Source organism: Vanellus vanellus (genome assembly GCF_965231255.1).
Source record: "Vanellus vanellus genome assembly, chromosome: 3".
Taxonomy (NCBI): Eukaryota; Metazoa; Chordata; class Aves; order Charadriiformes; family Charadriidae; genus Vanellus; species Vanellus vanellus.
The window spans coordinates 52020796-52281618 of record NC_138907.1 but is presented as its reverse complement, the minus strand read 5'-3'; the positions used below and the strand labels follow the sequence as shown (position 1 = coordinate 52281618).

General features: G+C 39.1%; 1 protein-coding gene and 1 long non-coding RNA gene across 6 annotated transcripts; both read left to right on the top strand.

Moving 5' to 3' along the window:
- The first annotated feature begins 50239 nt into the window (after positions 1–50239).
- On the top strand, positions 50240–220210 carry QKI (QKI, KH domain containing RNA binding). Of its 5 annotated transcripts, none has more exons than XM_082480355.1 (9): positions 50240–51133; positions 90216–90358; positions 120569–120685; positions 148130–148180; positions 166886–167029; positions 205488–205575; positions 207911–208183; positions 210859–210933; positions 215637–220210. In XM_082480355.1, exons 1-9 carry the CDS (start codon positions 50992–50994, stop codon positions 215651–215653), a joined length of 1050 nt encoding a protein of 349 aa, XP_082336481.1. In that variant the 5' UTR covers positions 50240–50991; the 3' UTR covers positions 215654–220210. The 5 variants fall into 5 exon arrangements, with proteins under 5 accessions (XP_082336481.1, XP_082336480.1, XP_082336484.1 ...); XM_082480354.1 differs by having other exon boundaries at positions 207887–208183; XM_082480358.1 differs by lacking the exon at positions 148130–148180.
- An 8336-nt stretch (positions 220211–228546) lies between these two features.
- LOC309669736 lies at positions 228547–230965 on the top strand. Its single transcript, XR_014268937.1, has 3 exons — positions 228547–228566; positions 228813–228882; positions 230718–230965. It is a non-coding gene; the product is annotated as an uncharacterized lncRNA (long non-coding RNA).
- The last annotated feature ends 29858 nt before the right edge of the window (positions 230966–260823 follow it).

Here is a 260823-nt window from a genome sequence, read left to right as displayed (position 1 = left end):
GGAATTGATATAATCATGGATTTAAGCAAGGCTATTGAGATTGACTTTATTGCTTTTTAAGCATTTCTATGGAATAAATCTACAAAAAATAAAACAAGTTTTACAATTCTCAAGGACAGCCATTTAAAAATATTGAATCAGCTTAAAACAAATCAGGAGATATGAGCTTTGTCTAAAAAGCATGATATTTTTAAAAGTACAGACTTTGGACTCATTTTGCTTTTATTCTGGTTTCTGGAAGCTCTTAAAATATATGCAAGTTGCACTTTCAAGCGTTTCTCTGTAACTGTTAGAGCTCAAAATGCACTCTTTGGTGTTAGACACATGAGACTTTTTCCAAGTGCTTATCCGCATCCATATTCACACCCTACCAGGCTTGCCTGCGTGAGAGACACAGCCCCTGTGCTGCCCTGTTCTCTTGAGTGCATACTGGAAGTGTGGGGAGCACCTTCCCACCTGCTGGTACATTGAGATGGATCTGTCGTTAGGCTGACATTGGACTTGCCTTTTTCTGTTCTGTGGGATCTTCAGCCTGAAAGGTTTTCTTTTCTTTTACTTTCTTCTCTTTCCAGTAATTGAAAAAAAAAAAAAAATTAAGAGGAAGATTTTTACTCTTCCTGCCTCTTTGAGCAACTGCGGCATCAAGTGATGCCACCAGCCACGAGCAGTCACCAGTCCCCGGTTTAGGCATGGCTGCTGCAGGTGTGCCTTTTTTCCAGGCTCTGGAGACCTTCTATTTGGTTTTTGGTCCTTTCTGGGTTTTCTTTTACGCATTGCCAGGGCTTCCCTCAAGTCCCTAGAGTTTAAGCAGTGTCTATCCTGCGACTAACACACACCTGTGGTGGATGAGCACATCCAATGTGCTGCCTCGCATCTAGGATATCTGTAAATCTTTCCCCTCCCAGGCAGAGAGGAGGGTGAAGCGTGGCTGTAGGCCTATGTCTTGGGAAACTCAAGAGCTTTGTCTTCAAACCTTGCAGCACAGAGTCTAGCAGGATACTGCAGGGCAGCTAAGGCCACATTGCCTCTTCCAAATATGCCTTTCTACACAGCCACCCTGGCGCTATCAGCACAGCCTTCGCCTACAGTTTCTGCCTCTGTTTCCCCTCAGCAGACCCCTGTCCTGCATTGTCCCTGGCACCGATGACCCATACTTTTTCATTTACTGGCACCTATGGGTTTGGTTACTGTGGCATTGCAGGTTTCCCGTGAGTACAAGTTGTGCTGGAGGACTGCCACTCAGAGTGAGCTGAATTATTCAACTCGGAAACAAATCAGGCCCTTCATAAAAGGAAAAATCCCAGGCCACCTTTCACTCCTTAGCTATTTGTATTCTGTCCTTAAGAGAAAGCCCGCTCTTTGCCTGAGATCAAAAAGCTCCTCAATAGCTGGCTTCGGTTCCCTCGCCGCTTGCAGAAGGGACAGTGCGGGAAAGGGCTCTCGTCCCTGGGATTTCCCCATCCCATCACCCCTCTGCGTCCTGGCAGTGTTGCTGAGGACGAGATGAAGAGGCTCCTCACCAGCTTTGTAACTCTATTCCCTGACGCACTCTTTTTTGTATCCCGTCCCCTTTAGCTCAGCTAGGACAAGACTACTGACTGATAGAGACACCATGGAAAACGGGTGCTTCGTGCAGCTGCAGACTTGCCCAGACCTGATCCCTTCAGCCCTGTGCTCTTTCATGAACCTTTCTTTTACAAGACATTGCTTCAACACGGGGTGACCTTATTGCAAACCGTAAGGGCAATACAGGTCACGCCCACTTACATGAGGAAAAATAGGTTTTACAGCAAAGTGCTTTTACCTGTGTGTTCAGGATGGGAACATTAGCCTCTATCATACTGTTTCTGGGACTGGTCCATCGCTTTAAAAGTGAACATTCTCCCATAACCTTATTAATCCTAGGAGCTGGACTGATAAAAAGAAGCGTGATGAAAACCACAGGTTGGTAATTCAGGAACACTGAGAATAAAACTATTTTAAGATGTCATTCTACTAAGTCAAACTGTAGGCCTGCCAACCTTGACAGTGTCCCTTTAAGCATGATCAGCAGCATATTTATAGGCAATTACAGCACAGCTCAGAGCACTTTATAAAGCACAAGATCAAGGACCCAGGTGCTTAAGCATATGAGTAATACTTTGTCATTCAATACACTGCTTAGCTATTTTACTATGCTCAAAAAAATGAAATTGTAGTTAAAAAATAGTAACTGCCTCTCTTTTCACCAGATCATACAGCTGTGGTCCCTGACATTAGGGGCAAGCCAATCAACAGTTTCTAATTGTAATCAATTAAAAGGCACTCTGGGTCAGGTGTTTGAAGGGCTATAAATTAAGCATAGTGCCACTGTGTTGAGATGATGTGGTTTGTGCCTTGCTCTGAGGTCTGCTGCTGCTTTCTAGCTCTCCAGCCACAGTGAGGTAAGTAGTATCAGTAAAGGACCCTGTGGATGGTTAAACAAGTCATAAGTGTTGGGTTTCTGAGTCTACGTGTTTGAGATGTCTTCAGTTATGTTAGATACGTTGACTGGTGGTTGTTTAGCTTGAACAATAAAAAGTGTATGCTAACGTTAGGGAAAAAACCTACCATGACTACCTGTGGCCTTCTTTGTCTTGCATGATCCCCAAAGTGGGAATAGAATGAGCTCTTTTTAACAATTCTTCCCTGAAGTTCTGTAAGGTAATTCTGTAACAGGTGTTAGAGTTTTGGGAACTCTGGCATTTTGTGAATGCTGGTGGGTGCTATAAAGCAGTTGCTGCGCAAGCTGTTGAGCCACGGAGTGGTATGACTTGTCCGTATGAAGCTGAGCAAGGGGCAGAGGTGGCTGTGGCTCCTGCCCGGCTTGGGCTGGGACTGGGGTTGCCCGTGGGCCCCTGGGGAGGGCCAGAGCCTGGCAGAGGTCTGGGCGAGCTGCTGCCAGCACTGGCGGCAGGGAGCCGGAGCCAGGCTTCTCGCTGGTAGCTTTCCAGCATTTCAAAGAGATGGAGCTGACAAAAGGAGTTTGAAAAAGGCCTCCCAGAAGTCAAATACAAAAGGGCTATGGGAAGCTGTAAGTGGGAGGGAAGGTACTGGACCCTGGCTGGGAGGGTGTTTGCATGGGGGGTGCAGGGAGGTGTAGCTGCGGCCAAGCAGGGCAGAAATAAAAAGCTAAAGCAGACACTATGTGCTTTCCTAATCCTGTCTGGAGACCCTCCGACTTCCAGAAAAGCATTCTCCAGTCTGAGGGGCTCTGCAGGCAGTGGGGCAGTTCACATTTTTCCACTCATCTGTAACATCCTGTGTTTTCTGCTTTAAATAAAAGCAGTGATGTTTGCGGGAACTCTGTACAAAGCCCGTCTGCTTGCGACCGCTCGGAGCTGCTTTGTGCCTCCTGGAGACTGGGAGAGGAAGGTTCATGCCCTGGCAGGACAAGAAGTTCCCTGTGCCGGCCCCATAATCCTTCCGGCGTGTCTGTGAAGGGAAAGGGAGTGTGTGTGGTGGGGCATAACTCAGCTGCGCTTGCTCTTGCCTGGCTAATACAGCCCGGGTATGTCCACAAGGCTCCTCACTGAGGGCTCTCCCCTCCTTAGGGAAGTGAGTCCAGAAGGAGGAATAGGTCTCCCAGCATCTCTGGGGCGGTGGGTGCCCTCCAGCGTGGCTTCTGGTGAGGTGGGTGGGAGTTTGCCTAAGCTGAGGTGGGGGGACAGTCTGTAGCCGCGGGGAGGGAAGCACCTGTTTCTTGCCAAGCTGGGATTCAGCTGTCTGCTGAGTACCCCTTTTGCAATGCCAGTTCGGGTGATTGTTCCACAAACCACCAAATACTCAATTTTTTACCAACGCTCAGGAGTGAGTTGGGCAGCTAACGAGCTGTGCAGCCCTCACAAACTGCTGGTCCATAACCCCCCATGCTCTCTGTGCACTTGGGGGCAGTGGGCGCAGCAGGATGGTGCAGCGTGACTCGGGGTCACCATGCCCGGCGTGGGCAATCGCCCAGCTCCCCTCTCTGCTCTTCCCCATTAGCAGCAGAAGAGACTGATCTCGGCCACCCCGCTGAGGCACTGGCTGGCCGGACACGTGCCCCGAGTCCCCTTCCTTCAGCAGAAAGGGAGGGGGAAGGGGAGGGCTGCTCAGAGTTTTTGCCAACAGAGTCCCCCACATGGAGCAAAAGCCTCAAAGCTATGGGAGAATGAGCACCTTCATAGGGGGGGTGTGCAGGGCATAGCCATGTCAGTGTGGCCATGGCCAGGGGTATTTTTGGAAGTGCATCCTCTCTGCTGCCTGCCCTGTGGGCGCATGTGTGCACAGGAGCCCTCTCCAACCCTGCGTCTGCTGTGCTTTGCTGACCCTGGCTGCTGAGGGTGCGGGGGAAGAGGGGATAAAAGGGCAGCTAATCCTGGTGCTTTACAAATGCTGAAAGGGAAGTTAAATCCCAACTTTCTTACTCTGCCTTGGTGAGGGTGTGTTAAATGCACTGAGGTTGCAGGAAGAGGGATGTCTAAACAGAGTATCGCAGTGCTGGGTCTTGTACTCATTTCTTGAGATGGGCATACGATACACCTTTAGCTTATTAAATGAACCAGGCCATCCAAACTTCTTGTGTTCATCTGCGTTAGCGTAATGTTTTTTGAAAAAAAATAAAAATCAGAGGTTAAGGCTGTTGGAGGGTTGAAGGGGAGCAGCTGCACACCAACCTGCTGCCTCAGCCTGCTCCACTCCGGTGCAGTGGGAATGTGTTGGTCTTGGGTCTCATCTCTGCACCACTTCCACCTCTGTGGCTGTATGATACATAACTTGGTAGATGTGAATTGACACCACCATACTAATGTGATTGCCAATAAATGCATGGGTGCTTTTGGTGGCACACAGCATATTCATGTGCAGATGTAAGTGCTGTAGCTATTAGCATCCATAACCACTGTAGCTCCATGCCTTCCATGGAGTCGTGCTGACTTTGCGTGAAATCTGGAGTCGTGCTGACTTTGCGTGAAATCTGGAGTCGTGCTGACTTTGCGTGAAATCTGGAGTCGTGCTGACTTTGCGTGAAATCTGGAGTCGTGCTGACTTTGCGTGAAATCTGGAGTCGTGCTGACTTTGCGTGAAATCTGGAGTCGTGCTGACTTTGCGTGAAATCACATTGCTCTTTGATATAGGTAAAGTGATCAAAGAAAATTTGCAGACAAAGGGGGCCTACAGAAGAGCTGGGGAAGGACTTTTTACTAGGGCATGTAGTGATAGGATGAGGGGGAATGGCTTTAAACTGGAAGAGGGCAGGTTCAGATTGAACATTAGGAAGAAGTTTTTCACTTTGAGGGTGGTAAGGCACTGCAACAGGTTGCCCAGAGAGGCTGTTGAGGCCCCATCCCTAGAGGTGTTCAAGGCCAGGCTGGACGTGGCCTTGGGCAACCTGGTCTAGTGGGAGGTGTCCCTGCCTATGGCAGGGAGGTTGGAACTCGATGATCTTCAAGGTCCTTTCCAACCTAAACCATTCTATGAAACTCTTCAAAAAGCATCGGGAAGTTTGAGGAGGTCTCCACATCATCTGCACAGCCTGTCCACAAAGTGTGCAACACAGTGTTGGATGCTGCAGCTCACTGGGTATAGGCCAGACAAAATTGATGTCTGACGTAAAGCAGCTACCTCATGTTGCATGCTATTGCATTAATCGGGAGTGGCCTAGCTTTAAATGTGTGGTCCATCCAACTCTGTATCAGATTTCAATTTCTGTTTTCTGGGTGTAATTCCTAAGCCCTTCCCTGAGGAGGAATTACTGAAAGCAGCTCATCTTGCCTAACTCCAGCCCTAGAAGCAGGGAATGATATCCTCACTTCTCACCATCTCCATCTCATGCATTAGTCCTATTACTTCACTTTCACGTGTTCTCGTTTCCTGCTTCTCCTGAGTCCCTGCGGTGCTGTGCCGAGCTGGAAGAGATGCTGTGAGAGCCAGGCAGGTATAGGGGCAGCTGATGAGAAGAGGTCAGGAGGGACCAGCTATTCCGGCAAAGGCTTTTCCTTTGCAGTTAATGTTTTGGAAAATATGAATTTTGGGGAACTTGCGTTTCTTTCACCCCAGAGCTGCTCCCTGGGCAGTAGCTGAGGCAAAACATTTCTGGAATAAGTCCTCCTCCCTTCTCCCGCATAATGCTTCTGTGTATTGGGAGAAAAATACCAGCTCTGCTGTGGGTGGGGGACAGGAATGAGAGCAAATGGCAGGAAGATCTTGGCTTGCGAGCTCTGAGATGCTTTCTTTCTCCAGCTTTTTGGGCCCTTGCAGTTGTGCATCCCAAACCCCAGCTTCTCTGGGCCCTGGTTTATCCCCCTGGGTGTTTCTGTGGCTGGGAGTTTTCTGGGTTTTCTCTGGTGGAGCCTTTTGAGGCTCTGCTTGTGTGAAGTGCTGAATGGGTGCCCCAGTGCTGCCATATGCTGCAGCCTGGGACTTTCTCCCCCTTGCTTCCTAGGTGACTTTCAAGGTGCGGTTGGAGCTGCTGATACTGCTGCTGGTGGGGAGGGAGTGCATTTTCTGCAGTCACCTTCTCTTCTGGGTGCTCTTGTCTCTGCCCCAACCTGCCCACAGCAACGTTCTATCTTGGTGGATGTGATGATGTGATCATCAGCTGAGCCTGGCTCCTCCTGGCCAGCAGCGTGACCTGCCAAACCTCCTTCCTCTTCTCCCTGCAAGGGCTGATGCAGCCGCCAGTGGTGCTGCCCCAAGGCTGGAGTGAGCCTGTTCCTGGGCACGCGCTGGGTGAGAGACCCTGAGGTGGGTGGTCTGCAACTCCTCACCTCTTTGGAAAGCAACTAAATTCTTTCTGAGCAAAAAGGATGAATAGTACCTAGCAGAAATAGTGCTTTAAACCCACTACTGTAAGTCCAAGGGTAAAACCCAGATCTCTTTCAAAATGCTCTCAGCGTGGGGAGAGGGAATATTTGGAAGCCCTTCCTCAGCCCCGCATTTCACAGTGTGTGTGTGTGTGGTTTTTTTTTTTTTTTTTTTCTCAGCTATTCACTGGAAGAACTCCATGCCTGAAACTTTTTTATTAACACTGAATCATTTATGTCTGTTACAAAGGAAGAAATTGCTACTGCACTGCCTCAAGAATCAAAGTAAAGAGAACATCTGCTCTAAACTTCTTGCATGCAATTATTGCTTGCTATGCATTATTACTTACTGGAGTAATGTGACTAAATTAAAGCTTTTTTTTCTTGTGCCCGCTTTTATGCGTTGCTTTGGTATAAAATGTGTGGCTTGCTTAAAATCAACCTACAGCTAAAACTATGTCCGCATAGAGCTGAGCCCACATGTACTTTGGTGCAATTAAGGGCACAATTGGAGCATTCTGAAAGATTGCCTTTAAGAGGCCGTTTGTTCGCTCCCCCGTAGGGGCAGGGTGTACAAGCACGTAAAAATGCAACATTAAGGGAAAAAAAACCCATGAAGAATTCTGTAGACGCAGAGCGATGTTTTCAGTAGCTCGGCAGCTGTCTGTATTCAAAAGCAGAGGAATAACTCGCGTTGCGAGGGTGATCGGAGTTTTGATAGGAATCCCCCGCATCACAAGAATGTCTCTAGCGAAGGAGGAAAAACCCACCAGAAACATTCCAGGGCTGTGATCCTGCAAGCCACTGAAACCAGCATCCGAGCCACTCTGCAAAGACACCATCAGCAAATTCAGCCAATTCTGCAGGAGGCGGAGAGAGTTTAGCAGTTCTTTTCCTTTTCCTTCCTTTCTGAAGTGCACGCAGTCTTACCAATGAGCTTAATTGATTGAACAAATAGCTGGAAAATAAAGCTCTTGAACTTGCATGCCTAGAAACCTACCAGCATCACGTGCATAGCAAAGGCCACATATCTCACAAAATACCACAACATTTCACAAAGGAGGTTTAAGAGCTCCAATTGAATAAAGCTTTCTCTGTGAAATATCTTTATGGATCTACAAAGCAGTTAAACCCTCCTTGGGAAAAAATGTGTACATCTCTTACAGTGCAGTGGCAGCAGTGTAACTACCACTGAGGCCTCATTAATAAGGTTTCTCCCTTATCAGTAGAAGGAAAAAATAAATCTTCATCACAGAAAAGAAATTTAGGTACTAAATTCTGACCATTTGTTTTAATCCTACGTGTATATATAAACAAAACCTCTGTGTAACAGTGCTCTGGCCTTCTTTAAGGGATGAATCCTGCTACTTAAAGCCAGTAATGACAATAACGGAGCCTAAATAAACTTGATAGGACCCTTTTCTATCGATAATTTTGTTACTGACATAGTGCAAGATTGGTTTTTGTGGTCTGTGTTATAGCAGCTTTTAATTATAAGACAATTTGGGTACCATGTGCAGTAGGAAAATTGGGTAGTTGCAAACCCTGCAGTTTTCTTTCATATGTACTATAATGGTTTCTTTTTCTCCTTAAAGAAAGAAAAATAGTATTCCTCTGTTTTCAGTGAGTTTTTTTAAAGCTTTTATTCCTTGAGCATTTTACAGCTCCCCACGATGATGGTTGCATTGCCTCTGCTCAACAGCTTTCCTTCATACCCACAAATATTTCCAGCTTTTTATTACAAGTGTGTAGCGTTGCACTGTCTTTTCGTGTCTCCCATATTGTTATAATTACATTGGGGGAATGGAGATGGATGGTGTGTTGAGTGTGTGTTTGGTTCCCCCCAGCCCTCACTCATGGCTGTTTTCTATAATTTGATCAATCGAAGGCAGTTGTACAAACAGTAGTTTTTAATTTCCAGGTTTTGGTTTCAAGTTTCTCATGAAAATTTAAATATTTTCCTTAAATTATACAGCACAGTTCATTTGCTTTGCATGAGACATCTCATTATGTTTGTTTCCCTCTCACTCCTGTGAAACCATGGGGCTGATCCTCCTGGGCTGCCTGGTCCACGTGGACACATGCACCTGCTGTCCTGAGGGCTCGAGGAAGGGTCTGCTCCTTTATACACATTAACAAACCAACCTCAAAGGGCAGATGTTGCCAGTGAGGTGCAGCAAGGTCTGGAAACCTGGCTGGGGGTTAGGTGAAACGAGCTGAGCCCCAGCCCCAACCTGGGGCTGGGCTTATGAACAAAGGGTGGGAGATGCCCTCAAAGTCATGGTCTCTGAGGAGGTCAGTGAAAGGACCCTTGCCCAGCACCAATGAGGGTGTTCAGCGACCACCTCGCCCAACTATGTGTGGCCCTGGTGGTGGTTGGAAGCCCACTGAGTCCAGTCCTGCAGCGCCCACTGACCCGCTCCTGGCAAAAGCCGACGCTTGATGTCCCCAGTGTGAGCTGAGCTGCCTAAGTCTCTGCACATCTGCTTCCTTCCCGCCATGACGTATGGTGGCCACGGCTGGGAAACGCAGTTGTCAATTGGCATCAGCCGGGCTTGGTGGTTGGGAGGAGGAGGAGGCATCAGAGCAAGGGTTTGAACACAGTGATATTTATTTTATTTTCAAGGGAGATGCTTCTGCTGCTTCTCTCGACTACCTTTGCTCCAGGCAAGAACAGGAATGACGTATACACTGCAAATATAAAGAGAACGGGGAAGGGCTGTGACCACACTTCCAATGCTCAGCAAAAGCCCCCTTTCTCTTTTATTCCGTGGAAGAGCATTACGGCTGGCACGGCAGACCGCCACAGAGTTCTCTTCCCGGGGGGTCAGCAGCTCCCCGGGGACAGCCCGCTGAAACCCGAAGTGCTGTCGCATGCTCGGGAAGTGTTGCTATTTCTGCTTTTAGCTGAGCAAACTGAAGTCACAAAGAAAACGTGTGTTAGAGCAGAGGGTGAAACCCAGTCCTTTGCCCTAACAACTGCTGATGCCGTTCTGGTGCCAGACCTCCTCCTCGCTTCTTGGTCTCAATGAGAGTAAAATGGGGAAATAATGCCATGTGACTGCTCTGGTTTCAGTTCAGCACATACAGAACTGGCTGTAGCTGCCCCGAGCAGTGATTGCAGCTAAATATTGCCCATCCTGGCCTTCAGATTGGTCTTAATGAAGTCAAAGGGACTATTCGTGTGGAAAAGGAAAGCGGGAACTGGCCCCTTATTAGTTACCTTAAACTTACGTTGTTGCTGTGTAGTAGGTTTCATGGGTTTTCTCCTGGATAATTTTTTTTCTACCCCATGCAGTGCTTTGGAAGGACCGTATTTGCATTTAACCATATTTTCATCTTCTAGCTGTGGGGTCATTTCATTCAGCTTATCGGTCACTTTGGTTTGTGCACTTTTAATCTGTTTTATTCACTAGCTCTTAACTTGCATTTTTCTATCTAAATTATTTTCTACAGAAAATGTCAGGAGGCTGAAGATCTCTCTGTCTCTTACGTCGTGTTGTGATTTGATATAAAAGTAGCACGTACCTTACCTTAAAGAGTGGCCAAGGTTATAATCAGTAATACGATCTATTTGTTTAGGAATTTATACAAAACTGCCGCTATCAGACAATAATAAGAATCATGAAATTTGCTGTGAAAGACATTTCTTCTTTTACTGTGAACTTTACGCCTCTTCACTTATTTCGGTAAATGCCCAATAAAACTGCAATAAATCCAATGCTGTAAAAGCAGGTATAGTGGGTTTGCACTCCAGGCTTTGCAGCTGCCTGATTTTCCTGCCTCATGTGGTACCCAGCCTCCCCGTGGTGCCAAGGGTTGCTTTTTGGGACCTTCCTGCCATGTGCCTGGAAAACCCCATGTCTCCTGCAGCACGTGATGCCCAAGCGCACCCTGCTGCGGGCTGCCCACCCCAATGCTGTGCTTGAGGGAGGAGGAAAAGACCATAACCACAAAAAAAAAAAAAACGGGGTGGCTGATATCCAAAGGCGAAGGGGTGGCTGGGGAGAGAGGAAGGGGGTGAGGGCTGTGCTGCCCTGGCCGTAGGGAAGGGCTGCAAGGTGGGTGTGCGGCACACTGGGGTCAGCCTGCTGCGCATTGCAGGGAAACGTGGAATTTGTGAACGAAACTAAATTGGAGGGGGGGGGAGGACGACAAACTTTGTGTTAGAGCTGCTTGCACTGAAGTAGGTTAAAAAAAAAAACTTAAATTTGAATTTCACAGGGAAACATTAAACTGTATGTTTATGCCTTATTCTTTTTCTCCTATAAAGCCCAATTCAAATAGCACAAACAGAAAGAAAAAAAAACTCAGATAAATTAAGGCTGAACCAAGTAGAAAATAACTCGCCTGTTACACCGACTGTAACCTCGCATCTGTGATACCAGGAGCGTTGCGGGACACCTCAGCAAGGGGGGAGGCAATTATCCATGCACAGGCAAGGAGATGATAGGGACCACCTCAAAGTCCCCTTTTCTGCTGGAGCCACTTTGTGTCTGCACCTTCCTGACTTGCACAACTGCTTCTGCCAAACCTTCCTGGGGACAAAGACAGGGTGTCCCCTCCAGCCCCAGCTGGAAGAGCAGCCTCTCTTGAACAAGATTAACAGGTCAAACCCCCGAATCTTAAATCCCATACAGGAACCCAAAAGTGACTGCTCACGGACTTTGCCTGCTGAGCTGAGAGCTGACGTGTTGCAGGGTGGGATGCCCCATATGGATGGGGATGTCCTGCTGCAGAGGAAATGAGAGTTCAGGCTACGGCACAAGCAACATTTGTCCTTTATGGCCAGTAGCTGGGTCCTGTGCTGCTTTCTGTGGTTTTTTCTTGTCCCTGGCTTCTCTTCTTCTTCCAGGAAAGGCAAACCTACTTCTTGAGGGCAGAATGCAGAGCCGTCTTCTCTTGCCCACACCAGGTTGCGGTCCTGTGTTGCTTTCTCCACTGCCTTGCTAACCCTGGCTTATGGCTGTGTACAGAAGAGCAGAACCGGCCTTCCTAGTAGGTCACAGTCATTTTCTAGTTCAGTCCTGTGTTTATGCGATGTTTTGATCATGTTCTCCTTGAGCTGAGTGATGATCTAGTGTTGCCATCTGAGTCAATAATTAAAGCAGCCTTTTGGACACCAGACGAGAGAAACAGCAGTAAGTGCTGCTGAGGACGCTGCTGGTGCGAACCCTATACAGAGGCTTCGTCTCCCTGTTTGATGTCCTTTTTGTTCTCTCATGGACAACTCTGTACTGCCAAAAGAGAAATATACAGCTGCTGTTTCAAGGGATGGATCCCAGCTGACCTGCAGCTGGGCAAAAATGTCCCGACAGATTTATGTCTCAGCAAATGGTCTTCCTGCCAGGCCACAGAGAGGCAGCAGAAGTAACCTGCTCTCCTGGCAGGCGCTGCTCAGATCTGGTGACCTGGTCCCACAGCCTGTCTCCTCCTCTTCTCTCTGGGGTGTTTAACTCCCAGCTGTGCTCAGAAATGCCTCAAGCAGGGACGGAGCCCACAGCAAGCAGGAAAAATGGAGCTGAGCTCCTCTGAAATGAAGGTTTGCAGGGAAGAGCTGAAGAGGCAACATGAGCATAGGAGGAAGCGCTCAACATCCGAGGGCTGAAGGATTGAGAGGTTCTGCTCAGTTAAGAGGAAGGTGAACAAAGCTAATGAGAAAAGGAGCAAATGTTTGGGGAGGAGAAGGAGGAAACCAGTAGTGTATGGGAGGAGACAGGCAGCAGGGGGAGGAAGGTGAACGCAAAGAAGACTGATGGTGGGGAAGAGGTGGAAAATGCAAATAAACTAAAGAGCAAATAAAAATACGTATCCCTGTGGTGTGTGGGCACAGGTGACTGAGGAGGAAGCAAAACTGTTATTGTGCTTTCTCTGCTCTAACAGGAGGATGTGGCTGCTAGAGCTCCCGCTCAAACAATATTCTGGGAGCTGCCCACCCACTCCTCCAGGAGGTACCGATCCCGAGCTTGTACTGTGGGACACCACCGTGCTGAAAATACATTAAGTGCATAAAGTTGTGATAGAAGACAAATAGATACTTATCCCTGTGTAGGAAAGAGAATACTGCTTAAATATTTAATCATGTTTTGGTTTACAATAGTTTAATGGTGCTAAAGCATCTAATACATGTTCACAAAAAAAATCAGTGTTTTAAAGCTATAAATTATTCTGCTTGATTCCCCCCTCCCCCCCCAGATAAAAGTAACCATTTGACAACAGGCTCCCTCAAACAATTCAGCCCATGATAGTTTCATTACAAGCTAACGTATTCTCTCACACGTCTGAACCAAACCACTGAGAAAGTAATAAGTGATCATTTGTAGACGCAGACTGGTAGCTAATAGCATCCTCACTTACCTTCTAAACACTGAACACAGTTAAAATAAATTCAGGATGTATGCATGCGGAAAACTCGATTGCAGTCGCATCAGAGACGAACCAAAAATGGAAGCATTCAGAATTGCTAGCGTAAAATCCAAATAATGACCCATAATAGATGTCAGCCTGAGAGGACAACATATCCCCTGCAATCATCTTAAAGGGACTTTGTCAATGTGTTGAGGGCCCACACCCTAGTAAATATATGTAATTCTGTCAAAGTAGATGTTCTATAAAACTGAGTGCTGAAACTAGGTAGGAAAGCCTCTCCCAGCGAGGCCTCAGGAGCTGTGCATTGTTTCCTTTTCTAGACATATCTTGGCTTCAGTCCCTGTTGTGTTACAGGAGAAATATGCCAGTACATCCACTGGACAGGAACAGGATGGTGGAAAGCCAGATGAAGGTGGATGTGCCACTCTGTGTTCCTCTACTGAGGCTGCCAAGGCTTCCAGGGCTCCTTTAAACAGGGGAGTATTTTAGAGGTCCATTTAAAAAAATTATTTAAAAAAACAAACGGGTGAAGAAAGGCCTATTTACACCTTGCAGATTCTTTAGGCTGTGGTAGATGCTTCAAGTCACGGGCTTTTTGGAAACTCGCCGTTCAAACTTGTCACGCTCGACCTGCGATGGCTTCTTTGCACGCTGCAGCAGCGTGGACACACTGTGGGTGCGTTACGTGGGTACAGCCCCAGGTGGCCAGGCAAAATAAAAGAGCTGTCACAAGTTCTGCAGTGCATGGAAATGGCGATTTTATGGATAATGCTATATGGTGATTTATTAAAAGCTGTGATCCTCCAGTAGCTTTTACTATATCATCATAAACCAACACTCCTGTATAGTACATTAACCTGGGTAATTCTGTTGGTTCTTCACTAGGGCTGGCAAAAGTATATTTAAGGCTGCTTCGTGTGGGCTGGTGAGCTGGAAATGTTGCTACTCTAAACTGATCATCGAGAAGGGGGAAAAAGCCACCCGGTCAGCACAGCGTAGAGGTTTCACAGGGCAAGGGAACCCGGTACGGAAAGGAAAATCTAGCTGTCGGCTACATCAGTCGCTGATGGTCGTTTACATGCCTGGAGTGACTCTGCTTCAGCACCAGTGCGGAATGGTGGCAGAATTTGTCTCTCTGGGTTTAATGATTAGGGCAGGTAATTAGAGCTTTTCGGTTCCCGCCCCTTCTCTGCTATTGACTTGCTGTGGGACATTTGGGTTGTAGCTTGACCTCTTTGTGCCCTAATTTTCCCTTCAATAGCCTGGGAATACTAGCTGTTTTGTTGAGGTGTTGTGATGCTCAGTTAATTGAGGGAACATGCCAAATGCGTTAAACCCAGTGAAAACAGTATTCAGAGTGCAGCACTATTAGGATGTATACAAGTCTGCATTTTGGGAAACGTTTAAATTCCACCTCTTAAATATCCGTTGCAAATGGAACTTGCAAAAAAGCAGGGCAAGCGCTGCTAACACAGCTTTGCCACACACTGTCAAGTGCTTATAAACTCTATTTATAGCTACAGTTAAAGATTCAGATATGCAAGTACTCCATTAAAAGACCACATTAATGAGCCCTTAGAGAAAATATCTCACAAAGCCTTTTGAGCTCGTAACTGCTCAGTTGTGCAGGGCTTCTTGCTTGTTAACATTCATAAAATATAAATACTGTGTACTAAACACTAGCACTTTGTGGATTGCAATGACTTATCTCGCCATCAGCAACGTAACTTGTGCGAGTGGGGAGGTGGCAGCAGCGCCGGTGGGGCGGCCGAGCTTCGCTGCTGGCTGTCATCAGGCTGCACCAGTCACTCACCCGCCGCCTTATCTGGGGGCTTTTCTTTCCAGCACGGAGCCGAGTGTCAGATTGACTCACAGGTCACTATCTGTGAGTATAATTTCGGAGAGAACAATCAGACCTATTAGCTGAGAGTGGCAGAGCTGGGCCTTCTTGGAGCCGCAGCTCCAGAGCGTGGCAGGTATTCAAGGCAAAATCTAATAGATAAAAGTCACAGGAGATTTTTTTTTCCTTTGACATAAGCTAGCTGATGAGAAGTGTCGTCTGAGAAAGAAAGAAGTTGCTATATTTGATTTGTCATTATTTCCCCGTTGTCCTTTCCTGTCTGTGATTATACAGTTCCTATTTTCTCATTCTCTCCTCTCACAAAATTCCATATTTGAGGTTGTGATGGATGCTCTCGCTTAAATGTTTTTTGATATATGTTTTATCTGCGATTGCTTTATCAAGTCTGCATTGTGTAAACAAACATCACTTGAGCCCATTTAAGAATAATTCTCTGTAACCTTTAATACTGCATTTCCATCCATCCACGAGCCGCACAGCGCTTGAGCACCGGAGAAGACCGTTTCTGGTTTTATATCTGGCACTCTGCAAGCTGAAGAAACTGAGGTAGGGAAAAATGAAGTGATTTGTTGGACGCTATTTGCTGGCACTCCTTACCAAGCAATCTATGTCCTTTTCTTTGTGCTTTTGGTCCCGTTGCCTTTCAAACAGAAGGTGCCCTCCTGGAAGCAACGCTTATGCTACCGAAATGAAAAATAAGGACAGCAGGCTTTAAAAAGCTTCAGGGCAGTTCTTACTGTTCAAATGTGTCATTGATTTCAATAGTACATTAGCAGGCTTGTTAAGCAGGATCTAGAGTGCTCAGCTTTATTTTATGGTGGTGAGTACCTGATTGTTCAAAATATTAGCATCTTATTGTAACAGCAAACTGACTGGTGCCATAAACTGCCTGGCACCGGGACTGCTGCGTGATTACCGAGTGCCTGATAAAACAGGGTCATTCGCAATCAGCTGACGATTTCGGCGAAGGCAGGGCTGTGGCACAACCAACGACTGCCTTCCTGCTGCTCTCCTCATTAATTTACCCTTATCTGCCTCTGTCTGTCTGTCGGGAGAGAATTGCTGTCTGTCCCACGTCCTGTGCACAAGCTCCTGCTGCATCCCTCACTGCTGCATTTCTGCCCATCTGTAGGTGACACTCAGATGTCACCTGTGCTGATAATCTGGGAGACAGCAAGAAAAATCCCACAGCCTGAGGGGCGGCCTGCTACACTGGGACACCTGGGTTGGTGTCCTGGCTCGGGCAGCTGGGCCAATGCGCAGCAAGCTGGTGGTCCTGGTCTCAGGGTGGTGAAGTCAGTGCGTCAGCTGTGCAGATGGACATCTCTTTATTAGGTTGAGGTGAATCTCTTTCTTGACTCCACTGACTGTGCAGACTGATCTCTAAAAGGTGAGCACAATCCCTGGCTTCCAGGTTCCTGTTCAAATGTATGACAAAATCTTATAGTGTGGAACAGCTTTAACAGTAAAGATCAAGAGAAATTCAGACCAGAGTGCCTGTATTGCATGTGCCCCCACATATTATCAGATAAATCCATTGTGGAGCTGTGGATGAGAAAGCCACCAGCAACAGGCTGTACCCTGACTTCAGGGTTTTGGTCAGCCACGGGTTGCCTGCATCCCTGAACCTGAGCATCCACAGGCACGGCTGGGGTGGGATTCCCCTTCTGGCTGTTTTGGCAGAGGGATTGCGTCCTCAGGGAGTGGGCAGGAGAGCAAAGGCTGGGGAAATGGTGGAGAGGTGGGGGGGACATTGGTTTTGTAACCCACCATCTCAGCACCAGCAGAGGTTCTGTCTATCTGGGCAGAAATGGCTCTTTGGGGTTTCAGCAGTGTCTGCAAGTCTGATGGTCTTCCAGGAGCATGGGGCTGAGGGCCTGGGGTCTTACAACGGCGGCTGCCTCTTACATCTGTTGGGGATTGAGTGTTCAGGAGGTTCATCTCCTTGTCTTTTGCATCTGTGTAGGAAGCAAATTCCCACCATTGAGGAATTAAATACTTTAAACCACTACACAGCAAAGGGGTCATATCCATGTCCTCCATGCTTTAGGTGGTGTGAAAGAAAGCTGAAAAACTCCTGCTGTCAGAGTCCAGGGGCTGCCTTGCTGGAAGTGATCCCACCTGCAGGCTGGCCCAGCCTTCAGCTGTGCTAATTAAGTAGATATACATTAAGCTTCTGCATGAGAGCAAAGGGAAATATGAGAGGGAATTATGTGGGCATGAGGAATGAACAAAATGGTGTTGTTGGAGGCAGGACTTGCGTGTGGGACAAGGGGGCTGGAAAGCATTGGAAAATGGGAAGCTTCTTGGAGGAAAGCAGCTGGGCTTCTGAAAAAAAGGAATAACTTACAGAACGAGAAAACTGTTTTTATTTTCAGCTGAATTAGATTTAGGCACTTAAGTGCATTCACAGATGTGGAACTTAACTTGCGTACCTTGGCCTTCCTCTCCAGAAAAGGTAAATGATAACACTTTCTTTACTCACAAGGTAGTGTGAAAACAAGCTCGTTCATATCTGGGAAACACTTACATGTTGTATGGGAGCTGTAGCAAAGACTATGAATACACAGTTAAAGCTGTGGGTTTGCTCTGTGGCACTTGGCATCTGCCCAGATACGCTATGCATCATGCAGAAGGGCCAACAGAGGAGGATGCGAAAACACAGGCCAAATTTAATGAGTTCTGAAATCAGGAACTTGTGACTCCCCAAAATTAGAAGTGCAAAAACTTTGAATTCACAGAAAACACTGAGAGAGGCATATATATTCTTAAACAAACAGCAAAAGACAGTGAAGAGGTAGGATATGGTGGGGAAATACTCAAAGGTGTAGTCCATGGAGTTCAAGAAATCTGTATACCGTTGAGAAATAAATCTACTTGGAGTAGAAATGACCATTGTGGATGACCGGGGAAACACAAGGAGCAATAAAGAGAGAAGAATATGAGACCTATAAATCAGCAGGGTCAGCGCTGCAGGAATGGGCACAAGAGCCTATTGTGAAAGAAGAATGCAAGAAAATGATCCAAAAAGCTGTGACAGGAAAAGCAGATGGGAAAAGATGTGAACACAATAAAAGTTTTTATAAATTTGGTATCTAGGAAGCCAAGGGTTACTCGGGGAGACAACCATCACCTTCCTGAGCGTCAGGGAGGCTATCTTGGCAAAAAGGGGGATATTGCCAGGAAAGTGTATTACTGCTTGTACCTCAGTATTCAGCAGGGAGAGGTGGAAAGTCTGTAACAGTATCTGTACATTTTCTGAGGACAGAAAATAAACAGTCATGAATTCTAAAGGATACCAGGGAATCAAACAATTGACTAAACCCACCAAAATAAAGAACTGTTTTAAAAGTGGGTTGTTTGCACCCCAGATTTATTTTAAAAAATAGGTACCAAAGGAATGAGATCAGCCAGGAAACTTACGCTGGCTATGGGAGAGGTACCTGGGAAATTAAGAGGAGACATCACTCCATCCCCGACTTTTGAAGGACAATAATAGGGGAAGAAGTGTCTATGAGCTCCAGAGAGTACTTGAGACAGCTGATTATTATTACTAGAAAGGCAGATATAACTGGAAAGCAATTATTTTACCTCATTAAATAAGAGAAGAAAAAAAGGAGTTAAGAGGAATAAACCCCTGAATTTTAGCATCCTCTTATTTCAAGAGTACATATTCGGTGCTCCATGAGACATCACTGTATAAGATGGGAGGTATGGGACTGAGTGTCTAGATGCCAGGCTTGGTTATTAAATCCAGGCAGTGATAAAAAATTACATAGAGACTGTTTAGGGTAGAGGTGGATAATGGAGTGAGATGCTTATCTATTGAACTCTCTTAGCACTGTACAGCTGTCACTCCAGAGAACGAGCACAAGGAAGCGAGGACATCAAAGAAAGAGGAATAATTGAGACCAAAAAGGAGGAATGCTTTTGGAAGCAGAGGAAGTTCGCAGTGCTATACAGAATTTAACCTTAAAAATATGTGAAGCTGGGAAAAAGAAGGTCAAGGTAAAGGTGCCTTAAGGAGATAGCTGGGGCAAGTCTGCATAGGAAAAATATCTGAGGATGGCAGCCAAGTTTCTGTTTGTGTTTCTTTTTAAGGTTCAGGGAACGAAAGAACTGGGTGTTGACATTGCAACATCTAATTTTTATAGACTTTGATGGAGTTCATAACCTTGACATATGCACTTACAGTGCATGAGGACACGTAGCTAACCTAGCAATGGGACCCAAAGCTCTTTTCACACTAAGTGAGCAATTACCCTAGAAGAAGTGCTACAGATACCTGGAGACATAAGGTGGTTCAGTGCCTGTTTCCACGGGGTGTTTGCTGCTGCGGAACCAGAGCCCGGCTGGAGCTGGGTCATGGGTGCTTCTTTCAGCTGACTTCTCACAAACTCCTGTTAAAACGGTAATCAGAGCGTGTGGCTGGAATGTTGGGAAATGGAGTTCAAAGCTTGCTCGCTCTTCCTGGAGGTGTTTCAGCCCCTAGCTCTCCTGTGTAATACCTTCTTGGATTAGGATTTTCGGATACCTCCTGAGGAATGCTATTCTAATTTTTCTGTATTGCCATAGGTGCACAGAGAGGACAACAGCTGAGGTAGCTGATGTCCCAGCAAGACCAGCCGGCATGGCCCAGGTGCCCTCCTGCTGTTGTTCATATTTCGGCATGGGATAAAAAGTAGGAAAGATTGAACATGTTAATATTGACGTTTTGGGTTCCAACCTTAATCTGCAGAAGGAGGGAGGCTGCAGGGAGGTAAGAGAAAATGGGCAACTTAACTGTAGGTAGAGCTCTAGCATAATTTTTGAGAAGTATATTAAGATACACAGAGGTAAAGAGAAATTGAAAGAAAATGCTACATTTGAGCTTATTGCAGTAGATTATGCCAGATCGACTGATATCTTTGATTAAATTGAATTGTGTCCTAGATAAAGGACACGTTTAGTTCTCCTGCTTAGAAAATGTAGATGATTGGTGAGGCTGGAGGACCTGAGGATTAAAAAAGGAACTGTGAGACAGAGAAAGATTTAGCTAATGGGGAGATGATGGTGGGTAAGTTTCAGAGAGGAGGTAACACAAACCAGTTAACTGAGGAGTTTCTCAAGAATCATCTTCAGGACCCCGTGACCTTGGTACAAAAAGGAGGTAATGACAACATTTTCTGCAGCCACAGCATGAGCGGAGAGGGAAGGCTGATGCTGCGGGGCCCTGAGCTGATTGCTGAATGCTTTGGTGTCTATGGAGGCAGCCTTGTAACCCCAGTTAGGCACTGCAGTTAGATGTTTACAGTGATCTGCTGTGAATAGCTTGCTTTTCCCTGGAAGAAATCCTTCCCTTAATGAATGATTTTTACTGTATCAATGTCCCTATGTATTTCAAATTGGTATTGTTAAGCTGTTCCTGTAAATGACTTGTAGACCAAGGTGCAAGGGAAACCATGAGATGCTAGCTGCATCCTCATGCATGTTTTCATGAATCTAGCCCCCCAAAAAGATGAAAAAATCTTTATTAACTCCCAACTGTAACAAAGACAGCAAGAGGTCCCAACTTCTAACCTATCCGCTGCTGGCATTTACCTATCTTCAAAGCAATTATTTTTACGTGTAGATAGTGAGAACTGAAGGGATGCTAAAGCCGCATTGTTATGGCTGCAATGCCTCCTTGAGCGTTAAACTCTTCCGTGCAGTCTAGATATTTACAGTCAAGACCTTATACTTCCATCAGTAGATGTGGGCTTCTCTTCTAGGAGACACGTACCCCTAGTGAACTCAGGCAGTAACGTGCTAGGTGTAAACATAAGGCCTGTCCTACACTTAAATATTTCACAAACCCAATTTTGAAATAGGGTTCAGTCTTGATGGACTTACGTGGACAAAAAGAGCCTGCCTTCCTCAGTACTGAGGCAATTTTTATCTCTGGGGGGCTGGGCTTTGCTAATATAGTCATGCATCCTCAACTTATTGATCAAAATGCATTACAAAACACCACTCTATACCATGTTCCTTTTTTTCCCCTTTTTTTCCCCCTCTCCTCTCCTTAATTTCCATCATGTAATAAGAAAAACCCAGTTACATTAATTGGTATGACTCCCCCTCAAGGGCATTATGAAGCATGAAATAATTCCATTCATAACTCCTGTCCCTGCATTGTGAGTATTCCCTTGAGGATCTGTCTTGTCTGGTGATTTGGTGACCATACAGAACAGTGATAGGATTAGGGACATATTGTTTTAAAATTAATAGTTTGTCGGGGAGGGGCTGGAAGATGGTGGGGAAAGATGAAGTTTAAAATTCCAGACATTACAGTAGACTTTGAGGCTCCGGAGGGTTGATGCCCCTAACCGGCGTTTATCAGGCAAACCCAGTCTGCTGAGACATTGGCTCCTATTTTCTTTTTAAAAGGCAGCTGAGCTGGTGTTTAAAACATGCCACGGACCAGCAGGAAACTAAATCGATGTAAAGCTGGTCAGATTCATTTCTCCTTTTTTATTTTTGGGAGTCAGAATTTCGTTTCCCTAAAATGCAGTAAGTGTTCAGACATGACCTGCCAGGCTGTCCAAAGCTCAGTTTGGTAGCAGAGCCGCCACCAGTGGACTGCTGAGGCTTGTCCTCTGCTCTAACAGGTGGCCCATAGCCTGCCAAGCAAACACTGCAGTCCTACTGCACAAACGTAGGTGATTCTAGATGAGGAGGGAGGGAAAGCCCACCTTTTTTGTTTTTTCTTTTCTTTTGCTGAACTAGCAAAAAGCATCTATTGCTACTTTTGCTGCATTTGCAACATTTTCATTAGCAAAGGGGTTTTTTTTGGAAATGAGGCTGCCTTTGTGCAAAGGAAGTGAACCTCCTGACAGCTATGTCATTTCCCTTGTTCCCAAACAGCTTCTTGTCTAAGCGTACAACCTCCACTCGTCTCGCCTAACATCTGGCTGCAAAAGAGCAGGGAAGTTTCTGCCAGCTGTTCCTCTGCTCTTTTCCTTGCTGTTCTCAGACGATGTTATCAAATCTTTACTGCAGCTTTAATTTTGCTGGATTAACGTGCATACTTTGGGGTATTGTTCCTTCCGTGCCCTGGATAGATTTGCTGGTTTGCCAACATCCTTCCTTACCACTGAAGAATCGGTCCGAGGCAGCAGTGACCCGTGTTGCATGGGTGTGTTCATTAGCTAAGTGCAAAATACCGAGCGGCGTCAGACACGTAGATTGTTCCATCTCTTGAGCAGCCTCTGTGCTGAGGATTACTCATGAAAAATAATCAGTAAAATACGTTGCAGATGAAGGCTATGACATGAGAGATAACCTTGCCATTAAAGGTCCCGTAATGCAAGCGCATCTCCCTCACAGAAATGGAAACAAGGATAACATGTCTTTTAACTGAATCAATAGAGATCAATGCAAAGACAATAACTCAAGAAATGGATGCATTAACCAGAGAGTACGAACCAATATACTCCCAAGTTGAACAATGGCTCTGGAATTAGATGTACGGAGGGGATACAGACCACGTTACTAAAAGCAATTGAAATCATAAGCACAAAACTGAAACATAAAAATAATTGCAGTTTTTCATTTTAATCATGTTGTATGGTAGAATCAGGTTTGGAGGAGGGAGGCACAGGAATAAATTAGCTTTACGATGAGGAGTGAAGAACCTATTTGCTCCTCAGGGTTATCTACAAGTCAGCCATCTGTAACAGAGGATGTGACTAACTGACTTGGCAGAAAAGGAGCAACATCAGCCAAGGACCATGTAGTCACCTTCTCCAGGCTGCCCTGTGTTGAGGAGAGAGGGAGCCTTCCTGTTGCATCTGAGAAAGGCTGGGAATATGTATTTCATACTTCTACCCACATGTTTTCAGAAAGAGAAAAAAAACTACAAAACCCCCCAACAGTTCTACGTTTGACAAGCATTTTGGAAAGGTTTATGCAGTTGGAAGAATGACATCATACCAAGCTAATATGCACATGAGAGAGCCAAAATCTCCACTGGAAGAATTGCAGGGGAAAAAAAAAAAAACAACAAACCAAAACAAACAAAACAAAGCAAAAAAGGGAGGGGGAAATACGCAGTAAATATGGCATCTGACAAGTGCAGCTGCTGTCACTGTAGGTATCCTGTGCATGACAGAACTGCTGAAAATAGTGTTTGATAGGAGCCTATGCCAAAATTTGGAGAGAGCCGCTGACTGTATGCAGCTCCCGCAGTAATCACTGGGAGATGTAACCGCTTAGCATTGCTGGAAAAAAACCCAGCGGGCTATAGACTTGTGTCTAAATATACTGACTGCATGATCTTTTCTGGGTCTTGCCTTGTCAAAGAATAGACTGGAATCCAGAGTTACTGGGAGTGTATGTTAGCATTCCTCAGCCCTGCTATCACACCCACGGTTGCTCTTTCAATTTCAACGCCTTGCTCATTGCATTGCTCTTTCCCATTGTGCTCGGAAAGCTGGTGGAGAATAAGGCATTGCCACCCTCCCGCCCTGCCTGCCACCGGAGCGGCCGAGGGCAGGACGGTGGTTTCTCAGAGGTGTCCGACCAGGGAACGTAAGGCGCAGCAGGCTGGGAGCAGCGCGCTGTAGAAAGGAGGATGCCAGACATTTACTTGACGCTGAAGTCGGCTTCTGCTGCGACTGAAAGCAAAGGCTGTGGAGCACAGTTGATCTGCCGATCTTCTAGCAGTGATCACTGTTTCTCGGGGGCTGATGGGGATCCCAGCTGGGCCCCTGGTACAGATAGTCCCTAAGGCAGTACAACTGCTTACAGGGATGGTTTCCAGCGTACAGTCTGAGCAGCCCACTGTTGGGCCACCTGTGAGCTTCTCTTTGATCACTGGGAGACCCCACAAGAAAACAGAAGAGGTAAAAGCCAAAACCCAGAAATCAGTTTCTGGAGATGCAACTACACCTTTGAAGTACTCGCTCTACTGCCATAGAGCAAGTAGGAAAATCTCAGTAAGAGACACTTGAACCTTTTAAGCATCATCTCTTGGCAACAATGACCTCTCATGCATATTTATGTACAGCACTTAGCTTTATAATGGCCACTTGAAAGACATTTAATTTTTTTTTGCCTAGGAACGAAGCTATGTGGAGTGTGACAAAAATGTTCCAAGGTCCAAATATTAAAATACAGAAATGGTCCTGGTCTTCCCTGCATGCCAGCCAAAACTACCTCCTGGGAGTATAGGGTTTAAGAATTTATGTACTACTTGATTAAAAGAATATGTGTTTGCGAGCATATATGCATACCCATACGACTTAGCAAAATCAGGTAGTTGCTACAGGGCTTCAATCAGGCTTTCCTGGAAGAATTTCAGACAGATCCTATGGCTTGGTTTGGTTTGTGAAACCTTTTTGTTGCACAGAACTTAATGTTGTTCATTATGCACTGAAAGCAAAATCATATGACTACCATTTCCTAAGTAACATAATTATCTTATTGATTCTTATGGGGCAAAACACTACTTTTATTGTTAATTAATACGGCCAAGTCTGGTTATGCAATTCTGGATATAGGAAGTTCAGTTTAATGTGTGTTTAGAGGGAAAAAGTCTAAAAATAAATGCCTTAAATAACTTTTTCCTTTCAGAATGTGAGTATAGCTATTCCTTTGTGTGATCCCTGTTCTTAACTACTACAGGAAGTTAACTACTGACTACTGCTATTACACTTTTCATCAGGGAGAAAGAAATATAGATAATGAAGCATAAAAATGCCCTGTGAAAAACATATTTAAAAAAGCTTTAAGTACCTGAACAGAAATGCACAAGGCAACGATACACAACCCTGCTGTTTTGGAACCAAAGTAATTTTACGGAAAATGAAAAGAATACTTGCTATAATTTCAAGGGCTTACACTTTCAATCTTATTTTAAGTGGAAATGTATCAGGAAATTCTTACGCAGAGGGCACATAAATAGTATCTTGTCTGTCTCACAGAAAAGACAGTATGAAAGATTCATTAGAAACTAGGACATATAACGACTTCTCGATTCTTTCCGTTCTTAGCCAGTGCTCTAATGAAATTCAAACCTGCTACATCTGCCATACTACACTGTTAATTAGTTTTCTATTTATTTAGCAGATCTAGAAGTGGAAAGCAATCTATTGCCAGTGAATTGTTTGACTTCTATGCTAAGTAGGCTGCATTCCAATCCTCTGATGTTGAAACTAGCATGAATCCAACTTTCATCTCATTGCCACGTCAAATTAGCACCCAGCAGATTCTAGATACAAAGACTTCCCTCCCCCTCCCCCCCCTTTTGGTTTGTATAAGACCACCAGTTCTTGGAATCCAAGAAACAGAAGCTAGGCAATTTTTCTGCAATATCTCCCCCCCCCCCCCCCCCTTACTTGCTACAATGGATTAAATATAGGAGGTATAGAGGCTGTGGTTTGTTTGTATTAAAGGAGGAACGTGATTTTAAGCAGACCATGTTCATTATGTAAAATAAAAAATATTGATGTGTATTCTGCAAGAGTATTCTGCAAATACTACCCAGCCTAAGAGCACCCCAGAAAGCTTTGGCAAAATTATGACTTTTGCACATGCTTTGCCATTTTCTATTTCTGGCTGTGTTCTGCAATATGTTGCAGCATCTAAACACCACATTCTGTATGTGACTTACTCCTATCTTGCAGTGTCAACAGAGACGCTGGATTGTGAAAGTATAAAACAAAGGCAGATGAAATTAGAAAAGAAATTGGCTAGAAACGAAGCCATTAATCCTAGCATACTGCACTACAGGAGCTACAGTGTGTTAGAGGGGGTGTGAGAATACAAACCTACACTCAGATTTTGGAGTTTGCCTTGAACTTTGTTTTTTTTTTTTCTAAAATCTAGATACAAACTTGGAATGTGGTTTTTGGATCAGGTTAGTCCTAAACAAACCACTATTCTACAATAAGTAAGCAAAATGCTGTAGTGAACCTTAGCAAAGCGATGACAAGCTGATCTCCTACTGTACTGTTATTTGTAGAGCATCCTTGATAAAATCATCATAGGCAAGCTGTTGGTTTGGTTTTGAGTAATTTATGATGTAAGTCAGAGAAATACAATATACAGCACAGGACAGCAACACACAAAAGCTAGGTCCGAGAGCACACTGGTGGTAGTGTTCACAAAAGAATAGCTCCTTTCAAGAGAGAGAAAATAGATCCCTTACACTAGACTGAATGATATTTTCAGAAAAAAAAATGTTTTTGAATTTAAGATCTGAAACTGAAATAGTGAACTTTTGGTTAAATACTGGTTGAAAACCAAGCTATGTGAGTTTAACTTTACTGTGTTAATTGATTAGATGGCTTGAGAGTCATAGAAGAAAAGCTTTTTAAAAATAATTATGTGATACTTGGAAAGAAAGTTCAAAGCCAGGACTAGACACAGACAACGAGGGTAGAGAGGAGAGGAGATCTGAAGGAGGCAATGTGTGAAAGAAAGTGGAACAGGAAAGGAAAATGTGCTGAGTTTTGAACTGAAGGAACTTGGTCTCAACTCAGAAAATCCAGGAAGAGTCAAGACAAGTCAACCAAACTTCTTTTCTGATTTAAATTCATCGCGCTCTTCCTTTGCCGTTTGGGGTTGTGGGTTTTCTTAGTTTTTGTTTCTTTTTTTCAGTGACGGATATTTTCTTGGCTATTGTTTCTTTAGTATGTTGCTCTCTTTCACCTTTAGGAGGAGCAAACTGTCTAAAAAAAATCATAATTCTGAGTCTGGGAAAATAAAAAATGGCACAGCGTAGTGATATGTTTGGAAGTCAGCAGCGACATGAATTCCCTAGTGCTCCCTGGAAGCCTCCATTCTTACAGCTCAGTGTTTCATCACGGTAGAATAAAGGAAACAAACTGAATGAGTCAGAGTAATTTTCCTAATTTTTTTTAAGTTGTTTTCTTGGGTTCCTGGCATATTCAGGATGACTGAACACTGCTACTTAACAAAGCGTGCCATTAAGTAAATGTTGCATTCGTAATGGTTTGGTTTGAATTTTTAATAGTCAGGAATGGGAAAGAGTATAAAATAGGATTTATTAATCTTTCCAGTGTTCATTGAGCTGAAGGGACTGAAACAAACAGCTGAGGTTGGAGGCAGGAATCAGAAGGCTGGAGTTCTAATAATGAAGCGCTGCGATGTATAAGCATGTCTTCTGATGATTAGGAATAAATCCATGACTTTCAGGAGCCTTAGATATACCTGATCTGCAGTTTTTCCAAATGGACAGATTATCTGCATACACACATGAAACAGTTGCCAGAAAGACTCCTGCTTATTATGAACTGTTCATAATCTTCCTGTAACTTGCCAGAGCTGAATCTCAGCCACAGGACCCCTTGTTTCTGCCCAGCTGGGAAAATTTGGTTTTATCATGTCTGTCCCTGAGCACTCAGGTTGCACGGTACAGTACTTCCTCTCTTACTGATTGCTCCTGCCCCAGTTCAGAGGGGGCAGGGAGCTCATCCTGCAAACAAAGCTGCTGTGGTACTCCCCTTTTTGAGCAAGTTACGTGCTTGTGTCTTATTTTCTGCGGTAGCATGAAAAAGGGTTTGTCTAAACTCCCATATGCAACCAACAGATGCTTGTGACCATGGATGTTGCATAATCAACGAATGATAACTTAGAAAATCTTAAAACCTGCAGAAAGAATTCAGAATTTCAGCAAATTTGTCTTGTCTGGCTGCTCATTTTGATTGGATACAGAAAAAAAAAGCCAGTTGTGCATAAACTCCATCTGTTCTTGCGGAGTAATATGTGTGTGGTTGGGAGGAATATTTCAAGGGATATTTTAGCAGTGTTATTGGAAAAACAGAGAAACTGAATATGGGATCAGGATTCCATTTGATGCACAGAGGCAGCTGCAATAATCAGCAATTAAACTTTTTGCAAAAATATTGGCAGAAGAAATCGATCCTTTGAGTGTAATGCATGCCTTGAAAGAAATTTTGTAAGCTATTTAAATTATTCCTGTACTTGACAATGCTATGTAATCTGATCACACAAACTACACCTCTAATTCTTGTCTATGCAGATGTTGCACTGAAACCTGTCTCTCAGTAGTCAGTAGAGCAAGATAGAGACTTTGCTGAATAGTGGGACAAAAGGCAAAGAGTTAAGGTGCCATTTCATAACATGACTGACATAACTCAGGTTAATTGTTCTTCTGGTCTGTGGTACATAAACACAGTACTTCTGTAACAAGATTTAGTTGAGAAGCACCCAAAACATGAGCCAAGACAGTAAAGTGTAATTTTAATTGCAGGAGAGAGAAAGGGTTTGTGGGAGAATAACACGAGGCACGTGTCTCTCAATTTGTACTCCTTACTTCCCCATTACTTAAGTCCTTTTCAGTGTAGGGGTAGCTAGAATAAGACATGAACTTAAATTTTCGGTGTGCTAGGACACAGCAGCCAGCAGGCTGTAATATCATAACAGGCAGGAACAGTCACCGGGGAAACCTCTACGTTTCTTTGGGTCTGATGCAATTTTACAGAACTGAAGAACAACTCTGGTGAAATCATGTTTGTGCCAGGAGATCCGAATGGGTCCCAGGAACAGCAAAGAGAAGATGGGGAGGAGAGGAAACACTGAGCTCTACTTTCCACAAAATAAGGCCTCTGGAAATAAGATGGTGTCACAATCTCTGTATTTGTTGTTACATGCTTGAAAGGTCCTTTATGGTTCAGGCAAGAAAGATCCTTGCCCTGGCAAGCTTACATGTTAATTGAAACCTTTGTGTTTCTGCACAGCGCAGCAAAATGGAGTGCTGTGGTGACAATGGAAATACTATGACATTAGTTGTGTCAAAATGCACATTTCAAGATTACCATCCATAAGAAAAGGGTAGATATTACTGCAGGACAAGGGGACATGTGGAATAGGGAAGCTGTCCGGAGCAGCACAGCTCAGGGAGAGGGGCACCAAGGGCGAAGCCTGGATATCAGGAAAGAAAGAAATTATGCAGGAAGCTTGGAAAGAAAGAGTTGTGAGGTAAATTAAAAGAGAGATAGCAAAACAACAAACTGAATGAATGTGATTGTCTGAATTATGTGTTTGAAGTTGGAGTAGCAGGTGAAAGGGATAAGGAAGATGTAACCATCTGAGAGGCTTTATAGGGATCATCTGGAGCCTAGAGGCAGAAGGAAGGTGAGAAGTTGAACTGTGAAAAAGAAGAAGTGAAATAAAGTTAGGAAAGCTAAGGATGAGATATATCTGTTCTGGAGGTAAGCATGGCAGTGGGTGGGTGATTAGAAGATTAGAGCAAGGGGAAAAAAGAAACTTGAAGATGTGTGATGTGTATTATGAGGACAGAAGAAGGAACAGAAGCTTTTGAAAAGGAAGGAAAAATGTCCCTTGTAGGTGGGAGGGAGAGCAGGGAACTCTAGATCTGGTAGATTACCTCTGTGATATGATAAGCAAAGTAGTAGCAGAGGATAGAGGGCTACCTTTGCTTTTAATGGCATATCCTAATCTATATGCAGTACACAATCTCATAGAGTTTATTTATGGACTTGCTAGTAGTGAAAGCACAGGTAAAAACATTCAGGTGGAAAGTCATAGGCCCTTTATACTCAGCACAAGAGAGAGAAAACAGGGAGAAAGTTTGTGACATATACCAGTCCAACCCCCCAAAAAGTAACTTTTAAAGAAAAAATGGGTTTTCAGGGAGGAACAGCTCCCTGGCCCTATGGACATCGTGGGCTTTGTGCTGTTTTCAATGAATGAATGCATTCTTAAAATATCCGCAGTTACAAGCTTTCTTTTCCACAGCACATACTGTCATGCCTCTGGCACTCTGCTTATAGCGTGCTTACTGTGGTCACGCTCTCCCATTTACGATGCGTGTCCTTCTCCACCACCTTCTGAATTCCTCTCAGGTTCATTCTGTTATTTGTTCTAGTTCTTTACATTTCTCTACTTCCATGCTATGTTTCTGCTGCTGCCGAGGCTGGGATGCACTTAAAGCTGTTTGCTAAATCCTTTCTTTCTGTCTGTGTCTCCTGACCCCTATATGCACTGATGAACGTTTGCCTCCTGTTTCAGGGAACGCTTTCTTCTGCAGGTGATCTGGCACCCACAGCATTAGTTTGCTGCTTGCTTTCTGTCCGCTCTTTGCAATTCACTCTCCTTTTCCTTAGATGCATCACAGCTTCTGATGAATAGTTGTGGTCTTCTGGCAGCAAGAAAAAAAAAAAAAGGGCCTCCTTCCCATCTGCTGCAACTGAGGCTTTCTCTGAGAAGTGGTAAAGTCATCTCGGTGGTTTTCAAATTTTGGAAGACCTGACTGGGTCGGGGGTGGTGGAGAGGGGGGAAGGAGAAGAAACCTCTCTGTATTCTGATTCTGGGGAATGTCCTTTCTGCATGTTGTTTTCTTTTTTTTTTTTTAATTTACCTTTGAGAAATGAAACCATCCAGCAACAGTGCCTTTTCCCCCCAATATTTTTGAAGGATAGAGACCAGGAGTGAGAAGCACCTATGTTACAGCCCTTTTCTTCCCCCCTTCATTAAAGGCCTCATTATGCATTGGCCACTTCTGTGTTCTAGAGGACTGAAGGGAAATATGCGCATAGTCCAGCACCACATCCAAATTATTGAAAAGAGGTTACCTACTAGGACATCATGCAGTATCCATCCTCTTCCACTGAGCATACTGTGGCAGCCTGGGCAGTTCCACTGATTTTAATGTAGCAAACCCATTGCTAAAATGCAGGTTTTTCTTCAATGTGGTATAATCAGTAATATAGCAACACATAAAAAAAATAAAATCAGTTCACTTCTTTCATAACACTTTTGAGTGTCCCAGTTCATATCTACATGTATGTGCACTTTTTAAAGTGTTTTGTGCATTTGATTTTATGTCTCTTTAAAAAGCTAGTCATGTCATGAAGAAATACAAAATGCTGAGTTTGACACTGAGTTTATATGTAGTTAATGATATTGTGAAGTTTTCTGTTGTTTTAAGTTCTATGATTTCTATTGTTGTTTATTCTGGGGTCTTTTATTTCAGGATCTTTAAATATCTGATGTAACAGAAACAATAATACAGATGAAATATCTATCATTTTTATTGTACAGGTCAGCCATCGTTTATATGAAAGAGTTTTAAAACAGTTCAAATACTGTCTTTGGAATTAAAAAGATTTTTTTCCCCTGTTTTAAAAAAAAGTCCCTTTCAAACGGATATTGTAATTTAATAGTTGTTCTGGAAAATTACAGATTGAATTGTGGCATCAGTGAGTCAAAATATCCATTGATGTCAGGTGGGCTTGAATCTTCCCTCTAGTTTAAAAAAAACCAGTGTTACCTGGTTTTATGAACTGACTGCAGTGTAAATTCACTGTTGACTTTATGCTCAAATATTTTTACTGCTAAATTACAAGAACCTCAACAAATGTAACTGTTTGCTTCACATCCCATGACAGCAGAATAATTAAGGCCGTTCACGTTGACACAGGAAAAAACAGAGCCCACCAATACTTGGGAAACCATTTTGAGAAAATCGAATAATATCGGTACAGGTGCAGGTAAGCGTTTTCACAGGTTGCGCTCACGTAGGACTGATCGTTCTCTTCCTCCTTGGCAAGAACGTCATCTCAGAGTAAAGAGGCCTCCTTGTTCTGCAGCCCTGGGCTTGTTCACAGAACAGTTATGGCACGATGTGAGATTTAAGGATCAGGTCAATACTGTACTTTGTGTTCATTACTGGCTCCTGACCCAAGTCCTCCCCTCTGCCCTCTCATGTGCTTGGACACATGGTGGGTCCTCATTTCTTCTAGCAGCTCTTAGTTTGTGGCAGTTTTTCCTTCTGTCGTCACCTCTGACATACAACCAGCAGCCCACTGTTCGACACAAATCGCATGCTCCATGCCTGCATTAGAACAGAAACCTTTCTGAGAAGAGACATTGGAGCTTGGTTCTTGGCAGTTTTGAGCGAACTGCAAAAGCTTTTCTGTGGTGTAAATGGACAAAAAAAAGGACTGCAAGTACTTCTGTGAATGAACACAGAAGACTTTGCCTGAAACTGCCAAGAGTGCATGCCATACATTACTTGCTGCAAGGTTTCGTAAGGTGCTAACCCGGCTGAGAGCTTGCACGGTCAAGCTGAACGCCGCGCTGTGAGCCGCACAACACAAGAGCTCCCATTTCTGACCTCTCAATTTCTGCTTCGTGCAAAGGCAGAACAAAGGAACAAAAAACCCTTCAGATGGGGCGGTCTGTCTTCAAATTTATCTTCTAAGTTGCTGCTAAGACCTAAACCACAGTTTGCTGCTTCTGTAGCCTTCTGTGAACAAAGATACCAATACCCAGAAGCTGTTTCTCAAGTTTCAAACCCAATTATTCTAAAAACAAAGCCTTTATTTGTGTTTGGCTGAAGCTAAATAAACTTGAAATTCAGATATTTCTTTGGAAAGAATGGTCTGCTAATTGGTGTTGAAGTTTAAATATTCGAGCTTATTTATTTCTCCCACTTGCCTAAATGATGTTTCAGAAACATTCCCCTGTTATTACAGTCTATTAAATCAGACTTATCAAAAGGAAACATTTATTGATATCTTGAGAGACGTGTGTGTCTAATTAAGGTTGTGTTGCTGTGCATATTTTATATTAAAGTAAACGTTTCCTGCAATTTGACTTTAATCAGCTCTGAAGGGCCTTAATAAGTGTTTGGCTCCATCATTTAGGTTTTTTCCTTTCCCTGGACTAAGGGAGGATGTACTATATCAATTTACAAAGTCAAATCATTTACCGTTGCTTGAGGAAGCTCTGCCACAGACTGTAGTATTTATTCAATACACTTGTGCCTGGAAATGATGGCAACTGATACTAAATGCATGCTTTCGATGGAGCTCGCAAGCACTGGTAAACCTGGAGGAAGTCTGGAGAATTTTTATATTGCAGTTTTGAAGTGTGATTAGACAGCTACTTTCCATATTTTTTGGTTATTTCACCTAGTTTTACTTGGAACTATGATTACTAGGAGAAAAGAAGAAAAGATGTACGGGTTTCTGAATTCCTAGTTTAAGGTTCCTAGTTTATGAGCTTGCTTTTTCTGTTGTTATTGTTGTGCAAGGTCCCTCTTTGTGCAGTTACTCTTGTCCTTTGCTGTTTTCTTGACTACCTTTCTTGTTTAATGTACAGCTACCACTGTTAGAAGGAAATTCAGTCTCAAGTATGCAGCCATTAATACACCTTTCCCGTGCTTGGGTTCTACTTTTCCTGTGCTGTCCTTCATCTACTTTGTTAACTTCATCCTTCATAAATAGTTTTTTCCAAGCCGTAATTTAAATTATGTGGTATGTAACCTGATCTTAAAAGATAACCTAAAAGATTAACAGAAAGAGACTAGCTACTACTTTTTTGTCTGGAAAACACTGTCAGTTTTGAGCGAAATATCATATATGCCTATGTGGAAACGCATCCAGGTATTTAGAAGAATCACTTATGATGCAAGAATAAGTTTATCTAACTAACTAAACATTTCTGTCAAATAGCTGTGTAATAGATTGTGATCTTAATTCTGCTGGTAGAGGGATGCAGTAATGCAGAACATTTTTGCACAGTATATTTAGTGTGTGTGTGAACACACACACTAATATATTTTAGTATATTTACACATGTACGCTTATATATATATATATTTGTGTTGGGAGCTGAAGATTTCCTTTTGTTTTATCAGGCTTTTCTAAATTTTGGCAATCTTTTTGTTACTACTCTAATTAGTATACTGTATAATAACTTTGAATTAAAGCTATGTCTTACTGTAATAGATGGTTTACGCATAACAGAGATGATTTTTACCAGTGATACCATAATCCACATAGACATAGTGGCTAAGAAGAGGAAGAAAGGAAAAACAGTTATTCCCCACTAATGGGGCACTTAATGATGGAACAACCCCATGCTCTGCTCAAACTCACATGGGGATTATGTTTGCACTGAGAAATCAAGCAGTGCGGAGGAGTGCATCCTGCTGTCGGTGGTGCTGTTCAAGTGTCAGAACATCACCAGGAAGAGTTTTCCGTCAAGGCCAGCTAGCACTGTCCAAAGACTTCTCGGGCACCCTTCGATAGGTGACCACGCTGTGTTGGATGAAATCTTAACGGTGTGAACATGGGCAGCCCAGGGTGCCTGGCCTTACACAGTTGGGTCCTGGTCCTGTTAGTTTGACTTTTTAGAAGAGATGCAGCCAGAAAATCTATATTGAAAGTTGACATTAAATCCAGATTCCTTTTGTCTCATTCCAGTGCCTTTCTAGATCATTACCCTCATTTATATGACATTATTCTTAAAAATCACCCTGGTAAAATGACTAAGGCTGTGTTTAAAGAACAAAATGAACCCCTTTATTTTCCTCAGACAAACTTCACAAGATGTTAATCAATTTGTTTCCAGCTTTGATGATTTTTTTTTTTTGTGAAAACCAAGATGACAAATTAAAGAAAGCAAAAGATAACTGATTCAGAAATAAACTTTTAGAAGGCTCCAAAATTAGATCATGTAATTAGTACTCAACTTATGAGCATTGACATTTGGTGGAATTACACTTGTGCGAGCAAATGCAGTTCACACAGTTTAGGAAAACTGATCTTTAAGAAGGAACGATGCTTGAGGTTTCTGTAAGCTTCCTTCATTGATTTAATTCCTGATATTCAACAGTTCTTAAGACAAAAATTCTCATATTTTGCTGAAGAAAATCCTTGACAAAAAAATAGCAAAGGTTATTGCTTAAAAAATGGCAGAAATTGAATGATGCCAAACTATTATGTTCTGATACAGGGAATATGTATTCTTGAAATAACAGTACAGGCTCCTTATTAGTTTATTCTGTATTTTTCTTCAAATAAGTCTGCAAGTTTTGCCTCTATCTTCTTTTGCCTTCAAATAATCACTTTGTACTTATAAAGTATACAGATTCTGCTGGTAAAAATATCAAGTAAGAAAACAGTTATCAAACAGAAGCCTGTTCTTCTGCCCTTCCTCCTTTATATGGAGCAAGTCAAGCAGGAGAAAGCAGGGTAAGAAAAATACTGTGCTTGGAGAGGAAAACTCTCTTAAATCCACTTTCCTTCTTAGTAAGTCAGCACTGTTGATATTGGAAGCTGCTTGCCTGGAAGAACAACAGCTAACCTCTTGATGATTTGTGAAGAAATCTGGTGTTGATTTGTGTAAGAGGGAAGAATGATATTCTGTTTTACCACACCAGCATCTCTCAGCCTTGCTCTTGGAACACTCAACCCTTAAGAGAAGTTCTGTACCTAAGGTAATACGTCTTTGTGTTTAGAGGTGGGCTTAGGTTCCTTCATCAATTAATTCATGAAGGTTAGGTGTCTGAAGGGTATTTCTGGAAACTAGATTTGCAAATTCATGAGCTAATAGAACTATGCTCGTGAATCTGAACTATGAATCTGAACATTGCTTACGTATGAGAAGATAAGAAAAAAGCACGCATCACCCATAGTAACTTGAGAAAATTTGTAGACCTGGTATGTTTATATTCTCGGAGATGAACAAACTCAACCACTTTTTTTTTTTTTTTAATGTTAGAGGAGAACATCTTTTGAGAAATGGGTCTTAGGGCATCTTATGCTAGACCTCTAAGCACTTTGGTAATTGTGCTTCAGCATTTTGTAGGCTTTCTGTCTGTTAGGAGCTCTAGGTCTATCTATCAGCAGAAATCAAGGCATCTGTGAGTACAGAAAGAGACAGACAATTTTCATGTTATACACTTAAATCAATTGTTTAGGCACCAAAGAGGAATACTTTAAGCATGTGTATCAAACTTGCAAAAAAACCTCACTGCCTTTCAGATTCCCTTTCAGTTCAGTGCCATCTATGGAGGTACACCTTCCATCTGTGAGGTGACTCTGTTACACTAGCACGGAAACAGCTAGACTTCTCATAGCTCAGGCAGAGTGGCAGATTCCCTTTAGAGTGCTGTGGTTCAGCTGTAGGAAATTTCTTTTGGGAAGAAAAAAAAAAAAGGTAAATTTAGGCAGGAATCCATTTGGAAAAATCCCAGCCTAAAGATTAAGCGGACTCAAGAACGTACTTTCTTGAAAACACACAGCTGCACCCCACTGCCTTCAGATAAAATGTGACAACGCTTCACAATCAGCCTTAGGAAAAAGGAAGATTGCTCATTTTTAGTGCTCACCACAAAAGATGAGTGGTAAGAGAACTTACCTGCAATTTCCAGTAGTGTGTGGTTTTGTGTGTTTATTTTTTTAATCCTTACATCCTTTAATCTTGTGACTTCTGAATTTCAACAAAACTTTTCAGACGACGGAAAATAGTAAAAAATGTGTAGTGAATTAATTCTTCCAGTTCCATTCAGTTCCATGTTTTTTTTTTCTCCTCCAGGATTTTTTTTTCCCCAGGCACTGGGACTTAAAGTATAAATCCACTGTAGGACTTTGATTCAGGAGAGTGAAAAACGTGCTCCTACCCTTGGTGATTTTTGAAACAAAACTTCACAAGGCAGAAGATCACTAGGTAGGTTTGCGATCTTGCCTTTAAGAATCCACTGAAAGCGCTATTAGTTTACTTGTGCAATTGCATGTGTGCATTTTCATCTTCTGGAAGCAGAGTTTATTCTAATAGGTTATAAATCTGTGAATGCAAATGGGCTTCAGAGGAAGAAAGTAAGCGCTAAGCTTAGGCAACTAGTTTATGTCCTTTATTCTATTTAAAGAACGTGAGCTGGCTAATAACGCAGGCCAGAAGTCTCGTTGGTCTAGGGAGGACTTTCTGCTCCTCACACGGGTCCCTAGTTTCCAGTTAAACTTCTGAGACTGGAGAAGGTGGCTTGGCCTTGGTTTCAGTGTGCTGGACTGAGATGCGGCCGGCTGGTGGGCGCACGTGTATCGTGTCTAGCTCAGGCTTGTTTGTTATCTGTAAATTTTTGTATTTTCCTGTGCCATTTTCTTTTGGGCAAAGTACAGATAGTTGCTTTCCTTGTCATTAATGTGGCAGTCCCTTGAGCTACAATCTTGGCTTTTGGGTTGGGTTTTCCTTGGGGAGTACTTTTCTGGTGTTAAAAATGAAGGCCTTCTACAGGACTCTGACATACCTGCTCCCTGGCTTAGACCTATAGTCCGTCCACCTTTCATACCCCAGAAAACTACTTTCAGTGGCCTTGGCTTGTGCGCCACTTTTTTCCTCCTCTCTTTGGGAGTTTTAATAGCTTAAAGGGAGCCAAAAAAACCCCACTACTCAAGCCAAGGACTCTCTCAACTTTGGGTTTTCCTTACTGTTCTCCATATAAAAGCTTTCCGCTATGTCTGCCTCTACCACTGCATCACTCTTCAGTGTTTTTCCCCAGCTTTTCTGTCCCTTGCTTCCCATTCTTCCTTCTTTAAAGCTTATTCAAGTATCTTGTCTCCCTGCTGCTCTCCTCTTCCAACATTTACCAGCTTGATGCATTTTCCTCATCCACCCATTAATCCACTGTTCTATACACGTATATATAGAAGGAAGCTGTCCTTGACCTCCTTGCAAACCCACCCACAGAAAAGAGGCCAGTCATTATGCAGATGGACAAACGCGTTTCACTAAGATCCCACATAAGTGCTTCTATTTGCCCAGGCCGGACAAGTCCAAGTAAGTTTGAAATCTACCCAGTTAGGAGACAAAACAGACTTTTTTGATCACTTCTAAGTTTAAGGGGTTTAAGTACTTAGTCCAACAGTATCTAAAATTGTGTCTGCAGTCACAACTGGCAATGTAGATTTATAGAAATAAAAAAGCAAGGGGGAGAAGATGTAGGTTAAAGGACTAAACAAAAGTGATACAATTTCAGTTGCCAAATGTTAATTTTTTATTAGGTTGTAGACAACTTTAGTGCCTTGGGATCTGCTAAGCAAAATTTGTTTCACTCAACCCTTGGGTATCACAGGCAAAGTAATTGAAATAGCAACATCAGTATTTGAAGATCATAAACAATAATTTTAGAATAAATGAATTGTAGATGGTTTTATGGAACTTAATTACATATGAAATTGAATACCCTGAAAACAAAGTACAATAAAAACACAAACATATTTATTAGAGCAATGTTTTATGAAATTCAGATAGGCATATTATAAATATGAAAAACAGAGCCTAGAGAGTGAAATACTATTGCACTTGAAGAACTAACAGTCTGCAATTGCTTCAGTAAGTTTTTTAAATAATAGCACAAAAGCACATTTTGAGATCTCATGTTGGTTCACGAATGTGAAAGAATTTACTGTCCCACTTGTATGAGTTAGGGCCCTGTCTGCCAAAGCTATGCGAGCATCAGACAATAAAAAGGGGTAGAAGGAAGGTAGAGATGATTAAAGGTTGAAGAGATGACTTTTCTTGACAACACAATATTAGAAGAATTAATATACTCGTATTTCACTTATAGTATTTTAATGACATATAGTATTTCATCTATAAAAACATGTTCCTTAAGGTACAGTTTTAAATTAACCAGACTGAAAACAGATTCATATTCTAGTATATCCAGCTATAATCTCAGTATATGCTGTACATTTAATTTAAAAAAAAAAAAAAAGGCATATTAGTTTCCAGAAAACCCCTCAGTCTCACAAAATCTAACCCTCCTAAATAAACATACTGAAGTTCGCAAAATCATGGCAAAACGTTTCATTATTTGACTTGTAACTCAAATCAAATGATACTTAACTGCACCTGGTAACATAAAATAGATCTCATGTTTATTACAACTGATGTTAAAGGAAACTTGTACAGGACTAAAGCTTTGCCTTTTCTTCATTAGTGAAAACACAAATCCAGTTAAGACTTTTTAGACAAGCTTTAATTTTTCAATTAACATGTTTTATTTCAAATTTATTCAGAGCTGAAATAAGAGTTACATTTGCAGCTGAGGGAAGCAAAGATGAAACTTTGTTCTTCTTTTGTGCTCAGCCATACAATTTATTTTTCTCTTGGCAACAGATTTTAAATCTCTTTGCCCTTTTTTTTTTTCATGGGAACTGTTTAGTAAGTGCCGACATTAGAGCTGACAACTCTTTGTGTGTTTTTTTTTTCCTTTTGCCTGGTTTCTGTGTCTGTGTGTGCAGGCATGCATTCATTAACGTAATTCCTAAACGTTCAACAAGAGTGCATCATAAACCAGAGGAAAAAAGCCTCATAAATATTTAGATCCTCCGTCTACCTTCCAAAACTGAAGTGAAAAAGAGTATTTAGTGAGGACTTGGTGTGAGTTAATCTGCATATGAACTGAAAGGGGGTACAAAAGGATGAAAAGGTGGTGGAAACGAGCATACAAACCCCATAGTCTCCAGGGGGCCATTCATCTTGTTCTTGTCAATACAATCTCAGTCTCACTGCTTGGCTGTGTTCTGCGCATGACCCAACAGGCTCCCTCTGCTAAGGGTGTGCGTGCTTTCTTCCCAGTTTTGTTCTATCGTGTAATTTTTCGAGAGGAGAAGCAAAATACTTCATGTTTCGGAAGCTGGAGAGATTTCTCTAAATGCTTCTCTACTTGTTTGTGGTTCACACACTGACACACGAACTTAAAGCATTTACGTAAAAGGACAAGTAGGTTATATGAAAAGCAATTTTAGGTAATTTCACAATTATTGAGAGGGGATGAGATCACAACGTAGCTTAAAGCATATTATTATCTGCTGTACAGCTACAAAACCCTACAATTTGGACCTAGTGCTGTATGGATTTATATGTAAAACTCCACTATTTCTAACAAACAACACTGTCAAAAAGTCCAAAATTACAGATAAAAAAACCCGATAAAATTTAGTATTTAATGTATTTTCATAATTGTTACAAATTGTTTAGGTTGGAAGGGGCCTCTTGAAATCATCTAGTCCAACCCTACACATGGAATTCTGCAAATTTTTTTTTATTTTTATTTTCAAAAGTGAGGGAATGTTGTAATACATTCAATAATTATTTAATTTTTATTTCATGAACTGAGATCAAATTAATTTTGAAGGATTACATCACACTACCTAGACACAATGACTTGTGATTGCCGACTGCCGTCCTTAGGTATCCTTTTCAGCCAAAAGGGCACAAAGGCCACTAAACAGTGAAGTCTGTAATTAGACACAAATAATGATTTCACACATAACAGAATTCTTAATCATAAGCAGCCAAAAGACAGCATTTTTTTGGTGGTTGTGAGGACAAAGTTGGAATGAAATAATGCAATTCACTCAATTCATCAAGCTCCGCATCAATCATGTGAAGATATAACAGGAGAATTGCATCAATAAGATATGCAAAATGCTCATTTTGGCTACATATGGATTTGTAATATTCACTTATCTTACTACATTGCTCATCTACCATTTTGTACCTGTGATAAGTACACTTTTTTCCAAATTAATCTCTACATATCAGTCTCCTCCTTAAATTAACACAGCTGTTTGTTTTTGTTTTTGTTTTTTGTCTTTGTTACCAGACTTCCCCAAAACCCTATTACTAGAGCAAAGCAGCAAGCATATCAATGTAATATCAGGTACAAGCCTGAACCCAAAAACTGTCTATGCTGCTGTGACTCCCCCACTAATCACCTGTTCTAACACAAAGGACTCTGCCTACTCTGACAAACTTCTAATGAAGTACCAAGATACATCCGTAGCCAGAGGGATAATTGATTTCACTGCTAACCTGCAAGACAGGTGCATACAAACTTCAAAATGGGACAACAGATCAATTATGCCTCTAGTAATGACAATCAGATGGATAGCTATAAACAGACTACCAGGAAGGAAAACCAAGGTAGGGTTTTCTTGAACCTTGTTCAATTGACTTGCTAAGGGGAAGACCTTCTTCTAGCATGAAAATTGGCCATCTGATTGGCCATGTCATGACTTTTTTAAAGCAAGTAGAAAAATTCTACAGATGGGGAAATGCTTTAAGTTCAGCTGAGCCTCCTTTCCACCTCTAACAGAGAAGTGGTTTGCCAGCTTCTCAAATAACAGGGACTTTCCAGACCCTACTACAGTGGGAATCATAGAATGGTTAGGTTGGAAGGAACCTTGAAGATCATCTAGTTCCAACCCCCCTGCCATAGGAAAGGACACCTCCCACTAGAAGAAGGAGGGCTGCCTAATTTGGATTACTTAATACCTGTTTTCATGCTGACCATCAAAACAGAATTAGAAAAATTCAAGATAACTTTTTTCCCTGCCTTGCCTCAAGTAGTGTTTTCTTCACAGTTCCTGCCACGGCCTGTTATTTGTTATTTTCTGAGCATATTGTCAGACCAGACTATTCATTTTTTAATACACAACAGAATTGTTATGCAAACTGGGTAGGAACATACTCTCTGGGAAACTTCTTTTCGCATTTCTCTGCTCCTTAAGCTGATAGGACAATAGTTGGAGGGTGTGTGTGCTAAAACCAGACAACTATCACACTTGTTCCGTAAAAACAAAAAACTGTAATCAACGTGTCACAACCTACCTTTCTTACTTTGACAAGTTATGTAAACACCTGAAAGGTGAAGAAAACTGCCCATGAAACTTTCAAATATTTATTTAAAGAAATACAATACCATAAGAGATGTTAACATTTCAGTGATCATCTTTATTTATGAATAACACAATAAATTCCATAATATAAAGCTGCCTATTTTAGAACTTTTTAAGGCTGCTTTCTCCAAGTTATAAGAAAAGTTGTAACATACGTACATCGGAACTTCTCCTGTTCTAAATGAACACGAATATCTACACTCATGTGAGCTGGATCTGTACAAAAGTCATCTGAATACACAGGAAGTGTGTTGTGTTTCCCTTCCCTATATTTCAGTCACAATCAGAGATCAAACACAAAACATTTCAAACTCAGAAGAATAATAAATATTTAAGAGAATCTGAGACACGGCCAGAAGGCTAAAGTGTAACTTCTAGACACTTCAAATTTACCTGCAGTGATTTTTTTTTTTTATCAGGCCAACTGATACTTGTCAAAATCCTGAACCCAACCTGTTGTTCAGACTATTCTGAGAGAAAAAATGGTTAATAGAATAATGTTTCTGCTTGCTTACAGTGAGATCCATCTAACTGTTCAACAGCTTGCAGTGGCCACTCCAGTCGTCCAAAAGGTGTAAGAGACATCTGCACAGAACTGGCAGATATGATACAGGAACTACGAGAGAAAAGTAACCTTCTAGAGATTCAAGTGGAATACAATAAGGCAAGTGAATCCCACCCCTTTATAAGTTTATAAGCACAATAACAATGAATTACTGTAATCAAGCAATTAACTAATTTTAAGTAATAATCAGATACAATATTAGCTAAGTAATATCACATGATCTTGTATGAAGTGGCTGTAGTTCAAAATGAGTCAGATGTCCCAGATTAGTTAACAACCCAGAAATGTTCACCCTTTGGCTTTGAGCCTAAGAATCATGTTTTACTGATTGTTATGACTTGTTCTTTGAGCTCCAGTGGCAGTCAAATAGGGACTTATGAGGTACCAGCCAACAAATACCAACCAAGATGGCACGAGATTTGGGATGCTTCCTGTTTCTATGAGGAATCCTGAAAATATCCAAGTGCTTAAGCAATAATTCTCTGTACCTTTAGAATGGCTTTTATCCAAGCAACTTGGAGTACTTTACTACAAAGTGTTTTATAGCTTCTGAAGGGTAGAAAACCGTGAAACGGGCTCTGGGGCATATCATAACTACAACGTATGTGTGGCTACTATATTCCAGGAAAGACCTACACTCAACAAAGACTGTGGGTAGAAGGAACAAATGGGAGACAGTAAGTCACCCACAAACAAAACAAAGTTTAGGCTTCCTAAAGTGAAAAAGGACCATAAAAATATTAAGAGACTGAATGCTGCTATCTCTTTTTAGAGAAAAGGCATACATGCCTATGAACAGATAAAGCAGAGAGCAAGTTTCTGAGCATGCAATAGCATGGAAGCACAATGGTCTTGGTGTGGGAAATCAACAACCACTGTAGCACTGTCCTTTACTTTGGACAAACACTGTTGAGCAATTCTGTCTCATCTCCAGAAGCTTTTAAGATTTGTATTGCTCGGTCTTTTTCTTTCCTTACAACTTTAACTTCTCTTCACCTTTACATAATAAAAAGATTTGTGTTTAATGAAGGCTTGGAATAAAGTATTTTGAGTGGGGAAAAAAAAAGTTCTAGTCAAAAATAAGATTCTGGATTTTTCAGAGTGATTAATTACATTTTATTAGAAGGCCCAGCCAATACAAAAGTTTCTTGCTCATTACCAGAAAGTTTTAAAAAATGCAAAGTTTTCTTATAATTTGTTTAGACATTTTCTGTCCGGTTCAATATAACTTCTTGTGTAAGAACTGCTGCTCTTTGTGTACTGAACACTAAGCAGCATAAGCAACACACCACTAGCAATCCCTCAGTGTAAGTCAATATATGTATACATTTATATTTCAGATATGTTAAAAGGAAAAGTTAAATTAATCCATCAATTACATTTTAAGCTCTACTTGGTCTTAGTAGTAATTGAGAATGGTTAATTTAGATCTATTTACAAAGTTAAGGCTGAAAGCATTTCATGTATATTCAACTGTAACCAATATACTATGGTAACTTACCAAAAGATGGTGCACCTGAAAAACAGAACTTACCAGTTTCTTTCAGCTGTCAGGTATTCGCCACTGTGGTTGTAAAAATAAATCTGCAAGTTTCTCTGATATTAACTTAGTATCTTTTTTATTTTTAATCCTATAGTGAAGGTGAAAACACTTCTCACTATGGTGAAAAGTAAAAATCCTTTTGATTACTTATCTTATACAGAAACATGTCTTTCAGTGTTGTAGTTTTAGTTACATGTAGCAAATAAAAAAAGCTGCTGAGGGCACTACTGTAGTTGAGATGACTGCATCAGTTAAAATGCAGAATGATATCCTGAGTAGTTTTAAGGTTAGATGTCTAGTGCAAATTAGAAGGTAAAAACCAAAACAAGTAAGCCTGAAATACTGGCTAAGATTTCTTAGTATTCTTAATTTCCAGATATCCTAATATTGTAGTCTTTTAAACTAGAAATGTGCATTAGCTGGACTCCAATGACAGATATATTTAGCATGGTCAATTCAGTGCCTCCACAGAGTTAGGCAGCACTTACAGTAATACACACTCACTGCTGCTCACACTTCTGCAACGCACGGCGCAGGCTGGCTCACACAGTGTTTCTGTATATGAGTTCTCCACAAGGGACAGGCCAGAAGCCATTTGAAATTCTCCCCCGTTGCAAGCTCAGAGCTATATAGCTAAGGTGGTAATTTTGTGAATGTATAGATGGTAAGTGCAGTTAGCACACTAACTGAAGCTATAGGACTGCGCGTGGGATTAGAAACACTGGAAATGTGCGTAGTGTATTTCAAGAGATTATTTGGCATTTCAGTGAGCTAAGAAAAATATTGATGATGCAACAGTAAAATGCACAAAAACAATGCAAGTGTTTATAAATTACAATATGTAGGGAAGTTTATTACCTTAGAGGTAAAACATACCTTCAAAATGCACAATTCAAATATGCTCTGTGAATAATTAAATTTAAAAGCTGGGGCAAAAAAGCTAAGTGCTGTTATAAACAAGATAAAGTAGGTAAATTTTATGTTTACAATGCAGTACCTTGATTTAACTTTCTTTCCCTAATTGCTGGTAATTTTTTCTCTTCTATGCTTTCTCAGATTGCTTTTCTTTCCCTCCTTCTTACAATTTTCCGCCTTTCTCAACAACATTATAATAAAACTGGTATACATGAGATTCATTTTGATCTCCCACTGAAGAGCGTGAAATGAAACCAATCTAAACTTTTTTTTTATTGCACAGAGATTTCTTGTGAGCCTCACAAAACTATCACCTGTAGTGGTAGTTCTAGACTATGACTAGACAGACACATGTTCTTGTTGCTACAATGCTCTTCTCTAGAGAAAAGTCTACATAGTAGTACATAAAGAAACAGCATGTACATTCCATACCCATGGAAATTATCTACTTGAAGAAAAATATGGTGATGAATCTATTTCAATCTTGAACATTGATGTAATATATTCTACTATATATTGACTTACATCTTTTCCATGCATAACCATGGCTATTTGGTATGTAGATAAGGTGAAGCCCAACACAGTTACCCACGCCTTCACTAACATGAGCGTGGTGAAACACTGCAACAGGTTGCCCATAGAAATTGTTGATGCCCCATCCCTGGAAGTGTTCAAGGTCAGGTTGGACAGGGCTCAGACTAACCTGATCTAGCTGAACATGTCCCTGGCTCATTACAGGGGGTGTTGGACTAGGTGACCTTTAAAGGTCCGTTCCAACCCAAACTATTCTATGATTCTAACTATGGAGTTAAACAAAATGCTTAATATTTTATGAAGCAGAATTTAGGCCCCTCCATCCTATCTGTGTAACAGTATACTATCACAGTAATTTAAGGTATATGGAATATGTGCATTACCAAGAGAACTGCCAGGTACAAGATTTAGGTCTAAGGTGGAAAATACTTTTTTGTTCAACTCAGCATTTTCATTTCTCCCCAACTTAATAACTGCATAATTAATACAGAACCACAGGAACAGTGAGAATGCAGCTCTTCCTGCTCTTGCGTAAGTGGATGAATCACAAAGCTATCTCTTCTTCTGTCTCCTTTATTCCAACCCAAGGAATGGCCAGTTCTACCAGTAGTGATACTGTGGCTTACTACAGCCTTCTTCACAGTTCTCGTACAGCTTGAAGTACCTTAAGATACAAATCTGAGCACACCTTAGTGTGCTTAAAACCTGTATCTTCCACTTCTTCAGCAATCATTTAGCATCAGTAGTGGACAAATTTAGGCATTACCTCTTCCAAGGTTGCACACAGCACTCAGAAATGTGCTATGATCTATATATGCTATTATCTGTATTTAATGCATGAAGCCCATCCTGGGATTTAGACAGAAGTCAAGACACGTTTTCAATTCCCTGCTCTGTAAGGAAAACATTCAAGCTGGAATAAAGCATCCAATTCTACAGCTAGGATAAACTTGGCATACAGAGTAGATGGGTAAGTGTTAGCATAAATAGTTAAAGAACCTGAGGAGGTAACTGGAACATGTTTGTGTTTTGTTTTTTTTTTTAAAAAAAAAAACAAAACAAACAACAAAACAACCCTCTTCCCTCTTTAGACTATGAACTCTATGCCTTCTGCTTATGACTTTGAATAATGCACTACTATGGCTTCTGTTTGAAAAGTTACCTGTCAGTTTTGCCTAATGTCAAAGGAAACATGTTTTTGTTGTCAGACACATCACAGAATTTCAATTTAATTGGTTCTTGTGATTTTTAGTCTGGCTCTAGACCTTACTTTGTTCATGTGTTAATCACCTTCCAGAGATGAATGAATTTCAGATGCCCACCCGATAGTGGCCATGTCTGACTGCCACGTTAGTTACAGCAGCTACTATCTTGTACACCATGAACGATTCAATACTGAATCACATAGCATTTTTTTCCTCAAGTGACTGTAACAGGTAAGTGAAGAACTGTGTCTTTCCCTAAAGAAGGGCAGGACAGTACATTGGCACCTTCCTGTTATAGACAGCACTGCAGAAGGCTCATTACACCCAACTGCATATGCCTATGATTTGGTCAGAGACGCTGGAAGTAACAGCCAACACTTTAACTGAAAGAGTATGTTTCCCAGTAGTCATCAGCCTTCAGCTCTCCTATTTCCCAAGCCGCTATCAGCTATGAACATTATAGCAGTAATTGAATTAGCTTTTTATGATCATTGCAGGTCTTTACTGTAATATACAGAGGCTGCTGCTGGCATTATCATAATTTTTCTTACTTCAAGATTAGATTAATGCAATAAAACTTCACCTTAAAAGAGAAGCTGTTGGACAACACTACAGGTTACATCATACAAGAAGGGACACCTAGATGAAAACACAAGAGTTAAAGAAACAGATTTCTGCTTGTGTTCAGACAAAAGTTAAGGCATTGGGTATTACCTGAAGAACCTTGCATGACCACACCTTGAAACAAACCAACCAAAATAACACTCATCCCTCCACTCCTGACATCAATACCATACAAACTCTCCCCTTTACCTGCAGGACCTGTTTACCCAACACCTCATTTCTTTCCCCACGGGAAAGCTGCGAAGTTCAACGCAGCACAAGAGTATTGCTAGTGCCTCTGGAGATTGAGCTGTAGACACACCAGTCTTGATGGGAGGTGTACCTTCTCACAGCTCTTTAACCAGAACTAACTCAACTTTCTTCTGCCAGACACTCTTAAGACACCTTTTCCTGTGATGTGGAAGTGTGGGAAGGTAAAGGCAGAGAGAACACAAGGTACGCTGAGAGGGGCTTTTAGGTACCTCTTTTGTTTTTGCTGTATACTTGATGAAGAAAGATATGCCAATTTGTTTATTTAAAACTAATGGTTAGTTATCTACATTTTGTTAAAGCATTCAGATTTTCCAAGGGCATTTTCCCAATGACTTAAATTCACAGTCTTGAGGTATTTAGGAAAAAATCAAGGATGAGAAATTTTCTTGTCATTTATGCCTAATTACATGGGCAGCTTCAGCACATAGCTTTGCCTCTGTTTCTGTACTGTTCAGACTGAGAAAATAATTCAGATTAACACTGAACAAACTAGAGCTTGAATTTTGCATTGCACCGCGTGAGTGATTTCCCATTAACTGCTAGTATGCACCATCTTATTCTCCAGTAAATAAGTGCAAAATTGCTTAGGATATGCTATATTGTTCCTAGCAGTAGGGAAGACAACTGATAGTTACTGTACAACAGTGCCAGTGTTTCTTACCTTATATTGTGTGCTTGTTTTGTCTGCTCATATTAAAGCACTGGAAGCACTTTATGTGCAGGAAGCAATAATGAAGTGGTAGGTGAACAGCTGCACCAAATCTGCTGAAAAAGTCTCCATATGCTATTTTTACTGTGAGAATCAGCAGTCCAGAGCAATTATTCTAACGTTATCTAAGTTCATCTAATTTTAAGATGACTGCCTGCTGTCTGACGGATGCCCCTAATCAAATGGAAGGATTAGATACCAAGTTTTCTCAGGGTTAAAAAGAGCCTTCACTCACTGGTTAAAAATTAGCAAATAAAGGGCTAAAAAAATACGTCAAGTTTCAGACTGAACAACAATAAATAAAAGGAGGGCAATTTTATTAAACATATAAGGTAGTGTTTTAGCTTGTCGCAATTTAAAAACAAAGTCGGAACAGAACAAACACAATCTTGTTACTAGAAATGTATTATTTCATCATCCATAGCCATACTGCAGCGTGCTTTGGGCATACTATTGATAGACTAAGAATCTATATTTAAAAGATGGTTTGTAACATTGCTACTTTTTCTTCTTTGGTAACAAAAATAATATTTTCTTACTGAATACACACTTTTAGAATGATGGAAGCAATAGATCTGACTTATCTTACATAAACCATTCATTTTTACTTAATGTAAACAAAACCTTGAAATAAAATAAAGACTCTCACGTCCAAATAACAAGTTCTACATGTTTAGAGGCAAAAAAATGCAACAAACGCTAGAGGGAATGCAATAATCCAAGGCATTTTTACTATTATGAGAACTACACTTTCTCTACATTTTTGTCAGTGCACATCTTTCAGGAAAAGTAGAATAACACTGCTTGACAATAGCCAGTAAAACTGCACACCTGTCAAAACAACGTGTCTGTGCTGCTTTGTAGTTTTGGAAGCATTGTTCCTTGCGATTAACCTAATATTTAAAGTTTTCTTCAAATACCGTGCACTACGTATGAAAACACACTTGAATTTTTACAGAATTTCATGCAATATCTAGAGTTTATACCTAGTCCTATTAAAAATAAATGAAGCACGAAGCGACTTTTATCTAGCTTTGTAACATCAGCTCTATCAAGCTCCCGAAAATTGCATCAAAGCTTTCTGACGCCCTCCTAAATAACAAAAAAACCCCAAATAAGAACACCAAGTAGCTGCGTGGGGAAGGAGCAATACGTACAAGCAACCGCGTCGCGCTGCTTTGCCTCTGCGGCTACACTGGATGGAGCACGTTAATTTTGATTCTGGCTGCCGGATGCTGCTGCTCCTATCACGTCTCCCCCATCCAGACCTGCCAAACGAGCCGTGGCTGATGCCAAAACGCGGCGCTGCCCTGTAACCAAAAAAGGGCGTTTAACTGCCTGCCGGCGCGGCGGGGGCAGGAAGGCGGCGCGGCGGCGGGGACCCGCCGCACGGCCCCAGCTGCCGCGGGGCGCCGTTGCTCCGGGACCGGGTGTGCGGGGGAAGGGGCGTGCGTACAGCTGGGCTGCCACCGCCTCCAGCGGCAGCAGGCTCCCGGCCCGCTCCGCGCCCCTGCGAGGCCGAGCGCGGCCGTTAAACCGCTCCCGCGGCAGGCAGGCTCGCGCTGCCTGGCCAACAGGCGGGGAGAGGGCGGAGGGGAGAGCGGCTCCCGCCAGCCCCGCTTCTCCTCGCCCTCCCGCGGAGCCGGTGAAGGCTGGCTGCTGGGGAGCCGCCCCGGCCCCAGTACCTCGACCCCGCGCCGCGCTCTCCTCCTGCCCCCCGCCGCCGCCGCTTTACCGATTACAAATTGCTCCTCGCGCCGCACCGCTCCGCCACCCGCACCGCCCACCAGCGCATGCGCGGCACCACCAACAACCCCCGCCCCCGCTCCGCTCGGTTCTCCCCCACTCGGCGACGGCGGTCGTGGAGGGCGGACGCACGCGCGCCTCGGCGGGGCCCTCCCCGCCCCTGAGGGCGCACGTGACCCCGCCCCGCCCCGCCCCGCGCAGACTAGGTGAAGCGACACGACTTTGTTTAGAAGAGTTCCGTCCGCGCGCGTGCTTCCGCGGGGCGGGGTAGGGTAGGGTGGGGTGTGTGTGTGGGGAGGCGCGCGGGGGCCTGTCCACGCGCAGACGCTCGGAGGGAGGGGCGTGGTCGGGGCCGCCACCACCACCGCCGCCACCACCGCCGCCGCCCCGGGCCCCTCCCGGAGCGGTAAGGGAGCGACAGCGGGCTCCGCCAAGCGGCGCTGCCGCTGCCGCTGCCGCCGAGCAACGGCCGCCCCGCCCCCGGGCCCGCCCCCCCGGCATGTCCCCGCCCCCGCGGGCCCTGCCCCCTCCCCTCCTCCTCCTGCCGCCGCTGCTGCTGCCGCTGCCAGCGCAGCCTGAACTGAAGCGAACTCCGGAGCGAACTGAGGAGAAGTGAGGAGGCGGCGGCGGGGCTGAGACTCACCAGCCACAGGCAACAGCAGCAGCGGCGGCGGGAGGGCGGGCCGGAGGCGGAGAGGAGGACACGCCAGGCGCAGCGCGGCGGCAACAACAGCGGCGGCAACAACAGCGGCGGCGGCGGCGGCAACAACAGCGGAGAGACACCGGCGGCGGCGGCTCCTCGGAAGCGGCAGCCGCGCCAGCAGCGTCCGCCCGCCCCGCTCGTCCCCTCCCTCCTTCCCTCCCTCCCTCCCCCGCCGCGGAGACAGGGGGCAGCGCCGAGAGGAGAAGCCGGGCTCAGCGTGTGTGTGCGCGGGAGGAGGAGGAGGAGGAGGAGGAGGAGGAGGGGGGGACACACCGAGGACTGCGCCGGCCGAGGGCGCACGGAGCAGGGGAGCGGCGGCGGCGGCGGCACCGAGAGGCGGCGGCGGGTCCTTTGCCCGGGGAGGAGGGCGCAGCCCGCACGGGGGGTTTCTACCGACTTTCCTTTTTTTTTTTTTTCCCCCCTCCCCCCCCCCTCCCCTTTTTCCCCGGCCCCTCGGACTCGGCGGCGGGTCTGCGTTTGCCTCCGGATTTGAATCCTCCTCCTTCTCCTCCTTCCTCGGGGAAGCTCTCCCCTCCCCGCCCCCTCCCCTCCCCCCACCGCCTCCCGCCCGCCCGGATCCAGCCGGGCGCCCCGTGCCGCGGTCGCGTTGCTCGGCGGAGCTGCTGCGGGCGCTCTCGCCGTCTCTGTGCGGGCTTGGAATATGGTTGGGGAAATGGAAACCAAGGAGAAGCCGAAGCCGAGCCCCGATTACCTGATGCAGCTGATGAACGACAAGAAGCTGATGAGCAGCCTCCCCAACTTCTGCGGGATCTTCAACCACCTCGAGAGGCTGCTGGACGAAGGTAAAAGCGCCCGCCTGGCCGCCCCCTCCCCCGCTCCGCCACCCTGCCTTGCCTCCTCACCCTCCCCCCTTCCCCGGGCCTCCGCGCCGCTCCCGGGATCCCGCTCGCTCCCCCCCCCCCCCCCCCCGCCCCAGCCCCGGCCGGGCGGCGGGGGGAGCCTGGGGCCTGTTTCGCTCTCCCCGCTGTTCTCTGCACGCTCTCGGCCCCCGAGCTGGAGAGCCCGAAAACAAAGGGGAAGTGCAGGCTCTCCCCGCCCTGGCTGCCGCCGTGCGGTGCCGGGGGAGGACTCGGTGAGCGACCGGGCGGGCGGGGGAAGGGACAGCCCTGGCCGCGCAGGTCCCCTGCTCTCCCGTGGGGTGTTGTGGTGTTTTGTTTTTTTTTACCCCCCCTCCCCTTATTTTTTTCTTTTTCCTCTTCCTCGCACCGTCTCCGAAAACCGGGGGAAGGGTAACCGCCGCACGCAGGGGAGGGAGCGAGGAGAGGAGCTCAGGAATGCGCTCTGGGGGAAGGCAGGGAGGAGGGGAAGGGCTGGCTGGCGGCGCGGCGGCGGGGAGAGGGGTCCGGTGCGGCGGCCTCCGGGGAGCGCTCCTCGGCCCGGCCCGGCCCGGCCGTAGGGCCCCGGGCGGGGAGGGAGCGGGTGGGGGGGTGTTGAGGGGGGCAGGGTTTGGGAGGGTGTTTGGTTTCGAGATTTGGCTGTTCTGGAAGCTGCTTGAACTTGAATGACTAAGACGGAGGGGGCTGAGCTCTTTTTTCGGCTCCAGCTCTACCCCACCCCAAACTGGCCACAAACTAATTATAATTTTCCTATATTGCAAGGGAAGCGAACAAATTCTCCTTTCAGCTGTCTTTACCTTTTAAAGAAACTAACTTGAAAGACTCCTACGTGTAACTTTAGTGAAGGGAAAGAAAAAAAAAAAAAAAAAAGAAATTACGAAATTGCCTCATCTGCTCCTGCCAAATGTCCGCTGCCGCCCCCAGCCCCGCACCCCACTCCTGCCTCTGGGCGGGTGAGGGGTTGCTTCTGTGGGTTGACATCCCCCCGCCCCCCCTTCCTCCCTCTTCCTCCCCCCCTCCCCCCCAAATAGCTCCTTTTAAGGTTTCGTTTTTACAAATAAATAATCACATTTTTGATAGAAAGAAAGAAAAAAGTATATGATGGGAACTCCATGTGTCCCATACGTTTTCCCACTGTAGTAGCATCAGACCCACTGTGTTAGAAATAACGCGATACACTTGTTCTTAGTATTTTAAATTTGCTTTATGTTTGAGTTCACAGGTTTGCTTTTCCTGTTAAAAATATTTCCTTCTTACCACCTTAAATGTAGGCTTTCTGGAGACTTAGAGAGACTGGTTTGTTTAATTGTATTTGGTAGCTTTGTAGAATATAATAAAACCATGAATTATTTATACAGTTTCAACTTGTTGGGATTCTTAGCATGAAATACTGAATTTCGAGGTTTCGAGTTAGTATTCTTGTGTGTGGACATATTCCTCCGTGCTAAAAGAAGTTTGAGAAGTTGTTGACCTCGGAAGATGAAAGAGCTGGTTATATTCAGTAGAACAACTCTCCGCCCTCTCCCAAGACTGTAAAAATGAGATAGTGACTGTAGTACAACAAAAAATAGCATATCGAGCAAATGCTACCTTCTGAAATAAATGATAGAGGAGTAAAAAAAAAAAAAAAAACAACCCAGTGAAGAATACTGCAAGATGCACTGTGGGAAGTGATATAATGGGAGATTCTATTTATATTTTCAAGACTTTTGGTGAAGATTTAATTTATATTGGAGCAAAAAGTAACTATTTAAAACTTAAGTTCTTGGTCACCACAGCAAACAACCTCTTCAGAATAGTTAGATTTACAATAAACATCAAGAAGAAACTTGACTGAGAAGACTCCCGTTTAGCACAAATGAGCCTTCCAGAGGCTTGATGTTGGATTTTTAAATTCATGAACCTCTTCAACTTAATGTATTTGGCCAGAGGAGGCCTGAAACTTTTTTTTTTTTGGTCAGAGAACAAAAGAAAGAAAAACATTTTCCCACATGAAAAGGACACTGAAAAAGGAATGTCTGAAATCATTACATCTTTTGATATATTTTTAAATATTGAAAGCTCTGGAAATCTGTTTGGTGAAGTGCTGGAGTTCCAAAATGAGGGCTGTGGAGACTCTTGCTGAAAAAGTTTAAGGATTGTGTTGCAGCTGTTCTTCACACTCTCCTTTAGAAAAAAATAAATAAAATGCAATCTGTGTTTCTGAATAGTCTCAGGAAGAAGTCTGCTATCCCTTTAAGCTTTTCTGCTTTTCCTGTTTACGTTGGCAATTGGGTGGAAGTATTGTGGAGGCAGAAAACTTTTTGGAATGTTGAAAAAAATGTTTCATGCAAATCTAGTAAATTGCTTCAAGACTTCAAAATTTGAACACTAAGGGGCGCCAGTTATTTTTTTTTCTGACGCTTGAGACTGGCCTCTGAACACCATTACTGACTTGAGTAGTGAAATTAACAAATCTATTAAAAGATACCAAAGAATGACAAAATACTTGTGGATTTTTGCAGGTATCTTTATTTGCATGGAATTACATATATTGTGTGCTTATACACAGCATTACATAGGTGGAATAGTCAATAGCAATGAACAGTTGAGAAGTTGGAACAACTGTTGTTCTGTAAAACACCCATCCCAGTTACCAAAGGGGCACCGTGTTAAATATCTTGAACTATGTGCTACACTGACATCCTCCAGTAGGGTTTAGCAATAGCAAACTGCAGGTTTGCTAGAAAAGTCTGCAAGATTTAGACCACTTACTATAGATATATATATATATTTAGTATAATATTTAATAGTTTCATTGGTTGTTTCATGGCACCTTTGAGAATACCAAATATTAGGGGCAGGTGTGTGTCTGTATAGTTTTATATATTTATAATCTAAAAAATAAAGTGTTCGTGTTTCCTCTCTGCCCCCTCCCCCTTGCAATTTGGTTTGCTGGTTATTGTTTAGTGCTTTAGGTTGGTGGTGGGTTTTTTTTTTTTTAGTTACTATACAACCTTTTTCCTGAAGGTTTTGTTTATACTTTAGAAGAATAATATTACGATCAGCTTTTGTTTTTTATTTTGTGCTGGTCAAATTGAAGAAATAAAGTCAGAACTCCTAAGAATTCAAACAAATAAAACACAGGGTTGCTTTCTGTACTGGATGCTAGGGTTTCATTTTTTGTTTATTTATTTTTACATGTCAGTATTTAAAAACAAAATTCAAATGGGCTTGTGTGATTACTTCTTGTAATTGTATGCAACCAGATAGAAAAGGACCTGTCAGTTTAGATGAACTGTGTATCTAATCTGGTTAGGTTTCAGAATGTACATCTACTTTTTTGGCCCATTTCTGTGCTATGTGTTATCCAAAACACATTTTCCTTTTGGAACTCTATCCTACTGTTTGATCTTTGAAAATTTTAGTGCTTAACTTTGTAGATGGTCTCTGCTTTATGGCATTTGGTTTTGAATATCAGCTTAAATGTGAGAGGTATATAGAGGAAACTTTTTTTTTTCTTTTAAAAGAACTACTTGATAATAAAATATGAAAGTCACAGTTTTGCTTATGTTACAGATATTTTTGCATATGTGTGCTTTCAACTTCTTATGTGTAAATAAGGCTTTTGTGGATTAACAAGGATGTTTAAAGTGCATATCATAATAACTAGGAAGCTGGATTGTTTTTATCAGACTAGTGCAAACCTGTGGGAAGAGAGCTCTTCCTGAATGTGGAATAGGCTGTATTTCCTGTAATTGTTTGCACCATCAAATGTGACCTGATTTTTTTTATTTTTTTTTTATGCTTCAGCTTCTCAGATACTAACTTTTATGATTCTAACCTAGATTGTTTCTTCTGACAACTCGTATATTTTAACTGTCCCCTTTGTGGAAAATAAATAAAGTTGTACCTTTCTTGCACTATTTTTTTTTTAAATAAATCGGATATTTCAAACTCTGCAATTGCACTCTGACCTATTGAAATAAATGAAGTACTTTGCTTTTATTCTTTCAGCAGATTGTGAAGAAATATGCCGAAGCTATTAACTGAGATCTGAGTAGTGTAACTTTTATATTTGCATTTTTTTTTCTTGGACCTGTAAGTGGTCAGAATGTTGTACCTGATGGGAATGTACACAGACCAAACCTGTGGGCTAAATTTTTTTTAAAAAGGTATTGGCACAGACTTTAACGGGAATTCATTTTTCCTCTGTGAACTATACCTCAAAAACTTCTGCCTTCCTGTCAAACTTGTGTTGAAGGTGACTTAAAAGTGTGCCTACATTTAAATATAAATTAAGCCATGCATCTAGCTTTTGGAGATAAATCTAATTTTGTGTCAAAGAGGCTGCCTTTTTCTGACTAGCAAAGCTAGCTGTAAAAACATTCAAGTAGTGATTAAGGAGGATAATTTTTTTCTTGGGTTTTGCTCTCTGTTTACTGTGCACACTGAGAAAAGTGCATGTGAACTTGCAGAGCCCAGTGCCCAAAACTGCAGTTCTTGTCAGTCTTGTTATCTTAACCAAAATGTCTGCATGAGTTAGGACTGAAAAACTATGTTGTAAATAAGTTCTCCCTGAGAACTTAGCTGGTTACTTTTGTACATGACCTTATTGTTTGTGATGTTGTAAATGTAGCCTATGCTTAGCTAGGGTTTTGCTGACTTGTCAGATTTGATGAAGGGGCATCGGCCACATTAGCATGTCGGTTTTTCAGTTGTATCAGGTCTTGCAATAAAACCCCATTATTTCATTACAAACGGTGCTCTTAATGCAGAGTTAAGAGATGAATATTTTTTAGGATAAAGGCCCAGAGAGTCTGCCCGGAGAGTCTCAGACTAATTTTTAACTTCGAGTTGAAATGCTAAAATTGTGCAAAAGAGCGTGCGACGAAAGTGTTGAGTACTGTTTGTGTGGTGTTTACCTTTTGAATCAGATTCTTTAATCATCTCTAAATCTGAAGATAATGGTCTGAGTTTTTTTCCTGATTTATGATTGTCTTTTAATAACGAGGTTGTAAAGTTTCTAGAACTTGTGTGTTCAAAAGTGTCTGATTTGTTCTGAGGTGTGGTTTGGGTTGGTTTTTTTTTTTTTTTTTTTGTTAATTCCTTGGCAGCCTCTTATCAAAACAAAAGCTCCATTGCACTTAAAAAAACAACCAAACAAACAAAAAACAAACGACAAACCTTTTCTTAGCTTAGGGAAAAAATTCTACACCCCCCCCCCCCCCCCCTTTCCTATTCCCCCTCCCTCCAGCAACACAACAGTTCAGTTCTTTTTAAAACAAGTTTTTTTTGGAGCTGTATCTGCAGCATTTATAGGATTGCAGTCACCTGGTGTGTAACTTAAAAAATATGGGTGGTGTTTTAACAGATAATAGTTTTAAGTTAGTAAAGCAGTTACTTTAAGCTCATGTTTTGAAAGCTGTTTGTTCACTGTTGCTTGCCAATAATTGATTATCAAAATGTCTGTTTTCTAAGTACGAGTAACCATAGTAGGCTTAGTTCTGTACGAGAGTTGCTGATTTATTTGTCTTTAAATTGGGAGAGACCTGTTTGAATTTTTTATAATTTTTGTTTAGGGTTACTTGTTCCTCAAGGTTGGAATTGAGTTGCGTTTTCCTCATCAGAAATTGTATGCAATAGTTTCCAAAGTAACTAGTGTCATATAAAGCAAATCTCTTGCTATGGTTAGAAACAACTGACCATGTGCCGATTAGATTAGGGAGTGGCACATAATGCTTTCATAAAGCACAGAGGAAAAACTGAAGGTGTATTGGTTAATATTATAGTAGTAAAGTAGGGAAGAAAAAAAACCAACCACCACCAACAACTGAGAAACACGTAATAGGTTTTAAGAGATCACTTAGAATGTCTTACTTGTGAAAATGAAGTTTACATGCATCAAAAGAGAAAGGTCAAGTCAGAAAAAAGTTGCTGGTGTTGAATGAGTGCTGTGTGTGTGAAGAGAGGGCTGGACACAAAATGAATGGTTACTTTTATAGTTCAGTAACTTTTTTGACCAGGTTATCTGTTTCAGTCCTTCTTAACTTAAAATTTCTTCCTCTGAGTACACTAAAAAAATGCCAAATCAGGAATGGGATACTTAAAATGATTTGAATTGCATAGACTTCGGTAGAAAAGAAAGTACATTTGAATTGTCTTAAATTACTGTCTGTAACCTTAAAATGCTCTTCTTTTTGGAGAATGCATACTGTTGCAGATTTCCGATTAATTAGATGTATTATTAGATGCTGATCTGGTATATATTCTGTGGCTGACAGGATAGACCTGTATTAACGTTAATTACCAGACCATCCTGACAGCTCAGTCTGATTGAAGTACAGCAGGAGTCTGTCATGGAGACCGATGGTTTATATTTGACTGCTTATATGGAATGTCAGGAGGGGGGAGATGGGGGAAACGCCTTGCGAGGAAAGCTGTGAGGTAATGAAATGCCCTCACCCACTGACCCTTGTCTTTATTGAAACTTAACTCGCAACTTCTTATTCAGGCTGTGTGAATTTTTATGTACTGATTTTAATCAAAATGGGTATTATGAAGATCTTCCGTTGATTTTGACATTTTATTGAAATTTAATAAGCCAGTGCTAAGAAAACAGGTAGGAACAGTAAAACTGCTAGTATTTTTAATCACGTTATGCTTAATGCAATTGGTTAGGTCAGTTGAAGTACCATGTAAGATACGTCTGTTGCTTTGTAGCAGGGACGATGTAGTTCTGCGAAGGACTTTGTTGTTTAAATCCTGAAACAGATGATACCTATAATGTTTATAATCTGAATTAAATCCCTTTGCTCTGGTGAGACAAAGAGTTGGGTTGCTGAAAGTTAAGCAACATTACATTTCTACTTTTGACTAGAGAAAATATCCCGTGTTACTTTGCGCAGTGCAATTAAAGTAATTTCTGGGCTTGGGTTTCTTTTGGTTGTTTTTCTTGGAAATGTTTAATAGAAGTGGAGTTAGCTTTTTAATAACAGAGCTCAGATTTTTGAGACAATTTATGCTTGAATGAGCAAAGCAACCATGACGACTTTAAAGAGAAATAATATCCAGCTTCATTAGCAGAGCTGCCCCTTTACGGTGCTGTTCTTGTTTCCATTAGAAGGGTGTTTGTTGCAAGCTAGTTAAGTGTCTGAGAACAACAACAAGATGGTGCAAGTTAAAGTGCTTCTATTCGGGCAGTTCTGTTACTAAGCCTTGATTGTCTGGGTCTGGTACTAGAAGTTACAGCTTTTTTAGTACTCTGCAGTTATTTTAGCAAGCGTTAGTGCTCACAATGAGTGTGGTAACACAAACAGGGTTTTTATTTTATTCTCATTGTTTAAAGTACTGAGTAAAAATTGAAAAAATATTTTCAATTACTTTTCATTTGAGAATTGATTTTTATACTCGGTGTCAAAATAGTAAATTTTACTTCTCGGATCATTGCAAGAAATCATTCTCTTGACGGGAAATGGCAATAGGTTTTCTATTAATGGGATTTCTTTTACTGTTTTTGGTGGCGTGTAGTTGATTGAATAGCATGCTTGAAGTCAATTTTTTTAATCATTTTTTAACATATTTTTGACTGTTTTGCAGCTGCATCTGAATACTTGTACTTTACTCTGTACTGTCCTGGGTTAGGGAAGATTTTGTGTTTCCAGCATTCCAGAGCAATGTTTCGATACTTCGTAACTTCATTGCAATCCACCGGGAAGTGCCTGGTGGGAAGGTCCTCAGGATACCTCTTTTAAAAACGCATAAACCAGGAGTCGGTTTGTGTGACAACTGACTGACATCTGAGTATATTAATAGTGGGGCAGTTAATGCTTTTAATCGTATATAACCTTATAAATGTTTACGCTTCTTTAAGACTTGATTTGAAAAGGGAAAAAAAAATCCCAACATGACAAACAATTAAAAACTTGTTGCTTTGCTGGGAAGTTAGGCTGACGTAGTTCTGAGGGGTAATGCATCAGAACGGCTGCTGATGTCAGAGCAGAGGCAGGGGAAGATAATACAGTATTTTATACCCTTATCTGGTGGATTGGTTTCTAGCTCAAAAGGTCAGCTGATATTCTGGACTGGTCGGGGGTATTTTTGAGTTTGTTTTTGTATGGTGTTGGCTTTCTCTTCAGGCAGATCAGAACTGTGATCGAACTCGCCATATGTGATCTCAGAGTAGTTGTGTTGGCACAGGGACTGAGGTGGCTTGATACTGAAGACATAGAGCAGAGCATTGGGGAGAGAAGTACATTTGCTTAAACATTTACTTTAAAGTCTGAAATTCCTAATTGATGTCAACTGATTGTGCATCTGCTCCATTCAAAATTTTAAGGACGTGACTATTTTCAGACTAGCAGACACTAGATGGAAGCCAGACTTTGCTGAATTCCTTAAATCCTTCAGCTGTTGAAATAATGAACCTTATTGTTTTGTCTAATTCAGTTTAAAGAACTGTTTTAGAAATCTCTGTAACCATTAATTGGTCAAAGTGTCCTATCCTGACTGCAGTATATTTTCTTCATTAGTGTGTAAACGATGGAATACGCCTGAAATCTTAAAAAGTAAGCAGCAGATCCATTTAGCCCATGTATTAATAAAAACTTAATGTTCTGGTTCATATATTTAAATGGCAACTGAACTAAAACATTCAGCTGATTTTGCATAGTGCTTCCATTTATTTATTGGACTTTGAAGCAGTAGCAAATTGGTTCATATTCTTCTTAATATAGCTTAATCTAATAACTTGCAAATAATTATATCAAAATTTAATGCATAATTTTCAATTTTTAGATGCAGAGCAAGCCAAATCCACTTCTGTTTGCTGTGGAGGCGAACACAAGGAAAAAGTCTCTGACCCGGTGCTGTTAGCTTTTGAGCAGTGTTGCTCATCTGTGGGTTCTGCGTTTAGTGAGTTTCAGTTTGTCTGTTTTTGAAGAGGCATGAGCTGTGCCCCTACAGCAGAAATTAACAGGGACATTTTTTCAAAAAGTTGTCAAACTGTTGTCACCTCTCCCCACACACACTTCCAAACTAACTTTACCTAAATACGATGTATATAATTTACTGATGAGTGTGTTCTCGAACAGTTGCTTTAAGTGTTTAAGTTGAAGGTTAAATGCTGTAATAGGCTCAGCTGTCTTGTTTAAATTATGATGCTTTTGCTGTGCAGATTGTTTGCGCAGTAGGAAAATGGTGCATGTTAGATGATGGTTGAGACAAGTTGTTGGTAGTTCTTTAATTGCTTAAGTATCATATAATCTATAAAGATAAGTATAGTCAGAGAGGCTCATATGCGGTCAGTTTACGAGGGAATTACTACTGCTTTAAAACACTCGAGGCTTTTATGGAAATCTGATACTGCCTCTGAACCAACCTGAAGCAAGATTCCTTATACGGATTCTTTTGTTTCTACTTTTCACATAGTTCTGTCAACTTTGTGCTGAACTAGTAAATAGACTTGAGAAAAATCTCGGCATAGATGATATGGTAGGGATCAGAAATGAATTCTAACCAAGATTCTGTAAGGAAGGCTGTTTATATGTGTACTAAAACAGCTTGAGAGGAAGAATGATACCTAAAAATCTGTCTTTTAAGTATAAAATCAGTGACTGCAATTGCTTTTAGAAGAGAATTATATTTGTTTAGCTGTTGTAATGTGTTTACAGAGATTTGAGTCTCATATTTTGAAATTTCTTGCAGTGTTTTTGTGTTCCTTCTCTGTGGATAAATTTTCTTTCTGTGACAAGACTAACATAATCCTTTGGGAAAAAGTCTGGAGCAAATATTATCTAAAGATCAAATCCGCCTTGGAAGAAACTGGAAAAAAGTACAACTGGCTTTCTTGAGAAAAGCTTACAGACTTCAAAGAACTTTTTTGGTTTTTTTTTTGAGAGACCTGACGCATTTAAGAAATATACTTATATTTTCAGGAGCAGAAGGGGGAGAAAATTCCCTGTATCAACTTAATATAGGATTAATTGAGGTTAAATTCTATATAGATCAAAGTACTTCCAATTTCTAATAAATCGGGCGTAGCTTCCAGGGAAGCAAGGAATTGTGCAGAAGCTCTGTCTATAGGTAACAGGGTACATAAACCTAGTGCCTATTGATTTAGTAACTGTATTTTATCCGTAGCTATTCATGAGGAAGCTTGTTGGTTCCAAATGGGAGGTTTAATGCACACTGAGGGCACTTGGTAGTACCAAGTTTTAATACTGTTAAGTGTCTTCAGAAAGGTATTCTTGCGTCAGCCTCAGATTAACATAGGATGAATAACAGAGCAATTCATCAACTAGGCAGCTCTGAAGAGTGTCAGCAAGAAAGCTGACGATGATGAATTGGAGAGAAATGGATGCTGCAGTAGATAGCCACTACAGCTAAGGCAGGAGTGTTGAGGGATGGCAGTTGGTATTTAGGTGTACGCTGGGTAATTAAGTGAGGAGGGACTGCATTCCTTTGCTTGGCTGAGTAGAAAAGATACGTGTCCCTTCTGCAATTCAAGAAGGTTACTGAATTCAACAGCTTAAAATGACAGATGGACAACTGATTTGTACTTTATCGAAAAAGATTTGCACCAATCTTTAGGACTGATACATGAGAGTTATGTTTTGAAGACAGACTCCTGAACTTCGCTTGTTGTTTGCAATTTCGTCAACTTTACTTGGCAATAAAAATATGGATAAGTTAACTTTGAGGCAGATTTGGTTTATTCTGAACTTAATTTTGCTTCAAGTTTTGTGTTAACCTTTCTTCAATCTCACAGCTTTAAGTTACTGATTACTTTCAGTTTTAATTTTTTTTTTTTTTTAGGCTAAAGAAAATAGTTGTGAATTTGAGAGGGTTAAACCAGAAATAAAACTGCCTTTGTTTTTTTTCTTCTATCAATGTAATAACATAAATAAATGGGTTTTGTCATGTACACAGTTTTTTTTTCTAATCCCATTTGATGTGGTTTGCGCTAGAATTGTTTTTGACGATTCATTACTATATCAAATTGTTGAACACGATACGTGGAGAACAGTTTAAAGTAGTAACATTCAAGTTCTTTACTTTGTGGGCACTGTTTGTATGGATTTTTTCTTGAGTGTTTAGTTTTACTGTAGGTAACTAAACCTACATGTGCAGGCTAGAGAGTATATGTGCAGGCTTTCTCAGCCCTGAGCAGAATTCAGTACTGAAATCAGTATTGAAGACAAGCATTTCAGTATGTCTTACAGTAGTCATAACTAGTATAGCATAATGGTATGATACAGTATAAATTCCTACACAGATCAAACTACATTTTTAGGACATTTTTCTCTTCTGGATTAAGCAATTTGGCTGCTGAAAGTTTTGAGCAATTGTTAATAACTAAATGTGTTCCCGAACGATCAGAAGGATATTGTGTTCTCTCTTCAAATTTTTACTGTGTGCTTTTAGTGTAAAATTTCAGATACAAATGTAGTATACTAATAAGGCGCTAATATTTAATGAGCTTTTTTCCTAGTCCAGTTATGGATTAGTCGTTTATTGTTGTATGTAATATATATATATAGTTGAAACACAGCTTATGCTGCTATAAATGTTCTTTTTTTTTTTTTTTTTTTCTTGGAAGGCCAAGGCATGAATATTGCTAGTGATGAAACCTGGATAATTTCCAGGCTGTTAAGCTAATTAATGAAACTTAATGCCACAAATACGGATGCAAATACTATGCACCGATCAATACTGGTGTTATGAAAAAAGTAACACAAAGGACATAATGCATTTTAAGAATATATTACTGTATAAGTAACTACAAAAGTTGTATTATATGTTGATCTTGAAACTTTTTAATTAATGAAATAATTTTCTGAAAGCAGAAAAATCGAATACATTTTCTTGACGTACTCGCATTTTTAATTGAAATGTCCTTCTGCTCAGAAAATGTTTTCAATTTACAAAAATAATATAGAAATTTAAGTTAGCCTTCAAACATTATGAGATTATACATTACACTTGATTTTTGTAAAGGAGAATGATGCTGAGTTATAAAGATATCAGTAACTGTTGTAGCGTGAGATCCAAAGTAGCTCGTCACCTGGTTCAGATCATCTGTTTGGCAGAACATTTTCTTAGGATAAGAGAGATGGAGATACTTTATATGGAAGTTGCTGCTTGTACAGTCTAATCGTGATTTCCTCTGTGTTTACTGTCTTTTTTCAACTTAATCTATACTGTTTTTCCTTGTGCTTGTCACACTGAGCTATCTAGCCACTCCTTTTCCTGTCCTTTTTCTGACATAGCAAAGAATTACAAAGCAGGTGTATTTCATTTTGCAGCACCATCGGTGAAACAGTGCAGTCACCTGCTGAAAAAGTAACATCAAAGAGATTTTTTCCTAAACCCAACTCTTCAGGGTTTATATTTTGCTATTGTGTGAGAACAAAATAGTGTTTGATATGAGACCTCTGAGACCACGTTCTCTCTGAAGTTGACAGCATCTTTGTTTGCAAAGTTAATGGAGCTAAGTGAAAAGCAATATGAGTTAGCAGGATGGTGTTTTTCAATCTATGATTTGCAGACCCACTGCATATGAAGAGTTGCTGAAGATAACAAAGAAAAAGGAAGTCTGCTGTTGGGAGATTTAAATAGGCTACAGTGAGCCTTCACCTCTTTGGGGAGCTTTATATTAGTCTGTAACTGGAAAAGGTTGAAGACCACTGATTTAAAGGCATTTTCATTATAGCAATTGTCTTTGTCCATGGATTGAAGTAAAACTTTGAAACAAGAAACGTCAAGGAGATCACAAAAAAAATAATTGCATTCACCATTATGTAAATTGAAACCTGTTTCACTCTGCATTTATTCTTTTATCAGGACTTCCTGCTATTGCATATTTACTGAACTAGTGAGTATGATGACTTTTTCCCCAGATGAGATGTACAGAATCTAATGATATTTATCAATAGAATTCAATTTGCAGCACTGGAACTCCAAAATATTAAGATGTTAATTGCCAAGAGTAGGTGTAAGAGATGTAACCTACTTAATTCTCTTTGGTATTCTATTATTATAGAATAAATTCAGTAGTAAACTGTCTTTAAGGGCATCTGTAGCTTTCAATTTTAATTCCAGTAAAATAGCCACACTATTGTCATTCATGAACAAGGATATTAAAGCAAGTTCCAGATGCTTGAGTACCTTTAGCTGTACATATTTCAGGAAATGTTTTTTGCCAAAATTTTCCCCCTGATGGACAGCTCTGTGAGCTGGTAGGACCTGTTGTTTGGTGTTAGTGATAAATGAACTTGGGGGGGGGGAATGTAACTTATAACATTGTTTAATACATAGTAGTCCAGGTGCAGATCCTGCCTATGTAGTAAATCCACTCTTTAAATCAATCCTGAATATAGTCTTAATTTATAAGGTCCTTTCTGGTGGATTTAACAGATAGATGGAATTAGGGTAATTCAAATCTGTGTTGTTTTAGAAGCTTATAAAAATATGTCAAAAAAATGACGTGATTTATAGTTAGCATTCATTTTAAATATTGGATGTTTAATTGGTGTGGTGGGTTGCACTTTTTCGACTTACTAGTTTGTTCCTAAAAGAGGTTGTTCTTAAACTCACTGGAATTTGTCAGCTAACGAGAATATTGATAATTCTGTAGCTACTCTTTAAAAACTTACATTATCTTCAACATTTTGATTCTGTAGGTAGCAGAGATCTTGGCTAGCAGAGTGGTAAATTAAATACTAGTTTTGTTTTAGTATTCTCTGTCTGTTTCTACCATGTGTGTATATAGACACGGCTACACTTCTTTCCCCCCACCCTTTCTTTCTTTCGGAGTAGTGGTACCCCTCTCTTATAGTAGTAGGAAGAGGTTACCCAGTTGTGAATGTTGCCTCTGTGGACAAGATTTAACATAATTAGAAAAAATTATTTTTCTGATGTAATTAGAAGTTATACATAAGATTGCTATAGTTGTAAAGCCAAAGGGGGGGAGGGGAGTTGCTATTTTAGACTTGACATATCTTATAGTTTTTAACGTACTTTGATTAACTGAAATGTTTTCCTTATGAATAAAGAATATTTGCATGTAGCTTAAGAAATCAGAACTATAAATTTTTACTTTTAAGCATTTTTGTTAAAAATAAAACTTTGGTTTTAAATATAATGTAAATATATTTTGAGTTTTGTCAGAGAAAATGAAATTCATATTTTGTTTTTTAAAAATCTATTATTCTTAAAATACAATATTGAAATTTACTTATGGAACATAGTGGATATCATCATGCAAACTCACATATGGAATTTTTTTTTATGCTGATTGTTGCCTGTGTTCTGATATGTATTGGTGTCATGCAGAGCACTTTCCTTTATAATAAACCACATTTTGGTTAATTCTACAGGTTTTGACAAAACAGTATCGTTCTCTCATCGTGGTTTCAGTTAGAAAAGCTCCAATCTCAGCTTTTGCTGTAACGGCAAGAGGTAAACACTGATGCTGCATTATCTTATCTAGTTGATAATATCATCTAATAGTCCCGGAACTTGATGTGCCAGTTGTTAAATGCACTGGGCTGTGAAATAATCGGAACTTCAGCTTGCAAATACCAAGCCATTGTTTTCTATAAGGTTGAGTTGAAATCAGCTTTCTATGCTGCGTTGCAGTGGAAACCAATTAATTACAGTGTGACAAGATGCCATTTTTTATTGCCAAAAGGAAGTTTCTAGTATTATTCTGCAGTATGAACAAATTTTTGGCAGTTTTGGTTGAAATTTAAGTTAATTTTATAGACAAATAGGCTAAAGAGCCTTTGTTTTTTTGACTTTGATGTTTAGAGTTCATGTTTATGAAATGGCTTCTCAGATTATTTGTCTAATTTACACTGCTGCTAATGCCATGCAATATGTCCTTTTCATTAGTCTTTGAGGTCTAGATGGCAATTCCATTTTATTTCATCTGACCTATCTGATATGGTGCAAAACATCTTAGTTGTGCAAGATTTAACAATTTGTCTGACATGTGCCCATGATTTACTTAATTTTTTACCTTCTACCAGTTAAATATTGGAGATTTATGGTTTAACAGGTTTTTCTTATGTTTTAAAAAGGCCTGTAAGAATTGACCAGAACAACTTTACTATTATTTCCAATGTTGCTATCTTCACTTATGTGGCCACATAAAGTGAAATGAGTTAAGATATCACAGGATACTTTGACTGTTGAGATACATCAGCTTTGTACGAGATACTGTTTGCTTATCTGATAACAAAATATTTTTGAAAAATCATGCGAGAGAGACAGTATATTTTTAAGTACAAACTTTATATTGCATCCTACTTAGCTCAGGCAGCACTTATTAAAAAGAAGCAAAATGAAGATAGGGCATTTCTTTTGATTTTTGGTGGAGGAAGATGTTAAAACATGTAGCGTAGTTTGCTTAAATTGTGTTTGCTTCCATGACTTCCATATCAAGGAAACGTTCGGTATATTTTTTTCCTGAGTACTTTTCAGGCTTGGCCAAAAACTTTTAGAGAAAAGTAGGTCATGTTGAGGTGGGAAAATTCAGTGGAAACTTGAAAACAAAGTTTGCAGGAAAGAGAAGGACACTTAATATGAAGAGAAAATGTATGTAAAAAAATCCTGTAGAGTGCTAACTAGAAAATACAAATGTTTCAAGACAACTTCATATATTTTAGTAAGGAGTGCAAGGTGCATGTGAAGGTGTAGTCAATACGAGGACTGATTATTCTCAGAAATGTTTTGATTAATGCAAATAGACAAGTTTAATGTCAGTGTATTTGTTTTTAAATCATTGACTTTTAGAAAGACTTAATATGGGAGGTAATGGTGGCCTTTACTGCAAAAGTTGAACTAAAGGTACCACCTGTGAAGAACTTCTTCTGAGGTATACCCGCTGTTAGGGCTTTTTCATGTGAGTGATAGGTCCTTGCATTACTTTGGAGACGCTAATGTCTGAATGGATGTGATGGCTGCCTCGGAATGATGCTGCTGTTAGCAGTGAAAAATGTCTTTCTTGCGATTCTTGTGCAGCAGGCCGTGGAGTGCAGCACATTTTTATAATAAAGGTGATGAATTTAATCGCAAACTGGCAGCCAAATGGAAATTGCAGACCTTGATACTGGAAGAAAATTGCCTATAAAGCAACTCCTGAGAGAGCAGGCTTTAAATTTATCCACCCATTTCGACATTGAGGAGAACATAGGAATTGCAGGGTATTTTGCTTGGCCTGTTTAGTTCAGATGGATGACACTTCAGTCTACCTTTATTTAAGAACTAGATACAGTGTTGTGGTGTTCGTTTTTTTTTTTTGTTTGTTTGTTTTTTTTTTTTTAATGAAAAAAAAAATGACCTTGCCGCTTAAACTTTATATGGTAAGGCTTTTGGAAAAATCTCCTTTATTAGCTTGAAATTCGTTCCTGTTAGGAACAGGAAGGACCTGTAGGATCTAATACTCACTCATAATTAATTGAAACTTATCAACTGCTTCACAGATTTCCCTTTATGTCAGATTTAATCCTAATGTAATTTGAGATTTTTAAAAAAGCACATCCATGTATTTGAAGGCTGTTTGCGGCATTACACTGATGTGAGAAGCAATGCCATAAATGATTTAACTGGTCTTGAAGTCCCACTGGGAGTAGGGTACTATCTCTAATAGTGTGTAAGATAATTTCTGATAGAGGCACAGCATCTTTCAAAATTGTTGGTACTGATACGTTTCAGCAAATATCTTCTCAATCTCTTATTTTTTAGTAGTGCCAAATGCTGATGTTCTTCCTATATGATAACTAGGAACTGAATTTACAAATATGATTCCCATATATGGTAAGCTCTATATTAAAAAAAAAAGACAAAACATTATTTATGGAGCTTACTTAAAGATGATATGCTTATCATCTGTCCATAGAAGTAATTGCAAATAATTTAGAAATATATACTTTTATTCGTCGCTTCACTGAATGTCCTCACTGCAACACTTTTGGATTGCTTTTTTGGGTGCTTTGAGAGGTGCTCATCATTCAGGCAGGATTAAGAATGAATAGCATTGGATTTTGTCACTGTTACTAAGGTGAAGAGAATAGGAACACTTAATGGCAAAACATTTGGAACAATCTAGTAAGGATATTCTTTCAAATATTTCTTTGGTCCAGTTTCTTAAATGAATTCAGAAGTAAGGTCTGTACTAGAATGATTCTCTTAGTTATATGATCCCTAAGGCAAAATTCCCAAAGGTAAAATGTGGCCTGATTTCTGGGCCAACACAAAGAATCTTTTTAGCAAGTATATGAAACAGGAGCTGTTCATTTCTTGCTCATGATTTAACTTATTTCTGCCCTTTATAAACCTGTTACCAATCCTGACAGATTTTTTTAATTATCATTATTTTATTTATTTTTTTTTTATTTTAGCAAAGTAGAGCTTCCTAAGAGGTAGTACCCTTTGTTACCAGAAGACATAAGGATTTTTAAGTGGTTGTGTGGTGAAAACAGTTGAGCCTCGTTCTGGCAGTCGTTTGAAGTCTACCCACGCACCATTTTTATAGTTAACGAGTAGCTCATACATATTCCTTTGATTGAAGTATAGATTCGTAGCAAAATAAAATGAAATGTTGACAAGTTCTTGAATGTGTTTCACTGTTTTGGATTATTTCTATTTTTCTATAGAAAATATAAGTAGAATTTCTATAGAATATATTTTCCATATAAATTCCTGTATTATTTTCTGGTCACAGGAAAACCGTGGCCTAACTTGCTTGAGAAATGTGCAGTAGCATTTATAATCTTGTTTTACGTTATATTAATTTTCTGGGACTGCATAAAGATTCAAATGAACACATTAACTGGACTTCCGTGCTTTTCCTTAAGAAGGACCAACTCTTCCTTAGAATTTTATTTATTATTATATTTTACCGCAGCTAGACAGGTTTGGATGTATACAGACATCCAGAGTTGGCTGGTATAACTTTCACTTCTGTTCCTATGCTTTTTCTTGCCTTCTGACTGTAAGCATTCGGAGGTGCCCATTCAGTTAGGAAAGACCCAGTACAGGTCTTGGGTGGAGTTGAAACCGGAATGTGTATGCTGAGTTAACAGAAAACACAGATTATATCCAACCTGTTTACTGCAAAATAATAGTAGGACCTGGTTGGTTTTTTTTGTTTTTAAATTACTGGAAAACCTTGGAGACAAATTATAGAAGATGGTTTTGAACTAATTTAGTAGCTTGATGTTGCGGAAAGGAGATTCTTGTTTGGGAAGGTGTCCCTGTTACTTCCTTTCTGCTCATTCTGGCATTCAGTGGATTCTTCAGTGATCCGTTTCAGCTCAGTAACCTGGAAGAAAGCTAATCAAGCAAAAAAGAGAAAACGTATGAATAGTCTTTTGCTCGACTAGTGAGTTGAATTGGCTTAGTAAGGCAGAGCTGGTGTGAGAGATGTTAAGGAACTATGCAGCTGGCAGTGGGAAGACAGACAGTGATGACTTCATTTTTCAGCAGTAGTGTGCCATTAAGATTAGTAACTCTTCTTACCCTTCAAAGGAAGGAGAAGTGATGCAGCAATCCTGACTTTTTGGAGTAATGCTCTTCTGATAGTCCTGATTTCTTCTGCCCTTCAGTGTATAATTTGAGATATGCAGTCTTCTTCCTTTAGAGTAGTGAACTTTCTTGTAGTGTCATAATTTTTTATTTTTTACAGCTTTCTCAAGATCTGTGATTCTTTTCTGGGACGAGTGGTATACTGCCTGTTGAACTATGCAATTGTTGATTTCATACAGCTCACTGTGATAATTCTTTGGATCTTCCATTTGGTTAGGATTAGCCTTATTTTCGCATTTTGTTCTTCCTGTCGATTAAATGTGTAGACTTAACCTCCTGTGTTGCCATTCATCTTTCCTAAGTTTCAGATTAGAAACAAACATAAAACCTAAAACCCAAAAGAATGTAATAGCCTCTTAAAAATGAGTTGCAACTCATGTTACAACTAGTGGTAAGACGTAACAAAACTGCCAGTAGTAACATTTTACTCTCAGTACAATGTATGATTAATGCTCTGTTTTCTTTAAACACTGGTGTAGATCGATTTTCAAGTTAATCTTTTCCTACTGGCTTTTGTTTGTATTGCATGTATCAACATAGAGCAAGTGCCCATCAAGGAAAGAGGGGAGGGTATTCTAACTACTTGTCACTATTTCTGTATGGGTGGGGTGCACTTAAGAGCTTTTATGGTCTATTTCTAATGACAGTGATTGCACTGGCGTTTATCCCCAGCAGTTGCATAAAGTCATGTTTGCAGTTTGGAAGTGTCTGTATTATATCAAAATGGGTTCCTTTCGCTGCATTTGTTTCATTCACTGTTGTCTTCACCTTGCATTTCAACAAGGGAAATTGGCCTGGTTTACTTTCTTTGTGTCATTTATCCAATCTCATCTTTATCTTTTGTCTAAACTCTCCTTGTAACCAGATGTATTGTACTGACTACTTTCACCTAATTTTTCTACTTCCCCATACTGATACCTACATTATAATCTTCCAGAAGGAGCTTTTTCTTGAGATAAAGTGAGAGATTCTCTGTACAGTGCCCAGTACAAAAGGTCTTGATGCCGCTATATTATAAAGTACAATGAAGACACTCCGTGACTTTTGAATTTCTTATTTATTTAAACTTTGATATGTGTTCTGTGCTGCTCACTTACTCTGTAGTGGTAACCATTGCTTTATTTTCAGCATACTCTTGTTTGTTATTTTCCATTATGTTTCTTTAGAAGTCCTAAAATTCATTATTTTTAAAATGTCTTTGTTATGCTACTCAGAACGGTGTGGAGTTTCTTCTGAATGGTTACTGTTGAACCTTAGTATAATGTATAAGAGAGCACATAATTTTTTTTCATGCAATTTGCTTTGCATGTAGCATTGGATTTAATCTGCTACATTTTATATTCCAGTCCTCCGTAAGAGTCTCAATCAAGTCTAACATTTCATAGCTTTCATAAATATTGTTTACTGCAGCCTTACCATTCATAGTTTAGCTTCTCTTTTGCTTTGCTGACTGAATTTGTAAAGCTCTGTTTTCAGTTTGTCTCTAGTAAATACATACCTTGGCATTTGTCATTAAGGAAGACTTTTAAATAGGGTTTAGTCATTCCCAAGTTTAGGAATTGATCTGTGCATCTGATTGTGGGCCAAAATCTATTAAATTGAGAATTAATGTCTTTTGAGAAATCTTTATGAAAAATTTGGAAGTCCAATTTTTGTTGTTATTCTTAGTATTTCATTGAGGTGTTTTTAAACACAAACACACCACCCCCCACCCCCCCAATTTTTATCTTTCATGTTCTTAACCAGATGTGAAAGTTACATTAGGAGCAGATTATTTCAGAAAGAGGAGATTGTTTATTTAGTACTGTTTGCTTAAGCATGGGAAAGAACTAAAACATTGAGATGGGCGTGTGAATCTGTAAAATTAGACTTGCCTGTTAGTTACTTTTCTTGCAAGAATGGAAAATTAAGGGAAGGAGATAGGAAACTGAGTTTACTTTTGCTGGTTTACTGATTGCTGCTACTTCTCTAAGTGAGCAAGACTCAGTTTACTGAAATCCAGAAACAAAATAAATTTTAGTCAGTTTCTCCCATACAAACTGTGTGATTCACAATCTTGAAATAATTTGGCAGTCTTAGTAAATATGAGAAGCAGGTTGCTTAAGTACACTGGTCTCTTTTAATCTCACTGCAGAATATACTTCTATATTGGTACAAACTGAAAACTTTAATTTAGGATTTCCTCACAGTATTGGAAGTTCTGAAGAGGTGTCCTAAATAATTTGCTTTTCCTCCTTCATCATGCAACCAGCAATATCTCCATGCTTCTCTTTATTTCATTACTGGCCTAAAGGGGAAGTGTTGCAGGTGACAGATTATTCCAAAAAATATTAGGGTTTTTTATTTATTTTTTAATTTGCTACTTGAGGAGTTTGGGGAACGTGGCAGCCACTCGCCAAAATGGAATGCAAAGCCCCCCAGTATATATGTCCCCATTTGAAGTGCACAGCTACAATTTGTGGTTCACTGTTAATTTTTAATTTTAATAATTGTTTTTTTTTTTTAATTTTGAGAGGAAGCATGACAGTTGATATCAATAATGCTGCTGCCTTTCAAGGCTGGAAAAAATATACCAGCTAAGATCTTCTCTTCATTCAGTACTCATTGCATTAATGAGGGAAACTAATAGAATTTACTCACGTAAGCTTTTCCTGGCAAGCTGAAATGTATTCAGCATGCATGCATCCAGGCTGTTTTGAGTAGTAATTATAACTAGTGTTACTGGTTGTAGTTCTAGTTCCTTGCTACACTGTATGGAGCTTTATGAACTTTACCTAGAGTGTACATTGGTACTTTCAAGAACACTTTATGGTGTGATAGTCTGGTCCATTTTCTATAAGAAAATCATCTTGAAATGAGTTTTTGAAGTGTCCGTAATGGATAGAGGACACAAAAAAGCTCTTGTGTTCTGTGCGGTTTTTCTGTTTGTTTGGTGGTTGCTTTTTTTTTTTTTTTTCACAGCACAATGTAATTGAAAGTAGTCAAGCTCTTATTGGATGCTCTGTGGGTCTAGTGGTGGGAGGGGATTGACTATTTGCCTATGCTTTTTTCTTTATCCTTCAATGATGATTTCAAAAGAGAATTGTTTCCCCCTGCAGCCAGTATGTGGGAACAGGTGGGTGAAAGAGAAGAGTTAGAAGGAAAAAGACAGAGACTAGCAGAAAATATAAGCCTGAAAGGCTATTTCAAGTTTGGCTTATAAAAACAAGTCTTGAATGTTAAATGGAGGCAGCAAATGAAACTTTCCTACTCCCATTCGACATAGTAGGTGTTAAAATTTTATATCTCTTCTGGTAATGTAACCTCAGCTGTATGCCAGTAGTAGTTGTGCATGGCTATGATTTAATGAGCAATGGTTCATCTGCTTGGGCAGAATATAGTTCTGTGTAATTAATGTTGGAAGCAGTAGTGTAATCTGGTGTGTAGTTGAGGCCTCATCTTGGTTCCATTTCTATACCCTGTATTTAAAGTTGAAATACATCTTAGCATAGTGGGGGGTGGGTTTTTTTTTTTGAGGGGAGGGTAGGGAGAGTTTTTTGTGGGTATGGTGTGGTGGTGTGGGGGGCTTGGGGTTGTTTTTCCTTAAGGCATAAGGTAAACCGTGAAATAAAACTCAGATAGTGACTTTATGGTCAGGCTAGCAAATGTGATATTATATCAATGTGTGCTCACAGCACAGAAGGCCAACCATATCCTTGGCTGCATCAGAAGTGTGGCCAGCAAGTCAAAGGAGGTGATTCTGTCCCTCTACTCCACTCTCATGAGACCCCACCTGGAGTACTGCATCCAACATAAGAAGGACACGGACCTGCTGGAGCGTGTCCAGAGGAGAGCCACAAGGATGATCCGAGGGCTGGAGCACCTCTCCTATGAGGAGAGGCTGAAAGAGTTGAGGCTGTTCAGCCTGGAGAAGAGAAGGCTCCGGGGAGATCTTATTGCGGCCTTCCAGTACCTAAAGGGGGCCTACAGGAGAGCTGGGGAAGGACTTGTTACTAGGGCACGTAGCGATAGGACAAGGGGGGAATGGCTTTAAACTGGAAGAGGGCAGGTTCAGATTGAACATTAGGAAGAAATTTTTCACTTTGAGGCACTGGAACAGGTTGCCCAGAGAGGTTGTTGAGGCCCCATCCCTGGAGGTGTTCAAGGCCAGGCTGGACGTGGCCTTGGGCAACCTGGTCTAGTGGGAGGTGTCCCTGCCTATGGCAGGGAGGTTGGAACTCGATGGTCTTCAAGGTCCCTTCCAACTTAAACCATTCTATGATTCTATGTTTCACTGTACTATCTGGTACTGAACACTGTCACACTGGAAAGAAATAGACTGTTAATATGATACCAGCAATCGTAGTATTTGTAGTACATAGCTTGAAATTCTGTTTCAGTCATCCAGAATATGGGTGAGTTTCTGAAAAAGTACATGAATTATGTAATGTAAAGCTGCTGATAGGACCTCTGGAACGTGCCGTGCTGTCATATCTCTTTTAAGTACCTCTGATACAACTTATGATTAAGGCTGCATTATGTATTTCACTAAATGACCTCTTGTGTTGTATGTAACTTTGCAGAATTACCTAAAACTTCTCATGTTAAGTTTGTGGTTTAGGCTGAACGGTACTGAAAGCTTCAATTAAAACAGTGAAAATGTTTTCAAGAATGAACGTGGGGGAAAAGTCTTAGCATTTTAAAACAAATAATACACTTAAAGAATTTGCTCTGAGAGATTACTAGGTCGAGTGCTTTTATAATTTTGACTAGCAGTCTGCCTAAATTCAAATGAGACAGATCACATGTTTGCGTTTGAGCAGTTGAATGTACAAAAAAGACTATCCTGCTTGAGTATGTGCTGCACCTCCATCCAGTTTCTCTTATTGAGCTGTCTTACGTGCTTCAGTCCAGCCTGAGAAGGCCATGTCATTGCAGCTGCCAGTTTCTGTGGATCTGGGGAATGGACTTGAGAGAACAGACTCACTTTCCTGTGTTGTGAGCAATTCTTTTGCTTTCTTCTGAAATTTCAGCTTTTAAAAAGAATTTTTTTTATTTTTAAAAGAAGTCAGGAAGGTGCTGTGTTTGGACAAAAAAGTCTGGTGATGTAGCCCTCCTTCATGGTTTGCAGACTGTTTGGAGGTGAAACCCAGAGGCAAATTGTCTCATTCCTCTGCTGCTGGACAGTATCTTCTTCTGCTGTCAGTTAATACCTTATTTCATGTGGCAGAGGTCTTTGAATATAAACCGATCCATAAGATGCACACAGATGAGGACTTTCAGGCATGCTTTATTTCTTACAGGATGAATGATGTTCCTGATACTGGAGGATCTCAGGCAGCAGTTCTCTGAACTGTTTGTTTGGGTTGGTTTTTTTGTGTGTGTGGTTTTTTTGTTTTGTTTTTGGTTTTGGGGTTTGGTGTTTTTTTTTTTTTTTTTTTTTTGGCAAAGGAGTAAGGACCAGACTTGTCTCTTTGAAAGGTGCAGTATACTGCCATTGTGCTACTAGATTTAAGTGACTATCTCAGGTGACTTCTAGAATAATGATGAGCTTATTTAGGAAACGGGGGATAAGTAAGGAAGAGGAAAAAATGATCATACTTTTGCTTCATGAATAATAGTCACAATTACCTGAAAACTTGTCAATTATTTAAATACATTGCTTAACACATCTGTGGTTTTGTTCTGTTGTGTATGCATATTGTGCTGGATTTTGCTGTCTCAAAGTAAATTTCTTGTAAAAACAAAGTAAAATCCACCAAACAAAAAAACCCCACATCTATATAGGGGACATTTATCTCATAAAGGGTCTGAATGCTTAGTAAACAGACTCTTTTGCCCTCAAGTGCGTTTTAAAGTCATGTGTCCTTTTTTTTTTGTAAAGTGCACCAACGCATGCTATAAGTATATTCAGTTTTCAACTTAAAAGTGAAAAGTATCCACTGAGTGTTTTAACAAATACTCAAACTTGGGATATAGATTCTAGAATTGATTGTCTTGAGTATCTTGAAGCTGAAAAAAAAGCACATTTGCAAGCGCTCTCTTTGATTTCTTCATGGTGTTTCATGAGATAGTTCATAAAGATCTACTTTCCAGAAAAGTGTGATTCCTCAGATATTTTTAGAAAATGCCTCTTGGTGTTAACAAGAGAATGTTAACAAAGATGTAATATGGTATAGACCAAGATAGTGTGTATTTATTTATGTGGAAAGAAGCATTGTGCTTGTTCTTTAAGGTGATATCTTATTGATGCATCGTCTCAAGGTAGGGCATAATTATCTGGTAATAGTAGTAATTATTGTTACTGATTAGTGAAAATAATTGTGGATTGGGAATCTGAAGAATGATTTCATTTAATAGTGGCATTTTTGCTATGTATTTTGGCATGAAGGGTGTATGAGTATATTGTCATAGATCCCAGGATAGTTACATTGTGCAACTCTAAAAAAAGTTAGTAGTAATTTATCAAGAAATACTAACCTCTTCATGTTCCTGAAGAGAGTGCAATTGATGTCTTTTGAGGAAAGGCTGTTGTTTTGTTTTACTAAGTTCTAGTTGGTTGCTGTTGTGACAGCCCACATAACTATGCCACTTGGAATCTTGTGGCAAAGTGCATAAATTACCTTTGTACCTGTAAAGTGATGTAACTTTATGAAGATATCTTCAAGGTAGTTTTGAGTTGCACTGACCAAAATACTCTGAGGGCAGTTTTGACTATGGCTACCTAACCTGGCAAGTCAGATCTGCCTCATGGGGGCCTGATGCTATGTGCAAATCAAGTATTGTATGTAAAATGGAAAACGAGGATCATTGGAAGGCCTAGCCTGTACTATTTTATTCTGATTACTTACAGAAATAAGAGTAGTATCACTAACCAAATATTTACTACTGTTTACAGAGTAGGCATGCCATCTACAGTCTCATTATTCTTAGTGAGAGCTCTGTTGTGGTTGAAAGGGGTGAGTGTGGTTCTGTGTTTATCGAAATAAGAATATATCTAACAGAGCAGATACTCGCTTTCCAAAAATTAGTGTTACCTCTTTATCATGTGAAGGAGCAGAAAGATTGTGAATCTACCTATACCTCTGATAGAGGGATTTTGTTATAGTATAAAAGTAGTCTTAATGGTCTTAATGGAGTTTTTTTGTAGTTGAAGGGCTTCACTTTTCCTTGAAGGAAATGAAACTTTTAAAGATGAGCTAAATATGTTTTAACATACTCAACCGCAAATTAGATTGAACGTTCCATTCACTATGTAGAATAACAATAAATAGAATACGGCGAGTAACAGCAGGTACCTTTCCTTGCAGTAAAAGAAACGTAAGTAGCAATGTGCATGTTTCTCACTTTATCAGAGGTTGATGCTTTAGTGGCAGTTGATTCTCTTCATTAAAGTTTTGCTGGCTGTGCATGTTTAGAAAAAGTTAGTTGCCTTGCTGATTTCCTGCCAGCTTGTAATGTGTCGAGTCAGGTGGCTGAGCTAATGTGTGGTACAAAAGGATGGATAACAGTAAGATTAGTATACTAATATGTCTCTTCAGATTAATTTATGTTCAAGTCTGGAAAAATACTCGAGTTTAGTAAAAATGACAATTACAAACAGCCTATTTTTTTAACCTTGAAGTTAGGCCTCAGTTGTGTAAGATTCAGTTTGGTTGTTGCCACGTTTCAGTTCCCTAGAGAACCATGTTTACATAGGTATATTTATCTTTTAGAAGATTATTCAGGTGTATGTATTTGCAGTGAATTCAAGCACACTGCTTTTTTTTCCTCTAGGTTGGTGAAAAATGAGCAGCTTTTCAAAGGTGACTGGTTGTCTTAATAACTTCAATTGTGAAATTGAAGTTGCTTAACAGTTGTAATAGAGGAACTCAATGACAGTTTTTAAGTAGTGCTATTTTCTGTGTGTACTACCTAGCATAAATACAAACATTTTTTTATCCTTTCAACACCTTGGTTAAAATATTTAATGATGCTGAAAGAGTTGGGGCTGTTCAGCCCAGAGAAGAGAAGGCTCTGGGGAGGTCTTCCAGTAGCTAAAGGGGGCCTACAGGAGAGCTGGGGAAGGACTTTTTACTAGGGCACGTAGCGATAGGACAAGGGGGGAATGGCTTTAAACTGGAAGAGGGCAGGTTCAGATTGAACATCAGGAAAAAATTTTTTACTTTGAGGGTGGTGAGGCACTGGAACAGGTTGCCCAGAGAGGTTGTTGAGGCCCCATCCCTGGAGGTGTTCAAGGCCAGGCTGGACGTGGCCTTGGGCAACCTGGTCTAGTGGGAGGTGTCCCTGCCTATGGCAGGGAGGTTGGAACTCGATGATCTTCAAGGTCCTTTCCAACCTAAAGCATTCTATGATTCTATGTTACTAAAATTTTTTACTTGTTGTGTTTCTCATATATAAATTTCTGTCACTGATTGTGCTTGTATAATAAATTACAATTTGCAGTAAGGTAAATCTGTACTTACTAGCATATGTAGTGTTCTTAATGTATTCTTTTTAAGACTAGTGCTTGAAATAAACTTAATCTTACTGTATATGTGATAAACATTGGTCATACAGAAGTTTTATCAAACATCTGCATACAGAATTTTCTTCTTCTTGGTGTGTGACCTAACTTGTTTTAATTTGAAGACTGTCTTGGTAAGGAATTCCTGTCCCAAGCTATGTATCATGTATGCTATCTGGAAACAGATCATGTTTTGATTCAACAGTGTTTTTCCCACCGGAATCATAATTCACTATGGTGGGTTCTTCCAAAATCATGTGTCTCAAATTCTGATATTTTTTTTTTTTTTTTTTTTACTGTTACACATACTTGTGGCCAGTTAAAATCTGTTTCATTTTGCAGAACATGTTGCCTTTTTAACTCTTACTCTGGTGGCAGTAGTCAGTGTATTGACAATGAGCAGACCTCTCTTGTTTTCTTGTTTGTTTGTTTTTCTCTCAAGCCAACCACTTTATTTTTTCCTGTGAGTGGCTGTCTGTTTTTACATGATGCAAATATCCTTTCATATCTTCTGTGTTTTTTCTGAATGAGTATGACTGAAATTGTATACAGCATTTTAACAGAGTTGTTCATGCAATTCTTCCATTCTTTACTGAAAATATCATACAGAGTTACATCAATTAAAATATTTGCTCTTCCACTGCTGTTGCTGCTTGGTCCCTCCTGGTTAGTGTGTGATCCATAACAGGTTTTGCATCCTGTCAGTGTCAAATAGAACATTCTTCGCGGGCAGGGGGGGACCTCCTAGTTTTGCAGCAGTAACAATTCAGAGCAAGATTCCACTTCACTAATTCATTTTTAGAGGCTATTCAGTTCACTCTTTGAGGTTTTCCATAATCTTTGGTCAACCTCCTTTTAATTAGTTCCAATTTTAGCATACCTATTGTGACTGTGTTTTAGCTTATAATTTGAAGAGATTTTCTGGGAATCACCATTTCTTTAGTTAAATTCCATGCAGTGTGTTGCATGGGACACTCAACTTAGCACTGCTCAGTTTTCTTAAATGCTGTCACAGTTACTATGTTAGCCTAGCACTGTGTAACTTTGGTAAACTAGTAATATGCTTTACAGACTTTCCTGCTGGTATTTTACATTCTCCAACATTTCTGAAATTTGGCATAGTAATACAAATTGACTAATATGTCTAGCTGGAATATTTATTTTTGAACTAAATTTTGGAGCCTTTTCCTGCATGAATACATGTCTGCTTATTGTACATTCAACTTGGGAGTTTCCAGTTATTCTCTTTCCAACATTAATTTTTGGCGGCTTCTGTTCAGATGATTTTGCCAACAAGTTCCATTACTTCTATCAGCATGACCTGTTTTGAAATCCAAGCTTAAATAAAATTTGTTGTTCTGTGTTTGTTCAAGGTTTATAACTTTATTTGATGGCTATCTCCTTTGAAGTCTTCTCTGCTTACTAAAGGCAAATCTAAAACAACTCGATTCATCGACAATGTAATGGATAAATTGGTTAGTTTGTTACATTCAGGAATATTTGACTACTGCTATATTAAGAACTGATGTCTGTGCTAATTAAGCTTTGCAACTTAAATATAAGCTGAAACATATGTTGGACATGTATAATCTTTTAACACAGATGTGTAATACTTAATTTAGGCCTGTAGTTTGGCCAGCTGTGTTACCAAATTTCTTAACCAAATGCATAAGCAACACTGTAGCTTAAATTGAGATTGTGATTTAAGTAGAGATTTTGTTTATGTACTGCCTAACTCTGGGAAGTCTTCTGATACTTAAAAGTTAGTTTGAAGTTGCACAATGCATGTTGATAATGTATTTAATGTCAGAACAGTGCAATAGTTAATGTATTTTATGTGGTAGATGACTCACTTGTTGATGACAGTGTTGGTATTCGTTGACCAAAAATTGTTACTTTCTCACAGTCTTGTGAATAAAATGCTGACAGAGACAGGGTAGGGCAGCCTGTAAAACAATACCGTGTGATAGGGAGCAGTGTCTTTAAAAGTGGGAATGTATTACCGTCATACATGATCAGTTAAAAAAAAGTAAATTGGGAATGAGAGGAACTAGTCAGTCCTACTCAAATGGATTAGACTCCAGTTGAAGTGATCAAAGCCGTCAGGTCAGCCTCTTATGAAAGAGTACTTCGTATATGTAGAGACACTGCTTTTACAAGTGCTGGGATAGCTTTGTTTTGGTATGCTACCTGGTTAGAATTAGAGATGTCCACTTATAACTAAGTCGTTTGCTTTCTCAGTTTTTGGTATTTCGTATCTTGTAGTATAAAATAAATTCCTTGGTTGATAACCAGTGATCACATTTTTTTTTTTAGATGTCAGAGGTACACAAACTTAGTGCCAAAATCCAGGCTTTTATGACTTTAAAGTGTCTTCATCAGCATCTCAATAGCAGTATAGTATTTTTTTTTAATAAGGAATGCATGATGTCAGTTCTTCATGACTAATCAGCTAATGCTGAAGAATTTTTTTTTTTCCTTTAACTCATTGACTATGTATAGTCCAGATATCTATCTTTTTTTTTAATGTATCAAGCGATCACTGTGTGCATATACTGTAGAAGATTCAGCTTTATGACAAGGAAAAGACTGATACAAAGCTATGTGAAAAATTGACAGAGGACATAGGATGTGCATCTTCATTTTCCTACAATTCCTGAAGTACTTTATATTAGCTACAAAGCTTTGTGTTCCCTTAGGTGGCCTTTGTATGTGGAAGATGCAGGAAACTTACTTGGGCCTTAAAACAATTAGTAAAATAGGGAGAAGACTACCATGGCATCACCATGTTAGTGGACAGTTAATTATTTTTGGGTGACCATGGAAGCAAAAATGTGCCCTTGCTCTTTTCATACAAAAGACAAAGAGTACATTAAGCAATGGAATATTTTCTTGTAATTGCTAACTCTGTGGAGGGTGGTTGTAGATGGTTTCCAAAAGGTTAAGAAAATAACCTGCATACGCTTTACGTTTTTCTTTGTAAATGGTGAGTGTTAAGATGCACCCTTGGAAAGCAGGAAAGAATCTAATAGTACTGCTCTTTAGTTCTTTAAGTAGGTTGTTTGTTGTTTTTTTTTTTTTTTTTTTTTTTTTTGTCATTTTTGGTATTTGATTTCCTCTCAGTTCCAAGAATAACCAAAACTGAAAGTTAGACAGCTCCATCAGAATTTTAATTCTGCATTAAACTTCAAAACTGATTATTTTGGAGGGTCTCAGCCAGGAATTTGTTTAAATTAGTTTGTTTTGTTTTAAAGGTTGTAAAATAGCATCTTGCCCTTTTACTTTTCGTCACTCCTTCCTCATTCTGACAGGATAGCATGGGGTGTGTGACTGCTGATACTGAGAGGATTCTGATATGAATTAGGCGACTGTTTTCTGAAGTAGTTGGTGTACTTTTTGAGAGAATATCTTTCTGGCTTCAACTGGAGAGCCTCCCATTACATGACTTAATAGTTATTTAACATAAACAAAATTTATTTCATATGCTGAAGATATCTCTAGAAATTGGATAGTAATTGACTGTGTTGTGAATGGATGGATGTAAATGTAGGGAGCGTGGAATAGTGTCAGGGTAGAGAAGGTCCATTGCAAACCCATCAATTTGCATTGTTCACGAAAAGCAATTTCAAAATTGGATAGTAAACTGAGGTAAAAGATTTCTGTTTAAAAAATACACACCTGAGGAACTAAAACCACGGAAGTTCTGTCTGTTTGAGCTGATAGTGTTATGCTGATGTTTTTAAATAGCAACAAATAATGTTGTTTAAATCTCATGGAATGGATGACTCCTTTCTTTCATCTTTCTGATCGTGTTAGTAGTTCGTACAGAATTGCATTACTGCTGATTCTCCCCCATCAAAGATATCCAAGTCATTTATTATTATAGTTAGCTGCCAATCATTTGATTCATGCTATGGGGTATGGAAAAAACAAACAAACAAAACCTCAAATAGATTTAGCAGCTTGATGTATGCATAACTGCGCTACTTGTAACTAAGTATTTGGGGGCAACTTGCTGCTAAAAAGAGGGAGAGTAGAAGATTTTTGAAAGTTTAACGATTAAGCCTCATATGAATGTGAGCTACCAAATCTGCTTCAGCAGTTGTGCTGTGCTGATGGACTTTACTAGTGGAAAAATGTTTTCAAGAGTTTGACACTGGTAATCTAGCCCATGTTGTAAGGAAATTTTGTAACAAGCAGAACAGTATATGTTAATTTACTTTAACTGAGTTATTGTGTAAGCTTGGTCGAATGCGGAGACTTAACAGAGGGATGAATATTCTGGATTAATTTTCCTGATTTTTAATATTGACTTTTAAAACAATTATCCTTGACTCTTAAAAGTTTAATTTATTTGTACTGTTTTTTGTCTGTCAGCTCATTACTCACCTCAAGAAGCTTTCAGTTTTACAAAGATACTCGTTTGTGTCTGGATGGATACTGTATGCCAGTTGCTAGATGATGTTAATTGAAGGTACCGAGTAGACTGATGAAAGACTCATTTGGCTATCCTTTTAGGAACTTCTAAACTGATTTTTATGCTAAAGATTTTGAGGTTTTTTTGGAGAGTAGTACTGGGATATGTGGATACACAGGACTTCATCTCAAATGTACTGCTTTTTGAGTTTACCAAGAAAATGGGGAGACTGTATTTAGTTTTCTTTGTATTATTTTCTGAAGTGAATGCAGATTGCCACTGTCAGATGTAGTGCAGGGTTGATAGACTTTTGATCAGACCCGTTCTGCCCATTCTGACATACCATTGTATTAAATAATGTAAAAGCAAGTTTTAGTGAGTGGAAACAAATGCATGACTGTTTTAAATTTGCCAGTTAATTATGTCAGAGTTCAATGTCATGCTCTAAACTAAAACGGCTGATGTATGAAAATTTGTCAGAAGTGGACTGTCTATCAGCTTTGATGCTTGATCATGTTTGTCTAAATTTTATTTTTTTTTTTTTTACTCTGTGTTGGTTTCTGAAGGAAAGATGAGAGGAATATTTGCCTGGTGCTCAGGCATTTCACTGATTAATAGCAGAGGGTGGGTAGAGTAAGTGCTTGCCAATGTTTTAGTCTGTATACTGATGATGCATGCAGGGTACAGGTCCATGTGGCACAATATTAAAAATGACTTGTTTTTTCCTAGCATTGCTATTTCTGCTGCATCAGCAATAGTAGCAAACAGCACTGGTGTTAACAGAGAAGACTGTTAAAATTGTGATGAATAAAAACAACTATTTCTTTGCCAAGTAAGCATACTAAAGCTGCTAGATTAGAAAACACATGAGTTGCAATGTTCCACCAATAATAAAGCACTTAAAAGCCTTCTGTTGACATTTACACAAAGAGAACAGATGAGCGTGCTCTATTTGGTTTTGAAGTCAATTTGATGCAAACCTTACAACTGCCCGCAACAGAAGGAGTTTTGCAGGCTCTTCTTGCAAAAAGAAATGACTGAATTTTGATGCTGAGTGTGCTGACAAATTGCTGAAAGTGCTGCCCACTTATCATTGGACTGACAGTTTAATCATCAAAAGTGTACTGCTAGATTGGGCTCAGAGGAACAAAGGAGAAGAAACTAGAGTTTTTCCAAGGCATTAAAAGATGAATTGAAATTTGAAATGCAAACACTTTTTTGGGGGGTGTGGGGTGTGTGACACTGCTGTATGACTTGTATGCCATAGTCTCAGTCCAGAACTTACAGATTCTTTTTGATCCGAGAGAAAGCGTTGATCGGTTTAGTGCATAAATGGGGCAATGTCACATAGTTTTGGTTCTTGTTTTAGTTTTTTATAATAAAGGTTCTATTTAAATTTGGTACATCCTATGTCAACAAGGTTCTTTTTGGGCAGGGGGTGAACATCAGCACATTGTTGATCCTGTAGTTTGAGCACATGCTCTGTGTTAGCCTTCAGAACACTTTCAAGAGAGGTTAGAATCCACCTGTCTTTAGAGATTTTTCAGTAAGAGCAGAATATAATAGTTATATACTCTTCCTGCTTTTCTTGCCATTCTTAGTTATATTTTCAGGTGCTTTGTTTACAATATTATTGGATGCTGTTTGAAAACTGTATTATATAAAACTAACTGGTATCTAGTTGCAGTTGTCTAATCGATGGGTAATCAATTAGTAAATGAACATGGAATGGATTGTCTGCCTGGGTAAACCCTGGATCCATATTCAGTAGGATCCAGATTTGGATCCTCTGAAGTGGTAAATGTATTTCTGTATGTTAGAATGTTTGTCACCTTCATTTACTAGTTTGGGGACCTACCTGATTGTAAAAGAATTAGAAAAAATGTATTTTGCTGCTTAAAAGTACCTCTTAAATTCCTAAATTGATGATTCAGCAGCAGCTGTATGAAGTAAAAATATTTTATAAAAATATTAACTTTTTGCATGCATTTTGTTGCATTTCACATTAAAAAAAAAAAAAAACAAAACAAAAACATTAAACTTCTTAGTAGTAATGAATGAGAAGGGACTTGAATCAGTTGTTCTCCCTACCTCCCTCAGCTCAGTGCATGCTGATCTTGTGAATCTGAGTGGACTTACTAAAGTCATCTCTGATAGATAGTTATAGAATTTTTCACTTCTCACAAAAATATTGTGGAAATATTGAAGGCATTATTTATGTTTGTTTTTAGTGCCATAGTCTGTAAGAAACAAATTTATTGTAAGAATTAACTTTTCCTGTCAAAATACATAAAGTTATGCTGTATGTAAAAACAAACAATCAAACAAAAAATCTGGTGTCACTGATATTTCGGGCGTAGATTTTTGTGTGATAGTAGAAAACTGAAACCGAATGTTCTATGTATCTATGAGATCCAAGTACCATGTAGATTTTTAGCTATATGAACATAACTGTTTTTCTCACCATACTTCTTAAATTTTTAATTGAAAAATTTTTCCTCATAACATTTTTTTTTTCCCCCCACATGGAAACTAGGTTGTGATTGAGAATTTTTAAGAGTGTGGTGCTTTGCTTCCTTAAGGAAGCGTGCTGACTGGTGTTGTCAGATGGTTAGTATTTTGATTACATTCCAGATCTCTTGCTGACTGTGGCTATTGCTTTATTCCACCCCCATTTGCTGTGTATTGTATAAATCAAGAATGATAGATAGGTAGCTCTTCTGTGACAGATAAACACTGCTTATTTTATTCAGTTTAAAGAATTAAATTCTGTGTGCATTGATGACTTAACGTTGTATTAGACAGGAAAGGAACATAGGCTGAGAGTGGCATTGGTTTAGCTCTGTTTAAATGGCTGTAGCTAAATTGGAGCAAATTGTTAACATCAAAAGATTTGTTTTAGTTCTTCAAATTCTTAGTTCTAGTTTAAACTGCAGTGAGGAATGCATTGATTTTAAAACAGTGTCCGAGTCTGCTTCTTTTTCAAAAGAAGTTATAAATAATTTAGAAGGAGGCCTTCATCAGGAGAAGTTCTAAAGCTACAGGCACTGGGAGTGAGGGTGGTTTGCAACTCTGAAAGTGATGGGAGAGGAAGAGTTTGAACCTTTTCAGTGATTTCCTACTTTGAGTATGCTTAGTTTATGTAAACCCATTTTACATTGCAATCCAACAGTCTTAAACACATGTGCAGAATCTTACTTCCTCGAAGGTAATGATAATTGACAGCTGAAAAGCAGTAACTTCTTGGTGGTTTTTAATGTGATGACAAACATTCATTTGAACGCAGTCCTTCAGGTGCTCGGGGGAAGAATACTTTATCATTAAGTGTCACGAAGAAATCAAAGTACATCTTTGTAGGCAAATGTAGTCAGAATAAACAGTGTGTCCTGCTTCAGATCATGTCTTAGAAATGTGTTAGATTGAAAAATACTGTAGAAGGAGGAAAGCAAAGATTACATTACTAGCATAGTTTTCAGGGACAGAGACAGAAAAATGTTCTCCTGGACTGGAATGTTTACCAATGCCACCATAGGTGACTATGTCATGCCATGTTAAGGTGGAACAAGATAATTATAGTGAAATCAGTTTGACTTTTTTTTTTATTCTATTCCTCCATTGCCCTGCTGTGAGCAAGACAAATTTGTCATTTGCTGCTAAACTTATTACTTCCAGCATACAGACCAGAGTATCGTTAAAGGTGAACAATGTGGATTTTTAAATTCTTCATAGGAGTTTATGCTTCTACCTACAGTAGAGATGGGTCCTTAGATCTTTTCAAAGAGAGGCCCACTACCACACTTGCAGACCTCACAGGTTTTAGAGGGATGGTGAAGATGCTGTATACTTTTTTTAGCTATATCTATTATTATAATTAAGTATCTCTCCTTACTTAACTATATTTTAAATCCGTAGAGTGTTATAGAACATAATTACCACTGTGGTGTTAAGATAGAGGTAAAGTAGTTAAAACTATACTTAGATATTCACTTTGAAAGTAAAGCTTCCTTATTTTTAAATCAGTTGTCTTCCTGTGACATACCATGGTGGAAGAATTTGTAAAGAATTGTAAATGTGGAGGAGCTAAAGCCTTGCAAATGAACTTGGGAAGTGTGATTTCATGAGACATGCTAAAGAAGCTTTTGGAAAAGGAAGATGAGACATCTGCTTGGTAGTGTGTAAGAAATGTTGTGAAATAAATGTCAATAAAAGGCTGTTTGCTTGGGTTCCTCTTATTTTTAGTGATGTGTGGATTCAATGGCAAAAAATAAAAAGGTGTGCTTTGGGGATGCAACCTTCCTACTTTTGTACTACTTCTATCCTGAGATTTTACAGTATTTTTAAGTATTTCAGAACAGAATAAAATGGATACTTTCTAGAGTTGAAAGAGTAGAGCTTTTAGCTTTTCTAACATGCTGCTGCTGAGGCTTTCTGGAATCTTACTGCACTTCTGTTAAACTCTTGAGGGAGGTGCTGGAAATACAGTAGCAGATAGTTCTGTAGATACACGTAACTCTTGAGTGAGTGGCAAAGTTGCAAGATACTCAAGAGACTAGAAGCTTGAATTTGGTTTAATGGAGATGGTAAAAGGAAAGATGTGATCAAAATTCATACTTTTGTATGGACTCTTGCTGACACACGAGGTGTGATTAAACATGAGGCGGGTATCGTACAAAACTGCTGTTAGTCATAAAAGAAAAAAAAGATCTTGAACATGCGTAAAAAGATTCAGCAGAATCTGGAAGAACCCAGGATTCGTATTAAGCAGATACGCAGCTCTTGAAGTTATTTATTTGGGAGAATGCTTGTGGCTGGCTGGGCTAAAAGTTGGGAAGGAAGATAGGTTGTGTTCTATCCAGAGTTAGAAGTGAGACAGAATCAGTGAACTGGAGATTTGATCTAATTATTTTATAATTTAAGCAGTAGTCCTTTGGTTCTGCCAAATACAACATAAGTGAAAAGAGAGGTTACTAGATAGTGTATTATACAGAAAGGGAGTTTGGAGACATGATCAACAGTTAAAGGAGAACTGGGCATACATGCTTGTTATTTCACCTATTGCTTCTGAATGCTTCTGCTGAGATTGTAGTGAAATTATCTAACGCAAGAAAGAAGATAAAATGCCAAGAAGCAGAAGAAACAGTAGCAATTGAGAAGGCAATGGTAATGCTGAGTTGATGTAGCTGACTGTCCCTGTCCTGATGTTTGTCACTGTTACTGATGCTTGAACGTAAAGAGAGTAGATGATAACCTCTGTATGCAAAGAAAACTAAATTTCAGGTGTCTGGTCCTGTAGTGGAGTAGAAAATCCTGAGTTGGTAGGCGTCTGTGTAGTGTTTGGGGAGTGATAGGTGGCTTAGGTTTCACACAAGCCAGAATTCAGCAGTAGTCCTCAAGTGAGCTTATCACACTATCTATGTGTGTTTGGAATGTTTGGCTCTACAGTGTCACGAATGTGACATACGAATATTTGCAAGGGAAAGATTAAAATAAGTGTTCTTTCTCTCCTGTGAAAACTAGGGTATCTAATGTTAGTGATTATATTCTACATGAAAGATACAATTTAAAATGAAATTTTCAGTGCAACTACTCTGTAGCTGCCAAATATAAATAAAAATGACCGTGTTGCTACTTAGGCTTCAGTATTCCAGCAGACTGCCTAGCTTGTTTCAGTGTAGTGTACGTTAATGGAAAATCTGAAGAGAATGAAAAGGAAACAACGTCTGCCAAAAGATAATAATATTTGTTCAAAGCGATGTGCTAAAGAATTTCTTTATATACTGAAGCCAGTATAAATACTACTTGTAGTTCTGAGGATTTTGTGTCCGTTGCCAAAATTGTCAGTGTAGCAGCAGCTGTGGACTTCTTCCTTGAGCTATGATTATATGATGACAAAATTTGTGTTCTCCATTCTGAACAGGTGTTAACCACCAAATCATTATATAGTATACACGATTGAGTATGTCAGTTTCCAGCGGAGAAAGAACTTATTGAATATGCAGAGTAAGTTTGTTAGAATTAATTCAGACTATATTGGTTGAAAATTAGGTCTGCTGCGTTTCAGAGATTTCATCGTTTCTGATGCTCTCCTCTTCCTCTCTAGCCTTTCAGGTGGTGAAATCTCAGCTATAAATCATTTGCCAGAGAAGAAATTGATTATGAAACAGAGGTTATATTAATCTCTTGTCTGCTGCTAGAGTTTCAAGTGACTTCTCGTTTCTGTGGCTTCCTGTGGTCAGATGAAAACATAAAATTTCTGTTTTCAGTTTCATTTTAATTCTGAAGATTTTGAAAGCAGTTGTGACAATTCTAAGTAAAAGACTGGAATTATTGAAGTCTGTTTCTGCTTTACAGCCCACACTGTCATAAGTCTTAATGCTTTGGGAACAATGCCTGTTTAAATGTTATTTTTCAGTTTGGAACTTGGTTAATACATTCATTTCAAATAATTCTTTAGTTGTACTGGAATAAACTCACTGAGAAAATTTTATACTAGTTGGGGTTCTGTAAGTTACAAAACGTGGGGGGTTTTATTCTTATAGCAGCAATTCAAATACCAGTTTACAGTTCTAGAAATGAAATAGAAGCTCTTGTTAAATTCATTTTTTTGGTTAATTAAGAGAAAGCTTTGTGTCCATTCTCAGATTGTTACAGTTTAGTGAAACTAACCTGGATTTGAATCACATTATCCATTTTTAACTACCTTGTTTATAACTACTCAACTACATCTTGCAAGTAAATACCTCAAGGTGTGGGTAATACAGGTTTAATTGGTAGAAACAGTACTTGTAAGTCCACTTGTGATGTTCCCTGATGCTTTGGAGGAGTTTTTCATTACTTTGCGATGAAGTAGTAGGAATTTTGGGTGTATATAGAGGTTGCCCAGGTCTCTGATACCATACTTGTCTTCATTTTTTCATTATCTCACTGGGGGTAGTCAGTAGAACAATGTTTATTACTTTGTTGTCACACTATGTGCTCAGTAACTGCACCCTTGAGTTGTCAGACTTCGTACTGCTGAAAGATGCAGCATTTCATTTCCAAATGCTATAGTTAATCTCATAACTAGCAAATAGTACTGTATAGAAACATTTTTGTATTTTTTATGTTAGGTACAGATTTCTATTTTTTTTGCTTTGTAGATGCTTTATTATAAAAAATATGTATGAGAACTGTATTTATAGACCTTTTAAATGATGTGAAAAATCTTGTAAATGTTTTAAGGAGCTTCACATAGTTTTTACTTCAATAGCTGAATTCCATAAACAGGATGAGTAGGCAGCAAATTTACAGACATGAAGAAAACATTTAAGATGGATGCTGCAATTAGAAAAAAAAACAAAACAAACAAAAAAAAAAACAAACAAAAAAAACCCCAAAACAATCTTAAAAACCTAAACAAAACCAGAGTAGATTTTCCTTTCAAGTTACCATAATGCTCATGAAGAGAGGAAGAAAATGGCATTAAGATTTGGGAAAGATTAGAAAGAGAAGACTGTCATGCTAGATTATAATCTGTTGCTGTATTTAATACCTAATATACGTTTTTCCCCCCACAGAAATTAGCAGAGTACGGAAAGACATGTATAACGACACATTAAATGGTAGTACGGAGAAGAGAAGTGCAGAATTACCAGATGCTGTGGGACCTATTGTACAGTTACAAGAGAAACTATATGTGCCTGTAAAAGAATATCCAGATGTAAGTATATCTTTTTAGTCCCTAAATTATTTTTTGATCCTTGTGGTTGTCTTTAAGTGTAAATTTCATGTGATGCTACCCTTGGATCACGCTGAACTGCTTTTAAAAAAGATATTTCTTAGGGAAGTAGTTTATGTTCCACTTGGTGGCTTGATTTGTAGTGAGTGTGAGTGGAAGAAGGTTGTTTTAAATACCAAACTAGTATGGATTATAAAGCTGTACATCTAAGATCTGAATTATTTTGTTCATTCAGTCCTGTCAGTCCTGGGACACTGTGTAGTGAGTTTTATGAGGGAAGTAGTTCTTGGGACAGTGTTTTTTCCTCTTAGTGTGTCTCCAAAAGTCAGTTGGAGAACCCTTAGAGACCCTTTAGAGACCTTTTAGAGACTGTACTTAATCTCAGTTGCTGTTTGTCCCATATGTGTGTAACTAGTTCTGTTGCATATATAGAAATGTCTTTTTCTTTGGATTGATTTTTTTTTTTTTTTTTCTTCACTGTCCCCCCTTAAGCAGAGGTCCTTGCTTGCATGCCAATGTTACGTTCTCCATTGGGTGTTCCGTTCTATTGTACGCTTACCTTTTTGAGGAAGAATGGTTTCATTTACCTAGAAGAAGTATTTAGAACTCCTGTAGTGTGAATGGTATCTTAAAACAACTTGGGGAAAAACAGTCCTGTCAAAATCTACCCCAAGCATTTTTGTTGGTCACTGACAAAATAAGAAATTGTGTTGTTCGTCCCTAATAGAATTTAGAGGTCCTGTTGCAGTGGAGGAATGCGGGGTCCAAGTGAGGCATTTGCACACTGAGGTGGTATAAAGTGGAAGAGAGTATGGAACAGCAAAAAAACGGGAGTAACACCTGTGTATTTCTCTGACTTTTCTTTGTATTGTTAGTTAGATTAAGCTCTGCAAATTGAGCTTTATTATTTTAATGCTGTTTAGGACATACAGGCCTCTAAATAAAACCTCATTGTGCCAGACTCCATTAAGGAAATTAAGTGCAAGTCATTATTCAGATCAGAATGTTCAGACAATTTTCTCTTCTCCCTTTTCAGTTTTCACAGTTGTTTTGTTGCTTTTGGGTTAAAATACCTGTATTGGGAAAAGCGTTCAAAGAATTTGCGTTGGCAGTAAGGACATCTCTCTCCCCTTCCCTTCTGTTTTTCTGCCAAATTAAATATATGCATGTGCATATCTGTATACATATATGTACTCATACATACATGCATACATAGCCCCACACCAAAGCCAGTTATTCTTTTGAAACTCCTTGGAATTACAGATTTTTTTAGTGGAACTGTGCTATGCAATTGTTCCATAAAGCAATGTAAGTAGTTCTGTGCTTAAATATCTGTATATATCTTAGATTTATATTGCTTATTGGCTTTTTAAAACATAGCTTAGTTAGTGAAATCTTGGTTTTATCACTCGACAATGTATCCTTTGCAAAGTTTTGCCTTAATTATTGTTTGTAGTTTTTACAGAACTTGATGCTTGCTGTACCAGGATCCATGAGATAGGAGGAAGAAAAAGGGGGTGGATTTCCTATATTTATTATTAAGGTTTTCTTCTAGAAATCAAGAGTGTAGTAGCTTAGCCTCTTCACTGCCAGTTAACTGTCAAATATAGGGTAAATAAGGAGGAATGAGTTTGTCTCTAGTTACTGTCAAAGCACTTGTGTAACTTCGGGTGTACGATTTCTCTAGCTACTGCTAGCCCTTTGCGTGCCTCCAGGGGAATGGTCTTGTAGTGGTCACTAATTTATTTTAACAAACGCTTACAGATTCAGAAGTTGGAGATTCTTGTGATTTGTATCCATGTGACCTGGAATAAAAAGGCAGTTGGTTCTTTTGAGATGTGTGATGTTTGCTAGAAAATCTTCAGCTTCTATCACTGTGGTGGTATGTGTCAGTTCAAACTTCACTGGGGACCCAAGCACAGCGTTCTCTGTTCTCCTGCCTGTCTACATGTTGTCTGTATTCGTTCCTAGCTGCTCAGAATGGGATCTGCACAGCCTCAATAATTAGTTGAGCAACTAGAATATACCATTACATATTTCTGCAAGTTAGAAATTAAATAACCTGCTTTGCATTCAGGCTAGTACAGCGTTTAGAAGGTCTGGAGTACAGTGATTCCAACTTATCATGAAAAAAACTGTACAATTCACTTGTAAAGATTAATTTCACCTGTAAAGCTAATTTCATTGTAATCACACAGTGTTCCATGAAACTTCTTACTCCTATCTAGCAATTGATTTAATTGTTATCAGATACAGGGAAGATGTGCTGTGCAGACTGTCAGAGTGAGTTTGTCAGATAAATCCAGTTAGTTCTTTCTATTGCCATCATTCTCTTCCAGCTGACAAACTTGTATAACTTACAAAGACATGAAGATGGATAAACTTAAAGATTAGTCAAAGAAGAGTGACCAGAGACTGTTTTCTGATGTAGATTTAGTAATACTTTTAATAACGGGGAAAAAATTGAAACACTTTTATGATGTTCTAATAAACTTTTATTCTGGTAAATATTTTTGGCATATAATTATAAACATATAGATTAGTTGACTGTAGTGAATAGTGAATAGCATTGTAGTGCCATTTTGTGCACAGAATCTAAAATTAATTGTGGGGCATAAACAATAATGGTCTGCCATAAGTTTAAACAAACTTATATTTATATACACAGATATAAAACATACATATACACATATATGTATAAAAGATGAAACAGTGAATTTTCATAACTTATATCATTTTGATATTACTGTTTGACTGTAATTTGAGTACCTACACAAAAGAAATAATATATAAAATTGAATTACAAGGCTAAAAAAAATATATAAAATCCTCTATAATCTCTTAATAATTTAGGTTTTTGAAGGAGTGCCTACTGAGTATTTTAATTCTAATTTTTATTCTAAGACCATAGTTGATGCAAGGTTCAACTTTCAAAAAAAAAGATTGTCAGAAACGGTCTGTAGACTGTGTGGAGTCTGCATTTCTACTTCTGTACTAGTAAGTAGAAGACATGCAAAAAAGTCTTCCTAAAGGATAACTAATTTTCTCTGGTATGTTGTATTAATAAGGAGCTTTTTTCCTTGATGTAATCACAATGTGATAAATTGCATAACTGTTGGGTGGTCTGCTTTCTGGCTCATTGTTTTTCAATTGCAAGCTACGGTAATGCAGTTGTGTATATTTGTATATATTATTTTCTTCTAGCACCCTTTGAAGGTGTTAGATTTTTATAGGCATTTTAGTCTTAAAACTGAGATTTGAACTACTTAGCTTTTCTGAACCATGTATGTGCTCCTGAAACTTGGGAAATTGTGCAGAAGGCACTCAGAAGATTAAATTCCATTAGTTGTCCGTAATTTGCCCTTCAGTTAAAAATGTGTTTTCTATACAGTTAAATCTTTGTATGCTCATTTAAGACTTGGTATGACGGTTTAAAGGCATTTCCAATTCATGGAGAAATATCTTCCATCAGAGTTAAAAAAAAAAAAAAAAAAAAAAAAAGAAAAAAAAAGAAAGAAAAGATGTCAGTAAAATTATTGAGCTTGTAGGAAGCAGAAGAATGGAGGATATGCTATTGTTTGTGAGTGAATAGTTAATAGTCTTTAGCATTTCTTATGCTTCAGATAAATGATTAATTTTCTTGAATTTCCCTAAAGAGCTGAGACTAAACTTTCTGTCTGATATCAATTTAAACAGTTTTTGGAATTAGTACCTACAAATGTTGGACTGAATAAATGTTTTTCTATTATAATCATGGCTTTATTATTAATAAGTACCCTGTTAGCTCTGATTAATATGAAATTCTCTGTTGGAACTCTTCTGTGCCTCTTCAGTAAAAATGTAAGAACTCAGTAATTATCGCATCTAAAGTAGCATGTCCTTTGAGTATACTGAAGCTCAAAGGCCAGCAGTGATAAACAGCTTGTGCGTACTTTCTGACCATTTTAGTTAAAACTGTTTAATTAGTACAACAGAACGATGAACACAGGGATTCATTTTACTATGGGGAACTTGCTGACAAAACGTTTAAATCCTTTTTCAATTTGGTAATATCAGAGTTTAATAGCATCCCTAATATGCATTAGGAAAATGATAACATCATCTTTATTTATTGTTCTGATTCTTTTACTTAAGCTCTTCATTCCCTAGTGGTAAACAGGGAAGGCGGCTAAAAGAGCTGGCCTTGTTTACCCTTGCAATAGGAAGGATAGAGAGACTGTAACGTGTATCTGTGTATAAATTTGGACTACAGAGTACCAAGAGGGCTGAAAGAAGATTCAACAAAAGGTTAACTACTGATACAAGTTCAAATGTATATGAAAGAACAAAAATAGTTTGATTACTGATTTCCAGTCTGAATGAGATATTTGGAAAAACATTCTAGTAGAAGTAAAGGGAGCAAAAAGTTAATTTTGAGTTTGAACTTTATATATTTATGAGAGGATTTATGCACTCTGGTTGCAAATGCTAAGGGAATGGATTCATTGAGAAGTGTCCCGTTTGTTTAGATGCTAATAAAACAGAGACATGCATTGATATTTGTATGAAGCTATTTTACCCTTTCTATCTAGTGTTTTATTGAATATCCTTCCTTACTGACCATCTGATTCACCTTTTGAAAGATAAGTTTCTTTTAAGCTCTGGTTCACACTTAATAGCTTACTTTTTTTTTGGTAGCACCTTGCTGAAAGATGACATACACTGTCAGAATTTTATTCAGAAATAAGCCTGTCAAATCTCCAGAGCGTGTTTGTCCTCGGAGGCAAAAGGATGGAAGACAGTCTAGAATATATTTGAGATAAACCCCCTGTCCTTTAGTTTCTGATTGTAATCTTGCAGTCTCAGCAGTACTGGTGAACTTGGTCCATATCTCATCCTTGGGAGAGTTATTTCTTCCCCATTTAACTCTTCGAGCATTGAGTGCAATTAAGTTAGGTGATTATCTAGTTATTTATCTGTTAATACTCTTATTCCCATTTTATTCTTTCAAAATTTGCTCTTTAACTATTTGCAGATACTTTGTTGTGTGTGTAAATTAAAAAAAAAAAAAAAGATAGGGTGGAGGCAAGACAAGTAAAGACTAAGTAAATAGCACTTGCTTTGGGTAGGGACAGTGTTTCTCTTAATATTTTTCAAAGTAAATTCAGAAATCTGGGAGCAGAAATGAGTTGCATCTGGCACTGATAAGCAAGTTGAACGTATTTGTCACAATAGCAGTTTGTTATGGTGATGCTTGTATTAGTAACTTCTTCAAATTAACATCATGTGATTAAAATTTTAGTGATGTCCAGCATGTATATGATGCTTTTAGTAGAAAGTAGTGGATTATTTTTCTTGTTAAGTCACTATACAGGTCATACTCCTAAGAGTATGAGTCCTCTAATCTGACATTAACAGCTAGTGCTAGACATTTGGGCATCTTCTGTACACCATGGATGAAGAGGAGTGTGTGTGCAAGGAAACCAAGTGCAGGAGAGAAGGCTAGAAAATTAGTCTAAAACAGTTAGTTTGTAGATGCCTGTTGTTTTTTGTGAATGAAATATCTAAAATTTTAGAATAAATATTACTGAAAATGGCTAATTTAGGGAATTACAAAATTTGAGATTGCAAAGGATGTATCCAACTGAACTTCTTGAAGAGCAAGTTAACACCTAGTAGTCAACATCTATCATGCTTGGTTTTCCTTGCACGGTGCCTTTCATTATGGCTCATCTCTCAATTGTTATCGTCTCTGCAGAGTTAGGCTTTCAATGAGCAATTTATTTGGTCAGAGCTGTCTTCTTAATACCCTCTATTGTTTTAGAATTCTGCATTTTTATGTGCATAAATTTCCGAAGTTCATGGACTACAAAAATATTTGGGGGCATGGTTTCAGTTGATTGTTTACAACTCTGTTGTGTCAGTTAGTCTGTGCTTCCTTTTGCTGAACTGTTTTCCCTCAGAACTTCTACTTTGTGTAGTAGCTCTTGCAAGACTAAGTACCCAAGGGTTATGTGCAAATACAAGTAATGAAAGGAGCAGTTGTGAGGCAGAGAGATTTGTGGAATATTGGTTTTGTTTTTCATTGTTTTTTTGTTCAATCTGTTCTTTCAAGTGTTTGTAGTAGTAAAGAAGGGTTTTATACAGAGAGGAGGAAGTGCTTCAGCACAATACTTTTGCTTGCTGTTGTGAATAGGTCAGGTATGCTTGGGTACACCTGATGAACTTGCTGGTAGTTTTCTGTGAATTAACATTCTGTGTACTTTAGCTAGGATTGGGGACTGCAGTAAACACGGAAATACATCTGTAAGGACTAAAACCATACTTAATAGAGCAAGGTAAAGCTGTGTTTAAAATACATATGTGGATTGACAAATTACTGGTTAGTCATCAGAATCCCTTGTAGGTACACCCAGTTATTCAAAATCAAGAACAGATCTTCCCTTCAGAGTGCTCAAAGTTGACTCCTGAAGAACGGGGTTTGTAGTTGAGAAGTACAGTGTTTTGGAGAGGTAGGAAATACATAGAGAAAACCCCTTTTCTGAGAATGAGGAGGTTTATAAAGTTTTTTTTCCTCTGGTTAGTTGACAAAGGAGACCTATGACACTGAGCTGCTGTACTTTGCCCAGAAACTTAACCTGGTGTACCATGCTATCTTCCTTTTCTCTTCCCCCAATATCTGGTGGCCAGTAAGCTTTTGACAGGCATTTTCGATTATTAAATTAATTTAGATTATTAAATGCTCTTATTAAGAGCATTTTGACAGGCATATTAGATATTTCTTCCTTTTCTTCCTTAGCTCTGTGGTTTAGATATTACTGTTCGTACACTCTGTTTTTTATGGAGTTGTCCTTGCAAAAGTAATTCAGTACTTTCTTGTCAGAGGACAGCATTAGTTCTGTAACTTCATACAGGTAGATCAGTGAAATCTTCACTAATTATGTTTGCTCTGTGTTTTGCTGGGATAAGAAGTCACTGAGCCCTATCCTGAATTGCTATTAAACGTAGTTTTGAGTACCAGTCAAAATATCAGACTGATATTTTCTTGTATCTCTCCTAAATCACGCTCAGGTAAAAATCAGCTTACATGTCCTCAATACTAAAAGATCTGTTGTTTATTACTAGAATAAGTCTGCCCACAAGTGTTGGGAATGCATAAAAAAAAAAAAAAAAGTTGTCTTTTAAGAACATGGACTAGTTTTTTAAAGAGCTGTAGTTTCTAGGTTCTGAAGTTAGCTCATTTCTGAAGTTAGCTCATTAATGCATTTTAGAGTGTGTATCACTTGTCAAGGAAAAGTTTACTGTAATGTTGCATTTATAGCATTCACTTCTGATTTGAATTTGATCCGTAATTCAGAGGAATATGATTGTTGTTCTCTGCATTTTCATGTCATTGATTCAACTTGTTGAGAGTAAGATTGTACACAAATACCAGCTTGTGTAGTAAACTTTCTGTTTAGGTATTTTCTTTCTTTTTCAGTGTTTTGTTTCACAGCTTAGGAACTGTTGTTTACCTGCTTTTGTTTTGATTGTTGGATTTAGAATAAAGCACAAATGCTACCTCAATAGATATCTCTGTGTAGGAGATTCTGAAATTGCGTAGCTAATAGGCATTCATCCATTGTTGTATAGATCTACTCAATTTATTCAATTAGTCTCTGCTGTTTTTTTTTAAAGCGGGCAACAGCAGTAGTTGGACACAGTCGTTTCAGTTACTTTGGCGTAATATTAATTCACAACTCTAAGCATTTATATGTTTCTCTTCTGTTTCTTCTTAAGAGCAGTGTAAAATAGTTAAATTATGTGAAAGCACTGATTCCTTTTGAAATTTGCTACACTTCTTTGAAACTGTGTGCATTGTTTTTCTTTCATATGCACTCAGTATTTTTGGAAAAATAATGCTGGTTGATGAGCAGCCAGTTCCTTTTTGCACCTTACTTGCCCTCAGCTTAGTTGTCTCTTACAGAACCATAGAATACTTTGGGTTGGAAAGGTGCCTTTAAAGGTCATCTAGTCCAACCTCCCCTGCAATGAGCAGGGACATCTTCTACTAGATCAGGTTGTTCAGAGCCCCGTCCAACCTGACCTTGAATGTTTCCAGGGATGGGGCATCTACCACGTCTCTTGGCAACCTGTGTCGGTGTTTCACCACCCTCATTGTAAAAAAAAATTCTTCCCTTTATCTAGTTTAAATCTTCCCTCTTTTAGTATAAAGCCATTACCTCTTGTCCTATCGCAGCAGGCCCTGCTAAAAATTTTGTCACCATCTTTCATATAAGCCTGCTTTAAGTACTGGAAGGCCACAATAAGGTCTCCCTGGAGCCTTCTCCTCTCCAGGTTGAACAAACCCAACTCTCTCAGTCTGTCCACATAGGAGAGGTGCTCCAGCCCTCTGATCATTTTTGTGGCCTTCCTCTGGATGTTCTCCAACAGGTCTATGTCTTTCCTGTTCTGAGGGCTCCAGACCTGGATGCAGTACTCCAGGCGGGGTCTCACCAGAGCAGAGTAGAGGGGCAGAATCACCTTCCTCAACCTGCTGGCCGTGCTTCTTTTCATGCAGGATACAGTTGGCTTTCTGGGCTGCGAGCGCACATTGTTGGCTCATGTCCAGCTTTTCATCCACCAGTACCCCCCAAGTCCTTCTTGACAGGGCTACTCTCGATCCCTTCATCCCCTAGCCTGTATTTATACTGGGGGTTGCCCTGACCTGGGTGCAGGACCCTGCACTTGGCCTTGTTGAATCATAGAATGGTTTAGGTTGGAAGGGACCGAATGGTTTAGGTTGGAAGGGACCTTGAAGATCGAGTTCCAACCCCCCTGCCATAGGCAGGGACACCTCCCACTAGACCAGGTTGCCCAAGGCCACGTCCAGCCTGGCCTTGAACACCTCCAGGGATGGGGCCTCAACAGCCTCTCTGGGCAACCTGTTCCAGTGCCTTACCACCCTCAAAGTGAAAAACTTCTTCTTGAACCTCATGAGGTTCACACAAGCCCACTTCTCAAGCCTTCCTGGATGGTATCCCATCCCTCAGGCGTGTCAACTGCACCACTCAGTTTGGTGTCATCTGCAAACTTGCTGAGAGTGCGCCTGATCCCACTTTCTATGTCATTGATGAAGACATTGAACAGTACAGGTCCCAATACAGACCCCTGAGGGATACCACTTGTCACCGATCTCCGTCTGGACATTGAGGCATTGACCACTACCCTCTGGATGTGACCATCCAGCCAGTTCCTCATCCACCAAACAAAACAGTCCACCCATCAAATCCATACTTCTCCAATTTAGAGAGAAGGATGTTGTGGGGGACCCTGTCAAAGGCCCTACGGAAGTCCAGATAGACTAAATCCATGGCTTTTCCCTCATCCACTGATGCAGTCACTCCATCATAGGAGGCCACTAGGTTGGTCAGGTAGGACTTGCCCTTGGTGAAGCCACTCTGGCTGTCGAGTCACCTCCCTGTCCTCCATGTGCCTTAGCATAACTTCTAGGAGGATCTGTTCCATGATCTTTCCAGGCACAGAGGTGAGGCTGACAGGTCAGTAGTTGCCACGGTCCTCCTTTCTACCCTTCTTAAAAATAAGTTCAATGTTTCCCTTTTTCCCATCACCGGGGAATTCACCTGACTGCCATGACTTTTCAGATATCATGGGGAGTGGCTTGGCAACTACATCAGCCAATTCCCTCAGGACTCTGGGATGCATCTTGTCAGGTCCTATGGATTTCTGTAGGCTCAGGTTCCTCGGGCGGTCACAAGCCTGATCTTCTCTTAGAGTGGGAGGGACTTTGCTCACCCAGTGCCTGCCTTGTGGTCCATCCACTTGAGAGGTGTGGGGAGAGAGGTCGCCGGTGAATACTGAGGCAAAAAAGTTGTTGAGTACCTCAGCCTTCTCCTTGTCTGTTGTTACCAGCTTGCCAGTCTTGCTCATCAGGGGGGATACACTTTCTTTGGCCTTCATTTTCTGGCTGACATACCTGTAGAAGCCCTTCTTACTATTCTTTGTGTCCCTTGCCAGGTTCAGCTCCAGCTGTGCCTTGGCCTTCCTGACCCCATCCCTACACAACTGGGCAGCATCCTTGTCTTCTTCCCAGGATACCAGTCCCTAGTTCCACTGCCTGTGGATTTCCTTCTTGCCCTTTAGCTTGCCCAGCAGGTCTCAAGTCCTCCATGCTGTTCTGTTGCCTTCCTTTCCTGATTTCTTACACCTTATGTAGGATAGTACCCCCTGTCTTCTGGGAAGGCTTGTGCACCTGTCCTAATAGTCTACGTTCATCCACCCAACACTTAATTTTAAGTTGCTTCGGTTGATTAATGCATTTTCAGAAGCTTCTATTTCTTCAGAGTACTGACATAAGTTTGATCAATATCTTTCAGCTATGTGGTTTATAAACAATCAGAACATACTGACCTAAAATTCAAGTTCATTTTAGTTACAAACATTATGATCTGTTGTGTCAAAGGACACTGAGGGCTTTGCCCTGTTGTCAGTGATACAGGAACTGCTTGCTCTGCAAAGATCATCAACTGAATTATGATTTACAGTTGAATATTCAGCAGTTTCTCAGATTATTTTTTTCCCTGCCGAGTACAGGTGGCCTACAAATGTGAATGCTGCATGAAATAAGTACCTCTGTATTGCTGTTCTAAGTTTATTGTGATTAGTAGAAATGACCATTTGTTATCTTGTTAATGTATCTTAAGCACCGATGATAATGGGTATATTATTCAAATTAACATTAAACTTCTCAGTTACATTGTTGAGGCTAATTGTTTGAATTTTATAGTTGAACTCATTTGACTGATTACTGTTGTTTTGAAAGTGAATGTCGCTTGCATTAAAAGTAAAGCAAAGTTGCTGTCACGCAACACAAATACTAAAATAGTATTTTCAGGGCTTTGATCTCTTTAGATTTTTTTTCAAGTTAGTCTGGCCAAATATTTTGCTGCTATTTTTTTCTTTCTTCCACAAGTGCAAATGTTGTCCTTGAGACCTGGGGAGTTGTAAACAAGGGCTTGTGAGTCTTTCTGAAGGATTTCAGTTTCTTTAGGGAGTGAGCTGGTGTGCAAGCTGAATGAGAGGCAGAGAGAGATCTAGAACTCTGTCTTTGTAGCATAAATAGGGATGGAAGATAACTTAGGAGATATGTATATGTATGTGCGTGTTACTACAGGCAGGTAGATTGGCCCGTTAACCTGAAGCGCATCTCAAAACTTTATGGTAACTCTTATGCCTCTTTTTCCTGTGGTTCAATGAGGTGGTTCCTGTTTGGTTGCAATGACTGTGGTGGTGGTGATCATCACAGAACTGTTGAAATGTTGTAATGTCTGTCTGTCTGTCTCCTTATTTTAAAAGCTCCTGGGTAAAAAGCAAAAGCTAGTTAGAAGTAAAGACTGAAGGTAGGAATTGTGATATGCTGCTATTTTAGTGTTGTTGTAATTGTAAACGTTTAAGATGATAGATTCAATATGATTTTATATGCAAAGGTGCTATTATTACTGTAATACTGCCGCTCTGTGCTGCTTGATGCTGGCTGAAGCGCATAACTATAGTGCATATGTTGTGAGACTTGCACCTTTAAATGATCCTGACCAGTTGGACTTTCTAACGCGTTTTAGGCACTTTTCAGTTTTGCCTCGTTTCTCTTTTTATTTATTACCTTCTTACAGGTAGAGCAGAGAGTTAAGGTTTGGTAATGTAACAGCTTTTAGCAGTATTCATTTAAAGCAAACAAGGTGGATTAGACCTTAAAGTACTAAAGGAAATATTCAGAAGGCTATAATTTGAGATATCTTCTGCATTTCTGACCTGTTCTCCTGCAATTCTAGGCTTGAATTTTGCAAACTTAGCGATTCTGGCAGCTTTAGATGTATATTGAACACTTGTGTAACAGCCTTTTCAGAAGGTGAATGGAGTTGTTCAATTTTTCGCTTTAAATATGGTCAACATTGAGAAACCTATTTATGATTTTTTTTTTTTAGAAGAAATAATTGGACAACAGCAAAAAGACATTGAAAGCTACTAGTCTTTTTTTCTTTTACACTTGCTTGAAGTATATCACCTGAAGTCTGTAGTAGAGTGGCAAACTACCAATTATATTAGCCTACTGTTTTTTGCTCAAAAATTCTGGGAGGGGGGATTGCTTTTGTGTTGATGAAATAATTATAAATTACTTTCTGTGATGTGTTTCAGTATTTTCGTGGTATGAAATTCTAGACCTAGTGTGGTAAATCAACTCCCAATGAATCTAATGCAGTGCAATCTAGGTACATGGAAATTGATTGCAATATACAAAGCTCCTATGGCTAAGTGTTATGATTCTCTGTTTAAGTCGTGAATGTTTGTAGTTCTGATTGTTGAAATACTTGGAGCCTTTTCAGTATATTTAAAGATATAAATAGGTATTTCAGAAGTTGATTTGTTTCAAACTAGGTAAAAATTCTGATTCCCCCCCCCAATTCATATAAATCAGAGTTTGTTTCTACTGTAAAGCTTTAATTCTATGAATCAGATTGCAGTTGTGTTACCGATGCTTGAATGTGTGTAAAAGTAAAGGAGCAAAGCAAAAATTATCTAATATTGGTTGCAATTATAAATTACAATTTAGTCAGCTAAATTATGTAATTAAAATCAGTCACATGAATGAAAAGCATGTTTATGTTTAGGAAGGCTAAATACCTTAGTACCTTAGGTTTTCATTCACTTCAGAAATTTCATAAAAGGCTTTTTTTTTTTTTTTTTTTTTTTTTTGCACAAATGTTTTTGTTGACTATGGAAACTTTCATCACAGCTGTCATTGGTAATGCCTACGTTTATCCACAAAACAATACTATGCATCTTTATCATGAGTTTAGTTGGTCTGTTGCTGGGTGTGTTGCTTTACCTATATTTTTTTTTTTTTTAACTTTGCTTGTCAAAGAGAGTGCTATTGTGGAGGAAAAAATAGTAATTACTATTTATATAATACAGCATTAAGGTCTTCTGATTTGGGAGTGTGTAATTTCTGTGTTTCCTCCCACCTTTCAAGGTGACTAATAAATTTATTTTTGGAACCTAGAATTATAGAACACTGAATAATTCAGCATAAAATCTATTGCCTGAAAGGGATGCAGAACTTTAGACAAAGTTCCAGTAACTAATAAGATGAAATGAAGTGTTTACTGAGCATCTCTCCTTTGCGTAACCTTAAGTATAAAAAAAAGCCTGTTTCTGCTCAGTCAGCACTTCTTTTTTGCGAGAGGAAAAGTGACTACATTTCTCTGATAATTTTTAAAAAGGGAATGTTGTCCCATAAGTATAAGAATTTCTATTACTGCAAAGTATTTGTAACAACAGTATCCCCATCTGCAATGGTGCTTCAATTTAAACATATCTTTCTCACTTCTAATTACTGAGAATTGGAAGTAGTCTACAGCAAAATTGCCAACTTTAAGTGCCTTGGGTAATGTCACATGTAGTCACATCTAATTAAAAGGTATTATTATGGAAATTAGTTCTTGGACTGTATATCCTGAGGATCCTTTGTTATTGGAATATGAGTTTAATGATGTAAACTGTGAGGCTTAGAGGGCACTGCTGGAACCTACAATTAGGTTTTGGAGACCGATTTACACAGAGCACAACTTGTTAATTCTCTAGATAAATGTGTCACGATTCCCAAGTAGAGCATGGAATTGAACAATTTTTACTCATCTCCTGGTGTTATTGAAACTGATGTCACTGTTCTGAAAACCTCATCTTAGTGAATAGGATGAAACAGATTATTCACTATCTCACTTAAGCATGCCTACTATTAGATTGTTCACGGGATCTGATTTCCTGAAAGAGTTTCTGTTAACAATCTTTCAATTACTGTTTAAAGGTTTTTATGACCACTTAAAGGAGGGAACGACCAAACTGTACTGTGGGCCTTTAAATCATTGCAAATGGGCCTCTAACGATAACAGAGATTCCTATTTTAAAACCATGAAATTGTTAATTTGTCTATCTTTACAGCCTTCTCACTTATGTTGATAATTCTAAGCAATTTAAAATCCAATTATTTCCAAAATATGACAGTAATTAGATTAGTGTTTTTACACGAACAGAACATGTAGCATAAAATTAATTTTTGAGGGCTATTATTTTATAGTTACTTGAAGTGGAATTAAAACTCCCCTATTCAGAATTTCTTTCAACTTATGGCATGAGGAAAAGGGTTAATGTCTAAAACAATCTTAAATGGGAAGCAAATGTGACTTTAATGCACGGTTTACATTAGTATGTATGAAAAGTATTGAGAAAGCAGAGATGAAGCAAATAGTGCAAATTAATGTAGTACAAATGGAAGGATTTCTGTCCTGTTAGGTGAAGATACAGTAATGCTAATTAAACATGCTAAAAGAACAAATTGCTGTTTCACTAGGGATCTAAAGTTAATATTTATATAAACAATTACACAATTTATAAACAGTGAAAATAAGATCAGAAGTCGGGGGGTAGGGGAAAAAAGGTTAAAATACTTTTCACCTTGAGTGTGTTTGACAAGGCATGGCTTTTGTCTCTGATAACTGATAAGGTCTCCGCTTTGTTGTTGTGTGTTCTTGTACCTCCTGGCTGCTGATCCAGCCCGCAGTGTTGTCAACTCAGTGAGGAATGTCAGTAGACTGGAGCAAAAGGGACATTAAATGGTTGACACTGAGGGATGGCAATAAATGAGATGGGAGCTAAATATATGTTTGTGACATTCTAGCAGCTGGCTTAAGTCCTGCTGTTTGTTGCCTGCGTATACTAGCCTTAAAAAGGAAGAGAATGCATTGTAGCACGAGGAAGAAAAAAACAGCTGGTGGCTTATCAGTCAGCCCTAATGACAGAGAAGGTTAAAGAGTTTGGAAGGGCAAACTTTGAAAGAGTGCTTTTATTAGTAACATAAAATTCTTAATTTTGTATAAATACTTGTATAAAACTAGTCTAAAACTTTGCAGTATTCCATGGCTCGTTTGGTACAAAAAAAACCCCATGAATACTTCATTTGCTGTCCCAAGAAAGTTATTTTAAAAATTAACTTACCTTTGATTCAAGCAGTTTGTCAGGTGATTTTACGGTAACATTCTTTTGATGTTTTCTTGCTCCTTAATGGGACTCTCTGGAAAAAATTTGATCTTGATTAAGTATCTTGCAGTTTAATACTTAATTTAGAAGAAAAAAATGTTTATTTTTGTAATTGATGGAAGCATGAATGCACTCGAATGGTATAAAGTTTATATATCTTAATCCCCCCCTTTATTAGAGATGTAGGAAAGTAAAGTATCAGGTGTTTTAAATGTTATTTTATATTTCATACATTTTCAAAATGAAAGTTAATGTTTGGAAAAATCAGTGTTTAATTGCTTAAAAGCCTCATATTTGGTATGTAACTTGTAACTACATCCAGTTGTTTTACATGCAGTAAAGGCTGTTAGAATGTAAACTTGAAATGCGTTCAGCACCTTAGTTGGAAAATTAATCCTTCTTGATATGGTTTGCTGCTTCATGGTGTTTGAAGTTTCTACTGTATCTTCTCAAGAACTTGTTTAGTTCTTAAACCTGAACTTGATTGTTCCTCCTGGCTTACAGCTGTCAATTGACTCAAAGAGAAGTGAAAAGCAAAACCTCATTTATGGCTCCTCAACAGGTAAACTAGTAATGAATGAGCCTTTTTATATCTGTAATAAGTGTCTGTGTTGGGGGGGCACCCTAGAGGCAGTCCTCTGCTGGGTTTAGCAGGTGGAGGAGGGGTGGATTCAGTCTTTAGTGGAAAGGACTTTACCATTTTATTGGTATTAAATGTGGACAGGTTTCTTGTGCAGTAGCATAGTCTGACATGGTGGGAAGAGATATAGAAATTCCAGATCTCCTCCTCTTAGGAGGAGCTGGTATGCCCCCTGACATGAAGTCTGTTGGAGTCTTTGTAGAAAGGAAGTGTAGCCCAGGAGCTTAGTGGCAGCTTTTAGAAGACTGCAACAATGATAGATGAGTCTAATTTGTCTTAATGTTTTTCCCCATGATAGGAGCAGCTTCTTCTTGTTATGATGGTGCTATCAGAGTGGTTTTCTATGAATTTGACATGGTCTTGTGTTCATTTATGGTTTTTGTATGTGTTTACCTTTTCTACAGGGAGTACTACAATAGGTATGCAAAAGTTCAGGTGGACTGTACGTAGCATGTTGATGCATCAGATATGGTTTTCAGGCCTGAGTAAAAGAGATTAGAGATTTGAGCTTCTTTCCTCAGGGAATTTGATTTATTGTGTTTAGTCAGATTTTTTTTTTTTTTATATATACCTCTGTATAGAGAGATTTGTGGCTGTGGAGTTATATTTTCATTTGAAAATCTTCTGTTGCATTTAGTACATGATACCATTTATGAAGTGCTGGTTACCTTTTGAATTAGCACAGCAGCTGTTTGTTATCTCCATTTTGAATTCTGTAAGATTTTTAGGTCAATGCAAATATTACCTATGTGACACATTATACAAAAATAGAATAAATATCAGGCAAATTGTAGCTAATTTAATAGACAGAAGGAATAAAAGCAAGTTTATCTAATGCGCGTGCTGATTGTTTACAATATTGGCTTTTTTCAAAGTGATTATTTAATTCTGTACAGTGAAAAAACACAAGTACACAGCTTCCATAATTTTGTATTAGAGGTCAGTAATTTAAGAGTTATTCTGAAATTAATTTCCTGAAACTTTGTGGTCCATTTATCTGACTTCCTCTGCTTCTATTTAAAGCAACTTCTGCAGTGTTTTAAAGTTTCTTGACTCTTTGACAATACAATTTAAGGTCCCTATGGCAGCAGTATATCATTCGTTTTCACAAAAATAAAATCTCCCTTTTGGTTTGTTTGGATTGCTTTCTAGCTTTCATCTGAAGGTCGCATTATCTAATCCCAAAATTATATGATGGAGGTGTAATTTTGCTACAGAAAAATGAAAAAGGCAAAAAAATTCCTTATACAATCCTAGGACAGTAAAACTTCTTAGTAATCACTTAATTTTAAACTAAACGGTAAATGTCTTGGCATAAATGTTTATGTCACAAGTTAAATTTTATAAAACTGAATTGAATATCAGTTAGATGCGGTAATTTTTCAAATCTAGTAGGTCAATTTTTTTATATGCTGTTAGATAGTATGACCTTCAAATTAGCCAAAGAATTTGTGAACAAATGATGTTAGCTCTTTAGCTGCTAATCTGACAAAACAGTGTCCTTGAGATTAAATTTACTATCTTTGTGTTAACATATAAAAATATTTTTTTCATCTTTTCCACCTTTGATAACACATGTACACATTGTGTTTAAAAAAATCAGGTGGAATCTTCTGTCCAGAGGAGCTGAAAATAAATTTCCTGGGAAGACTGTTATATTTTGTGGTTAAATGTATGGATGAAAATTATGTTGGTACATGAGATAACAAGAGAAATTTATTTTGAAAATTTTGATTTTTGGATGTACAGCAATTACTGCATCCTGAATTCTTATGGCTGCATTTTGATAACGAGTTCTGATAGAAACCTAGTACAAACAGATAGCAAAGGAAACTCTTATGTTGGGTTCTGTGTAGCTGTAATGTGTTCCATTAACTAGGCTTAGCTACTGCTGAGGTGCCTCTATCATGTCCATTAGAATTTCTGTGTTAAAAATTAAGTGTTATTTAGATAAATTTCTAGCTATCATGATAACATTTTATTAAAAAACCTGAACATCTGAATGAAACATCAAGTATTTAATCTGAATACTTGATAATTTACTCAAGTTCTCTTATAAAATGCACGTTTAGAATTTGGAGAAAAACATTGTATACTTCAATGTGTTACTTTTTTAAATCTGTGTTCTAGGATTTCTTTTTTTTTTTTTTTTTTTTTTTTAAAAGAAACATTTAACCATTATTAAAATGACCCGGAAAGCTAGCCTGATTTTTTTTTCCCCCCCTTTCTTTTTTGTAGATCTGATCCATTGTATTTACATGGGGTTTGTAAAGCTGTTTGTCAGTTAAACAAGCTCTCAAAGCCTTCAGCGCAGAGGTTATTAGAGGTGAATAATGTGGATTTAAAGGATTTAGTAATTCATTCTAAATCCCAGCTATACTTTAAAATGCATTTTTATTTTTTGCCTTTTTTTTTTTTTTTAAAGGAGCATTTTAAGCATTAGGATGCAGTCTGCTGAGTAAAAAACTATATTTTATTGACATCACATGGATAATCTGGTTTGTCTAGTTTACAACTGCAGTGATCAGAAAAAGATTCAGAGCTTTTTGAAAGATCACCAGTGGCTGATACTCTGCTCAGTCAAACGAATGTAAATAATCTGGTAATTGGCAAGTCAATTCTAGCAATGAAAACAACCTTGCAGAATTGTGGCATCTTTAAATGGAATAAGTTGTTATTTTTATTTTAAGGTGGTTATGTTCTTTAATGTTGCTATGCTGTCTTGGGGCTTTAACTGTACAGTACTGCTTTGTAAAAACAATTTAGTTTTTATTGTAGCAAGCAATATATTTATTAAAATTTATTACCCAACTAAAACAACCCCAGTTTTCTATCTGAAATTACATGGTGTGCTGTTTATTGTGACATATTCCAGAATACAATTTGAAGCAGTTTTTAATTTATTAAATCACGGAATCACGGAGTTTTCAGAGTTGGAAGGGACCTCTAGAGATCATCTAGTCCAACTCCCCTGCTAAAGCAGGATTGCCCAGAGCACATTACTCAGGACTGCATCCAGGCGGGTCTTGAAAATCTCCAGAGAAGGGGACTCCACAACCTCCCTGGGCAGCCTGTTCCAGGGCTCTGTCACCCTCACCGGAAAGAAGTGTTTCCGCTATTTGAACGGAACTTCATGTGTTCTAACTTGTGCCCATTGCCCGTCGTCCTGTCACTGGGAACCATTGAAAAGAGCCTGGCTCCATCCTCCTTCAACCCACCCTTTAGATACTTGTAAGCATTAATAAGGTCTCCCCTCAGCCTTCTCTTCTCCAGGCTAAAGAGTCCCAGCTCTCTCAGCCTTTCCTCATAAGGGAGATGCTCCAAGCCCTTAATCATCTTAGTTACCCTTCGCTGGACTTGCTCCAGCAGTTCCCTGTCCCTCTTGAACTGGGGAGCCCAAAACTGGACACAGTATTCCAGTTGTGGCCTCACCAGTGCCGAGTAGAGGGGGAGAATGACCTCCCTCGACCTACTGGCCACACTCTTCTCTATGCAGCCCAGGAGTCCATTGGCCTTTTTGGCGACAATGGCACATTGCTGGCTCATGGATAATCTACTGTCTACTAGGACTCCCAGATCCTTCTTCTCAGAACTACTTCCCAGCAGGTCCCCCCTAACCTGTACTGGTGCCTAGCATTCTTCCTCCCCAGGTGCAGGACCTTGCACTTGGTTTTGTTGAACCTCATTAGGTTCTTCTCTGCCCAGCTTTCCAGCCTGTCCAGGTCACTCTGAATGGCAGCACGGCCCTCTGGGGTGTCAGCCACCCCACCCAGTTTGGTATCCTCAGCAAGTTTGCTGAGGATACACTCTGTCCCCTCATCCAGGTCATTAATGAATATAGTAAACAAAATCGGACCAAGTATTGACCCCTGGGGGACCCCACTGGTTACAGGCCTCCAACTAGACTCTGTGCCGCTGATCACAACCCTCTGAGTTCTGTCCCGCAGCCAACTCTCAATCCACCTTGCTGTCACCTCATCTAGCCCATACTTCCTCAGCTTCCTAATGAGGATGTTGTGGGAGACAGTATCAAAAGCCTTGCTAAAGTCAAGGTAGATGACATCTACGACTCTCCCCTCATCCAGCCAACCAGTTATAACATCATAGAAAGCTATCAGATTGGTCAAGCATGTTTTACCCTTGGTAAACTTCCTGTTCTTCAACGTGTTTGGAGATGACATCCAGAATGAGTCACTTCATTACCTTCCCAGGGACAGAGGTGAGACTAACTGTCCTGTAGTTCCCTGGGTCCTCCTTCTTGCCTTTTTTGAAGATCGGAGTGATATCAGCCTTCCTCCAGTCCTCAGGCACCTCTCCTGTTCTCCAAGACCATTCAAAGACGATGGAGAGTGGTCTAGCAATAACATCCGCCAGCTCTGTCAGCACTCGCGGGTGCATCCCGTCAGGGCCCATGGACTTACGAATGTCCAGCTTGGCCAAGTGGTCTCTGACCCTGTCCTCCTCAACTGAGGGAAAATCTTCCTCTCTCCAGACCTTCCCCTTTGCCTTCAGAGTATGGGATTCGTGAGGGACAGCTTTAGCAGTGAAGACTGAAGAAAAGAAGGCATTCAGTAACTCTGCCTTCTCTGTGTCTTCCACCACTAGGGCACCCGTCTCGTTCATCAGTGGGCTTTACATTTTTAAATAACGTTATGTTGCTGGAATATAGGTACTAGCAAAGAGAACGTTATAGTTGAGCAAGGCTCTGGGTTACCCTTTGAAAAATGTAATACTTGTGATTCTTGTAACTAAGAGAATTATTTTTTTTTGAAGTGAAAAAAAATCTAAACACACAAAAAAAATACTGATTTTAGTATTAAAAAGTCCTAAAAGTTCTTATTTATTGTACCACCTATTTTAATGTTACTCAGAGAACTTCACTAGTAAGAAATGGTACTAAATGAGCAATTTTTAAGGTAGACTAAACGGTTAATTTCAAAGATGGATTATCATAATAATGAAAGCATGTATTGCTGATGTCTAGGAGTGTAGGCTGCAATTTTTGATCTCACAACGAGAACAAGGTGTTACTTTTCATCACAGATTCTTTACTGTCTTATTATTAAAGCTTTACTGGAAAATATATATAAACCTGTATCAACATTTCTTAATAAAAGACTGTGTGCAGTCACTATGTAGGCAAGATTGGTTTACTAACTGGCCAACAAATGCTAAATACTCAGTTTTGGTCAGCCAACTGGATTGCAGCATGTGTATGTTCATTCAAGAGACTTTAATTCTGAACATAATATTAACTATTCAGTGTCTGAATTGTACTCATGGTGTTTTACTAGCTTTCTAGATGAGGTGAGTGAGAGGATAAACAGCATGGAGGAGGACTAACTCATGCATACCATGCAACATAAATACCCCAGCACTTAGAGCAGAGATTTCACAGAATCACAGAATAGTCAAGTTTGGAAGGGACCTCTGGAGATCATCTAGTCCAACCCCCCTGCCAGAGCAGGGTCACCTACAACAGGTTGCACAGGACAGCGTCCAGGTGGGTTTTGAAGGTCTCCAGAGTGGGAGACTCCACAACCTCTCTGGGCAGCCTGTTCCAGTGCTCCACTACCCTCAAAGTGAAGAAGTTCCTCCTCATGTTAAGATGGAACTTCCTATGTTCAAGCTTGTGCCCATTACCCCTTGTCCTATCAATGGGCACCACTGAAAAAAGACTCCTCCCATCCCTCTGGCATCCTCCCTTTAAGTATTTGAAAGCATTAATAAGATCCCCCCTCAGTCTTCTTTTCTCTAGACTAAAGAGATCCAAGTTCCTCAGCCTTTCCTCATATGAAAGATGTTCTAATCCCCTAATCATCTTCGTAGACCTTTGCTGGACCCTCTCCAGCAGATCCCTGTCTTTCTTGAACTGGGGAGCCCAGAACTGGACGCAGTACTCCAGATGCGGCCTCACCAGGGCAGAGTAGAGGGGGAGGATGACCTCCCTCGACCTGCTGGCCACACTCTTCTTGATGCACCCCAGGATGCCATTGGCCCTCTTGGCTGCCAGGGCACATTGCTGGCTCATGGTCATCCTGTGTTCTCCCCTGCCACAAATAGTGCTCACTAGGAGGCTTGAAAAACTTTCTGGAGATCTTTGTCCTTTCTGGAGATCCCATGCAATCTGTACGGTTGCAATTGACTTGAGAAGTTGTGCGTAAAAAAAAATAAAATTTAATTTAAAGGAACTTAAAATGTTACTAAAATTATTGCTATAGTAACTGCATTATGTAATACCTAGGTTAAATGTAGATCTGGGAAAGAGTAATAGATGTGGGTATTTGTATGGAGAGAACTCATTTACTCTTTGTAACTAGTTGAGTTTTTCATTGTAACCTCCGAGATGTGTAATACACAAAACCTCTGCACTAATGTGTTATTTTCATACTCCTCTGGATGCTGACATTTTTGTATAATATATCACGGACTTTAAACCACTGAATGTTAACTTTGTTCTCTTGCTGCAAAAATACTGTATGCTTTAGTAACATATTACAATTATGTTCATATCATTTATTCTTGCATTAATAAATATTTTACTTACAGAAGTTTTTGAAGTAGGCTAAACTTGTCTTACTCCCACAGTAATTGTCAGTTCTTGCCCACGACAAGATGAGTTACTGTCTGGCTTTGATGTTGAAAAATGATTATGGAACCCATAGTCTGTGTTAAAAAAAGTATACAATGAACTAAATAAAGATGGAACCAGTCTTAGTGAATTGCATGTGCTCTGAAAGTGTTTGGCCATTTACTAAACTAAGAAAAAGAAAAATTTTTTCATTATCTTGTTTCTTGTCCAGTGATAAAGATTTTGCTATTTTCTTTGTGACAACTCAAATTTTAGAGAATTTGAACTATTTTAAATATTTTTAGCCCTAATAACCCTTTTATTAAATGTCAGGGATTAAATTTCTCATGCTTGAAGTAATTTCAAAGGTATTTCAAATGGTGTGTGAGAGGTTTTGGTTTTGTTTATCTGGCACAAAAGTACTTAATTGCAAATATGACAAATCCTGTCTTTCGGAGGGTTGATATTCTATATTTTGTTTTAATACCTTAATGGCTTTATTTTTGTGTGTAAGTGATGAAGAGATTGTTCCATCTAACTTACATATGTAAGTTTCTTACAGCACAGCGTTTCTAATTAACTACTTAACTTCATAGCTTAAATGCTTCAATAGTTCTAATTTAGCTTTGATTATAGTATTAGAATGGCGTATGTCAGATACACCCAGCAGATCTAAGTGGATATATTTGACATAAGCAGATTATACGTGTCGTGCTGGTATTCACTACATATGTACTTTGGCATTTACTTGGTTATTTTACTTAGAAAACATGCTGTGTTAAGGGATGGAGGGAATGTTTCTCATGCATTGCTGTCTGCAGCCTCTTTTTTATTACCAGGAAGTGTTTTTGGAAGAGACTTCAGGAAACAACTTCGCTGTTGTCAGTATCAGTCTTAACAACTACCTAAAGTTAGTCTGTATGTAAAAATTAACTTCTATATGCAATTACTATTGTCTGTGTTCACTGTATTGACAATGATAATGCCATCTGCTTTCTCAGCCTCCTCTCCCTGTAAAATCTCATCAGATAGTCTGTTTTTCTTAACTATGCAAAACACTTACCAAATTCCACTGGAGCATATTTAATCCTCAGAATACATGCTAATGCAGTTAATGAAAGATTTCGCAATTTCAAAATAATTTTATTCCTGAAACATTATACTTTTCCCACTTGATCTCTTAAATGTGCACAATTGTATGTAAACTTTTCATTTGTTTTCAGTTAATCTATGGTGTGGTCACTGAGTAAGCTGTGTATATATGATGCACTTGTTTTTATTTGGTAGTAGCTCTTACTACTGCATTTTTTTTTCCCAACAAAATCTGTGTAGCTATTTTCTGTTGTGATGAGTGGTGTTGTATCACTGGAAATACTTAATAAGGCATGAAGTATATCTGAGGTTTTCTATTTATGGGAAAAGATACTTTCTGTTTCCTTAATCGCCACCTATCAAAAATCTAGTGGTATCATCTTCTGTACTGGATGAGACAATAGCAATAGTTTGAAGTATTTCAGGAAAATACTTTGACTGCAAAAAGGTGTGTGTGTAAATGCGAACTGAAAGAGTATGTCTTTAATCAATTCCTGCTGTTATGTTCCTGTTGGTGGAAAATTTATTCATGGTCATTTTGAGTAAAGAAAAAAATAACTTAGATGGACATGTTAGTTCTCTTAAAAGTAGTCTGTGTGTGTATGTATATGTGTAGAAATATACATCACTACAGCTGCTCTTGTGGGGGGAAAAAAAAACAACTAACCAAACAAACCACCAAAACCAACTTTGACAAAGTTGTCATTCTGAAAATGGGTATTTGGTTATGATACGTTAATTGAATAAATACTGGAAAATGTTACTGCTAGAAAGGATATTCAGTGTAAGTTAGGGTAAATTGCCCATTTAAATTATTTCTGTTCTTCTATAAAATATTTCAGATGAAGTTTCTGAGAAAGTTGTCTCAAAGCTACCTATCTATAATATTATGCTACAACTTTTTTATTAAACACTGAACTACCTAACTAAAGGTATACAATCTTACCTTCTTAAGGTTTAATATGCTATATTTTGTTTTCCAGTACCTCAGGTGGTTTTATTCTTGTTTCAAGTTACAGGTTTTCAAAAAAATCTAATTGGCCATGTATCTAATGTTGTATATAATTATCTAAAACTCATCATAAAGCAATTCAAGCTGTTTCTAATAAATTCAGCAATATTTTGTGGAAAAATAAATGTATTACCAGTGTCATAAAACAATGTTCCTTTAAAAAGAAAACAACAAAAAAAAAAAACACCCAAATTTGCTAATTTTGGTAGGTCAGTGAAAGCTTTTGTTGGGTTCAGAGCCTCGTCTTCTGAGTATTTATGGCATGTTTTGTCAGCGTAGTGCTATTCTTCATTTTCTATAGTAGTATTTCCAATTTAAGTTTGCATATAAATATGTTTCCATTAAATGTATTAGTTGCTTTTCTTCATTAAAACCGTGCATGAAAATAACTACTCAAATTTAATTGTAACTTTAAAATATTTATCAATACTTTGGAGTAATGTTCATCTTGCTTAGAAAGAGTACTCACATGTAACAAAAAATCCTGAGTGTCATATGCATTCATCACGCATTGGTTTGAATGCCTTTCTCTTCTTGGTGCAGTTTCTTTGTGTCTCTTCATTACTTCATTTCCACAGTTAGCGCTTTAGCTTGTTACTCTGTCAGATTAAGTTATCTCCCAAATGGTCTTGGAATAGGACTATTATGATCTGAAGACATAGAAGGTTCCCTCCAAAATAGCTAAACTGAATGTCAGCATTGCTGCTTAAAGTAAAATTACCAGATGTTCTCCATTATAACATCCAATTTTCAGTTGTTTCTTAACCTTGACATATTTTTACGACTGAAGCCTGCGAGTCTTGGTCTTCAGCTGCTCTTTATTTGGTGGGGAAAAGCATAGGAAAATGAAGTTAGCAGGAAATGCTGCTCTCCATGTTTTTAAAAAAGCAAACTAAACCACCAGGACATTTTGAACCACATTTTTGGGATGCTTCAGTTTGTTTAATGTTTTAGTATACAATCTGGAAACTGATTTGGGTATGGGAAGGGTGAATGTAAGGTAGTTTTCTGTCTTTGTGAAAATCCGCTTACAGCTGACACAGTTACATCTAATACTTAACTGAGCTGTGAAATAAAATACTGTAATTGAAAAAAAATATTAATAAGGGAAGGGCTAAGCTGCTTTCTAACTGATGTCGAAGTCTGAAGTTTTCATGTCCTGTTACAGTTAAAAAAAAAAAGGCAGTCTCAAAATGGAGAACATGTTTTCGTGTATGGCATAACTACTGAAGCTGATTTTTTTTTTCGTATGAGGAACTACTGAGATTTTCCTTAAAATACCATTTAGGCTGTGTATAAAACATTTGTACTCCTATGCGTTGTATTTGAGGAACATGTAAGCTTTCTAAGACTTTTCTTTATTTCCTTAAGTTGAAATATACTTTAAGAGTAGCTTGTTTTGGCTTTTTTCAAGTGATAACTAACTAGCTCTGCAAATTCAATGTATAGTAAGTCATAGGGAATACAGCTGTTTTTATCAGGGAATTTCTGATGCAGTGGGGTTGTCAGGTAGGACACCAGATAGATATTTTGTCAGCTCTTGGTTGGGAGTGTCAGTTGCTGCAGGATAATCATTATTTTTCCAGAGTAGGTGCAAACATTAGGATTTAGAGCAACTTTTTTTCCTAATATGTTTTTTTCTGCTTAAACACTTCAGTATCAAAGATCCTCATGTACAGTCTCTCAATATATGCTGTCTTTTTTTCTTAAGAGTGTATATATTTTGGGCATCTTCTCAAGAAAAGGCAACAAATGTCTTACTGCAGGATCTTGTTTGTGTTTTTTTGTACGTGCTGGAAACTTAAGGCTTGTAAAGTTAGCAAACTAAGGGAATTGGAGTGATAATGCAGTGAGAGAGCGCAACGTGGTGTAACTGGTTGGAACTTCAGCAAAAAAAAACCCACCACAGCACCTGAGCTCCAATTGATATGCTGGTTCTTGGCTTTTTATGAATATTGTTAGTTTTGTATACTTCCTGGTTCCCTCCATTGTTCCTAAAATGCAAAGGATTCTAGGTGGTGCTTAGGATGGCTTTGTGTTTATGCATGTCACAAACATGTACTTCTGGAGATTGTTTCTTGAGTTCTAATTTTGAGTTTGCATAGGATGATTTGAGAACTCAAAAATAAAACTTAGTTCAACTCTTAAAAAAACAGGAAAATAATTGTTAAATACTGCGAGTGAAAATGTTAGACATATAAAATATATTGAGTATAGAGATACATTAATGTTGTGGCAGAAGAGACTAACTTGGTGAAGGAAAATGAAGTATTTGACTGCTTTTTCTGTATTGTTGATGTAGATAGAGTTAATCTTAGTCACTTCTGCTTAATTTTTAACATATTCTCTAATTCCGACATTTGTGAGGTTGGATACCTTCAAAGTAATGTGGTCTTAAATTGGTCCTGCTGTTTATTTTCTAGCAATTTACAGGGGGTAACGTGAATCCTAGAGAATTAGACAAGTGCAGAGTAAGAAAAGCTGTAAGAAATTATAGGGAAATATTCCTAGATTTGGCTCTGTACAAATGTTAGAACAATCAGTGTTTCTGAACACAGGTGTGTTATTTGTAGGGAAATTCAAGGTGATGAAGAGTGTGATTGGGTGAGAGTATGGGACAAAAAGCATGAGACATCTCGAGTGAAATGTGATTAAAAAAAATAGCCTTTTGAATTTGTCAGATGTATCTGGTTCCACTAATTCTGTTTGATAGTCTAGCTGGCCAGGTAAGAGAAGCAGTAGCTTCTGATACAACTGGATTCTGATAAAACTTTTGAGGCTATGCAACTAGAAGGCTTACTCTACACTGTGTTCTTGAGCTGTGGCCTGCTGGTCTCTGCTCACTCTACCTAGTCCCTTCAGAAGAGTCAGAATTGTTTTTTTCCTACGGAGTTCTCAGCTAGGACTTTGAGATGGTAGTCTGAGGGAACTGAATACTGACAAAGATCCCTCAGTACAAAAGCTGGGGAGTAATTTGTTAAAGCAGTAATTGGCTTAAGCTATGATAAGTGATTACTGATGACTCAATTAATACTGCACATCAGGTGGGGACTTGCAGAGTTCTCCATCAGCTTGGATCTCTAACACATTCAAGAATAACTTGGTGGGATAGAAAGTGTGCTTAGAAAACAATTAAGTCATACCAAGTGCTTTTAAAGATGGAATTAAAATTCACACCTCTCTTGAAATTAGCGTGCCTGAAGTCAACAATGTGGAATTCATTACAGAAATTTAGAGCCATATGTTGTTGTAGGGGGGCATAAAAGTTGCATATGAATACAAAACTGGGGAAAACTGTCAAGGCAGAGGTAATGGAGAAGAGCATCCGGGGTCAACAAATGTTGAACCAAACCGAAGAACTGAATTTTTTGGGGAAGGAAGGAGGAAGCTGGAATGTGTTAAGAGGAGTGCAGCTTGCAAGATATACTTGTTCTGAGTAACTTAACCTTGTTGAGATCTCAGTTGAAGTATTGTCTTGTCCAGGCATACTGCTTTAAGAAATTAGCAAATAGGAGGGCCCAAGAGAGGTAATAAGAAGGGTCAGAGTTTTAGAAAAAATACTCATCCAAAAATGTTCAAGGTGCTAATGCATACAGTTTGGAAAGAAGAGATGGGGCTAAGCTACCTTGGAACAATTTAGGAAGGCTCCTTATAAGGAGAATATTCTGGGAGTAGCTGGAAAAGAAAGTGACTTAACATTTAACAGAATGTGTTGCAGTTTAAGTCAGCAATTTCTCAAGTAGAAGCCACAAGTCTAAATAGTGTTCAGACAATGTGAATAAAATTGCAAGCTTGAGAGTAATACAAATTTCTGCTTTTTTTCTTACTATCTTAAATTGTTCTATTCAAATTTTTTATCCAAATTACCCTATCTTAGAATTTGATTATTCTTTTAGTCATGATCCAAGTAAAAAAAAAATAAAATTAGAGGCAGCCATTTTTCTTGGGAGATAGAGAATGTAATGATAGTCACCTTGTGTGTTGGTGGGAAGAGTGGTTTAAAGTCAGGTTTGCAATACTATTTTAGCTTTACCAGTGGAATGGGATAGGTATCTAAAGATTTAGTGTGCAGGAAGTGTGGTTGTGGAGAAAGGCAAGTAAGATGCTGTTTATGTAAGATACTGGTATGATTTTGGTGTTAAGCATGAAATGTGTAACAAATGCAGGATTTTGATAATATTTCAAGGCTGAACTTCATTGCTTGTAGCTGGGTCATTTCTTTATTCGGTCTTAGTGAATCTTCCTTAATTTCCTATGATGCACGGTTTGCTTATGCGTTCACAAGTGTCTTTAATCTTTTTTTTTTTTTTTCCCCTGACAGTTGATTCAGACTTCATAATGTTTTTATTTTTTCTTTTGAGCTTGGAATACTAAATAATTTTGGGAGTGTATCTTCCCTATGAACAGTTTAGCCATTGTGAAACAATTATTTTTGTTGAAGAACTTGAATTTGCTTATGTTCATAATTTCTGCTCACTCCTAAATCATTTGTGGTCTTTGCAGTTTTATAAGGATTTCAAATATGTTGAGTTGTACTACTCAAACCCAATTTTAATTAGCTGAGGAAATAAAAGCCGACAACTTGTCATAACTCCATTGAATAGCTTTCTTTACCAGGATCTAAAATATCCAGACTTCTATCTTTACTGAAGTTTCTGTTCTTAGCATCATCTTTAAATTTAATCTTCAGTCTGAAATTTGTAGGTTTATGTGCCCTTTGAGCCTGGTACTTCATCTTTGTGCTGTAATTGTCAGAGTACTGCTATATGTTCTTAATGCTACTTTCACTTAGGGCTTTTTTTTATTTATGTCATAATTTCCAGAATGTGTGATTGAAAATAATGAAAGGGGAAGAAACCCTGGAAAATAACTAGGAAATAATGTTATGTATGGCTAAATGGCAGTATTACTGTGTTAAACGTAGGCAGGGGGTAGTCTGCTGATATTGACGTAAGCCAGCCAAACATGAAATACTTGCTGTATTTGTATGCACAACTGAGTAAAGGATACAACTTAAAAAAAACTGGCATGTGCTTTTGTCATGTCTCTGTATATACATATACACACACACATATATATATAAATCTCTGGCAAATACGATGTTTTCCAGAAACGTTGCCTGTGAAACCTAAAGTGAATACATAACAAGCCTCAGTTCCTTCTTTCTGAAGGAAATGCTATGACATGGGTAGATAAAGAAGATTTTCTTTAAATGCTATACAGCAGCGTGCTGTCCAGATCGAGCCCACCAGAAGAACATGGAAGGATGAAAAAGAATGTTTTCTGTAGACATGGAACAAATGAACAGTGGGCCTCAGGGCCTTTCCTGAGGGGACTGGATTTACATCTGGCACCCCATCAGGCCCACTATATGGAAGTTGTGTGCATGTCTGGTCATGCAGCCAGAACCTGTGTGTTTCTGTGATGTAATGCACATTGTTGGTCTACTAATGAACATGTCTGGTCATGTTAGTGGCGAGGGAGGGTGGTTTGTAGCTTCTGTAAGAACTCATACAGCTTAAAGAAGAGGGAATTAGGACAACCGCTGCCCTAGAGAATACTGGATGTTAAACTTAAAAAACTTATTTTAACCTGAAACTTGTATGCCCCAAAGTAGGGGTCACATAGTTATCTAATGTATGAAAATAGTGTTAACCTCATTCTTTAGCCTCTGGTATTTAGTGTAGTGTTCTGAAAACACTGGATGATATTTTAGAGACAGAAATACATATTGTTAAATGTTAAATTAATTTTGTTTACTTGCTTTTATAGAAATAATGTTGTTGATTGTTTTTTTCCCCCCTCCAGTTTAACTTTGTTGGAAGAATCCTTGGGCCCAGAGGACTAACAGCTAAACAGCTTGAGGCAGAAACAGGATGCAAGATAATGGTCCGAGGGAAGGGCTCAATGAGGGACAAAAAGAAGGTAAGCTTTTGAGAGGTAGTGTAATTTCAGATGCATAGCTTTATTTCCTAACAGAGGGTAAGCTTATGTCTTTCTTATTCTTATCTATTGTGTTCTTACTATATGCTTTGTCAATATCTAGTGTTTTTCCAGACTTAGTAAATAACACAACCTACCCCAAAGAAGTTAAATGTGCATGCTCCATAATGGTGCAGCTGGGAGTCTAACTAGCAATTATGAAGTATTCTTCAGTAATAACGAACTTCTAATTGTGTCATGTTTCACAAGGTAAAGGTAAAAATTGAAGTTAAATGTATTTTTTCTAAGGAAGAACTGTTAACCTTCAAGGTTTTCTTAATAACTTTCTTGTATTGAAATACCAAAATAGTGATTTGTGCAAGTAGCGTGGATTGGAAAAAATGTATAATGTATTTCTGGCAGTGAATTCTGTCCAAGGGAACCAAGAAGCACTGTGTTTCTGGATTTGTTTTGTGTTCTTGCCCTGTCATGTAATATATGGGCTCTGCCCATGTTAATAGGGAAACTACACTTTTGAGGATAGAGCCATCCTGAATGTCAAGTTGCTCTGGTGGTAATTCCTGGAAGTAATTTATTTTTTGCAACTTTATTTTCTAGCTATTTCCCTCCACCTCTGGTTACTACTGCTAACGTTGCACCAGCATCTCCACTGCAGTTTTGAAATGTGCACTTAACAGTACTCTTCCTCTTTGTTCCCATAAGTATCATTTCTTTTGGTTCTTTCATTGGAAGAAAAACCTCCTTTCCTTATCTGATCAGCCTCATAATACATTCTATTGATACATATACAGCACATAACAATTAAAATAGAAAGCTAATGTCTGCCCAGTTAAAAATCTCAGACTTTCCAGAGCTTATGACTCTGTCGCTTTCAAACTTCATTTAATGCCTCTTGTTTTCATAATCTGCTGTAATACTGTCACCACCCTTTCTCATAGTACATATAGCTCTTTTGGATGTTTAGATGGCCAGCTTTTGAACCAAAATCTATTCTAACCTAGAGAGTTTTTTGTTGTCTAGGTTCTGTAGAAGTAAGAGGGTGATACTGTCTTAAATGCTTGATTTATGAAGGTTTCTTTTTTTTGAAAACATTATAGTTTATTTCCTGAATTCCTTCTACCTCTTGGCTGGGGGGACGTTTAACATATAAACGAGTCCTACTGTTATGGGGTTTTAAACTGTAAATCAGTAAATAGAACTTGTAGAGTTGATAATTTTGGACAGGATTTTGAAATACAGTTTTCCTATAACTTGGGGGGTGGTAGGAGACATTAAAATTTCTGACTATTAAAATTTAAGCATGCTTCACCTGACACACTAAATTTTGCGGGTTTAGATGCTATATTTTGAAGCAATGTGTATGGTTGCCAATATGTGAACAAACTAAAATACATAGCTATGTTTGTGACTATTAATATAGTAGTCAGATTTTTGCTTATTCTATCATATTATTAAGAAAAATATATCCTGGGGCAGAAGATTTAGTGAAAATATTGCCTCCCTTTAAGAGTTTGCAAACTTCGCCTAATTTTTATAAGAGATTTCATCTACTCTTGAAAGGTACGTTAACAAAAGTAAGTACTTAAAAGTTCATTCAGCTTTTTTCCTATTTAAATATAGTTTTTTAAAGATATTGTATTTTTTCAAGAATACAAATCTTCATTTATGGGCAGAATTTAAGTTACTAACAGTGCATTTCTGTTAGAGCTGTACAACCTTTGTTCTTTGAATGCTTTTTATAGTAGGTCCCACTGAAGATATGTCCAGCTACTGAAGACTTTCTATGCTATCAGCGGGGCAGGCACTATGCACCACCAGCCAGTGTAGTACATGTGCATGCACTATGTCCTTTGTCACTCTCGGCTGCAAATTAGGATAAGCGCGTTCTCTGCATTGTTGTTGGTCACCACCATGTGTTCTGACCTATCCCATCAACATTCATGTAGGTCATGGAGTTTATGAAATGTCTGTTATAGAATCACAGAATGGTGAAGGTTGGAAGGGGCCTCTGGAGTTTCTCTTGTCACCTAGAACGTCACCTTGTCACCTAGAACCTGGGGTCAATTAGAACAGGTTGCCTAGGACCATGTCCAGATGGCTGTTATGTTTAGTACACGTGACCTCCCACCACTGTGCTTCAGAACCTGTGCTCTCCTATGGGGAGTCATCTCTAGATAGCTTGGGCAGGTTTACTGTCTGGAGAAGTGGTATTTTTGGACTGATTTCTTCCACTCTCCCCACTTGTTTGGGTTTGTGGGTTTGTTTGTTTTTTTTTTGTCTGTTTGTTTGGTTTTGTAGCTGTTCAAAGGAGAATAGGTAGTGTGAATTACTGGAGTTTTGTCTTTGAGAAAAAGCTTAGAGGAGCTGAGACCTTCTGAGAATGAGTGACCTGTTTATTTGAAGTTTAGTAAGAAAAGGAAAGCTGTCTTCAACAAGGACGAGTTCTTTATGGCACATCAGCTAGAACTTCATACACATTAAAAGCCACAAACTGATCCAGTCAGTGCTTTAATGCCCATTACTTCTAAGTTGTCTGTTGTGTGATATTTTTGGAGCATGGTGTACTTGACCACTGATGATTTCCTGAGCTAATACTGCAGTTAATGTTGAATATTAAATAGTTTAATGTATTTGAATGATATAATAGTATAATATATTTGAATACCAAATAGTAATATTTGTTGTAAACCAGTGTTGTGCCAAATAATTTTCTTGATAAAACCTATTTTCATGCCAGCCATTCCTAATATATCTATAGCTCTTTTGCTCTCTTGAGGTGATTGGTATTAGTCAGTAGTTTATGATTTTCAGGCTGGATTTTTTGTTGTTATACCATTGTTGCTGCTGTAGGAAGAATTTCATAATCTTCGATGATGATGCAGTTGTGATACATTGCAATAAGGTGGTTTTTTTAAAAATAAAGATTTGGAAGCTGTATTCAAGACATAATGATCAGGACTAAAGTAAGGAGGAGTGACATTTATCAGTTTAGGGAGTAAGTGCACTTCTTGCTGTTGGCTCTTGCCCCTTTTCCTGATCAATTATACTTACAGATTAACTCCTTAGGCTTGCAGTGCAAGATGACCAACTTCCTTGGCAGTCAGTGTCTTTTAATGATAACCACCTTTTATTTTCTCAAGGGGATTCTCTCTTTGGAGGTTCTGTTTCAAAATGCTAATGCACTTCAAAGTGCAAAATACAGAAGTAATAGTATTCTCTCATGGAAGGTTATGTTACACTAGTTTTTAAAGCCCTTCCCTTTCATCTAGGGTCAATGTTATTTAGAAAATTGAGTATTCAAGATTTTTGCAGTTTTTGACTGAATTGCTATGAAATCTGGAGGAGATAAGAAACACAGATTAATTTGTATGTATATTGTGTAGGTATATTTTGTATCTGCAAACCTGATTACCCAGTGCTGGTTATAAAAGAAAACTTATTGGATGTGGGAATGAATTAATTACTATACCAATCTGTAATGCGACAGCTACATGGTACTACATACCATCTCCTACAGTAAACTGTCTGTCTACTTTTCTGTTCTTGCCTTGCTAGTGGTTGCAGAATCCAAGAGAAAACACAAAGACTGACATGCGGGAAAATGAGCCTTCTCAATTTGCTCTGCAGAAAACATTACTGTCCTGTGTGAGCCTATGAACAGAAGTAATAAGAAATTTTGTCACATGGCCAGATCACTCAAAGTAGCATCAAATCTTGAAACTTCCTGACAGAATTTCCCCCAAAAGCAAAGGAAGTCCTCGTTTGTATCTGAGGATCAGCTGAACATCTTTCTAGGCAGCTTTAGACAAATTTAAAATCAAAACCTTAATTACTGAGAATATTGTGATTAGAGCCTGGAGGTACTTGAAGGAGATTATTGGGGAGGGGAGAGGGGTTGCAGGCATTCATCAAAAGCTAATTAATGTGTAACTTCATTAAGACCAAGGCATTTTTTGCTTAGTCTGAATGCACCTCTCATTACGTAGTGAGGAAAACTAGCAATTTTCACGCCAATCATAGAATACCACTTAATAAAAGGGAAGAATGTCCAATGCTGGATAAGCAAATGATTGGGTTTTGTCATCTCCCTTGTCTTACATGAATTCCATAAAACAGACATTGACACAACCATAGGGAGTCATCTCTGTGCTCTTGAATGTGTGGACTGCCATTACCTCACTTAGAGTGGTATGCAGCCTTACAGCATCAGAGTGCTGGCTTGTGGCAGTCTTCATCATCTACATTGTTTTTTCCCACTTCTTCCTACTTTTAGTCAAGAATCTCCTCTAGAACAGTGTGTGAGGGAGAAGGCATAATTTGTTTTTACTTCATGAAGAAGCATCTCATTATGATGCACAGATTTTTTTTTTTTTTTTTCTACAATTGGTTATTTCAAAGAGAAAGGCAGGTAGCTATGCAATTCTAAATCTGAAGTACTCAGGGCCTTCATCCATTGCAACAGCTTCAAATCTGTTGCACTTTGCTTCATATTAGATCGTTTGAACTGATTTGTGGTTCCTGACCTACAGCCTATTTGTTCCTACATCACTGTTCACCTTGCAAGCAGAAATTATATGAGGTTTCATGAAAGATAAGCTCTTGGTTAGTACCAGTCTTGATCTTTGACCAGTGGAGAGTTGTCAGAGTAAACAGATAATTCTATTTCTTTGAACTCTTCAGTTTTGTTTTGCTTTTTTATAGTAAGGCTATAAAGGAATTAAAAAATTATCCTTGGTAACTACACAAAGCTTAAGGAAAAGATTAGAGTGGAAAAATTTAACTGTCTTGTGATCAGGATATTTTACTATGTTTACATGCTGTAGAGAATAAAAATATTATATATTTTTTATATTTTAATACCTTTGAATATCCGAAATACCATCAGATACAGTTTGATTTCCAATGGAAAGTCTTAGCTTATAAAGTGACGTTACTGACATTAAATAATACGTACTTTGTAGGGTGTTTTGATAAACAAGCGCTTTTATTGCTACCCTAATTATAGGATGCTCAACTTTTACATTCTGTGGAAAGTACTATGTGTGAACAAATGCTGAAGCTATGGTGCTGACACATATGTTGAAATTAATCATAGAATCCTAGAATGTTTATAGTTCGAAGGGACCTTGAAGATCATCTTGTTCCAACCCCACTGCCATGGGCAGGGACACCTTCCTTTAGACTGAGTTGCTCAAAGCCCCATCCAAGCTGGCCTTGAACACCTCCAGGGATGGGGCCTCCACAGCTTCTCTGAGCAACCTGTTCCAGTGTCTCACCACCCTATCAGTAAAGACTTTCTTCCTAATATCTAATCTAAATCTACCCTCTTTCAGTTTAAAACTGTTACTCCTCATTCTATCGTTATGCTCCCTGATAAAGAGTCCCTCTACACCTTTCCTGCAGGCCCCCTTTAAGTATTGAATGGCTACTATAAGGTCTCCCTGGAGCCTTCTCCTCTCCAGGCTGAACAACCCCAACTCACTCAGCCTGTCTTCATAGGAAAGGTGCTCCAGCCCTCTGGTCATCTTTGTGGTCCTCCTCTGGACCCACTCTAACAGGTCCATGTCGTTCTTATGTTGGGGGCTCTGGAGCTGGATGCAGTACTCCAGGCAGGGGTCTCACAAAAAGCGGAGTGAAGGGGCAGAATCACCTCCCTCGACCTGGTGACCACGCTTCTTTTGATGCAGCCTGGGATACAGTTGGCTTTCTGGTCTGTGAGTGCACATTGCTGGCTCATGTTGAGCTTCTCATCAGTCAGCACACCCAGGTCCTTCTCCTCAGGGCCGTCCTCAATCCATTCTCTGCCCAGCCTGTATTTGTGCTTGTGATTGCCCCGACCCATGTGCAGAACCTTGCGCTTTGCCTTGTTGAACTTCATGAGGTTTGCACAGGTCCACCTCTCCAGCCTGTCCAGGGCATTCCTTCCCTCCAGCGTGTCGACTGGTCCACACAGCTTGGTGTCATTGGAAAACTTGCTGAGGGTGCACTTGATCCCAACATCCATGTCACCAACAAAGCTGTTAAACAGCACTGGTCCTAGTACTGATGGAAGGTATTTAGCAAATGGTAAAGTTGTTCTGTGTTTCAGAATGAAAGGTTGACCAGCCAGCATTGTTCTTGTCTTCTGGGAATAAATTGCATGGCTCGGGCCTGTTACCTCTAAAATCTGCTTCTACACACAAGCATGCTGCTGCTGTTTGACAATTTCATATATCTGTGTTGAGAAATCATGGCCATGGTTTGGAATGGCAATTAAAAAAAAAAAATTGCAAATTAGTTGCAAAGGTGGGGTTTTGAGTATTTGTCAGTAATGTTAGGAATAACCAAAAAATTAAATATAAATTCTTTAAATGATTTGGGTCATTGGCATGTGAAAGTGAAAATCAAATTCACATACATAATAAGTGACTGGAATGACCATCCTTTTAAATTAAAAAAAAAATAAATCCCTTTCTGACAATGCCAGTGGGCTTTCTGGAGGTCAGATGCTTACTTTTACATTTAGAACTATAAGAATCCCTTGTCAATATCTATTATTAAGGGTACTATTTATTAAAATTAATTGACTTGCACTTCCCGGAAACTTGCTGTCTGAGGCAGTGTGGGGTGGCAGTTCAGCATGTTGGATATTGTGGATCGTGCTTTGTTAACTTTTGATGCACATTGTTGTGATTTAACCCCAGCCAGCCACTAGGACCACACAGCCACTTGCTGACTCCCCTCAGTTAGGGTGGGGGAGAGAATCGGAAGAGTAAAAGTCAGAAAACTCATGGGTTGTGACAAAGACAGTTTAATAGGTAGAGCAAAAGCCACCCACCCAAGCAAAGCACAGTAAGGAATTCATTTACCACTTCCCATGGGCAGGCAGGTAGGTGTTCAGCCATCTCCCGGGAAGCAGGGCTCCATCATGTGTAATGGTTACTTTGGAAGACAAACGCCATCACTCTGAACGTTCCCTGGTTCCTTCTTCTACCAGCTTTGTATACTGAGCGTGATGTCATATGGTATGGAATATTCCTTTGGCCAGCTCTATCTTCTCCCAACTTGTGTACTCCCAGCCTACTCGCTGGTGGGGTGGTGTGAGGAGCAGAAAAGGCCTTCACTGCTTAGCAACAACCAAAAACATTAGTGTGCCACCAACACTATTCTCATCCCAAATCTAAAACATAGCACTACACCAGCTGCTAGTAAGAAAGTCAACCCCATCCAGCTGAAACCGTGACACATATGAAAGCTGCAACTTGTCTTTTTAAGAGACTACCAAACTGATGGTTACCTTCACTTGTAATTGCTATCAACTTCTGTGAGTATACATTGAAAGTCATTGTATGAGCAGGCTGCTCAGCTAAGATTCAGGAACATGCTATATAGGTAATACCTCAATCTACTGCATTCAGGTTACTTTTAATAGAAAATTACTTAAGGCATTCAGAATTAAATATTTAAGATAATACCCTGGAAACAATTAAATTCAGTGTCTAGGATCTTCTACAGTGACATTTCCTCTAAATGCACTCTCATAAGTGTGCATGTCTACATTAAGTCTGATTTCTCAACTGACTCATCAAATTTGGGAGGCTTTCTTCATTCTTAATTTTTGACCACTGTAGTAATTGGCCATGCGTTCTTAAACTAACTTTAAACAAAAAAATTGTATTCATATAGAGGTACTACTGAACTTACATATTCAACATGTCACAACTGCCATTTTAGTACACAGTGAAGAATGTATGATGTTAAGGTGTATAAGAATTTGTATGTAGCTGTGTGGTGAAGAAAAATCCTCTATCTTAGAATCCAAGCCTGTTTAAAAAAAATACTTAGTGGCTGATATCATTTTGCCTTCCTAGATGTTCATTGTAAAACATAAGATGTAAGGAAAATAATTTTGGTTGCTTGTAAGCTAGTATTTTTTTCAGTAGTGAGTACTTCAGAAAATAGGCTTTTCTATTCCAATTTTAAAACCTTTATTGCATTTGTAACCACTTATTTTCAATGCAGGAGGAGTTGTAAAGCTGGATTCTATTATTTTTTTATTAAAGAATTGCTGAAGCATGGCATTTCTTCCTTTTCACCCACAAAACAGAAGTCTTTTGAGTTATATCCCTGGTAGTCTGTGAGCAGTGACCCTCTGAAGAGATAAGAGTTTACACTATTAGCTAACAGTATAAAAAAGAAAAAAGAAGTCATCACAGAAAAAAAAGAAAATTCTTCTTAGCAAGTTACTAATTTAATTAAATAATTAAATGCTAAAGGATGAGTAGTAGAAACTATACTTCAGGAAATTCAAAAGGCAGCAATGTTGAAGGTAACAGACATTATTTCTTGAATTACCCCTGACTGAAGGCTGATGACTACTTTTAAGCCTGTTGATGGGGGTTTTGTAGTCCAGAGTCTCTAGAGTATTGTCTTTGAAATCTTACCTGCATATATCTTTACTGTCAACGTGAACTGAACATATTTTAGTTAATGAAGAATACAGTGTAGGCACAATTAGCTTAGTTATGCATGGTAATATGAAACTTACAAGAAGAGAATGTTTGCCTTAAGTTCTATATGAGACTTGACAAATATTTCTTATTTGAGGTAATTTGTTGCAAAAGTCTTTTCACTTAACAGTCTGAGGAAGGCTCTTACTTTCAAGGCAGAATGATTTTATTTTGAAGGACAGAAAAATGTAGGTGCCTGAGGGGCCTTAAGAATTATTGCAAAACAATATTAGTCTTTCAGAAAATATTACTGATATGTGTCAGTGCAGTGCATCTTTTAAATAGGTTTATTTTGTACAGACCTTTGCTTTTTATTGGCTACATACTGAATGTATCCAATATGTATTGGATATATTTCTGCACGTGCTCAATACAAAGTTGCTGCTTTGAGCAGATTTTAACACTATTAAGACACGTTTTCCTTTGTAATTTGAAAAGTAGCTGAAGCCTTTGACTATTATCAAGTTTGATATCAAAACTTGATTTTATGTCATTTTGTTCTGACACCAGTTAAATTGGTATTTAACTGATCATTAAGCTGATTAGATATGGAAATGATTGACTTAATGGTATTAAAGAAGTATTTTGTTAAAGATACTGGAAGCTGTAGACTGGAGGAGTGTAATCAAAGCCACACTAGTAGAAAATAATTTGTATCGTGCTTTACATTCCTTCTATTTGTTTTCCCTGTCAGTTCCCTGTGAGCAAAAAAAAACACCTTATAACCAAGAGGCAAGAGAATCTGGATTATCTTGAAATTGGAGAAAAGTAGCACAATGTTGTAGTGGAAAAAGGAATCCTGATTCATTGCTTGAACATCTGTGTATAAACAAGTCTCTATTTTAAAAATTAAAATTCCATGTCTATTGATCGGTAATTGACTCATCTTAATCTCCACCATGGTCGAAACTGTCTTTCTGCAAAATTACTCCTAAGCTTTTGTTAGGTGGGAAGCACAGAGAGTGTTAATTGTGTTATAAAAAGTTGACTAGGCTACAGCTCACAGCTGTTTGTATCTGGCATTTGAATAGAAGTTTTGAAAGGCTTGAGAGACAATTCATACTGAATTGTTCTGAGGTATTGACAAAATTGTCTGCAAACATGTATCTACATATTACTTTGTCTAGCAAAGTAGTGAAAGAAGTGAATGATTTAAATAGTGAAAATCCCCCAAAACCTGAAAGTTTTTCCACGCTTATTCAGCAGAAAAAGGTGAGAGAAGTTGCTGAACTAGGCAAGGCTTTATTTTACCAGAGTACGGGCATTCTTATGCACGGTCATATGATTTTTTAAAACTTAAATCTTCTCTTGCAGGGGTAATAGTGTTGAGCATTATCTAATAATACTAAAATGAGGAAATTGATTCTTGTAAGAATTGACAAATGATAGATTCAGTGATATTTCCCTATTTTCATGATGTGCTGTGAAGGACAACTAGTGGTTTCGCAGACTTTACCGCTGTTCTCATTTATCAGCAACACTAAACTCTCTGGATTCTAAATTATTCTAGGCTGTAACATTAACCTGTTCGGCTGCCCTTCAGTGGATGATTTAATTTTTGGTATATGGCTGGATTTTTTTAAAAAATTTCTTAAGAATTCATGTTTAGATATTATAAGCTTGCTTACCACAAAAAAAGATGTGTTCAGGGTTGTGTTTTGAGTATGTTTGCTGAGTATCATGAAACCGTGCTTGGATTTCTGTGTGGGAAAGACTGTACTTCAGTTTGACGCTCACGTGAATTTCCCTGTCCTGTGTGAAGATTTGGTCTGCTTAAAAGTGAGAAGAGAGGCAGAACTTGTTGATTCAGGGAGGAATGCAGCATGCCTGCATGTTTTCCAAGTAGGTATCAATTCTTGGCAGCTCTTGGTTCTCCATATCTTTGGGGGGGCTGCCGGCAGGCAGAATGCAGGTTGTTATTTACCATCCTGGATATGGCTCCTTAGGGTCAGATTTAGCGATTTTACTGAAACTGATAGGAAGACTCTTTTGCATGGAGCAGAAGAGTAAGCACAAAATAAGATACCACTATTGCTGAAACTAAATGCTTAAATTACTAATTGAACGTTTAGAAGATAGAGATATTTGACTTTATGCTACTTTATTGTTTTCCAGATGGAGACAAGTAATCTGTAGTGTCTCATTGTGGCAAGGTACTGGATTCCTTTTCAACTTGGAAAAAACTGCTGTATGATAACAATCACAAATTGTAATTCCTGAAATGTCTGAGTGGTTCGCCATTTATTTAAACTTGGTTTTAACTGGTGGCAGTTTTCTACTTTTCTCAGATCTGCTGGCTCTGTGTTAGCCTTTGTCTTGCCTAGACTTGGATTAAAATGGGTGTTATTAATCACAGGTGCTTTTGCTAGGTGTGGCCTACAGTACAGTATACTAAGGATATGAAAGAAATTTAAGTAGCTATGTAGATGGTAATGGGTATGCAGTGGGACAGTTTCCTTATGTTACAGTTTAGCTATAGTTGCAGGATTTTATTGTTGGTCTTTACACTTTTCAGATAGAGAGGAATTTATTGACAGACAGCTGCACATTTTTATTAGCCTTTTCTGAGAATAATTAGCAGCTTTTCTGTCTGCTGATTATTTACATTTTTCACATCTTTTTGGGCAGTAAATGGGGAATGTTTTGATGAATGTAGGACTTGCTGAAGTGCATGCACGCTGTGAATATATCTTAGAAAACATGTGTTTAAAGCTCATAACAACTCATTTTTAAGTATGTGTTGAGTACCTGCATGGAAGGATGAAAACTTATTCAAATGTTTGTTAAGGCCAGATACACAAATCTGTTTTTCTGTTAAAGAAAACTTGTTACTTTTACAGTAGTAGAACACTTAACTTAGCAATGACTGGTACTGAACTTGCTTGGAGACTTAATAGAATCTCACATTCTGTGTAAATTATTGAATTTGATTGTTGAGTGCCACAAACTCGCTATGGAGCACGCACAACACACAGTATTCATGCTTGCTTGATGAATTTGTTAATGTGAGTAATTCTTGATTGTAACTTGGTTCACAAATCAATTCAGTACTGTATTCCTACAACCAAATCTTGTCCTCTAACCTTAATAGCCGAGGTGAAAGAAACATTAGGCTGGATTTTTTTGTTGAAAGTAAAATCTGCCAAACATTCAGGCAAATAGCTCATATGTGCCTGACAATGGAATAACTGGCAGTTGAAGTAACATGAAGACCCTGGATGTAAGAAAACAATGGGGATATCAAATGATTGGTTGGTTTCATTAGAAGATGTTATAGAATTATGTAGAAAACTTGATGAGAATGGCTGGAGTCAGTACAAGGAGGAGATGTCTAGTTGGTAGAAAATTGTCATGAATTTGCCACAGAGTTGCTGGGAAACACTAGGATGATTTCATGTGTGAACAACTAATATTTCTGGGGAATGAACACATGCACAGTAGTGTAGAGAATAATCTAAAATAGTTTACGGAGCAGTTATGTTTTCATAGCAAGAGCTACAGGAGAGATTTTTTTCTTCTTGAGCCTTTGTAGGATCATCTCTCTCTCTTAATGTTTCTGGTCCTTTTGTTTTGAACTAGGGCAACTTTTTTTGTTGGTGGTCCTCTGTCATGATCTTTTCCCTTGTTTCATAAGTTATATTAATTTTCTGTTCTTTGACATATGGTTCCTCTTAGTTCTCTAAGGAGATCTTCTCTGGCTGTCTTGTTCCATCTTGGTCCTTGCTGACCTCCTTCGAATGGTCATGTACTTTATAGATCATTATAATAAAAGGAGGATTAATTTCCATTGTGCTTCATTTATCCTCTGAATATCTGATGAGATGCTGTGAAAGTACACTAAGCTTGTTTTGGTTTCTAGAAACACTATATTGCGTGAAAGTAGCGAAGGATATAAACACTGGAGTTAAAATAGTGTTGCAACTGGGGGACTTGAGGAATTCAAGCAAGGAAGCATGAAGCATAAGAAAATCAATGACAGACTTCTCATGCTACTAACTAACAGTTAAAATCATTTAACATGCAGAAGACCATCTGAAAGAGAAGAAAAAAATCCAACAGCAAAAATATCATCAAAAATATTTCCTAAGAAGCAGGGTGATTGGTGAATTTGCACTATTTATTTGCCTTGAAGTTCTGGAATGCGAACTCTGAATGTAGTAGCTTTTGAAGAGACATGGAGAGTGAGAAGAGGTGTCAAGCATAGATACCAATGTTGCCCTCAGGTTTGGCTAGAGGTTTCTGTAGTTAATTTGTACATGTGACATGAGGAATGAGTAAAAATTAAAGGTTAAGATTAATTGGTATCTCAACTAAAATTCTTGAAATCCCTTTTGATTCCTGACAGATGTAAAGTAGTCAATGTAATTATGAACCAAACTGTCCCGGCTTTTATGCATCATTTTGCAAGTATGCTGCTGGTGTTTTTCCATGCATGAATGGAAGAAATTTTTCTTCAAAAACAAAGAACAGCCTGTTAATTGAATGCCTTAATCTGGCATGTGGCCAGTGAGTGCAATATAACCTAAATGTTTGATATAATACTTATTATGTAAATTATGATAACAAATTTTTCTGTGGTTAGTAAGTCTGGTGCAGGTGTTAGTTTTTTCCCAATCTTTCTCTACTATTCTGACCATGTGTTGTGGCACAAGGATAGTATGACTGTTTCCAGAGAGGATAACATTTCATAGAGGAGAAAAAAAAATGGATATTCTGGTGTGGGGTTGTTTAATTATTTGGAGGGGGTTTTTTAAATTACTTTGAGTGTTGGTATTGTGGTGGTTTTCTTTGTTGGAATTCTTTCTCTGTTGACACTGTTGATAGTAATTTATCTTAAGAAAATTTCTTCAAGGTTGATAGCCACCAAAATCAGACCCCAGTGTTATGAATGAAAATCTGAAAACTGGTCTTTCTATTCTCCTGTCCTCTCTTCATATAGTCTGAGTGTTGTACATGTATTATCTCTGCAGTCTGAAGCTCTGGGAACCGTTACCAAAATCATGTCTAAAGCATGGACATGGTCTCCTAGTTTTCAGTATTTTTTTCTCTTCCAGCTGCCATGTTTCTCTGTGTCAGAGTGCTAGTTGCTTTTGTATGCATAGGATCTTTGAACTCTGGACAACAGATCCTGACATTTGGGCCTAGATAAATTCCCCCCCCCCCCTTTTTTTTTTTTTTTTTTTTTTTTTTTTTTCCTTAGTAAGTGTGATCATGTACCTTAGTGTCCTTAGTGTTTCTGCTGTGGTGGTACTTGGAAGTGTAAGGAAAGAAGTGCTAACAACACCTGGTCCATTCTGTGTGTTCATTTCAGCAATTGAATGTTTGTCTTGAATAAGGAAGAAGCATTTTTTTGAAAGATGGGACTCCCTAGCACATTGATACCAACTCTGTCTCTACTTGTGTACACTTTGGAGTATTTTTATAAATGGTTATCTGGAGTGTTTAGTCCTGCAGCTGTACAGAAACGATTAATGTTTCCTGGCAATCAGATGTTGCCGAATGGAATGCCAAACCACATTTAGCCAACTGTCTGAATCCACCTGAAGTACCTGACTGATTTTAATTGATCCACTTAATGGAATTATTTGGGAGCCATTTAAGATAAAGCACTAATGATTTCAAATGCTCACATAGTAACAACCATATATATTCAAGGGAATTTAATTTTTAGGTTGCTGGGGGTCTTGGAGTGTATTGTGTTTTAAATAGCCTGCTGAACTGACAAATACTGTAATATATAATTTGAAGAACTAAAAGCTAGTAGTTGACAAAGAAATTTAAGATTTAGAATGAACTTTTATAGAGAAAAATATAGGTTGTTTTGTGTGGATAATGTGTTGTATTCACTCTCCATCTACTGAGTAAGTAAGCTTCAAATGACCAAGCAGTCTTTGAGGTGGCTCTGAAACAATCATTTATGTTTCAAGTTGACAACACTGGAATTGAATGTTCCCTTAAATTTTGACTGACAAAAAGACCTAGGACTTAAATCTGTTAACTCATGCTGACTAATAACAGCATTAATCAGAAAAGGTCTCAAGATAAACTGTGTTACAAGCCAAAATAAGTGATAAATTTTATAGTTATTAATGTGGTTTGAAATACTGAAGCCAATCTGGAAATTAGTCAATATGTGATGAAGAGAAAATGGTATTGCAAATGCCAATAATGTTTTTTGCAGCCTGACTGGTGGAATTTTTCAGTATCCAGCCTTTTAAATGAAAAGTTCAATTTGTCTTGAAATACACCTTTTTGGAATAGTTAATTTGGTAGTAAAATTAGCCTTCCCTTAAAAAAACCCCAATTCTCCGTTTCTAAGAAAAATCAGATACTTTGAATTTGCCATGTATTCTATATACACCTGAAGAAACAAGTGTTTTGAAGAGAAAAACAAATTTCCTATTGATTATGTGTTTTAAGTCTCTTAAGGAAGTCTGATTTTATTTGGTTACTGCATGCTTCAGGCCTGCTATTTGCGGTCTAATTAAATATGTCTTTCCTGACTTACAGGAGAAAAATCTACCAGGTAGAATAAAGTGTAGTGGTTTAAAATGAATCCTATTTGGCCTATTACTTGTGTTCCTCTAAATCTACTTTCAATTGGCTGGTTTTGCAAGTTGGAGTATTAAGTATAGTAAATTTGCCTTGATAATGCTGTACCACCAATCTTGCCAGGTGCAGAAACTGGCAAGAATCTGGCATTTTGAGTATGCTTTTCAGATCCTGGCTTTTCACAGTAGTAGATACAGGATTTTTCCAGTGTCTTCCTTGGAGAACCACACAATAGATAGGGTAGTGTTTGCAGGGGAGGGAATATTTGGGTTCCCCTGTCAGCAGTATCATTCTTTACGTCAGGCTGTAGTGGGTTGGAGTTCTAGTATGCAGGTTACATTTTCTGCTCAAACAGTTGTTTATAGTGACCCTTAGGGAAGAAGCAACAGAAAGGATGTAAACATTGCATGGGCAACAACAGCAAGCTGGCAGGCAATGAGTTTTGCCTTACTGGCTGGTTAAATAAGGCTCCTTTATTGCGAAGGGAGGGAAAGATAAAATCAAGTTGAACATTTCAAGGAAAAAAATGAAGCAAACTTGAAGACCCTCAAAATGTCAAATAATTTGTCACGCACATTCATCTGTTAGCTCATAAATGTCAGTTCTTGTAAAAAGCCTTTCCAGCTTTTCCTTGGATCTGAGTTTCCAGAACATTTCAGGGGCCTACAGCTGGGCTTCAGAGTTAAACTGATTTTTTTCAGGTTTTTAAACAGACCTCTGAATCAGGCATATCTTGTAATTTTTGCTGCTCTCCTGACCTTGAAAAAGGATCTGTGCTCCCACAAGAGACATCTTGAAGGGTGGTTGGCAATCATGGAATCAACTAGGGAAGCATTTTATTTAGTTCAGTTACTTGGCTTGAAAGCTAAGCCTTAGGAAAGAACTGTTTCAGCTTCCTTTGTTAGTGTGCATTTCCTCATGGCTGAGTCACTGAAAACACAGGCTTGCTTTTTGGGATCTCTTTTCCCCTCCCATTAGCTTGGAGGCGATTTTGTGATCATTTAGAGAAACAACTGACCAACCCCTGCCCCCGTCCCATTTTTTTTGTTCCCACTTCTTTGAAGTTTTGCAAGAGCAAGCATTTAAACTGTCAATGGTAGATCATAGTTGGGGGTAACAATATTTTGTAGACTAATCCATCTAATATTGCAGTAGTTCTGCTTTTCCGGGCTCTTCAGAGCTGCTGCCAGACATCCTTTCCCACTATTTTAACCTGCGATCAGTGGATCTCTGAAACTGTGGGCTGCTTCTAGAGACCCTGTGAAATGTGTCACAAAGAACCAAGCTCATATATGTGATCTAGGTGCATGAAACTGTGAGCCTGTGCTTCCAATAGAACACGTCTGTAGGCCCTCAAGAAAAAGGGGGGTGTCAAAATGGCTATTGTTGCCATAATTATACTAACTACGTGGTTTCATAGTGACTTTCTTTAAAGGAACGTATTTTTAATGTACAATGAAAATATTACTGCTATTCAGTAATTCTGCATTTTTAGCTGTGAAATTTAATATCAACACAGTATCATTAAACATACAAAATAATGAGGTTTTGTTAATTTGAAGATGCAGTGAGCTTAGGTATTGATAACAGTAGTGGGAAAAGTGCCCAAAGAATATGGTATTTAGTTCCAACTTGGTTAACCACTATCATGTATATATTAAATTAATTGTAAGATCATTTTCATTCCCTGATGAGCTGTGTTCTAGGTAATGTGCACTCTCATATTTGCTTCTAAAACCCCTGATAAATGCAATCTGTTGGAATGTTTTTAAGACAATAGCTATTTAATGAATAGCTTGTGTGTACAGGAGAAAAGAATAAGCTTGATTGCTTACAATCTGACATTTGAAAAAGCATTTTTTTAGATCTCTTGTATTTGCATATATAATTGCTATGTAATCAAAACTAAGTGAACTGTAGCTACTTGAAACCAAAAAATGAAAGGCAATCATCTTTACATGGGGAAATATCCCACTCATGCAAGCCTGTCTGAATATTAGAATTATATTCTTCTTGTGTTTAATTATAGGTGTCTGACTGAGCAGTAAATTTATGCCTGTGTATTAAAGGAGTGAATGTGACCCTGAAACATCAGCTTTCCTTTGTTGAAGCAGAGCATTGGCATTGAGAGAACTTAACAGTGTTGTGTATTTTGGTGATAAGGGATTGTGCCAGAATAGCTGTTAATTACCTGCTTTGTTTGATATGGAAAGTAGTGGTTCCGCACTTTTCTTCCCACCAGTGACAGTACTCAATTAAAACTTGTATTAAACAGTGATAATGCCCTCGTTTATCTGGTGGGGAGGACGTGAGGTGAAGAAAATTAACAGGATTTTTTCAGCTGTTTGGAGGCCTCTGTTTTCTTTCATGAACCTAGTGACAGTAAAGAAAAACTAAGTTTGTCTTTTTGTTAGTGGTTTTTGGTGTTTTTGTTTTGTTTTGTTTTAAATTCTTTATGACTCTTAAATCTTGCACTTTACTAATAGTGGCTACAATAGAAGTTAAAGAAAACCTTTTAACTGTAATGTGGAAGTTATAAATTTGGAAGACGCCCTATCCTGTTCTACGTCATTCCTCTGTGAGGCATACTGTCTTTTGAATTTTTGTTGCACTGTTTACTTGTCAGAAAACCAGGGGCTTTTAAAACTAAATTTATTGCCTGAGATTTTCTATTCCAAGTATTTGAAGTATGCTTTCTGACGTAGTTGGTTTTCTAAGATTCTGTTAATACTTGTTATTTTATGTCAAAATATCCTCAGGTTTGATTTTGCAAGGTTTTGTAATCAGTTTAATATTTTCCCCTTAGATTTCTTAAGTATATGACAAAACTGAATGCTGTATTTTGGGTGGGAGCCCTTCAGTCTGAGATATAATTCTCGAAGTAGCAGCTCTTTTTTTGCATATCTAAACAGAAATAACAAGGGGGAGTAAAGCAAGACAGTTAAAGCAGAAGAAAGAGTTGGTAATCTGTATGGATCTTAGTTTGCTTCTGGTAGCAATGCTGAAAAATATTCTAAAAATAAAAATGTACAAAATACATCAGTAGACAATATGAAAGGGTATAGAATTGTTATAGTAACACTTAAATGCTTTTTATTTAATTCATCCAAAGAAATTAAGGTTTGGTTGTTTTACTTCTGAAGTTTTGGAAGGTCTTCGTTCAGCAAGCTTCAACAGCTTTATTCTGGAGTGAAAGCTGAATGTTTGATGCTAGACTAATTTGGCCAAAAACACAAAACAGTAAGTGAAAAGGAGTAATTACTGTAACAGCTTTAAAGCATGTACACGAAATTCTTTTGAAGATCCAAGTGGGTATGGCAATGCATGGTAATTCAACTAGAACTTCAGAGCTTCAGCTGTTAGGTGAATAGAGGTCAAATGCAGAAAGTAAGATTGGTTGCCTGCAATAATTAGGCACAATTAATAAAGTTCATTCAGAAGGCATATTGCATGTACTGAATGGTTAGCAGTAATGACTAGTCTTAGATGTAACCTTAGAATTAAATAACAAAAAAATCACCATTGCAGGTAAAACAATACTTTAAAAAGCTTTGTACGGTGTGGAAAACGTGAAAGATTATCTTGTTTTATTGAAATTCTAAAGAGAGTGTCATTGTTAAAAAGCAGAAAGCTAGTTTCTTTTTTGGTAGTGGAACTTCTTAATCTCACAGGGTGCAAGCAAACTGCAGTGAAACATCAGTTTAAAAAAATAGTAATTTAATTGCCTGAATCTGGTTTATAGAAAGAAAACTGTAGAAAGCCTTGCGTAGATGAGATCTCATAAATGGCATGTTTTTGAAGTAGTCTACTTTTCTTTTGAGTAAATGTTTTTCTGTGCATATTAAGTGATAAATTTCATGAAATTATTTAATGGCATATAATTACCAATATTTTTTCACGACTATTGATTAAATTTTCTTTAGATAATTCATAAAGTCAATAAATGTAAACTTGTTCCTACTCACCACACAATTCCCCTTTCATACAAAGTAAACAGTGATAAGCATTAACTAAAAATTTGATAAGGTGTTTTATGATCTGGCATTTTGAAGTGGAATGATCTCTGTCCGTTTCTTTAACTGTTTTCCAGTTTTCTTTCTTCTGCACTGTAAAAAAAAAAAAAAAAAAAAAAAAAAAGGATTGTGAATTTGAGATGCATTTAGATTAGTAAAATTATTTCATGGCATAGCAATGCTGCAATACCATATTAGTATAACTGTTAGCTCATCCATGTAGGATTAAGTTCTGCAGTGATTAGATAGCTTCCTATGATCAGACATGCCCACTGAATAGTCATTTCTCTTTATAGGAAAGTGTTGCAACCCACGCTGTCCAGTCACAGATAATTTTTCTAATATCAAAGCTAGTTTGTTGAGACTTCCATAAACTTTCCAGTATTTAATACAAAATCCCAACTTCAGATAAAGTTGAGGACTATGTTCTTCCAGAACAAATAGTCTTAAATAGACATATTGTATGTTTTGTTCTCTGTAAAGTAAAGATAATGAGCCTGTCAGATTTCTCTGTTTAAATTAAATTGTTCTGATGAGATATCATGGACTTTGGTCACTTGCAAATAATTTACTAACATTTTTTGAGCATTTTATTTATTATTCATTTCAGTTAGATTTTTGAGGAACTATTTATTGTGTTTTCTTTTAGAGAAATTTCCTATTTCCATGTACAAAATTTGAAAATAATGTTGTGATATTCAGTTTTGAATGGGTATTACTCTGCTGTATTGTCACGTAATCTCTACATGCAGATCTTTTTGCAGAGAGGAAAATTTCTGTGTTGAAATTATTTGCAGTGTTAAAATGTGGAAAAGTAAAGGAAGCTGTTGTCCTTTAGCAATTGCCTTTCCTAGACCCTTTTTGCATGAGGAGGTTTTCCCTTTATATTCTTTACTATTCTTCTAGGACTTGCAGTCACTGAAATTCCTTCCAAAAATGTATCTGATTGTGCCCTAGAGTGAGGTTCCTAAGTCTAAGACTGAATAGAAATTCTCTTTTCCAGTCTAACTTTTTTTTTTCCATTTGAAAAATGCCAGCTGGAATGAATAAATCAGGTAATTTTCTGTGCTCACCCCATTGACAATTTTTCTTTAATTTCATTTTTAAGTTGGACGAAAATGTTGTGCTAAATCATACACTTGTTCAAATAGCAAAAGCTCACTATCTTGGTAACCTTAGCAAAAAACCTTCAAATTTCTTCTACCAAGAAGCTTTAGGACATGAAAAATCTAGAAGCTGAGAGTTGACTTTCAGGTCTCCAAATAGTCCTCTAAAAGAATACTGTTCGTTAAGCATCCTGGTGACAGGGTTTACGTACCACATGAGGAAAATTCAGGCCTCTTATCAACTCAGATGATGGGGGGAGATAGTACTTGTCATTTGAAATATATATACACGTGCTAAACACACGTTTTTCTCTCTGATAAAAAGAGTACTGCTGAAAGCATGACATAAAACTTGTTTTTATTGCAGAGGTACACAATGAATCATAATTTCCAGCAGGCTCTGATCCTGCCTATGTAGGATCAGCAACTAAAACACTGAAAATGTGAACAATTTATGGTTGGGACCTATAGAGCATGTCTCACATTTGTACTTCTACCTTTTAGATACCTAACAATGTGCGTGCGTGCATCTGCTTTTTGAAGTATTCTCTCTGCTGAGGTTGTTCTGAGCACAACTACACTAGATTTTAAAGTAGATAGTGGTGATGTTTATGTTCTTTATCCCTTCTCTCTATTTTCATAGCCTTTTGGGCAGTTGAGAGGAGAATGCAATTCTCTAGTGGGTAAAACTCAAAATTTACTGTGGAAGAAAGGAAGGAGAATTTACCACTTAGCCCTTGGAATGTCTGTGCCTCAAAGCTAAAAACTTTTTTAAATCAGATTTTGAGTGATTCAGAATTCTTTTCAAGAAAATGTGAAGAATCCATCTAGAAACAAACTTCAATTCCATGTATTAGCAGAGTCAAGTTACTCTATGACCTTTGATATGCTCTAAACCAATTTGTAATGATTACTGTCAGAGTAGGTTTTTTTCTGTTGAAAAGTAATGGCTTATGATATATTGGTGGCCAGATTAGATCATCCTGACGATTCCTTCTGGTCAAAGTCTCTGAAATTGGAAAGAAATGACTTGGAGTTAAGCTTAGGTATAAAAAGAGAGATGACAGTAAGATGTACTGAATAAAATTTAAATATAGCATACTAGAACACTTAATTTATCAAAGTTTCATATAAATCACAAAAACTTTCATTCTCCCTGTATATATATTGTGTGTGCATGCTACTGAAGTATGTAGCAATTCTACAATCAGGTTGAATTTAAGGGTTTTATTCCCCATATCCAGCTTTGTGCATCATGGACTTCCTACATATATTCCTAAGCCACTAGCCATCATGTCTGAGAAGTCGTGGCGGTCTGGCAAGGTTCCTGCCGACTGGAAAAGGGGAAGCATAACCCCTATTTTCAAAAAGGGAAACAAGAAAGACCCAGGGAACTACAGGCCAGTCAGTCTCACTTCTGTGCCTGGCAAGATCATGGAGCAGATCCTCCTGGAAACTCTGCTGAGGCACATAGAAAACAAGGAGGTGATTGGTGACAGCCAGCATGGCTTCACCAAGGGCAAGTCATACCTGACAAATTTGGTGGCCTTTTACCGAAGGGATTACAGCGGCAGTGGACAAGGGAAGAGCAACTGATGTCATCCACTTGGATTTGTGCAAAGCGTTTGACTCTGTCCCACACAATATCCTAGTCTCTAAATTGAAGAGACATGGATTTAACAAATGGAACACTCGGTGGATAAAGAACTGGCTGGACAGTTGCACTCAAAGAGTTGCAGTCAACTGCTCGATGTCCAAGTGGAGAGCAGTGACGAGTGGCGTTCCTCAGGGGTCAGTACTGGGGCCTGTACTGTTCAACATCTTTGTCGGTGACATGGACACTGGGGTCGAGTACACCTTCAGCAAGTTTGCCGATGACACCAAGCTGGCGAAGTAGACACGCTGGAGGGGAGGGATGCCATCCACAGGGACCTTGACAGACTGGAGAGGTGGGCCCAAGCCAACCTCATGCAGTTCAACAAGGCCAAGTGCAAGGTCTTACATCCAGGTCAAGGCAATCCCAAGCACAAATACAGGCTCGGCAAGGAATGCCTGGAGAGCAGCCCTGAGGAGAAGGACGTGGGTGTGTTGATTGACGAGAAGCTCAACATGAGCCAGCAGTGTGCGATCGCAGCCCAGAAGGCCAACCATATCCTGGGCTGCATCAAAAGAAGTGTGGCCAGCAGGTCAAAGGAGGTGCCCCTGTACTCCACTCTCGTGAGACCCACCTGGAGTACTGCATCCAGCTCTGGAGTCCCCAACATAAGAAGGACACGGACCTGCTGGAGTGCATCCAGAGGAGAGCCACGAGGATGATGCGAGGGCTGGAGCACGTCATCTATGAGGAGAGGCTGAGAAAGTTGGGGCTGTTCAGCCTGGATAAGAGAAGGCTCCGGGGAGATCTTATTGTGGCCTTCCAGTAGCTAAAGGGGGCCTACAGGAGAGCTGGGGAAGGACTTTTTACTAGGGAATGTAGTGATAGGACGAGGGGGAATGGCTTTAAACTGGAAGAGGGCAGGTTCAGATTGAACGTTAGGAAGAATTTTTTCACTTTGAGGGTGGTGAGGCACTGGAACAGGTTGCCCAGAGAGGTTGTTGAGGCCCCATCCCTAGAGGTGTTCAAGGCCAGGCTGGACATAGCCTTGGGTGACTTGGTCTAGTGGGAGGTGTCCCTGCCTATGGCAGGGAGGTTGGAACTCAATGATCTTCAAGGTCCTTTCCAATCTAAACCATTCTATGATTCCTGTATGCTAAAATGAAAATAGTTTATTGGTGAGGGTCAAGCTAAAATTTTCAGGCTTCAGTATGGTTTGGCTGCGTGTAATCTCAGGGAACTCAAATTTTAATTGTGTAGATTTATTTTTATATATATATATATATATATATGAAGTTCTACTGCTTTGGTCATACTGTGAATAGAGCACTACTGTGCCAATGCCTCATCCTGAATTCAAGAAGTGTATTCAGCGGCAAGTTTTAATTATTAGAGTTCTGGGCATTTGTTGTGTGTCTTGTTACTGGCCTTAATTTAGCTTAGAAAAACTTTTTAGTTTAAACAGGCTTAGCAGGTTTTTTTGAGACTTTTTTTTGTTTTAAGAAAAGTAGTAAAGTATGTTCACTTGTGTGACAAATTTGAGGCTGTCCTCAAGGATTTTTAAAGAGAAAAAAGGAAGTGAGGCACGATCGTACTAATAGGCAACAGGAAATGAAATTCTGCAGTACTTTTGGTGAGATGAACAAGATCAGGCCTGAGAGATCAGGAGGAAACTGAGAACAAGTTGTTAAGTCTCCACAAAATAGTGACAACAGTAGCAGAAGGCATTTTTTTTCCTAAACTTACTCATAAATGTTGATTTATCTGTGATTTTACAAATACATTTTCTGTGATGATAAACAGTTCCTTGCTTTCTGCAACTGAGAAGAGTAATTTTCAAATGTATCAAACTGGATATTTTAGCACTTCTTTGAATTCGAGTCTGTTCACTCTGTCTTCATCCCAGCAGTTACAGTGGTTAGTGTTAAGTGCTACATAATTACTTGGAGGTTGGAGGTGAGTATTAGGACATACTGAACTTGAAGAATGCATGGATTTCAGTATCCTGGGATGACTTAGCTAACAGGACTGTGTATGGTTTTCTACCTACCACCCCAAAACAATGCGTATTCCCTTATGGAAGGGGAATGCACAAATGAAACACAAATGAAAAGCCAGTGTGGAGCTGTGTACTAATTATTTCTGTGCCTGGAGCTTCACATGTTATGTGCTTACTCAGAGTTAATTCAGCTGCTCTTCAGACTCTCAGTGAATATATACAGTGAAAACTTCATTTCTTAGTTTAATTTTTTTTTTTCTTAGTGCCCATACTCATATATGTATATTGGGAAAAGCTGTTTGCATGCCTGTGTTTTTGAATCTGTGTGTGGCATTTTTATGTACTATTTGATTATCAGATTTAAGAGTTTATTTGTTGGTATCTTCAGAGTAAAGAACTGGAATAACACCCGCTGCCTAAGATGGGGCAGTGTTTTAAAACTAATAGGTAAGTTATCCTGCATGTTGTATTACGTTAGAGAAAGCTGTGTATTTAAGTGCCCAAATAAAAACATTTCACATCTCACTTTAAGACACCTCATGTCTCAAAGATGACGGTCTGTGTATTCTATCCTGTTGATCTGTTTTAACTTCTTCATAGAAGACAAGCTATGCCTACTTTTTACTTTGCATACACTGCAATGGCAATGCATCCCTTTCTTGCCTTGTGGAGCTTGAGTGTGTTCAATAGTTGTATATTGGTCTACAAAGTCACTTTAGTAGAATTTTTATTGCTGTTGGTTTCAGACTTTATTTATCCCCATTATGAGAATGTGACGTTCTATTTAGAAAAGTGGGATACATCTTATTAACCCTACCTGGAGGGTAAAGGTTATGGGTGAAACAGGGAGTTTATACTGTGTATGCTTGGCTGAGCATGACTTGCACTGAAAACTTGTTTTTTTACTTTTTTTTTTTTCCTCTTGGTGAGTATTATGGTAGTTTGTTAAATAGTTAAAATATGCTTTACTAACAGAGGAAAAAATCCTATCAGCAACTTTTTCTGACTTTTCTGAGTGCTTTTTAGTGAAGGTGCCTTTTCCTGTGAGACTTGGTTTTGCAGCAAGAACTTCAAGTATATGGTCTAGGCATTGTTTGTAAGTTCCAGCAGAAGATAATTTCTTTCAGATTACTGTATGTTATTGTGGAGAATAGCATTGAAACTGATAGCTGGGATATTTTGATTTAATTCTTAGTTCTTTTAAAAAATTTTGTGGTCACTTGTGTTCCATAACAAATGGGATTTAATGCTTTGTATGCAATAGCTGCATAGGTCGGAGGGTGTCAAGATAAATAAATATTGAAATAATCACAGATGTCCTTAAATTGGAATTTAATTTGAAGGGTCTTTACTACATTTTCGTCAAATTATGCAGGATTGAAGAGGCTCGCACACTCTTAAGCAGAGTAATGCCTGAGCTCTGTAAGTTAATCATATTAGTAGTCCTCAAAGGACAAAATCTTCTTGCTATCACAAATTTATTGAAGGTTTTCTGAGAGTGGTATGGCACTATGTTTGGATTGATCTGATGGTCAGTTCCCATTAAAAGCTTTAGGACATCTGTTCCCACTGTTTCATGTGCATCCTCAGGAGTCAACTGAGTTTGTGACTTTCTTAAATTCACCCCTGTACAGTTGTCTTAAGCAGCAGGGGCAGCTCAGGGGAAGTAGCTGTCAGGACCACTATTTTCAGTGGTTGCTGATTGTTAAATAAACTTAACTTGCAGAGTTAAACTTCACTTTCACATTCCATGATGTGAGATACATTGAGTGTCTGCATTAAAATGTTTTTACTTTAACTCCTAGTTTGCTATTTTGCTGTTAATTTCACCCAGTAAAGTAAGAAAATTTTGATGAAAAGGATTCTCGTTCAACAGAAAGGAGAAAACAGTGTAATTTTGTGATTTTTTTTTTCTTTATAACTTTGAAATAATCTTGCGTATGATCCTGGAATCTTATGCTTTGTAGACCTCTAAGTTACTCTTCTGAACTAAACTTGATTTTTTTCTTAATTTTGACTTATTCTCTAATGTGTTATTTTCAGTATTTTAAAGAAAGATGATTTTTTTTCTGGTTTTCTTTACTTTTTTTTTTTTTTTTAATTCTATTCTCTTCTTATAGTTAATCTGTAGAAGGGAAAAAAAACACAAACCACACCCACCCACCCCCCACCCACCCAAACCCCAACCTCCCCAAAAACCCAAAACAACAACAAAAAAAAAACAAACCAAAACAAGCCACCTTTGAATTATGCCACTGGAGCATTGAATTCAGTGCTAGTATGGTTTGAATCGGTGCCTGCTGCTTGTTGCAACTGGAGAAGTAACATTGTAATTGTTGGTAATACACAGAGAGCTAAATTGGGGAATAAACCTCGGGTAAAGATGCCCAGATCTTTGGCCTACTCTTGTGCAGAATTCACATTATGTTCTGTCCCTGAAAGAAATACTTATTAAACTGTACCTTGTGTCACCAGGTGTTCCTATCTGAGTATATAAAGATAAAGTACTCTTTTGTTAGAGAAGAGTGTTGAGGCTGTCTAATGCTTATTTAGCATTTCAGCAAGATCACATTCTGTGTATGTAATGATGGGGAACTTCAGCCAGTTCACTGATTTGACTTTACTTGAACCGTTGACTACAATCCTGTACATTTTTAACTTCCCTATTTACCAAAAACCTTGGACTTACATCTTTCATATATAGTAGTTGCATAGTTTAAGTGTGAGTGGAAGAACTAGAGAAGGGGCTTTCAACCATTTTTTGAATGGATTACATGGTACCATCCCATTTTAATTAAAATTAATGAGCTGTTATGGTTGCCCCAACAGTTATGGGTATTATTTAAAATAAACTATTCTCTCTAATCATAAGCTATCCTCTTTGCTCATCTGCATCTGGTGTGAATTTGACTTTTAATTTTTTATATATTTTTTTTAAATTAGCCTGGTGCTGTCAGATGAGATGCACTCTTTTTCTAAAAAAATGTTGCAGCAGCTTTTATGTTCTGATAAGTGCATCACTATAGCATACATACAAATCATCTTACAGGCATGTTAGTAGTGGAAGAGAAAGTCATGTTTGTCTCCCTTTTATAGCTAGCCAGCTCATGTTTTTTACTCTTTCCCATTTGCAAAGAACTTCTAAGAATTGTTTTTCTACTTACTTTGCTTTTTTGAAACATAAAGAAGCCCTGAAAAGGACTTGAGCTTTTTTCTGAGTGCTTTTTATGTTAAAAAGTTAAAATACAACCTCAATCAAATTTCTAACTGATGTTTTATCTCTCTATTTTTAATTAAGTATATTGTTAATTTTTAAAATCGTGTGCAAATCACCAGTAGTGATAGTGCAGGAATATTAACTCTGGAAAGGGATTTTGTGTTATTCATCATGCAAATGAAGGAGAACTTGAAGGAGGTGGGGGTGAGGGGAAGAAAACTGAAGTTTTTTTCTTTCTTCTGTGACTTAGCTTCTGTTGAGTCTTGCATTGTTTTACCTTAACTAGGTTGTCTTACATTATGACTTCTTGGAATTTCAGTCTCAAGTGTAAACAAGAAGGAATAAATTGTGTCCATCACAGGATAAAATAAAACCCCTAATTCCAACTCTTCATGCCTCTTAAACATCTTAAAGAAGCAAAATAGGGCACAAGCCCAATTTTTTTTTGCTTTTCAGGTCTCCTTTAAGAGCAGAGACAACCATGATCCAGCAATTTTGGAGGTAGAGGCAAGTAAATGTTTTACTTCTTGTAAACATTCCGATAAGTTTTCGCAGATCACCTATAATTTGAGGAGACCTTGATTGAAAAAGAATCTCGCACCTCACACACCCCCCTTCCCCAAATGGTGAATTTGCTTTGTATGCTTCATGTGAGGACAAATATATTAAAGCCTTTATTGATTATTGACAGGCTTCACATTAGCTACATGCTGTTGCAGTTCTGAATTGGTGTAAAATATACAAGTTTAATATTAATAAGGCTTTTGTGATAATAGTTGTTGAAGTTTTTTCTTTTGAATATATCTTCAAAATGTAAATTGTGTCGAGTAGTTCATCACAGTGATTTTCTTTAAAAAAAAAAAAAAAAAGTGGCTAATTGGCTAATACTTCCTACCTTCAGCTGCTGGTGTTCAAATCAGCTCTTCAGCTTTCTCACTAAGGTCAATTCAACAACCTTTTATGAACTGGGTCTAAACCTGTAATTATTTCTGTGCTGGGCATATTTCTGAGAGCTCATGATGAGCTTCTCCCGAAGGTATCCCTTGTGTTCTTAAATTAGTATTTTTGCTCTTCTCTGTATTGGAGGTACAGGAAGGAACTATCCATCTGTATTGCTGAGGTTTTAAAAATCAGACAGCCTCTGAGTGCTACTGCTCCCATCGGGAAATTTGACTCCTTCAGGTGTCTCAGGCTGCAGTTCCAGGGCTACTCTTAGGACAGTTTGAGTCAACACATGCTGTTCGGTACCACTTGTAAAAGCCATGGCCAGGTATACTTTCTCCCTTCCTTGTGACAGTTACTGGTCATCTAAATGACTATGACGACCTGCTTCAGTGCTAAGCCAGCTGAAAACTAAAGCTGGAAATTTCCTGTTGCTTTTGAGAACCGTGAACTGGATCCACAAGCACTTGAGTACGTCAAGGTGGAACTAGCAGCACCAACTCAGAATAGCTTAAGCTGTTGTGGGACTACAGGCTCTAGGCAGAGTGCGGTAGTTGTTCTTGATTTAGTTGAGCTGGATGACTGTGTCTTCTTGGTATGCTGTGGAGATGATGCTTTTTACATCTTCAGATGATAAATGCGCATTCCTCAACTCGTTTTCTAGACACAAAGCATGGAGCAAAGTCTTGAAATATCTGTTCTCTCCACCACTAGTGAATATTTTGGTGTGTTTAATTTTGCAGACATTTGAAACAGACCGGAATTTTTTGACCGTGATTGATACTAGATGGGTGCTAACTGAGAACTGGGAAGCAAAGTTGTGAAACTGTACACTTGGGTTTTAGTTCTTTGAAATATTAGAGCTGGTTTTTGAGAAGGGCTGGAGTTGTTCAGTGGTTTTGGCATCCTTTTCCTGTTTGAAAGGAGTGAAGTTCACTTATGACACATCTGGATGAATTCTTAAGTTGTTAATACAGTGCAAAGGTTAAAATGTAATAATGAATACTACAATTGTAACATGGAGAATATTAATGACAAGTAGTGTGCTGATACTGTTAATTCTTACCATGTTTCTTTGAACGCTTTGTAAAGAACCTTCTTCAAACCTATTCAGTTAGGAAACTAGGGTGTGTTTTGGTTTTGTGTGTTTTTTTTTGTGTGTGGGGGGGGGGGGGTTTGTGTGTTTTGTTTTGTTTTTTACCTTCCTCTTCCTTATCATCAATAAAAAGAAACAATTTGCATTGTTTCATAACAGTACAGGGTTACATGTATTTGGGACAGTTTTGCTCAACTTCTCCTTAGGGACATGGGGGAAAATTTGCCATTCCATGTTAGAGGGTTACAATGGGGACAGAAAAGAAGCTAGATTTTGTTGACCTAATGTGAGAGTATAGTTCAGTGGGAAAAAAAAATTCACATAATTAAATCATTCTTAATTTTTCACATTATGTTCACTTGCAATGGAGCTGTGATAATTTGGTTAATTGTAGTTTTTATTCAATTTGTGCACTCAGTTTTACTCAAATCTTGCAAATGAAAATGTCAGCAGATTCACTACTTGATGAGTTTTTTTTTTTAAAATTACTTTGCTGAATGTTTTTGTACATTTTACAAAAATTTGTGGGATTCATAAAGTTCATGTGAAACTGGATGTCTTTTTGGAAGGAGGATGATGTCTCCTAAACAGTAGTTGTAGGACTGCTAATTGACTGGGATCTTGAAGGATGCATATCTAGACATTCTCTCCTAAGACCGGTATACATGTATGCAATGTAAATATTGTGATATTTGACCTTGAATTAAAATGATTAATAGCTTTCACGTTGTGTTTATGTAATCAGCAAGGGTTTTATTACACTTTGTTTTCAAGTTTAAAATGGAGTCAGAAATTTTTTTCATGATTATTCCTTTACAGAAATGTTATTTTAATAATTTCACTTAAAATTACTTTTTCTTATTATATATTGTCACAACGTTTTTATTTTAAACGTGTTGCATGCATATTGTATAAAGAACTGATGGTAGTGTATAGTATTTTAAATGAACTGAAAAATTTGTGGTTTTCAGCTCATTAGTGTAAAAAGCGAATAAAGAATTCCAAACCCCAAGCATAAGAACAGATTCAGTCAAAGACCAGAGAGCTCTGTGTGAAAACCACCAGAGAATACTGATGGGTTGCAATGTTCTAATTCGCGTGAATCGTTAAAGTAGTACTGCTGAAGGGAACTACCCACCGGTTTACTGATGTTTGTTGTTTGGTTTGTTTTTTTTTTAATCACTGGATTGATGTCACTTGAGAGATAAAGGGGGATACTGATCCTGAAGATCCATCATCTCTGTACTGTAGGAAAGGCTTCCCTAATATATTTTCAGCAGTATTCTTAAGAGCCATTTAATATCATTGCCAAGCTGGCACCTGGCTATACAGTCTTTAGCTTGCGTGACTATTACTACATTTTAATCTAGCCTTGAGAACACATGCCACATGCTGGATACCCCTCATTCTGCAGTGGTTACAATCAGTAGAGTTGTTGCATGAAATTGGTCATAAGGAAGGTTTGGAACAGTGGTCACACTTTGAGTTATCTAGGTAGTAACTTGGGTGTGTGAAATCCCATATAATCATAGCAAGGATTTGAGGCAACTGCTGCAATAAAACAATATAATTATAGACTGTGTGCAAAGCTTCAGTCATAAATACATGGGAAGTTTGTGTGCTGAGATCATTTGAAGCAGTAGTTCTGAATTCTTTCAAGGACTCAACTTCATTAGCTAATGTTTATTGTCAGTTCTGTACTCAGTGACAAATTTGCAGTTTCCTGTATTCTCTATAACAAAATTTTGTTTTATTTTCAAAGTAGACGTTAGTGTTATTTAATTTGCATTAATATCTTGTTTGTTACTTTGTCTTGAACTGTTGTCTGGGTTATTTGTTTACAAATAAATTTGTTTTGTAATTTTTGCAACTGAGTAAATATGGAAAGAACGGAACTATTTCAGGAGGAGGGAGTAAAATGATTGAAACCCGAAGATATATAAATATATGCTTGTGTAATCACCATAAGATTAAATTATTTTAGTTTTAGAGTAAACTTGTTTTAATAGCTTAGCAGAAAAATAAGAGAATGGAGATAAAACATCAGGCTAGACTGTTATTATTACGTGTGTTAAAATCTAACAGTCTTAGCAGTAATGCTATAGAAATGCTATATTCTTCGTTCCACTCAGTACTGTACTGCTGATTGTGGGTCACCGTTGACGACAAAGTTGAATAAATCATGGAAAGCAACGTACTGCACTATTATTTATGCACTGCTTAGAAGTATTACCATAGTATGAATCCAAAGCAGACAACACTAAGTTCATTCCTCAAAACAAAAAAGGAAGGGCAAAACAAACAAAAACCCTCAGAAAACCTGTATGAATGGAGACTCAACCCGCATAAAAACATTTCAGTTAACTGGTAAGCTTTCTAGCTATGGAGCAAATCAGTTAGTATATGGATTAGAGTGACCCCGAAATTCAGCTTTTCTGTTGTTTCCAACTGGTAAAGAACCTCTTACCCTGTCTGGACAACACAATATATTTGGTGACGTGCTGTGAACTTACGCCACTTGTAGCATAATGTCTGTTTAACAAATATATTCTGTGGAAAATGAGTTTGTTACATTAGTCAATGAATTTGACTGTTCGTCTTCTCTGAAAGACCCACGGACTGTAGAAGCGGCCACTATTTAGAGCAGAGCAAGTGACCATCGAAGCAGTAGGATAAGAACCATAGGCAGTCATTTGCTTAACAGTACCTGGTCACTAAGATAAAGCCCTTCTGTAATAGAGTTTCACGAGGCCGGCTGACTGCAGAATTAACTTTGAGCATCATTTCTGGACTCATTCCTTGCTAATTGAAAATGCAAGGCATCCTTCTAACACTTCTGTAAATCTGAAAATTCCAGAACTTAGAACTGTGGGGCAAATCACTGTGTAAAGAAATGAGAGAGCGAATATCTGAGTGACATATTAATTATATAATTCGTTAGTGGAAAGCACTCCAAAGTGATTACAAAGGCGCTTTTTTTTTTTAAGCCTTATGTAATAGGGCAGTATTAGTGCTGCTGTATGATGACCAGGGAAACAGGGCCACTGAAACCCAGCTGATTGTCTCCTGTGAAATTACACATTTTTAAGAAGAGTGTTGAGATTACAAATTCAAATTAGAAGATGCTAGAATTAAGGTTGCTAGTTACAACCTGTTTGTATAAATGAACGCTTCTTTGGAGATAATCGCTGTGCTGTGAGTGACTGGGTTTTTTTCTTTGCCCCACTCTTATTTAAAGAAATGGGACATAGTCTGCTCGTTTCTCAGGTAAGCAACTGAGATGTAACATTTGAAGTGGAAAATGTTGATTGCTTTGCATGCCTAACTTAAAGTGAGCGGAAACTGAGTTTTCAGAATACTTAACTTTTAACTAGCAATTTATGTATTTTAGTAAAATTACATTTGACATAAGCGGCACTGATGAGTGCCCAGTGTGTCTGCAGAGTGGCAAGTCGGGGCAGTCAGAGCAGGGGGCTCCCCAGTCCTCACCCCCTCTTGTGAGTGGTTGGGTTGAATGGGATCGAGAGGGCTGGCTGTGCAGCCTGCTGACGCTGTGACTGGCAGCTGGCAGCCTCCCACCGAGGGATATGCCCGTGCTCTCCTTTGTGCTTGGTCTGCTACTCGTGGGATGTGTCACTGAGCCAGTTCAGCTTGCTAAACAGGCAAAACCGACTCTGACAGCAGTAGTTTGCTGCTGGGCTAAACTGGCTCTAGAAGGGCCCAGTGAGAGCCGTTGCTGGTGCTAAGAGGAGGGAAGGACTCTGTGGGCAGCCGAGAGGAAGGGGAAAGGAATGGAGCCGCTTGTTTTGGTGGGATTGAGCAGTTACCGTTTCAGCTCTGTTGTTGAACTGAACTCTACAGAAGAAACGCTTTTATACAAGAAAACTCAAAACAGTTCTGACTTGTGATATGGGAGAGTTTCTTTCTCTGAGGTGACTATGTAAGATCAGCATTCTAATTATAAGCACAGACATTGTGTCTAAAGCTGGCAATATTCATTTAAGCAACCACTTATGAAAAAATTTAGTTTATATTTAGCGCTACGTTTTCTCGTTGGCATAAGAGGTGATGTGAATCTAATTATTCGGGATAGCATTTAGCTGCCTAGGCACTTGAATCTTCTTGCCATCCCTGCAGATCTACAGGAAGCAGGAGTGATTCAGACACCTGCTCTTCATTATGCATCTTTGAGGAAATCTTCAAGGCAGATTCATCCCAAGGAGTGAAAGAAGAAAGGGGAAATAAGAAAAATATTAGGTGTATTCACATCAATGCTGATACCCTGTTGTTCATTAAGGTCAGGATTCCACAAAGCACTTGAGCTTATGCATGAGATCTGTTGTAACACTGATTATTCCCCCCACCTCTGTTTTTTGCAGTCTGACTGTGCATGTTCTTGTCAAAACTCAGTTATCGTTAACTTACACATTTATCCATAACAGAAAGAGCCATTCCCAAGCAGTGTATGAGAATATACTTGGAAAATATACCTGGAAAATACAGGCTTTGATCTGAAGCTCCAGTATCGCAACTATGTCAGCCTGGCCTTGGCAGTAAAACCAGCTTAACTTTTCTGTGCACAGCCTCTTTCCTGCATTTTGCTGCTTTCTTGTAGCCCAGCAGTAAGGTGCTATTGGCAGAGTGTCACTGGTTAAAGTACTAAAAGTTTAAAGCTACTCCCCTTCCTCTACCCTTTCCCCTCCCCAACCTGCCCCTGAACCAATCTAAAAAAACCAGAGGTAATGAATGTTTGTTTTTTCTCTTTTAATTTTTTAAACTTCACTGAGCAAAACCCAGTTTCTTTTTGGCTCGGGAAGTTATTTGAAGCTTAACTGCTACCTAGGTATGTTTGCTTTGAGTCATGAGTCTCTTATTTTTGTTGCTTTGACAAATAGTAAAAACCTAAAGATCACAGTGTCCTAAAATAAAGCTAACAACATATTACTATAAAAATAATTTTATTTTACAAATCATCTGATTTTAAAGAAACAGTGGTAATTGTTCCTACTCTTAAACAAAGGTCATTTAAATTTTTTGTGCATATGAACCTGTTGTTTTTTACTTCAATTGGTTTTGGGGGGAAGGAATAGGGAAGAGTTTTCCTTTTGATTTTCTTAAATTTAGCTGGCAGTTCTGTGCAGAGTTTTACAACTATCTGAAACTTGACTGTTGCATTGGGGGTTAAGAGGTGGTACTTTTCAAATTTTCTTGGCGCACGGTGGTTATGGTAACATGTTCAATCTGAGTTACTGTTAAAAATGTTCTGTAGTGACATCTTCATATAATTTTGTGCAAAGATTTGGAGTGAGTGGAATTTCACTTTTCTTACTAAGTGTTAAGCAGTTTCTGAAAAGATGTTAAGGCAGTTAGTAATCGCGCATTATTGTAGATGTTAACAGCGTGAGAAAACGGGGAGGAGTAGTTCTGTCTTTTAAAAGCTTACAGTTATTTTGTAACTAAAAAAAGTGACAGGTTGGCATGACTATATTGTCATTTTACAAAGTTGCCTTTAAAATATGCTTCCTTAAGACCTTCACCAAGATTTGTGGGGAGGAATCCCTACTGGTCTATCTTTTATTTGCCTCATATATGAGGCATATATGTGCCTCATCCTTCAGGAAAAACTAGAAGCAAAATGGTTGTATTTTCAAGCAGAGGCTTTCACTGGACTTTAGGAGTGATAGACAAAGGGAGATTAGGAAAGTAGAAGTTTAGATATGTTGGCACTAGAATGCCAGGGTATAAGCAGCTCTATTTATTCTGATAGCTCCCAGAGGCCACTTAGCTATTACATTTTTTTTTTCTCTTTGTATTTCTTTCTCCTCCGTTTCTTCAAAGGTTCTGTAAATTCAGTCTGAAGTCAAAACAAACAAAAAAATTAAATCGGTCATTTATTCCTAATTATATAAAAAAGATAAATCTATGAATTAATGTAGCTTTGTCTGTTTCTTAGACTTTTAACAGAAACGAGTGAAAATTGTTGGAATTCAGGCTTAGATTAAGCAGGCACCTGAAGAAAAGTGTGGTTTTATTTTGTTATTGCTTGACCCTCATGGTTTGTTCCATGTCACTTATACGTAGCGCTGTCATAGAAGAGACAGCACAGGTGTTTGAGGATGAGCTTAACTGAGAAATGGATCAATTTAACACTGAGCTCAAATTATTGAGGAGGGGAGTGTTCATGCATTGACCAGGTTTGCTATGCAAAGTAGCAAGGCAGAGAGGAAATAAAACATGGATTAGAGAAATAAAAGTGGTTGAAATGCAGTAAAGACAGATGCCACAATTATCTGGGTCAGTTACTGTTGATGAAAGTTACATGATAGTACTTCAAAAGAGGGAAGAAACTGTTTCAAAAAGTGTAAAGTTATACTACCAGCCTAAGAGCTGATCATGTTCTCCGTTGAATACAAAAACTATCATTTATTTTTTACTTTTACGAGTGCTAGTGACTAATACTACATTGATTTCAGTGTTCAAAATTCAGTATGCTGTAAACAGTAATCCAAATTGCAGTCAAGAACAGTGTTTTGGGGTTGGTGGTTTTTTGTTTGTTTGTTTGTTTTTATTATTTTTTAACTGTTAAAAAAATCTCTAAAGAAATACTGGGGAGTACTGTACTGTGTAGACTAGAAGACTGAGAAACCAATGAACGGACACTTTTTTCCTTTTAATACAGCTGAGGAGTAGTGGTAGCACTTTTCTTTAAATAGTAGAGCAGGTATTCAGAAATGTGAAACCACAGCTCAGGTATTTCCTGTAAGTTCCCAAATCATTAAATCACAGGCTCTGATGATGCTCTGGTGGTGATGCTTTCCGTCTTTTGTGTTCATTGCACAGATGAAAGTAAACATTTCATATGAATGGGAAAAGGGAAAAACTAAGCAGCTCACCTTGAAGCTGAAAATAAAGATTCTCCTCAAAGTGCTATTTATACATTTTACCCAGTCATTCACAACCACAAAAAGCCTCCAGTCCTAAGTAAAAGATCATGAACCCATCTCCCTGTGAGGTCCTTTATCATTGGGCTAATGGTGCATCCAGCACTTTATCCCTTTTATCCCCCCCCAGCTCCTGGGCAATGATCTGCCTTCTTAAAGGGTGAAGTGGAAAGTGTCTTTCTGCCTTTCTTTGGCCTGATGTTAGGGCACTCCTGGAACATCAGCATGGTGATGTTGATGTATTTTTGGCTGAGGTGGTACTGGGATCTTGATTGTCGTTTCCTGGACCAATGTACCAACTTTGGCTGGACTGTTTGCAACTTCTTTCTTAAAGCAACTTTCTTGAAGTTGCCATGCCTTGAGTTAGTTTTGGAAAGCATATTAGATTAGGTCCTTTTCGATGTCAGCACTTTCCAACTCTCCTGGTTTGAGAATCCCAGATGAAAAACAGGCATCATACTTCAAGTTTAATTAAGACTATTTTGCATTTCAGCATGTACTTTAGCAGAGTTTTAGACACCTTGGTAAGTTTTCGGGTAGAATCCAGAGGCATGTGTTAGCAAGGCTAGTACTTTGGTGTACTAGTCTTCCTCCTGGGTAGAAATATAATGGTAAATTAAAATATAATACCACTAGAATACTGCTTAAGTAAAAACTAATACATACAGAAGAATATTTATGTACTTAAAAGTGAATTTAATAGCATTGTGTAGTAAAATATGTTACTGATATGTTGATCCTACTTTAAGAAATACCTTTTTATGTCATGGGGGGAATAACTAGTTCATAAATACTGGTCTATTGTGGATATATTTTCTGTTTTGTTTGTGTCATCCTGTTAATGATCAGTAAAATAAAACTTCTTAATTATGTTAAGACTCTGCAAACTGAGTAGTTTAATATCTGTGTGTATAAAAGTGCATGGTAATAGGTGCTGTTTGATACTAAGAGAGGTGAAAGAATACTTATTTTTGTCAGTCTTTCTCCATCTAAAGTTGAATAGCAGAATCAGCTTTATACTGATTAATAATGCTCATAAACTTAGAAGCAAGTAGGTTCATGCAAAAGTAATGTTAGAACAGTTGCAGTTTTTTTTGCAGTTAATTTCATTAGTGTCTGCTAATGAATGGACTTGAGTCATGAGTTGAAATAAACTTACTGTTTCTATTTCCTGATTAGAGAATGCCCTGAGGAATGTGTCTGCTGTCACAGATTAGGTTTTGTTGCTCTAAGCCTTCATTTTAAAATGTCTTTTGTACCTTGAGATTCAGAATGTGGAGGTACTTCCCTTCAAAAAGTGTCTGAAGATAACCCTGAATCAAGAAGACTATTGCATTTGGGTTTCATTGGTATTTCAATTTCTTTCGAGGTAATTTGATATTTGTTTACCGATGTTATTACATTAACCAGTGGTCAATGTGTGAAAAGAATCACAGCATTGTGAAATGCCTTGTACTGCTTATTCCCTTTTCCGTAGGAGAATAAAATTATACTTTGATATTAGTGTAACTCTGTCTCCGTATGAACTTTACTCCTACAGGAATACTGGTAAAGTTAAAATGTTAAAACTCTTATCTGTAGTCCAAAGTCAGAGAAATGAACAGCCTCACTCCTCTCACTAGGTAAAGTTTGGCACTTCATCGTAACTTTAAGTATCAATATTAGCAATTGCATTCATCTCTAACAAATATATCCAGGTATTGTGTTTATGCTGTGCATTTCATGTCCTAATTTCTTATTTATTCCCTGAGGATACCGATGCATAAAAACTTAACTTTTGTCCCAAAATAGTGAAATATTCAGTCTTAGCAGGGTTCTGGGTTTTGATAGTACTTGACAATACAGCTCGTTACACAAATCATTGCTTTTACTTTTCACAGTGGCACAACTTGAGACAAATATGCAAGAAGAAAATCCCAGAGAGATGCAATCCCGTTGCGTATTCGACAGAAACTCGCCCTTTGCGGTGGAGAGTTTCTGCTGGCTCCGCTCTCTGGAGCAGTTCAGCGTCCAGCTATAACCCTGCAGAGCAGCGGGGTGACTGTGCTGGCTCGGGTGGTAGAAGAGCCTTCCTCTTCTGTCAGCAGACCCTGGGTATTGGGCTGGCTCAGTTGTGCTTTGAAGCCACAGCTTTAGAAAGATCCAGTGTGGTGGTTGGTGCATGTAGGAACCGTTTTGACTGCAGGGCAGATCTGAATTTGGGGCGGCGCTTGGTTTGAAGTTTCCTGAGCACAAAGTCTGTGTTGAGGCTTTGAGACAGAGAACAGAATCCTCTTCTGTGCATTTAAACATTAGGTTGTTTTGTGCCATCAGTTTTTTTCAGAATAGTTCTTAAAAGATCTTTTAGATTATACCTATTGACAATGTTTGACAGCTGCTGGCTAGTTTAATGTGAGCTGGAAGATACCACTTCTTAATCCAGAATTGTCTTGAGGGGGATTGGTATATAATAATAATGAATACTTAAAGACATACTACATAATACTAACTTGTCTGACATTCAAAACAGTAAGTTAACAGGCTTAATTTAAGCAATTGATCTGTTGCTTCTATAGGAAAAAATCTTTGATGAGAAATTCTAACTGAATTAAGCTATGGTGTTCTCCCTGACCAGGTGCTGCTACCCTTTCCGCATTTCTTTTGTTACATTATTTTTTCCACCAGCTTTCTGCTTGTGAACTGCTACCATTAGAAGCTCAGTGGGAGCAAAAGTCTATGTTAATTTGCCTGACGGTAACTGCACAATTAAAGCAGTTTATCAGCAGGGGTTTGGACAATCAGTGTGTTCCGATGCTTCATGTTATAAAATTACTTCTGTTGTTCAAACAGATACTGTAATTAGTGCATCATTTTAAACTGGTTTTCTGCAGGGTTGGCTTGAAGTTTCATCTGATAAACCCCTCTATTTTTGCTACTTACCTAAGCACTTACTTTGTTTGCAGGCTGCTTCTAAAGTAACAACTTTTATTGAAATGTTAATGTCAGGAGTATATAATGTGAATACACTTGTGAATATAGATTGGGGGTGTGTGTTGTTTTTCGGGGGGGGGAGAGGGTTGTTTGTTTTTCACTGGTCAGTCCTGTCAAGACTTAGATTCACTGGCAAAAACGGAAGGAGAAAGCTCCATGTTTGTATTTACAATTATTACTATATACTAGCATTTAATACCTAGTTCTTACATAGATGAACAAGTTGCTTCATGTCAGATAATAAGGGTATCTGTGTGTTCTGTCTTTGGCACATGCATCATTAGATTTCACTTGGGTAGTTTCATGAGACGGTGAGCCAGTCTTTAAGTGGCAGTTATGTGTTAATATATGGTCCCTCATCTTCTCCCTTTCTCAGTCATAGGACTGACCTTGTATTGGCACTCAGTAGCCCCTTATGATCGTACTCAACCCACTTGTCCAGCAGAAAAAGAGGAGTGCAGGGGGTATGTTTTTGCTGCATCAGCACGTTTTCCTGGCTCTGAAAAGCTGGCGTGCTTCTGGGGCCACTCCCAGTGGAGGAGTAAGGACTGCCTGGTAATGGGAGTTAACCTTTTGAAGGTGTTAGATTGGTCACAAAAGCATATGATAAGACAACGTTGTGAGACAATGCAAGTGATCTTATTTCATTAGGCTAGAGCACTCATGAATATGTGTCAGCTGATGTGGAGTTATTTGTATATATGAGACTTTTAAGTGGTTTATTCCTTGCACAATATGTTACAGAAATCCTCTGTCTTCCGAATGTTTGTTGTCAATGATCTCTGCAGCAGAGATGCCAAAAACTTAAAAATAAAATTCCGTAGCTCAGGTTGGCAGAAGGAACAGTTACAAGAAAAGTTATGTTGAACAGCACAAGATGGACAACTTTTGTGGCCCATGAAAAGTTGGGACTAATGACTTAGAACGCTCTTTCCCCTAAACTTCTTGGTTTCCTCTGGCTTGGTTTTACCAGTTTACCTGTGTCGACAAAAGGTTAAGTAAGGTGTAATCTGTATTGAATGGTTGAGTAATGTTTCTCTCAGACTCATAATTCAGACCTGACATTATTGCATGGTTGCAATACATATCAACTCTTATTTAAAAATACATAAACTAGAGCAAGACTAGAATTTGCTTACAATAACCTTTCTAATTTATCACTTTTTAGTTAAATTTTTATTTCAAAATTGCTTTAAATCAACATGTTAACTTTTTTAAAATTCATACAGCTTCTTTTAAACTGCTCTTTCAATTATTTTTAGAACTTTGATATATATATGTGTGTGTGAATGTTTTCATTATGGAAAAGAAACATTCACCTAGAACTACTGTCAATTGTAATGTACTTATAGCACAATTTATTAGGCAAAATATATTGTGGTAATTTTACTAAATAGCTGAATTTCTTCTCTCCACATTTTACCTCCTCGATTTGACTGTGAGAAGTAGCTATGAGTGATCATACAGTTTCTTATATCTTAGGATAGTTTTAATTAAAGTTCTTAGAATGTACTTGAATTAAACCTTTGTACGGTTTAAAGGACTAAAGCTATTCTGAAGCCTTTTAATTTTAGCATTCAATTTCATTTTATGAAAACATTCTTCCTTTTTAATCTAGCTTTTCTGTGTTTTTTTGTCATTCAGTAGGGCGAGCAGCTTGTTGTAGTAGGTTGGTGAAAACAGAGTTTAATAACCTATCACTTCAAGATAAGCGAGGATACTAAGGTTCATTCTCAACGTTTCCTTGAGTCAGTGACTTTATTTCTTTAAAAGGCCCCTGCTGTTGCTACTGAGTTGTGTTTGTATTTTCTAGTGGCCAACATTACTGGAAATTGTATGAGTTAAAGTGGAAAAAGTGCATAGGATGGGAGTTGCACTTTTTAAAATAATAATAAAAATAAATTTCCTTCCACTCTTATCACATTGCATTTATTCTAACCAATATATCCCTGCCTGCATATAAACAGATAATAGGAAAGTATTTCGTTTCAGTGTTTATTTCGTTTTCCTTTAATGGGATTCTGACAGCTAGAAATGACCGGATTATACTTCACCAGTTTTTAATCATCAACTTATTTTTAGTCAGTCAGCCATACTGTGAAGGTCTTTGGGCCTTTGGGGTGAGAAATAAAGTTTGAGATTTCTTGATAATATATTTTGTGATGGTTTTCTTTCTGAAAATATTTTCCCCTTTTACCATTTGAATATTTTGAACAATTTCAGTCAAGCTTGACAAGCACTTCTTTCCTTTAAGTTTAAAGTTTTTTGAAAAACATTGTCTAGATAGAGGAGGGGCCTAACTAAATAGCTCCAGTTGAGGGAAGGGATATACTGAGTTTTCAGTCATCCGCTTTGTATAGCGTACAGAAAGCTAGTAAGTTGCTGTCTCTTGTTAAGTCAACAGTCAAGGTATTAAGAAGGCAGCTTTGAAATTGGATGTGAAGGTGTAAGTAGAAGTGGCCTTAAAGAACTGGGATGCAGGAGGTGTAAGACCATGACTTGAAATTACTGCGGTAGGGTGAGGTGTATGGAAAAGATAGGACACAAATCAATAGGGTGGTGGACTTCAATACTTCTCATGGAACAACTTTTCTGATATTAAAGCTTGGCTGTATAGATGCAAGTTGATTCAGTCCTCTGCCTGCTTTTTGGCTCCCCCATACATCCCTCCCCAACAAAATTAAGAATAATTAGGAAAAAAAAACAAAACCAACACAAAACCCCTTCTGTAATTATGTTACTTTTTCTTTTGTGCAACTAAATTTTGAGTTGTAGCAAGATATTTTTTTTTTTTAAAACTACCTGATCTATTGATCTTAATAGCAAGATAAATACTGAACAGTTTCTTTAAGTCCATTATTGTGTATAGATACCCTGAGGATAATGAGTGTATACACACGGGCAACAGGATGAAAGCAAAATCTGCTTACAGAATTAGGCTATATTTAAGGATACTGACATTTCTGCCAAACAAGGAGCACAGTGAAATTTCATCTGCCAGTTATGTTGCTCTTAATGTTCTTTAATTTAGCAGACAAGATAGTTTGGTTATAATTAAGCTTTTCTAATATTGTTGTTCCCCAGGGTTGTGGCATAAATCATTTTACTCCATAGTTTCCTGAATCTTCACTGCCTCTATTTTTCCTGTATAATTCTTCCATAAACAATCTCTGGGATGCAGGAAAACTTCATACTATGAATTACTACTTGTGTTTGTAATATGATTTTGAATATATGCAATTGAATTTCTTTTCCCTGAGACTTTTATTCAGGTTTTCTTGGTGCTGTTTTTCTTCTATGCTCATACCTGTCCTGCTGTGGTAACAAATGTTTTTTGTCCAAAATAACTCACATGGCAATTTGTTACTCCTCACTGCTTTTTCTATAGGTAGACCTGGCAACCAGGCTGAATTGGCCAACGGTTGCTACTGAAGGACAAGAGACAATGGGCACACTGAAGTAAAATAAATTACATTTAAACATAAGAGAAAGGGTTGGGTTTGGGTTTTTTTTTGTTTTGTTTTGTTTTTTTATCATGACTGAACACTGATTGAACACTGAACGGGTTGCCTGGAGAGGTGATGGAGTCTCTATCCTTGGAGACATTTAAAACCTGGCCTCCAGCAACATGCTCAAGTTGGCCCTGCCCTGAACAGGGTGTTTGCACTGGATGATATCCAGTGTCCCTTCCTACCTCAGCCATTCTGTGGTTCTGTGATGTAATCTAGTGTGTCTTAGCTGCCGTTCATTTCAAGATAGCCACAGTTTGTTGTTTCCTTCTACAAAGTTATGCAGCAGGGCAAGTTGTAGTCATTCTCTCCTTCCCATCTTTTTTCCATTTTCTCCCCAAACAATTTCAAAAGAAAACCCTAACCAACCCTTAAAGTCTTGGACCATATTTCATGAGTCTTAAAAAAGACACCTTCCAACTTGAATTTCAGATATATTGAATTTTAGCAATTCAGCCTTTTCTATAATAGGTTAGGAAAAGATGTTTTCAAGACTTGTTACACAGAGGACTAGTTTAATTTAAGTAAAGATTTTGCTTGGGGGGAAAATATGTTTTTCCAAACTATCCTTTCAGGATTTAAAAAGACAAATGAGGTAGCATAAAAAACTGCAGCTCTTAACTGCAAGAGGTTGCAGGTTATCTGTTCTCCCATGAGCCTAACCCTGTCATACATTTTGCACCTGACTTTTTGTTTGAATGAATGACCTAGTATAGATCTGAATTTCCCACTTTTGGTAAAAACAAATAAATAAATAATCAAACATACATATTGGTATAACATTCAACTAGCATTTTCAATAAACCAAAAGACATTTCTTGGAAAATTTAACCCACTAAGAAAGCAACCTTGTGGCACAGAATGGAAGCAGTGGAGGAATTCAAAGCCCCAGTGCGCTGAGGTAGAACAGAAGAAATTGGAAGATCATTCCAAACTCTGTTCTCTTATTTTTTTTGACTAATTGTTTTTTCAAAACATATTATGTGTGGACTTTCATTCTTCTTAACCTTTCTTTCAGTCTTACCATTTAACTTAAGAAATAGTGCTCTCCGCAATAACAGTATTAACGTACTTCATGACCATAGAAGAGCATCTATAGAACTCATCATATACTAGTTCAGTTGTCTTACTGATAAGTATTTGTATGCTTGGTTGTGCTGTGAGGTCTGATCTTAATAATATGTGTGATTATTGACCTTATACACAACATGTTCTACCTAAAAGTAAGTTAGGGGGTGTGTGTGGAAAAAAAAATTTAGAGTATCATCTCTTTTTTCTCTTATGTGCAGCTTTTTTTTTTTTATTTGAACAAAAAAATCCTCATGCTGCAACACAATGCTTAGAAGTAAAGCACCAATACGTGAGATTATGTTAATCTGAAATATTTAAATACCAAATAACAGAGAGGCAGGCTACCTTGTTTTATATAACAAAGAAAGTATTTTCCTGTGTTCTAAAAGTTACAAATCATGCATACCTCTACTATAACAATATGCATTTTATTTTTCATTGCTGGCAGGTCGTAACTCCTCCAAATCTTCCAAGTATTTGAAACTCCGCACCATATTAGTTTGATTATGAAAGAAATTGATGCAGCGCAGTAAGGCCCCCTCACATTGCTCACACTACATATAAGTATGCCATTTAGTCGCGTGGTGGCTAAAATTGCATTTTGGCATTCCTTCTCTTTTAGGAACAGTACTTGATGTTTTATTTGGGGACACCTTTCCTTGTCGTTTGTCCCTCTTGCCTTTTTTTTTCCTGTGGTACTATACTTGTGCAGGCTGTCATGCATCTCATCTCATGTGTTAGTAACTGGTACCTTTCCCATTCCAGCTTTGTGTCAGCTCACCACCAGTCAGTGCAAGAAGAGGTAGTGGCATGTTTCTTGCTCTGCCCTCTGCTGGTTTAGGGAACCTTCTCTCATTCATCATACCTGTAACATAATTTGTCACCATCTTAAAAAAACCCAACAACTCACTCCTGCTGTGGATTAAAAAAAAATAAATTGAATTGTTTAAATAGTAATAGTGGAATTTTGATCATGATTGAGTGAAATAAGTTGCAAATACCGTGTGGTAGATAGTTCTTTCAAAGATTAAATTACAGCAGAGAACATGTTATAACTCAGCTGCACTTTGCGTCAGGTTCTGTTTTATAAATGAGGGTTATTTTTCTCTCTTTCTTTTTTCAGCTTCTGAAATTCAGAGACATATTTTTGCAGCCACCATTGTTTAGAAAGTTGGCGAAGATAACATTTAAAAAAAATAAATCACTGTAGCTGATAGTCTGCAGTAGTGCTTTTGTGCACATGTTAATGAAGAATAGTGAAAAGAAACTTCTTTCTTTTACATAAATTTTACATAAATCTCTCATGCTTCTATTTTTTTTTTTTATCCTTGTCTATTCCACAAAACATTTCAGACTTAAAGCAGCTGACTTAAAGATAGAACATTATAAGGAACAGTGCTCCCTCAGGTATATATGAATCTAAAGTACTGCAAGCATTTGTTAGTATTAAATCTTCGAACATTTCCTCTGCGTGTCTGATCTCCTGGAAGAATTTTAATGAAATTTGGGGAAAAAGATACAATTAACTTTGCTTGCCTTAATCTTTTTAAAATGTGAATTGTGGTCAAGCCACAAATGTTTGTCTTACAAATAGGAGGCTCTTTTATTATGCTCAGGTTTTTAAGTTTTAAGTAAGTGGGTTTTGTTTATGTGGGCCTTTATTTAGGTTCAAAAGTTATCATAAAGCTTTCTCATTTACTGAAGTTTTGATCTCCTCCACCCCCATTTTTTTACTCATTTAATTACATTTAAAATATTGTCAAATTTAAATTATGTTTCTGGGAAATTTAGCTAACTTTATTCACTATTTAATAAAAATGGAGCTGGAAAGTTTCTTCTGTGTTGTGTTCATTATCTGATTTTCTTGAAAGTCTGGATACTTGAATGTGTTACTCAAATTTACTGATAGCTGTTGTTTACATTAAAAAATGTTTTGTTTAGCATGCCCTCCATTTCTGAAAACGTTACTAAGATTTATCTTTGGGATTATTAATGCTATCAATGTAACAGAGTACCTGTGTAATGATGACCAGCTTGTTACAGCTCTTCTGTGACTTAAATATTAAAGCCTTGTCATCATCTCCTCTCTGCCTTTCATCCAGTACATTTAGCTCTGCTTTGAAAATTGCAACTTCTATTTCGTTTGTAATGTTTGATTCTTGAACCTTTTCTTCATGAGTATTTAACAGCTATTTTTAAAACTGAAGAGCTGCTCTCCTTTCTTGTCCTTTGGAATGATTCAGATGGAGTTTCTATGTATGGTGTCTGTTTCACTTTTCTTGAAAATACTAGGTTGTTTTAACCAGTAGCGTATTTTACCTTTTTAACCCTTGAAAGGCTCCAAAGTATATTGAAAGCAATACTGTGTTTGTAGTACTTCTTGTTCCTTTGTTTGGTTGGGAAAGGTACTCTAAGAAATCACTTTTTTTTTTTTTTTTTTTATGGACTACAAAAAAAATTCCAAAACACAAACAAAATCCCCAAAAAGACATTTTGAAGCCTAAGTTCTTGTTAAGTAACCACATAAAACAAAATGGTCTCCACAGTATGAAGAAGTCTTTTCCTGTCTGGCTGAAAATACAGTTTGTGCTATTCACAGAATTGAGTTTGTCTACTGTTTATGTGATTGTTTTATACAGAATGTAACAATGCTTCATAGCTTCCATGTTTCTTTTTTTTTTAGGAAGAACAGAACCGAGGCAAGCCCAACTGGGAACACCTGAATGAAGATTTACATGTACTTATCACTGTGGAGGATGCTCAGAACAGAGCAGAAATAAAACTGAAGAGGGCTGTTGAAGAAGTAAAAAAGTTACTGATACCCGCAGTAAGTATTTGTATGCAAGTCTTCGTTTTCCATTGCCAGAAGTTACTTCTGAAATACAATTAATACTGCAGCACTAAGACTAAGCCTGCAGAGCAGCATCCTAAAATGAAGCTTATTTTTTTTTGTAATACTCTAGTGATCTTTAAGATGTCTCATCCTGGATTAAATTATTCCGTAGAACAGAATAATATTTTTAAGATTTTTTTTTTTTTTCCTGTTTTAGGTATAGATGCAGGAAATTCTTATCGCCTGTAAAAGGCAATGCTGAACGGTTACAAACACTAGCTTTCTTACCTTCTTTCAGTATAAGAAAGCTTCACTTTAAGGCTGGGAAATACAGCATGCTTTTATGTTTTGCTTTGAGATGATTCTGATACTTGAAGAACAGAAGGCATGTTTTCTTAGATCATCACATTAAACACCTTCCAAAAAGAACAAAACCCTTCAGGAACACAGTATCAAAAAACTTTGCTATCAATATATGGGGGAAAAATAAACATATTGAAACTGGAAAATGGGTTGTATTTCTCATTTCCTGATAATATAAACTGCTTTCTGCCCAGTCAGATGACTTAAAGCCTTTTGCAGGGACCAAAATTACCTTGTGAGAGCCCTTGTCTTAGATCTGCTCTGCGTTCTCACTCTAAGCATGGCTGTATAGTGAATCCCAGGCCATTATCTTGCATCTTGTGCTGATTTTTACCACCACTTTTATGCCATTATAAAATAATAAAAATAAATTATATCTTTTTCAATGGTGGAAAAATTTTCCATATTACAAGGAAAATTTGAGAAAAACTTGTGAAAGTAAGTAGTAGGTGGTATTAAAATGACCTAGTGATTTTGGGTGCTTAGTGAATGCTAATAGATGCTGACTGTGAGGGAATTTGTGGTGACACATGCTGTATAAGCACATTTATTCAGAACACATTTTTAAAAGTAACCAAAGATCAGGAGTGAGATGTAAGTTTTGAATTAACAAAATATGGTAGCATATTAAGCAGGAAGTATGAATAAAATGTAATCTAGACCTCTTCACATTACGCACTGTCAGTCTCTAAAAGCTGAAATCAACTAGAGAAAAGTAGATCTTCTGAATTTATTCATTTACTAAAGAGATCTTGAGCACATTAGGATTGAGTTTATAGTCAGGATTAGAAATGGTAATAAGAAAAAGACTTTTTATATGGGCAAAACTTGAAGCACTTATGCTTATTCTCTAACTACTATGCAGCAAATAGTTTAAAAAACACACAGCTCAAAATTCTGTGTGATACAGAACTAATTTTGTCGAATGTGTTGATTCTTCTACCTCCCTCTTGTTGCTGAATAATATGACTAGAGGGTCACGTTCAAGATGATCTGATAGGTCACAAACCCCAGTACATCTGAAGTACTAACGTGTATACTCTGTGTGTGTTCATGTTATGTTTGGTTTCTGGAGCTGGCGTGGGTGTGTTTTGAACCTCCAAAAAAATTAATACGTTAGTAGTTTTTCGTGGTGATCTTGTTAGCCAGCTTTTTGTCTTGAAAATATTCTGCGTCATTTAGTAGCTTAATCAGTTGGGGGAGCTCTGTAATCCTGATTACAGAAATGTTTTTCCCCTCTAGAAATAAACAGCTGTTGTCCAAATATATCATCAGTTGAAAAACACTTTGTCAGTTCAATTCATTAACATCCTTATATATTATGTATAGGCATTAGAGATTTAGGCGGTGCTTATTACATGTACAAGAGTTAAAAATCTGTTGATTTTCATTTCTGAAAATTGTGCCTCGTTGAAACAGGCATGTGTAGTACATACTGATGAATTAGTATATAGGTGAACTTGGGTTTTGCACTAACTGTTGTATTGGTTCAAGTAGTATCAAAAATGGCTGTTTAATCAAATTATGGTTTCAGACAGTTTGAGAGTCAAATATTCTGTTTTAGGATTAAAAGATATGAATGGAAAACTTCTATGAAGCCAGCCATAAACCTCTAAATAATCAGGGTAAGAGTGAGCAAAAAAAGAAATCCTAGCTCATTATAATAAGAGGGGGGAAATTGTGGATGTTGGAAGATTCCAAAGATGATATAAAATGTATGAATGTAAAATTGGAAAATTCCTTTCACGTAGTAGAATACCTGCAACTATTACTGTTTTCCAAATATATTGTCAGAGGATTAAAATTGATAAAAAGATGTTAATGTATTTCTGTTTTATCACCATCCAACTTGAATAAAATTTAAGATTATGTAGGAGAGAAGATTCAGTCTCATACTTGCCATATATTGGCAATGCTTTGGTTTTCTGTGATACATTTCAGAAAAGCAAGCTGGTGTTAGATATGGGAATGAGTTAATAATTTCTTGGAATAATCAGTCATTTTTATGCTCAAGATATTAAAAAGCTTAATTACTTTTCATAGCAACAGTGCACAAATAAGCACATTTCTAAAATGGATTTCCATTTGAAGGTACTTGGGTGAACAAAGGCTATTTCAGTAGTAGCGTGTGTTTCTTCTCATCTTTATGAATCTCAGTCACTAGTGATTTTTTTCCTTGTGGTCATGAGTTATTAATTTCCCTTTCCACTTGCTCTTGGATTTTTACCAAGGTGGTAGTATAATCAAACAGTTTATCTTTAGAAATAAAAAGGACAACTTGAGGCAGACTGGCTGAACAAACCATTCTTTCTCCCTAAGGAGAAAGGCCAAAACCTTTTCTAAAGTAAATAAATAAATATTATTTAGCGTTTAATTTACATTTATTTGGTATGATTTTTTTTTTTTTATTATTTATTTGTCTGTACTTCAAGTTCTATAGTTCTAATTCTTTTCCTCTTCCCATAGTTCAGTGAGATACGGGTCATTATTTGAACCTGCAAGATCATATGGTACTGCTGCTTTCATGTTTTTCTCTGAAGAAAAACAAGATAAATAAAGCAGTCCGCAGGCTTTTGGGATCACATTGAACTGTACCATCCTCATGCCTCCTTCTAAAGTGATTTCTACAGGTTATTGATCTTTCTTCATTGTAAGAGCTTTGAGAGTTTACTTGTTGTTTGCAAGAGTTCAGTAAGGATGGGCGATTCTCTTGCAGAGGAAAAGCAAAAGATGCTCTGGATTGTGTACTACAGGACGTAAGAAAAATGCAGAGCCTGTAGAAGGGGGTGTATGTAATAATTAAGCTTAGCATATGAAGTTACAGTGTCATTAAGGGTTTAAAATTATTCTTTGATGTCGTGGGCAGTAGGTCTGAATTCCTCTACTAGAAATATGTAAGGTTTCTACATGTTCTAAGAAGTGTTGAATAAACTCGTCTAGTTGAATGTGTTTTCTAGATACTCCTTTCATTATACAGATGTCTAGGTCTCTTCAGTTACTAATTCATCTTTATACTAACTGTCTTTATATAGGATGAGGCACATACAACAGAATTCAAATTTCAGGCAAATGCTTTTTATCCCTTTTTCCTTTGACTCCACATTCTTCCTGAGGAAAAGAATGTATTTTTGGCTTCTACTTAACTATTCTAATTTGGTCTGGAATCAGTGTTTTTCAAACTCTTTGTATTGCTCTTCCTGCGTCAGGGCAGCTGTAATTTTACTTGGTTGCTGCCTCCATCTTGTCTGAAGAGAACTGCAACGTAGTATTAGTCAGTGACGCTCTCTGTCAAACTGTGTGTATCATTTGCCACTACGATAATGGAATTTCAAGATTGTGATGGGTAGGAAATAACATTTCAGTAGAAGATTGTTTAATTTTGTTAGTAAATTTTGTTCTTACTTATAATAGTGATTTTAGACTTTTCAGTCTTGAATATCTTTAAATTTAGCTGTATGGTATGGAAGAAAGTATCATTATTTAAACAAAGTAAATAATTGAGCTTAATTAAAATAAATACTGTAGCAATATTGATTTCATAATGTCAAAATCCTTAGAGTAGATGAATGTCAATGGCAATGATTTTTTTAAGTAATTTAAACACAAATAAAACCATTATATATAAGAGATAACATAATTATTCCTTAATATGGAAAAACATTAATTATGACTTAAAGTACATAGGAGTCCACAAATAACCAATTTTATAATGGTCATTTTTGTGTATTTTATAGTAGCTTTATGCATTGGACAAGAATTGCCATCAGTCTTCAATACTGTTCCCAAGCATTTCATCCTGTTGAGTAATAGATGTTTCAGTGTTGTAGTTGATGAATTTTAAAATGGACGAAGGAAAGGATGCAAAATAAAGTTGTTACTGGAACACAGTTTTCACACCAAGATGAGCTACAACATAAATTCATTGACAGTCCAAATTACCCAAACTTAATAATCCATTCAGTAATAGAGGAAAGTGTGGATAATTCTTGCTGTATGGAGGAGCTGAACTTGGAAATTAATTTTGCCAGCATTCAGGTCAAATTAAAACAAAACAAAAAAAAAAAAAAACACCAAACAAACAAACAAAAAAACCCAAATAAACAAACACACAACCCAAAAAAAAACCAAAACCAAAAAACAACCAACTTTGCAGAGCTACAGAGCCTCAAAAAACTGGCCCGAAGGGTGCTGGATTAACTGCTGTTACTATCCTTTAACCCTTTAACAATATTATACTTGCTGCTACGACTTTAGTCTGTTTCCAGCAAGCTGTTTGGAAGGCTGAATAAACTTAAACTGTGAAATAAAGGAAGTAAAGCATACACACTTGCCTCTAAACATTTTCATAAACAACAGGGAGAAAATAGCTATGCTTAACATATAATAGAGTAGTAGAAATCAGACTGAGAACAGCTGTGGAAATACCTGAAAATTGCCCAAGAGGCTTAAGCAGTTGCTGAAAGTGATTGATTGAATCTTCTTGAGTTAAGGTTTTACTGTTGGGTGAATTTACTTTGGCCTGAGGGGCTGGTAAGGTTAAGTGCAAGGCACTACTAGAAAGTAAAAGTAGGAGCAATGAACAGAATGCTTAGAAGGTGTATTAACCAGGGTCGTATGATAAGAAATACTGGCTGTTTTCAGGGGAAAATAAGCAACTTCACACTGTAAGATCTTATATTCCGTTTCACCTGTAGTGCACTAAAAAAAGCCTCACCAAGTTACAACTGAACTCTCATGGAAATCCTGGAGAAAATGGGGAAAACCTGTGCTGATGATAGCTGCCTTCAGTATCAGCTGTGACAAACGATGGGACTGGGAAAAACCTTAAGATTTTTTTTTTTATGTCAAAGATTAAAACAGATAACATACACTGTTTATAAAACACAGGATTGTTATATTCTGTATAGCAGAAGGCAGGGAAGTTAAGAGAAGAGTAAATAGTGGAAGGAAATCTGGGGAAGTAGGATTTGATTTTCACCTTGAAGATAATATTCACCATCTTATTGCTATGAAGAAAAAAATCATCAAATAAAAGAATCAAATAACAAACTATTCACTATAAGCATCATGGAACATGATCCTCTTCTTTATGTTCACTGTCTTGAAACATGGTACGCCAACAAAAATGTCAGCAAAGCTTTGCACAAAGGTGTAATGCAAACAGCTACAACAAATGTATGTGACCCTATGGTTAAAGAGAAATATCTGTGTTAAATGGGATACAGTCTCTTCTTCGATATCTGTTGCTTTAAATTGTGAAGAGATGTTACAAAAACACAGTACAAGTGTTTCCTGGTTACATTGAATGGCTTGCTTTGCTAAAGAAGTGAGTCTTTTCCATGGTAGTCCAGCTAACATGCAAGGATTTTACTCACAGACTTTCCTCTTCCCAATGCTTGTTGTTTTCCTTATCAAAGCAGTAGCAGAAAGTGACATTTTAGTCTTTAATCCAGTTTAATGTGCTGTATATTGCATGATTTTTACAAATTGGAACGTTCTTTGTAGTGAGGCTTGGTATGTAAAGTACTCACTAACTGTCCTCCTTCTGTTTACTCTCTGTTACTAGAGATGTTATTTTGATGGTATTTCTATTTTTAGTCACTCATACCAACACATTTTCCTTATATAACAGGAGAGAATATAATGAAGGGACAATAATATTGGCAGAATGTTTTATTTTTCAGTTGGATAAGTTAAAAGCCTTTCTTTCCCAAAGACTGCCTTCAGCAAATGTGATGAGGTGGCGCTTCTGTATTAATTAAAGTTAATTTCTAATACTTTCCTTCTAAGTGGAGTTGTAAATTTCCATTGTGGTTTACCTTCAGCTTCTTACAATAAACTGAAGGATGTCTTAGTTTTTACCCTGAGAACTTAGTGTGCAGTGAATTCCATAGCAAAAACCTGATACAGTATAAAGAATTTTAATCTAAGAATGTTTAATCGTGCTTTAGCTTTAGTTAAAAAAAAATAAAAGAGTGGATATTGTAGTAATGCTGTACATAATTTGTTGCCCTCTAGCTAAGACTAGCAAAAGCTTGAAATCCGAAAGATATTAGGAGAAGATTTCATTTGTTTTAGCCATCTAAAAAGCTACTATAAATTCTGCATGCAAGTTTGACTTCCCTGAATAGCTCTTTCCAACTTGTTCTTGCATGGTGTGCTGGTTTTGCATTTTTGCTTTCACAAGTGAGAGTATAGTGCCGCCTTCTGCAGTCTCCCTGTTGAAATGTTGGTCGTGCTGTGCAATCCATTGTTTGCTGCTTGTTCAATTAAAGTTATGAAATGAATAAGTGATACAGCAGCAGAAAAAGGACACTGCTGTCCTTAAAAGCTTTTTAGGAAATTCCTGCATTACATCTGTTGTGTCAGTTCAGATGCAAGTCTCCCACAGTGCACGTCATGTAAATGATCAAAAGGGAGGCTCTGTAGGTAGGGTAATGAAGGAGCCCAAACTCCTTGGGAGTTACTGCTAGATAACACGTGGTAAACTTTTTGATGTGGAGGAGAGGTGATAGTGTATTATTTTTAGTAGTGTGAAGCAGACTTAATGTTTCCATGACAGTATGAACCAAGGGCTGCTGCAGTCCTGCCATTCCTTCATGATTTGCTGTTCCTGCTTCCAGTTTTGCATCAGAAAGTACTTCATCTGACCATGTAGTGAGTCCATTTGGTGGAGCGCTTAACCTTGCATTAGCTGACTTGCTACGGAGCCAGTTTTGTTTAGCACTGACAGAAGTGATGGAATGAGAACACGCAGCCAGGGAAAAGTGGGATTGCAGCAGACCACCCTTAAATAAACTTAAACTTCTGTAGAACTGCAAGTTGAGTATGTTCACCTGCAGATAGCATGAGAGCAAAATAATCAGAAACTCAGTGTAGCAGACTGTGAAAGTGGAAAACAGAAGAGGAAAGCCTACTACTATGTAGGTTTTCTTTCCTTTTCTGTTTCCCACTGTCCAGTCTGGTACTGGTAACTTCAGTAGCTTATTCACAAGCTGCATAAAGAATTAGTTATGTTGAGCAGTCCTTAAGTAAATTCTGGTATGCATTTTAACAGTCTTAATCTGCTGAAAGTTTTTACTGTACTGCAAGTCTAAGTGTTAAAAATGAAGACTGATATCTCTTACACCAGTTCACATAGGGAGCGTTTACATATTGTACTTGATACGTTACTGCAATGTTAAATTTTTGAGCTTACACTAGTATTGACTATTAACAAAATTATTTCAGGCCAGCTGCAAGTGTGAAGCAGCTCTCTCCATCATTGTGTACCATGGTGGAAACTCTGTAGACCAGTGGTTCGTTACCCCCTAAATAATGTCTGTTGATGGAAATGATTTTTTTGAGACCATATTTATTACAAGATATCTAGGTGATTTGCAACTTAATTGAACTAAACCTTGTTTAAACTCAGTTAAATTCCTCAACTCTCCTGAAATGATCTTCATAGTACTAAGGAGAAAACTAATATTATTCTTCTGAATATTATTCATGACAATAATTTTGAAAGGGGATATAAAATTTCTTCTTTTATATTATGTTTATAAATTTGTTTTCAACTTTCAATTTTCAAAAAGTTGGCAGATAGTTAAAGGCTAACTACAAATTTATGATTTTCTGTGCCCTCACATACTTAATTTTACAAATTTGAACATGTAGTCATCAGATATAATTCTATAAGTATGTTTATTTTTATTAGCTTATAACCTAGGTAGCAGTTCATACTGATTCTTGTTCTCCCTAAGCTTTTGTTATACTAATGGGAGAAAGAAGCTCCTCTAACAGTTATTTCTATGCACCTTAATGCAGCTGTTACTCTGAATCTTTTTCAGGACATCTTTGATGGCTTCTAGAACCCAGCGAAATCAGTTAATTGTGCCTACATACAGTTACAGTTGAATACCCTATCTCTTTTCCCCTTTTCCTTCTTCAAAATATTTATTGGAGATGTATACTGCCCTCCTCTGTATTCATTTATTTAAGGTGTTGCAGATGTATAAATTGAGACGGGGTAGATGGTCATTTCTGAAAAATACCTTGGGAAATTTACAGAATGGTCTTTTCTCGAAGAGAAACAAAGAAGCTCTGTTGCCTGAAATTCAGTAGGCACATGCCCTTCCAAAGCAGGATTATGCATTGATTAGGAACTCTAATTAGGTTCTACATGGGTTTTGTCTGTCTTCCAGAAATGTGCTTAATCTGTTTTTTTTGGTAGACATAGTTGTGGAAGAAAAAATGACATTGACCTATTCTGGTAATTCATTTTATGGTCTCTGCAACTTTTTTTCATTCTTCATCCCATTTTTTAAACTTGCTTCTTTATATTCTAGGCTATTCTTTCTGTTCTTCCTGTAGTTTTTTCGTTTGGTTTTTTTTTTTTTTTTTGTTTGTTCTTTTTCTATTGATGGCCCTGGAGCAGAACATGGTAAGCTGGCATCTTTATATAAAATCTTGTTAAAGTATTTCTGCCTTTGTGCAAGAAGTAGATGATGAAGCTGTGATTCTCCTTGTCTGTCCATCTTCATAAAGATGATGAGAAAATTGCAACAAATCACCGTGCATTATTTTCCTTATCCTTCATTTCTAGTTGCAGTTGGATTTTGTTTGGTTGCTTGGTTTTCTTTTTTGAAATCGCAGCCTTATACTGAAGTGGAAGAAATGCTAATAGTAGAATTGTGATTCCTGGGGAGACATAGTATAAAGAGTAGAAATTTCTTGCCCTGCGCTTTTAACACATTTTTATACTAAATATTATCCAGACTATATTAAGGAGGTCAGATCCCTTTATGTACAAGTCATCTTGACAGAGGTTTCTGGAGGGATCTTAGCAATTGCAAAGATTTTTGTGTGAAGTAATAGTAAAGTAACCAGTAAACATTTCCCTTTTACAGCTACGTAAAGCATTCTTTACTGCAAGTGTTAGTTTTGAAATCTAGATTTCTAATGATGCAAAAATAAAGCTTGTCATACAAACATCTGTGGTTTAATGCTGACTGATTATTTATAACCATCAAGTTGCTCTACGTTATGCTATTTTGACGTAAGAACACAGAAAATTCTAACCTTTGGAAAAGTGCCCAGGGTTTTTCACCTACTATTCAATAGAAAACTTAAGCTTTCTCTTTTAAAACAGTGTAGAAATGCTTGAGCTTCCCCAGTGGAGGACTAACAAGATTTCTCTTTCATAAGTTGTTCATAGGCTAAGGTTTTAATATGGGAATGGTCTGGAACCTGTTATCAGGAGAAACATAGGTGAGCATGATATAAGAGATTGGAGGTATTTTAAATAGCTTACATCATTTTGGACTAGGCCATTTGTAACATACTTTAGATCAAACTGGATAGTGGTAAACGGTCCTGGAAGAGTGAAAGACTACATTTTTTGTGTGTTGTTGGAAATGGTATGTTTTTTTAATATTTTTTTTTCTTATGTATTTTAATAAGTATTTTAAAATCTCTGCCTTATTTTCAAACATACTTCATTAATAGGGATAACTTAATGAAAACAGAACTGCCTTCTACATCTTCAGTATTAGCTAATTTTTAGTATTTCTACAATGTCTGTGTACATAATAGGTTATGTTCATCAAATTCAACTTGTGTTGGAAAATGAAGTGTGTTTTAAATTCCAAATGACTTGGAATTATTGGATAGAATGAAATCTGAACACCAACAAATCTTAGGAAAACGTCAGGGGTTTCTAACACTATATTCAGTGTTATATCCTTTGATATTGCAGCCTCTTAGAAATGGATTGGAAGATGTGAAGTTTTCTTTTTGACAAAACACAGCTGTAGATACTAAAAATTTCAGTTGCGTTGTTTTTAAGTACTTTTAAGTACTTTTAAGTACCTTTTATTACTCAGCAGTGAGATCTTCTTCAGGGAAATCTGTTGCTTTTGAAGATCCAAAGGTCAATCATATTCAAGAAAGATACACATTAAAAAAATAAGGCTTCTAAAATTCCTCTGGTCATAGAAACACTTGTTTTCCCTTATGCTAGCAAAGATAATCACGGAGTTTTCAGAGTTGGAAGGGACTTCTAGAGATCATCTAGTCCAACTCCCCTGCCAAGGACTGCATCCAGGCGGGTCTTGAAAATCTCCAGAGAAGGGGACTCCACACCCTCCCTGGGCAGCCTGTGCCAGTGCTCTGTCACCCTCATCATAAAGAAGTTTTTCCACATGTTAACTTCCTCATCTGTAAAGTGTGGTGATAGTTCCTTACTGTTTTGTAAAATATTCTGAAGGATAAAGTAAGTTTAAGTTTACTTAAAAAAAAATAATATATATATATATATATATATATGAAAGGTCATTACTGGAACACTAATTCTTTTGTAGCAATCTAGTTTTGCGGGTGGTACTGGAAACAGAAGAATGAGCAAAGTTCATGTTATCCTATAAGATTAGAGATTGTGGGGGAACCTTAAGAGTTCTCGGTGTTCATGCGGAAGGTTGTGTTAATAAATATTTTCATTGATTTCAGCTTAAAATTAACTTTAAATTATCTTGGAAATCGTTTTGTTGCATAAGTCATCATGTAAATACGTATTACTGAAATATTTTTGTGGAGGAACTTTTAAAATTATAAATATATATATATCCAGCTGTGTAGCCTTTGTGCTTTAAGGCTTTAGTAAACCAGGTATTAAATGATATGTCTTCCTTAGAAAGTAAATGGGAAGATAAGCAGTTTTGCAGTCAATTAGGAGTTGTGCTCAACTGGGACTTAAAGGGACTCTAACAGTACCATTTGAGAAAATGTCATCTCTTGTTCCTGTGTAAATCGTGTTGCAGTGCTTGGAAAATAGAGTAAAGCATGTAAGACACTAAAGCTGATAAATAGTGCAATTTATTCTTACTATGCCATGCTTTACATTCTATATATTTTGCAGCTGTTAGAAGTAATCTGTTTGTAGCAGTCCCAACACATAAATGTTAACCATCATTAAATAATACTTTCTTTCACTACTTAGTGTAGCTAGGATTTTTTTATAAGATCCTAAGTGAGTCCAGTAACTAGATCCCATTAAAATTAATAGTACTTTATAGAGGTATACAGGCTCTTCTACTTTTAGGAACTTGAAAGTAAGATGCACGATTGTGTGGATCTGATAGCAACGATCAATGGTTTCGGTTTGAAATCTAGGAATTGATTTTTACTAAAAGTCTCAAATTGATTTGGAAACTTTAGAAATCTTTGCTAAGACAACTTTTATGATGATGTAGCTGAGACTAATCCCCAACATACTTAGGTGCTGTTTTTATTTATTTTTGCTGCATTTTAATCCATTTAATCAGTTTCCTTCAAGTGTCAATCACACATACCCTTTCAGCCCCATTTTAAGGTTATGGGGAACTGAGGCAACTAGATACATGATTAAATATAATTTAATGAAAAGTACCTGTGGTTTAAGGCATGGCTTTTCTTAACTAGATTCAGTTTCTGATGGAGGTGGCTCTAGTAGCTCATAGGGGAAGAAAACCCACTCCTTTTAGTGTTTTGATATCAGTTTGTGGATTTTTATAAGCTTTGCTTTTTATTTTAACAATTCCTTTCATAGAAGTGTCCAAGTAGAATCCTATTTAATTAAAACAGTTTATTAGCAGGAACTTTAAATGGCTTAAGAGCAGTAAGTATCATTCCTTTGTGACTTCTTGTCACAAAGGCTTGTATTTCAAGGGAAGCTTATATAAAAAGTAGAAAAATGAAGTTTTGTCTTTAAAGTTCTTTAGAACATCAGCCTGTTACTTATGATTTAAAAAAAAAAGTAATTTCAGAAAAAAGTCTTAGTTTGATAGTTGTAATTATAGAAATTAAACTGTAAACATGTCTATATTCCTCTAAAACATTACTATTATTACCATGTATTACCAAGCCAAAAAATTTAAATAATGCACTTAAAAGCATAGAAATCTTTTACTGTGGCTATTTGGGGAGGAGAATCTTTTTTTCAAATTATCCTTTCAGTGCTCATCTGTGCACACATTCACACTTTACTATTGGGGCGTCCTTTAGATGTCTAACTAATTAGACCAGTTCTTTTCCTGTCTTTGACCTCAGACATATGGCTACACTTCCATAACTTTGTCAGGAGCATTTTTGTGTTTCTGGTGATAAAAGTTTCTTTTCCTCAAAAGAACGTGGACGTGTTGCATTTCTGGCAGAGAACATCATCCGTCCTGTGTGGCACATAATCCACAGTTAAGAGGGACAAACAATGGGACCATCTAGAAAGCATGGTTGAGCTTAAAGGGTTTTTCCATTGAGTTTCTTGGAAAAGAGATTGATACAGGTGGCTATTCTAATGCTTCTTATTAGTGTTTGTTAATCCAGAAGAATAAAAAGATCTGATCATGCTTTAAGTCTCAGTTTCTTTTCTTACAAGAAGTACTTGGTATTATAGAGCAGGGCCCTCTGCTTCTCTTGATACCCGAAGTGTGACATCTTAGGTGTGCTAACCAGAGCATGACTTTCCTGTCCTTTTTTGTAGATTTTATTTCTGCCCAGTTGCATAAAGGAGGAGAGAAATGTCTTAAAACCAGAGTATCATCCTGCTTGGAGAGTGCTCATAATCGTAAAGGATCTGATGCAAGTGAAGTTGCCTCTCGTCTCAGTAATGAGCACCTTCCTCAAGCACAGTACTTAGGTACATAGATCTATCCACACTTGGTTTTGGAAATAGTCTTCTAGGTCTGCTATAGATTCTCCACCGCCTTCCAGAATCCTTGCTATACATTGTGTTCTGCTGCCTTATCTCAAATACGTGGCTTTCAGAAGCAGGAGCAACTGGCATTTCTGAATCCTTGCTGAGTCCTGCAGCCTCTTCCAAAAGATGTTCTGGGAAAAGAATTCATAAAATGGTATATGAACCAGTCTGTCACTCAGTCACTCAGACCTCTGAGGTTAACATCCAGACCTCGCACTCACAACTATGAGAAGGTGTGCAAAGAGTAGCTTTGGTTGCTTGTGTGTTCTATACACACTCAACAGCTTTCTGTACCAACTTGCACAAAAGCCTCTGCTATGTTATTTACTGGTTATCTTGTCTTCCTTCTTTAGGTAAACCACTTGGGTTTTCTTACTCTTGAGATTCCCCTTACTCTCTCTAGTAAGACTGATAGTCTGTTGTACCATTCTACCACTCTCAAATGTAAAACAGATAAGTCTTTGTTCTTACTATGATTTCAGCACTGGTTCCTGGTTTCAAGACTGTCTTGTTGGTGCTGACAGCATCTCTGCTGCTTCATGTATGGGCATATAATGACGAATATATCTATGGATCTTGAAAAGACTCGCAGCGAACTGTATTTAAGACAGATTTAGGATTTGGATACGTTTTCAGTTCTTTCCAGTAGGCCTGAGATACTGTGAGTCCAGTGCAGACTTTTGACTGTCCATATGTCCAAAGATCCTCAGAGAACCACTCTCTCCAAACAAAGATAAAGCATCGCATTTTTTCCTTATCTGAATGATGAGATTGTAGAAGATGACTCTTAGCTTTTTGCAAAGGATGTGGTTGATCCTGCTTTAAATGTTATATCTCTACTTAATTTCAGGTTGAGGTACCATAATTGAAATATATTATTCAGTTGATTTATTGTTTTGACTTTCATTCCTAAAAGAATTATGTCACTATAAGACTTGTGAAGATTCTCCTGACTATTCTAAAAAACTAGAGATGGCTCTAAATGTCTTCTGGAGTTTGTAGTTCCCAAGACCATATGTTTCTTCTGCGTCACACAGTTAAAAAGTTACAAGAAAATAGTGTTCTGTGGAGAAGATAATTCATTAGGACTATTAGCGTACTTCATCCTTATGCTATTTAATTTTCATTTCTGGAGGTCACATGAGAAAGTTTTCCTTTACAGATAATTTTCTAAAGACAACTTCCTGGAGAAAATTTCTCTATTGCATAACAGAATTTCTAAAATAGTTTGTGTTAATGTCAGTAGTTTCAGATTTTTGAGGAAATGTCTTTATCCAATGTTGGTTTTACTATGATCATTCCATGGCGAACTTTTCCTGGAAATAACCGCTTAACCATTACCTTACCATGAAACGTTTTTAAATTTTGTATTCTGAGTCTTTAAACTGTGGAGAAGGTTAATTTATCTTATGATATCTAATTATGCCTGGGTAACAAAATTATTGATTAAAAATTTATATTAATCCATATTAATTGCTTTGTGTGGCAAGAGTTTGAGATCAAATCTACTGCACTGCAAAATATAACAAAAAAGGGTTTGTGGTAGGAAACAGAGTAAGTGGCATTTCTCTGATTGCTGTTGTCGTATGGTATGGTACATATATTTGCTCCTAATTTAATATGTATTTTGCAATGCAATGGAGACTTAGGCCAATGCAGTCTCCTGTGAATCGGGAAATTGTTTCAAGGCTTTCTTTATAGCAGATGTTTCTACCCTCCAAAAACCAGTCATTGTAAGTAGGTATTAGAAGAAGCAGCAAGAAGCCTTCCAGGTATGCAAGTATAAATAGGTTCAAACTAAAAAGGGGAAAGAAAACTGTTGAATACCACCTTTGAAGATCTTTCTTAGTTAAAATGCTTAATTATATTTTTAGATACTCATTTATTTTCGCAGTTATACTTTTCTGAAGGTTATCCATATAAGTTTTAGACTGTTGAAAGAAGAGCTTCCAGAAGGGTTAAAACTGGAGGCACAGATGATAATTAAGGTGACTCGAACCTTTTTAGTAAGTGGATAATCTTTCATCATCAAAACTAAAAGGTAAACCAGCTTTTTTTGTTGTTGTTTGGTGGCTCATGGGGTAACCAAAGGAAAAAGAACAAAATCACTGCAATACAAAATATGAAGCTATATAGAGATTTCAGACGGTGCCCAGGTGGGCTGATTAACTGTTTACAAATACTTAAAAATGACTAAGCAATATGAGGAAGTGTGGGTGGTAATCTGTGTTTTAATGTCACAATAAGGCAAATGGAGCTTTCTGTTTGTAAGCAGCCAAATATAAGTGTATAGTATAGTCTTCAACCTAGAAAACGATCAGAAACTCCAAAATGAAAATGAAATTGTGTCCTTATTAAAATATTTAGTGATAACGCCAGGCGCTAATTCTTATTTGATTTAAATGAAGACAAACAATATTTCTGTAGTTGAAGTTTGATGTCGAGCTGTTCTTGAGGAGGGTGAAAGTGGCACTCATTCATCTGTAGAAGAATTTGTATGCAGGACTTGGGAACATACTACATTTAATATGCATAGTTGGTGTCTCACATGTAATATGCTTGTAAACTTCAATGTCTGTCTAATGTGCTGAGAGAAATTTCATACAAAATACTTAACAGAGCTGCTTTCTTCTGCGATTTTCTGCACTATTGCTCCTGTTTTGAAGAGCTGACCTTCCATTCTGGTTGTAGTACTTCCAGTGTATGTAGGGGAATACATGCAGTGCTTGATGCTACAGTATAGGTATGCATTGAATGTTTTGCAGCTATAGGAAGATATGTAACAGACCAGCAGGCACTTAGGAAAGAAATGAATATAATTTGGGCAAGCATAATTAATGCATCAGTATGGTTTTATCTCAAATGCTGCTTACATCTCAGATTAAAGTATATTACTTTAGATTGTTTTTACCTATTCTTTGATACTAGTCCTGACTTCACTAGCATCCTTATCAACCACTGAATGAATTGCATGTCGAGGTCAGATGGAGCAACATATTGAAGTTACCTTTTTTATTTTTCTTCTTCTTTTTGCTTTTCTGTTGATAGAAGTTGTAGACGCTGCTTCACTAATTGGGCCAGATGGGTCTGACGGTTTCTTAGATGAGTCAGCCTACACTTAAAAGATGTTTTTAACAATACGGCTGTATTTCATTAGAAGTGTTTCATGGTAAAATTGTCTTTGGGTTTCTTGTTTGCCATTGCATAGAGGATTTTAGAACTAAATCTTTTCTTAAAACAAAAATGCAGTAAGTTTAGGATATCAGTATTTTTTTAAATGAAAGTTAATGGAAGCTTAACTTTCTCAAATGTTACGAATCAAGCTAATATGGAATTTAAATCATACTTAGAGAAAACATGAAATGTTAGCTGTTATGATTTGAGATTAAAAGGGAAAGCAGACAATATGTTTTGATGTCTTATTTTTGCACATCTAGTTCTTCACTAGTTCTGGTAAGTTTTCATCTGGAGAAAGAAGAAAAGTTGTTATGATGTTTACTGTAGGCGTTCTTGGTCTAAAAGAAATGGCGATAAGACCAAAACTAAGTAGTTCACAGAAAAGGTACAAAGTTCATCCTTGTTACTTCAGTTTCATGAGTAAAAGGATAGTTGTTCTTAGTCCTGTATTTTACATAAAAGGTCTGTATTTTTTGCAGCTACATTTCAGATTTTTCGCTTTCAAAACACTCTCTTCACCAATGGTCATAACTCTGCTGCAACTGTTCATTGCATTTTTCCTGCAACAGCTTATTACATCAGCGTATCCGTTAGGCTCACACCTGTTGTTGCCTTTCTTGCTGTCATCTTGTCCTGGGCATGTGTCTGAAACAGCTTTTAGACTTATGTTCTGTGTTCCCTGAAATGACTCAGAAAGCATCGAGTCTAATTGATTTCATCTCATGAGTGAAATATTTAGTGATGCTACACCATTCTTTTCACATAGCTTTGATTTGGTGCTTCTACATTTTCTTATGCTTTTAGGAGACAGATTGCTGCTGTTTGTCTTGATTGCCATACAGCCCTAGATATGCTGGGCATGTAACAGTTATCTTTCTTGTGATGAATACCTATTGAACTTACATATTTACAGCTATGTGTAAGAAGACAGAAATATTCAATTTATATTTCTTCTATGACACGTCAGCTCATTGTTCCAAAATTGCAATGCTTTTGTTTAAAAAAGACAATAAATGTGTACATGCATCCTGAGGATTTAAAAGCTAATACAGTAGTTGTAGTATGAAAATATTTCATTTCACTGCAACAATGTTTTCTGATATGAAAATGTCAAAACACTTTGAATGGTAAAAGCATGTTCTTTGCTTATGGCAGTAAATGGAGGCCTCTGAGTGGAAGCTGACAATACATTTTTTTCAGCTGAAATGTATGAATGAAATGTGATGATAAATACAAGAATAGCCAACTTTGTGTAAACAAAGCTTAACTTGGGTTTTATATATATGTCTGAAACCCTATTTCTAATGAAGAGTGTTGCAAGAGACAGTCAAACTCCAGAGCAAATGCTCATAGCTTGTGTGACAGATTGGCTACCTCAGTGAGAAGCCAGTGACAGCCATATGAAGTTAAAATAGTACTTTATTTCTGAGCATTTAAAATACTGTTCATGTAAACCGATTATTTGAATTATTTAAGTGTATTAACTATGACTAGAAACAAAAGTTATTCAGGTCAGGGTCAAATGTGGAAAACGGAAACTGACCAAAGCTGGTATTCAACAGTTCGTTCTTTTTCCTCACTGACTTGCTTGCTTTTTAGAAATGTCGTATAAATGGTTAGCTTAATAAATATTTAAGTGAAGCACATGAGAAAGTCAAGTGTAAATGGGGGAAAAATGGCAAAAATAGAGCATTGAAATAAATTACTTAAATTTAGCGGATCTTTAGCATTCAGGAAAAGGGATAAAAAACTCCAACTGAGAAGTCACCTAACTTTGCACCAGTTCGGTATCTGAATGGACCAACAGATGTAATATCCTAATAACAGATTGTGCTGAGCATGCTATATCATATGAAAGGCATAGCAGTGTGCCTCATTATGAATACTTCTTCATGGAAAGTTTTAAATAAAGTGATGGGGTAATTTATAAGCATCCTCGATATCTGTGGCATCCTTGTTTTGTTCCCCTAAGCTGATAAAGACATGGAGTTTAAAAAAAAAAAACCCAAACCCGACTTAATTGGTAGACATGAGCGTTTTTGGATAATGTGGGAGAAGCATTGGTAGTGATGCATGTCTGAACCTTGTAGAAAAGTTTTAGCAATATATTTATGACAATAGCCTCAGCTATTTTTTATAAAAGTGAAGTCAGTTTCATGTGTGGGTTTACATAGGCTTAACTAAGGCATATCAATAAATGGGTTTCTTCTGTGGGCTATAAACAAGAGAGGAAGTAGCATCTTTATAAACATAGAAATAGTAGAATTTATCTAATCTTAAGGTTATACAGGTGAAAGGAAGTGAAGAAAAGTCATTCAAGATAGGTCAGTTATTAAATCTAGTATTGAGAAAGAGGGAGGTCAGGTTTGTATCCAAAGCATTCCCAGCTTTAGCAGTTACTTGGAAGTAAGGACCTACTGGAGCCGGCACTGTCAACATGCAGTACCCCTAACCTTCTAATGCGTGTCAGGCTGATTCTTACACAAAAGGGGAGAGGTTTTCCTGAAAAAATTGGCAAGTTGTTGCTTAGAGAAAACCTGTTTTGAGGGTGATATTTACCTTCCTGAAGAGGGTTAAGAGATAATTTTGCAACTGTGGCCATACTGCTTAGTTCATGATTGGTTAAAGTGTATGTTTGGTTAACTACACAGCTGTGAGTTTTTTCACTAATGAAAAAGCCTTGTGCAAACCAGCCACCCGCATTCTAAAGTGCAGCTCACTGGCATGGATGTTGTTCTCCAAATTAAATGCCATAAATAAATCCTCAAATTCAGTGCCAAAATGGTCTTGCAGTACTTAGACAAATATGTTTCCTTATGCTGTCTGTCTACAATATTTAGTGGAACCTGAAACGCAGGCAGATCAAAACCAATTGAGAGTCATTGATACAGTCCAGCAGTGGCTAACTAGGATAGATTGTTAAAACAGGTTTTCAAGAAATAATCCCATAACACTGAGGAGTTGTAGGTTATTTATAGAGAAACTATGGAATATTTAAAAATAAATAAAACCATACAAACGTATTTTCATGTGTCCAGAACTCTTGGTAAAGAAGTCATTGCCTCCACTGGAAAAAATATTTAAGGGTTCGTAAGCTGGTAATCGCTATGATCTAGTGCATTTGCGCTCTCCTCCTAGCTTTCTTTTGGTTAACTCCTGGTTTTGGTGTCCATGGGAAACCTTTGGGGTAGGGTAGTTAGTTCTACCACATTCAGGAGAGAAGAAGGTAGTACGTATAGGAGAGCACACTCAAATTTTATCTGAAGATCTAGTGCTTGTTTTTATGATCATTTGTCAAAGATGCTAATGTATTTTAAGATTTTTTCCAAGAGCATTTCTTCAAATGAGTTGAAAGTTGCTAGTATAGGGAGGATGCTGGTCTTGTCTTGTTTGATTCATCTCAGGAAGGATGTTCTCTCATCTAATTTTCCAGCTGCTGTACACATTTGTGATATCCATGCCTTCCCTTTTCCCACTTTTTCTAAAAAAAAAAAAAAACCAAAACACGTTACCTTCCACTGCTTCAGAGTACTAAGAAAATTAATTTTCTGGGAGGACAGCGAGACCACGGTCGTCATTCTTTCTAGAAGACAAAATTAAGCCAGCGTTTAGGCTGCTTTTCCAATACACTTAATGTTGGTCAGGAGATGGCAAATGTTTATTCTGCCCAACATTGAGCTGCTGTTTACATTTCAATGGAAGAGGGAACAGCTGGGGCAGAAGAGCAAGGGAGCAGTCATTAGTTTCCTTCACATTTTCTTGATTAAAAATGACGGGAGGGGGAAAGCATTGTCACAAAAAAAAAAAAAAAAAAACCCAAAACAAAACAAACAACAAAAACAACACCATGCCCTTCTCAAAATAAATAACGCTGCAAAAGGACCTGGGTGGCTTTTTAAAAACTGAGATATTCTGGAGACAGCGAGACAGTGGGCGCTTAGACATTCGGTATAATGACACAACGCGCAATATTCAGGTGTGTTTTATGTAGTTCCTTGATCTATAGTTTAGACTATGACATGCAGTATATAATGGCAATACCAGAAGAGGAATTAATTTCATTTGAGAGGTGACTAAATATCTCCAGTAGTCAAAATGCTTAGGTTAGCGTTCAATTGTCTGCTTTGCTGTCGTGCTCCTTGGTTTTTTCCTTCCTCAATGTTTGTTCTGCACAACTTAGGCGAGAGGAGATCCTTTGTCTCTGCAGTCCCGGAGCCTGCCCTGTACAAAGCCGTACGGTGAGGGTACGTCCCTGCCTGTACACAAAGGTGTTGCTGCTCTTCTCTGCCGGGCACAGCCATTTTAATCTGAATGGGAAATCTGTCTGGGGACCCGAGTACAGTAATTAGCAGTCTCTTCAGAGTGTCAGAGCAGAATTACCATTGTAATGGTTTAGCTGGAGGATAAAGGGATTGAATTTGGGTCTGCCTTCCTGCCAAACTAAATGAGTTGCCATGGGAATTTTCAAATATAAGAGGCGTTTACTTAAAGCAATTTGGCGGGTTTGAATAAACTCATAAATTACGGGTTTTAGAGGAGAGATCCCTGCTTTCGCTGGCATAGGCTGAACAGCAAAGAAGGCTGTTAGAAAGCTGCTTACATTCTTAATGAGAATAAGTTGATCCGTGCTCCCGTGCAGACTATCAGCTTATTAAGGTTAAACTGTTTCTGCTAAATACAGTACAGTAAGCACATTTTGAGAGACAGAGTTTGCAACAAATCCCTGGAGTAAAAAACAAAATCTGATTGCTCTAAACATAAATTGAATTTCCTTTGCTAGATTAGATCTGTTTTCAAGTAATGCTATTAAAAATGGTTCTCTGTATTGTTTCAATAAACATTAACCTGCTATTGATTTCAACTTTCTTCTGTGCATGTAATATTTATTACAACACTTGTCAAATCTGCTTCTGAAAGGGGAGGAGGGCACTGAAGGTTTCTTTCGAAAACAAATAAGGTGCTATGGCCCTTCGAACTGTTTTTTTTCGGGTCACATGTAAATGTTTTCCCAGCTCAGGCCTGCCTTCTCGCTGAAGGGAGTTGGGCTTTGACCCGCTGACTTCTTTGTCAGCACCAATGCTATTGAAATGTGAGAAGATGGACTTGGTGCTTTCACAAATGCCTCAAGTGATGAACATCACTTATGCTTGTTTAACCTTCAGTTGTGCTCAAGAAGTCAGCTGTAGCAGTAAGAACCGATGACCAGTGTTTTGCACTGCTTGCTTGGAAGCATGTATTAATGTTCTCCTAGCCACTTAGATTTGATATCTTACAGAAAGAAATAGGGAAGCTTATACGCGCTTGAATACCTCAATACTAGATTTAAAAATATATATTCAAGGACAGGAATAGCATGCATTATTTTTCCCCAAAATAATTTATATTGGGTATATAGCGTAGAGCTTAAATGTTTCTTTGTGATCCTTTTTAGTATGTATCTCAAATCTTTACTCATCATAACTATTAGGATATGGTGGAGGAACTAATTAAAAAGAGAGCAGTACTACCGTAAGTGCAGTAATTTAGACTTTTGTTTAAAGCAGTAAAAATATGCTTACAACTCCTTGATATAATCTTACATCACTAGCAGGAATCCTGTAAATTAGCAAAGGAGAATAGTAAATTTGTGCTGGTGATTCAGTAGTTGAACAGCTGCTAAGTTCTAACAAATTCCTGAACTGTTACTAATGATGCAGCTGAAACTCCATTTTGTAGCCTCAGGGTACTGTTTCTGTGAAACTTTAGAACTATCTCCAAAGAAATTAGAAATTAGATGTCTTTTTAGAAGACAAGAGCAGCATTTACTATTACTAATACTCAGAATTGTAGCCGTTCATTTAAAGTTACTTTGAGAAATATTGGTTCCTCATACTAACTGTTTGTGCTCCAGAGTGAGTATGCTTAAAATTGCCAGTGAAATTATTTCATCAGACTTATTCCCACCCTCACACTTTCTTAGATGAGTTAGTAGCCAAGGACAGCAAAATTTAAAGGTATTATCAAAGTGTGAAGTGGCTTCTGAAACTATGAATACTTCTACAGTCTGTATTATAAGGGGGATATGAAATGATTAGAGGACATTAACAGCATTTAAAAAAAAGTATAGAAAAGGCAGTGATACAGAGAACTGTTTGGTATACAGCATTGAACTGAGTGCATCGCTTAGATCCGTGGTACCAATAGCTTACAGCAGCTCTGCGTATCAATGCTGTTTACAGAAACCAGGCAGTAAGAAAAAATGGCATTATTTGTATTACAGTTTTCAAATTTCATACTCTGGGATTTTTTTCTGCATTTCAGAGGTTTGGTTCCATAGGTTGGGGGGCTTGATTGGGACCTATCTTAGTTCCACTCTTGTGCCCTGTTCCTCTCCTCCCCTCTGGTTGACTTGCACAGCTGAAGTGGAAATAAGTGACAATGGGAGCACGGGAACAGTTTAAACTGTTTTTTCTGCCAGGTCAGATGTTGGGATAGGGACATTAGATAATTACTGATAACAGAATCTGGGCTACATAGTATGATCTTAGTTTTGCAATACCTGGGAGGAAAGTGGGGGGAAAAGTGGAATCGCTGTCTAGTAATTTCACTTAATTTTTTTATGAAGGGTTTTCAGAACCTGTAAATTATTGATCAGTCGCATCAGAAACATCCTTTTCCGGAGTGAATGAAGACATGCATCAGACAGGATACCTGATAGAAGATGGATATTTTCTTTGAAGGATATTCTGTCTTTTACCTCATGAGCAGTGCAGAGATAAACCTTATGGTTTTATCATCCAAAACTATCTGGATAGGAGTCAAGTTACCTATTATGTTGTCTTAGGTAAAACTGAGTTGGACCTGCTGAGATCTGAATCTGATTCCAACTAGAGTATGTTTTCATGAGATGTGATGAGCCTGTTTAACAGTTAGAAACAAAAGTCCCCTTTCTGCTGCACTGCTGAATTGAACTGCAGACTATTTATTTTGTGGGTGAATATAATAAAATGGCACTTGTCAGGCCTTTGCCTAAGCTGATTTTATTTGCTAAATGGTAGAAAAGTAACCCACAAAATTTTCTGGTGATTTTTGAGAGGTTTATCACCTTGCTGAATGTTTCACAAGCACCAGAGCACACAGAGGATGCGTCAGTGGCACGGACACAGAAAAGGTGGGAATACCATAGAGGGGAGGAAGTGGAAAGCTATGCGAAGTACTTGTTCTCTGTGTTTAATTTGTTATATTTCTAGGGTTCTTGGCTCCTGCTGGTCCAGGAATCCAGAGAATCAAAGAAATGTGCATTCTGCTAGACCAGTAGGGGTAGCAGCTGTTTCTTCTCAAGGCATTCCCCCTTTTCTGATAAGGTATTTTTATCCATTCCCCATTTAATTTTGCTTCTGCTGGGGCATTATTACATTGGCCTCTGATCTTCAGATTCCAATAGTTCGTTTCTATCTGCAATTCTTTTCACTTAATCACTAACTTGTAAGCTTTTGGGAGCAGAAGCTATGCATGTGTATTGCTGGTACTCCGCATCAGAATAGTGTTTCTATACTGTTACGCTAAAATTAACGTTGCATGCAGAGGCATGAAAATAAAAATGCATCATCTGAACTCATACAATTCTTGGCTAAAGGAAATCAACAGTTTTCACTTAGGACAGTTCTACAGAAGAATATAATACAGAAAAAGCAAAAAAAATACTAATAACGGAATTTATTTTTGTAGGGTCCTCACAAATAATGTATTATTTTCAGTTTATTAACATGGAGCTTTGTAAGTACTGGATATACTATTTAACTGGTATGGATTTAAGGTTGGTGGTCTAAGGTGTAAAAATTACCCATTTAGGGTGATGATATTTTAGAAGAGATTTAAAATTAGTTTTTTTCAGTGTTTTTAGAACATGGAATGCAAATACCAAAGAAGCTCAAAGGTCTCTACAAAACATGAATGGGTATACATATTTATAGTAGTAAGTAAATGGTTGAGATTGTAGTCTTTGCTTCTAATAAGCAAATCTACAAATAAGGTAACCACTAAAGGAGCGTCATTAGTACAGTTGGTCAAAGAAGCTATAATGGTATGCGTTCACTGAAGGTCAGCATCAAAAGCAAAGACAATTAGACAGGATAATGATTTTAAGTGAAAAGAAATGGGCAGAAACTGAGTAAAATGAAAAATAATATTCTAGGAGAAAGAGGAATAAGAAAAATGAAAATAAATATTTTAATATGAAAACATATCACTTGGTTGTCAGGTGGTGGATTCCAGTTAGAAAACAAAAATCTGTGCTTCTAGTTTGTAAATTAGACTTCCGGGCTTCAGAATTAGCAAGACTAAGGCTCTTAATTTCACATGCAGCTGAGTCAATTGACAGCTCTGCACAGGGGAGGTCTCGACTCCCTTCAATCTGTCCTCCCTTATGCTGGCACACATTTGAGCCTGGTGAGCTCTTTCAGTTTTGTAATCTGGCAGAAAACTGTTCAGAATTAAAAAAAAAAAAACAGAAACAACTGTCTTGCCAGGTTAGCAGGTTGACATGGCTCAGTCATGGATACAGTGATGGACACAGGAGAGCAAGAGTGAGGAAAGAGTAGGATTGTGACCACCAACAGTTAAATTGGCTTAAAGTACCACAGGAATGCCAGATGAGACTCTTTTTACATCTTCAAAAATAATTTTTGACTCCTTTGATAGCAGTGTAAAACCTCAGCCTAATTGACCAGAACTAATTTGTAGCCTGGGTAAAAGTCTTAAGATAGCATTTTAATTTTTTACGTTGTAGCATCGGCTGTTGTATTTTCTAGGTAAACTTGTGTGAACATGTTTCCTCTGAAAGTATGCTCCGTAAATTTTCCATCTGATTGATTCCCATTCCATTGTCTTGTTTTTTAAGGTCTCAGCTTTCTGAATTCAATCATGTACATATACACAGCAGCTTATTTTTACACGTTCCAGAAACAAAATTCCATTCATTTTTCCATTTATTTGAATCGCTTCAGGATTGCTCTAGCTTTTCAGGCCTTTTGGACCTTTGTTGTCTGTATTTCCCTTGTCTTACGGAAAAGGGCTTTATTTGCCTCTTCCCATTGGTGATGAGTAAATGAACATTCTTCAGTTACTCTCACATTTGCATTGTTCTTTAGATTTGCTTCTTAACTTTTCAGCCACATCTTGTAACTGAAAGCTTCAGTTGTACTTTTTCTGGGTTTGGGGGTTTTGTGGCGCTTTTTTTATTTCTATATAGAATTTTTACACACATTAAAGGAGGTTTTTAATGCAAAATACTATGTAGAAGTATATAATCCAGAAAGTTACAGAATATGTGAATTTAGCTATTATTTTGAAATATTCATGAGATTCTGGAGTTTAGGAGATTAAGAGGGACTAAGGTGACTTATCCTGTTGTAGAAAATGTATTTTAAGCTGCTTTTGCTTATGGGTGTGCACCTTGTCTACTGGAATATGAAATTATAATTCTACAGTCTCTGAGAGACAGTTTAATTGTACATATTTCAAATATCTAAATGGAAAGAGTTGGTTTCTCCTAATGATTGGATTAGAACAATATGTGTTTAGAGAAACAGTGTCTGAACAATATTTAAGCAGATTTATGCAGAAAGATATGAAAAACAATAGAGGATGAAATCTAGAAATGGGAAAACGGGAGAGTATTGCATATCAATATGCAGTTGACAATGCAATATGGAGTGAGAGTGATGGACAAGGCACTGGTGGTAAATATGTAGGAAAGAAAACTTGAATAGTTTGGTGTTATTAGCGTGGATTTCTTTTTTTAATGTTAACATTGCTTGTTCTCCACAAAGTTGATATAGTATGCATTTGGCATTTAAGTTTAGTTGGAAAGGTACAAGGAAAAGGCTACATAGAAATATTGTAGGATTATCCTATCAAGAACTGTTTCCTGAGGATGATGTGCATTGATCCAGGGTGGCTCGGTGTCTGCGATTTGTTTCAGCTACAGTTCAGGTACTCAGCTGCTTAGAAAGTGAAAAACAAAAACCATTAAATGAAGTTCTGATGTAATGTCTGATCCAGAGCCTGTAGCAAGCTGTTCAGATACCACACTAAAATATGTGAAGATGAGCAACAAATAGAAGCACGGAAGTCTTGATTATTTCTGTCCCAGTATAGCCTTTAACTTGCAGTGAAATTTGATCAAATTTATACTGTGAGTCTTGCTAAATGGTTATTTAAGTGTAGTGTCAGTGTTTCTGCTGAGGAAGCAGATTTTTAAATTAGTGTGTAGAGCAGCAGGGAAGGATGGTGAAATTAATTATTTAAGATAGGCCTGATGCATACTTCTCTCATTCTAGGACAGAAAATTAGACTTAAAGAACTTAATTGTTTAATCATGTAGGTTAATTTAATTATTGTATAGAAAACAAATGCTAATTAGTTGATTCTGGTAATGTAGCATTTTAGGAAAGAAGAGGTGAAAAAAAATTTGGCCAATAATTTCTTTGGGGACTTTCCAATAGGTTAACCAGTCCTTTATTTTGGTGAGTCTCTCATCAATACTCAGATACTTCATGATCTCAGTCTCTTCTGGGTAGAAGACTATATCGTGTTATACTACAGTCTCTTTTCTATATGTGAACTGTCATTACCTATAACTGCTTGTGGGAGTTACATTTCTGAAGCATGGCCCGCATACAAAATTGGTAGATTCTGTTATTTATGCAAGGCATCTGAATAGTCTTGGGTGGAGAAAAGAAATCAAAAATGCATGGGTTTTACCCCAGACTCCAGAAAACAGTTTTTATGGAAATTGTTGGTTTGATGTGTTGAGTTTTCTTGTTGTTGTTAGGTTTGGGTATTTGGTTTTTTTAATTAAACAACCGTTTTCAGAAAGTTTCTCTAACTATGCTATATATATAAATTGCTGAAATACAAATTTCTTGTGCAAATTGGTAAATACTGCGAAGGTATTTTTATTGCAATTGATAAACCTTTTTTTAGCACAGAAGGGATTTTTTTAAAGCACTAGTAACACTTTAAAAACTGAATCGTTGTTACTGTTAATGTGTCCTAATTTTAATATTAAGGATTTATAATCTGCCCTTAAAACATGCAGCAGAATAAAATTTCATATACCAAGTTGAATATCACAAGAAACTTCTTTTGTGTTACTACCTTATGAAAAATAGGTGGTTCTTTTTTGTCAAAATGTGGATGTTAAATACCAATCTTTAAGTATATGATAAATTCCCAAAGCCAAAGAGGTGAATATCTAGAAACAAGAAGCTGGTTTAATTTTCTTTAACACAACCAATGTGTCTTACTCCAGCTTCAAGTTCCTTTTTTTTTCCTCGAGAACTGTAATGAATAATTAAAATAAGACTTGCGTATGTTTGAATTAATCTGGATAATTACACTGGAAAATTATGTGACTGCCTTAAAAAAAAAAAGTCAAATTATTATCACTTCTACTATTCTGGGGTAGTTACAAGAAACTGCAGTATGTTGCATAATTTTTAATGATTTACTAAGAATCCACTAATCTTTTGTAACTAAAGTTGCTAGGATTAAAGGAATTGACAACTAAATGAAAATCTGTTGCATGTCTATTTTTCTGTAATACGTCAGAAGTTTTTTGGCTAAATGAATGAGACTTTGCCTTCTAAGGTTTTTTAATGCTAAAACTATGTTATGTAGAAATAAAATAATGATACCAACTGATAGAAGAAACTTTTCCTGCCTTCCCTCAGCTCTTACGTGACAGCATGAATAAATGTTCAGGGCTACCTGGAGTCCAAGCCGCCTTTTTTGAGTTTGTCATCAAATACGTGTGTTACAGGTGATGCTCTTGCCTGACGGACAACTCACAGTACATACATATGGCTGCTCCTCAGCAGCACATGCTCCTAATAGCCTTCAACAGCAAGAATCGCTCCCCTGTCATTCTTGGGGCTGGAAGGGTTAGTTGCCTGTGAGGCAGCCACAGGTTACAGCTCTATTTGTGAAGAAGGGAATGTGGTCAGTTGGTCAAGGTGGGCCCAGCAGTGCAGCTCCCTGGGGAAGAGGCGCTGCTCAAAGGCCCTTTGTGCCAGCCTCCGCCAAGCAGAGCCGAGTTCTCCCTCCTGTCTCTGGGAAATAAGCATTGGCTGGTCTCTAAAAGCTGAAAAGAAAGCTCAATAAATAGCAATGAAAGCCTTCTCCCTAGCAACACACTGCCTTGAGCAGCTTGAGCCTTCAAATGGAAGGTCATATGATTGACATATTTGTCCCCTAAAGAGAGTGCACACAATTCGTTTTTTCACTTCTCTGTATTTTTAAGCTGTGTGAAAGTGGGTTTCAGCCAGCCGTATGAGAGAGAAGGCTAGCCGGTTGGAATACTACCACCCCTTCTTTCTGGACTTTTCAGCTCTGAGACTTCAAGAGCAGGAGAGGCACCAGTGGTGTTTATGGAAGAGTTAACTTTGATTTTTAAACAGTAACATTTATATTAGAGTACTAGTAAAATGCACATAAGACATACGTGTGGTACTATATTCAACAGAGCGATGGGTTGCTCATATACTTGTAAGCAGGTGGAAGTAATTGTGAGCTTTTAGTACTCGTTCACTTTTTAGCAGCTGTTGAGAATTACTGAAGGTATATACTGACTGCATACATCCTTTTAAACTTTCAATGTTGTGTTTCCTCAGTTGGACTCGAAATGTAAAACTTAGGTCAGTTGAAATTTTGGGCATCTTATGCAAAAAACGATGCTATTATTTCTCTAGATGGTAGCTTCATACAGAGTTCTAAATTAAACAGTCATTAGAGTCATCCACCTTAGGGCTTGTGTGTGTAGAAAAAGACAGTGTCAACAAAACTGTGCTGTTGAGCTTCCTGTTATTTTGAAAATAAAACAATTCATGCAAACGTTCTACAAAAGGGAACATAAGTGAAATGCAGAAACGATTCTTGTAATCACATTGAGCTGTCAGGATTCTTGTTGAAAATGGGACTACAGCAGTAAGTGTGACAGTCTAAGAAGCTATTGGAAGACCACTGCTCCCTGAATACTAACATTTTATAATTGGATAAACCTGAACATTCATGTTTTTACTCTATATTGTAATACATGAATTTATTTTAATTAGTCAGTATTACTTTTTCATGACATCTCAAGCTGAAGATAAAAATATCTTAAAAGTTACTACTGCAGCTTGAATTCCCATGTGGTAGTCTGCAGCCCTGAATTCTGTGTTTAATGAAACACATAAGAGAAGGTACACATGAAAGATGTGTACTAATTCACAGCAACAGTCTTTGTACTCCTCGTCACCAGCACTTAGTTTTCTTTTGTTGCTCTAGAGAGAGAGACTTGTCATATTCTTTCTAGGTTACTAAATTGGATATGAAATGTCATTTTTCTTACTTTTTTTTTTTAATTATTTCTGGGTAGGAACAGATTAAAAACATAATGGATGTGTTTTCCATATGAAAACATGGGGTCATGTTTCAGTACCATTTTGAGAATGAAAGGCTTTGTTTATGCACCAAAACGTTAGCATAGCTGGAAACAAAATTAGCTGGCACTGGAATCTCTAGAGTTTCAACAAAATACTAGTTTTGAAACCCCTTAATGGGGTTTGTCGTTGTTGTGTCGTGCCCCTCCCCCCCAAATATCTGAGTTCAGTATCTTTGCACTTAAGGGAAATGTACAGCCCTCGGAGTGTATAAACTCAAACTTTGAATAGAAACCTCCTGGGATGACAGAGGAAAAATAAATATTACAGGTCAGGCCAGCCTTATCTACAAGTATTTTAATTAATCATTCCATTGTTATATTTCTAACAGCTGCCTCTAATCTGTATCTATTAGAACAGTCACTTTTATCATAGGTAGTTGTGTAGCGTAAATCAGTTAAATTATTTTTATAATTTACTTAAAACTCAGGGTGGGGTTAAAGAATTTGTCCTGACACAAGTGCAGTGTGTCAACGCAGTCTCAAAGTGTTTTGACACTGTTCCATCTGTTTGAAAGGCTACAGCTGGAAAAAAGAGCTGCATAATATAGGTTGTGCTTGATTTCTGCTCCGTTCAGATTCATAGTAGTCAGGATGTTGCTGGTAGAGCTGTATGTGGGAAATTTGTACCAGAGGCTTGCCTGGTATTATCTTGTTCAGTGTGCTTATGGTTTAGCTCCTTCTTTTAGAATGAAGCTGACCAGTGAGGAGGAATTCTGAATGCCTAGCATTCCAAAATTAGAAATACCAAAAATAAAATGTTAGGTCTGAAAGTTTTTCAACTGGGCTTGCACATTGCTAAAAATAGATCTGATGCTTTAGATTGCATTATTGATAGTTACTTTATTTGAATCTTAATACAAATGTTAGCAAACGTTTATGCTAACAAACAAATCTTAATGTATTTCAGTATAATTCTGTCTTTTTGAAAACATTTTGGAAGGTACTGTATAAATGTGTTTGTTTTTCTTTTGGGATTTTTGGGGGTTCAGTGTATCTATATGTCATGAAAGATGCATTCCTGTTCTGGAGCTTTATGAATTGCTGAAGCTGTTCTGTGTGGTGTATAGAGATTCTTGTCACTGATTTTATTAACACCTTTAACAGATTAAGGTGCAAGGGAAAGAGGAATGATAATTCAGAAAAAAAAAAAAAGGAACGCTAAACAAAAAGCAAATTCTGGAAGTAAGTAATGTTGAGTGTCTAATATAACTGATCCAAGGGACCTTATTTTCTTGAAAGCCCCAAACCCTGTGATTTAAATCCGAGTCTATCATGTCTCTCCTAAAGAAATGTTGGGACAGACATAAAAATCTGTTACGGTCAAGCAGAATGCTACTGGTGATTTTCACCCCCAATATATTAACACGTTGGTACCCAGAGGGTATCTGGTGAAGCAAACCTGTAAATGCCACTGATGCTGTATTTGAGTCTGGCTTATAAAATGGACTTCTTGCTGATTTTTCCTGTACCTTATCTGTATTTTCTTCTTGCACAAATGGAAAGTGGGGGAGGGAGGGCATAAGGACTCTCGAAAATATTACTGGTGAGCCAAGTATCATGATTAAACAGGGATATGTCAGATAAGGTGATGGGAAGTGTAAAAAGATATGCTGCCTTTTCCCCCTTGTGTATCTTTAACATTATGACCAATGAATTTGTCAAGTGAAACAGCACAGTCGTCTTTGCATATCATTTGAACTGAGAGCTTGCTTTGAAGAAGATAAGCAGACTGTGTTGCCCAGAAGAAATAATGATGCTAATTTATCTTTGCCTGTCCTCATAGGCATAGCAGTGTACATCACTTGAAAAGGAAATAGAGTAATAACTGAGCTATAGCTTGCCACCTATTCAATGCCACGGTATCATTGATGGTATACAGGGCTCTAAGAAATATGGCTGGTCTTAAAGTAGTGTTTTATTTTACTTTGTCTTGAAAGTATTTGGAAAAGTTTCCTCTGATATAAGAATAGCTGCCAAATTATGGCAGAAAAGAGGTTTTCGGCAAATTCTTCTCAGCACGAACAAAGCGATGTTGTAGGCTTTCTGCTCCATCACCATCAGAAGTGTATCATCGAGAATGAGAAAGTCTAAGTAACATAAGTTTACCAACAACTTCTAACTATCAATATTTACATTCTGGGCATGGGAAACTTGGAAGTCTGTCATTTGTTTTGAGGGGAAGGGATGATGGGATGTTTTCCTTAATACTGAGTAATAGAGTAGCTTGCCAGAAGTAGAAGTTAGCCTTTACAAAAGTGAATCTCATGTCTTGCAGTAGGTGATTGATTAACAGTTTAGTTACTCACATGCAGATTAAAAAGATCTGTTGTGGTTTACATCTGATTACCTGTCATCTTTCCTAGGATTTCATTGCCATAGATACTTCAGTCTTTTAACAACTTAGATATAAAAAAAAAAAAAGACTTTCCAAACATAGAATAGTTTTTAAGCGTGTATACCTTTGCTTCAAGGACTCCAATGTGGTTTAGCCTGCGATATCTTATATTTTACAATATATTGATGTCTGAGATCTGTTTTTTGCTTTTAATACGTGTATGTCTAGGAATTTGTAGCATATTGTTTGTGAAGTTTTTTGTTTATAGATTATGAATGGAAGGGTTTTGTCCCTGAATGGAGACATTCATGTGTAAAGGCTGTTTGACTGGCGCATGGTATGTTAGGAGTACTTAGTGATCTACAAGTGAATTGCAGTGGAACATTTTTCTTTGTCAGGGAGATAAAAGCATTCCAGAGCCTGGAGAGTCCAGCGAGTGTCACAGCGCAAGCCTCCAAGCTGCAGCTGTGCAGCTATATAGCAGCTGGGGACTGTAGGAAGGCAGGGTGACAGACCCCTGAGGGGCAGCAGTGCCTCCTGGATAAGAAGGATAAGATCAGTAACAGTAAAATACTTCAGTGCTGCTATTGGGTTTTACCGAAATTTGTATTAAATTAATAAATTGCAGGTGGCTTATACTCTATGGATATGCAGTTTAAAGAATAATGAAAGGCTTTGTATTTAATGTGTGTATTTCCAAGATATGGTGGTAGAAAAGTTAGGTTTCTTGTATGTGGCAATTTTAAATTACTTTTCTATTTGAGGAAGAGTTTTAAGTATCTATTCCTGTTCATTATTAGTACAGTGTTTTTCCATAACTGCCAAGTTCTTTGCCCTTCTGTTTGGAGTATGTGTAAAATGATGTAATGCCTTACCTTTGTGCTAAAAATTACAAAGTGTTACTGGCAAAATTCTCTACCTAAAGCAAATGTGGAGAAAACACATTGGTTGTGTTGTTGAGGGTACCTGCTTGTTCTTTCCCTGGGCCTGGTGGGACAGGCCTGCTGCAGTTGGCGGGGGAAGATCAAGACTGATTTTTGCCCTCTGTATTCGCAGTTGATTTGTCCATCGTTTTGCTTCACTATCATTCCTTCTTCCCACTTGGTGCTCCGGCTCAGAACCTGGAAGGATAGCCCTGAAAACAGCTTGTAAAGGACTGCTCCCTTAACCAAAGCCAGACTTGGCTGCATTTGGTGCAAGATAAAACTGACAGCAGCCTTTCCTAGGGTTGGGCTCGGTTCAGCTCACGAGAATTCAGATGAAGTGCCGGCATGTGTGACAGGATTGCAAAAACGGTATCCAAACTGCATGACGTGTAGAAGCTAGATGTCAATGAACATCACCTTAAATAAGCATATCTATATTATTATGAATGTAGGAAACACAGTATATTTGTTGTATTTCCCAAAGTAGTTACTTTAAAAGGAAAATGAGTGTTATGCGGTGAAAGCGTGTATGTTTGTACAGAAATGCTGAAAGCCTTCCCGTGTTGGTGATAGTGAGAATCGGGGTATGTTCTGATACTTAGCCGGGTAAGACTGTGAGGCTCAAGGAGCTCTGTCAGGATAAGGTATCCGTGCTATCGTAGGAGTGAGTGGATTGCTTGGTTTGTGAACTAACTCAGCTGCAGTCACCTCCCATGTGCTCAGTTTGGGTCCGGCAGCAGTATGGCAGGGCACTCTGGGCAGTGGCTGGCTCCACTGGATGCTAGCTCCTGGGTCTCTGCTCTGTAGTAAACATTGCTACTTGATCCTTCTTTTCTTTTAAGATAGTATCTTTCTTTCCTTCTGTACTGTAAACTATTACAGGCTTCTCAGAGTTGACTGTACACAGAATCTTAACAGTCTACCTGTCACCTCTGAAGACTGTTGTTACCTTCTGAAGTCTTCACTGACATAGCACAGTGAATGCACTTCCTTTTGGAGTCTGTATGCCTGTCTGTCTTCCACCTTGGCACCAGATCTGTCTAGTGTGTGTATGGTTTGTGTATAAATAAGAAGTTCATCTGTATGCTACTCTTAAGGGCGCACTGTATGTCTATGAGAATCTGAGGTATTTAAGTGCCTAATAATAATTTCAGAAGCATTAGTTAAAAGAATTCTCTGAGGATCTTGGGGTTTCTGAGGTTGAAGTATAGCTTGGACATTGATGAAAAGAAGTCATTAAAAAAATTAAATGGAGTGCTTTATCTGAGCTCCCTGTTTCATGACATGAAACAAGCTCTTACTAATAGCAGTTTATTACATAACTGCATTCCTTTTTTTTTTTTTTTAAACAGACAGTATTGCCTAATGTAGGAGACAATTGTGGTTTTAATTGGGTATCAGTGTGGTCAGCGTCATGTATTTCACTTGAAATTGTTTTATTTTGGGAAGTGTTTCCCCAGAGATTTCATGTAGGTGGTACTTGTAGTTGTTACTAGCGTTTTGAACCTTGTGACTATTAATCCTACTCTGATAAAGATTAGAAAACAAGTTACTTAAAACTATAGTGCTCACTAGCATTTGGTCTCCCTCGGGTCCTTTTATTGCCATCCCAAGTAGAGCTGAGCTGCTGTGAGAAGCACTGGCTGTGCGTTCGCAAAACGGTAACTGCTGTTGTCTGTGCACGGTTGGCTTTGTTAGGATTTACTGCTTGTGTCTCTTCCGTATTTGTAGCCAGCGAGCACTTGCAAGTGCTTACGTTTAAAGAATTATGTTTCAAGATACCGTTTAAGGTTTTTTTCTTAATCTGCATGTTACATTGTACATGAGAAATACAAGGAAAGCACTGGAGATTTAAGAGGATGAGAGGTTTGAGTCAATCACTGGAGCTTCAACTTAGTAATGCAAATCTGGCTTTCAGTGACCTTATTGATGTTTGCTCAAAGTAGCCGCCTCTTGGTACAAATGACTGAGCTTTGTTGTAGCTATTGTACAGGTAATGTACCGTCCCTTTAGAGATTGCCTTTGTATCCCTGATGCAACCTCTCTTTGCTTTAACAGAGAGTGCCTGCAGAAATGCCTGGAGCTAAGATAGATTGCATCGGTTTGCCTCATTTGATCATCTGTCAGCAACGGAGAGAGAGGGTAGGGCAGGCGAAAAAACGCGCCCATTGCTCTATCCCGGCTCTCGGAAGTTTGAGGGCTTGGCTATTGGTGAATGTCATGTTCAAGCAGGGAGCTTGATACCAGAGAAGGAAGGATGTGACAGCATATCGGAAAGGGTCCTGACCACTTCTGTGACTTATGCCTTGAAGAGAGGTGGCGAGTGACTGTTGCGAGTTTAGGGTGTGAGGGGGTGTAGCAGGATCTTGAGCAGTCCTACAGGGTGGTGCAAACAGTGCTAAGCACCCATGTCTTGAGGAGATGGTATTGTATAATAAACAGTGCCATCTTCTGGGAGGAGTCGGAATGATGCCCTTGTGGTCAGCATTAAAGAAGTTTTTATAGTGGAGAGGGGTGGTGTTTGGGTTGGTTTTTTTCTATATATCTAATGCTTTAAAAAAAAACAAACAAATAAAAACCCAAAAAAACAGAAAGTTGAAAGACAGCATTAATGTCTAGTAATGCAAGTCCACATCTTATGGCTGTGAATTATCACCGATACAATCTTTAAAGTAAAGTTTTAAACTATGTTTTGGAGTCTGTTTAAAAGAGTAAAAGTTCATCAACTGCTGAGCAGTACTCCAGAGAAGTAAATCTCAAAAATAAAAGCTAAGGTCTTGGTCTGCTTTGTATGCTGAAGTCCATTATTATTTTTGTAAACATACTTTGTAAAACCTAGATAATTGCAATAGCTTTTCTCATAGGAAGCATAGTGACCTATAGGAAATGTTACAAATCCAAAGTAAGAATGATTACTTTATCTGCCTGTTTTTGCTTTTAAGATGTTATAACTCCGTCTTTGGGGGATGTCAGAAGGGAAAAAATGTTTTCTGCCTTAAAATTATTATCCTATAAATAGTTACATTTGGGAAATATTCACTGTGCTGCAAAGTCTGGGATTAGAGTTACTAAAATTATCCTAGCAAGTGGAATGTAAGATTCAGCATTTACTGAGACTCATTAATGGTGTCAGATCAATCACCTGGACTCTTATTTGAAGGAAGTGAGCAATTTTAGTAACGTTAATGGAACTCCACGGGGGATGTAGCTGACATTGTGAGGAGGTTTTTTTGTTACGCACTTTCAAATAAATAAATAAATAAATGAACCCAAGCAAAAAGCCAATAACAAAGTATAACTGTTATGAGGGGAGGGGAAAAGAGGAATCAATGTGTTAAAAATCTTTATTGCTAAAATACGTTAGATAAGGTATATCCAGAATGACAAGAATTTGTGAGCTCTGGATAGGCAGATAGTTTTGGAATTGTTTTTATTGTATCATGATTGTCTAGGTAATTTACCAGCAAAGATGCAATAGAATAGTAGTTTCTTAAAAAAAAAAAAATCTTCTTTTGCATATAAATGGTAGGTCTATTTTGAGTATTAAGCATGCTATAATCAGTACATTTTGTACTTCAGAAGGTCTCATTTTTGTGACTATGGAGTCTGAGGTTTCTGGATAGTACACTACTTAACTGTACAATTAATTTGTAGTTAAACTGGTAAATGAATGTGTATTTACTTTTTCAATATTAGGGTTATCTTAGTCTGTCGTACAGTATTTGATATATAAAGGAAATGTCTAACTTTCAGTATATTCTGAGTGTTTAACAACAATATAAATTGTTACTTACTGTGTGTTATCTTTGTGTTTATGGACGTCCTTAGTATTACAATTAGAACTTTCATTTCTGACATCTGAAAGTAATTTAGTGTTGACCTATCTTACTATGTTGATTTGAAGTTATTGCTGAAAGTCAGATGTTAGTTTCCATTGCAAGGGTTGGTGGTCCTTGAGCATACCTCACACTAAATACCATATTTGCTTAGATGCAATTTAAAAATGTCTTTTGTCTTGTAATTTAGTAAATTACTTTGCATAGTTTGGGACTAAAATATGTCTTAACAATATTTTGCTGCAAACTGGCCTGAAAAAATGTTTCCCTATACATTTGGAAAAGTGCATGTAGATAATCCTATTACCTCTTAACTAGTTTGATATGATGTTTCACTGGTGCAGTGCTGTAATGGACACAAAGTTATTTAATAGATTATTTTTTTTTTTTATTGGTGGTGATTGCTATTCTTTGTGGCTTTTAATTTTGGGGTTTTTTGTAATCACTTATGCTCTTGGAAATCCTAATTCAAACCATCTGTAAAAGCTGTAGTTCAAGACAGGTGAACAATTCTCTCTGAAATCAGACTTTAAGATTTTCAGAGTGGATGGCACAGTATGTTATTGTCCAGGTTTGCATTAACTTGGAAAATGCAGTTCCAAATATTTGGAAAACATTGTGTGAATAGACAAGACAAACGTATAAGAAATCATTTTTAGCAAAGGAAGAATGCAATGCAGCTGACACTGAAGCTGTGCTCTTTTCCACCTGACTGAGAATTTCATCAGTGTCATTCAGTACAAGAAGCGAGGTGGTAACTTAACATTAAATTACACGCTGACCATCTCTCTTGGGTTTCCTATATCATAATCTTGTTTTCTGGTTGATAGGATGTAGAATAAATAAGTGGTAGTATTTCCGGAAAGACAGATCAGAAAATGTCTGGTCTTAAAACTAGTATTGTACTAATTAGAAATATTTTTGTTAGTAACTGAAAAAGTGAGCTTTTTTACTGAATACTGCATAGTATCTATGCAAACTGCTGGATACTAGTGGAGTAGATAACTTAAGGGAAGTCATTTATATCAAGCAAAAACAAGAATAATGTATATCGTGTAGATAGTAGTTATATCCCTATAAGAATACATCTACATGTGCCAGAATGATGAATTCTGCCTTACAGCAGTTGTTGATGTCCTGTTTGGAAACCTCAAAGTTTGTTGGTGTTTGTTTGTTTTTTTTTTTCTACCCCCTCACCCCGAAGTAGTCAGTATCAACTTCAGTGGAGCAAGTTACAATAAATTGAAGTTGCTTAAAATTTGTGGTGTCCTCTAGCCCAATAATGCATTTTTTAAAAACATCACTTTAGAAGTCCATGAAAACATTTAGTAAAACTTGAGAAAAAATTTCTTCATCAATTTCTATCAAACACAACTTACACTTAACCATATTTTTATAATTTATGGTGTGAGCCTTTTTCAAAACTCTAAAATATTTATCAACACCACTTAATGATAGACAACAGGCAACTTGCACTTAATTTTAAAGAAAAGTTGACAAAGATTACTGGTTTTGTGCCTAATGTTAAGCAGGTATTTTGCTTAGTTAAAACCTGAAGGCTTTTTATTCTGGGTCCCTTAGATCTTATGCACTAGTGAATTAATGAACCTGACTTTCTTCCCCTCTTTTCACATGCAGGCAGAAGGAGAAGACAGCCTTAAAAAGATGCAGCTGATGGAGCTTGCAATTCTGAATGGCACCTACAGAGATGCCAACATCAAATCACGTAAGCATGTCATAAGCTCGAGGGTCAATACCGTAGTAATATTTGCAGGTTTTGTTTCCTAAAGCCACCTTTTGGCAAATGTACAGTTGCAACTGTGTTGGAGATTGGAGGGCAGTTAAAAACCAACAGAACAGTAGGTAGCTGTTCCAGAAGATCTTCTGAAGATAAGTTATGTCAGTTTGTTTTTTTTTTTTCATTTGGGTTTCCTCCTTCCCCCTCTTTTTTTAAACAGTATGTCTGGGTTGAAATACTTTCAAATATGTAATTTTAAAAAATTCATCCCATAAGCCATGTTTTTCTATTTTACAGTCATTTTTTTTTTTCCTTAATACATATAAAGGACAATGGACTCCTTTTCAATTTTATTTTTAGAGATTTAATTTGAAAATGCTACAGATGTTCAGGATACTGTGAATACATTTTTCTGTATTATATTCCTTCCTTTCATCTTGCTTGCATGTGTCCCCCCAATGTTATGTTTTCCAACAATTCATCAACTGATTTCACAGCTGAGTTCACAGGGATCAGTGATGTAATGAGCCTTTTTTACAATTTCTTCCATTACATTTGTGTGAGAATGCTTTTGCAAATGCATGTATGCACAGGTCTACACTGGAAAATTAATTACATACACCTACTAATGACAGCATATACCTATTATATGTGATACAAATTATTTTCTCTCGTTGAAAATCTAATTTCTCCTCCTGAAAATGTAGTTGCTGATACTGTTCCAAAGTAATTTTTTTGCTGTAGCTGTGATACAGATGTCAAATGTAAGCACAGTTAAATCAGTCTTTTCACTAAGGGCCTACTGATATTTGCAAATTTGTTTCTCCACGCAGTCACCATTTCAGTGTTGAATATGTTTAAAGGTTGGAATGCAGTTAGGTCAATTTGAGAGTGCTTACACCAGTGTAATTATTCAGATTTGAAAAGAGACATAAGCAAGGGCTTTTACCACTACAATGGTAGTGGTGAATCTTTTGGCTCTAATGAACACCGTAATATTTAAAGCTAGATCGCTTTTAAATATATTTTAGTCTCTAAATTATTGCAAATTTATGTGTAAAATAGCTTTCAGATTACCTTAAATTGATGCAAACTGTTGCACAGAAACCTCTATATTAATTTGAGTAATTTATTTGTCTAAGCTATTCCCATTGGTCTATTGTATCAGTATAAGTGGGAAGATGGATTTATTTTTTTTTTCATTTTTTGACTATGGATTTCCACATTAATATTCACTTTTTGATGATAAGACAATTCCACTGATTGTGTTTTGATTTTCCTGAAAACTTCAAGATGTAGAAGCCATATTGGTTTATTTCCATTTTAGAAAGAAAATTAATATTAAAAAAAAAACCCAAAATTACATTAAGTCTGAGCACTTTCATTTAAAAAATAAAAATAATTTAAAAACCACAACAGTCTCAAATCTGAAAAACTTCCGCCATTTCTCTTTTCAGATCACCTGTAAGTTAATTAAATCAATGTAGTTCAACAGTAGTGCACAGAAATCTATAAATTATAACCCTTTAAGATTGACTGTTACCAGCTGATGTGTGTTAGCGTTTTAAGTTGTCCGTCTTGTTTGCCAGCAAGCTTCAAATAACACTTAATGAAATGTGCTAGCACCATTTAAAAAAAATAAAAAGCACCTTTTTGCTTTATCCTAAGCAACACCATAGTGAGCTTGTAACAAAAAGAAAGTATGTTATTTTGGGGAATTTGATATGGAAATCACTTTTAAGTCTATCTTATTCATGCTAGAGTAAGAGAGGAGATACATTGTTTCTAGATCATCTTCAACTTCACTAACCCTGGAAACTGGAATCGAGTATATGTTTAAATACAGTTTTAGGATGTATAAAAACTGTAGACTCGTATGACAGCTCTGCATAACTGAGTGTCTGTGGACTCTATAGTTGCACTAAATTTTGTACTCTGTATTTGATTATGACAGTATTTTCCTTGTATCTCCTGCATGCATCTCGGTCTCATGCAGTCTTGATAGCATAAATGAAGAAATATGGTCTAAATGGAGCTTTTGTGCTGTGTAACCTGTTTGAGAAATCTACCTCACTGTTTTACAATGGCTTTTTTATTTTGCATGTTCATACTTAATCACACTGGAAAATGGAAAGCTGTTTGCATTTGAATGGTGTGCTTTGGCACTGTGTGATCAGCGCATGTACTAATGATTTCCTTTTATTTTTCTTCTTTCCTACTTTCCCCCCTTTTTCCCATTCTTTCCACGTTTTGTACTGCTATCTCCATACTTTCCTCTGAATTTCTTTGCTTACTGTAGCAGCCCTTGCCTTTTCTCTTGCAGCAACAGCCCAGGCTCCAAGGATTATTACTGGGCCTGCGCCTGTTCTCCCACCAGCTGCCCTGCGTACTCCTACGCCAGCTGGCCCTACCATAATGCCTTTGATCAGACAAATACAAACCGCTGTCATGCCAAACGGAACTCCTCATCCCACCGCTGCAATAGTTCCACCTGGACCCGAAGCTGGTTTAATTTACACACCGTATGAATACCCCTACACGCTGGCACCAGCTACATCAATCCTTGAGTATCCTATTGAACCTAGTGGTGTATTAGGTAAGATCTTTGTACGCGGATGACTGGAGAATATATTGCGTATGGCTTTGTTGCGTTTGCAAGGCAGAGGTCTTGGGGCTCAAAGAAAGGAATTTGAAGCAACAGTCTCATCTCAGGTATATCAAAACTGCCTAGGAAAACTGTTCTCAAATGGTGTAACTCTAAAACATTTTAAACATGTTTTGCATTTATTAAATATGTGTGTTTAGTATATTAATAAGATAACTGAAAATAAAATCTTAATGTTTGTATGGCACTAGATAGTGGATACATAGGCAGGGGGGGAAAACCAAATAAAGTTGACATCTATTATATGTCATTTGGGCTTCCATAAATACCAGATTTGTTTGTGCTCTCTTCAACAGAAATTAATTTTCAGTAATCTTGGGAAGAGAGAGCTTCCTCTTTTGCTGTACCTTTTTAGTAGCAAAACTGAAGAGATTGGAAAGGTCTTTGTTCAGTTTGTTGGCGGTTTTGCTTCTTCATTCAGTACACAACTGATAAATCTCTCCTCAGTGTCAGAAAGCTGTAAATCATTTTGTAAGCAGAAAATAATTTCAGTGAATGAACATAAAGCAAACTTAAGTTCTGACCAAAGGAGGGTACAATTAGCAACTGAGGGCTTCTTTTATATACACTGGATTGAAATGTCCGTCATTCCTAACATTTCAGACCATTGACTTGTTGTGTGAGGTGAGGATGATAAAGCAGCCGTGACGATTCAGTTAACTGGTCAATATGGAACAAGCAGTTCCAATAGTTTCTTCTTTCCCTACCCTCTACAGAATGTAAATAATTTTTTCTTTTCAGCTTGTTCTGAATTGCATACGACCTTGGTGCTGCATAATGTTGATTTTATAGGACTTTGATCTTAGTTTGTTCAGTGGCAGTTATTGATTTACACGAATTCTAAATGTCTCTACTGAACACTGGACAATAAGGTACAAAGTCAATATTTTGTTGAAAGTATTGCAAAAAATCAGTGTTTCACTTATGTGACAAATACTCGTTGAGTTATCTGTTTGTGTGCATGTTCCCACGTTGTATTTTATACAGTAAAAAAGAAAATGTATTTCAGACTTCCACCTTTCAGAATTAGTGAATGAATAATGAACATTTTAGTATGACAAAAGTGTGCAGTAGGTCTGCCTTTGAGCAGCTTATGGTTGTTGTCCGTTACCCCATAGCCAAAATTCAGTGAGCTTGTGATAATATCATCATTTATTAATTTCCCACAATGTTCTCCCGAGCCCCTCCGCCCCCAATCTGTGAGTCCACTTGTGATATATCCTGGGGTAAAGCCACTGTTACAGGCATCGTCACATTAGCTATCAGTTGCTGGTTAGTGGCAAACCCCTCTCCTGAATTCAGTTAATAGAAAGTAAAGAAATGCATAATCCCACAGTAATAACTTAATACGATGCAGGGAACTTCGATTTCTCGCAGAATTTTCTATAAGGAGAGAGGAGGGGAAAATTACTCCTAAAATGGCATCTGAAAACATAGCATACTTTTGGGCTTAGCACAGGTATATGGCCCAAAACAGATCTCACCAAATAGTCTTATTTAAAAAAGGAAAAAGAGGGGGGGGAGGGGAAGACCTCACCCCTACTTAGGTAGCATAGAATCAATAACTTTTATTCCATCTGGTCTATTATCTGAGCAATTGTACAGAGTTAATTGAATTAAATTAGCTTCTTGTGAAATAAAACTCAACAATACCTTCATTCTCATTAATTGTATGCTATATTTGGTCCATTTTTGTGGTGGACCTTTAAGGTGTCTTAAAATAACTCTGTTTAAAATGGCAGAGAAATGCATCCCTATTAGTATTTTTGGGGATATTGGTGTTGGGATCAAATTTTAGTTGGTGACTAACTTTTAATTCCCTTCCTTTTATCTTCAGGTATGGCTTTCCCAACGAAAGGCTAAGAATTCAAGAACGGTCTTAACTGATCCTTCATCAGATCTGAATTTTAACAAATGCTTAGTTTCAGCAGCCTTGAAAAAAGCTTGGCCTAGCAGTCAGTGACTTACTTGCACTTTTTTGCACATAGATTTAAAATAAAATAGTGCTATTAATTTGGATTAGCTCCTATTATTACAGAGTAGCTGTAATTTATGAGTGTATAGTAGTATACTGACTGCTAAGTGTTCTATATAGTGTTTGCTTTACTAATCACCTAATTCATTGCAGTTCATACTTATTGACTTAAAGTTTAAAATCACAATCTGTAGGCTTGAAGAATTGCTTTAAAACTTTTTTTGTGGTAGAACTGGAAGTGATCTTAAGGTTAGAAAATAATTGTCAGTATTAAAAGATGGCATTATTTAAAATAGTCCTGCTGCAAGAAAGGCACTTCAGTGAATATGTGACTAGTAAAGCTTAAATGTGCTTGGGTCTAATAGATTTCATGAAATACTGTAATTTTGGGATTGTAAATGAATGGATTAAACAGGTTAAGGCCAGGATGTTTAAAATAAATGCAATATTAATCTGCACAGATAAACTTCTTTTTAAGATTAAGATTTGAAACTACTGTGCCTTAACTTGTTGCTTTTCTTAAAATGAACTTTTGTAGTTAATGATCATTTAAATCCATTTTGATAAACCTGCTGTTAATGTTTTCTTTGAATGTTTTCTAACTTTGTCTTGGTAATTGCAATTTAACTAGGTGCGGTGGCTACTAAAGTTCGAAGGCACGATATGCGTGTCCATCCTTACCAAAGGATTGTGACCGCAGACCGAGGTTAGTTTAGTTCTGCAGTTCTTGTTTGTAAGAAGTGCTTTGAGTGTACATGAGATTTGCAACACCACAGCTGGTTAACCAAATACCGTATTTTGACCCATTCATTATTTTTCTCAAAAATCTGAATAGTCAATATTTTATCAGAATTTTGGGAATGCTTGCAGTTCTAAAAACATTTTATACACTTGGCTTTCCCAGCTCAATTAAATATATACACTTTGTGATCTATTCAGTATAAAAGCTATAGCTGATTCCCTTTTAAAAACTATTTAAAGATCCGTCTGCATCAGGAAACACTATGAATTCAGTGCTCCAATAATTAATTTGGTCCTTTTCCACCCCTCCCTCCCCACAGTTTGTTCTTTTAATTGGTGTGGAAATACCAGATTGGTGTTGCAAAATAAAATGAATGGATGGTTGTTTAATGAGAAAGAAGTAAAGGAATAAATGCCTCCTGTCTGTGTCTGGAGAAATCTGAAGATTTATATTCCTTTTTTTCCAATAAACTTTTGAGCCACTGTACTGTATATTATGAGGAGGATGCATGTTCTCAGATACCTGACTGAATTCAGAAAGGTAAGGGCTGTGAAGATAATACTTCAAAAGTTGTTAGAGTTTGAAGTACTAAGGGTGGGGGAAAGGAAGGTCTTTTGGTTTTTTGCCAAAATCTATTTCTTGGTATTTGCCTTTTGCTGCTAAAACGTGTAACCTGAAGGAGAAACAACTTTTGAAGTCCTGTTGGTGAGATGACATCCAATATTTGGGCATCTCTCTTTAACCCTTGAATGGAAAGTAAATCTTCATTTTTCTCCTGTTCCTCAAGTGTAATGCCTTTGGACCCCTGAATGAAGTATTTAAGCTTATTGAGAAAAGTGATATTTTTCGGTTTATTGACATTGGCTAGGAAGCAGTGTGTGGGCTGAATTCATATCCCATCCCTGCTGCTGACTCACTGGGTTTCGGCAAGTCATTTAATCTCTCTGTGTATGTTTTCCCATCTGTAAAATAAGGATAATAATACTTCCCTACCTCACAGGGGTGTTGTGGGGGTTCTTGTTTTGTACAGGGCTTTGAGGATGCAAAGCGTTAAGTGCCAAGTATTATTATTCTCCTCTCATCAAAATCAGTGTTGTGCAGGCTTCCATGATATTGTGATATTCAAAAGTCAAATTCAGGTGACAGATATGACATCTCCTAACATTGACTACACTTCACTTCTCTCAACCTCCCATAAATTAACTACAAGAAACAATACAGATTTCGGTCAATACAGTAAAAAGGGCCCTCCTGGATATTTGCTATATTTACGTAACACTTTTATCTTTCATATGTAAGGATCTTATGCTTTACGGACAATGTAAAGCTGATAACAAGACACTACTTAAGTTTTCTAGAAGATTGCTTCTTCTTTTATATCACCGCACACTATTTGCAGCCCATCGGCTTGTTCTTATTTCTTGAGAACTCTTCAATGGGCAACAGGGTAAAACCAGAATAAGGTCATAGCCCATGTTTACCCCACCCCCAAAATAAAAGGAGGAAAAAAAGGAAATGGAAAAAAGATTAAAATCTATCTCTCCCAAGAGCAATGGGTGGTAAGGATTTGGTTATCTTTAAAAGTTTGACCTGATGTTGTAAAAATCAGTTTTTGCTAATGGTCTTTCATGATCTGCTGTGGTAGTTTCAGGTGACAGGTGAGACTACCTTTTTGTTCTATTAGATACGTGCCTGAGACAACTAGTAAATACACTGATAAAGCATGGGGGGGTGAGGGGTGGCTGCAGTACCAATTTGTAGTCTAAGTTCATCCTTGTAGTGTTTACTAAACATAGATTTTAACTATTTTGCGAAGGGCCTAGGTGTTTCGTCTGGGTCACATATAACTAATCGCAATTAGTAAGTGGTATCAGTTCACCTTTTAAAATACAGCCATTTTCTGGTACTTCAGTGTTCATATGTAGCCATATTGGAAGCCCACTGTCTTAAGTAAATAAATACACATGGCTTATCTCCTGTGGAATAAGTCATGCATACCTCTCTTATTTTAGCATGAAAACCATGCTGATATTTCAGAAGAAAGTTATTTTAAAGTCTTAACTACATAATCCCAGTGTGTATTAAGAAACTTACGCAAAGTTAATTATACAATTGTACTTCATTGTATTTTGAATTTGAAATCCTATATTATCACTGCACAGATATAACAGTTTCACAAAAGTTTTGAAGATTACTTTGTTGGGCAATAAAACAGTTTCTTTTAATGTGTTAAAACTATGTTGTAGAATTAAAATACTATCAGTATTTACCATATTCACTTATTTGGTTGTTCTGTCACCGATATACTTCTATAGCTAAAGCCATGAACAACAATGTCAGCAAACCGAAATACTTTTTTTTCAATGCGGAAACTTTTTTTTATATAGTTAAGTGTCACTAAATCTATATTCACATTCATTGGGTCTAAAGTTGTTGGATTTGGTTTGGTTTTTTTTTTTTTTTTTTTAATTCTAAATCGACTTGGAAATGACTTTGTAGTACTACTGCATTCACTTTTTAAGTAGGTTTTTATTCTTTGCATAGGTTGTTTTGGGTTTTTTTTTAGAGATAAGCACTGCATTTAAAGCAAGAATCCCCAAATGTATAAATGTTTTACTCTTACAACTAAGCATTTAGAATTGGTGAAGGGTTGAAAAATATAGCTCATTTTAACGCAGAATAAAACCCCAGTTTATAAATAATACAAAATTGAATTTGATGCATGATAACAGAGAGACTGACTGATATAATTGTAATAAACTGTAAATGGTGTTGCACAGTTGACAAACCTGTGTGTACTGTAGAAGGCCAGAGACTTGGCAGAGGATGTATCACAGGTGTACTGGTATTTTTAAAAGGTAGCTTGCTTTGATTATAAACTCCACAAGAAATATTAATGCTGAGAATTTTCTTGAATGTTTTATCCAAACCAACTGTCACATAATTTATATATAAATTTTAATACCATTTAATCAAAATTGTAATCAGTCTCAAAATGCTTTAAGACTCTGTTTCTAGTATACCTGTAAAGTGGTGAGATTGTGCCACATAAAATATTTATTTTTGCTTACTTTTGAAAGAGCCGTTTTAATTTAAACAAACCCCACTTAGCATAATTCTGAAAAAAATCAGGGAGCATTTGGTCTCATTTACATTACAGTAGTAATTTTTCTTAGTGTTATGAACTGTATCCTAAATGATAGGCCATTTTTATTATGTGAAAGTAAATCAGCCCACAAGAAAGATTGCTAAATCGATGCTATCTGTGAATATTACACGTACTGGACTTCATTTTATGTAATGGCACAAATCTGACTTTGCACTGAATACCTTTCTCACTTTCATCTCCTCTGCCTTAGTCAAAATGGCAACAGTACAAAAACTTTATCAACCTCAGAATTTATTAGCTATAATTAAGCTGTTGAATGAGTCTTAAAAAAAAAAAATCTATAAAAAAAAAAATACTACTGTTAAGTGGACCAAGTTTGGTGAAGGAGAATGTGAGAGAATGATTAAAGAAGGAACAGCTCAAGAACATTGGGAATGATAACTTTCCACTTGAGAACTTTTTTATGTTTTACTGTAATTTGTTTGTGTTTTTGGGTTTTATTTTTTGTTTTGGTTTTTGTTGTTGTTTTTGTTTTGGTTTTTTTTGCAAAAGAAAATAGTATTTACAGGTGGCTTCTTTTAAAATATAAAAATATAATGCAGGAATGTATATGAAATGTCAGATTTTATTGTATTTGCAGAGTATTAGCTTTGAAAATGAATAAAGAGAGCTGTTTGTAGTTTTAAAATGCCTTATTAGTATCAATTAGATATTTTCTCTATTTTTTGATGTACTTAGAGCTTTTTAAGTATAGACTTTAAAATGGCAGGACTTTTACAGTGTTTACATGCAAGTGCATTTTATAAGTGTCCTATATGTGTAAAATAGTATTTTGAACAGGAAAATGCTGGCTAAAGTAGCAGGCTGAGCGTTTTCCTGGTTCCCACGATGATGCCTACATTGCTAGACTACAGTTTAGTATTGCTTTGTATCATGAGGCCAAGAAATTCCATGTTGTTTGTAAATAGAATAAATGAAAGGCAATAAAAAATTTATTGAACAAAAACCCTTTGTTTGGCCCATAGTTTGTTGAACCAAATTGTTTCTCTAAGTCCAGAATTCCTTAGATGACTCCATTCTTTTAACAACCAGTTATTAATAATCACATCCATCATTAATAGTTGCTTTAATGCTTGCACCTTGGGAGGTACTAATGCTTAATAGCAGTCAGATACTGATGCTGTGCACTGACTGTTGTTCCAGAAATCTTCTACCCAGTTCCAAAACTGTTCATCGTTTTTTGTTTTCCAATTTCCTTCATCGACTGCTACTAACCATTAGTCGTTAGTCGTATTTTATCTCTATTTCTCCTGTTAACCGGTTTTGTGGGAGCGGGCTTCTCCTTCACGTGTCCAAATCATGATGGAGGGCTGTCATGATTTTATTGCATTCTGTAGATGGTGTCGATCAGTATGTCAGAATTAAACATGCTTGTTTTTTTTATTAGTTGTGATTAGTTTTCATGTTGTCATTAAGCCGTCACTAGCTGGAACTAATCTCTTCTCTATCTTTTCTTTCTTTTTTTTGTTTTGTTTTTTTTTTGTTTCTAACCACCCAGCCGCCACCGGCAACTAACCTATGACCTTCTGACCTCTGAACTCTTCACCCAATGATGACCTGACCATGCCTGCCTGCTGATCAGTTAACTGGTAAACGCCTTTGCTTGCCTGTCTTCAGTGCAGCGAGCTGGGGCACTTGTCCGTTCGTCTTACCATCTAACAAAACAGACAAAGAAATTGTTGTCCTCCAACTCCGCTTTTTGTTGTTCTCCTGTTTGGGTGAAAGTGGTTCTAGAACCTGCACTGAATAGTAGTAAAGCAATAAGGTCCAACTCATCCCTCCGCACTGATCATCCTCTAGTGTCCCGCCCCAAGCGAACGGTAAGGAGGCCTCGCACGAGATGGAGACAGATGTCCCTTAACTACCCGATGACAGAGGCAGTTACTGTGAGAGACTTCTAGGAATATTTTTCTTCTCAAAAAAAAAAAACAAAAAAAAAGAAAAAAAAAGAAAAAAGAAGTCAAAGCTCTCTCTGAATGTACTGTGTGATGATGCATCATGCATGAACCTTTGGTCAGGGATGTCATTGGGGAAGGGATTCCAAAAAGTATTCAAAATTTGATACGCTGTTTAGTCACTACCGGTGCCCACAAAGGGCAGACGTTGCAGCCTTTTTTCTATTGCCTGCCAAATTGGACGTTTTAAAGGAAAGTGTGCCATGAAATGCCGATGACGATGACTTTTTCAGAACTACATTAATGCAGAGAACAAAACAGCAACACTATTAAAGCAAAATCTGAGTTTAAATTATTTTAACCATATTTTAATCTCCTCGGAAGATTACATGAGAACAAGGTACATGCATTATGTGTCACATTACTGGGCAAACTGTTCAAATATTTTTTTTAAACCTCCCTGTATAGAAAAAAAAATTCATTAAGGATGTAAAAGCCATGCTTGCCTATTTGCTGTATACATGTAATGAAATTGTAGATAAAGTGTAGTGCATTGAAACAAAATGAACAAAAAAGTAGATACTTTTACTATACAAGGGTGCTGGTGCAGAAAAAAAATATATTTTTGGAAATGTAGCATTTTATACTTTCAAGTGTTATAAAAAAAGAAAAAAAGAACAAAGAAACCCTTTATTTCATTAAATGATTTTTTCTGGTGGTTGTCAAGAAACAAAAGACCAAAAGAGCCTTTTAGTCTTTCTTTTTTATTTTTTAAGTATTGGAATAAGTCTAAAGAAAAGGAAGTGCCTTATTTTCTTCATGGTCATTTAGTCAGATGTCTTGTATAATCAGCTTCTCCCTCAGACAAGTTACTGCATGCCACTCAGTCGCCCAGTATGTGAAAGAAGCTGTGAGGAAAGACAAATGATGAGTTGACCGTATTAATTACCTGATTTTTGCCATACTAGTGTGATGTGACTTTGCCAAAATCTCTTTACCTAAAATACTTGCTAAGTTTTTGTCAAACCAGCCCATCTTTATTTCAGCCACTCTACTTTTTAAATCATAGCAAATGCCGTACTTGTGCAATGTAAACCAAAGGGTTCTGTGATACAGACTGTCTCGCGCTAAATGAGACTATTAGCTGACAAATGTTTGTAGAGCTGGAAAGCGTGTCATTTTTGTTCAGGGATGGAGAGGAGTTTTCTTGATTTTGGGTTGGAATAAATAGACATCAAATATAGGAGGCTTCAGCGTCGCCCAGAAAACCGATGTTCTGCGGATAATGAAATTGAAAGCGCTTAGCTAGTTTTCAGTTATAGTCTGAGCATGTCCCTGGTTTTTACAAGCAGCTCCTGCAGGGGCAAACAGCATGCAATTTGGTTTTTTTTCAGCTCTTCTTTGACTATTGTTAGATCCGCCCGCTGGCTTTTCCTCATAAGATAAGCAGGAGAGGGACATCAGCTAATTGTTTGAAGTCCAGCTGCGCTTTATTTTTAACCTTCTTTTCCACATGGGATTCGCGTAGCTGGGCAATTGCAAGAGCTGAAGCTGTTGAACGCACAGTATTTTATCCTGAAAACATTAAGTATTATTTCGCATGGGGCTCAGTACTAAACTTGGCAAATATCAGGTGATAACTTTATTCCCCTCTTGTCAACTTATTCTCCTCCTGCAAATCTTCACAGCTTCCAAATGAAAGGTCAATAGTAAGCTAAGAGGGCTTACAGTTTTAAGCACCTGCATGGTGACCTCATCTAACATCTTGTCTCACCTGGAAATAATTATCAGTTTATTTACTATGCAATAGACATTCATCCTTTCGTATTCAGCTAGCTTTTTGTTTATTGTGCCACCGGCTTCGTCTTCCTGTTACACATACAGTTGTGTTGATTTTACTTACAGTATATGCTGTGCCATTTTGATTTTATTTTGGTTGGTTGGTTGAATAAACTTGCGACACTCGAACATTTGAAGAGAGATTTGCTAAAACAATACCAGTATTTGATCCAGTTTCATCTCAACTATGATAAAACCTGGACATTTTAGATGTTTATCAAAGGTCTTTTACTGGGGGGGAGGGGAAGTGTATGAAATAGATGTGTGACATGTGAAAGTAACGTTTGCTCTGAACAAACTTCTGAAAACTTAGTTGACAAAATTTTGGATCAACTTAAAAAAAAAAACAAAGCATGACTTTTGAAATCTCTGAATGCCTTGGTTCTCAGTATTATTATTCTTTAATGACTTTTCTTTATTAAAATAAGTAGTTTTAAGACTTCTTTCTGACAGTATTATGTAATTTTTTTAGAGTGGGTAGATGGGAGTGTCGCTTGTATGTAACCGTACAGATGACATGTATTTGTCTATTCTTTATTATCTTAGTAGTTTCATGCTATGTATGTACCATAACCAACCTATTGCCTATGAGAAACATGTAAGATAATGTATTTACAGCCATTGTTACAAGTTTATAATGTATTTTTCTATCTTGTTTTATATGTATGTTATATAACATTCAAAAGAATTTTTTTCCTGATTGAGAAAAAAGGATACAAAATGCAAAACCCACAATTTTGATAACTGAAAAATTGCCAATTGTTTTGCAGTACTTTATTATATTGGGTGTGTTGTCTTTCTTGGGCTTTTAGTTAGCTACTGGATGAATACATTAGACATATTTGGGTTTTAGTTGGGTTTTTACATAGCTTGCATTTTAATTCTTTGGTTCTTTGCTGTTTCTATTAACCCATAGCATTATTTTAATAAATGTTATAATACCAACCTACTAACTCTGGACTATGTCTGTTTATTAACCATTACATGTTTAATTAAAATAAACAAATAAAGACAGAAGAATGTAAAGTCTTGAGTTACTGGACTAACCCTGAAGAACGTGACCACAGATAACACAACGTGACTTGTTTTTATGTTGTTTGTCGGCTGACATTCTGCACACTACTATTAAGTTGGCTTTGGTCATTCTGGCCTTTTACCTTGGGGAATAGGTGCCAGTAGAAATGGGAACAAAGTAGCATTTTTTGAGGCATTCTTCTCGTAAAGTCTTGCCACTTGCCTTTCAGCATCTGCATTACTAATTCCACACTTTCTTTTTCTTTCTCTAAAATAATTACTGTCGGCTCACAGCAAAAGAGCAAAGATGCCAGTGTATTGGTAAATCATGACGGTGTACAGAAACCAGTTTGATTCTTTGTTGAACCATTCAGAGGTTGCAGTTAATCTCACAGGAATTTGTGATTTGTTGGTTTTGGCACCTGATTCACTGTTGCATCATGTGACATTTCTAAGCACAAAATACTTCTAGAAAGAATTGCCGTACATCGAAATACAAAATCTGGGGGTTTCCTTGCCAAAAGTGCCTTATTTTCTTCATGCCACGCTATTTTTAAGTAACTTTTTTTTTTTTTTGTACTTCTGCTGTAGTCTACCAGTATTGCCTAGCTCAGGGGAGTACAATTTCTGTAAGCCAAAGGTCAAACTGGATCGTTTCCTACTGACTGCAGAAAGTACAAAAATACACCTTTCGCTAAATTACTGAGCAACAGCCATTTCAAACTCCAGGGCTGCCTCTATGTGATCTTTATCCCTGTGGATGACTGTAGCAACATGAGTGCAGGGAATTGAAATGGTGAAAATGCTGTTTTGAATGTACATCTATGCAAATATTTTTACAGAAACGTTTTTCTTAAAGCTTCAGCTGTTTGAGGCTCCCTTACATATCCTAGGTCATCCTCCTAGGTTTGTAATCTTAAGTGGACAGTAATTACAGCTAATGTCGAGGGAGAGCCTCGATGTAGATAACTCTTCAGATACCAACGGTTTTTGTGAAAGCCCTTTTTTTTTTTCCTGTAGATAGTAGCAATTAAGATGAGGAGTCTTTGCGTCTGTTCAGATGCCTTCTTTAATTTATGATGTTTCAAACTACGTATCTTGAAATCCATGTGATATAAAATAAAGAGTTCTCATAATATTAGTAGTAATTAGAATGCATCTTTATTTTATGGAGAAAAATTAGTCTAGTTCTGATGAAGATGTTTGTTAGTTTTTTAATGGCATGTTGCTCTTCGTTTTACAAAAATGTATAGGTACAGCTGAAATATCAATGCATTGAGAACAGTTTCACTTGTACAGAAATCTTTTTAATTTAACAGATCATGAATACGCTACTATCCTAAAAGTTGGCCACATGCAGATGATAAAAAAAAAAAAAGACACAACAGATGAGGACCTTTTGATTAGATTGGCACAAGTATAATTTCAAAGCCAATAATTTATATTCCTAAAAAATTTTATCAGAGGCACACATTTAAACTTGGTAAATTACTCTCTCTAGTTTAGGTGAAACTGTTCAGATGGGACAAAAGATTAGTATTTTATGTTGAAGAATACTTCTCTTCCCGCAACTACTGCTTTTCTGTAATACTTTTATTATTTTGTATTTTTATTGCATAAGAACTACTGTCATACTTTGTTCACAGTGCATTTTCATCTCATTCTTCATTATATGCAGTAGTGAGAGTTGCTGTAAGTTTTGAACTACTTTACAGCTGAAGGACAGGAAAAAAACTCTAAAATCAAAATTTTGTACTAGTTGTTGTTGTCCACCAAATGCATTTCTCAGTTTATGTAAGTGCCTGTCTGAAAATGTAGCTATTTTGTGCTTCTCCTGCTTATAGGAAAGAAACAAGCTATTTTTAGAACTGAATTTGAGGATGGCTTCAGTATGGCTACATTACTGAAGCTAGGTTGTTGTTTTGCTTTATTATTATTATGGGGTTTAATTGTCCTAGCATTTGAAAGATCGTATATTCAAGTCAATTAGAAAGTTGCTGTTCCAGTGGGATTTATCTTAGGGTAAATCTATTTATTTTTAGTAGGTCAGAATATAACCAAAACCATCATAAAGCCTTTCAAAGTAAAATCTGAGCAATCCTATTCACTTCTTAAGAGTGAACTGTTGTACCAAAGTACAACAAATTTGGTTTCTCTGAGAGTATTTTTTTGTTATCAATCCAGAATATATTTCATAGAGTCTTCAGGGACCTCTTTCAAATGTTTTTAATGAACATATGTTCAGTGTATACCAACAATATTGATATTTTATTTGAACATATCTTTAAAAACTATGTCCAAAATCTACACATAATGAATGGTATATTCCCAGATTGTACTCTTTGAGGGGGACCACTAAAAAGTTTTCTGCCCTGAAGGCGCAGGGAAACATTTAAGCGTGTTGCCATCCATTAAGAAATTAATTTAACTTGGGGGAAACATACTTACGAGTATACGAAACTTAGTTCTTTGTGTCTAGGTGAAAATAGCAGTCATCATAAATAGCACATTGTACAGAGTGGAATCTGAGTAACACATTCCTAGGGTTGAAAGTACAGAATTGTTATTGGAATTTCTATTTTGTTTTTAAGATATTTGATATATTTTTCTAAAACGCTCTTAGTGGAACACTGTCCAAATAACACATGAAGCATAACATTAACACATGGTAATCAATGTTGAATCAAACTGGTTAACAAAAGTACAGTGCTCTTCCTTCTATGTGCCTGCGCACTAATTGCAGGTGCTATGGTTCTGCAGAGGAGGCGGGTGTTAGGCACAGCAGGTCGCAGTGCTAATTTCTTGGTGCCAGCATTTCGGACATCCGTCTTTGACAACAGACTAACTGGGGGGAATCTGACTCCCAAGGCAAAGATTAACTGAGATCCGGAACTCGTAGAAGAATTACCTGAAAAAACAGCAACAACAAACCAACATATATACATCCGTGCTTTGACTTGTATTATGGCAGTTTGTGTGAAACATTTAAGGTTTTGTTTGTGCAAAATAATGTATTCTGAGGGGAAAAACAAACATGGACATTGCCAAAACACATGTAAATAAAACACCATTTGTGACTGTACATTATGTGCAATAAAGTAACTGGAAAAAGTGCATGTACTTTATCCTCAAAAGCAAACTGACAGCTCTCAAAGCTGTAGCTATAGGGTCCTTTTTCTGAAAAGTTAAATTTTATTCTGTATCTAAACAGCAGAATAAAGAATGTACATTTTTCACACTTCAATTTTCATTAATGCTTTTAGCAGTGTTCTGAAAGATGTTAATTGTTGAAGAGGCTTAAATTTTCATGGTCATCTGATTACCAGGGTATTTTTTGCTTAACAGTTTCTTACTGCATATGCCGTTGTTGTCGTCTGTAACTGTAAATGAAGCAACTATGCATTACATACTGTAAACATGCAATGCACATTTTGAATAGAAGGTTGTGGATGCACCGATTCTATAAATTTCTTTAAGACGACTAAGTGATTTTGATGTTATTGTTCTTCTGTAAGCATCACTGTTAGAATTGCTTAGAGCAAATAAGGAAGAGGAGTGCTACTTTGTAGTAAAGCTAACATACTGGTTTGGGTGGGAGGTTCTGGTTGCTGTAGAAAATGAAGACAATAAATCTGCCACCCTACCTAGTAGGAATCTAGTGAGAAACACATTTATGGGAAGAAATAGATTATGGTCTTTTAACATTTTCATTAATATCTATGCGATGATATCTGGTTATAGTTTAAGACCATTTCTCTCCCAAGGTTTTATGTCTTAAGAAGTCCTTCTATTTTACACTGTTTAAATAAAAAAAATGTTTGCTTCAGAAGTTAGTGTACAATAGATAAGGTTAAATGTGCAGTCTTTAGAAGTCTAGTAGAATAGGGGAGAGGAGGCAAAATACCAAGGTTCCTCTCCTGCACTCTCTCCAGCAGGAAGAAAAACTTGGCATAACTAGCATTCAAAGACACCTTCCACGATGAGTCTCAACAAAGTGGTTGCATATCTGAGCTAGCTTTAATCTCCGTAGTCACGGAATGTAGAGATGGTGTTCGGCATGTGCCGCTCGAGGCAGTAGAGGAGCCCTCACCATCTTTGCAGATACTCTGGTTGCAAACCCAAGCACGCCTGGGCACTGCGGTCCTGGCTTGAAGTGTGGGCGCAGCCTCGCTTTCCGTGCTGTCTTTGGCTGCGCTGCGCAGACCCCCTCCTTCAGCCAGCCCGACCCCTCGAAAACAGAACCAAAGTGATCTTCCTTATGTCTTGCCCCAAGTCAGTAATAGCTGCTTATGATTGTGTTCATGCTAGGAATTGCATTTATTGGTCTACAAATTAAAGTTAGATATGGAATTTAAAGACTGGAAAATTTCCGTCAACAGACTTTACTACTGTTCTACCAGCGCTTTCTGCATACGCGTTGGTATGTTTATGGAGGATTGCCTAACGTTACTAGATGTCTCCTGAATGTTTTTACTACGGTTACTGTAGTTCCCTTGAGGAAGTACAAACTTAACCATTACCTATGTCAAAATAACAAGAGGCATTCATGCCAAAGGGTGCAAAATGCAGTGTCTGAAATGAGTGCCTTTCACTTTGACATTCAGGTTTACCAGCAAAAGTAGAAAGAGATGTTATCCGATTGTTTTCTCAGTATCCATGTCAAGTTCTCAAACAGTTAAAAGTAGACAACTGACAGCCAGTGCCTGTTGAGTTGAACGCTTCTAAAAGTATCAACCACAACCAACCAGTGGCTCCCCAAACTATAAATTGTGAAGTTTTTGTTACAAAATAGCATAGCATGTATTTGCTTTTTTTAATTTCTGTCAGTGTATTTTCAAAGTGTTTTCGTCTTCAGCAGCAAACAAGGTTGACTACTTTGAATAGTAAACTGGATAAACTCAGATGTGTGGTTCAAAGAAATAGCACCAAATAATGGCACACCTCTCAACATTGCATCATTTCAGCAGCTCATCGGTAAATGAAGGTGCTTTCTCTAATTTTTTCTCTAAATTTGTAAACCTGTTATGTAGACAGGAGGTTAAGCAGAGAAATTACTTTTGTTAGTCGGACCTTTTCAGAATTAATCCTGTTAGCTTTCAGTTCTCTGAGGGTGGCATTCCGGATATAGGTGGTACTTCCACTGCCTGAAGCTAGGAAGGCCCCAGGGCCTCTTGCCATAAGTCAGTCGTTCGGCAAGCAGTTGCCTCCTGGTTTGCTTTCATAGCCTGTTAAATTATGAAAATGAAACCCCATCTTTTGTATCCAGATATTTTTGTATCATGAAAGATGTATCAGTCTGTACCTTGTAGGACAGTGTTTCAAAAGGGTATTTTTTAACTAAAGTTATTACATTAAAAAAGCGGGTTGCTTGAACAAGAGTATCATGGGGAATGTGTTACTATACAATAAAGATACTAGGATTGCTATTTTGGAGTCTCACTGTATTATGTACATTAGAAATGCACAATGTAATAGTAGCGTAATATTTACTTGTTCGTTGTGCACACCTTTCCAACTATAATTTCCAGATTCTGCTGTTTGATAATTTATAACAATGGGCAAGATGGTTTTCATGGAACTGAGAATGTACCTTGTACGGTTTAGAGGTAGGGAGATGACACGATATTGCAAATCACTCCTACATAATGTGCCTTTTCAGGAAGCACAGTCTTTTTCAAAGGAAGGTTTTAACGTCTTGGCCTCAGATATCAGGTAACACATGGTAAAATTGTGATGCAGGGAGCGCAGTTTATTTGCTAGCCTAACTGCTAATCTCCAAAAGTTTAAACATCTGTTACCAGTTCTGAGATGTTACTGCATGTTAACTGCCATGGCAAAATCCATGTCTTATTTTTAACATGGGTGCAATCTGGAGAGCTTCACATGCAAACTACTCCAGTAAATCTCTGGATTGTTTAATAGAGAGTGGATCCAGTACTGCAGGGGGGACCACAGGGCCATTACTTGCATGCTCTTGTGTGACTTTTCCCATATAACCTTAGTGATGAGACAATTTTGATTCTTTCCCTGAAAGGCAACAAATGAAGCAGCTTTGTTTCTGAGAGAAAATAGGAAATGTATACCTATCTGGACTGAAAGAAGATAAAGAATAACAATAAAGTCAGAGCTTTGAATCCTGTCCTGAACAGATGAATAAAATTACTTTGGACTTTATATGAGCCAGGAGGAGGAGGAGACAAACCTAAACAAGAGCAGCATTGTCAAGAAGCCCATGCTATGTTGACAAGAAGTTCATCAGAGACCGTAGGCTGGAATTTTAAGTGAAGAGAATTGAAATTATCTCAGTCCTTGAAGAGCTGGTTTGCCATATCTCCCTGTTATCTTAAGCAAACTTGTTAATTTCTCTGCTGGAAATCTTTCCCTTCTTCAGCCTAATTTGAATTTCATGTTCTTTTCCTCTAAGGTTCTGCCCTCCCCCTTCTGTGCTGTCTTACATTTCATAGACAAATTCTCCATTCGGATGGCCAGGTGGCACGGTGCGGTCTTGGTATAGAAAGACTACAAGCAAGACTTCAGATCTAAATCAGGATGTGACATTATTTAGAAAGCCTGTTTTAAATATACATGATTCCATCCAAGCAGATGGAAGTGGAATGTCTCGATGGTGAGGGCCCAAATCTAACATTGGAACACCTGGGTTTGAGATGCTCCTTTCATTGCTGATGATTTGTGCAATTTTGAGCAAGACCCTTGCAGCCAAATCCCTAAAAAAACAGCGTCACCTGAAGTGGGAATTAGGCCATTTCAGGTGTCGAGATACAGAGTGTTATTATCTAGATTTTCAATGGAAAAGTATATTTGTGTTATTCCATAAAAGAAAACACCGTCGCCTTTTCTTCTTTTGTTTGTTTTTAGCAACAACATCAACAAAAAAGAAAATCCCTGGTACCCAGAGACAACACATGTGCTCAAGTGCAGAGTGGAAAGTACTGGTCAATAAATCCCTGTCTTTCAACCACACCCATAGTAACTAGCTTAGCAGGTCGCTGCTTGGGTATGTCTCTCTCCATTTTCACATGCACAGTGTGTATGGTCGTAACTTAGCCTTTTGCATTCCCCAGCTACCCATAAAGCGGCTCAGTACTGTTTCACTCAAGTACCTTTGTTGCTCTTGTTCTGAATCTTTGTACCTCAGTTCCCCATCGGTGAAACGAGGTTAATAGGAGTACCCCAGTAGAGTGTCAGCTGTGGATGACTGCATTCAAGACTGTGGAGCGCTCAGATAGTACAATGCTGAGTGCTGTCTAGTATCATCACAGTGTCCAAGTGTCTTACGATCTTGAATGTACTTAAAAATAAAGCATGTAAGCAAAAACAACAAAAAAATACCTTTGACTTCTTACTTAGTCAAGCCCACAGAATAAAAAGGTTGCACCATCTCCCAGGCTGGCCGAGTCTTAGTCTCAGACCAGATTACCTCAGTGGGTACCAGCAGTGCCAGAGATGGCTGTCTCTTGCTTTGGCCTGATTTGTGTTCGTAACTTTCTCCGTCCTGCAGGCTCACTGTGGATGCCCTGAGCTGCATTCCATTTTTTCACAGTCGGGAAGTCTGAGGAGAGGCGAAGGGAGAGAGATGCAGCTGCACGGAACAGCGCTGCTTTGCCTCTTCACCAGTGGAAGGTAGAAGCAGGGAGCGCCCATTGCACTCGAGAACCCCCAGGACAGGCAAGACGGGGTTGAATTGCAAACCTGCTTGGTGGAAGTCAAGTTTTCCCAGGACAACACGGGAGACAGGCAGGATGGTAGTACTAGTGTATCTAACTCACCGCTTTTTACTTGTTGGATTGTTGGTGTCGTCAGACAGCAAAATACCGAGGTTGCTCAAATTTTCTGCTGCCTTTTGGGAAAACGCCTATCTGCTCCAAGAACTCTCTGTTGTTCACAGAGCCCACTGAAGAGTCCAGCACACAGACAGTTCCACTGATCTTTGTGTGCTGAGGCTGAACAACTTTGAGCTTTTGACTACAGCGATCCTGATACTGCTACAGTACAGTGTCGGTTTTACACCCGATGCCCTTTACAAATCCAGATCTGCTATATTACACAGTAGATTCAAGGGGCTGGAAAAAGACGCAGCAAGGCAGAATTCTGCATTAGGGTTAAACAAAGGTGTGCGAGTGTTATTGGATGTAGGAGAGGGTACCTGTGACATACGCCATCTCCATTTGACAGTTAAACTTAAAAATTGGGTGGCTTTTTTAAAATCCACATCTGGGTGCTGGATGTTGCCTTTTATTTCGCTAGTATTGCTCTTCCTTGACTGTGTTTGGGAACAAAAGTTAGCATAAAACCACCAGGTCTCTTCTGCAACCACATGAAGTTCTGATTGTTCAACTCTTAGGCTACCATATGATTTCTGAAACTGAAATGCCTTAAAATAATTAACTTTGATGCAAGAACAGCAATGTTTGCAGCCTTAGGCTTGTAGCTGTGAATGGTTACATTTGGGATGCCAATTTTGCAGTGAGCTTTCTACTTGCTTCTGAAGGGAAGAGATAAATGCTGTTTGTGAGAGACAGAGCTTTGGGTTTCTCAAGCAACAGCCAGCATTAGCAGGTAGGTATAAAACAGAATCATCACATTGGACATACCACTAGTCCCACCGAAGCCCGATATTAGCTGATTTACCCTTGGTCGCACTCAGCCACAAGTCAGCTGGCAATCAAACACTTTTAGCCAGCCCCAGTAGGTGGAAGGTGGAAAAGTGGGGATTTAGCTCCGCAGTCAAGACTCTTCTAAGATTTTATCTTGGTGAAGAACTGCATTTTATTAGTTGTCATGTATGTCACAGTGATAAAAATGAATTATATCGATGAAGTAGGACTTCCACCTGCTCTGGATTTGTCTTGTGACTTCCCTGTGTGACGGAACCTTGAAATAAATGATTTCCACTCTGGGAAGCGCCTGGTTTAAAACAAAAGTGAAACCAATGAACAAACTAGTCAAACTTCTGACTCTTTAGGAGGGAGGGAAGTAGTAAATAATGTTGCCTTAGAGCAATTTCTCCCTTGTCATCCCTTTTCCCCTTGCAGTTTGCTGTCACTAATCACTGTGAGCCAGACTGCGCACGTCAAAGAATCCTTCAGACGGAGTCAGTGGGGCTGCTCATGTGAGTAATTTGCAATGCACGCAGACAGGGACATCGGGCCCAGTGCTATTAGACTCATTTCAGCTATAAATTTTCTGGGCAAGGACTTGCATTTCTTGTCAGTAAAACACTGGGTACATATCTGGTGCTGTGCTTTTTTTTTTTTTTTTTCCCTTTCTACGACTTCTCATTTTCTCTCACCGTTTTCTTCACACACAGAGAGCACCACGAGAATGAGAGCAGCAGCAGCTCTGACGAGCGATGCTAACATGCCTTGTTTCTCCGAGGGACTCCTTTGGATGATTTAGCAATGTCACTCTGGCTCTAAACGTTCCTTTTGAGTCAAGAGCCTCATGGCTGATAGCGGGTTGGGAAAGGGAGAGCCCAGTGGCAAAGGCAGGAAAAAAAGTTTCATCAGTGGCTGGCGGCAGCAGGAGAGTCCGGTTGTGCCGGTGAGCCAGCCGAACCACTCGCTCCGCTTGCTTATTCCTGCCACATACAGGCATGTGCAGGCAGGGAAAATTCCTAGCTTTGATTGCGTGTGAGGAAAAGACCTGCTTCTGCTGCCACGGTAAACTCCGAATAAAATCTCACAAAGTGTAATCACCAAAATCCTGGGATGAAATGCTTCTGCTTAATCCCTGACAGGTCTTGCTCTTTTCACTCGGAGAAAAGTGGTCATTCATGGTTTTTTTCCCCCCCAATTTAATTATCAGCTTTGATGTGTCTATAATGGGAATAATGGCAGAGAATTCGAGGTCTTCTGTCTGCACTGCTACCTATACACTTGCATATAAATAGCACTTTTGTTTCACAGGTTGGAATAATGGCTGAAGAGACATACCAACGGTGCAGTAACTCTTTGTACCAGATCTAAGAGGCCTGCAGTAAGAAAAATACCACTTATGCTTTGCTTTCAGGCTGAAACTCACCCCGTGCAGAGGTCTAGCCCAGGGCAGAGGCCCCGCTTAAATCCTGCTAAGCCCTCAGAAAGGTTTTCCAGTTTCCCCTCTGATGGGTACAGGGATCTAGAGGGGTTTGCGTCATGTTCACGGGTAAAGGCACGTAAATAATACTTTTACAGCTCAGGTATGTGTCGAAATATGCAACCCGACGGCAGACAATTCTACTTTATTGTGCAGATGCTTGTTCTGAACCACATGGCTGGTAAGTCATGAAATATTAATGGCCATGCAAATCTTCTCTTCTGTATCACAAGCTTTTCTGTGTTCCTGACCCCTGACTTCCTTTAATCATCTCCTGGGTGTGTGGTCTGTTACTATTCTGAGATATCTTGTGAGCAGGGGCAAAGTAATTACTCGATCCCTGTCTGCCGCAGGAATCTTTTTGAAAAGAAAATGGATAACTTCAGAGACGCTTCCTTCTTGCATTAAAATCAGCCCCACCTGCTTGCTTCACAAGATTTCTCTTTTGGTGGCCTGAATGCAGACCTACAGTGTTTGGTGCTATTTTCATGACTGTAAAAACAGCCCTCTTGGATCTCCTAAGTCATCGCCTGCTCCTCTATAGATTAAATACAATTTCTAGTCAGGTGTCTTCTCCCCTCCCCTCCCCTCCCTCTTCTACGGATTTTGCTTAAGGCATCCTTACAAATAAGCTACAACTCCAACCACCAGACATTTCGTTGTGGTTTGTTACAGGAAGGCCCAAAGATCTTTCAACCAGCAGCTGTAGTGCTTGTTAGCTATAGGGTTACCTTAACCATCTCCCTAATTAATTAGACTGATTATTAATGCCTGAAATGTGAAGTTTTTTAAGAACCGGGGCATGTATTTTTGGCAGAAATCTCCTTTTCTTTCTCTACCTGTTCTCTAACATCCCAAATACTAAAAATAATGATGTTACCATTGAGGGGAAATATGGAAATGCTTCCTAGCTCTCTGCCAAACACAGGAGAGGCCAGTGATTTGGTGCCATGTGGGTCTGATGACCAAAGGAGAAGCAGCTGTACGAGTGATCCGGCCGGAGAGAGAGAAGTAAACATGGAAGAGCATTTGCCATACGGGAGCTATTTTAGTACGCCAGCATGATGAAAGTATGGATGTGAGGAGGTATTTTTACAAGTGAGATTTTAGTGACTGCCAAGAGCATAGTGTAACCCTTGGCTCACACAATAATGACCACAGAGTTTAAGACAAGGTTATTAAATATTGACCTACAAGGGGTTTCTGATTTCTGGAGCAATTTTGCCCAAGTGCAGGAGTCGGCAATGCAGCACCAAACCCAGTGTTTTTAAAATGGTGGTTTCATATAGATAAGGAGATGGGGAAGACTAGCTAAGGTCAAAACATCATCATCAGAGCAGAGAAAAAGGCACTAAGATACCTCAGGTGTTGGTAATATCCCACTTCTTAATACCTGAGATTAAACAGAAACAGAAGAGCCTTTCTGGGGCTCTGCCGTTCAGTCCTTGGTCAGTCCATGCCATTTCTGAGAATCAGGTGCCAGCCTGGGAAGAATCCACACTCTGAATTTTAAAGGTGCAAAGATATCTACCTCACCTTTCATTTTGGTCAGCTGTTAGGTGCCTACGTGTCTTTAAAGGCAAAGGTGTCTGCCACTTTTCAGACTTCTGGTGTCATTTGTATTTTTCCAGCCCTTGTCTCTGCTTTCTAGCTGCCCAGCCCTGTTCTTCATTATTTTTCTTTCTTTCACACTTTTCTTGGTTTTTTTTTTTTTTTTGCTCCCGAAATGACCTCAGTGACTTCTGGGTCCCGTGAGAAAGGCAGACCCACAGCTTGGCTCACACAAACGACAGTCGTGAAACAACATTATTCAGTGGCTTAAAACCTGTCAGCCTCCAACCCGAGGACCACCCGCGACTTGACTGTGCCCTGTGCCGTGGAAAGCTGACATGTCACCAGCCGGTCGGTGCTGTGGGAGCTGTGGAGAAAGCAGCTGGAGCAGCGAAGCCAGAGCATTCCTCCCGGCCCTGCTGCAGCGCTACGCTGTCTCGCCACAGGATGACTTATACGTGTCTGAACGATGGTAATAAGTCCAGCTGCAGGTGTGGCCCTCCCTTAGCTTGCAAAGTGACAAGTGCTAACTCTGGTTTTGGAAAGAGATGAGCTCTGATCAGCTGAAAGGAGCAGTGAGTAATCCTCATCTACGTGGCTTTGTAACTAAGCTGTGAGTCACTCTAATGCGCAATATCCGAAGTGCTGACCTGCCCATCTTGTGCTGCCTCACTTGAGACTCCAAGTTAACCTGCAGCCTCGGTGTGCCTCAGGGCCACCTTTTGGGCAGAGGAGACCCTGGGACAGTGGTTTTTAATGCAAACCTTACTAATGGAAGAAATGCTTTTGTAATAGGTATGTATGCCGAAATACTCGGTATAAGTAATAAGGAAGCTTTCCATGGTTTTTCTGTATTTGGCATTTCCCTCTAAAGCTGCAGAATTGTTTTTTGTTTGAATAACCTGTTCTTACCCCTCACCATCAGGTTTCAGTTGCAGATCACTCTCTCTTGTCTCATGCACACAAACAGGGCCGGCTAGGGCCTGTTGGGCTGGTGTACAGCAACCGGGCAGAGGAGCGTGTGGGATTGTTTCCGGGGAAGTCCGTGGCCCTGTGCTCTTGGGGACAGCATGAAGTACCCCCGCCCCTTCTGTCCTCCCTGCTCTCCACCATGCCCGCACTGCAGGACAGGACAGTGTGCATCCTACCCCGTCAAAGGCCACTCTGCTACCTTCCGCTCCCCTGAGTGCGATGTCCTCCAAGTCCTTGCTTGGCTTTAAGATCAACCTGTGGTACCGGCATGTCGGGGGTTATGAAAGCTGTTTGCCTGTGGTTTGAATGCAAGGCATGGGCTGGCTTGGCTGCCCGCAGAAAACTACACCACTGGATGTTTTCAGCAGCTTCCCCTGCATGCACGGCGCTATTTAAAGTGAAAGCACTTTGATTTGGAAAATGCGAAGATGAAGGTGGAGGCTAATAATGGAAGTTTATAAATGCAGCTGACATTATAGCCTTCTGTGTCTTTCATGCCATCCTTCATTTACTCTCCTGGTGCCCTCTCCTTCTCTTTTAATGCTCAGTTGTTTTTCCCCCCATGAGCACAGTGCTGCTGAGAGTAACTGGGGTAGTTGAGTTTGATCCATTTACATGCCTATGAGTATAGTGTGGGCTGTTATTTTAACCCTGCAAGTGAAATGATCCATGAATCCTCCACGGTGAACTGTGCTAAGGGACAGAATTTCATCATCTGTGGATTATACTGAAAGTAGTTTCAGCTCAACTTCGAGCTCTTATAGTTCATGGCTATTTAAAAAAAGACCCTTTTATAGTTAAGAGCTTTGAATAGAGAACCATCCACATAACACTTCTGTGGGGGTGGGTGTTGTTGGCACCAGCAGTGGGGCGCCTGACTCTGGTCCTAGTCTGGGCTTCTCAGCTAGGCTCCCTCCCTCATCAGCCCCTGGGCACGGGCAGATCTAAGGGCACTTCACCCTAGATTAGGAAAAAAGTCTAATACAAACAGGGGGAATCGTTTTCCTCCTCTGTTACCTTCCTGGGCTCCCCAGACAGTTGGCTTGGCTGCACGCGAGCCCTTCAGACAGCTAAACCTATGTGAGGTGAATGTGGCTCACACTGAACTTCTCTCGAAGCCCACGGCAGGCAAGGTAGACAACAAGGTCCTAGTCCTGTACCACAGCCTTAAAATGGGACTATCTCCCCTTTTCTGTCTGCAAAACTTCTCTGTCCCTCCTGCCGCTGCTTTGCAGACTGGAAGCCCATTGAGAAGGTACATAATGGTGTGCACACAAAGTAGCTGGTTTCTGCTGAAGCCTCAGGTATTTGTGAAGCTGACCTTCCCAGAAGCATCTCACTCATAACCCTTCAGATCCCTGGGGGTTTCCTACATCGCAAGAGCAGGGGGAACTCCTCTGCCCCGAAATCTTCATCAAAAAGCTCAGAGGTAGCAGGAGGCAAAATAGCGCGAGTTCTGCAGCTGAACTCATATTAGAGGAATTATTTCAAGCAGTCTGTACGTTCCTTCTACTTATAATTTATTATTAACAATCTGAGAGGGAGAAAAATAATTCATTAAACAATCAGCAAGGCATTCATAAGACATTATTGAGATCAAGACTCAGGGAAATACATGAGGCTTCACAAATATATTAAGTTTTATCTACCCAGTTAAGTCATTTTACATAGGAAAGTGAAACTTAATCCAGCTGCTCTGTTTCTGTAGCTTCTGCTCAAGGGGAAACGAATTCAGATCCACCATAATCTGAGTAATAGGTTCAACACCAGCTGCCTCTTATCGGAGGGAAAGGAGCAGTTTTGTCTCATAGTTTCTGCAGCCTTCTCCATGCTTATCTCTTCTCTGGTGGCCAGATAGCAGAGTGGAGCAGTCAGTGGAATCCCCTTCCAGGGGCTGGAAAATGCCTTGCTGTGAAACCCCTCTCTCTTCCTCCTCGCTGCAGGCAGTTTGCAAGCACTTGCTTTCCCCGATGGGAGTTGCTTGTACCCATACTTGAGAAAAAAGTTTGAAAAAGTGGAATTTCTCCCTTAACCCAAATCTGTATTCTTGCTCTAGTCAGCAATGAGGCAGTAAGGGACTGCTCGGTCAAATTTGCCTCTTGGAAATACCCCACTCTCTCTCCTCTATTGGACATCCACTATAACTGCCTCCTAACCACACTATTTCGTGGTGGGATTATTTGGTTTTGTTGAGAAGCCGAAGCTCACTAACAGCCTCGCTTCTCACCCCTATACTTTGCTTTCTGAACCTCTGCCGCTTGCTTGCTTGTGCAGTGATGATGCTTTATGGGAAATGACTTAAAAACCATCATAACGACATTTCTGGGAGCAGTGGAGTCTTCAAAGGAAAATTCTTGGGAAGCTGGAAATGTGGTGGGAGGGAAAATATAATCTTTCTCTCATTTCAGATGAACTTCTGCCTTCCTTGAAATTCCTGTGAATTTCAAAGCCTTTGATAGTCATGAAACATCAGAGGAGCCTTTATGCTAAGCAAAACCTGTGTGAAAGCAGCACTGCTTCTGATCCCACCAGGAGCTGCTGCACACCCCATTCCTCCTCCTTATGTTTGTCATCCCCTCAGCTGATGCAGTCGATCTGCATTTGTTTGGGTGGTCATGGCTGTGCCCTTTCTGTGCTGTGTAGGACGATGCTGGAGCAAAACCCATTACAGGCTTTGCCTGCATGGCCAGTGGGCCACCCCAGCTGCTCTCCTGCAAGCCAGCCTAGCTGGTCCCTGGGGACGGCTGCGCTTCGTGCCCTGGGATGCCTTGCCCGCAGCACAGCGCACGGCACAGCTCGTGTTTACCCCAGCCTCCCTTACGGGGTCAACATCAGGCAGAGAGGCCACAGCGAGGGCCTTTCCTGGGAGAGCTCTGATGCCACCAGGCACGGGTGGCAGATTTATAGGCAGCCACAAATCACTGTGAATGCAGGTAGCTGAAAAGGACAGCACGACCAGCACGAGCTAGGGCAGCCGCTCCTTGGGACAGGCACAGCCTGGGTAGAGCCAGTGTGATGGGATGGGGAACTTCTTCCCCATAGCACAATCAGCAACAGAAGACTATACAGGGGATGCCATAGAAATTGCAAGGGCTGCAGAGTTGGAAAATGATCCCCACAGACTGCTCTTGAAGGGAAGCACTGATCTGTGTGAGAGAAGACACAGTCCTCCCACTTCCCACGCCTCTCTTCCCAGCTGCTTCCAGCAGCACTCGTGGCTGTCCGACCATGAACTCCTTCCAGAAATGTTGCTGGCAGCGAACAGAATTTAGTCAAGCAAAGGGGGAGAGAGAAGAGCTAAGAGCAGAAGTCCCAAGGGGGTGTTTTCCACCTGGGCAATGGTTATCCTGCGAAGACAGATGCTTTCATACCTTCTTCATTCAAGGGGAGGGAAGAGGCTGCCGGGGGTGGCTCAATGGCAGCATGGCTGGGCTGGTCCTAGGCAGAGGGCACCCCCTGCTCCAGCAGCTTGTGATGTGCCTCTGCCTTGTGCTTCCCTTCCCCAGGCTCCAGCCGAGTGGAGAAGCTGCAGCCTAACGGGGCAGGCCATGGCGTGGGCACCCCCCGGAGAGAAAGGCTACGAAAGATGAGCAAACAGCATCGGGGCCCTTGCTGGGAGAAGGCAGTAAGAGCACTAAGGAGCCTTCCTGCCACCACAAGCAGACTGCAGGTGAACCAGAGTCTGCAGCGCGAAGAGCTGCAGGTCTGAAATAGTCGTCGTCTAATTCTTGGGGTGTCATCGCCAGTTTAGACTTACCTCATCTCTCACAAATGCAGGCTTATTTGTATTTGACCCACCCATCTAATTGATTCGCATCCAGACATATCTGATCCATGGTTTTGAGAGTATACACAAGGGCTGGCCATGCTTCTCTCTTGTCCTTCACTGCATTCATTTTCTCGCACTCCCCAGGCTTCTCAGGAGCTAGTTTGTCTTCTGCCTTGCTCCAGCATGCTTCCTGCCTGGAGCTGTAGCTTTTCTCTCCAACAGGTAGCTCAGTTGTTCTTAAACAAGCTGAAGAAGTATCAGACTATTTTTGGAGTGATGAGATGTGTTCCACAGAAAGTGAAGCTTATGCTTTCTGCTGGAGTGGCACTGAGAAGTGAATTCCTCTTGATGTGAAACCGAATGTAGTTTTTGAACATCTGATTGGCACAAAGTATACAGACAGTGACTTTCTGCAAGGATAAGCTGAACTAAGGAGTAGAGCAAGTTGAACCTTTCTCTTTTCTTTTCTTTTCTTTTCTTTTCTTTTCTTTTCTTTTCTTTTCTTTTCTTTTCTTTTCTTTTCTTTTCTTTTCTTTTCTTTTCTTTTCTTTTCTTTTCTTTTCTTTTCTTTTCTTTTCTTTTCTTTTCTTTTCTTTTCTTTTCTTTTCTTTTCTTTTTCTTTTCTTTTCTTTTCTTTTCTTCTTTTCTTTTCTCTACCTTGGCTGAGTTGCTGCCTTTGAACAAGGGTGGTGAGGTCCTGGGCAGGTGTGGTACACAGCCATACAGGGATGTAGGCAGAGCTGTGAAGCACATCAAGCGTGATCAAAGACCTTAATGACTTCTTGTTAGATACCACAGAAGGACAACGTTTTGACTGGAGTTATATGGACCAAGGTCAGGATATGAATTTGTAACTGAAGCAGAAGGCTGTAAAATAAAGCAACAGCGTTGTCCAGCTCTTCACATGACTAATGAAGCATCACTTGATAATGCTGATCGTCACTGCCAAACACAAATTTAAACACAGCTCCCATTCCCACCCTGCAGTGTTTATCAAGCTGGTCCCCTCCAAAATGGACTCGCTTCTGCAGAACCAGCAGACATGACTTAGCGATCAGCCAAAGGCCATGCAGAGGAGGAAAGAAGAGGATCAGCTCAAATTACTTCCCACCCGTTCTGTGGGCAACATGGAATGATTTTTGATTGAACTGTGTTTGAAACATGGTGCACTGGTCTCAACCCAGAGGACAGAAATAGTACAGCTGCCTAACAGCGGTGCAGTTACAGCAGTAGAGATACCTTCACATCGTGCTACTTGTTACCTAAAGTTTTACTAAATAAGATTTTTTAAAGTGTATGATAAAAGTGTTCAGTATCTGAGGCAAGTGTGGCAAGAGGAAAGGAAGGGAAATCATGCTGAAATCTGGCAGTACGACAGGGTGGTTCAGAAGACAAATCCTCTAGAAGAAATAAAGTAATTCAGGAAAGCTTTATTGTAAGTGAAGAAATCAAGATCTGTGGGCTCACCAGAAAGGCTCCAAGTTATCTGATCTGAATGTGAGGCAGAGAAGGCTTTTGCTGCAATAAGCAGCAAGGCTAGGAGGAAAACCCAACATAATAAAGTGGCAAAGTCCAATACCCATTTTAAACCCATCTTCTGTCTTATTCACAAAAGCGAAATCTAATCTGAGCAAAGCTAAGCAGAAGGAAAATTAGATACAGAAGGTAAAACATTAGCCGCCTTCCCCCTTAGAATTTTGCAAGAGCTAGCAGTTGAAGAGATAAGAGTAGATAAGCAGAAAGTATGTATCAGAGAGGCTTTCCTGTGAACTGGTGGGTCCACTGAGTGGCCAGGGTGGAAAAGCAAAACTTTTCAAGGAAAGATCTTCTATAGAAGCTGAAGGATTTTGGGACATTGGTCTTTATTGCAGACTAAGACAGAGAGTGTGAGATGCAATCCCAAGCTACTATTCTTCGGCAGTAAAAATCAAGGAACTGTTGGCCATGCTGTAACCGGACAACCCCCAGCTGCCCGTCAGCCTGCCTACAGAAAAGTTCATTGCCTTTTCACAAAAACTTCCTATGGGGCTTCTAATTTTTCCCGAATCTCAAACAGAGCTCCATTGTCTGATCTGTGTGATAGTTTTTAGATATTTGGGAACGGAGGTGTAAGTAAAATGCCATTCACTTAGCAGATCTCTATATGGAGACTGCTGGACTTTATGCGGGCTGCAGAGCTCTGGCAAAGGGCAGGAACAGCCCCCTTGTCCCATACAGAGCTGTGTTGCTTTGTCAGGCAGCGCCTCCAGGACTGGAGATATGGAAAATCACAGAACGACATTTCAGTTGCAAGGAAAAGGAAGCCTTTTTTTTTTTTTTTTTTTTTTTTTTTTTAAGTCTAATGCGGTCATTTTCCTTCTTCTGCCATACAAAAAAGAGGTTTCAAAAGCATGTGGAGCTAACGTGCCTTGGCACCCATTGAAGCTGGTGGAAAACATCTCTTGATTTCTGTGGGCAGAGTTAAAGCACAGCTGCTGCTGAAAGAAGAGCTGGTTGAAGATTGCACCCATCTAACAACAAGTTTTAAGGGGGCTTGTTCCTTTCTGGAGCAAACACATGTTTTCAAGTATTTTTACAGGAGAGAGATGTGCATTGTCTAAGTCGAGTTTTTTTGACTTGCACCTTTTTATCTCTAGGTGCAACAGTCTGTCTCCACTGGAAATGTCACATCCATAAAGCTACGGGGATACGTTTCAGCTCTGACAAGAGAATGGGTGCAGGCAATCTCTCCCCTCCCATGTCCCCAAACAAAATTTGATCAGAAATAATCTGGCTGATTTCTAGTGCAGCCAGAAAGTGGCAGATGAGGGAAAAGACCTCCCTCAACTGAAAACTTCAGTGACTTCATGTCAGCCAGTAAAAAACCCGATTCCAGCATTAGATTTCGAAGAAATCACCAAATCTGGTAGCTGGTACTTGGAGGACGTGCCAGGGAAGATAGGCTGGTTGGATTTTGCCTGTTTTTAAAATCCCTGTATAATATTAATCATGTACATGCTTCATAATCCCATAGTAAATAGCCATAATTTTCCCATTTCACAAAGTTAAATGCCCACATGCCCACTTGCACACAGAAAAATTGATCCAGGTGCAGCCTGCAGAGTTTAGAAAGGTCATTCTCAAGACTGGGGAGAGATCAAGGGTGTTGCTGTTAATCAAAGAAGGGATGTTTAACATCTTTCTGACAATAAACAATGCAAATAACATTAGTTCCACTGCAGTCCCTCTGGCCTAGAAGTGCTGTGAAGACAGTTCTTGCACTTAATATGAATATTATCCGCTGCAGTATCCTCTGCTGTCCTGGCTGGGTTGTGCAATGTTTAGTGGTGCAAAATTTCCACCAGTGCTACGGATTACACCACCGCTGCAAGTCTTGCCTTTTTTGTACCCACACTTCTTGCCTCTGAAGCCAGCTGCCATGACTGCAAGCAGTTCCACCTTCTCCTTCCCCCCCCGACTCTGTATTTTTGAGCAAGCTCAGATTACCTGCACTCTGCCGATACACCTCCCTCCCCGCTGTCCTGTAAAATCAACAAACAACCCCACCTTCCCCATCCCCGTTTCCCTTCTCTCAGTGCTTAAAGACCTGGGAACTCGGCACTGCTGGTGGGATTTCAAAACCCAGCCCAGGCTCAAGTGCCAGTTTTGGGCTAAACAGCTGCTGTGTACTGTCAGTTCTACACACTACAATGATTTGTACAGCCCATTGCTGAACCAGCTAGAGCCATTTGTTTAAAAAATAAAAAGACAGATAAATTCAACTCTTCCCCTTCTCCTAGCAAGCTGATATCATGCACCTCTCTTAAAAATGGCTTGCTCCAGAACGCATTAGAGCTAAATTATCATTTATGTTTGTCACAGGGATTGCTAATGTGTAATGAGATTTTAGAGTTAATGTTTTGTACAAAGCACTTAGCGGAGCTGGGATGAAATTGGTTCAGGATTCTGATGTGGTGTTTTAATTAAAGATATTTTCCAATCAGGGCCAAGCAAACGACTTGTCAGAAGATTTTGTACCCATCAGCCAATATACCAATGCAATGCTGGTCTCGCTTTCTGCTTTTGGGTTTTCTTCAGGGAATTAGTGGAGAGAGACTCTCCGAATCTTATGCAGAAAAGCCTTTCTTAACTGCAACCTGTATGGGAGAAGAAACATGTATTTGATTCTCTGAAACTTTCACCTGGATGTCAACGGTCTGGTTCATTGCAGCGTGACACTAACCTTACGCTGCTTTGATTTTGTTCAACTTGCAACTGCAGATTGGTGCAATATGTGCGCACAGACTGGAAGAAATGGGAAGCCTGGTCCTGTGAGGCGAGTCCTGAGCTCTTGTCTGCTGTAGCAGGGTCCTGAGATCTGACTGCCAGCTCCTCTTCCCGCTCCTCCTCTGCCGTTGGGCACAGGAGCCAGGGAGGAGGCAGGAAGATGAATGATTATATACAAAAAAAAAAAAAAAAAAAAGGAGAGGAAGGGCTGCAAAAGCTGTAGCTGGTAAAACCAGCACGATGATGAGTTGTCTCTCCCTTAAACAAACAGGCTTCAGATGTATGATTCAATGCGAACATCAAATGCACGTTAATAGGCACAGCTTTTATTAATTGCTAGCCAATAAGGGTCATTATTGCCAAACTAACACATTGTTTTCTTAGCTATCTCTGGTCCATGCAGGGAGCTTCAACCAACAGCAGGTCTTAAGGTGGGTTATCTGCTTAAAACAAAATCTCAAAGCTATAACCAAGCACAAAGTGCAGCCCACGGGGCTGGTTTGAGGCACGGGCAATGCCAGCCTCTGGCAGAAAAACAGCCACCCTCCTCCTCATTCGCTTTGCTCATCCTACAGCCCTGAGAGGCCAGGCTGGGTAGAGCTGTGGAGGGAGGGCAGGGGGGATGTAGGGAAGTGGCTCCTGCTGGGAAGGGATGAGAGGGAGGAGTTGCCCTCCTCAGTGCTCCTCACACATAACCTTCACCCTTCCCCTCTCACCTCTCCAGCCATCAGAGTTGTGACCGAGCCCCCCCTCTTTGCCCCTCATCTCCTAGTTCTTGTCCCACTCCCACCTCCCCAGGTGAGGAAGGCCACTGGTCCCGCAGCCCCTCTAGAGGCTGAGTCAGCTCCATGGATGCAAACCAGCACTGCTAGAGACCCACCTGGCACGGGTGTGCAGCTGTGGCACAGCAGCATCGTTAACTGGAATAGTAAGACTGAGCCATAGCAAACCACCCTGGATTAGCTGTATAGCTCCATGTCTGGTTTTGCAGTGTTTCTGACATAAACCCCTTTAGAGCTCCATCATTATGAACCTTTCAGTAGTATGTGCCTCATCCTGCTTGCTATGATAATAGAAACAAATCCTTCTTTATATGCTCATGATTTGTTTATTTGTTGTCTAAGACGAGCGCAGAGAAAGCTTTCATTTTATAGAGAGTTTGGAAGTTTTGATATATGTGTATGAGTTTTTTCTTGTATTTTTCTTTTGCAGGTTTGCCCATCTACAGGTTCCATGACTGGAAAGAGATAAGCAGTAAGTAGGGATTTTAATCCCAAAAGTAAATTGTAATATAAACTGTTCATTTGGTGAACTCTCTAGCTCAGTATGGAAATTCACCTGAGCTGTGTGAAAGGATGCTACTGACTAGAATAGAGAGGTGAAGGTGAATTTTGCAGAAATAAATCTTGCATTTACACCTTTAGGGTGTGGTGGATACATGAATATAGTCAATATTGTAACTGACATCACAGGATCTCAGGAAATTACAAAGACAGGAGGAGACCAAGCTGCCTATTCAGGTCAGCCCCTCAGTGAAATAGCATCCTACTCCATAAAACATAATACACACCACTTCATTGTACATCTCTTGTCCAGCTGTGTGGGTGCTTTATCCACAAGAGCACGGACACACCACTTAATGAGTAGTGTTGACCTTTTTAGAGACAGCAAGGTACAAACATGCATGGGGCATCTTTTGCTGCCAACCCCAAACGTTCCAAAATCATGACTCAGATCTTCCCGACTCATAAATTATAAGACTAACCGGAAAAAAATGTTCATGAAAACTCCCAACAAATGTGTTGGTGTTCTCCTCTGCCATGCATTTTATTGAGTCTATGGTTTTGAGCCCTCAGAGGTCACTCAGGTTAAATTTTAAGTGTTTTGTTCTCTATAAGCAATAGAAAATTCTGCTGACGTTCCCATCCATTCAATTACAGGACTCAGTTACAGAAACTGGGGAATTACAGTGAACTCCGAGAGAGGCACCTTCATGGTGCTTCTGATGCACATCTCTGCCAACATGTGCTGAACTGTATGAACTTAATTCTGCATGAGGGATTGCTGGGCAAAAAGTGTTAGGAGATACAGGAGAGCTGGACTGGTGTCCACAGGGGCAGTGCTAAAGCTTCTGAGTTTCCTGCTTACTGCTGCCAGGACATTGAACCATTTGATAGGTTTAGATCTCTGTGGTCAGAGATCCCCCATCCTTGGGGACTATGGAGGAGAGAGGAAAAGGAGATGTGAGTTGGTGGAGAGCCAGGATAGTGAGCCATGGAGGAACTCTCCATCCTTGGTGTGATTAGCAGCAGGGAGGAGAGTATACTCTGCAGGAACTGAACACTCCAATGGAGAGGCTGAGGGAGTATTTACAGGATCCTTTTTGCTAATGCGGGTAATGCATGCCAGCACTCACAGCCCCTCGCTCTGCAGGGTGAAAAGGCCAGATTTTAGCACACAGCAATGGCACCATTAGGTACACTGTGATGCTGAGTGATGGGGCAGGGGCTTCGGCACATCTCTCTATTGCAAGCACCACCTTCACCATGGCTTTAGGCATAAGCATTACAAAACAGATTAAAGTCTTCTGCAGCAGTCCCAGCGCTCTGGTGATCAGGTTTAGTGTTTGTGAGAGGAATGATTTCACACCAATGTGGTTTTTTTTTTTTTTGCTTTTACACTTACATTTTCAACCAGCCTCTGCCTTTACTGAAAGGTCAGTTCTCCTCCTCATCCTTCCCTGCCATCTGCTCCTGAGACACCTGTCCCAACCAACACGCCCTTGACACCGCTGGTAGCCCCAGGCCCTGAGCACACACCCCCCCACCGGCAGTGGTGTCCCAGGGCTTCCTGCGGTGTTGGAGGAGGAAGGTTGAGAGGGATGTAGCAGGGAGAGCTGTGTGCAGGAATTGTGCTTCCCCGGTTTTCCCAGAGAGGCTGAACATGAGGATGCATGCCAGGCATGTGCACGCACGTGGACCTTGAGCTGTGATTTCTGAGGAGGTGGTTTCAGAGTGCTGCTTAAGGTGAGACTGTTAGGCACTTATTAGGCCTGAAATATGGCCTGAATTTTCAGTGGGAACCTGCTACATACTCAGCACTATGTGAAATTAGGCCATTCCTTAAGCTGTGGGGTAGCAAGTACCATCCATGCTGCTGGGCTGTGGCTCTGCCAGACCCATTCAGGCAAGAAGATTCAACCATGTGCCCTCTTCTGAGCTCCCATATCTCATGACGCTTCCTCTCCCAAGGGCTCATATCTACATTTTGATTTCTGGTTCAAAGTCTTAATTTGCTGCTCTCTCCCATAAGGTGATTATTTGCCTTCTCTGCACTGGCTCTTTTGTTCCGGTAGGCTTTGGTAGCTTCGGTTTGAGATGCGTCTCTTTTGGCCCCGGAGCCAGGGCTTTTGGACCCTCCAGGTATCTGGCCTTGAATCCTGCTATGTGCTGGGGTGCCAGAGCTGTTCTGGAGGCTGCAGCCATCAACTCCTCAGTGCCACGCTGCTGTAGCACATTTGGCTGTGCCTTTTGGCAGCCTTCACTTAGTGCCTTGACACCAGAGTTTTGATACTAAAAGCGGTGTTTCCTGGGAGCATCGCTTTGATTCTTCTCTCACTGGTACAAAACTTCTTATTCTACAAAGCGGTCCATTTTCCAAGCCTCTGTAGCAGGAGTGATCTTGCTCCAGCCATGGATTCATAGGCAGAAGATGCCATTGGGATGCCCTGGTTGCAGCAGCTGCTCATACCAGTGTGTCTGTTTAGCAAGTACAGATGGAAAATGCTGTTGTTTTCCCCTCATTGATCACTGTCCAAAGCATCTGAGGCTCCAACAGAAAAGCCAGAAGGGAGCAAAGTTGCTGTTCCCTCAGCTTTGGTACTTCCTGTCACATCTCAATTTCTTTAGAAGTTAGCATGCTGTACTTCAGGCTGGGTGTTGTAGATGTGTTGGCCCCTCATGACAGGCCTGTTTTGGCTCAGGGGCGGCTGCAGGGACCTGCAGCAAGCAGTTTGGCTCAGGTGTAGGGACACACAGGTTTCTCCAAGCCTAGGGGCCTGTTTGTCCTTTAACTATACCTTTTTTCTTTCTTTTCTTTCTTTTCCTGTTGCTGGTGCAGGTGGCTGGAGTAGTTCTTCTGTTTCAGGCAGATAAAGACATCTGTAACTGTCAGTATCTATCAGCCCTGTCCCTCTGCCATTTTTCTTTTGTTGTTTTACACAGACTTTTACAAGTGGCTCCCTCTCAAATTTCCGGTGAAATGAATAATGTCAGCCGAGCCTGTAAATCTGTTTCCCTGTGAAGGGGGAGGAAGACACCATAGGCACGGGAATGCCACTGGAGAGGCTGAGGAGGACAAGATTGCAATTAGGCTGAACAATTATGGCAACTTCCCTCAATTCCTCCTCTCCTGCCCCGCCAAGGCGCTCCTCTGCTGCCCACACAGCCTTCCTGAAGAGGGTTTCATTCGATGCTCTGCTCTTTCCAAAGGCAATGAGTCCATAATGGGGAGTAGCCCTCAGCTTGAGGGGCCCTGTCAGCCCTCTGGCACCTCATCATCTCAGGGTCTCGTTGCTTTACTTACTTGTCTCCCCAGGTAAGGGCTTTTTTCCCCCTTTTCTGCTTTTGCCCCTGCTAAGGCATCATTGTCAAGAGCAACATCAAGGTGCCTCCTTCTCCAGCGGCAGCTTCAGCTGTGATGGTTGAGGAGGACATTGCTGCTGCCCAGACCCCCTCACCCCTTGGTGACAGCCCGGCAGGCTGGAGCAAACTGCTGTCCCCCCCGGGCACTCGGGCACGCTGGACCCTGGCCCCATGCTGGGAGCACCCCCACGTCTGTGGGGCGGCAGAGGCAGCCGGGCACAGGGTGGGCTCTGCCGCTGCTGCCGACTTCTGCGTAGGAGCTAACAACCTCTCATTTATGGACACCTTCCCTTGGAGATTGCCCCCCAAACCTGGCCTGGCACCAACCACTGCCCTGACAGGTCGCCGTGACAGGAACGTGGCAGCTCTCTGCTTAAACAGGCACAGCGGCACAGTGGACGGCCTCCTCTTTCCAGGGCCCTCCGTTTGCACCTGTGCCTAATTACACCGGCAGGCGGAAGCGCTGAACAGAAGGATGTGCCTGAACAGCTAGACCACGCTCTCACAAAGCTGCTTAAGTTGCTATTTTGATCTCTACCACTCCTCAGAAACCTGCTGGTTGTTTAAAGGCTTTTGCTAAGTAAATCCAGCAGGTGCCTTGCCTGTTCCTTGCTGCCTGTCGGTAACTGACTTTCCCTTTCCCTGCCTGCCATAGCCTCGCCATTGAGAACTTACAGCACGGGACGCCACGGAGGGCTGCACCAAAACCTCCTGGTCCCCGCTCTCCTCCTCCTCCACCCCGCTGTGCTTGCCCTGGCGTGGGTGCTTTTAACGGGAGATGTGGGGGTTTTTGCCTAGTGCGCAACCTTCCTTCTTCTCAACACCCATGAGCTGGTGGCTGCTCACACGGCGGGGCCCAGCCCGGCTGTGCAGTCGGGAGAGGTTTATTATGAGAAATGGTCTGTCGGCTGCCGCAGGCTCGCAGCAGCACAAACGTGTTGTCTGCAGAAACAACAGAGAAACGAGGGGAGGCAGGGAGAGATTAGCTGTGAGTGGGAGGGTGAAGATACGGGGAGTGGAGGTCAGGGGAAGCGTGGGTTTGAAAACACGACCAGAATGTAATGCCATTTCTCCGTGATATTTTTTAAGTAAAAAGGCACATAAAACTGGCAGGTTTTAACATGGGCAAGTGTCCAGAAACTCCTTCCAACGCTAGTAACTTGTCTGTATCAGTTCTGCCACCCACCTCCCATCACCACTGCTCATTGGGGCATGGGGAGAGTGCCGTGGCGGCACTGAGTCGCTTCTTTCTCGGCCATCAGGTCATGAATAGAGGTTGCTATTTTTTAAGACTTGGAGCAAATTGGAGAAAAATCAGTGGGTCCTTGTCTGGCCGCTGACCAAATCAAAGACTCACTTCGGTGTGGGAAGCCTCAGAGAGGGTTTTAAGTACTGCATATTTGTCACTGACTTTGCAGGCTCCATTGCTCTTAACCCTAATCTTCCTCACTTGCTCATGCTGTGCATGCAGAGGCAGGGAGGGATGATAATGGACTTGCAGTTGTACTTGCTGTTCCCGTAACAAACGGCAGGATCCTCACATAAATTGTTTGAACATGTAGCACTGCTCTTATTTCTTAACGATAAGGGCTTAGGAGCTGCCCTTTTCCAAAATGAAAGAAATGAACCAAATGTTATCTCTTTGTTTTAAAAAATGATCCCTGCAACTACAACAACAAAAAGCCATTACAATGATCCTTAAAGGTCTTGCAAGCTTTTATGGAAGAGATTTTCCACTCACCAAGTCTGGCTTCGCTCCCGTTCCGTCTCCCTCTTCCCAGACCACGTGGCTCAAGCTTTCTAGGGCAGCTCGAGCTCCTAGATACAGCTGAGCTGAACAAGCTTGCCCTGGAGGACGTGTCAGAGGTCAGTCCTGGAGGGAGAAGTAGCTACTTTGGATACTGTGTCTAAAGCCAAGTGCTCTAGATCTTGCTCCAGTCCCAAGTGCATCCATCATCAATTATATAGCTATACTTGGTGTTTACACAGGTATCTTGTTTGTCATGAAATATTTACTTCAAGGCTCTGCATCTGCTGTTAAGCCCAACAGTAGTGTCTATTGCTTCTGCTGAGGAAATAAAATTTCACCATAACTTTTTGGTGCTATGGCACAGATCTATTTGGTGGCTGGTGCTGGGCTCGTGCCAAGCTACGCGAGCTGCCTTACCTGGGCCAGTGAACACACTAGGGGTATGTTTAAACTCCAAAATTTCTAAGTCTAAAGAAAGAAACCCCTCCTTTATCATGCGTTTAAGAGATGTATGTTTCTGGAAGTAGTAGGGAGAATTTTAAAAAACTCAGTTTGAGCAGCATACGCAGATGCACACATGTATGTACACACCCATATAGGTTTGCACTGATGAGTCTGAGGTAAAAAATGTGATGATCTGAAGTCACTTTACCGTCCCAAGGCAGAGCTCGAGCTCTTGGAGCTGGTTTCATGATCTCTGGAACAGAAGGCCTGGAAACTTAACCCATTTGATTTCTGCACAGCCCTTCTAGCTTAAACATGCTTATGTAGGTTAATGCATGCACCCATTAACTTTCCCACTGTCAACTGCTGTTAGTGTAGCTGCTTAACGCCCTGCTGGGAGGGAGATGGATGGGCTCCTCCAGATGCCATCTTGATGTTGCTTTTTTTAGTTCAGCCCCGGGGGATGCAAATCCGATGCAGCTCTCTCCTGGAGCTGTGTGTGGCCGTGTAAAGCAGTCCGTAGACACGCTTTCTCACCTTAGATTTCCAATTTAACACCACCCCATGCTATTCTTAGGTGTATTAAGTGGAAATAATGTCTTTGTAGATAAGCATAACTGCTTCTCAGGTGGGGAAAAAGGGCCACTGAGGGCTTCAGTGATATGGCATGAGCCAGCTGCAGAGGTGTGAATTTGCTCCCCAGTTCTAAGAGCTGCCGGTCTCTGTGACCAATTGACTAGGACATGGCTGAAACCTGGAGTGGGCGTGGGGAGGTGCTAGGAGTGGAGGGGGAGACAGGGAAAAAGAAAGACGGTGATGCATGAATGAGAAGAATGAGACATATGAAAGAAAAGTCCTCATCTGTCTCCAGAGGCCTTATGAACTAACCAAATGGATGCTAATAAGGTCAACTTCCTTCAATGTGTTCTGTATCAGGCATTTAGTATGGCTGTATCTTAGTGATGTGTTTCTCTGCACAAGACTTTAAGGAGATGGTCACTATCAGTATGCTGCATGTAGTAGAAAGCAGGTGGATTTACTTAGCTCTTTGGGTGGCAAAAAGTGGGAAGATTTTATATCATTCAGGCAGGAGTTAATATTAGCGTATTTTTTACTGTCTTCCTTTGGATGTGTCACAAAATTGGCCTATGAAAGGAGGAGTGGGGGGAGGAACAGAGAGAGAGAGATCTTGGAGCCAGTGCAGACAGGAGGCATGGCTGAGTGATGAAGAGTGAAAGATGCTGACCAGGCTCAGGCCACACACGAAGGGCTGGCTGCCCTTCCTGACCCTCCATAGCTGTGGAGAAAGACAAACCTTGACAGGGCTGTGGCTGGAAGGCAGCACATGTCCGTGTGCGAATACCATGGAACGGTGGGGTCGATGCCATCTTCCAGAAGAAATCTCCAGTTGGCAAGGAAGAGAAGTGGGTTTTGTTTGGCGCTGTGCAGAGTTGCTGGGAGCTCTGTGTTCCCACCTCTGAGCTAGATAGCAGGGCGGAAAGTCTTTCAGTTGCTGGACACCCAGTGCTGGAGCAGCTCTATCTTCCCTGCTCAAGAAACCAGCCTGTCTTGGAGATACAACCCATGGGTGGAGACAGGCTTTCATAAGCTGAAAGTGCTTCCAAATCCTAATTCTGCTGTGCTGAGGTGTTGCCGCTTCGTACAATTCATTTCTGAGCTCTTATAGACAATTACTCTAAATTAGCATGAATAGGCTGCTCGCTGCAGCACAGGGTTGTTTGGTACAGCCAAGGGTGTTTTGGCGGCGGGTGGGGGAGAGGAAGGGAGAGAGATGCTGTGTCCTGACCCAGACCTCACTCCTCCTGCTTAACATGGGGCTGTAACGGGGAGACCAGCGCTGCCCACCAGTGCCGCTCTGGATGTCTTCAGGGTCCCGGTACAGTGCTGCCCTGTACCTAGCCCCTGTGCAGCCCAGGAGTGGGCTTGCCGTGGTGTGGGGACATCCGCCCGTTCTGGCCAGAGCAGACAAGGTTGCTTCTCAGCGTGCTCAGTTTGGATCTAAACTCTTCAAAGCAGCTGCAGTGGGGTGGAGGATGTGGCTGTGCTGGCCTGGCCCTGGGGTGGTGCTGGGCTGCTGTGCCTTGTTTTTATGCACACACAGAGCCTTGGCCGTGCACTGGGGCTGGCCAGTTTTGGCAGGCGGGCGGTGCGGGGAGGAGGGAAGTCCAGTGGGTTTGCCCGAGTGGGCCCCTCTCGCCTGTGCTGACTCACAGGGCTCCGTGCTGGATGTCTGGCAGGGAGCCTGCTGCCATTTAGGAGAGAGGTAGTCATCCTCACGTGCCCGCACCTCCCTGCTGTTTGCACAACCACCCCATCCCCAGGCTGGGGGAGGTGGAGGCTGGACAAATGTGCCTGGACAGACCTGTGGCATCCCAAGCCCAGGGCTGTGTTCCCAGGGGAGCTGCTCCGTGCTGTCCTGTTTAGGCACTTTCCATTGCCTAATTGGAGTTGCTGGGGATTGTGCGTGTCATCCAGCAGAGCACGAAGAGACATGACGGCAACTTTCACATGTCTCTGGTCTTCCTTCTCCCTGAAAGAAGACCGGACAAAAGACTACCTGGATTTATCGTCCCACAGAAAAGCACGTGCAGGTGTGTGTGCGTGCACCCTTGATGGCACACGCTTAGAGGAGACACCATCAGAGCCGTGCCCTTTGCATGGAGCTGGAAAGGAGCAAACCTGGAGCGGCCCCTCCCTGCAGGCTGAGCTCAGGCTCAGAGGCAGCTCCGACCCCGTCCTGTTCCCCTGTGCTCTGCAGCCGGTGAGCACAAACACGCGGGGTGTGGGGACACCCAGCGCAGGCCAGCATTTGTTTGGTTTGCAGGGTGGATTTTGCTGTTTTCTAAGAGCAGGAATGCCGCCTGCTCGTTCGCCTCCTCTAGCGCAGCTGCACCTCGCTGTCCCAGCCCCAGCTGCCACAGCTTAGCTTTGCCTCAAAACACATTCTTGTGCTGGGTGCAGTGCCTCTGCGCACTCGGATGGAGATTGGCTTTTAGCTGCCTCTGCCTGCATGGCATCTGCTTCCCTCTGCCTTTTTAATCCTCTGCATTTTCCATAACCTAAAATAAACCAGTAACAAATCTGGGATGCAGCTCTCCAGCCAAGGGGACGGATCTGGGGCTGTCGTGTTTTGCACCTCCTGTGATTTCTGCAGCAGTCCCTCTTTCTTTTTCTTTTCTCTTTTTTTCATTACACAGAAGACTTGTGAGAAATGTATTCTTATGTCAGTAACATTCAAAGGTGAAAAAAAAACCTGCCAGAAGAGAGCCTTAAAAGTCTGACATATTATCATTCAGAGGAGAATTTTCAGTAGAATTATGCTGGAATTTTTCCAATAAATAAATTCTACAGACTTTTAAGGGAGAGCTTTTGGATTAATGGAAATATTACTTAAATTAAAATTCATCCCATTAAGCCATCAATTCCATTGTCATTGCAGCATCATGTGTTTAATGTTAATGACATGCACAAATAAAATGGAAGAAACCTATTTGTTTTATTGTGACAAAAGCTGAGTATGGTCTGTTGTGGAAAGTTAAATACAAGCCAGAGTGGGTACAAGGCAGGATCAACAGAGACATGGTTAAAATGCCCCTGCAGAGGGTATATTGCATAGTACCATGCATCTGTGTATGGAAATGCTAAGAAACACATTTGGGCTTGTATTTTCAACGAACTGATTTTCTTTTTTTTGTCTCTTAGTGACTTCAGGAGGTGGCCTTCTGCATCTTACACGCTCTGTCCCTTTGTTTTTGCAGCCTCATAGAGAGGAGAGTGGATCCCAGACTCTAGCTGGGACATGTCCCAGGCATACTCTTGTGCCAAGGAACAATTGGGCCGCTTGGAGGGAAGCTGCCAAGTTCAAACCGTGTCTTGAGCTCTCTGCACTTCCAAGATGAGCTCTTACAAGACTAGGTTTCATGCCACCTGCATCAGGACCTTCTGCTTCCAAGCAGGCTGGACAACCTGAGGGACTGCCCTCAGGGCCTTTTGGAGCCTCTGCTTCCCATCTGGGTGAGGAGACACGGGCAGAGGCACAGGTGAGTGAGTGAAGTGGAAAAGCTAACTGTTTTCTACCTCTTCTGACTTTAATGTGATTTATGGTGGAGGGGGAAGGCAGCAGAGAAGGTTTTTACTTTTTCTGGTGTGTCACTTGTCAGCAGGTGATAGGGCTCTTGCTTGGGATGGATGTGAGCTTGGCTGATCTGGAGGGGTTTTTGTCTTGAGCCACCCACTGTACTGCAGGTGTGTGTCCTCGGGGGTCACCCCAGGTGTAGGGTCTGCTACTGGTACCCTGGAGAGAATGGATGGCAGTGGCAGCCTGGGGAGGAGGTGAGTCTCCTTGCAGATGAGGAGGACTGTTACTCTTGGAAAGAGTGGCTCCTAGTAGCAGGGCTGTGGGGAGCAAAGGTGGACTAGGCTAGCCCATGTGAGAGCTGCCACATCACAGCCACCGGTGCTGTGTAACAACCCCACGCCTGAGAGTCTGCTTGGGCTTCTCATGACAGCTTGCGTTGCAGTACACGGGGGTGCCTTGTGGCTCTTCCCCATGTTGCTTTGGAGAGTCTGGCTGTCCTTCTGGCATCCAGGTGCAGATAGCACTGGGGATTTTGACTGAATCCTTGCTGGAAAGGAAGTGGGCTGCCAACCCAGGGGACACAGTCCAGCATTTAAAGCACCACTAATAAACACAACGCCCACAAAGTTCAAGTCTGAGAGCTTTACATGGGCTTGAGAAGGATTTCAAAGCAGCATCTAAAAGTGCCTAACTGCACTGAAGCTACTTAGTGACTCAGTTCATGTTCCAATCCATAGGCTGAAGCATGTTATTCAACAGAATAAGCCAGCACAGAGATTAAAAGGCTAGAGGGATCATTGCCCATTGGTATCTTCCATACCCATGTCAACACCCAACTCCAGTAACAACAATCTAGGCCATAGCTACCTCCCACCTTTCAGAAGACAAACCAGCTGCTGTTATTGTTGACACAGGAGCTGCATGTCAGGAAATGCTCCATCTACCCTGTGGAAAGGAGTGGGCAGGTTCCTGTGGCTCTTAGGGCAGGTTCTGCTTTGCATTTGTTGCTTTTGTCTTTTACTGAAGGTGAAAGGGCTTTAGGGCAGGAGGGCCAGTTCCCAGTGGAAGGCTACATGCCAAGGCCAGGCCTTAGCTTCCTCCAGACCTGGGAAGAAGGTTTGACCTGGAGTTTGTTCCACCATTCCTGACTACTTGGTCTGTGCAGCAACATGTTGGGAAAAGTACTGGATCAGATTTCATTCCCCTATGGGGTTTGGGCAATGTTTGTAGCAAATGGAGAAATGACTCAATTTGAAGCTTGAGGTGGCTTTAAGTGAACAGAAAATCCATGTAGGTCACTAGAACACCCCTGGGTTTCTCAAGCACTCTTCTCATGGTTTGCTATGCAAAATGAATAGCCCTTTTCTTGCTGAGACTAAGAATACCTTTCAGGCCAAGTTCCAAGGTCAAGCCATCCATTTGGCCTTCTCAGTCTGTATGAATTAACTGTCTTCAGCAAGAATTTGAAATAGTGCAAATGCATCATTGTTAGAGCATGTTTTAAGAACAGCTTCAGGAGCATTGAACATATTGTTACTTGTACAGAAGCAGTTACTATTTAGGCTCAGTTCCCACAGTGGCTTCCCAGTCTCTCTTTTGTCTCCAGGTTACTCCTTCGCCACAGAACAAGTATTTATTTTTCACCAGTAGCACAAGATGTATTTTCCTTGAATTCCCTTGAGCATTCCTTGCTTGTGGTCAATAAAAGAGAAGTTCACAGCGAGTTTGACTGCTACATGTTGTCACAGCTACTTTTCCATAGCTCAGTTTCTCAGCCTCCTGAGGTAGGGGTGGGCTTTGACCCAGAGGCACTGGAGTTCACATCCAGTGGGTTTTGATCCTTGCTTTAGCCTTTAGCAAAAGGCTAAAGGCTCTTCTCCACATTCTCATGAAACTGTTCTTGCTTTCATCTTTCCCTCCTGCTCCCCTCAGGTCCTCAGTTTTGGTTCAAACAGACCTTCTGCCAGCAGACTTCTTCACACTTGGTGCAACCCAGGAAAAATTCACTCTCGGGGAAAGAATGGGCAATTTATGCATTCCCATCATCACTGAAGGCTTCCTGCAATGGAAAATAGCTCAAGGTTTCTGAGGCTCCCTTCTCCCACAACAAAATTAGCCCGTGGGCAGATGTACAATCAGCACATCTCTATTTGTCTTGGCCATGAGCCCTCCGCAGCTAGTATTGTCTTCTTTGGGAAACCAGTGAATTGCTTTGTATTACCCTCCGCTTCCCTGCACTCAGACTGTCTGCTTTGCAGGACCTTGTATGCTTAGTGCAGTCCCAGGGTGAATTTAGTCCTTTCCTTTTTAGCAGAGTTTTTTTCCCATACAGCCCTGCTTTTTTGGCTGTGGTTGCCATTTGCTACACTTGTAGAGAAAGGGCTGCTTATAGGCCTGCATTGGTACGTACGGACTGTTTCTCATTTGAGAAATGGGCATGGCAATTCTTCCATCTCTCCTAGGGGCATTCTGATGAAAACATGTTAAATTATCCTAACCTCTGGTCTGTATGATTAGTATGTGGGATTACTGCATGTCAGCCAGGTAGACGTACGTAGCAAGGCAGTGTAGGATGTTAAGATGTCCCTTCTAGCTATGGGACAACTCATCATTAATAAATGCTCGGTGGTCACTGACCTGAGAGCAGGAGCAGGCCTCGCACTTTCCTGGTTGACCAGGAATGCCCGTACCACTTCAGAGCAGGAAAACACCTCCTGGTGATCATGCAGCAGTGTGAGGCTGACATCCCACGGGGGAAGAGTTCGGACTCCATCTAGTACCTCTATGCAGCAGTCACTTGTAATCACTGCTAATCCAATGAGAGTAATAAGTAGGTACGGACTCCTGCATGGATTTATTGGTCTGAGGGGATACCACTGGCAAAGATAAAGCAGGGGACAATATTTACCAGAAATAAATATTGACATTTATGGAAATCTAGAATGTGTGTACACATCTATTTTGAATGTTTTCATGAGAGCTACCTGGGAAGCTTCCATTATGGGTACATTTCCTAAAGGGTAATAAGTTTTTCTGTTAAGATAATATTCTAAAGGGATAGATTAAATTAAAGGTTAATTTAAAAACTATTTCTTTTCTCCTGGAAGGTGAATAATATTTTTCACTTACGCTGCTGCAGTCCATCATAATGTGTTTATTTGCATGTGTAATTTGGTTATCTGGCATTACTTCAAACTCAGGATTACTCATTTCTGATGAATAAAGAACAATTTGGGCTCTGGTCCTCTACATTAATCACATAAATTAATCCCACTGGATAAAATCTTGCTCCCATTGATGTTGCAGCAAAACTACCATGGACGTCATTGGGGCCAGGGTTTCACCTGCTACTCATATGCTTAAACACACATCTAAGGGTTTGCAGAGTCCACATTTTACTGACCTGCTGTGTGCCGGGGGCTCTCCTCGTGTTCAGCCAGCAACTCGTAGCCTCCAATAGTGATGTGAAGACCTCTGGAGAATGAGTCTGTTGGAAAAAATCAAAGTCCTGTTGCAAAAATCCTGACTTGCTTTTCATCTTCCAAAAGTTGAACAGGTTAAAGGAGTGAAATCTGGGCTGTCCACACCGTTTGCACATGGTGGTTACTCAGGGTCGGTGTTTCCCTGTGCAGTCAGGCAGGGAATGATTTTTGTTTGTACAGGTCTATCTCGCGGCAACAGAGAAAGACGTTATAAACATGGGAAAATCTGATACGGAAAAGCTGGCAAGGGAAACTATTTGGTCTTTTAGGAATAATATCTATGCATGCATTTAATGAATGGTATATTATGTAGCCCAGAAAAAACGTATTGAAACATATCAGAATTGTGAAGCAAAACACTGGGCTATGGATGGATGGTGTTTCCTGACTAAATAAATATCCTTTGTGGTTGGCCTGGGTTTATTTTATCTCTTTATTTTTCACTCTCACTATTTAGTAGGGGGTTTTGGGTTTCCTGGACTCTGCAGAGGACCAGTCGTTTTCTCCCTATGGCATTCTCAGCAGGGCATCCTTATCCTGTGCATATTCACAGCTGACTAGGTGCACTGAAGTACTCTTATTCTTTTTGCCTCCTGAAAAACTTAGTTGTAGAGAGAAAAATGAAAAAAGAGGGTCAGCTAACCGGGCAGGTCCCTGTAGGCAACTCAAGGACCTTGCTTTTGTTGAAATTGCTTGGAGCTTCATGATGTTAATCTTTTCCACCTTTTAAGTTATCCAGATACAAGAGATCATGGTTAGCTTTTACTGAAAGGAGAAAATGGTTGTTTTGGGGTGTTTTTTTTTTTTTTTCAATGCAGGATGGGCTTCTTTACAAAACCATATCAATCCTGACCACAGTCAGAACCAAAGTGCAAATGACAGTGTCTTTGCACCCAGCTTTCTGCCAGCAGTAACACAAAATGGTGCTTTTTTTTTTTTTTTTTTTGTCTGTCCTGGGCATAAATTCCCAGTTCTTGTTTCCTTTTTTATGCTTTCTGCTTCCCTGGACTATTGCCACTCTGCTGCAGACACAAAGCAATAACCAGATAAGCTCTCCTCTTTGCGCTTGCATTTAGGATGGAAGCGGGGAAGAGTCCTTCGCAAGAGCTGTGCGTGAAGGACAGCAACTGCATCCAAATAGCAAGAATCTCCGTGTGAAAAGTAGAGATCGTCTTCCCTCCACTTCCAATAGCACCTGCCTCCTCTGCAAATTAATCTTTGGATGCCTGAAGATGGGCACCCAGAAAATGAGGTACAGACAGTGGCAGTGTGTGACAAATTCAGATTAGGAGCAATCTGTCATGGCCAGGGATGGTATCCATTTCTGAACTCATGGGCAAGAAATACTCATTGACATTAGTGGGAGCACAATGGGGGCCTGGCTTGCCCACAGTTACTATATTAAATGACCCGTAACTCAAAAGGTCTTGGATGAAATTTATTATTCTGCACCCAGCACATCAGTTTGCAGTGACATTTAGCTCAAGACAAACTCTGAAGAAGTGATAAGCTAGTGGGAAGCAGGGGAGGAAAAAAAAAAGAATAAATTAAGTCTAGGTAATTTTATTAATGATTTTTTAGTTTAAATACTTGTGGGTAATTTTATTCTGATTCCACAGAAACAGCCCCCTTTTGCAGAAGGAGTTGCAGATCCCACAGAGTTTCCAAAACAAATGAGGTACTGGGAAGATTTCATCAGGGAAACTGTTTTCATTGTTAAGTAATGAGAAATTGCCTCTTATTTCTCGTCATTGATATAGGTCCTTAGCTGACCTGCCAGAGTTTTCTAGTAGTCTGTTCATCTGTTGATAGTGCTAGTCAAGAATATTGCCCCCTCTGCTATCTCCATGTCCACGTCTGTGTTGACGTGTATGTGAAATGTCTTCTTCAAACACCCTTCTATTGCCTTTTCAATTTGGGAATTGAAATGGAAAGCACATTCACTCCTTAATATAGAAAGAAAAATGGAAATGTTATTTTAAAATATTTAAAGTGGTTAAAATAGCAATCAGCATGAAGTGAGTTTGGTCCATTTTTTAAAAGCAGCCCCCCAATGGCAGGTGAATTACAGACCGTTGTACTTGGATCCAGTCTCCCTTCACATTTTGATGAGATTTCATGGCTTTTTCATTCATTTATGGTAATGCATCAAATTATGCTTTAAGACAGTTAGAAATGAAGACAAGAAATGCTGGCTGTTTAAAAGTATTTTGCATAAATGCAGTGACTTTTAATTTTGGGTAATCCCAGAGATTGATAATGCAGTCTAGAAGCGAATAAAATGCTGGCATATCCTCTGCAAGCTTTTCTTCCGTTGATAAATATCCTTGCTGCCACAGATATGTGCATCTTTATCCAGCTTTGTCCAACTGTGTGCTGTAGTACAGAGCCATCATTTTATTCTTTGGGCAGATAAAAGTCCCGAATGGATAGGCCAGTAAATTGTTATACTTAGTGGCCTGATAGAGATTTCTGGATGTTACATGGACATATCAGGACAGGGCAAAGAGATTTGGATAGTCTGATGATCAAAATCATCATGTATAGGAGCACTTATTGTGCAGCAATTTGGTGTTTTTTCTAGCCTGAATCTAGCTAACACTTCAGACATGTATATAAGTAATAACTAAGACGTGCTTTCATAACTGCAAATGGCAGCCCTGCAAGGATTGTACTGCACTTTGGGCAAACGATATTTTCTCCAAAAACAGTTGTTTAGAAAAATCCTGAATTATTTAACTTGTGCTTCTACAAACAAAAGATACTGAAATTATTATTTTCTCTTTTCTTTTTTGGTGTTTTGTTTAGAAGCCTGTTTTTTTGTGGTATTCTTCCTTCTAACTCAGTTTGGTAAGTGTGTCACAATACCCTCTGTTTGACAAGTCTTCTACAAATACCCTTCAGACAAATGGTGGCTAAAAGGAGCCTGGGAAAGCATTCAGGGCTTGAAAGTGTTTGTTTTTCTTATCTGCTGGGCCTGCTTATCATGAAGAGTCGGGGCAACAAGGGATATACCACTTCCCCGGTCCCTCTTTGCTCATGGGTATTTCGAGAGTACAGGCAGAACTGCCACTGAGCCATTGCAAAACCCCATTGCACTGGGGGGCAGTAGGACTGGATCTGTTCATCCCTATGTGAAGATGTGGCCCCAGACGCCTTGGGTCAGATTTTTGAGGGGAGGCAGTGAGCTAACAGCTCAGCAGGAACAATGGTGATGCCCAGGTCTGTAGGGGTCTCACAGTCTCCGGTGGTCTGGGAGGCACGCACCCCCTGAGCCCCTCTAAAACAATAGACCCAGCTATGTGGGTTGGGCGGTTGGGTGGTCAACGTTGACGGAGGTTGGACGATCAACATTCAAGCACTGCCGGTGATGAAATGCTGCGGTATCTTGAGGTCAGACAGCGACCTATTAACCATGAATAAGCTGAAGGTCTTGATGTGCCATAGTGGGGGGCCAAAGTGCATGTCAGTGATTAAAAGCAAGTGTTGCTTATGGTAGCTCATAAATATAGCACTCAGCATCTTGCCCCCTCCCAGTAGACCTAGATACCAGGCAGTTTTAACTTCGTCTTAATACTACCATATCTATGACTGAAGTCATAATATTTATGCAGGGTAGTTTTTCAAGAAGCTTACTGGATGTGAAAACAAGTTCTTGGGTTTTCCCCTTTAATGGAAGCAAGCTGAAGGTCAGATTTACAACGTTTCAAGCTACATTCTGTGCTCATTTACACAGCTGTAATCTTGAGTTATGCCACCGAGGACAAGCAATTGCTCCAGACTTACAGGGATATAACTGACAGCAGAATTTAGCTTGGGGTTGCCAAAGCTCAACAGAAAAGGAGCTGTGAGGGTGGAATTTGGTGTTCATGAAGTAGCTTGTGTACATTCAAGGAATGCAAGAGCCCAAAGATTTATTAGTAGTGTTTCAGAGCATTATTGAAATTAGGCTTAATTATCTGTGTAATTTGCTGGAACCAGCATTTTAGCATTTTTGATCAAGTATATGCCATTAATTTGAAAAAGAGATGTACCAGGCTGCTCTCAAAAAGTGAAATAAAAAGATTTAAAAAGAAAGCCTGTAATTTCCAAACTGCATGCTTCACTAGCTTCGAAGGTTATTGTTGGTTGAGTCCCTCTCCCCGCTTTCCAAACAAACAGTCCGTTTGCAGTTTATACATATGGAAGAAAGTTCACACACCCCAGAGGGTTATTCCAGCAATCAGGGAAAGGAAATGTCTCCTCATTCCCAGGCTTGCAGAGCTCTGCCATCCCTCTCCCTCCTGTCCTTGCTCCAGCCTCATGAATACTGCCCTGAAATGGTGCTGGCCATCTTTGCGGGAAGGAGCAGAAGATGTGGAGCTGTGAGCAATAACCCATCCAGTGATGAAAATGCAAGGCTCCTGCTCGGACCCGTACCCCATCCTCCCCATTCAGACATACTCCACAGGTACTGCACTGTTTGGAGGTATCTGCTCCATGCCTAAACCTCTGTTTCTGCACTGTCTTCTTGCCAGCCCCCCAGTGAGGTATAGCTCGGGTTGGCCAAGCTCCCGGCAACGAGGGATGCTCTTGTGTTGAAAACAGGTGCCACACCAAGGCACAGCGGACCTTGTTTTTCTGCTGGTTTCTGTGGAAACTTTGGAGAAGACTTCTAACCACCCTCTTTTTCATGTATTAAATAGCAATAATGACGCTTCCCATTTTCTGAAAGAGTGCTTTGAGTATACAGCCATTAATATGTATGAATATCTTTGAAGCTTACATGAACACTGTAATGTTGAGGGCTAGAGGAATGCCAACACAGCCAGGTTATTACCTGTCATTTTGCCAAACCTCTGCCCAAGCAAGCCTTTGTTTTCAGGACAGCTGCTGAGTGGTGGTTTTCTGTGGTCAGCACTTCTCTAGTTCAGATTTTCACTTCCCCCCCCCCTTTATAGTTTCTCACCCCTGCCTCCGTGTAGGTCTCCAGCGGCACTGAGGTGGTCGGCATGTCATTTTGGGGAGTCAAGCAGTAAAGATCAAGTGGGGGATGCCGTTATTGAAATCTTCTACGCCTTGGCTCGAATGGCGGAGAAGCATCAGCTCCGACTTTCCCAGTAAATGATTAACTTTTGTTTGTGCAGAGGACAGAGCCACGGTAAGAATGCAATTAATTACGCCGGCAGCCCAACCAGGCCAGCAGTCAGCGGTGCTCTCACTTGCAGCTTCTGGCTCTGCAGGTCTGATTTGAGAGTAACTAATTAAACGCAGGTGCAGGCTAGAAGACTTGTTGAATTAATGCACAGTGTCTTCTTTTCTATGTTCCCAGGCATTTGTAGCTCACAAGAAAAGAGCAAGCGCTTGATGCTACAAATAATAATAGAGTGCTGATGATGGAGGTAATTAATCCTTTATTATTCTGGTGTGATAGGCTGCTGCTAGGGCTGTCATTCAAGTACTTCTCATGCAAAAACGTGTCTCGAAGGTGAAAGAACATGGAGTAGGTGAGAGACTGACTAGCGTTTTAATGGATTTTCTGGTGTTATGGGCACAGATACATCTTCAGGTTTTTGGCAAGATTGTTGAGGCCTGGTAGTTAAAACTCAAGACCGGACATTCACTGCACTATGTTCAGGGCTCTGTCTTTGACTCGCCAAGACAACTTTGGCAGGCAGCAGCTTAAAATGAAAATTCAGGCTGGTTCAAATGACACACAGACACGGAAGAGAAACACAAGGCCATAACTGTCTTTGCTCTTCTACCAGTTCCTGGACATCCACAGTCAGCCACTGTCAGTAACAGGCTACTACTGACTTCAAGGGACCTGAGACTAATCCCAGCACTGTTTCCCCTGATGATGCAGAAGGTGATGGTCTTACCACAAGGGAGACTGGCTTCGAGTGGAGGTAATGCGGATGTCTAAGGAGCTGCAAAAATCACAAATACTATTTTGGGCTATTTATTGCCAATTAACAAATGCTGCAAAATGGTGTTTGTTGCTGTGAACTTTCTGTTCCCCAAATAAGGATCCTTACTGGTTCATATCAAACTCCAGGACTCAAATACCTTTTTTAAGTTAAAATTAACTTAAGTTATAAAAACGTTGGCCTTGTGCTCTCTCTATTGTCATTGACTTGCTTGTGATACCCCTTCCTCCTGGACACAGGAATTTTGTGATTGTATGAGATGATAAGGAGGAAATAACCTTTGCAGCAGAACCCCCATGGAGTGCCAAGCATTAGGAGACTTCAGCCTCAACACAACTAAAAGACCCAAAACATAATGTATATGTTTATTTTAAAGACAGTCGTGATTTCATGCTTTTCTTGTTACTTCATGACGAAAACGGTCCAAAGCTGTTAGGAATGTTTATAGTGAGAAAATAATGCCGAGTTTAATAAATGGATCGGATAGGACAGACCATGTTTTATTCAGTGTGGGAACCAAACACTGCCATATTGTACAGATTTGCTGATCTGGAAGAATTGTACTTGCCCAGTGGAATGCAGCTCGAAAATTGAGCACATGAATATGACAGTTTTCTGGGTTTTAATGCAGATAATTTTAAGACAGAAGCATTGTTTGGAGAGTTTTCTAAGGGATTCTGATCAACTTACGTAAGCTCAGGAAATTAGCAATAATTTATTATCCTGCCATATTTTTCAGTGGCTTTTGTTTTCCTTGCATGACAATTCTTAACCCATTAGAGACAAATTGTATTCAAGTATTTCTACTCTGCTGCAGACTTCAATGCTTACTCCGTGTTGGGGGAATCACCGAAGGCATTTTTAGGACAAGAAAGTTTTCTGATTCTTCTTTTCCTCTTTTCTAGTTACCTGTGGTCCTGTGGGAAATTTTACATGATGGAGTGTTTGCCCTCACTG

Bases quoted from the DNA above. Each gene is read 5' to 3' on its own strand.
- QKI (XM_082480354.1), top strand. From the start codon at position 50,992: ATGGTTGGGGAAATGGAAACCAAGGAGAAGCCGAAGCCGAGCCCCGAT. The intron at 51,134-90,215 runs GTAAAAGCGCCC...TTCCCCCCACAG, and splicing joins CGAGAGGCTGCTGGACGAAG to AAATTAGCAGAGTACGGAAA. The intron at 208,184-210,858 runs GTAAGATCTTTG...CAATTTAACTAG, and splicing joins TGAACCTAGTGGTGTATTAG to GTGCGGTGGCTACTAAAGTT.